The sequence below is a fragment of the Malus domestica genome, chromosome 08 (genome assembly GCF_042453785.1).
Source record: "Malus domestica chromosome 08, GDT2T_hap1".
NCBI lineage: Eukaryota > Viridiplantae > Streptophyta > Magnoliopsida > Rosales > Rosaceae > Malus > Malus domestica.
In genome coordinates this window covers 29016642-29298537 of record NC_091668.1, presented here as the reverse complement: position 1 = coordinate 29298537, position 281896 = coordinate 29016642, and the positions used below count along the sequence as shown (strand labels likewise).

The window sequence follows — 281896 nt, the reverse complement described above, 5'->3', positions numbered from 1 at the left end:
AAATAAAGGAGTACCAGATCCACCTTAACCACCAAAATCTCTCTGCCTCTAAAATCTAGGGCCTCCAATAAATCTACCACCTCTCTTCTGCATATTAGAACTCAAACCTCCGCTAGAAGAGCTGGAAATGCCACCGCTTCTCTTAAAATTCTGGGTCTTACGAGGTCCCTGAGATGCTTACCCTTGTCCTTTATCATCTCGCATCTGGTTCCCATTCTTTTCTTACTCATCCTCACGTTCACTGAGCATGTTCTCTGAGTCCTCAATCCGCAGTAAAACCTCATAAAACTCTTGGTAAGTGACACATGGAGTCGATGTTGCTATAGAACGCCATTTCTTCTTAGTACCAAACCTGAAACGGCAAAGCATCTCGACCGGATTAGCAGCAACCTTCGGATCATATTGTGACAAATCAGTGAACCTCCTATAATACTCATTAGTTGACATCTTTCCTTGCTTCAAATGGGTAAACTCTTGTTTCTTACGATCAATGTACTCAGGAGGAATGAACGTTTTTCGAAACAACTCTTTAAATACTCCCCAATCCGCAATCTCGGCTAGGGTCAACTAGTAAGACTCTTGTCTCCACCAGGATGCAAGCTGCTCCCCTAAAAACCAGGTAGTCGTCCCAACCCACTTATTAGGAGGAAGATTCCCATGACTCTGCATCACAAGAACGGTTTTCTCGATATGAATAAGCCATTTTTCCGCTCCCTCATGTCCTTCATTTCCTATGAAGTGATTCAGCTTCAGATTATACACAGTTTCAAGAGGTGTCCTCTGAGGAGGACGGAACGCAGACTGAATGGCAGTAACTATAGCTTATTCTAATTGAGCAATATCGAGGAAACTAGGCTCAACTGAGTGATGGGGCTCTCTGCGAAGCGGCATAGTTTTGATAGAAGACATCACATGGATTAGAATATTCATGAACTATACAGGACTGCTAAACCTAGGCTCTGATACCAAACTGACACACCCCGACCGAGATCAAGGCATGATGGCCGTCACGTGAAGGTGACGTAGACATGTGCACAGTGCAGAAGCAATAAGGATAAGAAATATATGAATAATTAAAAACCAAAACTACTAGAGTGCACTAGTAAACAGGAAGTGTTAGAACTAAGATACAAAAGTAAATACTCCTAATCAGAGCATAGAAAGTCTAGGTGCAGTCCAGTAGGACAAATACTAATTATATAGTACCATAAGATGTCTTACAATTATTTTGATATGTCAGAACCGCCGAAATCCTCACACCCAGCAACAGCAAGCTTACCTAAAACCAGGAGGGGCATAAAACAGAAAACGTGAGTGGGCAAAAAAAAATGTTTTACAAAACCATTTCATTTATCAACATTTCTAATCCCTTGCTATAAAACATGTATAATTTTTCCCAGAATTAGAATATAAGCATATACATAAATATATCAATTCAAATCATGCTTCACATAATCATATTCATATGTATGTCATGCCAAGATATAACAGAGTAAGTAATTCATGTGAGAACACCTTCATAGAAATATAACATATTAGCCGGAACCCCTGTGGTAGTCTGTACGGCAGAATTCATAGCTCAAAAGTCAATCTAGCCGGAGTCACTACAATGACCTATACGGCACTATACTGCACAAGAGTCGGAACCAAATGAAAAGATTTGCACGACAATACTGGGTGTAATATAATTATGCTCAATACTACTCTCACATAATAACTGGACGACAAATCGTTAGTCACCTATGAGTCGGAACCATAGTAAAGGTCTGTACGACAAGACTGTGCACCTAAATTGGATCCAATATGAGCATATGGTGCGGGAGGTGACATGATAAACAGGTATGTGCCATATCTTTGGCTAAATCACAATCACCCTAGGTGCAGTTTTATGAGCTCAACGTTATTCAATCACATATCACATCATCGATAATTCACATAACCAAACATAACTCACCTGAGTTTACCTGAGCGTTCACATCACCACAATTATATATAATGCATCATATAACAATTCATATACAAAATATAAATTCATATGCATGGCATTCAAGGCATACTTCATTTAAACTTATTTTTCTGGGAAAATATCAAGTATATAAATATATACTGAAAACCAAAAACCCGTTCACTGGTACGTCGAAGGGTCGTAGCCCCCGAGTTGCCTTTGAACGCGCTCGTCCTCGGGATAAGTCTCACCTATATGGAATTAACTATAAAAACGTTATTTAAAGCACATAGACAAAACTAGCTAATAACTTCTCATACAATGCTCAAATGGGGTGTTTGAATATACCAATGTGATCTACACAAAACATCCCTATATTTTTAGAAAAATTTTCCGACCACCCACACGTCGCCCACGTGTGGGCACGTGCCTGGCACACCAACAACAACAGTGACACCGTTAGGAATATTCTGTTAAATAGTAATGAAATCCATTAAAGTCAACTAACGCCGTTGGAATATTCCATCATCCCTAACCTCGAACCTCCGGCGATCGTCGCCGGTGCCGGAAACTGGGTAAAACTTAAAACCTTGATGTCTCGGTCGATTTTCATCCAAATTTCATGAAATTAGTGCCAAATTAAAGCTCTCAACTTGTAGAACATCCCCATACCTGATTTAAGATCTAAATCTCACAGAATCTCATCGGAGAATTTCGAGAAAAACCGGCCAAGCTTGAAACAGAAGATCCCGACGTCCACTACTCCAAAATTATCTATAACTGATGGTTCAAAAACCGACAAAAACGTATGCTACTGTCGGAATTTAAGCAAAATCAGACAGAAAATGTATGCAGTGGCGGATATAATAAGCGACAGAATTGCCCGCGTCAGGAAATGAATTTTCCAACAGAAAATACTTTAAAATCGACAGAACTTGTGTCGGATATAACCGACAAAGAATAAATTAATAATGAATAAATAATAACATTTTCTGTCAGATAAAACCGACAGAAAATATACAAAACTAACAGAACTTATGTCGGTTATAACTGAAAGGGAATATATTAATAATAAATAAGACCATTTTCTGTCGGCTAAAACTGACAGAAAATATAAAATCCGACAGATCTTGTGCAGGTTATAAAACCGACAGGGAATATATTAATAATAAAGACCATCTTTGTCGGATAAAACCGACAACAAATAGATTAATAATAAAAAAAATATAAAAAGGACATGACAGCATTCACTGCACTTTCTGCAATTTTCATATTCCGCACCATCCTCCTTCTTCCTCTCCATGTTTTCTCCATCCACATCCGACGAGCTTCAACCTCTCTTAAACTTCAACCAATCCCTTGAAACCTCAAACCCAAGTCTTTTCATTACTTGGGCTCCACCCAATTGGGTCTGCAACTTCACAGGGATCGTCTACGACTCCGATGGGTTCGTCTCCGAAATCATCCTCTCCCAGCACAACCTTTCCGAGTTTCTTCCATTGCATGCAATCTGCTCGCTTCCATCATTTAAAAGGCTTTCTTTGGGCTCCAATGGATTGTACGGAAGCCTCACGGATGACCTGAAAAACTGCTCGAGCTTGGAGCTTTTGGATTTGGGTAAAAATTTGTTTTCTGGAACTTCCAGACTTGTCTTCTTTGACAAAATTAACCCTCCTGAGTCTCAATGGTAGTGGATTTTTCGGGAAATTTCCATGGAAATCGCTGTAATTTTGCTATGATTTTGTGACTAGTTGATGAAAAAATATAAAAAAAAATGAAACAAATCAGAGTAGCCAAGAAATGGCCAAATGAACTGAGGAAACAACATCGAAGAAAAGGTTTCATAAAATGGAGGTTAATCACATACACATTTCTCAATATTTTAAATGAAGAAAAAAAAACTCGCACCTCATATTTTTCAGTTTGTTCCTTCCATGTATATGCATCCCAGAGATCAACGCCCATATCTCCCCAGTACATATCCACTTTAAGTCGGCATGCATTTTCACAGCTTCAGCTTGCTTCTAGAATTGTTCATCCATGGTGATTGAAGCGAGAAGGAGAAGGAAATGAGGAGAGGAGAAAAGGGGGAAGGAAGGGGGAAGGGAGAAGGCACTGGCGCAATGAAAAGATGTAGGTGTTTTATTTTAGAAAATTTTCATTACTGTCGGTTTTAACCGACAGAAATTTTTTTAACTAAAAACCGATAAAAACATTTTTAAATAAAAACCGACAGAAATTTTTATGACTGTCGGTTAAAACCGACATAAACATTTTTTAAAATAAAAACAGACAAAAATTTTTATTATGGCGGCAAAAATCCCTCCAAAATTCCCTCCCAAAATTTTAAATTCCCCCCAAAATTTTGTTACGATTTTAAAAAATAAAATAATAATTGTTTGGTTTAATAAATAAATAAATAATATGTATTTAAATAGAATACGTTTTTAAAAATTAAATAAATAATTGTTTGGTTTAATAGTTAATAACCAATGTAAAATATGCAATAAAGAAACAAAATGATAATTGTACAATGAAAATGTCATCACACAAACTAAATCTTGTGTAATCAATACTTGAAAAACATAAATAAAAATTTAGCACAAATTACTTTTCCCACTTAAAAATTTAGGCAAATTTAACGGAGATATGCATTCTACAAAACTTTTTTCAACGATCCAACCGTCAAACTTATTTGTTCACACTCCGAGATTGCATACATAAAAAATCGTAAAAAACAAACATTCAGAAATTGCGTAACGGAACAAAAAATTTCAACGGTTATAAATGAAAAATCAAAATTTAATGGTTATTTTAGCTCCGATTTTGATGATTTTTTACAGCTACACTCCTTGACCCTATAAGAATGCATTGAATGAATTTGATCTTCAATTTAAAATATTTAGTGGATATCACAAAATCTTATTTTATACTTGATGGGGAAGTATAACATTAACTCTAAGTGTTTGTTTAATCTACCATTTTGACTCGATATGCATTCTACGAAACGTTTTTCAACGATCCAACCGTCAAATTTATTTGTACACACTACGATATTGCATATGTAAAAAATCGTAAAAAACAAACATTCAGAGATTGCGTAACGGAACAAAAGTTTTCGACGGTTATAAAAGAAAATTCACAATTTAACGGTTAGTTTAGCTCCGATTTTAATGTTTTTTTTACAGCTACACTCTTCGACCCTATAAGAATGTAATGAATAAATTTGATCTTCAATTTAAAATATTTACACTAGTGGATACCACAAAATCTTATTTTATACTTAATGGAAGTATAACATTAACTAGAGTGTTTGTTTAATCTACTGTTTTAATGCGATACGCATTCTACGAAGCGTTTTCAACGATCAAACCGTCAAACACTCCGAGATCACATACGTAAAAAATCACAAAAAACAAACATTAAGAGATTAGGTAACATAACAAAAGTTTTTGACGGTTATAAACGAAAAATCACAATTTAACGGTTTCTTTAGCTCCGATTTTAATGATTTTTTATAGCTACACTGCTTGACCCTATAAGAATGCAATGAATAAATATGATCTTCAATTTAAAATTTACACTAGTGGATACCACAAAATCTTATTTTATACTTAATGGAAGTATAACATTAAGTCTTAAGTGTTTATTTAATCTACCGTTTTGACGCGATACACATTCTACGAAACTTTTTTCAATGATCTAATCGTCAAATTTGTTTGTACATACTCCAAGATCACATACGTAAAAAATCACAAAAAACAAACATTCAGAGATTAGGTAACAAAAAAAAAGTTTTCGACGGTTATAAACGAAAAATCAAAATTTAACGGTTATTTTAGCTCCGATTTTGATGATTTTTTACAGCTACACTCCTAGACCCTATAAGAATGCATTGAATGAATTCGATCTTGAATTTAAAATATTTACACTAGTGGATATCACAAAATCTTATTTTATACTTGATGCAATATGCATTCTATGAAACTTTTTTCAACGATCCAACCGTCAAACTTATTTTTACATACTCCGAGATTGTATACGTAAAAAATCGTAAAAACAAACATTCAAGGATTAAGTAACGAAACAAAAAATTTTGATGGTTATAAAAAAAAATCACAATTTAACTATTATTTTAGCTCCGATTTTGATGATTTTTTACAGCTACACTCCTCAACCCTATAAGAATGCATTGAACGAATTCGATCTTCAATTTAAAATATTTACACTAGTGGATAATTTTTTTATACTTAATGGAAGTATAACATTAACTCTTAAGTATTTGTTAAATCTATCAATTTGATAGGATATGCATTCTAGGAAACTAGTTTCAATGATCCAACCGTCAAATATGTTTGTATATACTCCGAGATAGCATGTGTAAAAAATCGCAAAAAAAAAATAAAAAATATTCAGAGATTAGGTAACGGGACCGTGAGTGAAAAAAACAAAAAATTTAAACCATTTGTTTATTTATTTATTTATTTTTAATCAATGTAACATTTTAAAATAATAAAATAGTCAATTTCTGTCGGTTATAACCGCCACCATTAACTTAGTGACACACCCCGTCCCGAAGGAGGGCATGCTGGCCGTCACATGAGAGTGACGTAACCATTTACACAGTTCGGAAGCTTTTAAAATACAATTATTAAAATGGAAACCCTCGAGGGTGAGTCCTACTTTTGTGAATTCTGTCAGAATACCGTTGGATACCTCGTGGCCACCAAAACTCTGCTATCAAGAACCTGGAGGGGCGAAAAACAAAATTGAGTGGGTCAGTAAAACCAAGCTTTTCAAAAACATTTCGCCAAAAATAATTCTAACCCCTCACTGTAAAACCTGTATACTTTTCCCAGAAAATAATATAATAACATAATACTTTTCATAAATCTCGAATCATCAATTTTTCTTTAAAACTTGAAAGTATGCCATGTTTTAATTTCGAAAACAAAATAAATGATGCATCAATGTAACAGGTGAAAAGTTGAATTAACCGGAGACCCTGCAGTTGGTCCTGTACGGTTAATTCCATAGCTCAACATCCAATCCAACCGGAGTCACCTCGATGACCTGTACGGCACTACACTGCAGATAAGTCGGAACTACCTGAAGTAGTCTGTACGACATGGATGGTGTAATAATACGCTCTAGTGCTTCTCTCATCAATCATCTGTGCACATAATCTAAGGTCACCCACTAGTCGGAATCACATCTAGTAATCTATACGACTAGCATGTCGGAACCCTCACTTGGTCTGTACGACATCCACCTACTTGGATCCAAGACGAGCGTGCGGTGTGGTGAATAATATAAGCACTAACACCATGATTGCAGGTTATGAGCTATCCACAATATACACATCAACAATGCACATGAATAATATAAAACTCACCTGATACTTACCTGTGCGTCCACAGCACCAATTCACATATATATATGCATCATACATCAATTCATGCTTTTCATATACTTCTATGCATGGCATTTCAAATCATACTTTTCATATAAATCTATCCATGGCATTTTAAATCATACTTTCATTTAAATTCAATTTCTGGGAAAACTCAATAGTATATAGGTAAATACAGAAAATACTGCCCACTCACCTGGAGTTCGCCCTACAACTCCCTAGCACAACACATCAAGGCGTCATGACGATCGCCGCCTAGAACAATAATCAAATCCAACCTCAGAAATCATATCGATAGAATATAACTTATATAAAACACATCACTACGCAGTTCGATCCGAAAGATCTGCAAATCAGATTTTAAATCCATAACTTCCAGAGGTCCACAATATATCTTTAGGACAACATCCTGAAATTTCATTACCATCCAACGGTCGGATCTCCGTCAATTTCCAAAACTAAGTGACGGTTAACATTTTATTTTATGAACTTACAACTCCAATTTCGGAAGATCCGTAACTCGGATTCCCAATCCGTAAGTTCCAATAATCCTCAAATATTACGTATTACAACGTATCAGAGTTTGGTGACGATCCAACGGTCGGATCGTCAATTCACATTTTCACCTAAATGCGAAAACTATAAAACGTTATTTAAAGCACCTAACCAATAATCGCAATAACTTTCTCATACGGTGCTCAATTTGGGTATATGAATATACCACAGTGATCTACTCGACGTCACGAACGTCGACATATTTTTAGATTATTTTTTTGATGTGCCACGCGCCCCCACGCACCGCACGTGGCACGGGCCTACGCGCCCCCCACGCGCCCTTCTTCTTCCTTGGGTCGCCGGACTGGTTTTTCCGGCGACCGTTTTCCGGCCAATTTTAAAACCTCTTGTTCTCCTTCGTTTTTCACCCATTTTCTTCGTATTTTATATCAAATTGAAGCCCCAAACATGTAGAATCACGATAGACTAGTTTAAGGCTCTAAAAATCAAGAAATCTCATAGGAAAATTCCCAAGAAATTCGGCCAAAATGGAACCACGTGATCCCGACGTCCAAATCCTTCAAACGAAGTACTCCGAGCCTCCTTAGGACTTCACTAAGCTCACTACAAGCTTAGAATTCCCTGAAACATGACATTTTACGTGTGCATGAACAGTAACTCAAAAATGGAGGTTCGGGTTTCCCGTGATTTCGAGGGTTTCACTTCCTAAAACTAGTACCAATGAACTCAGAACGTCGAAAGGATGAATATGCATACCTTGGTTGCCTCGATCCGTCGAGTTTTTGGAGGGTTTGGGTGTGTGCCGTACACATTGGGTGTGGGTGTGTGAGGTCGAGGGAGAGAGACAGAGAGTGCTACGAGAGGGAGAGAAGACAGGGAGTGCGTGTGTGTGTGATTGTGTGGCCCAACACAATCCTCACCATCCATCCAAATCCCTAACCACAAAAATTCAAATTCCAAAAGTTTAATCCCAAAACTTACAAAATTAATTCAAATAATGTCACACACACACGTACCTTAATGCCCGCCAAGGGTAATTACATCAATTCACGTCCCAGATATAAAAATCCCGGGACGGGCTGTGACAATCTCCCCTCCTTATAGAATTTCGTCCCCGAAATTCCCAGAACCAAATAACGCACTTAATGCCCATAAAATAACCTTGGGTATATCTCTCTCATCCGATCTTCCGTCTCCCAGGTAGCTTCCTCAACAGAATGGTTTTTCCACGATACCTTCACCAAACTAACCGTTTTGTTCCTTAGAACCTTATCTTTCCAATCCAAAATCGTGATTGGTTCCTCATCATAAGTCAAGTCCGGATTAATCTCTAGCGGTTGAGGAGGGATCACATGAGAAGGATCAGAAATATAATGTCGAAGCATAGAGACGTGAAACACATTATGGACCTTAGATAACTCCGGAGGCAGCTCCAACCGGTAGGTAACTTCACCAACTCTTTCGATGATCACATAAGGTCCAATGTATCTCAGACTTAGCGTTCCTTTTTTCCCAAATCGTACCACACCTCTCCAAGGTGACAATTTCAAAAACACCCAATCACCCACATTATATACTCGATCAGTAGTATGCCGATCCGCTAAACTCTTCTGTCGATCCTGGGCTGCTTTCAGGTTTGACTTAATTACCTGAACATTTTGAGTTGTCTCATCTACAATCTCTGGGCCTTCTAATACCCTTTCACCAACCTCAGACCAACATAATGGCGTTCGACACGCCCTACCATAAAGTGCCTCAAATGGTGACATACCAATGCTCGAGTGAAAACTGTTATTATAAGCAAACTCCATCAAGTCCAGACGATCATGCCAGGAATCACCAAATTGTAATACTGAAGATCTCAACATATCTTCCAACGTCTGAATGGTCCTCTCTGATTGCCCATCAGTTTGAGGATGATAAGCTATGCTATACAGTAATTGTGTACCCAGAGCTTCCTGAAAAGCCACCCAGAATTTAGAAGTAAATCTCGGGTCTCGATCAGAGATAATATTTACTGGAACTCCATGATACCTCACAATCTTTGTGATGAACAACTTAGCCAATTTATTCAAGGGAACTTTAACGAAAAGCACCCGGTACTGTTCACTTTAACGAAAAACCGCATTTTTACACTAAAAAGTCAATCCTGGTACTATTCACTTTACCCTTTATTTTGTCCTTATCATTAAAACTCAAAGTTTTCAAGCCATTTTCATTAGTTTTCCTTTTATTCAAAGGATACTTTTCTCCCACTGAAATGGAGTGTGCTGGCTTGGTAAGCCGATCTACAACCACCCAAACGCTATCAAATCCATTCTGTGTACGTGGAAGCTTATACACAGAATCCATAGTGATATTTTCCCATTTCCACTGAGGAACGGGAAGTGGCCGCATCCGACCAAAAGGTTTCTTTCTTTCTGCCTTCACTTGCTGGCAAATAATACATCTACTCACATACTCAGCAATTTCTCTTTTCATACCAGGCCAATAATAAAATGGTCGAATGGTATGATACATTTTAGTTCCTCCTGGGTGCATCGCATAAGCTGAACAATGCGCTTCATCCAAAATTTCCTTCCTCACTTTTCTAGGCGTCAAGTAGACAATCAACTAAAATCAGCCTAACTTGAAAATTAGCCAATAAAACTTCTTCTTAACTTTTACCTTAAGCTTCATCCCAGTAGGTCTCAAATCCGCAAGAAGGAAAACATAACAAGTATACAAAGCATCAATTCTTACTGGAGCTTTCCTACCAAGTGCTTTGGTCGCAAAAATTTCAAGATCACCCTAGTCGTGCAATCATAATCACTAAGCAACCCAATCCATCTTCGTTGCCTAAGATTAGATTCATCTGAGTAAACAGATATTGGAGACTCTCATGATTCGTAGAAATCTTACACTTTTCTTCATAAAGATAATGTCTCCCAATCTTCCCAGCAAAGATGATAGTTGTTAATTCCAAATCACGAGTAGAGTAATTTATCTCATGAGGTTTCCATTTGTCGCGGAGCATAGACAATTACCTTAACACTTCCACTTTAACACATCCAACACCACTCAAAGAAGCATCATTAAAACCTTCAACAAACCATCTATAACACCCTGCTAAGCCAAGAAAATTCCAAACTTCAGCCACGGTTCGCGGTTGTTCCAAATTCTCAATCGCTGCTACCTTTTAAAATTTCGCTTGAATACCTTAAGCATATATAACGCATTTTATAATTGTTGTTGATTCATACAACATTGACATTTGCTAAACTTAGCATACAATCAATGTTCCTTCAATCTTTGTAACATCAACTTAAATATCTAACATGCTCTGCTCTCGGCTTAGAGTATCCCAGAGTATCGTCAATGAAAACAATAACGACCCTGTCAAGATATTCTTGGAAAACTTCATCCATCAACTTATAAAACAGCAGGAGAATCCGTCAATTCGAATAGTATCACGAAACTCATAATGACCGTAACGAGTCCTGAACACAATCGTAGGAACGTTATCATTAACTCTTCAATCGGTAACAACCAGACCTTAAGTCAATCTTAGGAAATACGCAGACCTCTAAGTTGATCAATAAATCATCAATACGCAACAATGGATAACGGTTCTTGATCATTACCCGATTCAATTACTTATAATTAAAACATAGCCTTAATGTCCATTTTCTTCCTCACCAATAAACTAGTGCTCCCCCCAACGTGATGTACTTTAAATGATACCTTTGTCAACCAATTCCTGTAACCGAATTTTCAATTCCCTTAACTCATCATGAACCAATCTTTAACATAAAATTTGTGCCTGGAGACAAATCAATAGTGAACTCCATATCTCCGCCTAACGGCAATCCAGATAATTCCTCAGGGAAAACATCAAGAAAATGTCTAACCGCCTTACATCTCTCATACCATTAGAAGCAACATCATTTAGCACCCTATGAGTTAAGTATCCTTGGCAGCTTTTTGATAACAATCTCTTTGCTCTCACAGCATAAATAACGGCCTAACTCAATCCACTTTGCATACCCATAAAAGTAACCTCTGATAATCCATATTGGCAAGATTATAACCTAACCAATCTGTGCTTAAAATCACATCGAAATCCACAATGTCTAATACGATAAGATTCACTGGCATAACTACTTCTTCCACCATCACTGGACACCCTGAAGGTGTAATATTATCATCTTGTTCTTCATTAGAAATACATAAATACGCCTTGATCGTGCTCCAACATTACTCTCTTTGGCAACATCGTCCATAATAAGAAATATATCAGCCGGAGTCAGCTAGAATGACCTGTACGGCTTACTCCTCAATTTTCCAAATAATATGTTCGCCGGATCCACCTTTTGTGGCCTGTACGGCTGGACTTATAACTCATCAAATATCCCTGTACTCACGGCCCATCTGACCAAACTATTAAGTCCATAAACCTGCTGGATCGATATTGTGGTGTCAGGGAAGACTGCTGGGTAATAACTGATTCTAGGGACCATTCATAACTCTATGTCTCATCCGTCCACATGAACACATTCACTGATCCCCACACTTTCCAAAGTGTCTAATATTGTACCTATGGCACAAAGGTACATTTTCCTTACTCGAGTCACCTTATCTTTAAGATCTGGGATCACCAGTAAATCTATCACTTCGCCTCTGACCAGTGGCATTAAACCTAAGCTGGAAGAATTAGTTCTAACTTCACTTCTTTTGAAGCTCTGAGTCTTTCGATGTCCTTGATATGACGATTCTTTAAACTCATCATCTTTCCTCTAATCACCATTCTTTTCTTATTCTTCTTTACTCACGTTGATCATATTCTCAGAGTCCTCAACCCTCAACAACATCTCGTAAACTCTTGATAGACAGTACAATAGATAGTGGTCGCCAAAGAACGTCACTTCTTCTTATTATCCAGCCTAAAACAACATAACACTTCAACCAACTTAGCAACAATATCCAAATGGAAACGAGGCAAGTCTAAAATCTTTCTATAATACTCATTTGTCGTCATCTTCCTTGTTTCACCTTTGCAAACTCTTGCTTACTACCATCATAATATACCGGAGGAATAAATCTTTTCTTTAACAATTCCTTAAATAATTCTCAATCAGCTGTTTCCTCCGGTGACAACGAATAATACTCCTGTTTCCACCAGGATACAAATTCATAACCCACAACCAGGTAGTCGTCTCGACCCACCTGTCAGAAGGAAGATTCTTTTGACTTGCATAACCCAAAACGTCTTTTCCAAGTGAGTAAGCCAACACTCTGCTCCCTCAGGTTCATCATTTCCATAAAGTGATTCAAATTCAACTTATAACCAGTCTCAAAGGGTTTCTTAGATAATAGACTGGATTATATTAGCAATAGTTTCCCCCCCTAAGCTACTATATCCGGGAAACTAAACTCATCCCAACTACGTGGCTCGCTACGAGGCGGTAAAGTTCTGACAGAAGACACTAGGAAATTCTAAAGATGTCCAAGATTGAAACCTAGGCTCTGATACCAATTGACACACCCCGTCCCGAAGGAGGGCATGCTGGCCGTCACATGAGAGTGACGTAACCATTTACACAGTTCGGAAGCTTTTAAAATACAATTATTAAAATGGAAACCCTCGAGGGTGAGTCCTACTTTTGTGAATTCTGTCAGAATACCGTTGGATACCTCGTGGCCACCAAAACTCTGCTATCAAGAACCTGGAGGGGCGAAAAACAAAATTGAGTGGGTCAGTAAAACCAAGCTTTTCAAAAACATTTCGCCAAAAATAATTCTAACCCCTCACTGTAAAACCTGTATACTTTTCCCAGAAAATAATATAATAACATAATACTTTTCATAAATCTCGAATCATCAATTTTTCTTTAAAACTTGAAAGTATGCCATGTTTTAATTTCGAAAACAAAATAAATGATGCATCAATGTAACAGGTGAAAAGTTGAATTAACCGGAGACCCTGCAGTTGGTCCTGTACGGTTAATTCCATAGCTCAACATCCAATCCAACCGGAGTCACCTCGATGACCTGTACGGCACTACACTGCAGATAAGTCGGAACTACCTGAAGTAGTCTGTACGACATGGATGGTGTAATAATACGCTCTAGTGCTTCTCTCATCAATCATCTGTGCACATAATCTAAGGTCACCCACTAGTCGGAATCACATCTAGTAATCTATACGACTAGCATGTCGGAACCCTCACTTGGTCTGTACGACATCCACCTACTTGGATCCAAGACGAGCGTGCGGTGTGGTGAATAATATAAGCACTAACACCATGATTGCAGGTTATGAGCTATCCACAATATACACATCAACAATGCACATGAATAATATAAAACTCACCTGATACTTACCTGTGCGTCCACAGCACCAATTCACATATATATATGCATCATACATCAATTCATGCTTTTCATATACTTCTATGCATGGCATTTCAAATCATACTTTTCATATAAATCTATCCATGGCATTTTAAATCATACTTTCATTTAAATTCAATTTCTGGGAAAACTCAATAGTATATAGGTAAATACAGAAAATACTGCCCACTCACCTGGAGTTCGCCCTACAACTCCCTAGCACAACACATCAAGGCGTCATGACGATCGCCGCCTAGAACAATAATCAAATCCAACCTCAGAAATCATATCGATAGAATATAACTTATATAAAACACATCACTACGCAGTTCGATCCGAAAGATCTGCAAATCAGATTTTAAATCCATAACTTCCAGAGGTCCACAATATATCTTTAGGACAACATCCTGAAATTTCATTACCATCCAACGGTCGGATCTCCGTCAATTTCCAAAACTAAGTGACGGTTAACATTTTATTTTATGAACTTACAACTTCAATTTCGGAAGATCCGTAACTCGGATTCCCAATCCGTAAGTTCCAATAATCCTCAAATATTACGTATTACAACGTATCAGAGTTTGGTGACGATCCAACGGTCGGATCGTCAATTCACATTTTCACCTAAATGCGAAAACTATAAAACGTTATTTAAAGCACCTAACCAATAATCGCAATAACTTTCTCATACGGTGCTCAATTTGGGTATATGAATATACCACAGTGATCTACTCGACGTCACGAACGTCGACATATTTTTAGATTATTTTTTTGATGTGCCACGCGCCCCCACGCACCGCACGTGGCACGGGCCTACGCGCCCCCCACGCGCCCTTCTTCTTCCTTGGGTCGCCGGACTGGTTTTTCCGGCGACCGTTTTCCGGCCAATTTTAAAACCTCTTGTTCTCCTTCGTTTTTCACCCATTTTCTTCGTATTTTATATCAAATTGAAGCCCCAAACATGTAGAATCACGATAGACTAGTTTAAGGCTCTAAAAATCAAGAAATCTCACAGGAAAATTCCCAAGAAATTCGGCCAAAATGGAACCACGTGATCCCGACGTCCAAATCCTTCAAACGAAGTACTCCGAGCCTCCTTAGGACTTCACTAAGCTCACTACAAGCTTAGAATTCCCTGAAACATGACATTTTACGTGTGCATGAACAGTAACTCAAAAATGGAGGTTCGGGTTTCCCGTGATTTCGAGGGTTTCACTTCCTAAAACTAGTACCAATGAACTCAGAACGTCGAAAGGATGAATATGCATACCTTGGTTGCCTCGATCCGTCGAGTTTTTGGAGGGTTTGGGTGTGTGCCGTACACATTGGGTGTGGGTGTGTGAGGTCGAGGGAGAGAGACAGAGAGTGCTACGAGAGGGAGAGAAGACAGGGAGTGCGTGTGTGTGTGATTGTGTGGCCCAACACAATCCTCACCATCCATCCAAATCCCTAACCACAAAAATTCAAATTCCAAAAGTTTAATCCCAAAACTTACAAAATTAATTCAAATAATGTCACACACACACGTACCTTAATGCCCGCCAAGGGTAATTACATCAATTCACGTCCCAGATATAAAAATCCCGGGACGGGCTGTGACACTTAGAAACCGCCAGAATATATTCAAAATATTTAAAAAAAAAGAATTCAAAAATACTGAGGGTTATAATAATTTTATGGCGGTTAAATCCGTCAGGAAAAATCCGCCAAGAATATATGTCGGATATATCCGACAGAAAGTAACTTTAATCCAACAGTAAATAAATTATGTGTCGGATATCTTTTATCCGTCAGAATGACTTATTAACCGCTAGGATCGTCCGACACCTAAAGCTAATATTGTAGTAGTGGTCCAAATTGCTTGGTTTTTCTTCTTCGAGTTTCGTATGGATGTTTTAAAGCTTCCTACAAGCTTCAAATCACCTGAAACCTTCACATTTACGTGTGCATGAACAGTGCACCAAATCGGAGGTTAGAGTTCCCGGGGTTTTTCACGGTTTCAAGTCCTAAAAATGACATATATGAACTCAGGGACAAACAAGGAGTTCAATTCTTACCTTCTTAACATCGATCTGTGCGTGAAATGCTTGGTCCCAAGCTCGTCCGTACGGTTTGTACGGAAATAGAAGAAAATCGTGAGGGAGGAGAGAGAGAAAGTGTGTATGTGTGTGGCACACGTGATCCTCATCCAAACCCAAGAAAATACATCGAACTCCCAAGGCATGACACACACACACACTAAAATCTCAGTGTCCAAGGATAAAATCGTCATTTCACATCGTCGAAATTAAATATTCGGGACGGGCTATGACATTTCGGGTTATAAAATCTCGTCCCAAAAATTATTGGTTTGGGATTCAGGTTAGGTGTTTCCGTTTAGGATATCCTGACCCAAACCACCCCCCACCCCTATTTGTAACCAAAACAACGTCAAGACTCATTAAAATTAAATTTTATACATTATCATCCATGCAAAACATAAACAATATAGCTTAGAGACTTTTTCTAATGTTTCAACCATACGAAGTTGAAATTAAATTACTAAACAACACCAAACCTTCAATTAAAAGAAAGGAAAACTAATGAAAAGGGCTTGAAAACTTTGAGTTTTAATGATAAGGACAAAATAAAGGGTAAAGTGAATAGTACCAGGATTGACTTTTTAGTGTAAAAATGTGGATTTTCGTTAAACTGAACAGTACCAGGTGCTTTTCGTTAAAGTTCCCTTAAAAGAAACGTAAAAACAACATTATCAATTATTATCTAATTGTAAACCAACAACAAACTTCAAATATAATCATCGCAAAATATAGCCTTGATTTTTATCTATGCCCTCTCTACTCCACATAAAATCTCACTTTATCCCCTACATCCTATAACGTCTCACTTTGCAGCCTCTACTCTTCTTAAGACATGTTTTGGATGTAAACGGACTTTGTCAATGAAGAAACATGTCAAGCACTCCCACTCAACCACTACGAAAATTACTAGACAGAGACAGTTGAGGTGAAAAGAGTCCCCACCAAGATAAGCTTTCATGATTACACTGAGACTTCAATGACCTAGCAAATTATCAACCAGACTTGATTTGATTGAATCTGAAGGCAAGGGAGAGGGAGGGAGAGAGAGAGAGAGAGAGAGATATGGAAGGAGAGAGATCGGGAAGAGTTGTATGTGTAACAGGTGGTTCAGGGTTCGTAGGGTCTTGGCTGGTTATGAGGCTTCTTGATCAAGGCTACTCTGTGAATACCACTGTTAGATCACACCCTGCAGGTAAAGTTAAAAAATTAGGAAGGTTTTTTTATTTTTTATTTTATATTGGATCCGGCCTTTGAAATATTGAAATAAAGCTTTGTTTTTGTTGCTGTTTATCTGGTTTTTAATTTGTTGATTTTTTTTTATTTATTAAATCTAGACAACTATAATTCATATCAACATATCTTGAAATTTTTTTTTCCTGGTATTATAAGCTCTATAATTAGAAAGAAAAATACATTTGTGAGAAGTGTTGAATATGATTTTTAGAGTATAATAACAGTTCCCTTTACTATATTACCAATAACTTTAATTTTGGTTGTTTTTCTTAATTTTGTTGACATGGTTAATTTGGATTTTTTACCTTCTTTTGGTTGACAAATAGAGTTTGTTAATATGAGTTTAGATTAAACAATTAATTATGGATTTAGTTTTCCATTGAGCTCCATGTTTGTGTCTCGTTCCATATTGAAACCGCTCTTAGTATATGCCAGAGAACCAGAGAGATCTAAGCTACCTCACAAGTCTACCAGGAGCAACCGAAAGGCTCAAAATTTTCACAGCGGATCTCAGCAACCCGGACAGCTTCAATGCAGCCGTTGACGGATGCATTGGAGTGTTCCATGTTGCCACTCCAGTCGATTTCCAAGACAAGGAACCAGAACAAGCAGTGACCAAAAGATCAATTGATGGAGCTCTCGGCATTCTAAAGGCGTGCTTAAATGCGAAAACAGTGAAACGAGTTGTGTACACTTCTAGTGCATCCGCTGTCGTGTTTGGCAGCGGCAATGATGTGGAGGAAGTGGATGAAAGTTTTTGGAGTGACATAGATTACATTAAAGCTAAAATTTCATATGGAGGGTCATACATGGTTTCAAAGACATTAACTGAGAAGGCAGTTATTGAATTTTCAGAGAAATATGGGTTGGATGTTGTGACAGTAATGCCTTCTTTTGTTGTTGGCCCCTTTATTTGCCCTAAGCTTCCCGGATCCGTTCACAGCACACTGGCTATGGTCTTTGGTAACCTTGATGGGCTTAGCTTTCTTATCAATACGCCTATGGTGCATGTCGATGATGTTGCGAGAGCGCACATTTTCCTTTTCGAACATCATGGTGCAAAGGGGAGGTACAATTGCTCATCACATGTCATAACCCTTGTACAAATGGCTGAGTTTCTTTCTGCCAAATACCCGGAATTTCAAATACCGTCACTGAGGTACGTCAACTAGTATTCTCATATTACGAACGTGATCATTCTCTCGTTGCGTTACAATCTCGAGATTGAAATCAAAATATCTTTATTTCTCGGTTCTATTGATCTTTCTGTGCAGCTATTTAAGGGAGGTTAAAGGTGAGAAAATGCCTGGTCTGTCATCGAAGAAGCTCTTGGATTCTGGTTTCAGATTCAAGTATGGGGTTGATGAGATTCTCGGCGATGCAATTCAATGCTGCAAAGAAAAGCATTATTTATAGTTCCGTTTTCGGATCATAATTAAGGCTCATGTTGTGTATTGGCATATGGCTCTCTTGATTCTGAATAAACATTATACAAAACCAGCATATGCCCACATACTTTGTATGTATGAATACTTTTTATTTTTGTTTTAAAATAAGAAGGAAAGAGAGAGAGAACGTGGGTGGGAATGAGAGGTTTATGTTTATTACTTTTTTAATATTATATATATCTTAATATCATCTGTAAATGCTTCAATAAAAAACAATAAAATATGAATCTGTGAAATTATATTATTGCTCGTCAAATTTATTTTTTTTGTGTGATAGAAGATTAAATAGTTTTTTCACTCTCTTTTAATTAACAAAGAGGATTTAGATAATAGATAGTTTAAATATTGAAAATGCATGCACATAATTAATAAAATAAAAAGAATACGAAACTAGCATTTACCGCCAAAGAGGGAGATGTCTTGGTCTTGAAAAGCTGGATATTGTCCAAACGACTGTTACAGTAGATTAAATCTTGAAAATTAGGATGTACCTCCATCCACTCTTAATCATTCCTCTTATGTTTCGTGTATGAACTTGTCCAAAAGGCAGTTACAGGAGATTATATGCATTTTCCTTCTCAATGAAGTAAAAAGTGAAAATGAAATTGTTATGCCCATTAAATGAAACTGTTGAATACGGTGTTCAAGCCTTGTTCCATGCTAAGGAGAGATTTTTTAAGGCTTATTTATAGCTACGCTTCTTAGAACTCGATTGAATTTCATTTTGTTTTTTGTAACTTGAAAGTCATTATTTTACTCTTTGCAACTCAAAATCCACTCTACTTTAACATGTTTTCATTTCATCTGTCAAATAGCGTTAAAGTTGCTAACGTGGATGGGTAAAATTGTAATATCATAGACTTATTATTTTTAGCTACGCCCTTCAAACCACCCCCTGCAACTTGAATTTAATCCCACTTTGCCCCATGAAACTCGAAAGTCGTCATTTTACTCCATTAAACTCAAATTCGCAACACGTTGCTTTAATTTCGTTCATAAGCTATTAAATATGCTGACGTGAATTAAAAATGAAAAAAAGGACTGGGTATTATGGTAAAATGGTGAACCAAAACCCAAAAAGAGAAGAACGACCTCCTAGCATCATTTATCCTACCACTAACAACCCCACCTCGCCGGTGAGTTCTCGCTTCTCTCTTCCTCACTATCCAACCATGGAATTTGAGTAAATTCTATTATGTGGGTTTGATTGGGTACACCAAGCTAATCAATTTCTTTTTTATTTTTCTCTCACTACAGCTCAAGCACAACAACCCAAGAAATCATGTCCTTATTTTCTTCTTTTAAACTTAATATTTTATGATTATTGAATGTTAACACATAATAGAGATTTATAATCAAATTCATTGGCACATGTGGTATCGTCTTATTGAGTGGTGGGTCTCACATACGTTTCACGGGGTGACTTTTGAGTTTTAGGGAGAATAAAGAGTGCCCACAAGTCAAAGTTGAACGAATAGAATTTCAGGGAGCAAAATGACTATTTTTGAGTTTCAGGAGGCAAAGTGAGATCAACATCGAGTTCTACGGGGCGTAGCTAAAAGTAAGCCTATGATATTACAATTTTACGCACCCAAGTCAACAACCTTAATGGCTATTTGATAGAAGAAACAGAAACATGGTAAAGTGGAGTGAATTTTGAGTTTTGGGAAGTGGTGACTTTTGAGTTACAAGGACAAAGTGGGATCTAAATCGAGTTCCAAGTAGGGGTGGTTCAGTATAGGATCCCAAACCAAAAATGGGATCCTGAATCCCAAATCCAAAATTTTCAGGACGGGAATTTGAAGATCAATCTCGAATCGAAATTTCAGCATTCCTAATTTTCAGGGTTCCCAAAATGTTTTTGGTATTTCGAGATGAATTCGGAATGGATTTTCGATTTTGGACTTTTGGGTTGAAATTTGAGATTTTTTTGGATGTGGGCTAAAATTTGGGTTTTTGGTCTAAAATTTTGTTCCCTAATTTCATATCAATTGAAATTTAGGTTTTTTACCTCATATTAATTTGAAATTTCATACCAATTCATTCATATTAAGTCAAATTGGTGTTCCAAAGTTCCAAACTACTTAATTTCATACTTCTCTTTCTAATATAATCAACTATCAAATTACTTAAATTTAACATTCAACATGCATGCGACCAAAATAAATATATATATTTTTTCTGTTTGGTTCGGAATTCTCGAACCATTGAATATGTAATCCCGATTCCTGTACCGAAAGGTTTGGGATCGGTTTGGATCCCGAAAATTTCGGTATGGGATCAGGATTTTTTTGGTTTGATTTGGGATTTTCGGGAAAATTTTCCAGCCCTAGTTCCAAGAGGCGTAACTTGTTGAAAAAGTCTTTTTATTTATTTATACAATTGGTAAAAGTACATAATAATTGTACAATCCTTATTCCTCACCCCCACCAACTCCAAGTAGGGGTGTAACTTAGGCAGGTTGGGCGTGTTCGATGGTCAACCTAGCCTTCACAATTAGGGCTTGAGTTGGGTTTGGATTCATGTGCGTTCATTCGGTCGCGGATTTCAGTTGAGTTCGGGTTTTCTCAAGTTCATCGAGTTTCATCTTATAACACCTTAACACCTTAACCAAAACAACGTCAATACTAGTTAAAATTCAATTTTACACATCATCGTTCATAGAAAACATAAATCAAATAGCTTGGAGATTATTTCTAATTTTTCAACCATGCAAAGTTGAAACTAAAGTACAAAACACCACCAAAGCTTCAATTAAAAGAAACGTACAAGCAATATTATCATTCATTATCCAATTGAAAACCAACAACAAACTTCAAATATAGTTGATACATCTGGCAGGGTTCGACTAATGGAACCTTCTCTGTTAAAACTAGCTCTCGAATCAAAGTGTGAATGTCCCTTAGAAGTGTCGCATGCTCCCCTTGCTTATAGAATTAAATTAAAGGAAAGATCCTATTCTATTAGTTCTATTAATGAAAAGGTGATCGGGATGAGGTAGATGCCTCCCATCAGGGGGGCGGATTGCTTATCCTTGACTTTTTTTAGTGCGTACCGCTATAATAAATAAAGCTTTATGGATGAAGTATTTCAAAACTTAGACTTATTTTTAGCTGTCCTCTATACTATACATAAAATCTCACTTTAACCCCTACATTTTATAACGTTTCACTTACTATTCTTCTTAAGATATGTTTTGGACGTAAACAGAATTTACCATTGAAGAAACGTCCATGAAAGTCAAGCATACCCACTCAACCACTAAGAAAGTTAGTAGACAGAGACAGTAGAGGTGAAAAAAGAGTTCCTTCCAAGATAAGATTTCACAATTACACCGAGACTTCAATGAGCTAGCAAATTATCAACAAGACTTGAATTTGATTGAATTTGAAGGGGAGAGAGAGAGAGAGAGAGAGAGAGAGAGAGAGAGAGAGAGAGAGAGAGAGAAGAGTAGTATGTGTAACAGGTGGTTCTGGGTACGTAGGTTCTTGGTTGGTTATGAGGCTTCTTGATCAAGGCTACTCTGTGTACCACTGTCAAATCACTCCCAGCAGGTAAAGTACAAAGATTTGCAAGTTTTTATTTATTTTTGGCTTTTAACCCAAATGGTCGTTGACATTTGCATAACACATCATTTTGGTTCCTAAGATTGAAAATCAATAGAAATGGTCCCTGAGATTGTCCACCATCCATTATTTTGATTATTCCGTTAAAAACTCCGTTAAGTGTCCTGGAGCTCTTGGCCGAAAGTTTGGACAATTTTCAAAGTTTCGTAACTCAATCGTTTCTTAACCAAATTCGACCCATAATATATCAAAATGAAGATAGGAAAGTTTGAAACAAGATTATACCTATTTGGAAGCCTAATGGTTTTAGCCACAACGATTTAGCCATTTAGAAATGTACCATTCTCTTTGTCTCAATGAGAAGTATGATTTTTGTTTTTGAATCACTCGATTTCATTGAGTATTGAAGAAGTTATGAACGTTTAAAGTTTACCCAATTTCCAACGAGTTTTCCAGTTTTCCGCGGACCAGTCACCTTTCAGGCTATTTTCCGGCCATCTCCGACAACCATTGGGCTTCCAAATAGGTATAATCTTGTTCTACAATTTCCTATCTTCATTTTGATATATTATGGGTCGAATTTGGTTAAGAAACGATTGAATTACAAAGCCAAATGCTTCGGGACACTTAACAGAATTTTTAATGGAAAGACCAAAATAATTGATGGTGGACAATCTCAGGGACCATTTCTATTGATTTTCAATCTTAAAAACCAAAGTGATGTGTTATTCAAATCTCAGGGACCATTTTGGCTAAAAAGCCTTTATTTTTTTATATCGATTTTTTGAACTAATGAGATAAGGCTTTGTTGTTGCTGTATATCGGGTTTTTGATTTGTTGATTTTTTTTCGTTAAATTAACCTACACAAGTATAATCCATATCGACATATCTTGAATCCCCCCCTGGTATTAAGCTCTTTGTGCAGAAAACTCTAAACAAAAAATTTATTTTGGAAGAGAGTGTTTAAATTTTTAGTTTTTCTTTTCTTTTCTTTTTTAAATTATTCCTTTGCCTATTTCTATTTCCATCTCTGCTAAGATTAGTAGCAGATTAATAAAAAAGATATCATTAGGGTCAAGCCCCAAAACAAACTTGTCCAAGGTATATTAATACTAGCAATTTCCTTAATAACAATATCATTAGGAAGAAGCATACTTTGATCTTTCTAATTTCAACTACTTTTGTGCTTCGAAATTTCCTGAAAGTTATCAAGTTAAAAATAAAATTTACAAAGACACAAAATATAAATGGTCGTTAAGTTTTTTGGTGACAACCTTCAAACGCTGTTTCATCGTTGCAGAGGCATTTCATCTTTTTAGGTAATTATTTTGTCTCTAAAAGTTTATCTAGTTGGGAGAAAAATGTGGAAGAGAAAAATGGGGTAACTAATATAGGTTCTTGTCTGTTAGACTTTGAACAAAAACAGTAAAATTATTTTGGAATTACTATATTGCTCAAAACTTTTATTTTGGTTATTTTGGTTTAATTTTGTTGGCGTGGTTAATTTGAATTTTTCACCTTCAATGCAGTCGTTGAAGGGTGCATCGGAGTGTTCCATGTTGCCACTCCGGTCGATTTCCAAGACAAGGAACCTGAAGAAGTAGTGACCAAAAGATCAATTGATGGAGCCCTCGGCATTCCAAAGGCGTGCTTAAACGCAAAAACAATGAAACGAGTTGTGTACACTTCTAATGCAGCCGCTGTCATGTTTGGCAGCAACAAGGATGTTGAGGAAGTGGTTGAAAGTTTTTGGAGCGATATAGATTACATTAGGCCTATAAAGCGATATGGACCATACATGATTTCGAAGACATTAACTGAGAAGCCAGTTCTTGAATTTTCAGAGAAATATGGGTTGGATGTTGTGACAGTAATACCTTCTTTTGTTGTTGGCCCCTTCATTTGTCCTAAGCTTCCCGGCTCCATTTGTTAGGAATGTCGGTACTACAAGATAGAGAATGCACAAGGTAAAGTAGAAAATGGACACCACGAATTTATGTAGTTTGGCAATTTATGCATACGTCCACGAAATAAGGATCAATCTTCACTATATGAAAAAGGTGAGTACAACAAGAGTAGTCTTACCAAGCCAAAGACAAGGCTTGATGGATACAAGAAAGTATGACACACATTTTCTATCACTCTAAACTTCACTCACAATGTGTAGTGGAACACTCTCACTCTCACTTTTGGAGTGGAACTCTAGCTTTGGACTTGATCTTTTGCTACTCACACTTGGTTCTTAATTGGTTACTTCACTACAACATCACACCCATATTTATAGGTGAGGGTTTGGCATTCTACTAGTTTCTAGTGTATTGTTCAAACCTCTAGCATAGATAATTCTAGACTAGCCACAAAATTGTAGCTTCTAGATCTTTCCATTTGCAACCAAGGAAGCTAGTACTTTCTAGGTTCTTCCATCAACTTAATAACATGCTAGAATTGTCTAGCATGCTCTAGCCACCTCACTTGCTTATTAGAATAATCTAGAACATTCATCATGGGCTGGACCATATACCAACAATCTCCCCCTCCAGTCCATGAGGGAGGAATTCCGATCATGACTCCAAGTTACTTGGAGTCCATCCTAGTAGCCTTAATGCAGAATTCCAACTTTGATTTTATGACTATCTTTGTCAACATGTCTGAAGAATTATTATCGGTATGAATCTTCTTCAACTGTAGCAACTTGTTCTTGATATCATCTCTAATCCAGTGATAACGAATATCAATGTGCTTAGTGCGTGAATGATATGTAGCGTTCTTGCTCAAATCCAGAGCACTCTGACTATCACAGTAAACACCATAATCACTTTGCTTTAAACCCAACTCTTGGAGAAACCGCTTCAGCCACAACAGCTCATTGCATGCTTCTGTAGCGGCTATGTTTTCAGCCTCGGTTGTGGACAAAGCAACACATTTTTGCAATTTGGATTGCCAAGACACGGCTCCCCCTGCAAAAGTAAACAAGTACCCATATGTAGATTTTCTACCATCCAGGTCACCTCCCATGTCAGCATTTGTAAATCCTTCCAAGATTGGTTTGGAACTGCCAAAGCACAAGCACATCTTAGAAGTCCCCTTCAAATATCTGATAATCCACTTAACAACTTCCCAATTGTCTTTCCCTGGATTAGAGAGAAACCTGCTCACCACACCTACTGCATGAGCAATATCTGGCCGTGTGCACACCATTACATACATGATACTTCCTACTGCTGAAGAGTAGGGAACAACTGCCATTTTCTCCTTTTCTTCATATGTTTTTGTACACGACTCTTTGCTCAACTTGATATGATTGGCTAAAGGTGAGTTTACTGATTTGGCTGCTTTCATGTTGAACCTTTCAAGCACCCGTTCAACATACTTTTCTTATGACAGCCACAACTTCTTGGATTTTCTGTCACGAATTATCTCCATGCCCAAAATATGCTTAGCTGGTCCTAAATCCTTCATGTCAAATGACTTAGATAACTCTTTTTTTAGCCTTTTAATCATAGAAGCATCTTAATCGACAATCAACATGTCATCAACATAAAGCAATAAAATGATGAATTTACCTCCAGAAAATTGTTTAATATAGACACAACAGTCAGCATGAGTTCTCTTGTACCCATTACTCACCATGAATGAGTTGAACTTCTTGTTCCACTGTCTCGAAGCCTGCTTAAGACTATATAACCTTTTCTTGAGCTTGCACACCAAATTTTCTTTACCTTTGACTTCAAAGCCTTTGGGTTGCTCCATGTATATCTCATCTTCTAAATTGCCATGGAGAAATGTAGTTTTAACGTCTAACTGCTCGAGCTCAAGATCCATGCTTACTGTCATACCAAGGATAACTCGAATGGAAGTCATCTTCATCACCGGTGAGAAAATCTCATCAAAGTCAACTCCTTTCTTTTGACCAAAACCTTTGACAACCAAACGAGCCTTATACCTTGTCATGTTGTTGTCCCTTTCCAATTTGAACACCCACTTGTTTTTCGATGCTTTTCTGCCCTTTGAAAGCTCTACCAGCTCATAAGCATCATTCTTTAATAAGGAATCCATCTCTGACTCCATTGCCTTCATCCATTTATCACTGTCGTTATGAGCTCTGGCCTCCTCATAAGTTTCGGGTTCTCCATAATTAGTCAACATGATATACTCTGATGAAGAATACTTGGTAGACGGTCTTCGACTTCTGCTAGATCTTCTAACTTGATCTTCATTCTCTTGCGGGGCTGAAGGCTCCCCTTAATTGGGTTCTCCTTGAATCTGCTCTTCTTGACTAGGCTCCCCTGATTATCAATCTCATGGTCTGGTACATCTTGATCAGGCTCCCCCTGATCGACATTATCTGGTTCTACAGGCACTTTATTGGCAGCTGCTTCAGGGATATCACCGCCACTTTCTTCATCTGAAGCTCATGGATCAACTCCTCTGATTGCATCATCTGGTTATGCCTCTTTACTCGAATCCCCAATTGTTTGGTCTTCATAAAAGATCACATCTTTGCTTCTGATGAACTTCTTCTGGTATGGGTCCCATAATCTGTAACCAAAATCTTCACCGTCAAAACCAAGAAATATGCACAATGTAGCTTTGTAGTCTAACTTCCATCTCTGCTATTTGGGCACATGCATAAAAGCTTTGCAACCAAACACCTTCAGATGAAAGTAAGAAACATCATTAACAGTCCATACTCTCTCTGGAACATCAAGACCTAATGGTACTGATGGAGATCGGTTGATCAAATAGCAGGCTGTCCTTACAGCTTCACCCCAGAATTGCTTAGATAACTTTGCAATCCTCAGCATACACTTGACTTTCTCCATGATGGTTTGGTTCATTCTTTCAGCAACACCGTTATGTTGTGGAGTTCCAGGAACTGTCTTCTCATGACGTATGCCATGTTTCACACAATACTTTCTAAACTGGTGAGATGTGTACTCGCCGCCGTTATCGCTACGAAGGCACTTGAGAGGTTTCCCAATTTCCCTCTCCACCATGGCATGGAACTCCTGGAATGTCTGAAACACCTGGTCTTTGGATTTCAACAAATACACCCAGACCCTTCGTGAAGCATCATCAATATAAGTAACAAAATATTTATTTCTTCCAAGTGACTCGACTTCCATGGGACCATACACATCTGAATAAACAAGATCTAACAAATTTCCTTTCTTTGTAGATGGAACAGAAAAACTAATTCTTCTTTGTTTTCTAAATAAACAGTGCTCACAAGAGTTTAACGACGTACCTTTGGCAAAGGGAATGTGAGATTTCTTTGGCAAAACTTGTAGGCCTTTCTCGCTCATGTGGCCTAGCCTCTTATGCCACAAATTTAGAGATGAGTCCTCCACATCATTCAACTCACCTTTCAAAACCTTGGCATTTGACCGGTACAACGTACAACAAAGTCATGCTCTTACTACCACCATTAAGCCTTTAGTAAGCTTCAATTTTCCTTCGCCAATATGGTGATAATATCCTTGTCGATCAAGGGTACCGATAGATATCAGATTGAGACGTATATCAGGAATATGTCTCACATAATTCAACATCAACTGGCAACCGAGATTAATTCTTAGGCAAATATCACCAATTCCAAGAATTTTGGAATAGTTTTTATTCCCCATCTTCACTATGCCAAAGTCACATTCTTTGTATGTACTGAAGAACTCCCGTTTGGACATAGCATGGAAGGAAGCTCCATTGTTAAAGATCCATTCAATGTCTCTATCAGAGTTGCCCATATGCAGACATTCACCAACAGACAATATTTCTGGTACATCACCACGTATGACAGCGGTGGTATTACCAGTATCATCTTTCTTCTGATTGTTTCCTTCTATTTACTCTCTCTTCCAAACTCAACAATTTTATTCATATGGCCTTCTTTGCCACAATGGTGGCATACACCCCTGAACCTTGACTTAGATCGGCTAAGACTCCTGCCATGATCTCTAGGCCCTCTACTCTTGCTTCTTCTGCGGTTCTCTGTGACAAATACTTGGTTGCTATCTGTGCCAGAAATCTTTCTCCTTGTTTCTTCATTGAGCATGCTATTTTTAATATTATCAAGAGTAAGAACATCATTAGAAGTAGAGTTACTTATACTCACCACAAAGGTCTCTCAACTGTCTGGCAAGGATCCAAGTAACAAGAGTGCTTGTAGCTCGTCCTCGATCGTCATTTTCATAGTAGCCAACTGGTTGATGATATACTAGAAATTGTTCAAGTGCTCGGCTACACTTAAACCATCTTTGTACTTCACATTGATGAGCTCTTTGATCAAAAAGGCTTTCTTGGTTGGGTCTTCTTCTCGAACAAGGACTCAAGCTTCGTCCAAAACTTGCGAGCATTGGTTTCATTAGACACATGGTGAAAAACACTATCATCCACCCATTGTCTAATTGTGCCAATTGCCTTGCGATTCATCTTCTTCCACTCGGCATCAGACATGCTCTCGGGCTTAACGGTATCTCCTTCAATTGGCTCATGCAGATCCTTGTAATAGATAATGTCCTTCATCCTTGGCTTCCATGTTACCCAATTGGAATTGGTGAGTTTGATCATAGTGCCACTTCCTTCCATCTCGTAGTACGAGCCAACCGGGCTCTGTTACCACTTGTTAGGAATGTCGGTACTACAAGATAGAGAATGCACAAGGTAAAGTAGAAAATGGACACCAAGAATTTATGTGGTTTGGCAATTTATACCTACGTCCACGAAACAAGGATCAATCTTCACTATATGAAAAATGTGAGTACAACAAGAGTAGTCTTACCAAGCCAAAGACAAGGCTTGATGGATACAAGAAAGTATGACACACACTTTCTATCACTCTAAACTTCACTCACAATGTGTAGTGGAACACTCTCACTCTCACTCTTGGAGTAGAACTCTAGCTTTGGACTTGATCCTTTGCTACTCACACTTGGTTCTTAATTGGTTACTTCACTACAACATCACACCCATATTTATAGGTGAGGGTTTGGCATTCTACTAGTTTCTAGTGTATTGTTCAAACCTCTAGCATAGATAATTCTAGACTAGCCACAAAATTGTAGCTTCTAGATCTTTCCATTTGCAACCAAGGAAGCTAGTACTCTCTAGGTTCTTCCATCAACTTAATAACATGCTAGAATTGTCTAGCATGCTCTAGCCACCTCACTTGCTTACTAGAATAATCTAGAACATTCATCATGGGCTGGACCATATACCAACACCATTCACGGTACACTGACTTTGGTCTTTGGTAACCTTGATGAGCTTAGCTTTCTTGATCAGCCATTAATCAAGAAATGATGAAATTTAGAGAGAGAAAGAGTGTTGGTATTCAAAGTTCACTAACTCAATACCAAAAAATATGTGGGTGATAAGTTTTCTAACTTTATCACACCTCTCACTATCACTCTCAATAAAATTGGACAAATGAAAAGAAAGAAGTAGCAAACTTGTTGATAACAAAATACTTTTAAATATTAGAAGAGTTTATAACTCTTAAAGGTTACAAGCTGAAAATGAGAATTGGGAATTACTAAGAGCCTTACGGGAAGGCTTTCTTATACTTGCAGAAACAAAAGGAGCCACACAAGTGGGTTTTTTTAATAAACAAAAATACACACACACATGCAATCAATAATGGTGTTTACCATCTTTTAATAAACAAACATCACAACCTTTCGGCTAGCAGCTCACACTTTCTGAAAAATGTTCCAACAATTTCTGAAAAGTGTTCCATCACTTTCTGAAAGGTGTTCCACCACTTTCGGCCACTGTATTTGATTTGAACTTCCAACAAAGAGAAAGATCGAAGGGAGAGAAATGAGTGGTTTTTGTAAATTGTAATACTTTTGCTTAACTAAGAAGTTTTTACATCACAACTACTATTTATAATAAAGCCATAGATCATTACAGCTTCACCAACAATCGTAACTAACTGCACTTACATTGAGTTGACAAAAGGCACAATATCTACCATTGATTATACTCTAACATGGTGCATGTCGATGATGTTGCCAGAGCGCACATTTTCCTTTTCAAACATCATGATGCAAAAGGGAGGTACAACTGCTCATCACATGTCATAACCCTTGTACAAACGGCTGAGTTTCTTTCTGCCAAATACCCGGAGTTTCAAATACCCTCAGTAAGGTACGTCAAATGTTATTCTTCATACTATGAACGTGATTCTCTCGTTGTGTTCCAATCTTGAGATTGAAATCAAAGTATATTTCATCTCGGTTCATTTGATCATTCTATGCAGCTATTTAAGGGAGGCTAAAGGTGAGAAAACACCTGGTCTGTCGTCAAAGAAGCTCTTGGATTCAGGTTTCAGATTCAAGTATGGGGTTGATGAGATGCTCATCGGTGCAATTCAATGCTGCAAAGAAAAGCATTATTTATAGTTCCGTTTACAGATTATAATTAAGGCTCATATATGATTATATGGACATTTCGTTCCATACCAGAAAAACATCACATTTGTTTGATGGGAAAGGAACTTGTACAAACGATATACATTGTATGTGTGTTGTAAGAAGAAAATGCATGCCCTTATTTACCGGCATATGTTCTGGCATATGACTCTCCAGATTCTGATTCAAGTTTACAAGTTACCGTATCTTTTTTAATTTCATGTTCACATGTCACGTGTATCGGCATATGGCTCTCTCGATTTTGAATGAATATTATACAGAAATATTGAAAATGCATGCCCATAATTAGTAAAATAAGAAGAACGAAATTAGGATTTACTGCACGAAGAGGGAGATATCGTGGTCTTGAAAAGCTGGAACTGTCCAAACGGCTATTACAGTAAATATATCACGAAAATGAGACTGAGAGAGATTAACTGCGTAAATTATACATAGTTGAGTAAATGTAGGAAATGGCATACCTGGATGTTGACAGAAATGAGCTGATAGGCCACCCTTTCTCGAGGAGACAGGCTAACACTCTTGACACCGTTGGCATGTACATTTCACAGGAGTCCCCCGTCATTAGATTTATCTTTTAAGACTTGGATGGTGTTTTCTTTTTGTTTCTACAGAAAATCTATAGGAATTCTGGCGTTTCCAACACGCATGCATGAAAATGAACAAAGAAATAAGCTAATCATACCAGAAATTTGTTCCGATAACTTGATCTTTAACATCAGAAGTACAAACCTTCACTACTCATTAAACTGATTGGAAAAGGTGCGTACACAAGTAAGGAATATCAAAGCTCCGCTGATTGCGCAAAGTTAATACAAAAAAACAGCATCACCTGCAAACTTTTCAGCGCTGAGGACACCTATTTTTGAGATTCCTTCCGAAGCCAGTCAGATTCAGACGGAACAAGGACTTTGCCATGTTCATACGTCAGTAATAAGATTTCGTAGTTGATCGATAAGAAATTTGATACACGTGTTCTTGTTCACAAGCTCCTATAAATAAAAACAAGGTCAGTAGAAAGTTTTACTTGATCGTTTTGGTGATCCATCTGCAGAATCAGCATTATGTTTAACAAATGGTGATACCAATGACATTCAAGCTGAGATAAAGTCCGTATATACATGCACATAAGCTCGTAGATAATGAACGAGTCAAAACTAAGGGATTGATTGTTATGACATTTCAGATTATGTATTGACACTTTTTGCTGCACTTCACCAAGCTTGAGATTCCAAGTACGAAGCGAGGCCACACAGTTCTTATACCGAAATCCAGCCTCTTCAAGAGATCCTCCAGTACCAGGACCAGCAGCACCAACTAAGTCTCCATGGTGATGGGTAAGCGTTTTCAGAAGAAGATGAATCATCATCATTGACACCGAGTGGGAGGAAGGACCATTTGCAGCGTTAGCAGCAGCTGACGCTGTGGCTGGGGTGCAGAGCTCGTTGTTCATGGACGAGAGAATTTAGAAAGCTGCCTCGATGGTTTCTTCTAGATGCTTCTGTCCTTCCGTTGCTAGCTCCTGCGTCGTCTTAGGGCTTAATGTTAATTCATTAACGTCCTTTTCTTTCCTTTTTTTGGACTGTGGTAGGTGACAAATGATTCAGAATAATATTTTACTTCAACACAATTTTAGCAGGCCATGAAAATAGGAAGCAACAAGATATAGAAGAAAACAAAGCTCACTCAACAGAGCAGCACAACAAAGGCTCTTAAGAGGCAGCAACCGAAAAAAAAAAAAACCTGCATTAACCAGGAACAACCCATCTAAGCAGCAACCCACCAACCCCGAAAACAAACTGAATCAAATTACAAGGGAAGGGATAAACCATTCCTCCCCATCGTTGTTCCACCTTTCAATTCTCCCCACCAGCAGATCTCTTCTTTACGTCACAGCTTTCAATATTTTCCAGCTCTTATACGTATAGGTTGATAGATGATTTGTATTTCTCTTTAAATTTTGTATTTAAACAAAGAGAAAGTGAAAACTATGGGACTCTCCCGTCTGTGTTTCGATTACAGTCAAGGGCGAGGCTGTCGGGATTGAATTTTCGAGCAATCCACATTTTCGAGCTTGATTGAATCACAACGGAGGAGAGAATGTTCAAGGATTTGCTACATTGTCTTAGGAAAGCTTGGTAAATGCAGGTTCTGCAGAAAAAGCAACAACTTTACTATTAAAGAGCTATAAAATGTAGGGTTTAAACTGGAAAATTATACCCAAAAAAGAAACTGAATAACTTGCACTAAAAAATTATACAATCCTCCGAAATAAACAGGAAATGGAACAACGTCGAGGGAAAGGGTTTATACAATGTGATTTGCACTATTCATCATCATCGTCATCAGAATCTGGTTCTAGAGATCTAACAAGATTGCGGTACTTTTCAGGCGAATCATATGCAGTTGGGGTGGTGAGAATGGCCTTCTCCAACCAGAACTTATCATATTCCTTCTTCTCAGTCAACGTGTGGAAGAACCTTCCCCACTTGTACATTGCACGCTGCAAACGGATACTCTTGGACCCTGAAAACACAAACTTGATGTAGTCCTTTGCCAGCCGAGTAATCTCCTCACCACTGATGATGTACACATACTGCAAGAAAACCATTCGAGTTTGAAATGTAAATACATATTGGGTAAAACAGTAATATTCCACATCCAGATTCTTTATCAGATGATCTACAACTACTAGCAATTATCATAGCTCTTATTGAAAATATTAGGATAAATAGGCTTGACCTTTTTGCACAGAAGCCCTCCAGTAAGAAAAATAAAATAGCCCGAAAAGAATTATTTTTTAACTCGGAAGACACTGACGCACTAAATCCAACCCTATCCCACAAATGATCCACCTCCTCACGCACTAGCTCCTAAAAAATCATCATATTCCTTTCCATCCACAATACCGAAAAACATCCCATCGTCCCTGCACCATATCCTTCTTTCTCCCTCCGAAGAACTTATACTTCTCACTCAATACGGCCTTGCATGAAATTGGAATATCCAAGCTTATTAGACTCCCTAAACGATCCCTGCCACAAGTACAGAGCAATGACCAATAAAGGAGCAAACGATTACACATCCACCTTTGGAATCAAAGACGCCAAGACGACCATCTCCTCCGAACCATATCACAAGTATTCATCCTCGAACTAACAATAATCAAATCTAAGACTCGTATCTTAAAAGGTACTATAGACTTCCAAATGCATGAGAGGGAACCAGTAAAACATTATTTCTAAACAAGCCAACTTTATGAAAACAATCCAACAAGTCTGTTAAACAGTCAGAGGATTAGAAGGACGGACTTAAACACAACCTTGCACTGAAAGCAGTATCAAAATGAGATGATTTGTATGAGCGACAAAAAAAGGTTACAGAAGCTGTTTCCCCCGCCCAACACTCTTCCTAAAGACTCATTGTTTTCCTATTTCCCAGCCTAAATCAACAAAAAGAGGTGAAACTGTAAAGGCCTTGAGAAATATCTTTCCAAGGGCATCAACTTGAACCTCTTTAGTAAAGCATGTTATTCAAAACATCACATTGAAGAAATTAAAACAGAAATCATAACTGTTTTACTCGAATACTCAATGACATTATTGCTTCTTGAAAATCCTAAATCACCCTTTGCTAAGAAAACAGTTAGAAGAACATAATTTATTGATGAGGATAAAATGGTAAAACACAAGAAATACACAATGCCTGATCAAGAAACAGCAAGAGTGTGGGATTATTACCAGAAAAATAAACCCAACAGTTGCTAGAATCACTTGCAGTGTTTCATCCATGATTCCAGCAAAGCCTTCATCTTCTGTTCCACCAGAGCCACCTAAACCATCACCACCACCACCACCGCCCCTTCCTTTGCCACCTCCGCCCCCACCTTTCTCTTCATAGAATTCGTTCTTTTCAATCTGCTGACGTAGCACATCCTCTATTGACCCTTCCTTTTTGAAATTACCCATTGCTTTCTCAAGAGCCTTCCAGGGGGAACCCTGTTTGCATTAAGAAGTGCAGTGAGAATATGGTGTCACTGGAATGCATTTGCACGCTTACAAAGAAACTTGCAGAAGTTAATGAGCATCCATCCTTCTCAACTTTTCCCTTTTTATAATTTGGGCACACATCTTCATACATATGCCATAAAATACATAATAATTCCTCCCATCAATACCCAACACCAATTACTCTACAAAATTGACTTTGATTAAGCAAAAAACAGAAAAAAATCATGATAATTTTAATAAAAATGCATACAAAGCATCATTTCAAATCCAAAGAAGAAACATTACAATGACGACAAGGAAAACATGATAGGAAAATGTAGGATTTTTTTCTTTCCATAAAGCCCTAAAAAGAGTAAGTAGCAGACAAAAAGTTTGTGCTTCTGACCCTGTTTAGTCTATATGCTTGTGTACTCGAAGACTCAAAGATTGATGCATAAGATAGGTAATGCACCAAATACTTGCAAATTTTAAGTAAATAATAAATGTCAACACTGCTCTCTTAACTTAGAAAATGTATCATATGTTGTTGAACTTCAAAATAACACATTTATAATTTAACCCCATTAAGTGACATTATTGAGTTTAGCGGGTAAATTGTGTATTATAATTTTACTTTTATTTTTGGTGATCATCTAAGCATCACTTGGTCATATTTACGAGCAAACTGATCTTCACTATTCATGCTAAACAAAGAGCAATTATTGTGCATGTGACCTAAAATATGTTTGATCTTGTGGATAAGAATTGCTTATTTATTTTTCTTATTATGCATATGATTTCTTCGAAATTTCTCCTCCCACTCTAAGAATAATGATTTAATTGGTCTATATGCTATGCTGACATAACAACTGGCACTCAAAGGACTATTTCTGTTAAAAAAGTACATCATAAGTTACAATTTGGACCGACTAAATATATGAATGTTAAATTAGGGGAGTGTTGGTGAAATCAACTAATTAAGTGAATGAAAGCAGGTCATGTGATTGATGGTACTTTTAAATACATCAGATGCTCTACTTAAGAAGAATCGGGAGGGATGATTAAGAAAAAGACAAGACTTATGAGAAGATAAAGCTATCATTCAACTTAAGATCTACATGACTAATCATGCACTTAACTACTTGCATTCAATGAGGCGCATGAAAGGTACAAAATTGGCCCCTAGCAGAACAATCCTGATATTTCTACGGGAAAGCACCGGAATCTCAAAAATTTAGGGGAGGAAGATCAGATGGTTCCTAGGGGACATTTGAACCAATATCAATAAGGAAAGGCAGAAACTTTGAAGACAGTTAGTAACTCGAATGAAATTTCCATTACATTTAAAGGAACACAGTTCAAGCATAATAAATAACTCAAGTATTTTGTAGGAACATGCAGAAAGGTCTCTTACCTCATCACCGTTTTCATTCTTTCCCTTGCCACCCAATAAACAGACAGGTGCAGATCGGTGGTACTTAGATACGACCCCGCATTGCTGGTTGTTCAGTACAGCCACGCATTGTTGCCGGATTCGTGCATTATGTTTTGGTTTCAATAAAGTTCCAAGGAGACATTTAGCACGATTTGGAAGCAAACACGGATTAGAATAGAGGCGGAGAGATTGAGATGGGTTCCTGAAATAGATGCTAGGTTGGCAGGATGTTATCTGAACGGTGTTCATCCTCGGAAAATAATCTTCGTGTGCCTTCTAACTCTCACATGAAGCTTCAAACTTCTAAACTAGCATTCTTCAAGTGTCATTGAACAATTAGCCCGTATGAATTTGTCGAAAAACACGAAAACTAATTACAAACCAGATAGTATAACATGCCCAATTACATATTAACCATAAACAATGCAACAAAACCAAGTAAACGTCAAATCCTATTCTATTAACACAACCAAATAATAGGAGAAATAAATCCCAAATTATGACGAAAATCGCAAAGGGTCCTAAAAATTCTGGAAAGAAAGGGGTTAGTTTTATGGGTTCTGAAAATCCAAGAAAAAAAAAATTGGAAACGCATGATCAAAAAGCAAACAAATTTATTAAAAAAAATTGAAAGAAATTCAAATCACCTTCAAAAAAGACAGAATAATCAGAGAGCAAAGTTATGATATTAATCTCCACGAACACAGAAAGCTGAGAGGAGGATTTCATACCTTGCTGCGTCGAGTTGTAAACTGTAATTGTAAATTGTGATGGAGGAGGAGGAGCACAAAGGAGGTGAGGTCGCTGCCTCCTTCCTTCCCGACCCTTCTTCTTCTTCTGAAGCTTTTCGGGTCGCAGCTTGGATAATACGCGGGTTTAAGGGTTTTAGCATCTACGCCGCTCGTTTCAACTTACTCAAATCAGCGGTCGGTTGCGATGTCCGGCCCATTTAAAACAGTAAACATATTTGTCTACTATCTCTACTAATTTTTGTTTTTATTTTTACGGTAAATTACAGTTTGAATTCTCAAGTTTTATTAAAATTACAATATCATACGTTATCAGTTAACGTTACGGTATAATACAAAATTGTGATTTAATTATAATGACATACATCTATTAAAAAATCAATTACATAAGTCGTTTGATGACGTGATAAGATAAAAACAAAGTTAAAAAATAATTATTCAAAGTAATTACATTGTTGATGGACAGAATTGTAAAGTTGGTTTTATAGACAAAATAATGGAAATCTTAACAAACGAAACATTTTTTATACGGTTCATTTTTAATGTTAAAAATATTTTTACTATAAAAAGTCATTTATGATACTATTCACTTACAACACATTTTTATTATTTTGGTTAAAACTCAAATCAACCATTTTGATTAGTTTTTCTCAAAATAAATGAGTTATATACAATTTCCAAATTTAAAAGCCTCTAAAAGAAAAAACCAGTTTGCCAAAAAAAAAAAAAAAGCAAAACCCAAGTGTAAGCTCAGTTCTTTGCTCTGTTCGTACCGTGTCTGTATCTGTACGACTGTTTAACTGAATGTTTGCTGGGTTTGCTGGGTTTAGGTGTTTGGAATTGGTGGCTTCTCATCTAGTCTCTTCCCAGCAGCAATAGCCGGTGAATTGTTTTCATTTATGGAAATATAATATATATGTATATGTATGCATGTATGTATGTATAAAACCTGCTGAAGATGAATTAGGCGCCGTTTGGTTGCAGAAGAATGATGATATTAGTAGCCGCTTTCGGTTTCTTAGTGTTTGGTTGATTTCTTCAGTAGTTTTCGTTTTTGATAGATTGAGCTAAATAAGAGGACAAAAGAAACAATGTAGAGAGTAGCATCACATTTAGAAAGGAGATTTAATTGAGATTAGGAGTCACTGTGGAATGGGCCCCCGTTTAGTAATGGGCAACCCGGTATCAAGCTTGACGACGTTTCTTGCACGAGTACAAGATTCAGTGAAGATGGATCGAGGCTTATAGTGATAAAATATGATTCAGTGATTAGCATATATGATTGTACCAGCTATGGAGAGATCAGGACAAGAATGTCACCGTATGGAGGACAGACACTGGTGATCCCGTTTATCAATATATCAACACCAAAAGAACATGACAGAAGCTACATGGTGCGGTGCTCATTGTTTTACACTGTCTAATAATTCATGTTATGGAATTAGGCATATATCCCTACTCAGATATGAGTGTGGATTTGTTCCTTCAGAAGGATTTTTTGTTTGTTGCCGAGAAATTTCCGAGCTCGTCATAGAACATCTGCAAGTAGGAGATGGAAAAAAGGTGATATTTACGACATGTTCTGTTCTACCAAATCGGTTACAATACGAAGGGATATGCAGTTGTTGCAAAAGAACATTCATTTTTGTCTCTTGTTCGTATGATTGATTACTTGTATTGACCGAATCTGCAAAGAATTTCCAATATTGGAATATGTTTTGCCATCTCCCTAGTAGAATATAACTAACAACTTCTTTAACTTATCCCCATATTCATTGTTGAAAAGATCAAACGGCCGCTGCCACATTCGCGAAGCTAACGCTTATCTAATTTGGTTGACAAAATAGGGTAAAGTGGGACAGAATAAAATGAAATATACGACTTTGAATTAAAATAATGATATTAACCAGCTTACAGAAACAAAAGAATGAAATCAAAGTATCCTTTGCTTTGAAGACACATGAGGAACGAAAAGAAAGTAATACAAACATGGCTTGATTGTGCCAACAAAATAACAAAAATAATTAATTAGTCGAAATATCAAAGAATCTGGGTCATTTCGTTAGTTGACTGCAGAACAAATGCGGCGGATTTCACCATTTGCGGCAGATTTTACACCGATGTTACTCATTTTCACCATCGACTTTCCGAACTCGATGTTGAAATTCAATGCTTGTAAGCCTCTCACGCCCAAAAATCGTTGGACAAAACTTTTAGTCGTGGCATCGGTCCACAACTTCTGATCCGACTCAAGTATTCCGCGACCATTCTTCAAATTTGTAAAGAAAGTTGCATCGAATCTATTTGCGCTGCCCGTGTCTAAATCAACACGCCTGGCCACGTCACCATTTTCAGGGCAAATTGATCGCAGTTGAGCAAGGAATTTAGGGTTGATGGTTTCGTCAGCGCCATTTGTGCTCGTGTTGAAGTTATACAGCCTGTATCTGAAGAACTGGCAAGCTGAAGTGCCAATGGTGTGTGCACCAACGAGCGTGACAAGATCTTGAGTGTTGAGACCCAAATCTTGGAACTTGGCCTTTTGTACATCAATGGAATCTCTAAAGCCAGGCAAATTACTAGTCTCGGTGGCCAAGGAAACTCGTCCATCTTTTCTTCCAGTAGGCACATTCCAAGTGAATCCTTTGGTCTGCAATAAGTAAAATTATGTACGTTAGAGGAGAGTATGAATATATAGTTGTTTTTACAGATATACCAACTCAAAATTGACAAGCACAAGAGCAACAATCAAATAAATAATTAATACTTACGAGAACCACGGAATCACGGGCAGCGAGGGCGAGAATATCTGCACAAGAAACAACTCCGGGGCATGCAGCTTCGAGCTTGGTCTTTGCATCGTCAATGACTTCCCAACCTCTTAAACCAAGGTTAGGCCCGGCGGTTTTCTCAGTGTTAGGGCCGTCAAGAAGGATAGAAGCATCACAACCTTGGACGAAGCAGTCATGGAAGTGCATCCTTAACAAGCCAGGAGCAACGGAAGGGTTGGAGTTGAAATGAGTTTGAATTGTTTGTTTGACAATAGACTCAGCTGCCGGACATGTACGCGAATAGAATCCAACGCGCGTAAGTTGGCCCTGGCCTTGCACCATCACCAAGGTGGTAGCCAAACCAACAAGTAGCTGTAGAAAGTACATTAAGGAGCTCATCTTGTGGTAGATTTTGGTGCTTAAGGATGCGTGTGTGTGTGTGTGTATATATTGCAAGCTAGATGCAGCTTATAGCTTTGGTTTTGCGAGTAGCTAGCTAGCACGAAGATGATAACAAAGAGTTTTTGGCTCTGTGAATATTGTAATCTGCTGGTTATGTTTAGGAGTGAATGAAAGCCTCAAGTATTTATAGGAGGTGGTCAAATAATTAAACGCGTAGAAATTGGATGAATTATATTATATATGCATGTATCTTATATATGTGAGGGTAAACAAAGTCGGCCTACAACTTGCTCGCGCTTGGAAGTAATAAGTTTTGGTTTACTCTTTCCTCACTTCTAACGCCCACCCGTGGATGCATGGTGGGTGTTGTTCCCTCTTGACGCAGCCAAATATAATAAGAAGGATCCAATGAAATGTTTTCGCTAACACGCCCTAGAATTCACTAGGAAAAGAGAGAAAAAACTTATGTTTATTGAATAATAGTCGAAAAAATTACAAATCTAAGAACAAAATGACCTATTTATGTTGTTCTTAACCATAGAAACTCTAGGTATCTAAATAGGAAAGGGAATGAACAAATAATAAAATATAAAAACATCCTACGATATTAAATTCAGAATTTAATATTGTAAACGACCTAATTCGTCCAAATTCTATCTGAACTTATTGTGTAATAAGTCGTTTGGTAAATCTCATCGTTTTCTTTGAATCCATATATTATATGGGTCTAAAACAGACATGTAAAACTAAAGTTGCGTCAATCCGGACAATATGAAAGTCCAAAACATCCACTTTCGGGATATAATAACAATAAATAACTTATTAACATGTAAATTACCAATTATCTAATTACTTTTTTTGATTACTTATTACTTTATTCTTTTAATTTTATTACATATAAAACAACCTAATTTCTGTTCTACATCACTTTTTTATTGTTTTTTGTTCAAACAAGGAACCACAGTTCCGCTTCTGAAATTTCTACGCCTACTTTGTCAACCATATATAAATATATACACTATTTTCTAATTGGTGGGTTACTTTACCGCGTATCTTTGTCTAATTGCCAACCGTCGTCGTTTTCAGCCAATCATTTCTTTAATCGCTGCCATGAAATGCTAGAAACAACATTGCATAGAAAGGGTCATCAGCACTCTGCATGGAGAGAGGAAAATGATTACCAAGGATTTGGTGGACACATGCTATGGTGCCAACCAAGTCAGATTAAAATATAATACAATTGAAATGACTCATTTACCATATATGGAATTTTCTTTTGAAACAAATAAACTTTATTAAAACTGACTTAAGAACATATATAGAGAAGACATGTCAAGTGTAACCAAGAGGTCGCACAAGCAAAAAGAAAAACCCACAACTTTGCAATTACAAACTTATTAAGGATACGAGACAAATCCAACCAATTAACACTCATGATGACTAAACATGCAAGTTGTAGAACTATAGTAAAAGCATCACGTGGAAATGATCGCTCCACCCTTTGATCATACAATCATCAGTAAAGAAGCACTTTGTGAGTTACCTCCAAGGCTCCAACAAACGCTAAGCTTTCTTTTCATATGCACAAAAGCTTATCGCATCCATTACCTCTAAACAATAGCTGCCATTCAAATTTCGAGTTTGCGTACTAACTACAAGGCTCTCATTGACAGAGCAAAAAAGATACATGCACAACTTAACTTTGTTAATTTAAGCAATTTCTCTTTCTCTTCACTAAAGCACTTAAGCAGTTTCTCTTTCTCTTCACCACTTGCATATTGTGATATAATTATCTACATACGTAAAGTCCTTAATACACAAGGCAAAGAAAGAACTTAAAGTGAGTCATTTCCACTTAATGACACAATCTTTTGGTTAGAAGTCAAATTAAGTGCAATCTCCATCACTCAAATCCCGTCTACTAGCGATAACTAGTAGTAGCACACTCGCAATCACCAAATTATTGTTCAAGGAAACTCCCCACCCAATAAGATCCTCTCCGGATCCTTTTGGTGAGGATCATGGGGGATCCGTTAATCGTGTTCATTCATTGTACATCGTACGGTCAGTTTTTGTCAAGTACTATTTGTGTTTAATTTAAAATAAAACTATTTAAAATAATATATGACCGTACGATGTACGATAAACGGACACGATTTACGAATCTTCGAAATCCTCACCAAAAGGATCCGGATTCATTCCCCACCTACACGCAAGGCCCATGACAAATTTAGAAGCAAACAACTACTAATTTGTATCTTATTATATTTCACTAGTATATTTCTGCCTATATATAATGTGAGTAACTCTATTGTTGTAGTAACATTCTAGTATTCTAGTTTTTTTCGAAACATCAAAATTATATGATGTTAATTACTGGGCCTCATTCTTAGGTGAACATCTCTTAAGTATTTCTTCAGTTCTAATGGTTTCTCTAGTTTGTTATTTTTTTCAGGAAAATGCAGGGGCCATGGCCCACCCCCGTCCCTTGTATGCTTCGCCCCTGATTTTCTGGATTAAATTCGTCACTGAAAGTCTATAAAATTATCCGTGAAAATGTATGCGAGGATAAAGAATGTCGGCCAAAAAAAAATGGGTCAACCAGAAGAGGAAAGATCAACTCTCTATCTATAGACTTTTCTTAGCAGTTGGCAGTACGTACTAAGTTTTGGTTTTACTCTTTCCTCGCTTGTAACGCTCGTACCCGTGAATGCATGTGTAGTTTCCTTTTCTTGTTTAATTTTGGTCAAACATGGAACCCTTCCACTTCTGAATTTTCTACTCCTACTTTGTCAACCATGTGTGTGTGTATATTTATTTACTGTTGTTTGTTGGTGTATTTTACCGTTTATCTTTGGCTTTTTCTCAGACGTAGACGTTTTCAGCCAATTCTTTCTTTAATCGCGGTCAAAATATACTAGAATCTGAAAGTGTCTTATATAAAATTAAAGGAAAACTAATGAAAAGGGCTTGAAAACTTTGAGTTTTAATGATAAGGACAAAATAAAGGATAAAGTGAATAGTATCAGGATTGACTTTTTAGTGTAAAAATGTGGTTTTTCGTTAAAGTGAACAGTATCGGGTGCTTTTCGTTAAAGTTCCCTAAAATTAATTGGTAACATGAATAGTAGTTCAATTACTTACAAATATATGTAATATCTATTCTCTTATTAATATGGGATTTATTCTCAATACGAAACTTCAGGATTGCTCTCGTGTAGAATTCTCAAACTTAGTTGACTGTGGATTTGAATTATTACCTGTATGTTTTGTGGTTCACGGAGAAAATTGGATAGTTTTTTTCCGGAAGAAAGGTCAAAAAATTCTCAAACTTCTGCAAAAGCAAGCACTAGCAACCCGCCTGCACAAAAACCTGCTGCATATCGGCCCCCACATGCTAAGGCTGCTCCTGCTGTTCAGGCTCAGGTATACATGACTTGTATTGGTTTCTATTTTTCTAAGTTGGTTCTATCCAGATCATGGGCGAGTTCATAATACATAAAATATTGACAATCCTGTGTGTAAAGCCTTTTATTAAAGGGAAAATTAGAATGCCCTACATATTTTCTATAGTTGTTAGATTAAACATTCATCTCTTTTAAAGATTTACATATTTTCTATAGTTGTTAGATTAAACATTCATCTCTTTTAAAGATTTGATTAAGGTGCTTCAATCAATTGCCACCTCAATAATTTTTTATTTATTTAATTTCCATGTCATTAATTTAAATGCATTTATATAGAGGCATAAGGTAGCTTAGCAACTAATTGCCTATAATATAGGAATTTAATTTCCTCAATCCCCTTCTGCGCATTAAATGATATTTTTTTAATAAAAAAAATAATTAACTAATTCCTCATTTCCTTATTATCAGTATTTAAAAAAAATACTCTTTCTATTAAAATTGTATCAATAAAAAGTCTTCAATACATTTTTTTTTATGTATAGATATATAAAAAATATACTTAAAACTTATGGTACATTTGAGAACAAAAGTATCGACTTTTGGTACGTTTAGATTTCAAATGTACCGAGAAACCAAATGTACCAAAAATTCAAATGTACCAAAAAACCAAATGTACCCATTGCTATGTAACCTTTTTGGTACGTTTAGATTTCAAATATACAAAGAAACCAAATGTACCAAAATTTCAAATGTACCATAAAACCAAATATGCTCATTGTCAGGTAATCATGTTGGTATGTTTAGATTCCTATTGTACCAAAAGACCAAATGAACAAAAAATCTCAAATGTACCACAAAACCAAATGTCTCTATCAGATAACCCTTTTGGTACATTTACATTCCAAATGTACCAAGAAATACAAAAAATCAAATCCACTATAAAACTAAATGTGTCCATATTATAGGTAACTAGATGTAGCTATATAATCAAACAAATCTTTACTATGTGTTGGGTCTTCTAAATAATAAAATTTAACAATTTTTTTTATAAATATTCTACTATATTCACACAAAAAAAGTAAATATTATAACAAACAATAAAAAAATGCATAGAGATGGATAATAAATGCATAAATATAGGGATAATAGGAAAATAAAAAAAAAAACGAAATGCCCAGGAGATGGATAATAAATGCATAAATATAGGGAGTGTATGTTTAGTCTAAAAAATTAAAAAACGAGGCGCCTATATCAAAATGCCCCTTTATTAAATTTTGTCGTAATGAACTTACGTAATTTTCTTGTTTCCTCTTTCCTTAATGAAGGATTTTCATATTATTATGAAATGCTTGTTCATGCAAATTTAATGAAGGACATTGAGCAAGAATGCATTGCGAAATAAGAAGAAAATGGAGAAGAAAAAGGCTGGTGAGGCAACCAGCGGCGCTTGATAGAAAGGCAGGATATCTGACCGAGCGATTCCTATTACGCGTCCAGCAGGATCAGTTTACAGGAAGTGGAGTTCTAGGCTTGAGGGGTGGATTTTATAGTTACCATTCTTCCTTACTCGGATAATCGGATCTGAATTTGTTCCTTCAGGGGGGTTTTTTGTTTGTTGCCGAGAAATTTCCGAGCTCGTCATAGAACATCCGCAAGTATGAGCATATGAAGTAGTATGCAGTTGTTACAAAAGAACATTCATTTTTGTCTGTTGTTCATATGAGTGATTAGTTGTATTGACTGAATCTGCAAAGAATTTCCAATATTGGAATATGTTTTGCCACTTCCTGAGTAGAATATAACTTGCAATTTCTTTCACTTATTCCCATATTCATTGTTCAATAGATCAAAGAACCTCTGCCACATTCGCGAAGGTAACGCTTCCCTAATCTCATTGACTGAATAGGGTAAAGTGGGGCCACAAAAGAAGGGTATATGAGGTAAAAGGGAATTGGATCCTCTCTTGAGCACAAGGAGTGGATCCTCCTAACCAACACACATGGATCGTTGGATAAAAATACAATGGTTACAAATAGGGGGTTCCTTTACAGTTATCATAATTATAGTCGTTGGATGAAAATTCAACGGCCCACATGTGTTGGTCAGGAGGATCCGCTCCTTGTGCTCAGGAGAAGATCCAGTTCCGAGGTAAAGTGCGACAGATTAAGTGAAGAGTACAAGAGGCATAATTAGAAATAAGTACCCTTAATTATCGATCTCTTCTTTATATTTTTCAATTTAGAGAAATCACCTTTTGGTTTGAGAATGACCCATTTCCAAGCACACATGGGTCTTACTAACATAGTTGAAAAGACTGAATTGCTTATGTCACTGTAGTACAATTAATGGCTCTTTTTAACTTATTTAACGAAATAAAGTAAGAAGGGACGTTGGAAAATAGTATAAGTGTTAAAGTGACACAATATAGTGTAGGAATAAAGTGGGACAAGGAGGAAAAGTACATTGTAAAGGGGATCAATATAAAGTGTTAGGGTTACAGTAAGATTTGGTGAAAAGTACTAGGTGTCACAACTGAAAATAGGTCTACTTTGAATTATATGACTTTCAATTAAAAGAACAATATTAAACAGCTTACAGAAACCAAAGAATGAGATCAAAGTATCTTTCTCATTGAAGACACATGAGAAACGAAAACAAAGTAATACAACATGGCTTGATTGTGCCAACAAAATAATAAATCAAATTAATTAAGTAGAAAAATCTGGCGAATTTCGTTAGTTGACTGCAGAACAAATGGGGCGGATTTCACCATTTGTGGCAGATTTTACACCGATGTTACTCATTTTCACCATCGACTTTCCGAACTCGACGTTAAAATTCAATGCTTGCAAGCCTCTCACGCCCAAAAATCGTTGGACAAAACTTTTAGTGGTGGCGTCGGTCCATAACTTCTGATCCGACTCAAGTATTCCGCGACCATTCTTCAAATTTGTGAAGAAATTTGCATCAAATCTACTTGCGCTGCCCGTGTCTAAATCAACACGCCTGGCCGTGTCACCATTTTCAGGGCAAATTGATCGTAATTGGGCAAGGAATAAATTGGTTGTTTCATCAGCGCCATTTCCGGTGGTGGTGAAGTTGTACATGTTAGAATATGAGCATGAGTATGAATTCGTGGATTAAGTTATTTGTTTCAAGTTTGGATAGGAAGTCTTATTGAGAATGGATTTGTAATCCATGTTATGCTGAAACACTATGTTGGTTGTCTATAAGGATTCTAATAGGGGAATCCTTATGGGATTTGGCGAGGATGATATTGTGTATATATAGTGGCCTCTGCTCTCACAGTTTATACGCTCAATCATTGAACTAAGACCTATTATTAGTTAGAGCAAACTGATTACTGGAGAGAGGAGAAGGTGCACTGTTTGTTTGTTGCATAATATGGAATGGCTGCTTCTTCAAGTTCGACTGCAGGTAAGCTTCTTCTCTGTGCTACAGGCTTATGAATAGGATTTGTATTTTGATCACTGTGATTCATAATTACATGTTTTGGTATATGTTTATTCTAACATGTGGTATCAGAGCCTGGATTACATGTTTATGAATTCAGTCTTGAAATCGATTGGTTCGTAAGTTATTGAAAATAAAATAAAATAAAATAAAAACCCTTATTTTGCAAACATGAGAAATCGAACTCGGATTCTGAGGTTTGCAACTATACAGATAACAACAAAACGGGTTTTTAAAATATTACCATTTAAATTTTCCAAAAGACCTTTTCCGTTGGAATTCCTGCAAAACTAAAGGTTGGGGTTCTCTCCCCAGTTTGGGGTTTTTGGATTACACAAAGCATTCATCTAGTTTTGTTCTGGGTTTTTCTCCCATGAATCTCTAAACTAGTATTTTCAAGTTGGATGATTATCTCCGTTGCGCTATTTCAAATTGAAACTCATTTGCAGGAGGTATGTTTGATGATTTATGTTGATTTATCAGTATTGGCATACCTATTTTGATGCACAGTTTGAATCGAGGTTTTCTGTTTGAGTTTTGAAATACCGATATCGAAATTAAAGAAAAATCCAAACTAATTAAAACTGCCAGTTAGGAATTCTTAAGCAATGGATGACAAATTACATATAAGGCTATAATTTTTCAATATCTTGCAAAGTCATGATCTTCTGATTCTGATGATCGTTTTATTTTGATATTACATCATTATGCATGAGACATCTATTGGTTGTCTATTGTTGCATATTTCTCCACTGAATCTACAGGAGGTATGTTCGAAAATTTTAGATTACCTTACTAAATATATGTATGCACAAATTAAAATCTGGGTTTTTCCTTTAAGCGCTAAAAGCTTATGTTTTCAAATTCTAAATCACTTCCACTGTTCCATTGGTGAATTTGAAATCAGTGATTAAAAGGTATGATTGCTTTTAATTTTTTCAATGCCTGTGTATGTTTTAGCGCATATGAATCTGTTTGGCTTCTGCATAATATGTGAATCTGGTTTGAATCTGGTATGATAACAATTTATATTATGCTGCATGTGGGAATCTATAAATGTAGGACATCAGTTTGAATTAATATGCTGTAGTAAGAAACAGATAAAGATATCAGCTTTGAATACAAATTTTGCATTATGATTAAACCTTGATAACTTTTGAAACTGTTTGTCATATAAATTTTGTATGAGACACCATTAATTTTCCGGTGCCTGAGGATACATGATTTCTGCAGCGTGTTGACTAAGTTCTTGTTATATCATTTATTCTATTTATGCTTATCAACAAATCGTTGTTAAGACTATATATATGAGTTTGTGATCATGGTCATGATGTGCAAAAGGATGCAGAAATGGAATCAGGAACTAATAAGTTCACACTTGTGATTTCATAACGACTGCAGGATCTGCTATATCATTAAGGACTATGAACTTAGCCAATATTTCCATTCTCACTAGGGGAAGCAACTACAAGAAGTGGAGACGAGAGATTGGACTGTTGTTGACACTTAATGATTTTGATGTTGCATTGGATACTCCCAAACCAATTTTGACTGATCAATGTACACGGGCTGAGAAAGCAGATGCAGAGAGATGGGTCAGAGCCAACAAAGTGGCACTTTCTATCCTTGAAAGTGCCATGACCGATACTGTTCGAGGTGGAATAAAGAAGCATGAATTGGCAGTTGACTATTTGAATGCAATTGAGAAAAAGTTCAAGGAGTCTCAAAAGGTAGAAATTAGTCAATACATGGCAATGCTCACCACATACAAGATTGAAGGTACTGGTTCTATAAGAGATCACATCATGAAAATGATCGATGCTGCTAAAAAGTTGAATACATTGGATGTCAATATTGGTGAAAAGCAACTGGTATTCATGATCCTCCAGGCTCTCCCTAGCAAGTACTCTCAGCTGAAGGTGTCTTATAACACACAAGACAAGAGTTGGGATATAGATGAGCTTATCACACAATGTGTTCAAGAGGAGACTCGGCAACATCAAGAAAGAGGCAAGGATGTTGAGATTGTGAATTTTGTGCAAGGAGGAAAGGGGAAGAAATTCAACAATGCTGGAAATAATTCAAGTAAGAATTTCAAGTGCTCAAAACCTTCTGATAAGATTGGTACTTTTGCTAACAATCTTAAACCAAAAATTAAAAATGTTGCCAAGCTTAAGTGTTTTTTCTGCAAAACTCGAGGTCATCTAAGAAAGGATTGTGAACTGTTTAAGGATTACCTGATAGCTAATGGCAAAGAGATAGTTAATGTCTGTGAAGAGTCTTTTGATCAGTGGGAGTAGTTTGTTATTTTGTTTTACAAAGAGCAATTGCTGCATTAAGGACAATTGCAAAATAAAGTTTAAGAAGTGCTGCTACTGTGAAGTTCGAAGAGCTGGTGTGGCAGTAATGTTCTTCTCTAAAGTTAAATTTAAAGTTTTAGCTAGTATAGTTGTTAGCTAGTTTATTATCTTCAGAGTATTAATCTTAGTGATTAATTGATCTGATAGGTAGGACTTGATTTAGTTTGATGCTTTGAGAATCTTTGTGATTGTACCCGAGCAATTGTTTTGAAACTTGATTCAGTTTGATGCTTTGAGAATCTTTGTGATTGTACTCGAGCAATTGTTTTGAATTTAAGTTATGATATTCATCGTATTGGAATAAATTTGCAGTTGATAGTTTTCTATCTGTGTTGACCTTAATTGGTTTTGAAAAATATTGGGAGTAGACAATTTTAAGGTCTGCTTGTATCAGTTTGGTCATAATGTTATAAGTGCAAATTGAACATATGTCATTTGAAGTTAGCATTTACATAATGGTTGTAATTGACAGCTTTTGGTCCTGTGTTTTGAAATGCACGGGTAGATTGTTTATGATGAAACTCAAAAGACTTAGTGATCACCCTATTATAAACTTGATAGAATTGATTTACTTTTCATACTTGCTCAAGTGGGAGAATGTTAGAATATGAGCATGAGTATGAATTCGTGGATTAAGTTATTTGTTTCAAGTTTGGATAGGAAGTCATATTGAGAATGGATTTGTAATCCATGTTATGCTGAAATACTATGTTGGTTGTCTATAAGGATTCTAATAGGGGAATCCTTATGGGATTTGGCAAGGATTATATTGTGTATATATAGTGGCCTCTGCTCTCACAGTTTATACGCTCAATCATTGAACTAAGACCTATTATTAGTTAAAGCAAACTGATTACTGGAGAGAGGAGAAGGTGCACTGTTTGTTTGTTGCAGAATCTGGAATGGCTGCTTCTTCAAGTTCGACTGCAGGTAAGTTTCTTCTCTGTGCTACAGGCTTATGAATAGGATTTGTATTTTGATCACTGTGATTCATAATTACATGTTTTGGTATATGTTTTTTCTAACAGTACAGTCTGTACCTGAAGAACAGGCAAGCTGAGGTGCCAATGGTGTGTGCACCAACTAGCGTGACAAGATCTTGAGTGTTGAGACCCAAATCTTGGAACTTGCGCTTTTGTACATCAATGGAATCTCTAAAGCCAGGCAAATTACTAGTCTCGGTGGCCAGCGAAACTCGTCCATCTTTTCTTCCAGTAGGCACATTCCAAGTGAATCCTTTGGTCTGCAATAAGCAAAATTATGTACATTAGAGGAGAGTAGGCACATTACCGATATATCAACTCAAAATTAACAAGCACAAGAGAAACAATCAAATAAATAATGAATACTTACGAGAACCACGGAATCACGGGCAGCGAGGGCGAGAATATCTGCACAAGAAACAACTCCGGGGCATGCAGCTTCGAGCTTGGTCTTTGCATCATCAATGACTTCCCAACCTCTTAAACCGAGGTTAGGCCCAGCGGTTTTCTCAGTATTAGGGCCGTCAAGAAGGACAGAAGCATCACAATCTTGGACAAAGCAGTCATGGAAGTGCATCCTTAACAAGCCAGGTGCAACGGAAGGGTTGGAGTTGAAATGAGTTTGAACTGTTTGTTTGACAATAGACTCAGCTGCTGGACATGTACGCGAATAGAATCCAAGGCGCGCAAGTTGGCCCTGGCCTTGCACCATCACCAAGGTGGTAGCCAAACCAACTAGTATCTGTAGAAAGTACATTAATAACATTCTGGAGGAGCTCATCTTGTGGTAGATTTTGGTGCTTAAAGGATGCGTATATTTATATGCAAGCTAGACGCAGCTTATAGCTTTGGTTTTGCAAGTAGCTAGCTAGCACGAAGATGATATCTGCTGTGAAACAAAGTTCTTTTAGCTCTGTGAGTATTGTAATCGGCTGGCTGTGTTTAAGAGTGAAAGAAGCCTCAAGTATTTAGAGGAGGTGGTCAAATAATTAAACGCGTAGAAGTTGAATGAATTATATTATTATATGCATGTATAGTATATATGTAAGGGCAAACAAAGTCGGGTTACAACTTGCTCGCACTCGGCAGTAATAAGTTTTGGTTTACTCTTTCCTCACTTGTAACGCCCATACCCATGAATGCATGGTGGGTGCTGTTCCTTTTTGACGCAGAGAAATATAATAAGCAAATCAAACGAAATGTTTTCACTAGAACGTCCTAAAGTGCATTAGAAAAATAGAGAGGAAGTTCATGTTTATTGGATAATAGACTAAAATATTACAAATCTGAGATCAAGATGATCTATTTATAATGTTCTTAATCCTAGAAAACCTAGGTATCTAAATAGGAAAGGAAATAATCAAATAACAAAATATAAAAACACCCTACAATATTAAATTCCGAATTAAATATAATATACCACCTAATTCGCTCAAATTCTATCTAAACTCATTGTGTAATAACAAGTCTTGTAGATCTCATCATTTTCTTGGAATCCATATATTATACAAATCCAAAACAGACATGGCAAACTAAAAGCTGTGTCAATCTTAGCAGTACGAAAAGTACCAAACATCCGCTTCCGGAATATGACGGCAACAAATAACTTTTTAACACGTGAATTGCTAATTCTTCAATCACTTTTCTTAATTATTTATTGCTTTCTTCTTTTAATTTTATTGCATATATAATAACCTAATTTCTGTCCTACCTCACTTTTCTTGTTTTTGTTCAAACATGGAACCCTTCCACGGTTCCACTTCTGAATTTTCTATACCTACATTGTCAACCACATATAAATATAAACCCTATTGTTTTATTGGTGGTGTTCTTTACCGCGTATCTTTGGCTAATTGCCAACCGTAGCCGTTTTCAACCAATCATTTATTTAATCACCGCCATGAAATGCTGGAAACGTATTGCATAGTGAGGGTCATCAGCACTCTGCATGGAGATAGGAAGTGATTACCAGGTAGGGGTGGGTTCAAAAAATCGAAAACCGAAAAAAAACAAACCAAAATAAAAAAAATCGAACCGAACGAAAAAACCGAACCAAATTAAAAAAATTGAACCAAACCGAAATCCTTTGGTTCGGTTTTTGAAAACCGAACCAAACCGAATAATTATATTAAATTAATATTTATTTATTTTATTTATTATTTAATCTGTTTGGGTATTATCTTCAAAACCTAATTTCTATTCTAAGCCCAATATTCCCAAACTTTTAAGCTCATTTATTATTAGAAAAGTCTTTTAACAACTAAACCCTAACATATCTTCTCTCACTTTGCTCTTTCTTTCACCCCGGCCGCTCCACTTCTCTCCGTCCTCCATCTTCCATCTTCTTTTTTCTTTCTTTTTCCTTTCTCCGTCCTCCATATTCATTATTCACTCCCTCCTTGTAACATCCCACATCGCCCAGGGGAGTGATCCATAAATGTATATTCCCATCCCTACCTAGCACGAGGCATTTTGGGAGCTCACTGGCTTCGGGTTAGGAACTCCGAAGTTAAGCGAGAAGGAGGCCAGAGCACTCCCAGCATGGATGACCCACTGGGAAGTTGCTCGTGAGTTCCAAAAAACAAAACCGTGAGGGAATGGTAAGCCCAAAGCGGACAATATCGTGCTACGGTGGTGGAGCGGGCCTAGGAAGTGGTCCGGCCCGGGCTGGGATGTGACAAATGGTATCAGAGCCAATCCCTGGTCGAAAGTGTGCTGACGAGGATGTCGGGTCCCTAAGGGGGGTGGATTGTAACATCCCACATCGCCTAGGGGAGTGATCCTTAAATGTATATTCCCATCCTTACCTAGCACGAGGCCTTTTGGGAGCTCACTGGCTTCGGGTTCCGTATGAACTCCGAAGTTAAGCGAGAAGGAGGCCAGAGCACTCCCAAGATGGGTGACCCACTGGGAAGTTGCTCATGAGTTCCCAAAAACAAAACCGTGAGGGAATGGTAAGCCCAAAGTGGACAATATCGTGCTACGATGGTGGAATGGGCCCGGGATGTGACACTCCTCCCTCTTCTTTTTTCTTTTTTTTCTCCCCATCAGGATCTTTACTCTCTCTCCCTCATCCATGACAAATCATGTCTTTCTCTCTCCCCCTCCCCCCCCCCCTCAATCCATCAGGATCTTTACTCTCTCTCCCTCATCCATGACAAATCATGTCTTTCTCTCTCCCCCTCCCCCCCCCTCAATCCTTTGTTGCATCTTCTGATGTCTCTCTTTTCTTCCGGGCCAGCCAAGAATCCATACTCACCGGCGGTCACAACAACTCTTCTGAGTCCCACTTTCAGAGGGGTAAGAGATATTTTGTTTGAAATTTGAACCCAAGATATGTGTGATGATGTGAATGAATTTTGTAAATTTCTCTGAGATTTGTATCTTTGTAAGTTTCTAAATGAATTTTGCGATAGGTTTGTGAATTGGTGTGAGTTTTTTCTGAATAAATTTTGTGATGGGTTTGTCGAAATAAGATAGTGGTTGGACAAAAAGGAATTCTCCACAGCTTTGGTTATGTATTTGCAGGTAGTTTTGCATGCAATATTGAGCACGCCAACCCTCCACCTCCATCCTCCAAGGCCTCTAATTAGGTGAAATTTGGTTTTTATTTATTAAATTTATTGTGCCTGGTCTTTTTTATTCTTTGTACTAGTTAAGAATTCTTCGTATGGAGTTTTTTAGTTAATTTTTTTTTCATTTTCGTCTTAGCTTTCAATATTTTTTTGTTGGTTTGTTGTGAACTTGCAGCTTTGGCTGTGAAGGTAAAAATAATTGATTTGTATCTTTGTATTTTTTTTTTCTATAATTTTTTTTCGCAGCAAAAACAAGGGAAAGAGGACAATCAGGTTGTTGCTAGTGTTGTTCCAAATGAATTAAATTGAGTATGTAAGAAGAATCACCCACAGATCAATTTCAGAATTAAAAAAAAAGTGAAAAACCAGAACCGAACCAAAACCGAACCGGAAAAACCCAAACTGAAATAAAACCGAACTAAACAGTAATTTCAGTTCGATTTCCGCCTTCGGCAAAAAATCGAACCAATCAGAACTGAACCCACCCCTATTACCAGGGATTAGGTGAACACATTCTATGGTGCCAACCAAGTTAGATTAAAATATAGTACAGTTTTTTTTTTTTTTTTTTTTTTTTTTAAAGGAGGGGAGACAACTGGTAGCAAGTCACGGTTATCCACCCCTTCCGGGGGCCGCGAAGACTCACATAAGCATTTCAACCTCCCCCTGGCCACAAGTCTAGCTTCCACACCAGCAGCGGGTTAAAATGACTCATTTACCATATGGAGTTTTCTTTTGAAACAAATTAAACTTTTTTAAACGAAAAACCACAACTGTATAGTTACAAACTTGTCAAGAATACAAATACAAATCCAACCAATTAACACTCATAACGACTAAACCTTGCAAGTTATAGAACTATAGTAAAACTGTAAAGGCACCATGTGGAAATGACCGCTCCACCCTTTGATGATCATACAATCATTAGCAAAGAAGCACTCTGTGAGTTATCTCCAACAAACGTTGAGCTTCCTTTTCTGTATACACAAAAGCTCACCACCTTCATTAACTCTAAACAACAGTTGGCATTCAAAAATTCGAGTTTGAGTAGTAAGTCATAGTTGCTACAAGGCTCTCTTTGATATTGCGAAAGAGCTACATGCACAACTTAGACTTCGTTAATTTAAGCAATATCTTTTTCTCTTCACCAAAGCACTTAAGCAATTTCTCCTTCTGCAAACATGAACATGCATCAAACACAAAACTAATCTGTAAAAGCGAGGAAATCCATTTGCAAACATGCTTTTTGGTTTCGAACCTGGAAAGTTTGGTATTTTGACCAGCACACCGAGGAATCGAAATAAAGACCCGATGAATGATGATTTCTATGGTTTAACCGCTGCGGAGCTAGCCGGAATCCACCAGGCACCAAAAACTGAAAGCTCGAAAGAAACAACGATCAGCAAAGGGAAACACAGAGACTCTAGTTCAAGTAAAATAAAACATTCAAACAACTCAAATCAAACATTCAAACAAAGTATACTGTTGAGATAAGACTCACTAGGAAACCCTAGCTTTTTTGGGTAACATTTTCTTCGAATTAAATTGAAAATTTGAAGAAGGTGAGAATCGTGACGGAGAGAGAGAGAGAGAGAGAGAGACGAAAGGAAAAGAAATACGGAAAAGAAGTGGAAGCAGGAGCTCCAACGATGATTAAAATTCGGTCCCGAATTGAAAAAAAAATATATGTGAGAGAGAGAGAGAGCGAGAGACGAACCTGATTCGCTTGCGGAGGCTAGGGTTCCGGGCTTAAAAGAGAGCTCGAGAAATCTGTGGAAGCAAATGAAAGAGCTTTGCTTTTCCACCTTTCTTCCTTTCCCAGATGACTAACACGCGTAAATTCAGCATCATTCCCTTACCAACACGCGTCCAGCATGGACAAAACAGGGATTTTCGCACCCCAAAAACCGAAAAGAAGAGCAGCAGGAGGAAAAAGCCAGGGGCAAAACCGTCCACCCACTGGTCATCCACAGTACCCAGCCCTTACGAGTTTTAGTGTATATATATATATATAATGTGAGTAATTAACCCTCTTTTGTTAGTAACTTTCTAGTATTCTAGTTTTTTTTTTTAAATAAATAAAATTATATAAATGTTAATTACTGGGCCTCATTCTTTGGTGAATATCTCTTAGTATTTCTTCAGTTCTAATGGTTTCTCTAATTTGTTATTAGGGTTTTTCAGGAAAATGCAAGGGCCATGGCGACCCCCGTCCCTTGTATATATGCTCCGTCCCTGATTTTCTGGATAAAATTCCTCACTGAAAGTAATTTAAAACTATCATGAAAATGTATATGAGGGTAAAGAAAGTCGGCCACAAAAAATGAGGCCAACCAGAAGACTAGAAGAGGAAAGATCAACTCCCTAAGACTCTATATATCTATATACTTATCTTAGCAGTTGGCAGTACGTATATAGACTAAGTTTTGGTTTACTTTTTCCTCACTTGTAACGCCCGTACCCGTGAATACATGCATGGTGCTGTTTCCTTTTCTTGTTATAACTTATAAGTTTTGGTTAAACATGGAGCCCTTCCACTTCTGAATTTTCTACTCCTACTACTTGCCAACCATGTGTGTGTATGAATGTTATTTACTGTTGTGTATTGGTGGACTTTACCGCGTATCATTGGCTTTTTCCGAAACGTAGACGTTTTCAACCAATTCTTTCTTTAATCGCCGTCAAATGATACTAAAATCTTAAGTGTCAATGAAATCAGGGCCGTTTTCGACATTTTCAGGGCCCTATGAGAATTTAATAAGAAAATCCTCCTCATTTTAAAAGAATAATTTTGTAGACAATAAATTCATACATAACTAAACAATCAATATTCAAATTAATTGAAATTAACATCTCATACTTACTAATTAATAAGAGGTGTGATAACGGCAAAGAATTTCCAATATTGGAATATGTTTTGCTACCACCTGAGTAGAATGTAACTTACAGTTTCTTTTAACTTATCACCATATTCATTGTTCAAAAGATCAAATAGCCTCTGCCACATTGGCGAAGCTGAAGCTTCTCTAATCTCGTTGATAAGATAGAGTAAAGTGGGCCACAAGAGAAGAGTATATGGGGCAAAGTGAGACTAAATAACGTGAAGAGTACAGGAGCCATAGTTAAAAAGAAGTACTCTTAACGTAATACAAGATTGTCCCGCAATTCGTTACTCCTCCTTTCTTTGTTCATCCCTCATGAGGAATCCTATCAATAATCACCATTTCTTCAAATTGGTAATGAAAACTGAAAACTTTTTCGAGGTCTTGTTTTCTTAAGTATTTTCCTATAAAAAAAGTTGTCAATCTCCTTATAGGTTAGACTCTCTAGCATATACACATTATCCAGTCATACAAAAACAGTAGTATGCAAGAAAAATTAAAAAAAGTACTCTAAATATAAAACTTTCAGGTAAAAGAAAGATATATTTAACATTTAACAGCTTACAGAAACCAAAGAATGAGCTCAAAGTATCTTTCTCTTTGAAGACACACGAGAAACGAAAAGAAAGTAATACAACATGGCTTGATTGGCCAACAAAACAATAAAACTAATTAATTAATTAGTAGAAATATCCAACAATCTTGGTCATTAACTTCGTTAGTTGACTGCAGAACAAATGCGGCGGATTTCACCATTTGTGGCAGATTTTACACCGATGTTACTCATTTTCACCATCGACTTTCCGAACTCGATGTTGAAATTCAATGCTTGTAAGCCTCTCACGCCCAAAAATCGTTGGACAAAACTCTTAGTCGTGACGTCGGTCCATAACTTCTGATCCGACTCAAGTATTCCGCGACCATTCTTCAAATTTGTGAAGAAAGTTGCATCGAATCGACTTGCGCTGCCCATGTCTAAATCAACACGCCTGGCCGTGTCACCATTTTCAGGGCAAATTGATCGTAATTGGGCAAGGAATAAAGGGTTGATTGTTTCATCAGCGCCATTTCCGGTGGTGGTGAAGTTGTACAGTCTGTACCTGAAGAACAGGCAAGCTGAGGTGCCAATGGTGTGTGCACCAACAAGCGTGACAAGAGCTTGAGTGTTGAGACCCCAATCTTGGAACTTGCGCTTTTGTACATCAATCGAATCTCTAAAACCAGGCAAATTACTAGTGTCGGTGGCCAGCGAAACTCGTCCATCTTTTCTTCCAGTAGGCACATTCCAAGTGAATCCTTTGGTCTGCAATAAGCAAAATTATGTACATTAGAGGAGAGTATGAATATATAGCTGTTTTTACCGATATATCAACTCAAAATTAACAAGCACAAGAGCAACAATCAAATAAATAATAAATACTTACGAGAACCACGGAATCACGGGCAGCGAGGGCGAGAATATCTGCACAAGAAACAACTCCTGGGCATGCAGCTTCGAGCTTGGTCCTTGCATCGTCAATGACTTCCCAACCTCTTAAACCGAGGTTAGGCCCAGTGGTTTTCTCAGTATTAGGGCCGTCAAGAAGGACAGAAGCATCACAACCTTGGACAAAGCAGTCATGGAAGTGCATCCTTAACAAGCCAGGAGAAACGGAAGGGTTGGAGTTGAAATGAGTTTGAACTGTTTGTTTGACAATAGACTCTGCATGTACGCGAGTAGAATCCAACTCGTGTAAGTTGGCCCTGGCCTTGCACCATCACCAAGGTGGTAGCCAAACGAACAAGTACCTGTAGAAAGTACATCAATAACATTTTGGAGGGGCTCATCTTGTGGTAAATTTTGGTAAATGATGTGTGTGGGTATATATATATATACTGCAAGCTAGACGCAGCTTATAGCTTTGGTTTTGCGAGTAGCTAGCTCGCACGAAGATGATATCTGTTGTGAAACAAAGTGCTTTTGGCTCGGCGAGTATTGTAATCTGCTGGTTGTGTTTAGGAGTGAATGAAGCCTCAAGTATTTATAGGAGGTGGTCAAATAATTAAACGCGTAGAAATTGAATGAATTATTATTTATATGCATGTATCGTATTTCGTATATGTGTGAGGGTAAACAAAGTCGGGCTAGAACTTGCTCGGACTTGGCGGTAATAAGTTTTGGTTTACTCTTTCCTCACTTGTAACGCCCATACCCGTCAATGCGTGGTGGGTGCTGTTTCATTTTGACGCAGTGGGATATAATAAGGAAAAATCGAACGAAATTTCTTCGCCAGCAAGCCCTAGAGTCCACTAGAAAAATAGAGAGAAAACTCATGTTTATTGAATAATAGTAAAAAAGATTACAAATCTAACACCAAAATGACCTATTTATAATGTTCTTAATCTTATTAGAAACCCTAGGTATCTAAATAGGAAAGGAAATAAACAAATAACAAAATATAAAGAAATCCTAAATATTAAATTCTGAATTAAATAGAGTAAACGACTTATATTAATTACGAGCCCAAAACAGACATGCCATCAAATTAGTTGCGTTAATCCGCACAACACGAAAAGCCCAAAACATCCATTTTGGGGACAACAAATAATTTATTAACACCTGAATTACTAATTCTGTAATCACTTTTCTTGATTGTTAATCGCTTTCTTCTTTTAATTTTATTGTATATAAAAAAATCTAATTTATGTCGAATATCACTTTTCTTGTTTTTTTTCAAACATGGAACCTATAAGATCCCACATCATCCGGAGGAAAGGAGGTGATGTGCCTTATATGTACATGTCCATCTCCCTATAGTAAGGCGCGTTTTGGGTGGAAGCCCAAGAACAAATCCATGAGGGTGTGGCCCAAAGCGGACAATATCTTACTATGTGGACTGGGATGTGACAATTTGGTATCAGAGCCACACCCCGGCCGGAAGTGTGCCGACGAGGACATCGGTCCCCCTAAGGGGGGTGGATTGTAAGATCCCACATCGCTCGGGGGAGAGGAGGTGATGTGCCTTATATGTACATGTCCACCTCCCTATAGTAAGACATGTTTTGGGTGGAAGTCCAAGAACAAATCCGTGAGGGCGTGATCCAAAACAGACAATATCTGCGGACTGGGATGTGACAGAACCCTTCCACAGCACTTCTGAATTTTCTAGTCCTACTTTGTCAACCATATATGAATATGTAAACATTTTTTATTGGTGGTGTAATTTACCGCGTATCTTTGGCTAATTGCCAACCGTTGTCATTCTTTAATCACCGCCGTGAAATGCTAGAAACATATTAATTGCCTAACGAGGGTCATCAGCACTCTGCATGGAGAGAGGAAATGATTACCAATGATTAGGAGAACACATGCTATGGTGCCAACCAAGTCAAATTAAAATATAATTCAATTAAAATAACTCATTTACCATATTGAAAAGTTTTCTTTTCAAACAAATTACTTTATTAAAACTGATTAAAGAACGTACATAAAGAAGACATGTAAAACGTAATTAAGAGGCCACACAAGCCAAAAGAAAAACCAACAACTTTACAATTACAAACTTATCAAGAATACGATACAATTCCAACCATTAACACTCATGATGACTAAACCTTGCAAGTTGTAGAACTATAGGAAAAGCACCAAGTGGAAATGACAGCTCCACCCTTTGATGATCATACAATCATCAGCAAAGAAGCACTCTGTGAGTTACTTCCGACAAACGTTGAGGTTCATTTTCATATGCACAAAAGCTCACCACACACCTTCATTAACTCTAAACAACAACCGTCATTCAAATATTTGAGTTTGAGTAGTAAGTCATATATAGTTTCTACAAGGCTCTCATTGACAAAGCGAAAGAGCTACATGCACAACTTAACTTTGTTAAGTAATTTCTCTCTCTTCACCAAAGTACTTATAAGTAATTTCTCTTTCTCTTCACCACTTGCATATTGTGATATAATTCTCTACATACGTAAAGTCCTCAATAGGTAAGGCCAAGAAAGAAATTCAAGTTAATTCACTCCAACTTAATGGCATAGTATTTGGTTAGGCGTCAATTGATTAAGTGCAATCTCCATTAGTCAAACCCCATCTAATAGCGGTAACTAGTAGTAGCACACTCGCAATCACCAAATTCATATTCAAGTAAATTACCAACCTACATGCAAGACTCGTGACGAATTTAGGGAGCGAACAATTATTAATTTGCATCTTATTATATTTCACTAGCATAATTCTGCCTATATATAATGTGAGTAACTCTATTGTTTTAGTAACCTTCTAGTATTCTAGGTTTTCTGAAAGAAAAAAAATATATAATGTTTATTACTGGGCCTCATTCTTAGGTGAACATCACTTAGTCTTTCTTCAGTTCTAATGGTTTCTCTAGTTTGTTATTAGGGTTTTTCAGGAAAAATGCAGGGGACATGCCCAACCACCGTCCCTCACGTGCTCCGCCCCTGATTTCCTGGATAAATTCGTCACTGAAAGTTTACAAAACTAGGTATCCATGAAAATGTTTGTGAGGGTAAAAAAAGTCGGCCACAAAAAATTGGTCAACCAGATGAGGAAAGATCAACTCTCTTTCTATATACTTATCTTAGCAGTTGGCAGTACGTACGTTTTGGTTTTACTCCTTCCTCGCTTGTAACGCTCGTAACCCGTGAATGCATGTGCTGTTTCCTTTTCTTGTTTTAATTCTAGTGAAACATGGAGCCCCTCCACTTCTGTATTTTCTAGTCCCACTTTGTCAACCATGTATGTATGTATGTATGTATATATATGCATATACATACATATATATATGTATACACTGTTGCTTTTTGGTGTGCTTTACCGCGTATCTTTGCCAAACGTAGTCATTTTCTAACGATTCTTTCTTTAATCGCTGCCAAAAGATAGAATCTAAACTATCAAGGTTTCACTTTAAAATTAATTGGTAATATAAGGAGCAATTTAATTATTTATAAGCACATGTAAGTCCCTCATTTCATAAATATAGGATTCGACCTCAATACGTCTCTCACATCTGGCGAACTGTCAGCCTAGCACATGAACAACACAAACACGGTGACGTGGAGCACTTGCGGCCGTTTGGTTTCACACGTGGGACAATCTGTGATGATACCATGAAGAAAGTTGAGATTCCACCATATAAAATCAATTGGCAATATGGAGGTAGCCTAATTACTTATAACCATATATAATATTCCTCCTCCCATCAATGTGAGATTCATTCTTTAATTATTGCTCCAAATCATTTTTAGGGCTGGGTTCGGTTTGGAAAAATTGTATATCAAAACTGAAGCGATATACAATTTTTGGGTTTTTTGGTATTTGGGTCTAGATTTTTCGAGTCAGTTGTATTTACGAAAATCCCAACCCTAATTCCCCTCTTCATGTAGAGGGAATTTTCTAATATAACCAAGAGTATGGAATACTACAAGTATTTTAACCGTAAATTTTTGTTAAATATAAAAAAATTAAGACTTAATAATTAAAACACCTGGAGTATCTCTATTTCTAATATTTTATGGCGACGATTAAATAAAAGGAAAACTAATGAAAATGGCTTGAAAACTTTGAGTTTTAATGATAAGGACAAAATAAAAGGTAAAGTGAATAGTACCATGATTGACTTTTTAATGTAAAAATGTGGTTTTTCGTTAAAGTGAACAGTACCGGGTGCTTTTCGTTAAAGTTCCCTTAAATAAATAATTGGATGAAAACCACAACGGTTGGTCAAAAGCAAAAGATTCGTGGTTGACAAAGTACACCAATCATGCATGTATAGCTTTGCATCCATCTCTCGGGGTGGACAATTCACCAGTCACTCATTTGAAAATTATTTCTAAAAAATATATCATTCTAATACCAAGTTATTTAGTCATTCACGTATATATGAAATAAATAAAAGAATAATCACGAACATGAACGAAAATAGAAATATTTTTGAGTGGGGTCAACTTTGAATAATAAAATTATATTAAAACTTTAATACATGAACTGGTGTTTAGAACGGTAATATTGTAAGGATAATACTTACGTACTTACTTTTTTTTTTTTTTGGTCCAATCATATTTTAACACATGTTTTATTTTATTGTTTTAAAAATCGTAGACGATTTGAGTTTTAAAAAACAAAGAACATATGACATCTTTTGATTGAACAAAATAAAAAAAGTGAGTATCTGAGGAACTCACCTAAGTACTATCCATATTGTAAATTATTAGCTAGTGGAAAAACTACTTGGCTCGGAAGGGTAAGAGATGGAAGTTACAAGATCGGAAAACCGATGTCGCTTAGACTATCAATCACAATATGTGTGAGGATATGAATTAAAGAGTGAGAACAATTATATGTTGGAATTGAATGCTCTGACAAGAAAGGTATTTGGTGAATATATAGAGATGAGATCCCCTTTCTGGAGGAGTTGTATTCTTCAGGGGAAGTTACAACTTTTCCTGTTTAATACAAATGTTCAATTATATCCAACAGTCATATCCTTTAGAATTAATTAATTAAATAATAAATAACTGTATTACTTTCTTTATTGATTAATCAACTTATTCAACTACAATCATATGAATATTAGTTCACTAGTATTATGATGTATCTTCACACATGATTACACATATTGTGAAAACTATGTTATCATAATCATATTGCAACATAAGAGGGTATAAAAAGTATAAAAGATCAGAGCATATTTTAAGTTGAGTATTTCGACCGAGACTCATTTATGAATATATAGGAATTTTATAGCTTTAATTGGAGCATTTTATGGGGAAAAAAAATTAAAAAAATCAAAGTTGAGTAGGGAAAACTGTCTCAGCGGGCATATTCTGCCCTCGATTGTGAATATGTTGATTATGGTTGACAAACTATGGATAGAAAGTTCTGAGGTGGAACAGTTCCATGCTTGACCAAAAACAAGAAAGGAAACAGCACCATGCCACCATGCATTCCCAGGTATGGTCCTAAGCATAAATATTACTCTTATCATATACTTGAACTATTATTTGTATCATTTGATTAATAAAGATGATACATATATGTTGGTGAGTCCTCCCTCTATTAAAAATGGTACATTAATAATACAAATAAGTAATAAGTGATAAATGTAGCATTAGTCGGTCAAAGATATCATTCTGAACGTTACAAGTGGTAACTGCCAAGTGCCAGCCAGCTGACCAGATAAATATATATATAAAGAGTTGATATTTTCTCTTCTGGTTGACCCCCATACATTTGTAGCCCCATTTTGTTTACCCTCGCATATTATACTTGCATATAATTAATATCTACGCGTTTAATAATTTGACCAGCTCCTATAAATACCTGAGGCTTCATTCTCTCCAACACACACAGAGCAGATTACAGTACTCACACAGCCAAAAGCACTTTTGATCGAGAGTCTGAAAATAATCCCTTACCCTAGCTAGCTATATATATTATTTCTCCAAACTACAAGCTGTGTCTAGCTTGCAATATATACACACACATCCTTTAACCACAAACTGTACCACAGCATGAGCTCCTCCAAATTGTTACTAATGTACTTTCTACGGCTACTTGTTGGTTTTGCTACCACCTTGGTGATGGTGCAAGGCCAAGGCCAACTTACTCGCGTTGGATTCTATTCGCGTACATGTCCCACGGCAGAATCTATTGTCAAACAAACAGTTCAAACTCATTTCAACTCCAACCCTTCCGTTGCTCCTGGCTTGTTAAGGATGCATTTCCATGACTGCTTTGTCCAAGGTTGTGATGCTTCTGTCCTTCTTGACGGCCCTAATACTGAGAAAACCGCCGGGCCTAACCTCGGTTTAAGAGGTTCGGAAGTCATTGACGATGCAAAGACCAAGCTTGAAGCTGCATGTCCCGGGGTTGTTTCCTGTGCAGATATTCTCGCTCTTGCTGCCCGTGATTCCGTGGTTCTGGTAAGTATTAATTTGATAGCAGCTCTTGTGTGCTTGTTAATTTTAAGTTGATATACCGGTAAAAACGGATAGTCATACACTAATATTAAAACACTAACGGAAGGAATGCATAATTACATTCTACGTTTGGGAATAACATTGCTCAATATTTATGTATCTAGCTAAATTATAATGTCTAGTTAATTAATCATCTCCTTCTAATGTACATAAATTTAATTCTACAGACCAAAGGATTCACTTGGAATGTGCCTACTGGAAGAAGAGATGGACGAGTTTCGCTGGCAACCGAGACTACTAATTTGCCTGGCTTTAGAGATTCCATTGATGTACAAAAGGCCAAGTTCCAAGATTTGGGTCTTAACACTCAAGATCTTGTCACGCTAGTTGGCGCACACACCATTGGCACCTCAGCTTGCCAGTTCTTCAGGTACAGACTGTATAACTTCACCACCACCGGAAATGGCGCTGACGAAACAATTAACCCTTTATTCCTTGACCAACTACGATCAATTTGCCCTGAAAATGGTGACGCGGCCAGGCGTGTTGATTTAGACACGGGCAGCGCAAGTCGATTCGATGCAACTTTCTTCACAAACTTGAAGAATGGTCGTGGGATACTTGAGTCGGATCAGAAGTTGTGGACCGACGCCACCACGAAAAGTTTTGTCCAACGGTTTTTGGGCGTGAGAGGCTTACAAGCATTGAATTTCAACCTCGAGTTCGGAAAGTCGATGGTAAAAATGAGTAACATCGGTGTAAAATCTGCCACAAATGGTGAAATCCGCCGCATTTGTTCTGCAGTCAACTAACGAAATGACCCAGATTGTTGGATATTTCTACTAATTAATTAGTTCATTATTTTGTTGGCACAATCAAGCCATGTTGTATTACTGTCTTTTCGTTTCTCATGTGTCTTCGAAGAGAAAGATACTTTGAGCTCATATTATCGTTTCTGTAAGCTGTTAAATGTGTCATTCTTTTAATTGAAAGTCACATATTTCAAGTACTTTTTTACTTTTCTTGCATAGTACTGTGTTTATTTTACTGGATAATGTGTATATGATAGGGAATCTAACCTTTAAGGACATAGACAACTTTAAAAAAGAAAACTTCAAGACCACGAACAAGTTTTCAGTTTTCAATGCCAAATTGAAGAAATGGTGATTATCGGTAGGTTTCCTGATGTGGGACGACCAAAGAAAGGATGAGTAAGCGGTGATATGACAATCTTATATTACATTAGTTAGTTTCATTATAGTTTATTTTTTTAATAAGATACTTTATTAAACATCATAAGATAGTACACATGATAACATAATCCAAACATGAATATCATGAACTAAAGTTGTGTCTTAATTGAAAGACATGCTACCTGATTATAATATCAAGGAGCATAAACAAAAAAGTCTTTCAAATATCAGCACAACTAACTATAGATACAAAGTCTTCGAAGAAAGAATACATCAAGCTGGCTTATGTACGCTAATGATGTGGATCTTGGTAAAAAAAAAAAAAAAAATTCCACTTAGAAAAAAACTTTGAGATAGAAAAAAAAGAGAGCCACACATGCTTGAAGTACAATATAAACCAACTTTATCATTAGTCTGCACCACTTCCATGACAGCAACACTAGTAAGAACATCCTCAATGTTAACTCCAAACGTCATCAAATTATTAAGAAGTCTTCCAGAAGAAAACCATGTAGAACTAAACACTGGGCCAGGGAAAAGAGCGCCGCAAACTTAAATGAATTGAGTCATAAGCTTGTTTCCATTACAGTAATTCAGGGTTACATTCTATTAATAATCTTTCATTATGTTGATTTTTTTTTTCTGAACAAACGATATGTTCAATATGTTGATTTGATTAAGTAAAGTTATTCACGGTCACATTTTACTATATATAATATAGATTACACTGATGCAGTAGAGTTAGTGTGAGGGTATATTGGACGCTCGAGCAATATTATATTAAAGGTAATTTAGATAAACCAATCCATATGGTACTAAATGAAAACCCTAGTCTGTAGAGAGAAATATAGTAAAAAAAGAAAGAAAAAAAAAATCCTCCGGCAGCGTGTCAGAGACAATTCCTCTTGGTCTCTTCTTTTTATTTCCTTCGTGTTTAGCCTACCTTTTAACTACCATTAGTTCTTGGTTGTGGTCACTCTCTCGTTATGTTGATAAGAGGCTATGATGCTCAAGCTAGAATCTATGAACAATGGTTGTTGTTTAGAGTTAAGGTGGTAGCTTTTGTATTTCTTTTGATTTTGTGAGCATGCAAAAAGGACTATGAGGAAGAAGCTCGACATTTAGGGTGCGTTTACTAATTCGTAATCAGATTGAGGAGAATTGAATTAAGGAGGAATTGAATTGAGGGGGAATTGGAATGAGCTGGAATCAGAATTAGATTCTTGTTGAAGTTGTTTACCAAAATTGTCTGGAATCGGAGTAGAAATGATATTGATCTATATAAACTGTTTACTAATTCATATGAATCGGAATAAAATCTAATATAATTACTAAAGTACCCTTGCTTAACTAATCTATTTTATTTGCTAATTATTTTTAGTAAAACTTTTACTCTTTCATTTTTTTATCTTTTAGAGAGATTTTTTTAGTACAAATTTAATATGAAATAATATTTTTTTAGTACAAATCACCCTAATTTATATCCTCTTCTCTCTCTCCCCCCTCTCCCCAGTCTTTATCAGCAGCCGCAGGATACCCACCACCATCCTCTCCAATACCCACCACTACCACCGTCTCTCCTCCCTCCCTCCTCCCCCATCCTCTTCTCTCTCACCCTCCACCGCCTCAACTCACTCCCCCTCACCCACAAGACTCTCCTCATCGCCAACCACGTTCTGCTCCTCTTACTATGCGAAGTAGATCAGCACAAACCGCAAGGGCTGCAAACAATATCCCCTGGTTCGTTCTCCCCCCTTCCCCCCATCCCAATATTACTTTGAAGCTTGAGGGTATTACCGGTACAAAACTTGGATTCCTGATGAACACAATTTCCAGGAATCCAAATCCCTCCTCTCACCCAAGAATCCCACTCCGGCCTTTTCAGGAATTGAATTCCTGATTTTATGCGGGTCCCACTAGTTTTTTGATTCCTGAAGTTTTGGTAAACACTTGAATGAATGGGGATGTGTGCAATTCCGTTTCCTATCATTTCATTCCCCTTTGGTAAACATGCCATTATTGGAGATAACAAATGACAGTGCTTCTTGGCTAATGATTGTATTATTATCATAGAGTGTAGTCTTTTTGTCGTGGTTCCTTTACAGTTTTAATCTTCGTAAGTGTTATCTTTCATGTCGGTAGGATTTGTATCGTATTCCTTATAATCAATTTGTAATTGTAAAGGTATTATGTTTGTTTTGGCTTATGTGACATCTTAATTACGTGTGACATGTCTTTTCTAGATTTACGTACGTTCTTTATCGGTTTTAATTAAGTTTCATTTGATTTAAAATAAAAATCCATATGGTATATGAATCACTATAGTTGTATATATATATATATATATATATATATATATATATATATATATTTGAATCTGACTTGGCGCCATAACAGTCTTCACCAAATCCTTGTTCGTAGTCATCTCCTCCATCCATGCAGATTGACGTCCCTCTTTATGGCGGCGATTTTAAGGAAATGATTGGCTGATACGACTATGGTTGGCAATTAGTCAAAGATACGCGGTATAGTACACCCAATAAAACAGGTTAGGATCGGAGTCACTTGCATACTTATAAAACAAATTCAAAGATTTAAACAATATTTAAATTATTATTTAGAGATATTTTTTACAAAAAATTAGATAAATCTAAAATTATTAAGAGATTTATTTATAATAAAAAAAAGATGAATACGATTAAATAAAAAGCTAATATGACAATTATTGAATCCAGCGATTATACAGTTTCAATTTGGAATCTTTGAAAAAAAAAACCTAAAAAGAAAATAGTTGAACCGACAAAATACAATACGGAATGAGTTTGTGTCAAAAATTTGATACCCATTCATTCAAACAAACAGTTCAAACTCATTTCAACTCCAACCCTTCCGTTGCTCCTGGCTTGTTAAGGATGCACTTCCATGACTGCTTTGTCCAAGGTTGTGATGCTTCTGTCCTTCTTGACGGCCCTAATACTGAGAAAACCGCCGGGCCCAACCTCGGTTTAAGAGGTTCGGAAGTCATTGACGATGCAAAGACCAAGCTTGAAGCTGCATGTCCCGGGGTTGTTTCCTGTGCAGATATTCTCGCTCTTGCGGCCCGTGATTCCGTGGTTCTGGTAAGTATTAATTTGATGGAAGCTCTTGTGTGCTTGTTAATTTTAAGTTGATATACCGTTAAAAACTGAGTCATACACTAATATTAAAACACTAACTGAAGGAATGCATAATTACATTCTACGTTTGGGAATAACATTGCTCAATATTTATGTATCTAGCTAAATTATAATGTCTAGTTAATTAATCATCTCCTTCTAATGTACATAAATTTAATTCTACAGACCAAAGGATTCACTTGGAATGTGCCTACTGGAAGAAGAGATGGACGAGTTTCGCTGGCAACTGAGACTACTAATTTGCCTGGCTTTAGAGATTCCATTGATGTACAAAAGGCCAAGTTCCAAGATTTAGGTCTCAACACTCAAGATCTTGTCACGCTAGTTGGCGCACACACCATTGGCACCTCAGCTTGCCAGTTCTTCAGGTACAGACTGTATAACTTCACCACCACCGGAAATGGCGCTGACGAAACAATCAACCCTTTATTCCTTGCTCAACTACGATCAATTTGCCCTGAAAATGGTGACGCGGCCAGGCGTGTTGATTTAGACACGGGCAGCGCAAGTCGATTCGATGCAACTTTCTTCACAAACTTGAAGAATGGTCGTGGGATACTTGAGTCGGATCAGAAGTTGTGGACCGACGCCACCACTAAAAGTTTTGTCCAACGGTTTTTGGGCGTGAGAGGCTTACAAGCATTGAATTTCAACGTCGAGTTCGGAAAGTCGATGGTAAAAATGAGTAACATCGGTGTAAAATCTGCCACAAATGGTGAAATCCGCCGCATTTGTTCTGCAGTCAACTAACGAAATGACCCAGATTGTTGGATATTTCTACTAATTAATTAGTTCATTATTTTGTCGGCACAATCAAGCCATGTTGTATTACTGTCTTTTCGTTTCTCATGTGTCTTCGAAGAGAAAGATACTTTGAGCTCATATTATCGTTTCTGTAAGCTGTTAAATGTATCATTCTTTTAATTGAAAGTCACATATTTCAAATACATTTTACTTTTCTTGCATAGTACTGTGTTTATTTTACTGGATAATGTGTATATGATAGGGAATCTAACCTTTAAGGACATAGACAACTTTAAAAAACAAAACTTCAAGACCACGAACGAGTTTTCAGTTTTCAATGCCAAATTGAAGAAATGGTGATTATCGGTAGGTTTCCTGATGTGGGACGAACAAAGAAAGGATGAGTAAGCGGTGATATGACAATCTTATATTACATTAGTTAGTTTCATTATAGTTTATTCTTTTAATAAGATGCTTTATTAAACATCATAAGATAGTACACATGATAACATAATCCAAACATGAATATCATGAACTAAAGTTGTGTCTTAATTGAAAGACATGCTACCTGATTAATATCAAGGGGCTTAAACAAAAAAGTCTTTCAAATATCAGCACAACTAACTATAGATACAAAGTCTTCGAAGAAAGAATACATCAAGCGGGATTATCTACGCTAATGATGTCGATCTTGGTAAAAATAAATAAATAAATAAATTCCACTTAGAAAAAAATTTTGAGATAGAAAAAAAAAAAAAGAGAGCCGCACATGCTTGAAGTACAATATAAACCAACTTTATCATTAGTCTGCACCACTTCCATGACAGCAACACTAGTAAGAACATCCTCAATGTTAACTCCAAACGTCATCAAATTATTAAGAAGTCTTCCAGAAGAAAACCCATGTAGAACAAAACACTGGGCCAGGGAAAAGAGCGCCGCAAACTTACATGAATTGAGTCATAAGCTTGTTTCCATTACAGTAATTCAGGGTTACATTCTATTAATAATCTTTCATTATGTTGATTTTTTTTTTTTTTGAACAAACGATATGTTCAATATGTTGATTTGATTAAGTAAAGTTATTCACGGTCACATTTTACTATTATATAATATAGATTACACTGATGCAGTAGAGTTAGTGTGAGGGTATATTGGCCGCTCGAGCAATATTATATTAAAGGTGTTTGCACCATACTTGACCAATCTCGAAACTACTGAGTACCGGTCAACGTTATACCGTCAAGGACCCAGAAGAGCTTCCCTTCAACCAGGAGACCAATCACAATGTGACACGTGACATCAGAAGCCAATCACAGCGCGACACGTGTCAACATCAGAAGCCAATCACAACACAACACGTGTCAATGTCAGAACAAAACTAGAAACTCTCTTCTATAAATAGGGATCATTCTCCCACAATAATTTCTAATGTCATTTTGTACTAAACTATTCACTAGAACTCACAAAATGAGAGCTTGAACCTATGTATTTGTGTAAACCCTTCACAATTAATGAGAACTCCTCTACTCCGTGGACATAGTCATTCTGGGTGAACCACGTATATCTTGTGTTTGCTTCTCTGTCTCTATTCATTTACATATTTATCCTCACTAGTGACCGAAGCAACCAAGCGAAGTCACAAAACCTGACACTTTCTGTTGTACCAAAGTCCTCACTGATTTTGTGCATCAACAAAAGGTAATTTAGATATACCAATCCATATGGTACTAAATGAAAACCCTAGTCTGCAGAGAGATATAGTAAAAAAAGAAAGAAAAAAAATCCTCCGGCAGCGTGTCAGAGACCATTCCTCTTGGTCTCTTCTTTTTATTTCCTTCGTGTTTCGCCTACCTTTTAACTACCATTAGTTCTTGGTTGTGGTCACTCTCTAGGTTATGATGCTCAAACTAGAATCTATGAACAATGGTTGTTGTTTAGAGTTAAGGTGGTAGCTTTTGTATTTCTTTTGATTTTGTGAGCATGCAAAAAGGACTATGAGGAAGAAGCTTGACATTTATTGAAGATAACAAATGACAGTGCTTCTTGGCTAATGATTGTATTATTATCATAGAGTGTAGTCTTTTTGTCATGCTTCCTTTACAATTTTAATCTTCGTAAGTGTTATCTTTCATGTCGGTAGGATTTGTATCGTATTCCTTATAATCAATTTGTAATTGTAAAGGTATGATGTTTGTTTTGGCTTATGTGACATGTCTTTTCTAGATTTACGTACGTTCTTTATCGGTTTTAATTAAGTTTCATTTGATTTAAAATAAAAATCCATATGGTATATGAATCACTATAGTTGTATATATATTTGAATCTGACTTGGCGCCATAACAGTCTTCACCAAATCCTTGTTCGTAGTCATCTCCTCCATCCATGCAGATTGACGTCCCTCTTTATGCAATATTTTTCTAGTATTTTATGGCGGTGATTTTAAAAAAATGATTGGCTGATACGACTATGGTTGGCAATTAGTCAAAGATACGCGGTATAGTACACCCAATAAAACAGGTTAGGATCGGAGTCACATGCATACTTATAAAAAAATTCAAAGATTTAAACAATCTTTAAATTATTATTTAGAGATATTTTTTTACAAAAAATTAGATAAATTTAAAATTATTAAGAAATTTATTTATAATAAAAAAATAGATGAATTCGATTAAATAAAAATCTAATATGACAATCATTGAATCCAGCGATTATATAGTTTCAATTTTGAATCTTTGAAAAAAAACCTAAAAAGAAAATAGTTGAACCTACAAAATACATTGCGGAATGAGTTTGTGTCAAAAATTTGATACGCACTACCCTAACCCATATATATGTGGTTGACAAAGTAGGAGTAGAAAATTCAAAAGTGGACAGCTCCAAGTTTGACCAAAAACAAGCGAAGGAACAGCACCATGCATTCACGGGTAACTGCCAAGGGCGAGCCAGCGGATAAGATAAATATATGGATAGAGTTGATCTTTCTTCTTCTGGTTGACCCATGCATCATTGCATCTTGTAGCCCGACTTTGTTTACCCTCACATACATACATGCATATAATCAGTTTCTCCTCCGCGTTAGCTCCTATAAATACTTGAAGCTTGAAGGCTTCATTCACTCCAAAACACAACCAGCAGATTACAATACTCACAGAGCCAAAAGCACTTTGTTTCACAGCAGATATCATCTGCCTACTAGCAAAGCCAAAAGCTACAAGCTGCGTCTAGCTTGCACTATATACACATCATTTTAACCACCAAACTGTACCACAACATGAGCTCCTCCAAATCATTGTTACTGCACTTTCTACAGATTCTTATCGTTGGTTTGGTGGTGCAATGCCAAGGCCAACTTACGCGCATTGGATTCTATTCGCGTACATGTCCCACGGCAGAGTCTATTGTCAAACAAACAGTTCAAACTCATTTCAACTCCAACCCTTCCGTTGCTCCTGGCTTGTTAAGGATGCATTTCCATGACTGCTTTGTCCAAGGTTGTGATGCTTCTGTCCTTCTTGACGGCCCTAATACTGAGAAAACCGCCGGGCCTAACCTCGGTTTAAGAGGTTCGGAAGTCATTGACGATGCAAAGACCAAGCTTGAAGCTGCATGTCCCGGGGTTGTTTCCTGTGCAGATATTCTCGCTCTTGCGGCCCGTGATTCCGTGGTTCTGGTAAGTATTATTAATTTGATTGCAGCTCTTGTGTGCTTGTTAATTTTAAGTTGATATATCGGTAAAAACGGATAGTCATACACTAATATTAAAACACTAATGGAAGGAATGCATAATTACATTCCAAGTTTGGGAATAACATTGCTCAATATTTATGTATCTAGCTAAATTCTAATGTCTAGTTAATTAATCATCTCCTTCTTATGTACATAAATTTAATTCTACAGACCAAAGGATTCACTTGGAATGTGCCTACTGGAAGAAGAGATGGACGAGTTTCGCTGGCAACCGAGACTACTAATTTGCCTGGCTTTAGAGATTCCATTGATGTACAAAAGGCCAAGTTCCAAGATCTGGGTCTCAACACTCAAGATCTTGTCACGCTAGTTGGCGCACACACCATTGGCACCTCAGCTTGCCAGTTCTTCAGGTACAGACTGTATAACTTCACCACCACCGGAAATGGCGCTGACGAAACAATCGACCCTTCATTCCTTGCTCAACTACGATCAATTTGCCCTGAAAATGGTGACGCGGCCAGGCGTGTTGATTTAGACACGGGCAGCGCAAGTCGATTCGATGCAACTTTCTTCACAAACTTGAAGAATGGTCGTGGGATACTTGAGTCGGATCAGAAGTTATGGACCGACGCCACCACTAAAAGTTTTGTCCAACGGTTTTTGGGCGTGAGAGGCTTACAAGCATTGAATTTCAACGTCGAGTTCGGAAAGTCGATGGTGAAAATGAGTAACATCGGTGTAAAATCTGCCACAAATGGTGAAATCCGCCGCATTTGTTCTGCAGTCAACTAACGAAATTACCCAGTTTGTTCTAATTAATTTATTAATTGGATTCATTTTTATTTTGTTGGCACAATCAAGCCATTTTGTATTACTTTCTTTTCGTTTCTCATGTGTCTTCAAAGAGAAAGATACTTTGATCTCATTCTTTGGTTTCTGTGAGCTGTTTAAAATCATTCGTTCAATTGAAAGTTATACAGGCTTAATTTTTAGTTATGATACCCGTACTTTTAATCAAATCTCATTTTAGCTCCGGACGCTTTATATTGACTCACTTTACACCTGCAATCTATCTCCGTACTCCACTTTACCCTTACACTCTATATTGTCTCACTTTAATACCTACACTTTTCCTCAATGTCCCACTTAATCTTATTTGGTCAAATAAGCTAAAAGGGGCTGTTAATTGTGATAACGTGACATGGACAATTTAGTCTTTTCAACGATGTTAGTATAAGAACCATAAGTGCAATTTAGTCTTTTCAACGATGTTAGTATAAGAACCATAAGTGCAGGATGTGGGTTAAACTTAAGAGTTCGATTTCTCTAGATTAAGAAAAATAAAGAAGGGGAGAGCGATGGCGGTAGAGATTCCCACGACTGAACCCTAAGAATCTTTGCAAAAGCATCCGAAAACATTGAAATTGATTCACAAATATTGAAATTCAACCTTCACTTATATTTTTTTTTCTTAACAACGATGTTAGTATAAGAACCATAAGTGCAGGATGTGGGTTAAACTTAAGAGTTCGATTTCTCTAGATTAAGAAAAATAAAGAAGGGGAGAACGATGGCGGTAGAGATTCCCACGACTGAACCCTAAGAATCTTTGCAAAAGCATCCGAAAACATTGAAATTGATTCACAAATCTTGAAATTCAACCTTCACTTATATTTTTTTTTCTTAACTATGGAGAAATCAAACCCTAATCTGAGTTTAACCCACCTCTCTGTATTCTTTATTAAGTCTCCCATATACACTGTTGTGTCTCACTATCGTATGTGCTCTTGTTCTGTGGCTCAGTTTACCTTACTCCGACAATTCCGTCAACAAAACCATCAAGTACTAATGTGGCATGGGCATTATACGAGAAACTAATTAGAATTACAAATAAAAAAATTGAACCCAAGAAGATAAAAATTTAAAGATTTTCAACCCACACATCTCCTTAACGATTTTGTTGACGGAATTGACAGAATAGGGACCAGAAACAATAGCATGGGAGTAAAGTGAGACGCAATACAGTGAAGATTATGGGAGCATTGATAAAAATAAGCCTTTTTTCTATTTTCTCAATGATAAGCAGTCACTTTCCATGTAAGCATCCAATTGAGAATATCATAATCTCGAACAGCATCTTGATGAGGTTAAATTATTTGATCAAGAACATAATACCATATTCATAGAAGAGAAACTGCTAAAGTAAACAACTGACTTGACTACCAATTCCGAACTATAGTCCACAACTGCTCGGAAACATGCCAGAAGAAACTGCCTGTGATGCGATTGTTTCTTGTGCTTCAAAACTTTACGTCTGTTGTCCAGGTACCTTGCACGCTGGGATGTTTGGTTACATGTCTAGTCTTCAGCTTCACCACTTTTCTCCCCAGTTGGTTTCTTAGCCTGTTTGCATATTGAAGAACCTCTTCTGAATCCATGTTTTTCACACATACCACCTTTTCAGTCTTGTTCTCTGTGCATTGACAAAGAAAACTCTCATGAGGATTTAAGGTGTTATGCAGTGACCATGAGTGCAAGTGACTGTGTGCACGGGTGCTTGATAAGAGAGAGAACGGGAGAGAGAGTTACTGTATAAGCCCTTCAGATGTGGATGCTGACCGCGGATGAGTTCAGTAATCACCTCTAGCTGAGGATTCTTCTCCTTAAATGTCGGTAGATATGTCTCCATAAATGATCTACCATGTAAACAACTAAATTCATCAAAACTTGAAAAGGAAAGCAGTAAAGTTTAACATTCCAACATTATCCATCAATATAATGAAATGAAAAGGATTCATTTCCCTTCTTGAACACCAGGAAAGAATTAGAGCCTCGCTAAGGGGGACACGATGTTGGGAACCCCAAAAAGATTGGAATAAAATGAAAGAGAATGTGCTATCCAATGAAAATATCACCTAAATATCCTAAGAGACCCATAAATTCATTTGTGTGTGTGTTACAATTTAAGAAGGTCCTAAAGGCTAAAGGCTAAAAGATTATAAATATGCCTCGTAAAGAGTTCCAGTAGCTGGACTGACGATGCCATGATGACCTTCACTTCAGTTCAGCTCTTAGTCTATTAACCTCCGAACTTAACATTGTAATGCAAAATACCAAAGCACCTCCTAACACATAACACAAACCCATTCCCCAGCTGCAACCCAAAAGTCATGTCCTAAAAGTGCAGAGAATGCAGCTAAGTCACGAAGCCTAGGCCCTAGTGTCCAATTTCATACTGCGCCTAGAGAAACACATTCCCTTCCTATAATATCAAGAAAACAAACAAAAAAAGTTTCCTTTCAAAATGATCTTGCAGTAAATTATAATTTCCAAATTTTACGCCACATTTGCACGGAAAAAGTGTCACTCAATACTTTATCAGAGTAGTTCAGCGGTTTCCAGTAAATTTGAAAGAAAAACAAACACCCTGACAACTACAAGTTTTATAAAAACAAAATCCAAGAACTCAGTTGGAGAATAAAAAACCACTTCTTCCATTGCAAAGAAGGAAGGGTGTTTTTCTAAAATATTGGGTTCAAAGTGTTTTTCTCTGAAGTATAATGGTATTGAGTACTTAGAGCTAAAGGAAGACTTGGCGCAATACTGAGCGCAGTGGCGTTCTAGGATTCATACAGCCAACCCCACTTAGTGGGATAAGGCTTTGTTGTTGTTGGTGTTGTTCTAATGGTATCGAGGGCTTCTTTCCCATAAATTTTCGAAATTGATAAAATCAGATAATCTAACTTGATAAGAATACAGAGAATTGCAAGTGGTGGTGGGGTTTTGAGGAACAAACCTGATGCCCCTACTGCTTCCTCCCCAATCAGAATAGCTCACAACTAGTTTTTGCAATTGCCACACTCCTCTCAACGCCATCTGCCACGCATTCGTTCCCAATTTCAACATAAATCATTTCAATCAGAAATTTAAAACAAAAATTAAAACAAATAATGAGTTCAAATTTTGTTAAATTCATATATGAATTTCAAATTACAAAAACACTAAAATGTCATTTCATAAAAAGTTATCAGTCTTAAGAATTACCTTTTTCTCGAAGCTCTGTTACAGTGAAGCTTGTATACGGCGTCGATAATGAGAGAGGAAGTAGGAAGAGGTGAGATTGTGGAGGCGGAGATGGCGTCGACCCGTGCTTTGGGGTGGTGGTGGACCGGTGGCGGCGGCGCAGCAAACAGAGAGAGAAAATAGACAGAAAGCGAGCGAGAGAGGGAGTTGTAGGAGGAAGAGTTGTGTGGCGTGGGCTTCGTACTTAATTGAAACGATGGGCTTCCTGGTTGTGGGCCTTTAAGCCTGCATGAGATTGAGCCCACTTCAACCAAACCCAGCCCAGTTTGTTACTCTAAATTTCCCACCTTGCCCCAAGTTGGCTAAGTGTGAATTGTTATGGAGAGTTAACAACAATGTTAGCGACTTCTAATGAAGAGGTTTTGAAGAAGACCAACTAGCTCTTATGGCATGTTTGGGAATGCGTAAGCACCTTTGTTCATATGTGTTCTATCATTTTATAAGTACGTAACTTTAGTGCTGGTTGGAAATGCGTTTGAATCAGGTGCCTATCCTACTGAAAGTTTCGTAGTTCAGCACCTCAACTGGCTCTGGTTTTACATTCCGCTCCCAAATCCAAATCCAAAAAAAATAAAGGTTTGCCCATGATTAGATGCCTAGAACGCCAAAGTCTATTTGACTCTAATGTTGAGAAGTACGAAAGCATTTTATAACGGGGCGATATTATGATAGTTTCTTAAACCTATCAAATGTTGTCGATTGATGAAAAGAATATTTAGTATGTCACGCAAATACGGAAACATTGAATTAAATTCTATAATTACGGTACTAGACCAGTTAACAACATCGTTAGTGACGCACGATCATCCACGGATGTCGATTTTAAAAGCTTGCTTTCAAAATATGAGAATCGTTAGATCATTTTGGTTTTACACGTTTAGTAACTCATGTATCCGTACGAATCTATCATATGGCCATGCAGAATCTTCCTAATTTCTCCAATCAAGGCTGCAATGTGGATCGCAATTATTCGGGCACAAATCGAGGTAATTTTCAGAATCGTGGAAATTCCAGATTCAACAATGGCAGAAATAACAACTCTTGAAATAACAATCAAAGATTCAATCGTGGAGCTTGCAACAACTACTCTTCAAATCGAAAGCTTTTCTGTCAGATTCATCGACAACCAGACCATGAAGCTTGTGATTGTCCTCATCGCATGGATCAAAACTACAATGGCAAATCTTCTCATTCTACTCCTACCTGGATTGTTGACTGTGGTGCTAGTTCCCATATGACAAACTCATATGCCAACCTTCAGAATCCAGAAGCATACACTAGTCTTGAGCAAGTGTATATTGGAGATGGTAAAGGTTTGCCTATTCTCCATTTTGGCTCAACATCTTTACATACTTCTACTCAATCCTTTGCATTGAAGCATGTCTTACATGTTCCTGATTTGAAGCATAATCTTCTTTCTGCTAATCAATTTCTACTTGAAAATTCTTGTTCTATGCATCTTTATCCTTTTTACTTCACTATGAATGATCTTTCTTCGGGGAGAATGCTCTTTAAAAGACCAGCTCAACATGGTTTCTATCCCTTGCACTCCTTATCCTTTCCTGCTAACTCTCAACAAGCTTAGTTGCATCTGTCAAAGCTCCAAAGCATCTTTGGCATCAAAGATTGGGCCACCCTTCTGTAAAGATCATAAATAAGTTGGCCTCTCAATCATGTATTTCTGTTCCTGATGCTTCAAATCAAACTTTTTGCGCAACTTATGCATTAGGGAAGTGTTCTAAACTTCCTTTTTCTAGTACTACTTGTATAACCTGCAAGCCTTTAGAACTCATCCATATGGATGTTTGGGGACCCTCACCATAATGTCTCATCACGATTTTCGGCATTATGTCATTTTCATAGATATTGTTGGTTCTATCTTTTAAAGTGTAAATATGATGTACTCTCCACTTTTATGCAATGGAAATTATTTGTTGAGAATTCTCTGTGTACAAAAGTCATTACATTATGATCAGATTCTGGTGGAGAATTTGTTAGCACTGTTATTTCTCAGTTCTTAGCTAGCTATGGCATTCATCATCAGCTCACTTGTCCTCATACCCTCGAGCAAAATGGGTGTGCAGAACGTAATCATCAGCATAGTGTTGAGACTTCTCGAACTCTCTTGACAGCATCTAAGGTGCCCCATGCTTATTGGGTTGAGGCTTTTGCTACCTCTATCTATCTCATCAACAGGTTACCTACTATTTCCAAATACTCTCCTTAGCAGTCTCTTTTCAAGAAAGCAATATACTATAAATCTCTCAAGATCTTTGGTCGTAGTTGTTTCCCTTGGTTGAAACCATACACCTCCTCAAAACTAGATCCTAAAAGCAAGCCCTGTGTCTTCTTGGGGTATAGCTTAAATCACAAGGGCTACCTGTGTCTACACCCATCTACTCACAGGTTGTACATTTCAAGGCATGTCATCTTTGATGAGTTAACCTTTCCATTTCATACCTTCCAACCTCCTTCATCCCAACCTGTTTCCTCTTCCTTATACCAATCTTTTATTGCCTCATCCCTCACATTTACTCCTTATCCTACTCATATTATTTCTACACCAAATCCAGCACTCACATCCACTTTATTACCTTCTGTCTCTTCATCAACCTCTCGAAATACAACATCTGTAGCTTCTCCAAATATCAACTCCTCACAGCCTACATTACCTACTAACAACCACCCAATGCAAACCAGATCTAAATTTGGAATTTTCAAACCCCAAGCATTAGCTGCAACTAAGCACCTCATTCCCTCACATCTTGCAGTTGACTATGTTCCTACAACCTACCTACAAGCCTCCAAACACTCTCATTGGCGCACAAGAATGCAATAGGAGTTTAATGCTCTTGTAATAACTGGTACCTGGTCTCTTGTACCACCTTCTTCTTCTCATAACCTTGTGGGATGTAAGTGGGTTTTTAGAATCAAAAGGAAACCATATCAATCTATTGACAGGTACAAAGCCCGTTTGGTTGCTAAAGGGTTTCACCAGCGAGAGGGTCTTGACTACACTAAAACCTTTAGTCCAGTGGCCAAACCTGTGACTATTCGCCTCATTCTCACTCTTGCAACCCAATATGATTGGTTCCTCAATCAATTAGATGTTAGTAATGCCTTTCTCCATGACACACTTATTGAATCAGTGTTTATGCAACAGCCACCTGGCTTTGAAGATCCAACAAAACTACATCATGTTTGTCATTTTCACAAATCCCTTTATGGTTTGAAACAGGCTCCTCGAGCCTGGTATGACAAGCTTCATAGTGCTCTATATTCTCTTGGGTTTCAAGGCTCTCAAAGTGATCATTCTCTGTTTATAAAGAGTTCTCCTACTCTGGTATTCATCCTAGTCTATGTGGATGACATCTTAGTCACTGGACCTTCATCTGCAGCTTGTCAACAAGTCATCACTCAACTTAGTGCTCTTTTTTCCATCAAGAATCTTGGTGCTCTTCACTATTTCCTTGGTATTGAAGTTAAAAGATCATCATCTGGTCTTTTTATCTCTCAAACCAAGTATATTTTGGATCTATTGGTAAAAGCAAAAATGGAAGGTGCCAAGCCTTGCAGCACCCCTCTCAGTACCACCAAGCTGGATCACTCATCTCCTGAAAATGCTTCTGAATATCGATCTCTAGTTGGAGCTCTTCAATACTTAACATGGACTAGACCTGATCTTAGTTTTGCTGTTAATTTGGTATGTCAGTTTATGCATAGTCCACAAATTTCACATATGCAAGTAGTAAAACGCATTCTCAAATATCTTAAGGGCTTTCTTGATCTTGGATTATGGTTCTCCAAGTGCTCTCAGACTCCATCTATTCAGCCTTTTCAGATGCCGATTGGGTAGGGTGTTCTTTGGACAGAAGATCTACATGAAGTTATTGTGTCTATTTTGGCAACTCTCTCATTACAAGAAGCAACCTACTATTGCTCGTTCATCAACAGAAGCTGAGTATCTCTCTCTTGCTAATACAGCTATAGAAATCACATGGACATGCAAACTGCTTGCTGACATTTCTTACTCTTTGCCTCATTCTCCCAAGATATGGTGTGACAATATCTCTGCCATTTCATTAGCGAAAAATCCCATTTTCCATGCTCGAACAAAGCATGTCGAGATTGATTACCATTATATTCGTGAAAAGGTTCTAGCCAATCAAGTTTTTGTGTAGTTTGTTTGTACACAGGATCAGGTAGCAGATATTTGCACCAAGTCTTTGTCCAAGCCTCGGTTCTTCCTTCTTCGTGACCAACTACAACTGAGAGCACCACAGTCTCGTTTGAGGGGGGATATTAAAGATAAAAATGTAATTACACCTTCAAGGGATAATACTTAGAGGCTAAGGAATGTTTAGTTAGTTTTGGTTGTTATTCCTCTTTTGTTAGCTGTGATGACAACTGTGATGGCTGTGATGGTTTTGTATAAATACCCTAAGTGTAAGGTTATACATTGAATTAATGAGAACTATGTTTCTCAATATTTGGTACGTCACGCAAATTGGAGGTTCTGAGGTTAAAAAGGTCTTCATAATTGTATGGTCATGAAAACTTTGTGATCAAACCAACTAGAGGTTGCCCTTACCCGCAGAATGTAACCATCTAAAGAAGAAAGATTGACAGATTATGCACTAAGAAGAGAACAATCTTTAGGTCTAATCGTCACAAAAATGATCATTCATGCGTAAAATCTCGGCTTTTTCAACGAAGCAAACAACGCACGCGTAAAATCTCAGACACCCTTCACTGCGTACTTAAATTGCATTATATGCGAAAACAAAGTGAACTCCTCGATTAACAAGTCGACATGGAGACCGCATTGTTTGCATCTTTCTCATCTATCACCGCAGAATTATCTCCAATCTCCCTCACCCATTTCTTAGCTACAACTGTCTTGACCACTGCCCTAGTTCTCTATTTTCTTTTACGATCCAAGAGTATATACCTTGTCGATTTCACCTGCTACCTGCCTCCTGAGAACCTGCGGGTTCCGGCTTCGAAATTCATCGAACACATTGAAATATCGGGAATTCATGACAAAGAAAGTGTCGATTTCCAAGCCAAGGTATTGCAAAGATCAGGCATCGGATCGGAGAGTTGCATGCCTGTTACAGTGCATGAGATCCCATCTTATTCTTCATTGGAAGCTACTAGAAAAGAAACAGAACTGGTTCTCTTCACTGTTGTTGAAGAGCTTCTTTCCAAACACAACATAAATCCGAAAAGTATTGACATTCTTGTATCGAACTGCAGCCTTTTCTGCCCTACGCCGTCCATTTCATCAATGGTCATTAACAAGTTTGGATTCCGAAGCAGCATAAAGAGCATCAGCCTCGGTGGAATGGGTTGTAGTGCGGGAATCTTGTCGATAAGTTTGGCTAAAGATCTTCTAAAAGTTCACAAGAATTCACTGGCTTTAGTTCTCAGCATGGAAGCTGTAACTCCCAACGGTTATAATGGTAAAAGAAAATCAATGCTTCTTCCAAACATTTTGTTCCGAATGGGAGGAGCTGCTATCCTACTATCAAATAGGAAACAAGACAAGGGAATAGCTAAGTACGAGCTCCAGCATCTTGTTCGAACCCACATTGGTTCGGATGACCAAGCATACGAATCTGTTTTCCAGCAACCTGATGAAGCAGGACATGTAGGGGTCTCACTGTCGCGGGAACTTGTACATGTGGCCACCAAAGCTCTGAGAATTAACTTATCAGAGTTGGGGCCACTCGTGCTACCATATTCTGAGCAGCTTCGATATGGATGGTCAATGATCCACAAGAAGCTTTGGTTTTTACCAAAGCAAAAGGCAATTTATGTTCCGAAATTCAGCAAAGCTCTCCAGCAGTTCTGTGTACATGCCGGTGGAAGGGCGGTGATTGATGGAATTGTAGATAGTCTCAAGCTGCAGAAAGAAGATGGAGAAGCTTCGAGGATGACGTTACACAGATTTGGCAACACTTCATCATCTTCGGTGTGGTACGAGCTATGCTACTTGGAGGCAAAAGGAAGGGTGAAGAAAGGAAACCGAGTTTGGCAAATTGCGTTTGGAAGTGGCTTCAAGTGTAACAGTGCAATCTGGAAATGCATTGCGGATATTGATCGGACAGAAAGAAATGCATGGTCGGACAGCATCCATTCGTATCCCATTGACGATGATGCCCCAAATGTAACCAAATGACATCCAGTGTAGATGCAAGCAATGATAATCTATGTCTATACTCAAAAGAACTCTTCCTGTTAACATAATGAAATCCAATATTTTCAATTCAAGAAAAGTTCATATTTTCGTTCATTGCATTCATCGCACTTCAGACATTGTATTTTTTGGGTAACATGTTTAAAGTTCTTCAGTTCTTACTCTCTTGATAATCATTCGACTGAAGCTCGATAAAATACTCAATTTAGAGTGTCAAAATTGCAACCAATTACGAGTCCATGCCACGTCATTTATGTTTATGGCTTCGCCAAACATTATTTGATAAAAATTGGGAAGTTGTTTTCACTGCTTCGCCAAACATTTATGTTCTAGGCGTGTTTTAATACAAATTACAAGAGGCCTAATTAGGAAGTTGTTTTCACTGCTAATATTGCGGAGAGATTTAGTTGTAAGTTAGGAGGATTCCTAGTTGTATGCACATGAAAACTTTGTGACTAAAACAAACTAGAGATTGACGTTACCCATGGAATTCTAGCATCTACAAAAGAAAGATTGGCAATTATCTTGGATACTTGGGATGAGGGGTCTCTCTCCATTTTTATCGGTGGAGGTCAGAGAATTCGAACTTGAAACCTCTTCAAATATAGATTAGAGAAGATAGTTGTATGGCAAAATAAATGGTAATGTTGAATTAAAACAATCACGTACTAGGTTTTTTTATCGATGGAGACCAGAGAATTCGAACTTGAAACCTCTTCCAACGTTAGATGACCTGACAGGCTGAGCACGTCAACAACTTAATCCCGAATTTGAAATTAGTGTATCCGAACTAATCCAATCCCTAAACAACAATTAAATCCAACCCCAAGTAGTCAGTACCGTAAGGCTAATTAGCACAAGTAAAATGCGCTCTGCATGAATCTTAGGTAAGTTCGAAAGAATTTCAGACTTTCTTTCCTACTAATATATAAGCAAACAACATACCAAATCAAATCAAAACATACCACTTTGAGATGGGGACTGCATTGCTTACATACATTACGGAATCTCCAATCTCCATCGCACATTTATTAGCCGCGACTGTCCTTATCATTGCGGTTCTTTTCAAATTCAAATCCAAGAGTATATACCTTGTCGACTTCACTTGCTATCTGCCTCCCAATGGCTTGCGAATCGCAAAGGAGAGCTACATTGAACACCTTGAAATTTCAAACCTCTATGATGAAGAAAGCCGAAATTTCCAAATCAAGGTAATGAAAAGATCGGGAATCGGAGAGGAGAGTTGCTTGCCTATTACAACCCATGAGCTCCCTCCATATTCTTCTTTAAACGCTACTAGAAAAGAAATCGAAACAGTTCTCTTCTCTGTTGTCGAAGACCTTCTTTCTAAGCACAAAATAAATCCAACAAGCATTGACATCCTTGTCTCAAACTGTAGCCTTTTCTGCCCAACTCCGTCCGTTACATCAATGGTCATAAACAAGTTTGGATTCCGTAGCAACATAAAGAGCATCAGCCTCAGCGGAATGGGTTGCAGTGCTGGACTGTTGTCGATAAGTTTGGCTAAAGATCTTCTACGAGTCCACAAGAACTCATTGGCTTTAGTTCTCAGCATGGAAGCTGTAACTCCCAATGGTTATATAGGTAAAAGAAAATCCATGCTTATTCCCAACCTTTTGTTTCGGATGGGAGGAGCTGCTATCCTATTGTCCAGTAGGAAGCAGGACAAGAAAATAGCAAAGTACGAGCTCCAGCATCTTGTCCGAACACACGTTGGTTCGGATGATGAAGCATACCAATCTGTCTTCCAGCAACCAGATGAAGATGGCACTGTAGGGGTCTCACTGTCAAGGGCACTTGTACCTGTGGCCACCAAAGCTTTAAGAATTAACATATCCAAGTTGGGGCCACTCGTGCTGCCATATTCCGAGCAGCTACGATATGTATGGTCAGTAATCCGCAAGAAACTGTTTTTTTCACCGCGCCAGAAGAGAACTTATGTGCCGAATTTCAAGAAGGCTCTCCAGCATTTCTGTATCCATGCTGGCGGAAGGGCAGTCATTGATGGCATAGTAGATAGTCTGAAGCTGGACAAGGAAGATGGAGAAGCTTCAAGGATGACATTACATAGATTTGGCAATACTTCATCGTCTTCAGTTTGGTATGAGCTCTGCTATTTGGAGGCGAAAGGAAGGATGAAGAAAGGAAACCTAGTGTGGCAAATAGCCTTCGGAAGTGGCTTCAAGTGTAACAGTGCAATTTGGAAATGCATTTCGGACGTTGATCCAACAGTAAGAAATGCATGGTCCGACAGAATCTATTTGTATCCCGTCGATGAGATCTCAAATGAATCCTTTTGAGATCAATTGCGTCGTAAACTATTTGTATCTGATTACATGCGTCGAAGGTTATGTGATAAACCTAATTCAATTCTTTCACTGTACAAAGGGTCAGCCAAAACCAGTCGAACCCCGGATTTTTATACACCAAGCAACTAGCTCGAATATGTTGATGGCAATGCCAAGCTTTGACCTCAACCATCAAATTGCACTATTTTTCTCACGAAGTGTTGAGCTAGGATGGAATATACCTGGTATTTCACAGATTTCAAACTCTTTTATCCTTCTCGCGAGATTTCGAAGCTTTCGAAATCATATGCTGCTTTGAGAACATCTCCGCAATTTGTTGGCGACCAAATAAGTGAGAGCTATTCGGTATCGGGTTTCTTGTAGCTGAATCAGCAACATAACCTTGTCCTGGCATCCAGCGTAGCATTTGAAAAAGCATGTCCTTCTCAGGGAGTGAAAAATAGTCCCTGTGGAATGCAGGAAGGTGTTAGATGACGTCAGCATACTCAGCGCATCACTGAAACTTGTGGAGTTTGACTTGGTTCAAACTCCTATCCTTTCAGCTGTTCCTAGTTGATAGGACTGCTTGGTGATTTGTTTTTCTGTTGTAATTTGAACCTGTGGTTCTAATCATTTCCTTGGTTTCTGATTGTATTTTTGAATTTCGAAAGCTCCTTGTATCTAGGGTTTTCAAACCCAATCTATAATCATGACAGTATTATAAATACATGCATCCCACAATTGTTTGGGTATGCAATTGAAGTGAAACATTGAACTAGTAAGTTTTACATGGTATTGAGCCCTTTTTTTGTCTAACGACATCGATCCTTTCCTTCCTTTCCCCACGCTCCAATGGCTGAAAACAATGTTACCTCTTCCTCCTCCACTTCAAACCCTCATCCCACCCCCACTTCAAATCATTCCTTCCACCCATTTTCCACCGTCGTTAACATCAAACTTGACAGGACCAACTACCCACTGTGGTTGGCCCAAATTCTCCCAATTCTCAAAAGTCGAGATCTGATGGGATATGTTGATGGTACCTCGGTGTTCTCTTCCAAGTATCTGGTTGGTTCAACAACCGTGGACCCTGCGTACACTACATGGGTTCAACAGGATCAAATTATCCTCAGTTGGATAAATGGATCTTTAACGGCTTCTGTACTATCTGTCATGGCGAGCAAGAGGACTGCTCGGGCCACCTGGGAAGCACTCTAGCAAAGGTATGCTTCTACTTCCTAACACAGGATTTTGTTTTTGCGAAATGAATTGATATAGACAAAGAAAGGTGATCTTACTGTGGCGGATTACCCAAATCGCATGAACGTGATTGCCGACAACCTTGCTCTAGCTGGGCAACCTATGAGTGATGATGAACTTGTTCAAATTGTGTTGAACAATCTCGGACCTACCTTTGAGATGACTGTCAGTGCAGCTCAAACCCGTGATTCACCAATCACCTACCCTACTCTTGAGGCTCTGCTGTTAACAACTGAGCGTCTGAGCACACTGCTCCTTTGGTGGAATCTGCACAGGTCAATGCATTTGTTCATTCTCGAGGCAGAGGTGGTGGCCACACTCGAGGGACTGGAAGAGGTGCATCTTCATTCTATCGAGGTAACTCTTTCAACCAACAAGGCAATGGCCCTCGTAACAACAACACCTTCCGCATCATGCCATGCAGTGGCGAACGGGTTGGCTCTAATGGTGAGAGAATTGTCTGCCAAATTTGTGGCAAACCAGGCCATCCGGCCCTTGATTGTTATCAAAGAATGAATGCTGCCTTTGAAGGCAGAATTCCAGCAACAAAGCTCTCAGCAATGGCGTCTTCTCCCGTCTCTCTCAACAAACAAAATAATGGTACCTGGCTGTTAGACACAGGCGCCAATGCTCACGTTACTCCTGATCTTCAGAATCTGGTTAACCCTAAAGAGTACACTGGTAACGAAACTATTGGGGGTGTAGGTAATGGCTCTGGCATTTCTATCTCACATCATGGTTCAAATACATTACATACTTCAACTTGCTCATTTGATTTGCCTAATATCCTTCACTGTCCCACTGCCTCCCAAAACATTCTTCCTGCACATAAGTTCACTTTAGACAACCATTGCTACCTACTAATTTTTCCATATTTTTTCCTTGTTAAGGACCTCAAGACCCTGAAGACGTTTTTCCGAGGAAGATGTGAGAATGGATTATATCCATTTCCATGTGGCACTGGACAACTCAAACATCCACTATCTGCATTTGTAGGGCTTCGGTGTTCAGTGAATACATGGCATGCGAGGCTAGGTCACCCTGCCAATTCTATAATTAAGTTTTTAATTTCCAATAATTTGGTACCAATTCATGGTACTTCAGATGTAAGCTTTTGTGAGTCTTGTCCCTTAGGCAAGAGTACTAAGTTACCTTTCAAATTGTCTGAGTCAGTTTCTAAGTTTCCTTTGCAACTGTTGCACTCTGATGTGTGGTGTTCTCCTATTATTTCGAATGAAGGTTTTCGTTATTATGTTTTGTTTGTGGATGATTACTCTCTCTATTCTTGGATTTTTCCTATGAAACACAAAAGTGAAGTGTTCCAAATCTTTGTCAAATTTAAGGCCAATGTCGAAAAAATGCTTAATTTGCAAATTAAAACCCTTCAGTGTGATGAAGGTGGAGAATATAAAAGACATGCCTTTCAAAAATTTCTCACTGATAATGGTATTTCACAATGGTTTTCATGTCCTAAACACCCTGAACAAAATGGAGTCGCCGAGCGCAAACATCGACATATTGTTGAAACAAGTATAGTCATGCTTTCTCAATCTCACATGCCTAACAAATTTTGGTTTGATGCATGCTCCACTGCCATTTACTTGATAAATTGTTTGCCCACTAAACTTCTGTCTTATGCGTCTCCTTATGAGAAATTTTTTCAAAAAACCCCAAAGTATGACATTTTAAAGGTTTTTGGATGTCGATGTTTTCCTTGGTTAGTGCCTTATATGCAAAATAAACTTCAACAAAAATCAAAACCGTGTGTTTTCTTAGGTTATTCACTGAATCACCAAGGTTACAAGTGCTTGGATCTGTCTACCAGACGCATTTACGTGTCTCGTCATGTCCTATTCGATGAGGACTGCTTCCCTTTTAAGGGACTCACATCTTCTTCAGAAAACGTCACAACTTCAGGTAATACTCAGGCCCCGGCCCTATTATTCACTTTTGATAACCCTAGCAGCCATAGTTTACCTCCACCACGTAACCTTAATCTGGTCGTCCCACCACTTGCCCAAGAAGCCAATCCCACTCCACTCCCTCTAGCCACGGCAGTCTCCCAACCTGTTACACACTCTAACCTCATTGTAGTTCCAAACTATCCTACCATACAAGTGTCATCCAATCTTCCACAGACTCTCCAACCATCAAATGAGCAAGTCGCCGTAACTTCTGAACATGTGCCTCTTGTCCCTGCCAGTAGTTCACACCATCCAATTGCTACATGCTCCAAGTCAGGAATCCATAAACCCAATCCTAAATACGCTATGCATCTAACTGTTGACAAGTTACCTGTTGAACCAATGTGTTTCAGTCAATCTGTCAAGTCTCAGGAGTGGAGGAACGCAATGATTCAAGAATTTAATGCACTGCAGAGATGTGAAACTTGGAGTTTGGTTCTTCATCATCCCAAAATGAATCTGTTGCTTAATAAATAAGTGTTCAAGTTGAAGAGACGTGCAGATGGTTCGATTGAACGTCATAAAGCTTGACTTGTCGCCAACGGGTTTCATCAACAGGCTGGTGTGGATTACAGTGAGACCTTCAGTCCCGTTGGTAAGCACAGTACGATAAGGCTTGTTTTAAGTCTTGCTTTGTCCAACAAATGGCATGTCAAGCAGCTGGACGTGCAAAATGCGTTTTTGCATGGGTTTCTGAATGAAGAAGTTTACATGTGAAACGCCCCGACCCTGATATTCCTCGAAATACCAGGATAGACACGTGTTAGCCGACACCCGAGGGTGACGAAAGCCATTAATTGATACAAAAGCTAAGAATAAGAAATAAATAAGAGTTAGAAATTTAAAATACAAGGAATTAATAATTTAGGAACGTGCTCAGAGCATACAACTAAACCTAATCACTAAAAAGAATTAAGATGAAATTGAATGAATAAAGAAGTTAGTCCTACATCGAGAGGATCCGAAGATGCTACTGCGGAAGTGCCTTCACGCCGGGATTATGTGCCTTGATTCTAAGTCCTGGATGGGGGCGCAAAACAAAGGTGAGTGGACCAAGTTCATATATATAATAATAATAATAAAACAGTTATCAAGGTACTATCCCCCACAGTTTATATAATGAAAACTACTAGCATAATAAATGATGGACTTAATAAAAATCCTAGCATGCCAAAATATCTTAAAAGCCATAACGCGGAAAACATCATATAAATCATCGCGTAAATCATCTCGTAGATCGTCTCGTAAGCGCGGTGTGCTGCTAGTAAGATCACCGAATAAATATAACTCCCGACCCAATGTCTGCTCCGTGGTCTCTGGGCCCGTAGCCATAGATTACCAACTCCCGGCCCAATGCCTCTTCATGTCCCTCAGCCCGTAGCTAGGGATTATTTCTCCCGGCCTAAATGCCAACACCAGTTCCTCGCCCCAGGCGGCATAGTGTCCACTAGGTACGCACAAATAGTTACGCCTCTCATAAATAACCACTTCCTAGCATAGATACTAATCATCGTCTACACTATAAATAGGGGTTCAAAAACATGTTCTAGCATCCTATCGTCATCTATCAGATAGTCTACCAGTTCACGATTTTTATAGAAAAATAGAGCTCAATATAGGCCAACAATTAATTCCTCACCAAAACATGAGACGAAAATCAATATATTCAATAAATAGGCTTCACATAAATCAATCATAAACTCGTAGGCATACTAATCATTTATGCAATTAAACTATAAAATCATGTAATTTTAGAAGAGGTCCACTCACAGTACTTAGTTGCCAAAAGTTGCGCCATTAGCGAAGACGGAAACGTCACAATAATTGTCCCTAAGCACATAAATAACACATTTAGTCAAACTCTACTTAAACGATTGAATCTGTTTCCAACACCCGAGGGTGACGAAAACCATTAATTGATACAAAAGCTAAGAATAAGAAATAAATAAGGGTTATGAATTTAAAATACCATGAATTAATAATTTAGGAACGTGTTCAGAGCATACAACTAAACCTAGTCACTAAAAAGAATTAAGATAAAATTTAATGAATAAAGGAGTGGGTCCTACATCGAGAGGATCCGAAGATGCTACTGCGGAAGTATCTTGACGCCGGGATTATGTGCCTTGATTCTAAGTCCTGAATGGGGGCGCAAAACAAAGGTGAGTGGACCAAGTTATATATATAATAATAATAAAATAGTTATCAAGATACTAACCCCCACAGTTTATATAATGAAAACTACTAGCATAATAAATGATGGATTTAATAAAAATCCTAGCATGCCAAAAATATCTCAAAAGCTATATCGCGGAATATCATTGCGTAAAACCAAAGCATGAATCATCTCACATATCGTCTTGTAAGCGCGGTGTGCTGCTAGTAAGATCACCGAATAAATATAACTCCTAGCGTGAAGGCACTTCCGCAGCAGCATCTTCGGATCCTCTCGATGTAGGACTCACTTCTTTATTCATTCAATTTCATCTTAATTCTTTTTAGTGATTAGGTTTAGTTGTATGCTCTGAGCACGTTCCTAAATTATTAATTCCTTGTATTTTAAATTTCTAACACTTATTTATTTCTTATTCTTAGCTTTTGTATCAATTAATGGCTTTCGTCACCCTCGGGTGTCGGCCAGCACGTGTCTATCGTGTCTATCCTGGTATTTCGGGGAATATCAGGGTCAGGGCGTGTCAACATGCCCCAGCCACCAGGTTTTGTTGACCAACAATTTCCTACTCATGTGTGTAAACTTCAACGTAGTATTTACGGTCTAAAACAAGCGCCCAGGGCTTGGTTTTAGAGGTTCTCAGATTTTCTGCTCAAACTCAATTTCCAAGAATCCACATGTGACTACAGTTTGTTTGTGTTCAGACAACAAGGTGTGTATCTGATTCTTTTAATCTATGTCGATGATATACTAATCATCGGAAATAGTCCTCATCAAATATCCAGATTGATTCAGGGATTGGGCACATTGTTTTCGATGAAAGATTTAGGTCTTCTTTATTATTTTTTGGGTGTCGAAGTCAAATATTAAGGGACTGCTATGCATCTTTGTCAGTCTAAATATGCATTAGACTTGCTCTCTCGCACCAAATTCACTAAAGCAAAGCCAATATCCACCCCGGTCTCATCTGGTCACAAGCTCAGTGCGTATGTGGGAGACTCGTATGACAAACCCGAGGTGTATCGTAGGGTAGTTGGAGCACTACAATACATCACCATTACACGACCCGATCTGTCCTATGTTGTCAACCAAGTGTGCCAATTTATGCATGCTCCAAAAACTACTCACTGGATGGTTGTCAAACGGATTTTGAGATATTTGAAGGCCACGCATACTCATGGTCTTCTATATAAGCCTAGAACTACTCAATTAAGTGCCTTCTCTGATGCAGATTATGCAGGGAATCCAAATACTCGGCATTCCACTGGTGGCTTTTGTATATATCTTGGTTCCAACCTTGTCTCCTGGAGTTCTAAGAAGCAAAAGACAGTATCTCGATTTAGTGTTGAAGCCGAGTACAGGCAGTTAGCATATACTGCGGCTGAGCTATCGTGGTTCAGGTCTTTATTCAAGGACTTGCATTTGCATCTGGTTTGTCTTCAAATTTGGTGCGATAATGTCTCCTCCATAGCTCTGGCGTCTAATCCAGTATTCCATGCACGCATCAAACACTTGGAAGTTGATTATCACTATGTCAGGGAGAAGGTTGTTCGTGGTCAATTATTGGTTAATTATATTTGTTCGCAAGACCAACTTGCTGACTTGTTCACCAAAGGCATGTCGTCGTCTCGGTTTAAGTTACTTGTCTCCAAGCTTCCGATTGTTCCACAGCCTGTCAGCTTGCGGGGGGCTGTTAGATGACGTCAGCATACTCAGCGCATCACCGAAACTTGTGGAGTTTGACTTGGTTCAAACTCCTATCCTTTCAGCTGTTCTTAGTTTATAGGACTGCTTGGTGATTTGTTTTTGGGAAATTTGGAAATATAGCCCTTTTGAGAAACACTTAATGAAATATGGCCAATCTTTTTAAATTGGTATAAAATTAACCAAAATTGATGTTAAAAAGATTTAATTACCCTTAATTTAAAACTCTCTCTTCTCTTATTCCTCTGTCGTCTGGAGTTCATCTCCTATCCTTATGACCAAAAACGCTAGTCTCTGCTCCAGCAAGTTGAAGAAGGAGAATCATTTCTTCTTAGCCGAAGAATCTCCTAAATTCAATCCAATACAACAATTTCTAATTTCCTTGTCTGAAACTCGTATGTCCCACCAATTTCCCCTAGAAAATTCCCAACTATTTTCCCAGAAAATTCACGACTTTCTGGAGAAAATCAGACCCAGGTTTCCAAATCCGAAAATGACGACAATCAAAGACCCAAGTCTCGCAATTGACTAATGGGGTAGCGCCATTTACTTATCCAATTTCCCTGAGGATGTCCAGCTCTGCTTCGTCTCATTCCTTACGCCTTCCGAGATCGCCAGCTTGGCCTGCACATTGGACTGGTTTGTTTCGCGCTACAAATCCAACGACAAGCTCTGGTTCAACATGTGCGATCGCAGGTGGGATTGCAAATCAGGCGGCAATTAAGGAGATATTGGAGAAAGATCTAGGATTGGATGCGATCGTACAAGTTGCTAAAGTATTGTTTTGTCTTTTAGAACAGAAGATTGGCAATTATACTTATATACGAAAGGTTTATCTTTTCTAAACATGTGTTGGTTTTCCAAGTCGCCTGGCTCATAGACTAGCAGTTTTTGGTTATATGGATAGAATCGATACCGCATAAGCTATTCTACAGAGATGTATTTGTTGTGCTGGGACAGCACCAAACCAATTGGAACCAACTTAAGCTAACCCACATATATATATATATCAAATGGAATGCAAGAACAAATATAAAAGAACATCAAGATTTTAACGAGGTTCCTCAATAGTCAATGTAACTAGAGTACGTCCTCGAAGCAGTAGGAGCTCACCCAATAATCCACTATCAACCAAATGGGAGTTTACAAAGTGTTGGCAAGCTCACAACCCAAAAAACCCGAATACAACCAATAGCTCTCACACACTAAAGAAACAAATAGAGAAAGAAATATAGTGATTAATTTCTTCTCTATACAAAGCTCAAAGCTATTACAACAACAACTACCTTGGTGGATGATTACTAACCAAAGAAAATATCACCTTCTTCTTCTCTTCAAAATGGGGCTGCTGCCTTTTATTTTTCTGCTTCTCTCTCGGTTTCTTTCATTACCAAATGCAACAAGTGGGAGCACAACAACCAATTCTCTCCCTTTCTTTATTTGCTGCTCTATGTTTTTCTGCAGCCATTCCCGTGACTTTTCACATATGCCAAAGAAAAAAACTTTAGACAAAGTGCCCTTTTTTTCTCCCCAAAATAAGGAAGAAACATAATCATGTTGTCCTTTTTTCTCTGTTGATTTGTTTAATAGCCAAAAGCATTTTGTTTTATTCTCCACTTGGCCAATTGGCCACTTATTCAACAATCTCCACCTTAGCCAAGTTCCGAAAAACACCATGATAAGCCAACCAACACAATTAACACACAACATCACTCCCAAACACTAGCAACAGAACAACTTATGCCGAGCCAAATGCTCCAAAACTCCTACTGCTCATCGCCTTCTTTATATAGGCAAAATGTGGGCCAAGTTCAAGCAATGAACAAACTTGTCTACACCAACAACCTTAGTCAACATATTAGCGTGGTTGTCTTTAGTTGGAATCTTCTAGAGAATAATCTCTCATTCATCAACGACTTTACGCACAAAGTGATAACACACATCTATGTGCTTGGTCCTCGCATGATGAACCTGATACTTAGCCAAATAAATGGCACTTTGACTATCACAATGTACCTCCACCTACTTCTGATTAACCCCCAAATCTCTAATCAGCCCATATATCCAAATGGCCTCCTTTATAGCTTCGGCAACTGCCATATATTCAGCCTCTGTAGTAGACAAGGCAACAGACGACTGCAAAATGGACCTCCAACAAACTGGCCATTTAGTCATAGTAAACACATAGCCTGTAGTAGACTTCCTTCCATCCATATCACCTGCATAATCTGAATCAACATAACCAACTGCAAAATGACCAATACCAGAGTCTTCTCTCTCAAAGCATAAACCAACATTTCGAGTACTATGGAGATACCTCAATATCCACTTAGCTGCTTGCCAATGCTCTTTACCTGGATTATGCATATATCGACTCACCATGCCAACTGCATGAGCAATATCCGGTCTAGAGCATACCATTACATACATCAAACTACCAACCAAATTTGCATATGGTATATTTTTCATTTGCAACTTCTCTTTATCAGTTTTAGGACATTGTAGAGAACTCAATTTAAAATGAGGAGCCAAAGAGGTACTAACCGGTTTGGTTGAATCATGAACTCCAAACTTCCGAATCAACTTCTCAAGGTATTGTCTTTGATTCAAACTGACCAAACCCTTCTCTCTATCTCTAGTGATCTTCATGCCAATGATCTTTTTCGCTTCACCAAGATCCTTCATCTCAAACTCATTCTTCATTTGCTTCTTCAATTTCTCAATCTCTTCGACATTCTTTGAGACAATCAACATATCATCAACATATATCAACAAATAAATGAAAGACCCATCTTGCAACTTCTTGAAGTACACACAATGATCATATTGACTTCTAGAATAATTTTGGCCTCTCATAAATTTATCAAACCTCAAATACCATTGCCTGCAAAACAAATTCTCCTTCCCTTTCACTATATACCCATCCAGTTGACACATATAGATCTCTTCATTCAAATCACCATGTAGGAAAGCCGTCTTCACATCGAGTTGCACAAGCTCAAGATTATACTGTGCAACAAGAGCTAACATAATGCGAATTAAGGAGTGCTTCACAACCGGAGAAAAGATTTCGTTGTAGTCAATGCCCTCATTTTGTGCATACCCTTTAGCAACTAATCTTGCTTTGAATCTCACATTGCTTTTCTGATCAGCATCTTCTTTCTTGGCATACACCCATTTGCAACGGATAGCTTTCTTGCCCTTAGGCAATTTAGCTAACTCCCAAGTCTTGTTCTTTAAGAGAGAATTCATCTCATCACCCATGGCATTGCACCACCTCTCATTTTCTTCACTCTCAATAACTTCCTCAAAATTGGATGGAATCTCATCAGTGATAATAGGAAGAGCAAAAGCAACATAGTCACTATACCGAGCTGGCTTGGTAATTTGTCTCTTTCCTCTATTCTTGGCAATAGACTCTTGAGGTGAAACTTGCTCTTCAACTTGAATAGAATCTTCAAGTTCAGCTTCTTCAACATCCTCATGGCCTCCCACTTCTTCACTTGTAGTGGCTTCAACATCAGCGGAAATAGGATTTGAAGTACCAAAGGCAACTTTCTCAAGCTCCACTTGTTGGACATCTTTCACATTCTTCTCAGAGTCTCTGAACATACTTTCTTCATCAAATGTCACATATCTACTGATTACAAGTTTCTTCATCTCTGGGCACCACAACCTGTAACCTTTGACACCATTACTAAAACCAAGAAAGATAGCCTTTTTGGCTCTAGGATTAAGTTTATTTTCAGTTACATGAAAATAAGTAGGCGAACCAAAAATATAAATATAATCATAATCAGTAGAAGGTTTCCCTGTCCATACCTCCATTGGTGTCTTACCCTGAATAACAGCTGAGGGTAACCGGTTGATGATGTGACATGCATAATTAACTGCCCCTGCCCAAAATGACTTGCTTAAACCCGACTGAGACAACATACATCTAACCTTCTCAAGCAAGGTTCGATTCAATCTTTCTGCAACTCCATTTTGTTGTGGAGTTCCTCGGACACTAAAATGTCTCACAATCCCTTCCTCTTTTCAAACTTTAAAGAAAGGGTCGGATGTGTATTCACCACCATTATCCGATCTCAAAATCTTAATCTTTCTCCCAGTTTGGTTCTCAACCATTTTCTTCCAACCCAAGAAAATGCTCAACACATCACTCTTGTGCTTCATAGTGTAAACCCAAGACCTTTTTGAATAATCATCAACAAAGGTCACGAACCAATGTCTACCACTTAAAGAGGGAGTCTTTGTAGGACCCCAAACATCTGAATGCACATAATCAAGAATGCCCTTCGTCTGATGTACTGCAATACCAAACTTCACTCTAGTTTGTTTCCCCAAGACACAAGGCTCGCAGAAATCAAGCTTACAAGTCGTGGCACCTTTTAGAAGACCTTGTTTCATAAGCCTTTGTAGAGCTTTCTCACCGGCATGGCCTAATCTCATATGCCACAGTCTAGTAGTATCTGAATCAGATGTGCCCATATTTTCTGAGACTACAGACGCTTCACCTGTCACGGTGCTTCCTTGCAATAGATACAAATGACCACATCGAGGAGCTTTCATCACAACAAGTGCACCATAAGTAACTTTCAATGTCTGCCCATCTGAATGAAACCTGAAGCCCTTGGATTCTAAAGTGCCCAAAGAAATAAGATTTTTCTTTAAATTCGATACATACCGAACACCTGTCAACTCTTTAACCATGTCATCGTGCAACTTCAAACGAACTGTACCAATCCCTTTTGTTATACAAGGATTGTCATCTCCCATGAACACAACACCACCATCAAACTCTTTCAAGCGTGAAAACCAATCCTTGTGAGGAGTCATATGATGAGTACAACCCGTATCCAACACCAATTTAGTAGCACAATCAAATGATGAGGAAGTGGTTAAAGTAAAATCAAAAAAATTTGTTTCAACCTCAACAACATTGGCTTCAGAACTTTCTTTTCCTTTGGTCTTCAACTTAGGACAATCTTTCTTCCAATGGCCCTTATTATGACAAAAGGCACATTCATCCCTTTCCAAGGTTTATCTACCTTTAGAGTTTCCTTTAGGTCGAGAGTGTGATTTTTTCCTACTAGAAGATGACCTCCTCTCCGATGATCTACCTCTAACAAATAAAGCTTCAGAGGTACTATCATGATTTTTATCTCTATGCCTCATTTCATAATTCATCAAGGCATTTGACACATCTTCAAATTTCACAGTTTCTTTACGATGCATAATAGTGGTAACAAAATGCTCATAAGAGTCCAGCAAGGAATTCAACAATATTAATGCCTTATCTTCATCCTTAATATCCTCATCTAAATTTAACAAGTCGGCAATCAACTTATTAAAAACATCAAGGTGTCTAATCATTTTTGTACCTTCTTTGTATTGGAAGTGGTAGAGTTTTTTCTTCAAGTGTAGACAGTTCTCTGTACTCTTCGTCATATACTTGTCTTCCAATTTTTGCCACAACACACTTGCCAATGTCTCCCGCATCACAAAATACTTTTGAATTTTTGCAAGACACAACCGAATTGAAGAGCAAGCCCACAAGTTTAATTTCTCCCATTCCGGCTTTGACGTAGCTTCTGGCTTCTCTCCCAAAGCGGCAAGTAGATCTTGTTGAGCCAACACATCTTTGACCTCACATTGCCACATCCCGAAGTTGTTTGTGTCATCAAACTTTTCCACTTCGAACTTTGCATTTTGCATCGTAATTCTTGCAAAACCAGAGCTGCTTCCAAAAGGATTTTCATCTTGCCCGTCTGACATCTTTGGCAACTAGACAGTACCCAAGAGCAACCAGTGCTCTGATACCAATTGTTGTGCTGGGATAGCACCAAACCAATTATAACCAACTCAAGCTAACCCACATATATATATCAAATGGAATGCAAGAACAAAATATAAAAGAACACCAAGATTTTAACGAGGTTCCTCAACAGTCAGTGTAACTGGAGTACGTCCTCGGAGCAGTAGGAGCTCACCCAATAATCCACTATCAACCAAATGGGAGTTTACAAAGTGTTGGCAAGCTCACAACCCAAAAAACCCGAATACAACCAATAGCTCTCACACACCAAATAAACAAATAGGGAAAGAAATATAGTGATTAATTTCTTCTCTATACAAAGCTCAAAACTATTACAACAACAACTACCTTGGTGGATGATTACTAACCAAAGAAAATATCACCTTCTTCTTCTCTTCAAAATGGGGCTGCTGCCTTTTATTTTTCTGCTTCTCTCTCGGTTTCTTTCATTACCAAATGCAACAAGTGGAAGCACAACAACCAATTCTCTCCCTTTCTTTATTTGCTGCTCTATGTTTTTCTGCAGCCATTCCTGTGACTTTTCACATATGCCAAAGAAAAAAACTTTAGACAAAGTGCCCTTTTTTTCTCCCCAAAACAAGGAAGAAACATAATCATGTTGTCCTTTTTTTTTCTTTTGATTTGTTTAATAGCCAAAAGCATTTTGTTTTGTTCTCCACTTGGCCACTTGGCCACTTATTCAATAGTATTCTTTGCTGCAATTTATTTTTTCAGAATATTTTACAAAGTTTTACCATATGGAGTGGTAGATATAAAGATGACCGAACGGGCTGATAAAACTAAAGATGGCTGAATGAAACCATGGAAGCGGTGGAATGCAGGTTCCGCTGTATGAGTCAAAGCTGATCGTTTAAGTAATTCAATATGCACCTTAAGGGTAATTAAGTCTTTTTAACTTCAATTTTGGTTAGTTTTATAATAAGTGAGAAAGATAGGTTATATTTCTTTAGTTGGTTCTCAAATGGCTACATTTCCAGATTTCCCTTTGTTTTTCTGTTGTAATCTGAACTTGTGGTTGTAATCCTTTCCTTGGTTTCTGATTGTATTTTTGAATTTCGAAAGCTCCTTGTATCTAGGGTTTTCAAACCCAATCTGTAATCATGACAGTATTATAAATTTATAAATACATGCATCCCACAATTGTTTGGGTATGCAATTGAAGTGAAACATTGAACTAGTAAGTTTTACAGAAGGAAACTGAGACTGAGAGTGATTTGAAAAGGTCAAAGCTGAAACAGAAGAGGTAAAAAGCTTCCACTGAACATTTTATAGACATCGAAGATTTCATTGCTTATTTAGATTTTTCGCCACAACTCTGCATATCTGTTGACATTGTTTACGCCAGCCCGTATACCCCAGCCCGCATACCTGAGGGAAGGCGGTAGGGTTTGCTAGCAGCAAAGCAGGGTTTGATGATTCCCCCATGCTAGCAAAAAATGTGACCATGACCGACTCGTCATTCTTCTAAATATGCACGCGTAGCAACTGACCGTCAGTGCTTCTAGCAAAAAGAAGTATAAACTTTCTGAAAAAACTTATTGACAAGCACGATACTCACCTGATCACTCTTGCAGCCAGAAGCATCAACTGTCGTCAAAACATCATTTATCAAACTGATATTTCCCAACTTGATAAAGGCAGTTGCTAACTTTTTAACAGCAGGCTCAGGAATCAACATTGCATTGTCCTGACCAGGAAAGAAAAAAAATAGTATTGTTACAGCAGTCGTACGATACGGGAAGAAACAGTAAGGAGGAACGCAGTTCCTGAAATACAAGATACCGCCACAGTTTCAAAACTCAAGGTTCTTGCATAATCCCGTATGTATGTGTGTAGGTATTTTATGCATCTATATATGTGTGTAAATACAAAGAAAACACTTATGGACAAGGAGAAAGGGATTCATGCACATGTTACTGTTGAGAGTGAATCCCACATCAGGAGAAAGAATGGATCTTGCGTGTGCTTATAACTAATTGGCTACTTCTTATATTAACAACTGATTTTATGGTGAAATCTCAATTTTCTTCAGTTACTTAAGATAATTTAAGAGGACCTATCTTGTACATATCATTATTGACTGCCTGTTTGCGTCACATGTTCGTTTTGAAATTGAGTCTCAGGCAAACCCATTTTGATTGATCCGAATTTTTATAAGGGGATGCCTCAAATTGGAGAGCAATATATAAAATGCTTTTACTCTCACGTGTAATTTCTATTTAATAATACATTTTTATATGAAAAAATAATTGCACATAATAATATATTATTACATAAGAATGTGGTAATAATTTATCCGTTGCATGCAATTTTTTTCAAACGATTTAAAATACAATTACGAGAGAATCCGGTCAGTTGCAAGTAGAGGCTATTCCACATGGCTTTTAGGCTTAGCGGAAGACTGAAGCGACCAATGGAATCCAATTCCCCACACGAATCACGACGTCGTTTGGTGCGCCGAGACACACCCGATTCGACCCCCTCAGCCCCCAGGTAAACCATACTATACTTTTCGTGCCAGTAAACTTGGTGTGAGTCGGCGGCTGCTTTTAGAATCCTAGATCGGGTACAACGCAGGTACACGCTTTTGGGAAGGATCCTCTCCGGATGTCTTCTACCAAGTCCATGAGACTTTTAAAATGTAATCAAACGATTAAAATTATTATAACTTTTAAAATGGATTGTCTGCCCTCCACTTCCGGTCCCTCCGTGCCCTGCTTTGTGTAGTCACGGTTAAGTCACGTCAACATTTTATATTATTTTTTATAGATATAATAAAATAAAAATAAATAGTAATATAAAATTTTAATATAGATTAACCATGATCATACAAACAGAAATGTACAGGAGAGTATCGAAAGTGGAGGCAGACAATCCTTGTCCGAGAGAGGATCCATTTCCCACGCATTTCCCCGTCCCTCTCTTTCTGTCTGTCCGTCAATCACATTCCACGTGGTGATGCCATGAAGTAAGAGGAGAAAGAAAACAAAGATGTGGGTCCCAAACTACGGTTGCATTACACGTGGCAGGATTCCTTAACAACGGAATCAAGGCTCTGTTTTTCGGATGGGTTTTGTCGCGTTTTCCTTTGATTCTGCGTTCTTCATTCCCAGCTGGCGAAAAAATAGGAAACAGCTTCAAACCGAATGATCACTTAAATTTCGGTCCTTGAAAGCCGGAATCCGGTTCAGTGAGCTGAGAGTTCGTCTCGGTTCTCGAATCGAGTTTTTCTTCTGAACCCAGGTGAGTTCATGCTGCTCCTCCTCGTTTAACTCACTAATTATTTACTTGTTTGTTTATGCATTCATATATGTTGAAGCTTCTCGCACATCGGAAACCGAGTTAAATCTCTTTTATATTGAATGGTTCTACTACTAATTACGCATACTCCTTTTTGTATAAAACTCTGCACCTGTTGGATTGTCGTATGTGACGGTTAAGTTGAGGATAATATCGGTGTTGATTATTAGTGGGTCGCTAGACCGTCCCTGGAACTTTACCAATAAATAATCTGTTGGATCATTTGTCTGATAATTGTGTCGAAAATTCATTAGTGTTTGAAAGGAAAAGAAGTTCAATTTATCGGGTGAGGTCTCTCAATGACGGAAAGCGGTTTTAGAGAAAATATTTCCAAGTTCCAAAAGCGCTTGAAGTGCTTTTACTAAGAATTGGTTTTAAAAACATTTTCTCTAAAAGCGGTTTCAGTCATTTAAAAACACTTCCCAAACAAGCCCTAAGTAGTTGCGAACGTGCGTTGGTGTTTTGTATATCTTTTACTTATCCAATGTTATAGGAATAGTTTACCTCACTGCATCAATTTTCTGTAAAAGGTAGTTGATTATTGGATACTTACCAATACCATGTCACAAGCTTCAAAAATTATGATCATGAGACCGTTTTCATGTTGTAAAATTACTGTGAAGGAGACAACAGATAGCTGTATAATCCGTTGTCTGGGAAAGTAGTAGTTTACATAATTAAAATTATTTGAAATTTAGGTTCTGTCATTTTATAAATTAGTGTTGGATTTGTTGTCGAAGTTTCGGAGATGGTGTAGTGGCCCAGTATTTTCAATTTCATTAGGTTTCCGAGGTGGTACTTCACGTGCTTCAACGGTCTATACACTTAGTACATGCTGCAAGTAGTGTTCGTTAGTAAGAAGCTGTGCTCTGTTGGTAGCTTGTTGCAATTCGTTTTTATCCAAAAAATGAAGTCATATAGTGATGTTAAGAAAGATATAAGATCTACGGTTTTTAGTTTGGAAGTAGATGATTAGGACAGTAAGAAGCTGTGCTTTTACGTTAAATCCTTAGGGTTTGTTGCTTACAATTGTTTGGAATTCGATGTGTAGTGTTTGCTTTAGACGCGTCCACCTGAGATTCATTTCTGAAAGCTACGAGCTCTCGAAGTTTCTATAACTCAGCATCTTAAGCTTTTATAATGTACCTCATAATTTAAGACATAGAAGTCAAAATGCATTGGAATTAAGAAAAAAAAAGATGACTATTTGCAAATAATATCGTATACGATTGGCAACCGTAATACAAATGTGTGATAACCTAAGAGGATCGTGCATCTTTTTGCTAGTGCAGAAGTAATCAGAATCTGCGTCCACTATCTCCTCTTTTTGGCATCACAAAATGGGAAATATGATATATGATTTTTCGTTTGATGTATGTGCTTCAATTACTGAGTCCCAAAACCCGCTTGCTGCTTCTATCGTAGATGGTGAAGCTGATTGAAGATAATTTGTTATACTACCTGATGATCTGTCTATAGTTAGAAAGCCTGTGCAAGATGAAGTCTGTGAATGCTATACAGGACAGCTGAGTTAATTGTTATATGCTGTCATGGAATACGCTGTAAGGTAATAATTCTCAGGTTATCTCTCCATCTTCTCTCCTTTGATCTATAAACCAGGTTCCATAAATGATATCTTTCTTTTTTTATCTGTTGCGTAGCGAGAAAGCCTTCTCAAATGGAGATGTCTACGTTGGAAATTTCAAGGGAACTCTGCCTCATGGTAACGGTAAATACACATGGTGTGATGGAACAGTATACGAGGGTGATTGGGAAGAAGGGAAAATGACAGGTAAAGGGAAGCTAATTTGGACATCAGGAGCACAATATGTTGGTGATTTCTCTGGAGGTTACCTTCATGGTTATGGCATTTTTAATGGACCTGATGGTTCTTTCTACCAGGGTTCCTGGAGGATGAATATTCAGCACGGGATGGGAAAAAAACAGTATTGGAATTCAGATATCTATGAAGGATCGTGCAAGGAAGGAGTACAGGAAGGTAGTGGTAGGTATTTGTGGAGTAGTGGGAATACATATATTGGGAGTTGGAAAGGCGGGAAAATGTGTGGAAGAGGGATCATGAAATGGGAAAATGGTGATCTGTACAATGGCTCTTGGTTAAATGGGTTAAGAGATGGGTGTGGAGTTTACAAGTTTCCTGACGGAGGATATTATTTTGGAACGTGGAGTCGGGGCCTAAAGGATGGAAAAGGAACATTTTATCCAGCAGGAACTAAACATCCGTCCCTAAAGAAGTGGTGCGGCTCTGTAGGATATAGCAGTGACGGGCCAAGCTCGTTGTCTGGACATTTGCTAAATTCAACGGAAGGCAACACTAGACCAACTGTCAAGTGCAGTTTTTCAGAGAAAATGTCTATTGGTGGAATTTTAAGAAATTCGAGGCATATATCACGCAAGGCCATGTCATTAGATAAAAATTGGACCGATCGCTATCCTTCTAGAGATTTTATACGTTATGACTCCTTAAGCTCATTGTCCCAATCCTCTGAGGATATTGAACATGAGATGCGAGATAATAACACTTCAGTTTATGAGAGAGAATATGTGCAAGGGGTGTTGGTTAGAGAGAGAGAGAGGAATCATACAGAGATATCCCGGAAAAGTAAACAACGAAATAATGTTTCAGTGATGCCAAAGAGTTCATGTATTGACATGATTGGAGCCAACATAAGCTATTATCTAATGCTTAATTTGCAACTCGGTATCAGGTAAATTGCATGACCCACACCTTTGTAGTCTTAAATTTTAATACTACGATGTTCACAAAAGTGACAGTTTGATATTCAACATCTGGTTTGCATGTGTGTTCAATCTTCAATGTTTCTGATTTCATGCATATTCACCGGCACTGATCTCTCAATATTTTACCTGACGTCGGCCAGTATAAAAATTAAAAATATTGGGCAGATCTGTTTCTGCTGAAGTCATTATTTTACACTTACTAAATATTCTGCTTGAAGCTCACAGGTACACTGTTGGGAAGATCACACCAGTTCCTGTACGTGAAGTTCGACCTTCTGATTTTGCAGATCGAGCCAGAATAAGGATGTATTTCCCTAGAAAGGGTTCTCAGTTTACACCTCCACATTATTCAGTTGATTTCTATTGGAAAGATTATTGTCCGATGGTCTTCAGGTAATAGTTGTCGTATCCACGTTTTCTAACCTCTGAAAGTGAGTGACATAATGAGCATCATGCATTTGGATTGTTTGGTTTCTGATCAGTGCATATTTGTCTACATATGTCTCAATGAATGGAAAAATCTTGAGTCCGATTTGTTATCTTTCATCCAGCACAATACATGAACCATTAACCCATCGGTTTTGGAAGAATAGCACAGTATATTTCTTCACTACAAATATAGACGGATTTGTCTCATATTTACAAGAATGATCTATGAATGATGAATTGAAATATAGACATTTCGGATCCTTGAAAAAAGTAAGTTACACAATGGGAACCCAAAAATGTGTGTCAAAATGTTTAAATAAATACACATCTGTTGACCGCAACAGTGGTTCTCTTGGCATCTCTCTTTTTTTCAATGTTATATAACTGCCTTCTGTCCTGCTCCTATGTTTTTTCTTTACTGTCCATCACCAACACCTGACCACTTTTAAATTTATTTGAGTGAATGACATTGATTTCTAGGACTAATGAAAAACAATGAAACTTCCCACTATTTGTAACATAGCACTAGCCTCCTCCATCACAGTGGATTTTAGCAGAGCTTTTAGTACTGGTTTATGCGCATTAATAAGGTAAGTATAGGATGCTACCTACACTTAATGATTTCCTGGCCTCGGAAGTACCAATTAGCCCTTATATTCGAGCTTGCTTGCACACTTACAGAATGTAGAATAATTGTCGGGTGTTGGTTCAACCTCTAATAGGTTAAGCGTTTGGGAATAATAGTAACGAACAATTGAAGATGTTACCTATGGAGGGGGAGTTTGGGTTCCCACATGCGGGTTACTGCTTTGAAATTCAACTATTATCGGTCCATGTCCTAATAGCTAAGCTCAAGTATTTGGAAGCACTAAAAATAGACTAGCAGATAATAGCTCTATCACGAGAAGGCCTAATCAACTTATTTCCCTTTGGTAATGTGCTTGTTGTACCTGGATTTACATGGTTGGCCTCCATAATTGTGATATTTGTGGAGAATCTGCAGATATGGAACTTTAAAAATGATGCTGTTTCTGTTAAATCTGTAAATTTGATTCATTTATATTTCGACTTAATCTCTTGTTTAATTGGAGTCGTATTCAAATAAGTTCAAGTTTAATTGGAGTCATACATGTCTTAACAATATGGACAATGTATCGTTGCAAGTTTATGTTTCCGCTGTATCTGTGCAAATAAGCAATTGGATCTCTTTCTGCCTGATGAAACTTTCGCATTTCAGGAATTTAAGGGAGATGTTTAAATTAGATGCAGCAGAGTACATGATGTCCATTTGTGGTGACAATGGTTTACGAGAGATTTCTTCTCCGGGGAAAAGTGGCAGTATTTTCTATATTTCTCATGATGATAGATTTTTCATCAAGACTTTAAGAAAAACTGAACTGAAGGTTTGAACTCACGCAAACTTCTACGCTACATACACACGCACGATAACTTCTTTGTACTCAAAATTCCTGTCGTGCCAAGCCGTTTAATTACCCTTTATATTCCTTTTGCTTCGTACTCGAACAGAATGATCAATCAGCTCCATATGAGGACTTAGATTTTGCTTTTCTCAATTTTATTTTTAGCTTTATCTTCGGCAACTAACTTATCTCATCCAAGTTTGGGAAGGATGTTGAAAGGAATTATGAATCATTTTCTTTTTCCCAATTCATATGCAGGTTATGCTGAAGATGCTGCCTAGATATTATAGCCATGTACACGAACATGAAAACACTCTCATCACAAAAAATTTTGGGCTCCATCGGATAACGTTAAAAGGTGGAAAAAAGGTATTGAGCAACTTATCACTCTACCAGATTGCAGTTCTTCATTGGATGTCGCCTCGGTTGGTGTGACTTATTCTAAATGCATTGTTTTTAGGTACGGTTTATGGTCATGGGGAATATGTTTTGCACTGAATTACGAATTCATCGCCGTTATGATTTGAAGGGTTCAACTATTGGAAGATGTACGGACAAAGATAAAATTGATGAGAATACGACATTGAAAGATCTCGATCTGAAATTTGAATTTCATATGGACAAACTGTTGCGAGGAGGACTTTTTAAGTAAGTCCTTGTGAGTTTTTATTTGTTGCGGTTTTTTTTAATTTCATTTATTACGTTTTAGAAAAGGTATTAGTGATTACCTGTGAGTGATTTTCATTGCTTAAGCATCCTTCTGGAATAACTTTTTTTTTCGGTTACAATCTCTCTGGAATAACTCCGCCTATGTCTTACATGGCCGGTCCCAAGCCCGGATAAAGGAGGAGGGGGAGGGCGTCAGGTAGTCGACAGCCGGCACTCCATGATCACGTCGAATCCTTATGAAAATGAATCCAGAACAAAATCGTGCTAAAGCTAGGGCGTCACCCGTAAGTGGCGCGCTGTGTGGCCTGAGCACAGTGATAAGTGAGCAAGGGTCGCTGTATCTCCATCGGCACCCGGATGCAGTGTTAAATGAGCAAGGGGGCCATAGAAACTTCTTTTCGAACGACTCCACTCAAAGTTGTTTGGGAGCATATGCTCCTATCAACTTTACCCGGGACACACAAAAGAAGTACTTTAATCCTATTAGACGGGGGAGGGTGAAGAAGCTAGGACAGAAGGGTAGAGTTCAAGAGAGCAAAATGCGTTTAGGAACGTGGAATATAGGAACCTTAACGGGAAAATCTATGGAAGTAGTGGAAGTTATGGTGAGGAGAAGGATAAATATTATGTGCCTACAAGAAACTAAGTGGGTTGGTAGTAAGGCAAAGGATCTAGAAAACTCAGGGTTTAAACTTGGTATTCGGGCACAAATAGAACGAGAAACGGTGTTGGCATCATCGTGGACAAGACCTTGGTACAAGATGTTGTAGATGTCAAGAGGGTAGGAGATAGAATCATGGCAATCAAGATTGTAATAGGACAAGAACTTATCAATGTGATTAGTGCGTACGCACCTCAAGTAGGGTTGGATACGAGTTCGAAGGAGAAATTTTGGGAAGATCTTGGAGACTTGGTGCAAGGAATTGCTCAGACGGAGAAGTTATTTATAGGAGGAGATTTAAATGGACACGTGGGCAGGGAGACAGGCAACTATGGAGGTTTTCATGGTGGCCATGGTTTTGGGGAGAGAAACGAGGATGGGGAAGCTATCTTGGATTTTGCAATGGCATATGATCTCTTCTTAGCCAACACCTTCTTTAAGAAGAGAGAAGAACATGTGATCACCTACAAGAGTGGGTCGTCAAAAACACAAATAGATTTTCTTCTAATGAGGAAAGGGGATCGTATAACTTGTAAGGATTGCAAAGTTATACCAGGAGAGAGCGTGGCTAATCAACATCGCTTGTTGGTGATGGATGTACATATCAAAAGAGTAAGACAAAAGAACAAGACTTGGAAGTGCCCAAGGACTAGATGGTGGAATCTAAAAGAAGAAAAACAAGCCATTTTCAAAGAGAAGGTAATCACCCAATGTGTGTGGGATAGAGAGGGGGAAGCTAGCCAAATGTGGGATTCCATGGCTAGTTGTATCCGAAAAGTAGCAAAAGAGGTATTAGGAGAGTCCAAGGGCTTTGCCCCACACCAAAAGGAATCTTGGTGGTGGAATGAGGAGGTACAAACAAAGGTGAAGGCTAAGAAGGAATGTTGTAAAGCCTTATACAAGGAGAGGACCGATGAAAATGGTGAAAGGTATAGAAAAGCGAAGCAAGAGGCGAAGAAAGCTATCAGAGAAGCTAAGTTAGCGGCTTACGACGATATGTATAAACGACTAGATACCAAAGAAGGAGAGTTGGATATCTATAAACTATCTAGAGCAAGGGAAAAGAAGACAAGAGACCTAAACCAAGTGAGGTGCATCAAGGATGAGGATGGAAAGGTTCTTGCTACAGAGAACGCGGTTAAAGACAGATGGAGAGGTTATTTTCATAATCTTTTCAATGAAGGACATGAAATGAGTGCTTCTTTAGGGGAGTTGAGTAACTCAGAAGAGTGTAGAAACTACTCTTTTTATCGTCGAATCCGGAAGGAAGAAGTGGTTGTAGCTTTGAAGAAGATGAAGCATAAAAAAGCAATAGGCCCAGACGATATACCAATCGAAGTGTGGAAACTTTTGGGAGAGACAGGTATAACATGGCTCACTGACCTTTTCAATAGGATTTTGAAAACGAAGAAGATGCCAAATGAGTGGCGAACGAGCACTTTGGTGCCTATCTACAAGAATAAGGGCGACGTACAAAATTGCATGAACTATAGGGGTATTAAGCTAATGAGTCATACAATGAAGCTCTGGGAGAGAGTCATTGAGCATAGATTGAGGCAAGAGACACGGGTTTCGGACAACCAATTCGGGTTCATGCCAGGGCGCTCAACCATGGAGGCAATCTATCTCTTACGAAGATTGATGGAAAGATATAGAGATGGGAAAAAGGATTTACACATGGTCTTTATAGATTTGGAATTGGGAGCAGCCTCTCCATAAAATGGGGGTAAGGCTAGCCGACATTCACCTCTCCCAGACCCTGCGTAAAGCGGGAGCCTTGTGCACTGGGTACGACGACCTTTATAGATTTGGAAAAAGCGTATGATAGGGTTCCAAGAGACATTCTTTGGAGGATTTTAGAGAAGAAAGGAGTACGAGTAGCATATATCCAAGCTATAAAGGATATGTATGAAGGAGCAAAGACTGCCGTAAGAACTCATGAAGGACAAACCGAAAGCTTTCCCATAACTGTAGGATTACATCAAGGCTCATCCTTAAGTCCTTACCTTTTTGCGTTGGTAATGGATGAGTTAACAGGACATATTCAAGATGATATTCCTTGGTGTATGCTTTTCGCAGACGATATAGTGTTGATAGATGAAACTCAGGAAGGGGTAAATGCAAAGCTTAACCTTTGGAGAGAAGTGTTGGAATCTAAAGGTCTTCGCCTAAGCCGATCAAAGACAGAATATATGGAGTGCAAGTTCAATGCAAATGGAGGCCAAAACGAGTTAGGGGTGAGGATCGGAGATCAAGAAATACCAAAGAGCGATCGTTTTCGTTACCTAGGATCTATCTTGCAAAAGAACGGAGAATTAGATGGAGATCTTAACCATAGAATACAAGCTGGATGGATGAAGTGGAAGAGTGCATCCGGCGTGTTGTGTGACCGCCGTATGCCACTGAAGCTCAAGGGAAAATTTTATAGGACGGCAATAAGGCCGGCGATGCTGTATGGCACAGAATGTTGGGCGGTGAAACATCAACACGTACACAAAATGGGTGTAGCGGAGATGAGGATGCTTCGTTGGATGTGTGGGCACACGAGAAAGGATAAGATTAGGAATGAGGATATCCGGGGTAAAGTAGGAGTAGCCGAAATTGAAGGAAAGATGAGAGAAAATCGGTTACGGTGGTTTGGACATGTGCAAAGAAGGCCTACTGACGCTCCGATTAGAAGATGCAACTATGGGACAGAGGTTCAGGGCCGAAGGGGTAGAGGAAGACCTAGGAAAACTTTGGAAGAGACTCTAAGAAAAGACTTAGAGTACTTGGATCTAACGAAGGACATGACACAGGATCGAGCACAATGGCGTTCTAAGATTCATATAGCCGATCCCACTCAGTGACTTGGATTTTCCAAGTTTCCAACCGAGAAGTTTTCCTCACTCGGGAAATTAAGGGAACACTACCCCAACCTACATGCTCCACTCAGAAAGCTTCAACATACAAGCTTCAACAAAAGAAAATTCAAGGAACTTAGCGAAGAAGACTTTGGTGTATTTAACACAATACGTTGAAATGAAGGAAAGCTTATTTATTGATATCCCCGATAAGCTACAAATATGTACATATACATGAGTCAAAATAAACACACAAGAGGGAGCCTTCACAAAGGTTGCTTAGGAGAAGTCTCAGCAGTCGGTAGAGCCCCAGAAAGAGAAGGCACCGGAGGGGGATCATTTGGAGCCTCAGTACTGGACAGAACCCTAGAAGGAGGAGACATCAGAGGTTGATCATTTGGAGCTTCATTACGCGGTACAGCCCCAAAAGACGAAGGCAATAAATGCCTTTGGAACAAACCCACAAATCTCTGATGATCAAGTAAAACCTGACCATCAGTTTCCTTCATCTGGTCAAGCTTCCTCTTCATGTTTGTAGCATAGTCATGTGCGAGCCGGTGCAACTGTTTATTCTCATGCTTGAGCCCCCTAATCTCCTGTTTGAGACTCATCACTTCAGCCGCCAATGATTCAACTTGGCGGGTTCGAGCAAATAGGCGTTGGGCCATATTAGACACAGAACCTGCACACTGAACACTGAGAGCCAGCGAATCCTTAACAGCTAACTCATCAGACCGTTTGGAAAGTAGTCTGTTATCTTTGGGAGTGAGAAGGTTCCTGGCCACCACCGCAGCGGTCATATCATTCTTCATCACGGAATCCCCAACGGTAAGAGGACCAGTAGGGGAGACGAAGGATGGGCGCCATATGTTGTCTGGAGAAGGCGGGGCTGCCTCTTCAACAAGGTTCAAGTCAAAACGACGGTCGGAGGGGCCAGACATTTTCAAAGGTGTTGAAAAGAGAAGAGGTCGGACAAATCAAGATCTTAGAAGTGCAAGAATGAAGCTTCTACTGGTGGAGATTCAAGTGTGCTTTGGAACTTAATGCCAGCCCCTATAAAAATCTGCACTCGACGGAGCTTCAGAAATCGAAGAGGCGCCTGCTCAGAAATCGAAGAGGCGTTTGCTTTCTCAAAAGCTGGGCTGCTTAGAGATCACGAGGGTTGATCTCAGAAATCGAAGAGGCGTTTGCTTTCTCAAAAGTTGGGCTGCTCAAAGACCACGAAGGCCGATCTCAGAAATCGAAGAGGCGCTCGCTTTCTCAAAAGCTGGGCTCCCCAGAGACCACGAGGGCTGATCTCAAAAATCGAAGAGGCACCTACTTTTCCAGCCTTGTCAGCACCTGTCACACGCACACTCAGCTTTGCGGAAATTATGGGCATTCTGTCAAAGACTTCTGGGGAAGTAGAAAACACATGAATCTTACTGTTCAATCACCCACTTCCCACACGCAACAATAGCTCATGGGTACCACAGATAACTTTGCCAAAGTTCTCTGCCAAAGTTGAGCACGTGAAGCTTGCAGCTCCCACTACATCGCTCTGACCAAGAAGGGTAAAAGAATAGCAAAAAAACAGCACTAACAAAGTTTAGACCCATAAATTTTGAAGGTCTAGCTACCATATTATTACCCTCAAGGGTAAAGGAACAGTACCACTGCTGGATAATTGGAAAGTCCCTGTGTGTCAACCTCTGTGCTTCGTGGCAAGGTAGACTAGCAAACATGCCCAACCTTTACTCACATTCGAGAAAACACTCCCAATAAGATTGCTTGCTCCAAAATCGAAGAGGCACCGTCCTCCGAATCTCAAGAGCCAGACTCCCAACATGACTACTTTCTTAAAAATCGAAGAGAGGGTAAAAGAACAGTACCATTGCTGGATAATTGGAAAGTCCCTGTGTGTCAACCTCTGTGCTTCGTGGCAAGGTAGACTAGCAAACATGCCCAACCTTTACTCACATTCGAGAAAACACTCCCAACAAGATTGCTTGCTCCAAAATCGAAGAGGCACCGCCCTCCGAATCTCGAGAGCCAGACTCTCAACATGATTACTTTCTCAAAAATCGAAGAGACACTGCTCCCCGAATCTCGAGAGCCAGACCCCCAGCATGATTGCTTTCTCAAAAATTGATGAGGCATCGTTCTCCGAATCAATCGAAGAGGCGCTCGCTTTCTCAAAAGCTGGGCTGCTCAGAGACCACGAGGGCCGATCTCAGAAATCGAAGAGGCACCTACTTTTCTAGCCTTGTCAGCACCTGTCACACGCACACTCAGCTTTGCAAAAATTATGGGCATTCTGTCGAAGACTTCTGGTGAAGTAGAAAACACATGAATCTTACTGTTCAATCACCCACTTCCCACACGCAACAATAGCTCATGGGTACCACAGATAACTTTGCCAAAGTTCTCTGCCAAAGTTGAGCACGTGAAGCTTGCAGCTCCCACTACATCGCTCTGACCAAGAAAGGTAAAAGAATAGCAAAGAAACAGCACTAATAAAGTTTAGACACATAAATTTTGAAGGTCTAGCTACCATATTATTACCCACAAGGGTAAAGGAACAGTACCACTGCTGGATAATTGGAAAGTCCCTGTGTGTCAACCTCTGTGCTTCGTGGCAAGGTAGACTAGCAAACATGCCCAACCTTTACTCACATTCGAGAAAACACTCCCAACAAGATTGCTTGCTCCAAAATCGAAGAGGCACCGTCCTCCGAATCTCGAGAGCCAGACTCCCAACATGACTACTTTCTCAAAATCGAAGAGAGGGTAAAGGAACAGTACCATTGCTGGATAATTGGAAAGTCCCTGTGTGTCAACCTTAGTGCTTCGTGGCAAGGTAGACTAGCAAACATGCCCAACCTTTACTCACATTCGAGACAACACTCCCAACAAGATTGCTTGCTCCAAAATCGAAGAGGCACCGCCCTCCGAATCTCGAGAGCCAGACTCCCAACATGATTACTTCCTCAAAAATCGAAGAGACACTGCTCTCCGAATCTCGAGAGTCAGACCCCCAGCATGATTGCTTTCTCAAAAATCGAAGAGGCATCGTTCTCCGAATCTCGAGAGCCAGATACCACAGATCACTTTTTCAAAGTGCTCTGACAGAGTTAAAACATGTGAAACTGGCAGCTCCCACTACCGTGCTATGACCAAGCAGGATAAAGGAATAGCATTACTACTTGTTGTTAGGGAGACTCCTATATATGTCGACCTCCATCCCCAACGGACAGGCAGACCTGCAAACATGCTCAACCCTTCATCACATTTGAGAGGGCACTCCCAACGAAGCCTTTCGAAATATTCAGCTTTCTTTCCCCCCGATAATACCTCTGCAAACAAGCTATACTAGAGCAAGAATATCTCATATCATCAGGGTTAAAAGCAAGAGTATCCCATATCATGCTTTTTCCCTGTCTTTTCTTTTGGCCTTGTTTTTACCTGCAAGACAAGGAGAAAGAGAGCAATCAGTCAGCACTTGGAATCAAGCTTCCAGCCAGGAACTGACTGCCTGGAACCCCTTACCTGATTACTTACCTGGCATTGCTCTCGAGTACTCATCTTCAACATCTTATGTTTCCAGGGAAGATTCCGCATCTGCTTGAGCAACAGATAGGGCAAGTGCGAAGGATACAAGGAAGCATGTGGAGACAAGCGTAACAGCACACGTGCCGATACATCCATTACTCTTTCAAAAGCAAAAGTATCCCATATCAGCAGGGTGGAACGTACTCTAGATTTGATGGACTTGTTTTGACCCTCAAATTCTTCAGTCGGACTATACTCTGGAGGAAACCAGAAAACCCTCCAGCTCAGTTCAAGAATAAGCCTGTGGAAAGTTACTTCTTCAAAAGCAAAAGTATCTCATATCATCTCTTCTCATTTTTCTTCTCTTTATCCTTCATGCTGCTGCAAGATGGGGAGAAGGTGAACAATCAGTCGGAGCTCTGATTGCTTACCTTGTCTGTCACCTCTTTCAGCAGACCTCCTAGCTCGGCGACTTGGGGGACTCCTACTACATGGTTTGTATCGCGCTTGACCAAGCCTGAAACTACAAGTAAGCTTCAAGTGAAATTGATACATTACCTTGTGCATCTCCACCAGTTAAAGATACCACCCCTGGATGGAGGAAGAGTACTTCCAGAGAAGATGCCACATCTACCTATGAGACAGATAAGGCAAGTCAAGACGACACCACACTCCGATACTTAGAAGTTTCGTGATTACGAGATCATTCTCCCACAATATTTCCTAATGTCATTTGTACTAAATCATTCACTTGTACTCACTAAAGGAGAGCTTGAACCTATGTACTTGTGTAAACCCTTCACAATTAATGAGAACTCTTCTATTCCGTGGACGTAGCCAATCTGGGTGAACCACGTACATCTTGTGTTTGCTTTCCTATCTCTATCCATTTATATACTTATCCACACTAATGACCGGAGCAATCTAGCGAAGATCACAAAAAGTGACCGTTTTCGCTACCTAGGATTTATCTTGCAAGAGAACGGAGAATTAGATGGAGATCTCAACCATAGAATACGAGCTGGATGGAAAGAGTGCATCCGGCGTGTTGTGTGACCGTCGTAGGCCACTGAAGCTCAAGGGAAAATTTTATAGGACGGCAATAAGGCCAGCGATGTTGTATGGCACATAATGTTGGGTGGTGAAGCATCAACACGTACACAAAATGGGTGTAGCGGAGATGAGGATGCTTCGTGGGATGTGTGGGCACACGAGAAAGGATAAGATTGGGAATGAGGATATCCGAGGTAAAGTAGGAGTAGCCGAAATTGTAGGAAAGATGAGAGAAAATCGGCTCCGGTGATTTGGACATGTGCAAAGAAGGCCGACTGACGCTCCGGTTCGAAGATGTGACTACGGGACAGAGGTTCAGGGCCGAAGGGGTAGAGGAAGACCTAGGAAAACTTTGGAAGAGACTCTAAGAAAAGACTTAGAGTACTTGGATCTAACGGAGGACATGACACAAAACCGAGCGCAATGGCGTTCTAGGATTCATATAGCCGACCCCACTTAGTGGGAAAAGGCTTTGTTGTTGTTGTTGTTGTACAATCTCTCTGGAATAACTTCATTGATCATAAGATTAATAAACTTATGCAATATAACATACTCGGTCCGAGGTCTAATTCTCCAAAACCACTTGCAATAGAATCTAACCCTTAGATATATGTCCTGCATTAGTTTCTTCTTCCAGTCCTCTGCGTCCTATCTTTGGATTTTGACCTGTAAAGCTTGCCTTGAGGAAGAGCCAAGCCGGTTGGAGGGATATTTCAACCTCACCGGTAAATTTGTATCATGCATCTTGGTACATGGAAACTGTGTAGTCCCTGGAAATCTATTCTTTGCCTTGTTGATTTGTAAGTTAAAATGCTTCAAATCTCCTGTGGTTGATTAGTTTATTTACTTTCAATGTTAAGACAGGAAACGTAAAACATGTTCCAAATGCTATTAGTCAGTTCAATAAGCTTTAAGTCAATTTTAGAATTCCGATCAAAATGGATTTGATATAAGAATTCTCTTACGTTTCTGCAATTTATGTTGTTGTTTTTCATTTATAACACTACTTTTCAGTACTATATTTTGTTCTTCCGGTAACAAGCTTGATATTCTTACGAAGTCTTAAGGCTATATGTAGATCTACACTCAATAATACATTGTGTGTTCACATCTCATAGATTTGCTGCTTATCGATTATGCATGTGTCCCCAAAATGAGAATGTTAATAAGAATTGGCTGAGTAAGCTCTTCCACATTTTATAATCTCTTGGAATCTTTCCTCCTCTTTGTTTTGCAGACAAATATCACTAGACTGCATGTTTCTACAATCTCAGCAAATTATCGATTATAGCCTTCTGTTGGGTCTACATTTTAGAGCTCCCGAGGATCTGAAGGGATTTTCACAACCTCCTCCTACAATGCACAACCATGAGAGTTTACCTGCTGATGATGGTAAGCATCTCTTTCTGATTACAAATACTTTTCAAATGAACTTGTATTTGTTTTACGTATGTTCTGATTTCTTTTCTATTTGGTGATGCGAATAGTTTTCCGATTAATGATTTCTTTCCCTGGAAACAGTAAAGTCATACACTCAGAATAAATGCAGAAAAAGGACTGTAGGAAAAGAAAATCTGAGCAATTAATGACAACTCGGCAACTGGCCTAGTTCTTATTACAATTTAAAATTTGGGCAAACAGACTTTAGTATTGGTCGACATTTTGGGATTTGGAACATCCTCACGCCACTAAGGGGGTGGAACATTTATCCTTACCATGTTATTGACATCTAGGCGGCCAACTAGCGCCTATCGCATTTTAGAATCTTGATTTTCATAATTTCGAAATGGCACGCACTTGGAAGAATGAAGAAATGGGAAAGAAACATAATGAAAATGACATTGAATGGAATTCCCTCCAGCCAAGCTTTTAATACCAACTGAATTCCCTTATCTCCTCGCATTTTACATATTTCATATTTGAACTTATATTCCAATTTGAATAGGTGTGACTTTGCAAGGGGAGCTTGTGATTCCTCCTAAAGGTCTTCTACTGGTAACCCATGAACCTGGCTCTGTCAGTACTGCACCAGGTCCTCACATCAGAGGAAGTCCGTTGAAAGCTTATTCTCTCGGTGACAAAGAAGTCGATCTCTTACTCCCTGGTACAGGAAGGTACTTCTGTTGTTTGTACTTTTATACTTACTATTCGCACTTTTGCGCTCTGATATATTTTGAAGTTTGATGCCATAAGCATTCGGATCTTCTGTTACCTTGGTATGAGTGAAACGACACCCTAAAAGATTCATGATATGCGGCCTAACCTTCTAATCAACTTTCATCTGATTTGGATAGTTATGCTTATGCGAGTAACTTAGTAGCACGGTCAAGCAACGGTAATTAGATTGCTGAAAACATAGAAATTCATTGCTTGAAAACTGTTGTTGGATTCGGTGTTTCATTCATTGTTCGAGCAGCACATAGTTACTGTCAGCTGAATCTTTCTCAGGTTAAGGGTGCAATTAGGCGTAAACATGCCGGCCCAGGCCAAACGTAAGCCTGCGCAGGAAGAGGTCGATTCAACAGAAGTAGAACTCTTTGAATTCTATGACGTGGTTCTTTATATGGGGATAATCGACATACTGCAGGAATACAATGCGAAAAAGAAACTCGAGCATGCTTACAAATCGTTCAAGAATATTGACCCTCAAGGGCCTCAACGCATTTCTGCTGTCGAACCGGAGCTGTACGCTAAGCGTTTCATCAATTTCTTGGAGGAAGTTTTCCCGGACCTGCCGTAACGTTTTCTTACCTTCTTTTGTGTTCATAGTCACTTGCGTGATCATTTGTTTGTAAAGTTGTATAATCTAAGATTTCAATGTATGAATAGCAGTATTTAGTACATAAAATCCAGAGTAAATTGCGTTTTACCTCATCAAGTTTAAGGTTAATTGCAACCGCTTACAACATCTTGAAAACATTTCAGTGTCATACATTACTTATCATTTCATTTCAATATCATACATCCGTTAGAAATTTTGTTAAATTGACGGTTAATTAATGATTTGCAAATATGGGTTCATATTTGTACTGATGAGGTTGACACTTTTGCACCACGTGGAAAAATAATTAAAAAAATTTAATTATTACTTTGGAAAAAAAAAAATTATTGATAAAAAAAAGTGTTCATCTTGTTATTCCCCTGCCATCCGAGCAACCACCTCTATCTCCACTTCTTTCTCCATCACCACCCTCATTCGAACTTTGAACAACCAACGATCTCTGCAATAAAATTATAATTTGGTACCAAATTTTAAATTTACTACAATATGATAGGTAATTTTTAAAAATTAGGCAAAAGAAATGCGTATGAAAGAGTCATCTTAAACAAAAATTCTATTACCATCTATTTAGGGCTGGTTAGACATTCTTGAAATTATTTTAAAAGTGTTTTTTGTTAAATTCATGGATCCAGAATAGCAGAAGCAGTTCTGACTCTACTTTTGAAAATAATGTCTTTTTACAGCACAGCAACCCAAACTAACTCTTATATCATCATTTGTATCATCTTTTTAATACAAATGAGATCCACATGCATTGACGGATACTACTTCTATTAAAAGGATGGTGCAAATGATGATATAAATAGATATTAAGCCTAACATTATATGTATTGTACAAATTATTAAGATAAGACGGGAGAATTACCATCGGATAGTGAATGCTCATATAACAAAATGAAATTTGAGCCTCTCTTTTTGACCGACAGTGTTGTTTCTTCGAAGATGCGAAAAACATAAAGCACTCCTTTCCTCTTTCCCTTTTCCTCCAATTTGCAGGTCGATCGAGTCTTTCTGTTCTTAAATTTCACCTTCATCTTAGCTGCCCGATCAATGGCTGCTTCTTCTTCTTTTGGCCGTCAATGGAAACACGATGTGTTCATCAATTTCAGAGGGGAAGACACTCGCAAGGGCTTCGTCAGCCATCTTTACAGAGCTCTGCGTCAGAAACCAATCAACACCTTCATCGATGCCCAAGAGCTCAGAAAGGGCGACCGCCTTTCCGAGCTCCTGACAGCGATTCGAGAGTCAAGGCTTTCGATTGTTGTTTTCTCTCAAAATTATGCTTCTTCCACTTGGTGCTTGAAAGAACTCGTGGAAATTTTGGAATGCAAGGATACCAAGAACCAGATTGTACTCCCCATTTTCTACGAAGTTGATCCGTCTGATGTTCGTAAACTCAAGGGAAGATTCGCGGAAGCTTTTGCTCAGCACGATCACGATTTTAACGCTGAAATGGAAGAGGTTCAGAGCTGGAGATCCGCTCTTACAATTGCCACCAGTTTATCCGGCTGGGATTCGCGAAACTATGAGTAAATTCTAATTTGTTTTAGTTTCCTATTAATTTTGAGATTTTTGTAGGGTTTAGGGGTTATTGTTTTAAGTTTTTAGATTTCATTTTTCGTTTTTTTTTTTTGGGAACTAGCAGATGAAAACTTGTTATTTGGGGTTGTTATTTATAGGTTGTTTATTTATTTATTTGAATTTGACAGGGAGGATGCAAAGCTTATTGAGGAAATTGTGGAAGATGTTTTTAGAAAATTGAGGCACATCTCATCAACACCATGCAAAGATAATGACTTGGTTGAAATGGATTCTCATGTTCATGAAATGCATTTACGATTACATCCTGATCCTCCTGGGGTGGAGTTGGATGATGTTCGCATTGTAGGAATATGGGGTATGGGTGGTTTAGGCAAAACAACCATCGCTAGAGCTGTTTACAACAAAACCGCTTGTCAATTTGAAGCATGTTGTTTTCTTGAAAATGTCAAGGAGGGTTTCATGAAGCATGGCGAACTACATATGCAGACACAACTTCTATCTAGTATCTCGGGCAACAAGGTGGGGAGTTCCGACATATCGAAAAATGGTTTCCAGGTGATGTTAAAAAACCTTGGTCACAAAAAACTTCTTGTTGTTGTTGATGATGTTGACAAATTAGCTCAAATTGAAGCCTTACTCGGAAAGGAACATTCTTTTGGTGGGGGAAGTAGAATCATTATAACAACTAGAGATGTGCAACTACTAAGCGGAGCTAATGCGATATATAGCCCCAAGGTTTTCAATGATGCTGGAGCTCTAGAACTCTTTAGGCGGTACGCCTTCAGAACAAAGCAATCCACCAAAGATTATGATAATCTTTCGAGGCGTGTCATACAATATGCTCAGGGTCTGCCTTTAGCACTCAAAGTTTTGGGAGCTTTTCTTGATAACAAAACTATACGCGAGTGGAAAGATGTGTTAGAAAAAATAAGGAAAATCCCACAAAGGGAAATTCATGATGTGCTTAAAACAAGCTACGATGGACTAGATGACACAGAGAAGGACATCTTTCTAGATATTGCATGTTTCTTTAAAGGAATGCAAAAAAACTATGCAATTGAAATTATGGACGGTTGTGGTTTCTATCCTCATAGTGGTATAAGAGTTCTAATTGATCGAGCTCTCATAAATGTCTGGAGGGGGAAACTGGAGATGCATGATTCACTACAGGAAATGGGTCGGGAAATAGTTCGCCAAGAATCTATCAAAGAGCCAGGGAGACGAAGCAGGTTGTGGAGTTATGGAGACGTTCATCATGTGCTAACTCAAAATACGGTGAGAAATCATTTTCTTATGCAATGTTTAGTAGAAAGCTTCAACTTTTGACCAAAATTTATTTCTTAGGCCGGTTTGGTAATTATTTTTGTTTACAATTTTTAATTTTTAGTTTTGATTTTTTTTTTAATAATTGAAAATTGAGAATGATTTTTTTTTTTTGAGAAGAAACAAACATTTTATAAAATAATTTTTTTTTGAGAATGATTATCAAACAAGTTATGTGCTTTTAATTTTCAGATTTCTAAAACAAAATAATTAAAACAAAAGTTAAAAATTGAAAACGAAATGATTATAAAATGGTTCCTTAAGAAACAAGCATTAACTTCATAATCTAAACCTCTCTGTTTTTCCTTCACTTTGATTTGCACAGGGTACAGAAGCAGTTGAAAGCATAATCCTGGATTTGTCGATCTCAGATGAGGTATGCCTAAATGCTGAAGCTTTTGATAGGATGACTCAACTAAGACTTCTCAGGATGAGTCATTCTTACGACAAACAACACCTGATTGGGCACTTAAAGTTTCTTTCTCGTGAGTTGAGGTGTCTCTACTGGCATGGATCCCCCCTTAAATCTTTGCCATCCAACTTTCAATTCAAAAATCTTGTTGACCTTGACATGCAATATAGTCGCATTGAACGACTTTGGGAAGGAACGCAGGTACCTACAATCACCATTTACATGTATATGTTTCTTTTAAATGTTTGGGTTCTGATTGAGATGTCTTCTTAAGTAATGCATGTTTTCATGAATGTTTTAACAGACGATGGGGAAGTTGAAATTCATCAATTTAAGCTATTGTGAATACCTTAAGGAAACCCCTGACTTCACAAAGGTGCCAAATCTTGAGAGGCTAATTTTTGTAGGTTGTATAAGTTTGGTTGAGGTTCACCCATCTATTTCGACTCTTACAAACCTTGTTTTATTGGATCTGAGGGGCTGCAACGAACTTATGATTCTAGCCAACAGCATTCGTATGAAATATCTCAAAACCCTTGATCTTTCTGGCTGCTCGAGTCTTGAAATGTTTCCAGAGATTTTAGAAGTTATGGAGGAACTACTAGTGCTTAATTTATTCGGGTCAAAAATTAAAGAACTGCCCTCGTCAATTAATAATCTCACGGGGTTGAGAGATTTGAAACTAACAAATTGCAAGGAACTCAAAAGCCTTTCAAGCATTCGTATGAAATCTCTCGTAACCCTTGATCTTTCTGGCTGCTCGAGTCTTACAAACCTTGTTTTATTGGATCTGTATGGGTCCAGCAAACTTAAGAGTCTTTCAAGCAGCATTCGTATGAAATCTCTCAAAATCCTTGATCTTTCTGGCTGCTCGAGTCTTGAGATGTTTCCAGAGATTTTAGAAGTTATGGAGGAACTACAAACGCTTGATATATCTGGGTCAAAAATTAAAGAACTACCCTCTTCAATTAATAATCTCACGGGATTGAGATATTTGAACCTAAAAGATTGCAAGGAACTCAAGAGTCTTCCAAGCATCATTCATATGAGATCTCTCATAACCCTTGATCTTTCTGGTTGCTCGAGTCTTGAGATGTTTCCAGAGATTTTAGAAGTTATGGAGGAACTACAAACGCTTGATATATCTGGGTCAAAAATTAAAGAACTACCCTCGTCAATTAATAATCTCACGGGATTGAGATATTTGAACCTAAAAGATTGCAAGGAACTCAAGAGCCTTCCAAGCATCATTCATATGAGATCTCTCATAACCCTTGATCTTTCTGGCTGCTCGAGTCTTGAGATGTTTCCAGAGATTTTAGAAGTTATGGAGGAACTACCAGAGCTTAATTTATCCGAGTCAAAAATTAAAGAATTGCCCTCATCAATTAATAATCTCACGGGGTTGAGATATTTGAAACTAACAAATTGCAAGGAACTCAAGAACCTTCCAGGCATTCGTATGAAATCTCTCAAAATCCTTGATCTTTCTGGTTGCTCGAGTCTTGAGATGTTTCCAGAGATTTTAGAAGTTATGGAGGAACTACCAGAGCTTAATTTATCCGGGTTAAAAATTGAAGAATTGCCCTCATCTATTAATAATCTCACGGGGTTGAGATATTTGAAACTAACAAATTGCAAGGAACTCAAGAGCCTTCCAAGCATTCGTATGAAATCTCTCGTAACCCTTGATCTTTCTGGCTGCTCGAGTCTTGAAATGTTTCCTGAGATTTTAGAAGTTATGGAGGAACTACAAAAGCTTAATTTATTCGGGTCAAAAATTAAAGAATTGCCCTCATCAATTAATAATCTCACGGGGTTGAGATATTTGGACCTGAAAGATTGCAAGGAACTCAAGAGTCTTCCAAGCTTCATTCATATGAGATCTCTCGCAGCCCTTAATCTTTATGGCTGCTCGAGTCTTGCGATGTTTCCAGAGATTTTAGAAGTTATGGAGCAACTAATAGGGCTTGATTTATCCGGATCAAAAATTAAAGAATTGCCCTCGTCAATTAATTGTCTCACGGGATTGAGAATTTTGATCCTAAAAGATTGCAAAGAACTCAAGACTCTTCCAAGTAGCATTTGTCAACTTCAATCCCTATATTATCTCTCTCTTTCTGGTTGTACAAAATTTGAGGTGTTTCCAAACATTGAAGAAAATATGGAAGAATTAAGAGCGCTTCATTTGGATGGAACATCTATCAAAGAGCTTCCTCCCTCAATTGAACGGCTTCAGCAGCTTGTGTTATTAAATCTGGGAAAGTGCGAAAGCCTTGTACATCTTCCCGACACTTTCTGTAATTTGGCGCGCCCTTTAGCTGTCAATCTCAGTGGGTGCACAAATCTTTCTCAATTTCCCGTCGACTATGAGGATTTAGCACGCTTGTGGGATTATCAAGTAGATATTGGAAGGGGCGTGCTGAATTTGACACGTATATTACTCTCCTAAACATCATCGGCATCCACTACAGAGCTCCGCCTTGGCTAGGGTTCCTCTCCGCCCCAACCCCCCAATTTCTAGGTAATCAAAATTCGAACAGAATATCTCTACATGTGGAATACATTTGTTGCCGATCTTTTCGTTCGTGTTTGGCGGGTTTCAATTGCTTATGTGAGCTTTTCTTATATTTTGATTTGTGCTTGTGCAGAAACTGTGAAGATATTGCTATGTCATTTCCCGTTGCAAATTTGGGTGAAAGGTAGTTTGCATTTCCTTTTATCTTAACATTTATAAATCTGCAAATTACAGTGGATGAGCCCTCTGAATTTGTGTAAATGAAGTCTTTCTAGCCAAGTGAAACTGAGTTTGCATTTTCAACAGAGCGAACATCATTCACCCCGCGACATAACAGTGAATCCATTTTCTGTAAGCAGGAATCTATTCCAACCAAGCCATTCTTTTCACTTGATGAGATGTTGAGCAATTTCTTAAAAATATCATCTACAATCAACTCAATAAACTCGATTTTGATTTAATTACGTTTCTGCCATTGTCTGTCCCCAAAACAGCCGGTTGGGCTGTTGTTTTTGGGGTCTAAGGGTGGGGGCGTGATTTTGGGGGAGAGAGGAGAGGGGGTTGGGTGCAGAAGATCTGATCTCGTGATTTGGGGGAGAGAGGAGAGGGGGTTGGATGCAGTTATATGGGGGCGTGATTTTGGGATTTTGGGGAGAGAGGAGAGGGGGGTTTGGTCGCAGAGAGTGGGTGCATGATTTGGGGGATTGTATCTCTCATTCCTCACGAAATGGCAGCTTCCCTTCTCAACCCAATTTACGCGGGTCTCTCTCTTCCCTCCCTCTTCTTCTCCAGCAAAACCCTAATTTCGCCAATCTGATCTGTCCTATTTCTCAATACACCCACCTCCCCTCTCAAGTCTCTAGCTTTAGCCGGCAGCAACCCAACCAAACTAACCCAAACCCTCAAATGGGCAGCCCACCCGAACCCATCACCATCCATCGCTATCTTCACCCCCTACACCACCGGTCCACCGACCCACCGTCCCTCCACCGCCTCTGTCTGCACCCAAACCAACGTCCAAATGCACTCTCTTGTTTTGTTTTTGGAATTCGTTTTTAAATTTGATATCTTTTTTGCAGCTGCTGGAAAGGGGTCGCATGAAAATTTCTCTTCTGGGAGTTATGGAGTTGGGGAGGAAGATCAGAGTATTCAGCAGCTGAGATTCAAAGCTGCTTCGCTTTCTTTCTCAAGTGTTTCATCAAGGAAGAAGATGGTCTGTTAGTTCTCTATTTTTCGAATAAAATAAAATAAAATAATAATTTGAAGAATTTTAGGGAAATTTTGGTGATTTTGAGCTTGTGAATTCATATTTTGCAGAAACCAAATGAACCCAATATCCGGATTCCGAAATCTTCATGACCTGTAGAAGAGGAAAGGCCATTGAGATTATTCCTAGTGCATGCTGAAACAGAATCTCAACAAAACATTACGCTGTTGATTTAATCATCAACTATAGTGTTGTGGTCTGAATTCTTTCTTATTAAATTCAGCTGGTATTTTACCCATATTTAGATCTGTATGTGCATCATTCATTTTTGAGGTCTCTATAATCCCATAGTCTTTTTTGCCAAATCCTTTCAGTAAATTAGCATGTCAAATTCATAGGAATTTAGGAAATAATGCACGCTTGTTGATCTTTTTTCGAAAGCATATTCACTGAGTACACGACCTGCATAATACAGGCTTAGGAAGATATCAGAATTTATGTTTGGGATGAGCTTCCTGCCAAAAGAGAGGTAATTGTCTTATATCTTCTTCTCTCTTTGTGTTTATATTTATTTTTCCTGAGTTGTGTTCGAATTTGACAAACAAGAACTACAAAGGCAGCTAAGAATATCCCGCGATCCATTAGCGGTTGAAGAATTAATTGGCCGTATATCTTCGTTTTGTAGCGTTTTCATTTCAGAAACATGTGAGACTTTATGCAACATGTATATCTGTGCAATGTATATCCCGTATATATTTGTTGTACAAAATATTAGTTCACTTACAATTTAATTCTATTCATTGTTGTCGTGTCTTTTGAGGGTAAGCGGTTAATATTGAAGTCTATTGATCAACAACAACAAAGCCTTTTCCCACTAAGTGGGGTCGGCTATATGAATCCTAGAACGCCATTGCGCTTGGTTTTGTGTCATGTCCTCCGTTAGATCCAAGTACTCTAAGTCTTTTCTTAGAGTCTCTTCCAAAATTTTCCTAGGTCTTCTTCTACCCCTTCGGCCCTGAACCTCTGTCCCGTAGTCACATCTTCGAACCGGAGCGTCAGTCGGCCTTCTTTGCACATGTCCAAATCACCGGAGCCGATTTTCTCTCATCTTTCCTACAATTTCGGCTACTCCTACTTTACCTCGGATATCCTCATTCCCAATCTTATCCTTTCTCGTGTGCCCACACATCCCACGAAGCATCCTCATCTCCGCTACACCCATTTTGTGTACGTGTTGATGCTTCACCGCCCAACATTCTGTGCCATACAACATCGCTGGCCTTATTGCCGTCCTATAAAATTTTCCCTTGAGCTTCAGTGGCCTACGACGGTCACACAACACGCCGGATGCACTCTTACACTTCATCCATCCAGCTCGTATTCTATGGTTGAGATCTCCATCTAATTCTCCGTTCTCTTGCAAGATAGATCCTAGGTAGCGAAAACGGTCGCTTTTTGTGATCTTCGCTAGATTGCTCCGGTCATTAGTGTGGATAAGTATATAAATGGATAGAGATAGGAAAGCAAACACAAGATGTACGTGGTTCACCCAGATTGGCTACATCCACGGAATAGAAGAGTTCTCATTAATTGTGAAGGGTTTACACAAGTACATAGGTTCAAACTCTCCTTTAGTGAGTACAAGTGAATGATTTAGTACAAATGACATTAGGAAATATTGTGGGAGAATGATCTCGTAATCACGAAACTTCTAAGTATCGGAGTGTGGTGTCGTCTTGACTTGCCTTATCTGTCTCATAGGTAGATGTGGCATCTTCTCTGGAAGTACTCTTCCTCCATCCAGGGGTGGTATCTTTAACTGGTGGAGATGCACAAGGTAATGTATCAATTTCACTTGAAGCTTACTTGTAGTTTCAGGCTTGGTCAAGCGCGATACAAACCATGTAGTAGGAGTCCCCCAAGTCGCCGAGCTAGGGGGTCTACTGAAAGAGGTGACAGACAAGGTAAGCAATCAGAGCTCCGACTGATTGTTCACCTTCTCCCCATCTTGCAGCAGCATGAAGGATAAAGAGAAGAAAAATGAGAAGAGATGATATGAGATACTTTTGCTTTTGAAGAAGTAACTTTCCACAGGCTTATTCTTGAACTGAGCTGGAGGGTTTTCTGGTTTCCTCCAGAGTATAAGGCCGACTAAAGAATTTGAGGGTCAAAACAAGTCCATCAAATCTAGAGTACGTTCCACCCTGCTGATATGGGATACTTTTGCTTTTGACAGAGTAATGGATGTATCGGCACATGTGCTGTTACGCTTGTCTCCACATGCTTCCTTGTATCCTTCGCACTTGCCCTATCTGTTCCTCAAGCAGATGCGGAATCTTCCCTGGAAACATAAGATGTTGAAGATGAGTACTCGAGAGCAATGCCAGGTAAGTAATCAGGTAAGGGGTTCCAGGCAGTCAGTTCCTGGCTGGAAGCTTGATTCCAAGTGCTGATTGATTGCTCTCTTTCTCCTTGTCTTGCAGGTAAAAACAAGGCCAAAGGAAAAGACAGGGAAAAAGCATGATATGGGATACTCTTGCTTTTAACCCTGATGATATGAGATATTCTTGCTCTAGTATAGCTTGTTTGCAGAGGTATTATCGGGGGGAAAGAAAGCTGAATATTTCGAAAGGCTTCGTTGGGAGTGCCCTCTCAGATATGATGAAGGGTTGAGCATTTTTGCAGGTCTGCTTGTCCGTTGGGGATGGAGGTCGACATATATAGGAGTCTCCCTAACAACAAGTAGTAATGCTATTCCTTTACCCTGCTTGGTCATAGCACGGTAGTGGGAGCTGTCAGTTTCACATGTTTTAACTCTGTCAGAGCACTTTGAAAAAGCGGTCTGTGGTATCTGGCTCTCGAGATTCGGAGAACGATGCCTCTTCGATTTTTGAGAAAGCAATCATGCTGAGGGTCTGGCTCTCGAGATTCGGAGAGCAGTGTCTCTTCGATTTTTGAGGAAGTAATCATGTTGGGAGTCTGGCTCTCGAGATTCGGAGGGCGGTGCCTCTTCGATTTTGGAGGTTGACACACAGGGACTTTCCAATTATCCAGCAATGGTACTGTTCCTTTACCCTCTCTTCGATTTTGAGAAAGTAGTCATGTTGGGAGTCTGGCTCTCGAGATTTGGAGGACGGTGCCTCTTCGATTTTGGAGCAAGCAATCTTGTTGGGAGTGTTTTCTCGAATGTGAGTAAAGGTTGGGCATGTTTGCTAGTCTACCTTGCCACGAAGCACAGAGGTTGACACACATGGACTTTCCAATTATCCAGCAGTGGTACTGTTCCTTTACCCTTGTGGGTAATAATATGGTAGCTAGACCTTCAAAATTTATGTGTCTAAACTTTGTTAGTGCTGTTTCTTTGCTATTCTTTTACCTTTCTTTGTCAGAGCGATGTAGTGGGAGCTGCAAGCTTCACGTGCTCAGCTTTGGCAGAGAACTTTGGCAAAGTTATCTGTGGTACCCATGAGCTATTGTTGCGTGTGGGAAGTGGGTGATTGAACAGTAAGATTCATGTGCTTTCTACTTCACCAGAAGTCTTCGACAGAATGCCCATAATTTCTGCAAAGCTGAGTGTGCTTGTGACAGGTGCTGACAAGGCTAGAAAAGTAGGTGCCTCTTCGATTTCTGAGATCGGCCCTCGTGGTCTCTGAGCAGCCCAGCTTTTGAGAAAGCGAGCGCCTCTTCGATTGATTCGGAGAACGATGCCTCATCGATTTTTGAGAAAGCAATCATGCTGGGGGTCTGGCTCTCGAAGATTCGGGGAGCAGTGTCTCTTCGATTTTTAAGAAAGTAATCATGTTGGGAGTCTGGCTCTCGAGATTCGGAGGGCGGTGCCTCTTCGATTTTGGAGCAAGCAATCTTGTTGGGAGTGTTTTCCCGAATGTGAGTAAAGGTTGGGCATGTTTGCTAGTCTACCTTGCCACGAAGCACAGAGGTTGACACACAGGGACTTTCCAATTATCCAGCAATGGTACTGTTCCTTTACCCTCTCTTCGATTTTTAAGAAAGTAGTCATGTTGGGAGTCTGGCTCTCGAGATTCGGAGGACGGTGCCTCTTCGATTTTGGAGCAAGCAATCTTATTGGGAGTGTTTTCTCGAATGTGAGTAAAGGTTGGGCATGTTTGCTAGTCTACCTTGCCACGAAGCACAGAGGTTGACACACCGGGACTTTCCAATTATCCAGCAGTGGTACTGTTCCTTTACCCTTGTGGGTAATAATATGGTAGCTAGACCTTCAAAATTTATGGGTCTAAACTTTGTTAGTGCTGTTTCTTTGCTATTCTTTTACCCTTCTTGGTCAGAGCGATGTAGTGGGAGCTGCAAGCTTCACGTGCTCAACTTTGGCAGAGAACTTTGGCAAAGTTATCTGTGGTACCCATGAGCTATTGTTGCGTGTGGGAAGTGGGTGATGCTGACAAGGCTGGAAAAGTAGGTGCCTCTTCGATTTCTGAGATCGGCCCTCGTGGTCTCTGGGGAGCCCAGCTTTTGAGAAAGCGAGCGCCTCTTCGATTTCTGAGATCGGCCTTCGTGGTCTTTGAGCAGCCCAACTTTTGAGAAAGCAAACGCCTCTTCGATTTCTGAGATCAACCCTCGTGATCTCTAAGCAGCCCAGCTTTTGAGAAAGCAAACGCCTCTTCGATTTCTGAGCAGGCGCCTCTTCGATTTCTGAAGCTCCGTCGAGTGCAGATTTTTATAGGGGCTGGCATTAAGTTCCAAAGCACACTTGAATCTCCACCAGTAGAAGCTTCATTCTTGCACTTCTAAGATCTTGATTTGTCCGACCTCTTCTCTCTTCAACACCTTTGAAAATGTCTGGCCCCTCCGACCGTCGTTTTGACTTGAACCTTGTTGAAGAGGCAGCCCCGCCTTCTCCAGACAACATATGGCGCCCATCCTTCGTCTCCCCTACTGGTCCTCTTACCGTTGGGGATTCCGTGATGAAGAATGATATGACCGCTGCGGTGGTGGCCAGGAACCTTCTCACTCCCAAAGATAACAAACTACTTTCCAAACGGTCTGATGAGTTAGCTGTTAAGGATTCGCTGACTCTCAGTGTTCAGTGTGCAGGTTCTGTGTCTAATATGGCCCAACGCCTATTTGCTCGAACCCGCCAAGTTGAATCATTGGCGGCTGAAGTGATGAGTCTCAAACAGGAGATTAGAGGGCTCAAGCATGAGAATAAACAGTTGCACCGGCTCGCACATGACTATGCTACAAACATGAAGAGGAAGCTTGACCAGATGAAGGAAACTGATGGTCAAGTTTTACTTGATCATCAGAGATTTGTGGGTTTGTTCCAAAGGCATTTATTGCCTTCGTCTTCTGGGGCTGTACCGCATAACGAAGCTCCAAATGATCAACCTTTGATGCCTCCTCCTTCTAGGGTTCTGTCCAGTACTGAGGCTCCAAATGATCCCCCTCCGGTGCCTTCTCTTTCTGGGGCTCTACCAACTGCTGAGACTTCTCCTAAGCAACCTTTGTGAAGGCTCCCTCTTGTGTGTTTATTTTGACTCATGTATATGTACATATTTGTAGCTTATCGGGGATATCAATAAATAAGCTTTCCCTCATTTCAACGTATTGTGTTAAATACACCAAAGCCTTCTTCGCTAAGTTCTTTGAATTTTCTTTTGTTGAAGGTTTCTGAGTGGAGCATGTAGGTTGGGGTAGTGTTCCCTTAATTTTCCGAATGAGGAAAACTTCTCGGTTGGAGACTTGGAAAATCCAAGTCACTGAATGGGATCGGCTATATGAATCTTAGAACGCCATTGTGCTCGATCCTGTGTCATGTCCTTCGTTAGATCCAAGTACTCTAAGTCTTTTCTTAGTCTCTTCCAAAGTTTTCCTAGGTCTTCCTCTACCCCTTCGGCCCTGAACCTCTGTCTCATAGTCGCATCTTCTAATCGGAGCGTCAGTAGGCCTTCTTTGCACATGTCCAAACCACCGTAACCGATTTTCTCTCATCTTTCCTTCAATTTCGGCTACTCCTACTTTACCCCGGATATCCTCATTCCTAATCTTATCCTTTCTCGTGTGCCCACACATCCAACGAAGCATCCTCATCTCCGCTACACCCATTTTGTGTACGTGTTGATGTTTCACCGCCCAACATTCTGTGCCATACAGCATCGCCGGCCTTATTGCCGTCCTATAAAATTTTCCCTTGAGCTTCAGTGGCATACGACGGTCACATAACACGCCGGATACACTCTTCCACTTCATCCATCCAGCTTGTATTCTATGGTTGAGATCTCCATCTAATTCTCCGTTCTTTTGCAAGATAGATCCTAGGTAACGAAAACGGTCGCTCTTTGGTATTTCTTGATCTCCGATCCTCACCCCTAACTCGTTTTGGCCTCCATTTGCACTGAACTTGCACTCCATATATTCTGTCTTTGATCGGCTTAGGCGAAGACCTTTAGATTCCAACACTTCTCTCCAAAGGTTAAGCTTTGCATTTACCCCTTCCTGAGTTTCATCTATCAACACTATATCGTCTGCGAAAAGCATACACCAAGGAGTATCATCTTGAATATGTCCTGTTAACTCATCCATTACCAATGCAAAAAGGTAAGGACTTAAGGATGAGCCTTGATGTAATCCTACAGTTATGGGAAAGCTTTCGGTTTGTCCTTCATGAGTTCTTACGGCAGTCTTTGCTCCTTCATACATATCCTTTATAGCTTGGATATATGCTACTCGTACTCCTTTCTTCTCTAAAATCCTCCAAAGAATGTCTCTTGGGACCCTATCATACGCTTTTTCCAAATCTATAAAGACCATGTGTAAATCCTTTTTCCCATCTCTATATCTTTCCATTAATCTTCGTAAGAGATAGATTGCCTCCATGGTTGAGCGCCCTGGCATGAACCCGAATTGGTTGTCCGAAACCCGTGTCTCTTGCCTCAATCTATGCTCAATGACTCTCTCCCAGAGCTTCATTGTATGACTCATTAGCTTAATACCCCTATAGTTCATGCAATTTTGTACGTCGCCCTTATTCTTGTAGATAGGCACCAAAGTGCTCGTTCGCCACTCATTTGGCATCTTCTTCGTTTTCAAAATCCTATTGAAAAGGTCAGTGAGCCATGTTATACCTGTCTCTCCCAAAAGTTTCCACACTTCGATTGGTATATCGTCTGGGCGTATTGCTTTTTTATGCTTCATCTTCTTCAAAGCGATAAGTTCTTGTCCTATTACAATCTTGATTGCCATGATTCTATCTCCTACCCTCTTGACATCTACAACATCTTGTACCAAGGTCTTGTCCACGATGATGCCAACACCGTTTCTCGTTCTATTTGTGCCCGAATACCAAAGTTTAAACCCTGAGTTTTCTAGATCCTTTGCCTTACTACCAACCCACTTAGTTTCTTGTAGGCACATAATATTTATCCTTCTCCTCACCATAACTTCCACTACTTCCATAGATTTTCCCGTTAAGGTTCCTATATTCCACGTTCCTAAACGCATTTTGCTCTCTTAAACTCTACCCTTCTGTCCTAGCTTCTTCACCCTCCCCCGTCTAATAGGATCAAAGTACTTCTTTTGTGTGTCCCGGGTAAAGTTGATAGGAGCATATGCTCCCAAACAACTTTGAGTGGAGTCGTTCGAAAAGAAGTTTCTATGGCCCCCTTGCTCATTTAACACTGCATCCGGGTGCCGATGGAGATACAGCGACCCTTGCTCACTTATCACTGTGCTCGGGCCACACAGCGCGCCACTTACTGGTGACGCCCTAGCTTTAGCGCGATTTTGTTCTGGATTCATTTTCATAAGGATTCGACGTGATCATGGAGTGCCGGCTGTCGACTACCTGACGCCCTCCCCCTCCTCCTTTATCCGGGCTTGGGACCGGCCATGTAAGACATGGGCGGAGTTAACAAATACACATAAATATTAAAGAGCAACATGCCATGTTGAACAAAACAAATGATTGATCAACTTAAAGAGTGTCTGGGAATGCTTCGGTAAGGCTAAAAGTGTTTCTAGATACCAAAATTTGAGCAGAAATAGCTAAAAGTGCTATTGAATAGAATTAAATTGAAGTCTATTGATCCTGCAATTTAATTCTATTCAATAGCACTTTTAGCTATTTCTGCTCAAATTTTGGTATCTAGAAACACTTTTAGCCTTACCGAAGCATTCCCAGACACTCTTTAAGTTGATCAATCATTTGTTTTGTTCAACATGGCATGTTGCTCTTTAATATTTATGTGTATTTGTTAAAAATTGAATCAATTGATTAGGATGAGAAATTCAGTTTCGGGTTTTGTTCCACAAGGACCCTGGTTGGTCATTTATATCTGTGTGTGAATTTTGCAGTGAAATTAAGGAGAGGATTAAGAAGACCAAGTAAAGAAGAGGCGTGGTTTTGCAATCTATGACTGCGACTGTGACAGCTTTTTGAGGTTCGTTTTGGCGTCATTATCCCCATGTGAGCAAATCCATGCTCAGAAATCAGAGATGAGAGCCCCAAGACCGTTGCCTACACCACCGTCTCAGAAAACCTGAACCCAGATCTCGCGAGATTCAGGCTCCACACGAGCGGATCCAAAGGCCAAACCTCCAATCTTGGAGTCGACACGCCCAGAGGTAAAAATTTCTCATCCTCTCTCTTCAATTTCATATATGTTGTTAGATTAAAGGGGAAAATATGAGAACAAACTCATGCACTGAATCATGATTGATAATTTAAAATGTGCATTTCTTTCGAATGTGAGGCAGGTTTGGGTTTGGCAAAGTAAGTAATTTTTTTCGAAAGTTGAGATATTAGTATCTATCATTGATGATTGGTTTTGAAGTTAAAAGTTCACAGTAGTTTGCTTTTGTTTGATATCAGGCAAAGCCTGGAGTAATTTTCTGGTATACGTTTGCTTGTGTTTGATATCACCCATATAACATTATTCTATGGTTTGTTTTTTAAATGAATTAGGAGATTTCGAAGGTCTATTTATTTGTTTCATTTCTCTCATTTTGAGTCTTCTTCTGTCCGTATGTTCTTTGTTCCAAGGTGAGTTGGCTGTTTTCTTTTTTCTGTGGTTTTATTTGTTGTTTTCAATTTGTTAATCTGTGACTGCGTTGATTCACCGTCTTCACTTCACCATTTGTTGTTTTCAGTTTGTGAATGTCTTCACTGCACCATTTGCATAATTCACTGATGTCTTCACTGCACCATTTACGTAATCCAGTAATCACCGGTAAGAACAATAAATGTAAAACATCACCGGCATTCGCTAAAATTTGGTGCATATATTGATGGGATACTGATAAATGTAGACGTCTGTGTTGTTAATTTCTTAATGGTTCAGTTACTTTAATTTATTTGTTCATTATGTCGTTGATTCGTAATTTTTCACTACAAGAAAGTGATTTCGCGTTTTTTTTTTTTTCACATTTCAATATCATTATAACAAAAACTCGTATTCTTCCCAGGAGAAACATTCACTGATGTTGTTGGGAGCCCTTACTGTGTGGTGCCAGAAGTACTACGGAAGCACTATGGTGAGTTATTTTCTTGTAATAAATTTAGCTTTTTTTTAGTGTTTTTTTTTTGCTCCTATTTTAGATTGTGCTAGCCATTTTGTTTGAAATTTTGTTTGCTTTTTGGTGAGTTATGAGGGGCGAAATTTTGTTTGCTTAGAACGTATATCTGCTTCTTTTGCTATGCAAAAATTGGCGGTGTTGCTAAGTTTATGATTCTTTTATTGCATTTGCAGACGATAAACCATATTGAGAGTGGAGGAATCAACTTCTTTTGAGCTCAATTTTTACCAACTTGGTACACAATATGGAAATTCATGGACTCTTTTACTTGGTTCAAGCTCTAATAGGTTAAGCATTTGGGAATAATAGTAACGAACAATTGAAGATGTTACCTATGGAGGGGGAGTTTGGGTTCCCACATGCGGGTTACTTCTTTGAAATTAAACTATTATTGGTCCATGTCCTAATAGCTAAGCTCAAGCATTTGGAAGCACTAAAAATAGACTAGCAGATAATAGCTCTATCACTAGAAGGCCTAATCGACTTATTTCCTTTTGGTAATGTGCTTGTCGTGCATGCAATTTACATGGTTGGCCTCCGTAATTGTGATATTTGTGGAGAATCTGCAAATATAGAACTTTAAAAATGACTATGTTTCTGTTAAATCTGTAAATCTGATTCATTTATGTTTTGACCTAATTTCTTGTTTAATTGGAGTCATATTCAAATGTGTTCAAGTTTAATTGGAATCATACATGTCTTAACCATATGGACATTGTATGGTCGCAAGTTTATGTTTCTGCTGTATCTGCCCAAATAAGCAATTGGATCTCTTTCTGCCTGATGAAACTTTCGCGTTTCAGGAATTTAAGGGAGATGTTTAAATTAGATGCAGCAGAGTACATGATGTCCGTTTGTGGTGACAATGGTTTACGAGAGATTTCTTCACCGGGGAAAAGTGGCAGTATTTTCTATATTTCTCATGATGATAGATTTTTCTTCAAGACTTTAAGAAAAACTGAACTGAAGGTTTGATTGAACTCATGCAAACTTCTACGCTACATACACACACACGATAACTTCTTTGTACTCAAAATTCCTGTCGTGCCAAGCCGTTTAATGACCCTTTATATTCCTTTTGCTTCTTACTCAAACAGAATGATCAATCAGCTCCATATGAGGACTTAGATTTTGCTTTTCTCAATTTTATTTTTAGCTTTATCTTCGGCAACTAACTTATCTCATCCAAGTTTGGGAAGGATGTTAAGGAATTATGAATCATTTTCTTTTTCCCAATTCATATGCAGGTTATGCTGAAGATGCTGCCTAGATATTATAACCATGTAGACGAACATGAAAACACTCTCATCACAAAAAAATTTGGGCTCCATTGGATAACGTTAAAAGGTGGAAAAAAGGTATTGAGCAACTTATCACTCTACCAGATTGCAGTTCTTCATTGGATGTCGCCTCGGTTGGTGTGACTTATTCTAAATGCATTGTTTTTAGGAACGGTTTATGGTCATGGGGAATATGTTTTGCACTGAATTACGAATTCATCGCCATTATGATTTGAAGGGTTCAACTATTGGAAGATGTACAGACAAAGATAAAATTGATGAGAATACCACATTGAAAGATCTCGATCTGAAATTTGAATTTCATATGGACAAACTGTTGCGATGGCAAGTGCCTTTGCCCATGAGCGGTAGGTCTCGAGTTCGAGACTTGGGAGCAGCCTCTCCATAAATGGGGGTAAGGCTAGCCGACATTCACCTCTCCCAGACCCTGCGTAAAGCGGGAGCCTTGTGCACTGGGTACGACCTTTTTTTATTACATTTTAGAAAAGGTATTAGTGATTACCTGTGAGTGATTTTCATTAGCATCCTTCTGGAATAACTTTTTTTTTTCGGTTACAATCTCTCTGGAATAACTTCATTGATCATAAGATTAATAAACTTATGCAATATAACATACTCGGTCCGAGGTCTAATTCTCCAAAACCACTTGCAATAGAATCTAACCCTTAGATATATGTCCTGCATTAGTTTCTTCTTCCAGTCCTCTGCATCCTATCTTTGGATTATGACCTGTAAAGCTTGCCTTGAGGAAGAGCCAAGCCGGTTGGAGGGATATTTCAACCTCACCAGTAAATTTGTATCATGCATCTTGGTACCTAGAAACTGTGTAGTCCCTGGAAATCAATTCTTTGCCTTGTTGATTTGTAAGTTAAAATGCTTCAAATCTCCTGTGGTTGATTAGTTTATTTACTTTCAACGTTAAGACAGGAAACGTAAAACATGTTCCAAATGCTATTAGTCAGTTCAATAAGCTTTAAGTCAATTTTAGATTTCCAATCAAAATGGATTTGATATAAGAATTCTATTACGTTTCTGCAATTTATGTTGTTGTTTTTCATTTATAAGTTATAACACTACTTTTCAGTACTATATTTTGTTCTTCCGTTAACAGGCTTGATAATCTGATGAAGTCTCAACGCTTTATGTGGATCTACAATCAATAATACATTGTGCGATCACATCTCGTAGATTTGGTGCTTATCGATTATGCATGTGTCCCCAAAAAGATAATGTTAATAAGAATTGGCCGAGTAAGCTCTTCCACATTTTAATCATCTCTTGGAATCTTTCCTCCTCTTTGTTTTGCAGACAAATATCACTAGACTGCATGTTTCTACAATCTCAGCAAATTATCGATTATAGCCTTCTGTTGGGTCTACATTTTAGAGCTCCCGAGGATCTGAAGGGATTTTCACAACCTCCTCCTACAATGCACAACCATGAGAGTTTACCTGCTGATGATGGTAAGCATCTCTTTCTGATTACAAATACTTTTCAAATGAACTTGTATTTGTTTTACGTATGTTCTGATTTCTTTTCTATTTGGTGATGCAAATAGTTTTCCGATTAATGATTTCTTTCCCTGGAAACAGTAAAGTCATACACTCAGAATAAACGCAGAAAAAGGACTGTAGGAAAAGAAAATCTGAGCAATTATTGACAACTCGGCAGCTGGCCTAGTTCTTATTACAATTTAAGACTTCAGTACTGGTCGACATTTTGGGATTTGGAACATCCTCACGCCACTAAGGGGGTGGAACATGGATCCTTACCATGTTATTGACATCTAGGCGGCCGACTAGCGCCTAGTGTCTTTTGGAATCTTGATTTTCATTACTTTGAAATGGCACGCACTTGGAAGAATGAAGAAATGGGAAAGAAACATAATGAAAATGACATTGAATGGAACAATGTTGTCTTTCCCTCCAGCCATGCTTTTAATACCAACCGAATTCCCTTATCTCCTCGCATTTTACGTATTTCATATTTGAACTTATATTCCAATTTGAATAGGTGTGACTTTGCAAGGGGAGCTTTTGATTCCTCCTAAAGGTCTTCTACTGGTAACCCATGAACCTGGCTCTGTCAGTACTGCACCAGGTCCTCACATCAGAGGAAGTCCGTTGAAAGCTTATTCTCTCGGTGACAAAGAAGTCAATCTCTTGCTCCCTGGTACAGGAAGGTACTTCTATTGTTTGTACTTTTACACTTACTATTCGCACTTTTGCGCTCGGATATATTTTGAAGTTTGACACCATAAGCGTTTGGATCTTCTGTTACGTTCATATGAGTGAAACGACACCCTATTCAAACTTGGATCTCTTTCTCCATGACCACTCCCATTCGAACTTTGAACAACCAAAAAAACGATCTTTGAAATAAAATTATAATTTGGTACCAAATTTTAAACTTACTACAATATGATTGGTAATTTTAAAAATTAGGCATAATAAATGACGTATGAAAGCATCATCTTAAACAAAAATGCTATTCTTACCACTTATTTATACTATCATTTGTATAATCTTTCTAATAAAAAATAATTCACATGGGTTGGCGATTCCTATCTCTATTAGAAATAATACAAATGATGGTAAAAATACGTGATAAACATAGCATTATATGTCTTGTCCAAAATTATTAAGAGAAGACGAGAGAATGACCGTTGAATAGTGAATGGTCATGGGCCAAGGCCTTATACTTTTCCAAACCACACCAGTGTGAGTGTGCATTTTAGCCCATTCTACAAAGTGAAATTTGAACATCTCTTCGCCCAGCGCAATTCTTTGTTGGAAGAAGATGGGAAAAAAATCATAATGTTGTAAAATCGACGGTGTGTGCAATGGAATAAATAAACAAGACACAAAATTTAAAAGGTTTCTCTACAGTCAGTGTGACTGGAGTATGTCCTCGGAGTAGCAGTGATGCTTTCGTTTATAATATGAAGTAATAAGATTACAAAGATAATTTTCTCCATTATGTCCTCCCTTTTTATTCTCTCTACCGTGTGCCTTGTGGCTTCTCTCTTCTTTCTTCTTTCTTTTCTCTCTTTTCAGCCGTAAGGCTTTGTGTTTTTGTGTGTGATTTTATATGAAAGGATGAGGCAGTAAGTGAATTAGTGGACAAACATGTAAAGTTGTAGTGGGTTGACCATCCAGACATTGAATGGCTTATAAGATTACAACACATAAAGTATTCCTTCCTTTTCCCTTTTCTAGCATCACTTTTTGACCGACACCGGTCTTTCTTGGAAGAAAATGCGAAGAACATAAAGCATTCTTTCCTATTTCCCTTTTTGAGCATCTCGCTGGCACCGTTATTTCTTGGAAGAAGATGCAAAAAACATAACTTTTTTTACTTTTCCTCCAATTTGTAGATCAATCTAGTATTTCTGTTCTTAAATTCCTCTTCATCTTTGATGCTCATCGGTGACCAGGTGCGATCGATCAATGGTTGCTTTTTCTTCTTCTGGCCCTCAATGGAAATACGAAGTGTTCATCAATTTCAGAGGGGAAGACACTCGCAAAGGCTTTGTCAGCCATCTTTACAGAGCTCTGCGTCAGAAAACAATCAACATCTTCATCGATGCCCAAGAGCTCGGAAAAGGAGACCGCCTTTCCGAGCTCCTGACAGCGATTCGAGAGTCAAGGCTTTCGATTGTTGTTTTCTCTCAAAACTATGCTTCTTCCACTTGGTGCTTGAAAGAACTCGTGGAAATCTTGAAATGCAAGGATACCAAGGAACCGATTGTACTCCCCATTTTCTACGAAGTTGATCCGTCTGATGTTCGTAAACTCAAGAGAAAATTCGCGGAAGCTTTTGATCAGCACGATCACGATTCTAACGTCGAAATGGAAGAGGTTCAGAGCTGGAGATCCGCTCTTACAACTGCCACCAGTTTATCCGGCTGGGATTCGCGAAACTATGAGTAAATTTTAATTTGTTTTAGTTTCCTATTAATTTTGAGATTTTTGTAGGGTTTAGGGGTTATTGTTTTAAGCTTTTAGTTTTCATTTTTTTTTAACTAGCAGATGAAAACTTGTTATTTGGTGTTGTTATTATATATATATATATATATATATTTTTTTTTTTTTTAATTTGACAGGGAGGATGCAAAGCTTATAGAGGAAATTGTGGAAGATGTTTTTAGAAAATTGAGGCACATCTCATCAACACCATGCAAAGATAATGGCTTGGTTGAAATGGATTCTCATATGCACGAAATGCATTTACGATTACAACCTGGTCCTCCTGGGGTGGAGTTGGGTGATGTTCGCATTGTAGGAATATGGGGTATGGGTGGTTTAGGCAAAACAACCATCGCTAGAGCTGTTTACGACGAAATCGCTTGTCGATTTGAAGCTTGTTGCTTTCTTGAAAATGTCAAGGTGGGTTTCAGGAAGCATGGCGAACAACATATGCAGACACAACTTCTATCTAGTATCTCGGGAAAAAAGGTGGAGAGTTTCGACATATTGAAAAATGGTTTCCAGGTGATGTTAAAAAGCCTTGGTCACAAAAAAGTTCTTCTTGTTGTTGATGATGTAGACAAATTAGCTCAAATTGAAGCCTTACTCGGAAAGGAACATTCTTTTGGTGGGGGAAGTAGAATCATTATAACAACTAGAGATTGGCAATTACTAAGCGGAGCTAATGCAATATATAGCCCCAAAGTTTTCAATGATCCTGGGGTGGAGTTGGGTGATGTTCGCATTGTAGGAATATGGGGTATGGGTGGTTTAGGCAAAACAACCATCGCTAGAGCTGTTTACGACGAAATCGCTTATCGATTTGAAGCTTGTTGCTTTCTTGAAAATGTCAAGGTGGGTTTCATGAAGCATGGTGAACTAGATATGCAGACACAACTTCTATCTTGTATCTCGGGCAACAAGGTGGAGAATTTCGACATATTGAAAAATGGTTTCCAGGTGATGTTAAAAAGGCTTGGTCACAAAAAAGTTCTTGTTGTTGTTGATGATGTAGACAAATTAGCTCAAATTGAAGCCTTACTCGGAAAGGAACATTCTTTTGGTGGTGGAAGTAGAATCATTATAACGACTAGAGATGCACACTTACTAAGCGGAGCTGATGCGATATATGGGCCCAAGATTTTAAGTGATGATGGAGCTCTGGAACTCTTTAGGTGGTACGCCTTCAGAACGAACCAACCCACCAAAGATTATGATGATCTTACGTGGTGTGCCGTAAAATATGCTCAGGGTCTACCATTAGCACTCAAAGTCTTGGGAGCTTTTCTTCATAACAAAACTGTACGCGAGTGGGAAGATGTGTTAGAAAAAATAAGGAAAATCCCACGAAGGGAAATTCATGATGTGCTTAAAACAAGTTTTGATGGACTAGATGACACAGAGAAGGACATCTTTCTAGATATTGCATGTTTCTTTAAAGGAATGGATAAAGAAATGGCAATTGAAATTCTGGATGGTTGTGGTTTGTATCCTCATCCTGGTATAAGAGTTCTAATTGAGCGAGCTCTCATAACTGTCTCAGTGTGGGGGAGACTGGAGATGCATGATTCACTACAAGAAATGGGTCGGGAAATAGTTCGCCAACAATCTATCATAGAGCCAGGGAGACGAAGCAGGTTGTGCAGTTATGAAGATGTTTGTCATGTGCTAACTCAAAATACGGTGAGAAATCATTTTCTTATGCAATGTTTGGTAGAAAGCTTCAACTTTTGACCAAAATCTATTTCTTTGGCCCATTCGGTAACGATTTTTGTTTACAATTTTTAATTTTTACTTTTGATTTTTTTAATAAATGAAAATTGAAACGATTACCAAACAAGTTATGTGTTTTCGATTTTCAGACTTCTAAAAAAAATAATTAAAACAAAAGTTAAAAACTGAAAACTAAATGATTATAAAACCGCTCCTTAAGAAACAAACATTAACTTCATAATCTAAACAAAGGTTCTCTGTTTTTTCCTTCACTTTGATTTGCATAGGGTACAAAAGCAGTTGAAAGCATAGACCTGCGGTGGTCGAAGTCAGATGAGGTATCCATAAATGCTGAAGCTTTTGATAGTATGATTCAACTAAGACTTCTCAGGATCTGTCATTCTTATGGCAAACAACCCCTGATTGGGCACTTAAAGTTTCTTTCTCGTGAGTTGAGGTATCTCTCCTGGGCTGGATACCCCCTTATGTCTTTGCCATCCAACTTTCAATTCAAAAATCTTGTTGACCTTGACATGCAATTTAGTCGCATTAAACGACTTTGGGAAGGAACGCAGGTACCTACAATCACCATTTACATGTATATGTTTCTTTTAAATGTTTGGGTTCTGATTGAGATGTCTTATTAAGTGATGCATGTTTTCATGAATGTTTTAATAGACGCTGGGAAAGTTGAAATTCATCAATTTAAGCAATTGTAAACTCCTTGAAGAAACCCCTGACTTTACAAAGGTGCCAAATCTTGAGAGGCTAATTTTTGAAAGTTGTAGAAAGTTGGTTGAGGTTCACCCATGTATTTTGACTCTTACCAACCTTGTTTGCTTGGATCTGAGGGGGTGCTACAATCTTAGGATTCTACCCAGCAGCATTCGTATGCAATCTCTTGAAACCCTTGATCTTACTGGGTGCTCGAATCTTGGGATGTTTCCAGAGATTTTAGAAGATATGAAGGAAATATCAGGGCTTGATTTATCCGGGTCAAAAATTAAAGAACTGCCCTCGTCAATTAATAATCTCACGGGGTTGAGATATTTGAACCTAAAAGATTGCATGGAACTCAAGAGCCTTCCAAGCATTTGTATGAGATCTCTCAACACCCTTGATCTTTCTGGTTGCTGGAGTCTTGAGATGTTTCCAGATATTTTAGAAGTTATGGAGGAACTACCAAAGCTTAATTTATCCGGGTCAAAAATTAAAGAACTGCCCTCGTCAATTGATAATCTCACGGGGTTGAGATATTTGAACCTAAAAGATTGCAAGGAACTCAAGAGTCTTCCAAGCGTCATTCATATGAAATCTCTCATAACCCTTGATCTTTCTGGCTGCTCGAGTCTTGAGATGTTTCCAGAGATTTTTGAAGTTATGGAGAAATTAAAAGAGCTTAATTTATCCGGATCAAAACTTAAAGAACTGCCCTCGTCAATTAATAATCTCACAGGATTGAGATTTTTGAACCTAAGTGGTTGCAAGGAACTCAAGAGTCTTCCAAGCGTCATTCATATGAGATCTCTCACAACCCTTGATCTTTCTGGCTGCTCGAGTCTTGAGATGTTTCCAGAGATTTTCCAAGTTATGGCGATACTATCAGAGCTTAATTTATCCGGATCAAAACTTAAAGAACTGCCCTCATCAGTTAATATTCTCACGGGATTGGGATTTTTGAGCCTAAAAGATTGCAAGGAACTCAAGAGTCTTCCAAGCGTCATTCACATGAGATCTCTCAAAACCCTTGATCTTTCTGGCTGCTCGAGTCTTGAGATGTTTCCAGAGATTTTTGAAGGTATGGAGAAATTAGAAGAGCTTAATTTATCCGAATCAAAACTTAAAGAACTGTCATCGTCAATTAATAATCTCACGGGGTTGAGATTTTTGAACCTAAGTGGTTGCAAGGAACTCAAGAGTCTTCCAAGCATCATTCATATGAAATCTCTCATAACCCTTGATCTTTCTGGCTGCTCGAGTCTTGAGATGTTTCCAGAGATTTTTGAAGTTATGGAGAAATTAAAAGAGCTTAATTTTTCCGGATCAAAACTTAAAGAACTGCCCTTGTCAATTAATAATCTCACGGGATTGAGATTTTTGAGCCTAAAAGATTGCAAGGAACTCAAGAGTCTTCCAAGCGTCATTCATATGAGATCTCTCAAAACCCTTGATCTTTCTGGCTGCTCGAGTCCTGAGATGTTTCTAGAGATTTTTGAAGGTATGGAGAAATTGGAAGAGCTTAATTTATCCGGATCAAAACTTAAAGAACTTTCTTCGTCAATTAATAATCTCGCGGGGTTGAGATATTTGATACTTAAAGATTGCAAGGAACTCAAGAGTTTTTCAAGCGTCATTCATATGAGATCTCTCAAAACCCTTGATCTTTCTGGCTGCTCGAGTCTTGAAATGTTTCCAAAGATTTTAGAAGTTATGAAGGAATTACATGAGCTTAATTTATCCGGATCAAACCTTAAAGAACTGCCCTCGTCAATTAATAATCTCACGGGGTTGAGATTTTTGAACCTAAGTGGTTGCAAGGAACTCAAGAGTCTTCCAAGTGTCATTCATATGAAATCTCTCATAACCCTTGATCTTTCTGGCTGCTCGAGTCTTGAGATGTTTCCAGAGATTTTTGAAGTTATGGAGAAATTTAAAGAGCTTAATTTATCCGGATCAAAACTTAAAGAACTGCCCTCGTCAATTAATAATCTCACAGGATTGAGATTTTTGGACCTAAGTGGTTGCAAGGAACTCAAGAGTCTTCCAAGCGTCATTCATATGAGATCTCTCAAAACCCTTGATCTTTCTGGCTGCTCGAGTCTTGAGATGGATTTTTGAAGGTATGGAGAGATTAGAAGAGCTTAATTTATCCGGATCAAAACTTAAAGAACTGTCATCGTCAATTAATAATCTCATGGGGTTGAGATATTTGAAACTTAAGGATTGCAAGGAACTCAAGAGTCTTCATATGAGATCTCTCATAACCCTTGATCTTTCTGGCTGCTCGAGTCTTGAGATGTTTCCAAGTTATGGTGATACTATCAGCGCTTAATTTATCCGGATCAAAACTTAAAGAACTGCCCTCGTCAATTAATAATCTCACGGGGTTGAGATTTTTGAACCTAAGAGGTTGCAAGGAACTCAAGAGTTTTCCAAGCGTCATTCATATGAGATCTCTCACAACCCTTGATCTTTCTGGCTGCTCGAGTCTTGAGATGTTTCCAGAGATTTCCAGTTGCAAATTTGGGTGAAAGGTAGTTTGCATTTCCTTTTATCTTAACATTTCTATATCTGCAAATTACAGTGGATTAGCCCTCTGAATTTGTGTAAATGAAGTCTTTCTCGCCAATTGAAACTGAGTTTGCATTTTCAGCAAAGCGAACATCATTCACCCCGCGACATAACAGTGAATCCGTTTTCCATTCCAATCAAGCCATTTTTTTCACTTGATGAGATGTTGAGCAATTTGTTAAAAATATCATCTACAATCAACTCAGTAAATTCGATTTTGATTTAATTACGTTTCTGCCATTGTCTGTGCGTGGGTTGTGCTTCACCCAAAAGAGCCGGTTGGGTTATTGCTTTTGGGGCTGAAGGGTGGGGGCGTGATTATGGGGGAGAGGAGAGGGGGCTGGGTGCAGAAGATCTGATCTCGTGATTTGGGGGAGAGAGGAGAGGGGGTTGGATGCAGAGATTTGGGGGCGTGGTTTTGGGATTTTGGGGAGAGAGGAGAGGGGTTTGGTCACAGAGAGTGGGTGCATGATTTGGGGGATTGTATCTGTCATTCCTCACGAAATGGCAGCTTCCCTTCTCAACCCAATTTATGCGGGTCTTTCTCTCCCCTCCCTCTTCTTCTTCTCCATCAAAACCCTAATTTCCCCAATCCGATCTGTACTATTTCTCAATACACCCACCTCCCCTCTCAAGTCTCTAGCTTTAGCCAGCAGCAACCCAAATCCTCACACGGGCAGCCCACCCGAACCCATCACCATCCATCCCCATCTTCACCGCCTACACCACTGGTTCCCTGACCCACCGTCCCTCCACTGCCTCTGCACCCAAACCAACGTGCAAATGCACTCTCTTGCTTTGTTTTTGGAACTCGTTTTTAAATTTGATATCTTTTTTGCAGCTGCTGGAAAGAGGCCTAATCAACTTATTTCCTTTTGGTAATGTGCTTGTTGTACCTGCATTTTACATGGTTGGCCTCCGTAATTGTGATATTTGTGGAGAATCTGCAGATATAGAACTTTAAAAATGACGCTGTTTCTGTTAAATCTGTAAATTTGATTCATTTATATTTCGACCTAATTTCTTGTTTAATTGGAGTCATATTCAAATGTGTTCAAGTTTAATTGGCGTCATACATGTCTTGACCATATGGAACATTGTATTGTTGCAAGTTTATGTTTCCGCTGTATCTGCACAAATAAGCAATTGGATCTCTATCTGCCTGATGAAACTTTCGCATTTCAGGAATTTAAGGGAGAGGTTTAAATTAGATGCAGCAGCGTACATGATGTCCATTTGTGGCGACGATGGTTTACGAGAAATTTCTTCTCCGGGGAAAAGTGGCAGTATTTTCTATATTTCTCATGATGATAGATTTTTCATCAAGACTTTAAGAAAAACTCAACTGAAGTTTTGAACTCATGCAAACTTCTACGCTACATACGCACTCAAAATTCCTGTCGTGCCAAGCCGGTTAATTACCCTTTATATTCCTTTTGCTTCTTACTCAAACAGAATGATCAATCAGCTCCATGTAAGGACTTAGATTTTGCTTTTCTCTGTTTATTTTATTTTTAGCTTTATCTTTGGCAACTAATGTATCTCGTCCAAGTTTGGGAAGGATGTTGAAAGGAATTATGAATCATTTTCTTTTACCCAATTCATTTGCAGGTTATGCTGAAGATGCTGCCTAGATATTAAACCATGTAGACGAACATGAAAACACTCTCATCACAAAAAAATTTGGGCTCCATCGGATAACGTTAAAAGGTGGGAAAAAAAGGTATTGAGCTACTTATCACTCTCCCAGTTTGCAGTTCTGCATTGGATGTCGCCTCAGTTGGTGTGACTTGTTCTAAATGCATTGTTTTGAGGTACGTTTATGGTCATGGGGAGTATGTTTTGCACTGAATTACAAATTCATCGCCGTTATGATTTTAAGGGTTCAACTATTGGATGACGTACAGATAAAGATGAAATTGATGAGAATACCACATTGAAAGATCTCGATCTGAAATTTGAATTTCATATGGACAAACTGTTGCGAGGAGAACTTTTTAAGTAAGTCCTTGTGGGTTTTATTTGTTGAGGTTTTTTTTTTAATTTCATTTATTACGTTTTAGAAAAGGTATTAGTGATTACCTGTGAGTGATTTTTATTCGTTTTTAAATTTGATATCTTTTTTGCCGCTGCTGGAAAGATGTCGCATGAAAATTTCTCTTTTGGGAGTTATGGAGGAGATGGTGAGGAAGAACAGAGTATTCAGCAGCTGAGGTTCAAAGCTGCTTGGCTTTCTTTCTCAAGTGTGTCATCAAGGAAGAAGATGGTCAGTTAGTTCTCTATTTTTCGAGAAAAAAATATAGTATTATGATTTGAAGATTTTGAGCTTATGAATTCATATTTTGCATAAACCAAATGAACCCAAGATCCAGTTTCCGAAATCTTCAGGACCTGTAGAAGAGGAAAGGCCATTGAGATTATTCTTAGTGCATGCTGAAACAGAATCTCAACAAAACATTACGCTGTTGATTTAATCATCAATTATAGTGTTGTGGTCTGAATTCTTTCTTAATAAATTTAGCTGGTATTTTACACATATTTAGATCTGTACGTGCATCATTTGTTTTTGAGGTCTCTCTAATCCCATAGGTTTTTTTTTTTTTTTTTTGCCAAATCCTTTCAGTAAATTAGCATGTCAAATTCATAGGAATTTAGGAATTAATGCACGCTTGTTGATCTTTTCTTGAAAGCATATTCACTGAGTACACGAACTGCATAATACAGGCTTAGGAAGATATCAGAATTTATGTTTGGGAATGAGACTCTTGCCAAAAGAGAGGTAATTGTCTTATATCGTCTTCTCTCATTGTGTTTATATTTATTCTTCTCTCATTACTCTTTAATATTTATGTGTATTTGTTAAAAATTGAATCAATTGATTAGAATGAGAAATTCAGTTTCGGGTTTTGTTCCACAAGGACCCTGGTTGGTCATTTATATCTGTGTGTGAATTTTGCAGTGAAATAAAGGAGAGGATTAAGAAGACCAAGTAAAGAAGAGGCGTGGTTTTGCAATCTATGACTGCGACTGTGACAAAGCTTTTTGAGGGGTTGGGTTTGTTCGTTTTGGTGTCATCGTCCCCATCTGAGCAAATCCATGCTCAGAAATCAGAGATGAGAGCCCCAAGACCGTTGACTAGACCGCCGTCTAAGAAAAGCTGGGCCTAGATCTCGCAAGAGATTCAAGCTCCACACAAGCGGATCCAAAGGCCAAACCTCCAATCTTGGAGTCGACACACCCAGAGGTAAAAATTTCTCATCCTCTCTCGTCAATTTCATATATGTAGTTAGATTAAAAGGGAAAGTATGAGAACAAACTCATGCACTGAATCATGATTGATAATTTAAAATGTGCATTTCTTTTGAATGTGAGGCAGGTTTGGGTTTGGCAAAGTAAGTAATTTTTTTCAGAAGTTGAGATATTAGTATCTATCATTGATGATTGATTTTGAAGTTAAAAGTTCACAGTAGTTTGCTTTTGTTTGATGTCAGGCAAAGCCTTGAGTAATTTTCTGTTATATGTTTGCTTTTGTTTGATATCACCCATATAACATTATTCTATGGTTTGTTTTTTAAATGAATTAGGAGATTTAGAAGGTCTATTTATTTGTTTCATCTCTCTTATTTTGAGTCTTCTTCTGTCCGTATGTTCTTTGTTCCAAGGTCAGTTGGCTTTTTTCTTTTTCTGTGGTTTTATTTGTTGTTTTGAATATTTTAATCTGTGACTGCGCTGATTCACCGTCTTCACTGCACCATTTGTTTGTTTTCAATTTGTTATTGTCTTCACTGCACCATTTGCATAATTCACTGATGTCTTCACTGCACCGTTTGTGGAATCCAGTAATCACCTGTAAGAACAATAAATGTAAAACATCACCAGCATTCTCTAAAATTTGGTGCATATATCGATGGGATACTGATAAATGTAAACATCTGTGTTGTTAATTTCTTAATGGTTCAGTTACTTTAATTTATTTATTCATTATGTTGTTGATTCGTAATTTATCGCTACAAGAAAGTGATTTTGTGTTTTTTTTTTTTTTTTGTCACATTTCAATATCTGAATTATAACAAAAACCCGTATTCTTCCCAGGAGAAACATTCACTGATGTTGTTGGGAGCCGTTACTGTGTGGTGGCAGAAGTACTACGGAAGCACTATGGTGAGTTATTTTCTTATAATAAATTTAGCTTTTTTTTAGGTTTTGTTGCTCCTATTTTAGATTGTGTCAGCCACTTTGTTTGAAATTTTGTTTGCTTAGAACGTATATCTGCTTCTTTTGCTATGCAAAAATTGGCGGTGTTGCTAAGTTTCTGATTCGTTTATTGCATTTGTAGACGATAAACCATATTAAGAGTGGAGGAATCAACTTCTTTTGAGTTGGTCACGTTGGAGTACATTTTTACCAACTTGGTACACAATAAGGAAATTCATGGACTCTTTTACTTGCCCCTTGTGAATTTGTCTTTGTTAATTACTTAAACAAATTTTTCAACCCGCCGCTGTGCAGTAATGGATGCTTTTGTAAAATAGGAGTTATATTTTGAACAAACTCTTTGTATGTATATAATATCGGTGTAGATGGTGAAACTTTTAACAACTGCTATATGTTTTATGTAAATAGCTTTTACATATTAGTTCGCTTTATTTGCTAAGGAATAGCATTCTTATCAAGCTACATTTGGTAGTCTTGCTCTCGGTCAGAGTGTTGGGCGGGACGGAATCCGATGTCGCCACCAAGGAGCTTCCCACCAAGGAGCTTCAGATTCAGATTGACTCCACCGAGTTTCTGAAGTTGGAGAGGGACATTCTTCGGGAAATCGTCGTCGGCTTGGATGTCGCTGCCAAGCAGTGGCGAAGCCAGGAATTTTCAAAGGAAGGGGCGAAATTTAAAAGAGTAAAAGGCTCCAAAAAAATATAACAACCAAATCCTTTTATATGGTGGAAAATTTAAATGTCGTTCATAATGTATCAATACAAACAAGTTACAATTGTTGTCGGCGATGTTTAATGTCATAAAAACGTTGCACAATAAGTTTATTATCAATAGAAGAAAAATATCTCTCTTACTGTAAACAACAAAGCTATCACTCAACCATTGATCTTCTTTTTTGTTACACAATGGTATTTTGAGAATACTTATAGCAAAAAAACTCTCTTAACTGAAGCGGTATCAACCAATAATACCAAAGTCAAGACCAAAGTATTGAAACTCGTCCTTTTGTAGTTTTCCTCTGCAACCCATTCCTTTTTCCTTTTATTTTAAATCAACTAGGCCCAAGTTTTGGGCCAACACCATGACTGCAGCAGCTAGGACCTCATTCTTACTTTTTTGTTTTTTTTAAGCTTCTAGTTTAAAATTAGGATAGCCCAGCGCCTATCCCATTTGCTCATGCCTTCACACACCAGCGCCGCCGATTTTTCCTTTGAGCTTCAAACCCCACCTGTGTTCGAGATCTGCGAGGTGCAGGGGTTCGAAGAGGGGAGAACAGGTCATGAGTTTATGTTCTGGTGGCTGAAATTCTTCTTCCTCCTCTAAGATTATTGGAACTTTGTCCCTCACGGCGCTGCAAGTTTTCCGACGTGACCAGAGGGGCGGACCGTCGTTCCCAGGCTTAATTTTCGACGAGGGGAGGGGCGATCGCCCCTCCTTGCTCCCATATAGCTTCGCCAGTGCTGCCAAGTCCGTTGGCTTCTCTGAATTGCGGCAAGATCGTCTATAGTTGTCGTCGCCTCCAATGACCCCACTTTCCCTCCTCCCTCGTCGGTCTTCATTCACACAACCTTTCTCATCGCTCCTCCTCCATCAGCACGTGTCATAAGTTGGCAGCCATATCAACGCAAATGTGAAACTCATTGTTCGTATGTCATCATTTAACATAGATTTTTGGCCAAATTGGATTGTTCATCCCCGTGGTCATAGGAAACTTGCATGATGACCCCCGTGGTGAAAAAATTAGGAATTAAACCCCTGTTGCCTAGAATGTAAGCAAATTTAATCCAAAAGTAAGATTTCTGTTAAAGGACTGTTAAAAGTAGAGGTAAAACTGTATTTTCAGTTCCAATTGATATTGAATTGGGGCTTTTTTTATTTGAAAAATTAAGCATTATTTATTTTGTTAATTGTTACAAAAAAAATTATTTTTTTCAATGTCAATTGGAACTGAAAATACAGTTTTACCCATACTTTTAACAGTCCTTTAACAGAAATCTTACTTTTGGACTAAATTTGCTAACATTCTTGACCATAGGGGTTTAATTCCTAGTTTTTTTCACCACGGGAGTCATCATGCAAGTTTACTATGACCACGGGGATGAATAATCCAATTTGGCCCAGATTTTTTTACGATTGTATGAAATTGAAATTAAATAATAGTAAATTTATGAGGTTAAAACGTTTTAAAGATCGATGAAAGACATTGTAATTGAGTACCCAATCCTAAGGAGTAAAATATAATTTACCCTAAAATTTATTTGTTTTACCAAGTGTTTTGGCCATTTAAGTTTATGTGACGATGACGAATGAATAGTCCATTGATGCTGCGCATCCCATTAGTGTCAAGTATTTTATAGCTGGAATTTCGCTAAGGTCAGTCATTCATGCACACGTGGACGTTCGAGTTTAGATCTCATCCAGGACAATTTTAGAAAAACCTCTACATGCCCGACTGAACCGTACAACTTTTAAAATTTAATATTTAATTAACTATCAAATAAAAGTAGGTCATAAGTTCCTTAATGCTAAAGAATAAAAACGGATTTCAATCCTTTTTCAAATCAAAGACAAAATACAATTTTTTCTATGTACTCAGAACATGAACCGGTACACCACATTATAACACGTGTGGTATCAACTCGTGTTCCGGGCACTAACAAATCTCTCCCCACTTGCGAAGGAAAGTGGCCAAATCTTTAAAAACCACAGACGCCACAGGTATGCAATCAACTGCCGAGTGGTGACTGACTACAAGTCAAACAATTAAGTGTGTTGAGGTGCTGAAGAACATAGGGAGTACATTTGGATGAAATCATGAAAGGGGGATTGGAATCGCTCACGTTCGAAAACAAAAACCCCACAAACAACATTGCAACTGGTTGCCGGATAAGCCTAGCGGAGTTCCTGGCAATCTAAATAATACACGATGAATGCCGCGACTTTGACAGTTGGAGAACCGATCACATTAGAACACCAAAAACTGCGTTGACCAAAAATATTCTTAGGTTACAAGTACAAGAGCGGCAATCAAGTCAGGGACGGACATAGTCAAAAGGAACCGAGCGGAGTTCCACAAAAAATACACTATTTGGATCCGAGTGCAAATGACAATTTTGGCCGGGCTTTGTTCTTACCCAACAATTTCGTTTGGTTCAACCGTGCTTCCTCCTCTTGTTTCTTCCTTCGCAACGCCTCTTCTTTTTGTCTCTGGAGTTCTTCCAGCTCCTTGTATCTCTCCTCCTCCCTCCGCTGCTGCTCCAAAGCCTCCCTTCTTTGAGCTTCTTCCACTCTCCTCCGGTTCTCTTCAAGCATCCCTTCCAGCTCTTCTTTTTCTCTTCGAGCTTGTTCCTGTAGGACACACAAAACACACATAACTTACTTTGATTGTTCCACTAGTACAGAGGGAGGAAAGGCAGATGCAGACTAAAAATATCATCCCATCTGGAATTGTGATTGTTTATAATAATTACACAGCCGAGCAATGCTATGTCTAGGTCTTAGATGCTCGCCGCCCCCAATATCTAGGTCTTCCAGCACCAGCACTCTTTGTAGATGAATAATACATACTTACCGTAATGATTTACTACTATCTTAACGACTTATTGTGTGTACTTCTACCATATCTGCTATTTTACATTTCCCCGAATGGTAAAAATAACAATAGTATTTTCCAGAAAACAGAAGATGTGCATCCAACAATCCCGAATGGTAAAAGCAAACCATGACTCATAAGTGTGCCTCTGTAACAAGAGAAAATGAGATTTTGGAGGCAACATGGTAGCCTAAATATTACCTCCTTACGCCTAGCCTCAATCAGAGCTGCTTCCTTTTCTTTCTCAAGTTGCGCTGCCACTTCAGTAAGGAGCTTCTTCTGTCCTTCCTCCAACTGCCTCTGTATTTCCACTTTAATCTCATCAGAGTTTAAGCTCTCCTCAACCTTCCTACGAATTGCTTCTTCCACTCTTCTTGAAGTCTCTTCTTCAAGCAGTTTCAATTCTGCTTCCTGTTGCCGCCTGAGAATACAAGCAAAAAAAGTTAAGCAATAAAGTGGTCTCTAATATAAAGAGGGAAGCTGCCGCCCGAGTACAAATAAAATGCCAATTAATGTATACTGATTCCTTTTTTTACCCCTCCCCTTCTCTCTCGTCATTATCTGACTGAATAAATGGCAAACTAACCTTCATGAGGACAAAGGTACTATAGATATGCTTATTCTTTTAAGGCATACCTCTAATGTATTCTGATCCAAACATATGAGTTTCAAAACTGGTGAACAGTAGATAAACGATGCACCCATTTTGATCATCAAATTACAAGTTGAACTAAAGCAGTATCATCCTTCAGAAAAGCCTGTGGAGGAGAATGTCAAGTAAACCTGCTGCATTTTTCAAACTAATTATCAAGTTACTTCAAATTTGAATTAAATGCATTCTTGACATATGATAGACTACAGTTTTATAATATATGGCCCAAGTGCAGTGCATCTTGAGTGTGATAAGCACTAAAGCAATAACAAGACATCGGAAAACATTCACATGACAGAAACGGCAGTTCAAGACTGATGGAGAACTACTGTTGCCACATGGCAAAATGGAGTAAGATCAGAAGCCAACAAAGTCCAAACCTTAAGGAATAGACAGTGTACTAAATGATTTGGTAAATAAAAGTTAACCAGGACTTTCCACCAACACTCAACCCAACTGTTGCATGGCTGAGCTTCTTAGGTTAGACACAACAGGTACTTCTAAAGGATCTCCAAACACTTAGGTCTACCATATGGTTGGTTTTGTACACCAAATTAACTGACTATGTATTTCTGGATACTCCAAAAAGGAAATTATGCAGGAAGATGATAGTGTCCTGAAGAAGTATATGCCTCGATGAGTAACTGAAAGTGAACAAGCTATAACCAATGATTTGTGGATGTGACAATAAGTATCATGTGTTGACAGGACAAAGTGTGCTCTAACACTTCCACTCATAAAATTTACACAAGAGGTGCATTTTTTCTTGATAAACCACAAATTCTGTACATATCTTATTGATTAGCTTTCACATAACCAGACCACCTCAGCCCAATTGTAACCCCCATCTGCCTACAATTGTGTAGAGGAGCAAGTTTCTACTCAACCTAATCCCGATGTTCTTAAAAGGCCTTTGACTGCATTACTTACCGTCATAAGAACATTAACAATAGTTAGATTCAGAATAGCTGCATCTGGGATCAACTGCATACAATCTGGAAGTCTAACTCAATTTCATATTATTAACTTCTGAAATCAAGAAATAACTGCAACCAAACTGAGGGATTCCCTGAATAAATTTATACAAATTCCAACTCCCATTGGAAATCCGGTGGAAGAATCTTTAGAGGTTAGCTGATGAAGAAATACATAGCAAGGTCTAACAAACATGCTCAAACACAAATTTTCCTTTCTTTAAACACAATTGCAAGCCTCATATCACTGAATAGCATTGTAAAGCATCGGATTTTGATACCTCTTCAGTATTGCGGTTTTGGAGATTTGGTTCACACTCCACTATTGAAGCTGACATTCTTTACAAATTAAAAAAAGTTGTGTGCATCTCAATTTTGCATACGTAAACAGCAGCCATCCTTAGTTTAATTTTCCAAGAAAGTACTGTTGTATAAAACTTAAATGTTAACAAACAAGCATGTTCCACAGAGTGTCTAGTAGGCTAATTCAAACATGAACCGGAGGTTCTTTCCCTTATGTTAATTACACTATCGTTTCAATGAACTAAACACAATAGTAAGCATCCAGAAAAAATACAGTAATTTTCAGGAGGGCTACTATTCATGTAAAAATCAAAACTCATAAATTTGTGGGTAACAATGAAAACAGTCCCACTATGTAAGCACATAAGTCAGGAAAGAATTAAAACTGTTAGTCTACTCTAAAGATGAACTTAAAAAAGTCATAAAAAAAACTGATATCATAAAAGAACTGATGTTAAGTAATTGTTATACCTTTTCTTCTCTTCTTCTTCTTCTTCCTTTCTCAATTTCTCACTGGCATTTTTCTGCTCCAACAATCCAAGACTTGAACTAGAAGATTTACGAATAGGAGACAAGGAGGAGCTCCTACTTCTTTGCCTCTTATAGTGCTTCAAAACTGGAGAACGACTTTTACGGTGTCTTGGGGTTGGAGAACGACTTTTACGGCGTCTTGGGGTTGGAGAACGACTTTTATGACATATTGGGGTCAGTGAACGACTTTTACGACGTCTTGGAGTCGGAGAACGATTTCTTCGACGCTTAGGGGTAATTGAACGACTTTTCCGTCTGTATACTAAAAACAAAGCTATTAGCAACAGCAATTAAAACTGGACATGACTACACATAATCAATAACTATCAAGTCTGTCCACCATGTAGCACAAAATATATAGAAACATGTACGGTTACCTCATACATTGTTAAGTATAACCTTTGTGTGCTCCATCTTTTATCACATGAAGAAGCAAAGGTCACAATGGAGCAACAAAAGGAAATCCAACAACAAACATCACCTGCTCACTTCCCATTTGACGGGAAGAATCTGAATTCTTTTAAATTCTTAGGAAGAGCATGCAACCTTATATCACTCTGGCAACTCTATATTTTAATCCATGTTTTCATACTAGACTCTTATCCAGTTATTTATAAACAATCAAGAACTAATTTATTTTTTCCAAAGGTCACATGTCCATCAATGTTAGATCCAAAATGAGCCAACCATCAGATTTTATGACAACGTCAGCAATTCTTTGGCATTAGCATGACAGCAACGAAACCTACAAACCACAACTGTAGTTGAAGATGGGAAAAGAAAACTCAGAACAAAAAATGTCAAAGCATACCAAGCCCAGGCAATGGAACTACTAATTCCTGTCCACTTGAAGGTTTGAGGGAAAATGGTCAAATATTAGCAATTAGCATCCAGAATATTGACTCAAAATGATATTTCATGAGAATGCTCCGTTTAGCTGTGACCTCAACATCAACATAATAGGTTCCAGGTAAACTTGAACGCACATATTCATTTTCTATAAAACAGATTTACAAGACTTCATGATTGGGAAATGAAACAATGTTCTAAACGAAACTAATCCAAGTGTTCCAAGCGAAAAAATCTGACAGCCATTACCAAAATCCTTGGTCAGATATTTAACAAATTACATACATCACTCTCTTGTAACATGCAAGTCTACGAACAGGATTCACACTAGACATAAAAAAGTACCAAAAGACCTAAAAATAAGGATGAGAAGATGCATACATAGAAACTCGAACATTATGTAAACCAAATCACATCAGCGATATGCGACGCTTCAATCTTTCCAGCAATTGATTGAGAATCAGTTAAATTATCACAAAAAAGCCGGAATATTAACGGGATCACCTGCTATAAGAATACGAGGAATATGGAGACCGGCTTCTGTCTCTGCGGCTTCTCCTGCTAGACCTATACCCCACTGGAGATGGCGAAAGCCTTCGCCTATAAGAAGGTGATCGTGATTGTGACCGTGCCAAGTCACGAGGCATCCTTCCGCCTCAACTTTAAGCCTACTAGGAATATTTCTTAGAATGAAACTTGTACACTAACAACAATTTTTCCTACTTTGCCCTATAAAAACCAAATCAAATCAATCATTAACGGTTCGTTTGCAGCTGAGAAACTGTCAAATGATCAATTAAGCAATAAAAACAACGATTCTTAACATTTCAGTTGCAGCTGAGAAACTGTCAGAAAATCTAATGAATATACAAAACTTGTCATGTAAATAATTAAGCAGAATGCTGAAAATACAACAGATTAAAATTAATAAAGACCCCAAGCCAACAAGGCTCCCGCTTTGCGAGGGTCGGGGGAACGAAGACCTACCTTGCTTGCAAAGAGGCTGTTTCCACAAAAACCACAAATCAATAAGCATAAATTAAACAATGGTGTCTGATTTTGAAGGGCTAATTAGGAACTGATTAATCAGCGAAGAACAATCCACTAAATCATATACATAATTAATAAATAAAAATTGAATATTCTACTGACAATTTAATCCCCAAGAAACTGCAAAGTTAATCATCGCCATGGAATTAAAAAATAAAAAACCGGTTTGTTCGTTAATTTTGTTGATGGAAAAAAAAAATTAGATATATACCTGTGAAGCACAGAGCAGAGCAGATGGTACCTACGACAAGAGAGCAATCAGGAAGATCGGAAACCGCCCAGCTCCGCCTTGGACGAAACCCTAACTCCTACCAGAGGCAGTTTTGTAATTTGCAATTTGTAATTTGGTGCGACGGACGGACAGACGGAGATTTTGATCAATTTGGTATTTTGATAAAGTCTTGGGCCTCGGATGAAAATACGAAAGACGGAGAGGACTTTTTTCTAAAAATATACTCATAAAATGTAAAATAAATAATAATAAAACATGACAAACCATAAACCGCTGCGCACCCCCAACGCCTACTAAATCCGCAGCCCCGCCGCATAAACACTCAGGGTCCCACCACGGTCGCCAACCGTCGCAGCACCACCACCGCCCCAACTACCACACTTCCACCCATCTAACCTTCCCCTCTACACAATATCTCTTTCTCTCTGTATATCTCTCTTTCTCTCTCTACCAAAGCTCGAAAGTTTCAGTGATGGGGAAGCCAGGTTCACGGTAAGACCTTACCACCACGCAGCGCAACCCCTTCTCTCTCTCTCACTCTCTCTCACTCTCTCTCTCTCTCTGAGTTTTATTTTTTGGGTGCAGATCAGAATCGTCGACCAAAGCTGGCCGGAAGTTCGAAAAGAAGCTCGAATTTTATGCTAGTAAGTTTGGATTTTCGGTGTCTCTTGAAAATGAATCGTAACAGTAAATATCGATACAGATTTTGATCCCCAATTAGTTTCTCTCCGAAAGATGATTGCTTTTTGATATATAGCTTTTCCGAAAGTTTAATTTTTGTCAATGAACAATGCAGAGGTTAGAGATGCAGTTTCTTCCTTGGGTGCACAGAAGGCTATTGTTAAGGTGAGGATCTCCAATTCATCAACTTTCGCTTTGTTTGACGAAATACCAATGCTTTTCCGGTATTATGACCGGAGTTATTGTGGTACATTGTTTAGATATGTCATTTGATGAGGTGATATTGGAGGAGGTCTGCAATGGCGGAAGACATATTTGAGTTTTTAGACTTCAGAGCAATTAATTGGCGGTGACATAACGTTTAATGTTCATGGTTTTCCGGTTGGTTGCTTTGAGCTCATTTTGAGGCTATGTTGATGTGGAGGATTAGACTATAATAAATTGGACTAGGTTAAATGACTGGATTTTATGTGCAATCAAGGAAGACTATGAAATGTTGTGTTCTTATTTGGAGCATCAACCTCTTAGGAATATTCCATCGTAATCCTCCATGTTAGACTACAACATCCACATTCCTCCTTGATACACACATGAAATCTAGTCAGTTAGCTATACTGCATCCATATTCCTCCTTGATTGCACATGAAATCTAGTCGTTTAATTTTAGCTAGTCTAATCGAGTTCCCATATCAAACTTGGCATGAGAGGAATATGTTTCATTGTAATTTTTGTTATCATTTGTAAGGGGTGGGGTGGTTTTTGTTGTTTTGTTTGGGGGGGGGAAGAGAATGTGAGGTTATCAACACTTAACTAAGAAATTTTGAGTGGACCAGAAATTGTGCTGGATGGTGGTGACTCATGGTGTGGGTGTGTGTCTTGGTGGGGGTTGATCAAGATCATTGAGTGAAGCAGAATAAGAAGCTACACTATGAAAATTGACATAGGATGTGTTTATCTAACAATGCCTCATGGAGAGTGGCACAGAAGAAATTACTTAGGGAGTTCCTTTCAAGTTTGGAGGGAGAGAGAAAATAATCATAAAGTCATGTTTGTTGTTATTTATGAAAACCTGGGTTTGGGAAGTTTACAACTTCCCAGCTTTATTTGGCCTGCCACTCATGGAACCTTGGCGAGTTTCAGCCCTATTTATAGTGGACAAAAAGACATGAGTAACATTTTTGAATAATCAAGGATTCGCGAGAGGGGACTAGTGCCAGGGGCTCTTCTGAGTTCTCTTGGGATCGAAAGCGTAACCACCCATTTGGCAACAACGCATAGTGAGTTGCATGAAAGCATCTTTACGCCATCTATTGATGGGTGACAATGAAGATGCAGGGGGGTTGCTGACTTTGCACGGATTCCCTTTGATTCAAACACAAGCATTGAACCCCTAAGCTCTTCGGTTAAAACTAGGTCTTTCACAAGAATGGACAAGTCTTGGTGCATAAATGTTGGAGGAATGGGGATCACTGATGAAGAGAATTGGGAGGCATTGTTGCTTTAGATGAAGACAATTAGCCTTGGAGTTTGGAGGTTGGGGATAAAGTAGCAACAAACAAAAAGAAACCAAAAGATACACATTAGAGTAATGTGGTCTTGCATTTCGTTTTCCTGGGAAACTTAAAGCTTAGTATGGACCGCATATTGGGGCCAGACGAGGGATGATAGGATGTCTATGTGGCCTATATTTAGTGTACAGGGATTTTGATCCCATTTGTAAGGGTTCAAAATGGGCCCAACGAAAACCCAAAACCGAGCCCATTCTTAGGGCTTAATAAGAGTTGAAATGGTTCCCAATCTTCGAACCGTCAACTTGTGTAAACTGATCAGGAAGAAGTTACCACTGCAGTGATTTTGAAAACCTTTGTTGCTCTATATGAACTTGGAGTAGCTTAAGGCAGGAAGAGGGCAGATTTCTAGAAATTCTGGATTTTTGTCTTCAAATATTCTCCCACCCCAAACAAAATGCTGTATCAAACTTCCACTTGGCATTTTGTTTTTTGTCAGAACTTGGCATTTTCTTCGTTTCAATAACAATTGTTTTCTGGATTTTTTTGTTCTGTATGTTACTGATATAACTTGAACACGTATCATTATGTTTTAGTGGTCTTTTACAATGCGTTGGATGCTAATGAGTTAACTTTATCTTCTACCAGAAGAAGAAACTACGTAGTCGACAGAAGAAACTGAAAGCATATGATCTCTCTTCTTTCTCAGAATTCCTTCCGGAGTTGAAGGAAAAGCGACCCACTCCTGCTTCGGAGTTGAAGATAAATTGTAAATCCAAGAAAAGGCTAGTGTAAGTAACTCTAAATCCGGTTGCAATCTTCACTTTTCATTTTCACATTCTCCTATGAAATTTCAGTTAAGTAATAGTGGATTCCGTTTCATCAGATTGAAGGAAGGAAAGCAGTTGACTACAGTTCTTAATCATCCCACTTTCAAGTCGAATCCCCTAGCTGCCATTCATCGGCACTTGCAGAGTACTCGGCCAGTCGTAGATGTCAAGCCAGAGAAAAGGAAAAACAAAAGTGGAAGCAAGAAGAGGAAAGAAAAGAAATCTAAGACGTCAGTCGGACCCCAAGCTATGGATATGTGAGTTGATATTCAGACCCTCATCGATCCAACCTTCCTGTCTCTGACTCAGTTTTGTCTATATATCGTCGCGAATGTTACAATGTTCAAATTTTGAATTCGCAATTTTGTTAGTCTTGCTGGAACTTGTAACAGATTCTACATTTAAACACAACAATCTGAACCAGATGTTAATTGTCATTTGTGAGCATGTATTTAATCGGCATATACTTTAGACCGGCCGGACGGGTCAATAAAATTGTATTTAGACCGGCCGGACGAGATCTTCGTGTGACATAAGATATACTTTCATGTTTCAAATACCATCTTGAATTGGTTCTGGAAATGGTGTGCCAAATTTTGCTTAGCTGTTTATTTACCAGGCAATGAGGCTATTGTTAATTTTGAAGAAAGAAATTTGCTTTATTTCCCTAATTAGCCAATTCAGGATTCAGGCTGATCATTTTAAATTAATTGGATGCTGGAATGGAATCAATTGGTGAGGGGAAAAAAGAATTAACACTACAGGAAAATAAACTTGAAATTTGGATAAAAATTAAAATTTATAATTAATATGCATCAATTTTCTTTTTTGGATTCATAAACATAAAAATTTAGAATTTTCGTATGAAAAAAATACTCTGAATTTGATACTTTAAATTCTTAAGTTTAAATTTCATGTAAATGACTATTATTTTTAAATATTTTATGAATGGGAAGTTACAAATAAAGTATTAAAAAACTCAACCATGAGTGACCACTACCACCACCATCATCACTATCACGGCTGCCTCCACCACCACATATCGGTGTTTCCCCCGCTGCTACAACCGCCACTACCCATCTACCCATCTTCATCACCGTTGCCACCATCACCCACCATTATCATCGCCGTCTCCAACACCAATACTAGCACATTTTTTAACTACTATATCTCATTTATATATTACTAACTCTATACCACATTAAATTTTGTATCTAACCAAACAAAAAAAATTCTAAATTCTAAAATATAAAATTTCGTGATTTCAATTTATTTTATTTTAAACTTCCTTAATAATTTTAGATTTGCTCGTACATACATATACACGCTGTATAAAATAATTTAGTCAGAGTTCAGACTCAATTATTGATGTCGAAGTAGTCAACAATGAACAACAATCCACATCCCACCATCAACGGCTACCCCCGTTTGCTGCTTCTCTATCTCCAAATAAGAATTAAAAATTAAACGACTTAGCTGTGACAACATTTCGGTTCAATAAGTCATTTATCACAATGATATAAAGGTGTTAAATTCTTGCATGATGGATGGTATGAGTTCGGATCTTGTCCGTGGCTAATTTAATTTAACAAAATTATGAAAAAAACAATAATGTCATGTTATGTGTAAGTTTTTTATCACATTAGATAATATTATAGAGGTTTGTTATCCACGTACTTCAAATTACTTCTTATACATTCTTTATTTTATTAATTTTTATCCGTTGATCTTCTTCAATTCTTCCAATTCGACAGTCGAAAATTAAAAAAATATGTAAAAAGTAAAATGAGATGTGTGAAAACCACACCCTAATATTATAAGATCAAAAAGCCACAAAACAATAAACTCGTTTTATGCAAATTGCTCTCCAAACAAAAACTTCCCTCTTGGAAAGATTGTTCCTTTACGCCATGATCTTTTTCTCACCGTCCACCCAAGTTAGAATCCGCTCCCCGTAATTAGAGTAGTTTTAGATATCGTTTCTAAAAAAATTAAAATTTAAAAAAATATATATAAAAAAAAAGAGCAATTTATATGCAATGGATATGATTCATGCATCCTGAACAAAAAACAAAATTTCAGAAAGTATTGATTTATTCTCAACTGTATTTTGTAGAAGATTATTATCCTTAATTCCAAAACGCCTCATTATTTTACACTGCCATGGCCCAAATCCCAGTTTTAATACATGAAGATTAAGCAAATACAAAGGCAGTACTTATACTTTGAATCCAATTAATACATGATTAATTAAGAAGGGTGAACCTTCTTACCAGAAATGCCCTTCCAAGCCGATTTCATTGAAGCAGTAGCAGAGTTGAGTGCAGCCTCAATATACCTCTTGGCAGCAACAGTTGCTGCATTTTCCACCACCATCCCCATCCTCCTAGCCCCTTCCGCCGTCGCCTCCAGTTTGTCCAATTCCGCTTTCGACATGCGTTCCATCTCCTCCTCGAAGCGTCTGAACTCGTCCATGGCGCTCTCCATCACCGAGTCCATGTACTCCTCCGCTTCCTGCATGGCACGCTCAGCTTCTTCCAGCTCTTGTTGCTGTTCGAGCTCGACTGCGGCCCACGAGTTGTAAGCTTCGAGCTCGAACAGCTTCATGAGGTCCTCGATCATCGAGGGGTCGAAGGTTTTGTCTTGCAAGGCTTGGTTGGAGAGGAAGCTGAATTGGGCAATGAGATCTTCCATGTTGTTGCTGCTGTTGTTGGTAACTTGGTGTTGTGGGAGGAACGGAAGAATATTATGGTAGATTTAGCTTTAAGATTAGTCCATGGTGGGTAAGATAATGGAGGGAGGCTACTTTAGCCACTTAAAATGTTTTTATATAAAAGTAGATGGGGTCTATAGGAACCTTCAACTTTATGTCAACTCATGGAGTCATGGGTGAGGTCAAGTGCATGATGAGACGGAAAAGGATACCTTCAGATTCCTTTCTCTTAATCTTGGGATCTACTAATCTGAATCATTGAAATTTGATTCAACGGTTACAAACAATTATTCATTTTAAAAAATATAATAACTTTAACTATTTGATCAAATTTTATAGCTCAGATTGATGGATCCCTAGGATTAAGAGGAAATGATCCGAAGAGGATCTCTTTCCTGATGAGACAAGCATGGCCAAAATATTCTAAGTGCATTTGTTACACATTTAGAACTGAATTAATCTTAGAGGCTAGATTGAATTGACTTGGCTTGAACTAAACAAGATAAAAATAGTGAAGTGTTTCATACAATGCCGAACTAGGTGTCGGGCTAAAATGTTTTAAACCCAATATTTTTGTTTTTTTCCATTTTGCAATGGAACTAAACTTCGAAATTTGCACTAACCTATAAAAAATTGCCAAGAGGGAGATTTTGGAGACGTTGAGCTTCAGGCGCTCTGGAGTAGGATTCTCTCCCCTCCTAATCTCCCTCCCCTTCTCTTCCCTCCTATTTAAATGATTATAGTTAAGTCACGTCAATATTTTATGTTAATTTTTTAATAACCAAAATAAGACAAAAAACAATTTGTGAGAAGAGGGGATAAAAGTAGGAGGAGAAAAAATCCTACTCCTTGTGGATGAACTTGAACACGTCGAAGGGGATGATTGGGCATCAATCAGATCAGATCGAGGTGAATCAAGTCTCAATTGAGCAGAAATAGAAGAAAGTGAGGAGAAAGAGGAGGTGGAGGGGAAAGGGGAATTGGCGAGGGGGAAACAACATCATTTTGGGTTCTCGGGGTGTCTCGCTAAGACCTTCTTGCGAGGGAATTAGCCTGCGTAAGCTCCCTTTAATCCCATTAAACTTAATTTCTACTCAAAACAAACACGGGTCTACACTAATAAATAGTCCAGTCCAACATAGTGAAAATTAGTGAGGTCAAACAAGCGTACTTTTAAATAATAGGGATGTGATTTTACACACTCTTTTTAGCTTTTTACGTATTCTTTTTTGTTTTTGGTTATTGATATGGATTAATCAAACGAAAGCAATGGTTGGAATTAAACAAGAGTCCATGATAAACTAAACGAGGGTGTATGTTTATGCTTTCCCTAAAGGATGCTGATGGGCTCTTCCAGGCATTCATACTCGTCTGGCTGCATATCACAATTTGACATTTTCTTTTTGAGCAAACACAATTTGACATAAATATAAAATAAACGCATGTTTAAATTGTGATTTGTATGTCTCACTGAAAATTCTCCTTCCAAATTCGTTGAGCAATGAATTTTCAATCGGATATAATGATCTAAAGCATCTTCATTTTTTTCAACAGAAATCAAATACGTTCTTTTCATTGTCATCCATGTAAGTTGAATCTAATACCTCTCGATTGTAAATACAAAAGAATATCACTAGACGGTAATTAACAGGGCAATATCAATCAATAATTAAGCTTGAAGAAGAGAATGAAAACAAAGAAGATGGGCCTCCAGTTCGTAAAAGCCAGTCTCCCACGCCCAAAAAACAGCCTTGGGCCCAAACCAAGACAAGTCACATAACTCAGGCCCAGTCGTCGCCATCAGATCTGAGAATTCACAAAACACAGTTCCTTCCTTCCTGCGTGAAAAAGTCGACGCAGAGGAAAAACCATCTTCCGTTGCTGGGTATCGGTATCTCCTCCGATTCGGAAACCAAGGAAGCACACAACGTCGTCGTTTGGGGGAGAACAGAGAGAAGAGAGAGAAACGGAGAGGAGAGAGAGAAACGGAGAGGAGAGAGAGAGCAGAGGAGTTGCGATGGCGACGAGGAGGAGTTGGAGTGGGAGTTCGGTCGCTGCTGCCATCTTGTTGATCCTGTGCTTGGCACGGACTGGTCAAGCCATCTGGGTGACGTTACCTGCCTCCGGCACGAAATGCGTCTCGGATGAAATCCAGAACAACGTCGTCGTTTTGGCCGATTACGTCGTCATTCCCGATGATCATTCCCAAACCCCCACCATCTCCGCCAAGGTCTGCTCCAATTCCCCTCCTTTTTTCCCCTTCCTTCAATTCGTAATCGATTTTAATTTTTTTGATTTTTTATTGCAATTAGGCAGATACATAGATTAGCAGAAAACCCAGTAGTTAGTTTATCGGATTTTCTGCCGTTTGGATAGATTTTAAGAAGAAGAGAGGATCTTAAATGTAAAGTTTGGATCTTTGTATCCTGCTTGGATGTCTTTTTTGCTAAAATTTGTTGATCTCTATTTTTCCATGTATGACTTAACTCCTCTTAATTAAGAGCATATTAAACGAAACTCCTGCTGTAAATTGCAAAAGGAGAAACAAATTATAAGTTTTTTATACAAAAATAAATAAATAAATAAAAATAATTACTTTGATGGGTTCTCATTTGACTTGTATATTATGGGCTCATTCGGTGCCTAGGATTGGATTACTCGTAAAATTCATGCTATCTGGAAGTTTAAGGTGAATGGGAGGGGATTAGAAGGGATTAGACATGAAGGAAACTTAACCTGTCGAATCCTACCATTTTGTGGGATTGGAAAGGAGTTTCCTTGATGAGTAATGTATCTTCTTCCTTCAAGTTACACGATTACTTCGATCCTTCCTTTAGTATTCGACGGGATCTTGGGTTCTACTTTGATGTTTTGTTGCTTGTCAAACCTATTTTTAATGTGGTCAGACTCAGCCCTTTATCAAGGAGTTTCTAGGCTCTAGAACAAAATGGGGTTTCTTTCACTCTCAAGGCCGTTGATTTGATCTGCATGTTGGGCTGCAGAGTCACATTGACACCTTTAGCTGGGGTATAGCAATAATTACGTCTGTTAACAATCAGACAATTGGTCATCTTACTAGTTTCTAGTCGATGCAAAGGTGGTCTGTCCTTTGTATTGGGAATTTTTCGATATTATCATTATTTGATTTTCTTCTACCTCAAATACTTGGACAGGATTCAAACTTGTAACTTGATGTCTGAGGAGAATTTAAGTGAATTTATGAACGAAGTTTCTGTTTCAAGTTAATTGAGCATTATATTTTTCATTATGATAACTCCTTTGGATCTTAAAGGAAATGGTACTGGAAAATTGCAAATGGAGTTCTAATACATTGACAAGTGCTCTACCGTCTTGGATAATTATCTTTTTGTCTTAGATTTCCTTTTGCTTTCTTAGCACTTTTCATATTACTTCTTGCTCTTCTTTAGGTAACATCACCATATGGGAACAATCTTCATCAAAACGCAAACGCAACAAATGGTCAGTTTGCATTCACAACTCATGAGGCTGGAAATTACTTGGCATGTTTTTGGGTTGATGGTAACAATCCTGGAGGTGGAGGGGTAAGTGTCAACCTTGACTGGAAAACTGGAATTGCAGCTAAGGATTGGGAATCAGTAGCAAGAAAAGAGAAAATTGAGGTAAGCACTGCCATAATTTTTGTCGTTCATTTTTTCTATTGTTTTTATTAATGGTAACATTTATTTATCCCAGGGACATAGACATGAACAGAGTATCATGTTTAAAGGTTTTTAAAATTTGGTGTCTGAAATAATATTAGAAATGAATTGGTGAGTTGAAAGTTGTTGGTACATGTGACTGCATATCCGCTTTCTGCCAATTAATAATCGTGATATGGATTCATCAAGTCAAGTGCACAGCCTTCACTCTAAGTTTAGAGTCATGGAGGTCAATGTGGTGGTTGAGTTAATTATAAACGTTATACAACAACAACAAAGCCTTTTCCCACTAAGTGGGGTCGGCTATATGAATCCTAGAACGCCATTGCGCTCATTTGTGTCATGTCCTCCGTTAGATCCAAGTACTCAAGTCTTTTCTTAGGGTCTCTTCCAAAGTTTTCCTAGGTCTTCCTCTACTCCTTCGGCCCCGAACCTCTGTCCCGTAGTCACATTTTCGAACCGGAGCGTCAGTAGGCCTTCTTTGCACATGTCCAAACCACCGGAACCGATTTTCTCTCATATTTCCTTCAATTTTGGCTACTCCTACTTTACCTCGGATATCCTAATTCCCAATCTTATCATTTCTCGTGTGCCCATACATCCCACGAAGCATCCTCATCTCCGCTACACCCATTTTGTGTACGTTGATGCTTCACCGCCCAACATTCTGTGCCATACAACATCGCTGGCCTTATTGCCGTCCTATAAAATTTTCCCTTGAGCTTCAGTGGCCTACGACGGTCACACAACACGCCGGATGCACTCTTACACTTCATCCATCCAGCTTGTATTCTATGGTTGAGATCTCCATCTAATTCTCCATTCTCTTGCAAGATAGATCCTAGGTAGCGAAAACGGTCACTTTTTGTGATCTTCGCTAGATTGCTCCGGTCATTAGTGTGGATAAGTATGTAAATGGATAGAGATAGGAAAGCAAACACAAGATGTACGTGGTTCACCCAGATTGGCTACGTCCACGGAATAGAGGAGTTCTCATTAATTGTGAAGGGTTTACACAAGTACATAGGTTCAAGCTCTCCTTTAGTGAGTACAAGTGAATGATTTAGTACAAATGACATTAGGAAATATTGTGGGAGAATGATCTCGTAGCCACGAAACTTCTAAGTACCGGAGTGTGGTATCGTCTTGACTTGCCTTATCTGTCTCATAGGTAGATGTGGCATCTTCCCTGGAAGTACTCTTCCTCCATCCAGGGGTGGTATCTGTAACTGGTGGAGATGCACAAGGTAATGTATCAATTTCACTTGAAGCTTACTTGTAGTTTCATGCTTGGTCAAGCGAGATACAAACCATGTAGTAGGAGTCCCCCAAGTCGCCGAGCTGGGGGATCTGCTGAAAGAGGTGACAGACAAGGTAAGCAATCAGAGCTCCGGCTGATTGTTCACATTCTCCCTATCTTGCAGGCAGCATGAAGGATAAAGAGAAGAAAAATGAGGAGAGATGATATGGGATACTTTTGCTTTTGAAGAAGTAACTTTCCACAGGCTTATTCTTGAACTGAGCTGGAGGGTTTTCTGGTTTCCTCCAGAGTATAAGGCCGACTGAAGAATTTGAGGGTCAAAACAAGTCCATCAAATCTAGAGTACGTTCGACCTTGCTGATATGGGATACTTTTGCTTTTGATAGAGTAGTGGATGTATCGGCACGTGTGCTGTTACGCTTGTCTCCACATGCTTCCTTGTATCCTTCTCACTTGCCCTATCTGTTCCTTAGGCAGATGCGGTATCTTCCCTGGAAGCATAAGATGTTGAAGATGAGTACTCGAGAGCAATGCCAGGTAAGGGGTTCCAGGCAGTCAGTTCCTGGCTGGAAGCTTGATTCCAAGTGCTGACTGATTGCTCTCTTTCTCCTTGTCTTGCAGGTAAGAACAAGGCCAAAGGAAAAGACAGGGAAAAAGCATGATATGGGATACTCTTGCTTTTAACCCTGATGATATGAGATATTCTTGCTCTAGTATAGCTTGTTTACAGAGGTATTATCGGGGGGAAAGAAAGCTGAATATTTCGAAAGGCTTTGTTGGGAGTGCCCTCTCAGATAAGAGAAAGGGTTGAGCATTTTTGCAGGTCTGCCTGTCCGTTAGGGATGGAAGTCGACATATATAGGAGTCTCCCCAACATCAAGTAATAATGTTATTCCTTTACCCTGCTTGGTTATAGCACGGTAGTGGGAGCTGCCAGCTTCACATGTTTTAACTCTGTCAGAGCACTTTGAAAAAGTGGTTTGTGGTATCTGGAAAGCTGATGTTGCGTGTGAAGATTACAGACCTGTCGGGGGTCTGGCTCTCGAGATTCGGAGAGCGGTGTCTCTTCGATTTTTGAGAAAGTAATCATGTTGGGAGTCTGGCTCTCGAGATTCGGAGGGCCGTGCCTCTTCGATTTTGGAGCAAGCAATCTTGTTGGGAGTGTTTTCTCGAATGTGAGTAAGGTTGGGCATGTTTGCTAGTCTACCTTGCCACGAAGCACAGAGGTTGACACACAGGGACTTTCCAATTATCCAGCAGTGGTACTGTTCCTTTACCCTTTCTTCGATTTTGAGAAAGTAATCATGTTGGAAGTCTGGCTCTCGAGATTCGGAGGGCGGTGCCTCTTCGATTTTGGAGCAAGCAATCTTGTTGGGAGTGTTTTCTCGAATGTGAGTAAAGGTTGGGCATGTTTGCTAGTCTACCTTGCCACGAAGCACAAAGGTTGACACACAGGGACTTTCCAATTATCCAGCAGTGGTACTGTTCCTTTACCCTCTCTTCGATTTTTGAGAAAGTAATCATGTTGGGAGTCTGGCTCTCGAGATTCGGAGGGCGGTGCCTCTTCGATTTTGGAGCAAGCAATCTTGTTAGGAGTGTTTTCTCGAATGTGAGTAAAGGTTGGGCATGTTTGCTAGTCTACCTTGCCACGAAGCACAGAGGTTGACACACCGGGACTTTCCAATTATCCAGCAGTGGTACTGTTCATTTACCCTTGTGGGTAATAATATGGTAGCTAGACCTTCAAAATTTATGTGTCTAAACTTTGTTAGTGTTGTTTCTTTGCAATTCTTTTACCCTTCTTGGTCAGAGCGATGTAGTGGGAGCTGCAAGCTTCACGTGTCTCAACTTTGTCAGAGAACTTTGGCAAAGTTATCTGTGGTACCCATGAGCTACTGTTGCGTGTGGGAAGTGGGTGATTGAACAGTACGATTCATGTGCTTTCTACTTCGCCAGAAATCTTCGACAGAATGCCCATAATTTCCGCAAAGCTGAGTGTGCGTGTGACAGGTGCTGACAAGGCTGGAAAAGTAGGTGCCTCTTCGATTTCTGAAATCGGCCCTCGTGGTCTCTGAGCAGCCCAGCTTTTGAGAAAGCAAGCCTCTTCGATTTCTGAGATCGGCCTTTGTGGTCTTTGAGCAGCCCAGCTTTTGAGAAAGCAAACACCTCTTCGATTTCTGAGATCGACCCTCGTGGTCTCTGAGCAGCCCAGCTTTTGAGAAAGCAAACGCCTCTTCGATTTCTGAGCAGGCGCCTCTTCGATTTCTGAAGCTTCGTCGAGTGCAGATTTTTATAGGGGCTGACATTAAGTTCCAAAGCACACTTGATTATCCACCAGTAGAAGCTCCATTCTTGCACTTCTAAGATCTTGATTTGTCCGACCTCTTCTCTCTTCAACACCTTTGAAAATGTCTGGCCCCTCCGACCGTCGTTTTGACTTGAACCTTGTTGAAGAGGCAGCCCCGCCTTCTCCAGACAACATATGGCGCCCATCCTTCGTCTCCCCTACTGGTCCTCTTACCGTTGGGGATTCCGTGATGAAGAATGATATGACCGCTGCGGTAGTGGCCAGGAACCTTCTCACTCCCAAAGATAACAGACTACTTTCCAAACGGTCTGATGAGTTGTCTGTTAAGGATTCTCTGGCTCTCAGTGTTCAGTGTGCAGGTTCTGTGTCTAATATGGCCCAACGCCTATTTGCTCGAACCCGCCAAGTTGAATCATTGGCGGCTGAAGTGATGAGTCTCAAACAGGAGATTAGAGGGCTCAAGCATGAGAATAAACAGTTGCACCGGCTCGCACATGACTATGCTACAAACATGAAGAGGAAGCTTGACCAGATGAAGGAATCTGATGGTCAGGTTTTACTTGATCATCAGAGATTTGTGGGTTTGTTCCAAAGGCATTTATTGCCTTCGTCTTCTGGGGCTGTACCGCGTAATGAAGCTCCAAATGATCAATCTCTGATGCCTCCTCCTTCTAGGGTTTTGTCCAGTACTGAGGCTCCGAATGATCCCCCTCCGGTGCCTTCTCTTTCTGGGGCTCTACCGACTGCTGAGACTTCTCCTAAGCAACCTTTGTGAAGGCTCTCTCTTGTTTGTTTATTTTGACTCAAGTATATGTACATATTTGTAACTTATCGGGGATATCAATAAATAAGCTTTCCTTCATTTCAACGTATTGTGTTAAATACACCAAAGCCTTCTTCGCTAAGTTCTTTGAATTTTCTTTTGTTGAAGCTTGTATGTTGAAGCTTTGTGAGTGGAGCATATAGGTTGAGGTAGTGTTCCCTTAATTTCCCGAGTGAGGAAAACTTCTCGATTGGAGACTTGGAAAATCCAAGTCACTGAGTGGGATCGGCTATATGAATCTTAGAACGCCATTGTGTTCTGTCCTGTGTCATGTCCTCCGTTAGATCCAAGTACTCTAAGTCTTTTCTTAGGGTCTCTTCCAAAGTTTTCCTAGGTCTTCCTCTGCCCCTTCGGCCCTGAACCTCTGTCCCATAGTCGCATCTTCTAATCGGAGCGTCAGTAGGCCTTCTTTGCACATGTCCAAACCACCGTAACCGATTTTCTCTCATCTTTCCTTCAATTTCGGCTACTCCTACTTTACCCCGGATATCCTCATTCCTAATCTTATCCTTTCTCGTGTGCCCACACATCCAACGAAGCATAGTCACCTAGTTTTGATGAGGTGGCATGACTTTTTTTCTTTTTTGAAAAATCCTATTTATTGATCATGTTCACAGTTCAGAAAACCGTTTCGTTAATATTAGAAGTTTTGTACTGTGATAATGTAGTAGTATATATCACTTATGAGTCTATGACCATTGGGATATTAGCTATGTGATATTTGAACTTGATAGGTTGAAGGTAGGAAGAAAGGAGTAAACTTTAGTATTATACACGCAAACTTTCATGTGCAACCTGATGCACATTCATGTGTTTTAGGGTATTTGATGCAGTAGGTACAGCTTGATTAGACAAGCAATACCCTCTTCGGAATCCCAACACTAAGCTCGTTGGCCCAAATTTAAAAATAAGTCTTTTTTGGTCTAAGGAGAAATGCCCATGGTAGTTCAAGAATCAGAATATAAAATATGATAATTAATAAATAATTCAACTTTAATTAAGAGTCTTTAACAGATCAATTGTTGTTAAGAAGTCTTTGAAGTTTCATGGGTCTCCTGTGATTAATGAGTACAACAACAAAGCCTTATCCCACTACGTGAGGCCGGCTGTATGAATCCTAGAACTCAACTGCACTCAATTTTGTGCCAAATCTTCCGTTAGCACCAAGCACTCCATGTCTTTTCTTAAAGTTTTTTTCCAAGTCTTCCTCTACCCCTTTTTGCACTGAGCCTCTGTGTCATAATCACATTTTCTAACCGGAGCCTATATTTAATGAGTCCTTAGGATTAAAAAGATTGGAATATATGAAAATTGTGTATTGTTCAAGGCTTGGTGCCTTGTTATGTCTTTTACCCTCTGCATTCTCCAAGACCATTAGCTGCGTGTTGATGCATCATACAGTTATTATTGTACTTACAGTGATTCACCAAATGATCTAGTTCTGTCTGTAGATCTTTTTTACTTTTTATTCTGCCCTCTCTACTATACGTACTTTATGTTGTATATATGTTGGACCTAAGATTATAACCTTGCCATGGCATATAAGCTGGTACAATCCTCGTCGGTTCTAACATTGACTCCTCAAGGTTAGATACGTCTTATTTGTTAGACTTTCTTGAACATGCAACAGTATGTGAAATTTCATTAACACGACTAAACTAAAACATACTCTCAAGTGTTTCGGATATTGAATAGCCACCACAAATATTGACTGACATTTCCCTCATATGTAGGGTCTTGAGCTTGAGCTGCGGAAACTCGAAGGAGCAGTTGACGCCATCCATGAGAATCTACTTTACCTCAAGGGCAGGTACGGTTTACATACCTAATAGGAATGCATTCAACGTTTCCTGTACTGTCTTTCTGCTGTAATTTATTCGTTGTTTCTGTTTTCGATGGATGCTCAGAGAATCAGAGATGAGGGACGTGAGTGAAAGAACAAATGCCCGGGTGGCGTGGTTTAGCATGATATCGTTGGCTGTCTGCATTATTGTTTCGACTCTTCAGTTATGGCACTTGAAGCATTTTTTCCAAAAGAAGAAGCTTATTTAAGTGATGTTACTCCAGTTTTTCAGTTTTGTAGATGAAAAAAGATATCGAGAAAGAAAAATTTCAATGTCATGTAATGTAAACTACGACTTCACATACTCTCGGTTTTCTTGCTTTCCTTTCCGAAAGAGAACTGTGAAATGCAACACAACAGTAATAGATTTTAGATGTGAACCACGGCTATCTCGAACAACTTATTTGGTCGTAAATGCATATTATGTTTGTCGTCGGGTTTGAGAATTTGAAAGGGAGCTGTTAACGGCACTCCAAAGAAGTGATTAAATCTCACCCAAAACAACCAGCCAACATAGTCAAGAGTCCATGAATACCACAGTAGCAAAGAGTATTGTGTGTTGTTGGTACATAATATTTCTAACCCTAATCTAAGAGTGACAGTTAAAAAGTTGGATATTTATAGAGATTTGGATCTTAGTTGACAATTTATTTCATGATGCATACAACTGAGTGCTCTAGAAAATTATTGGTTGGATTTTACATATAGTCATCTAATCTATCTTTGCAACGGTTCAATCGTGCATACAGAGTTCTAATGGATATTTTGTAACAATTAAATTTTACGTACAACTCGTATCACTGAGTGGGATATAGTATTGACATAGCATTGTACCGCCCATACAAAACGAGATCCTCTCTAGATCTTTAAGTCGAAGCCAGAGATCTGAGTCATTCAAGAAAGAGAGAAAAGAACTAGACGTTTAATTAGTATGAGGCGAGCCATTAAGCTGAGTTAATAAAGGTCGTAAAATTTCTAATAAATGATCCAAATCTCTCTCTCTCTTTCTGCTAGCTCCATATAGAGATCCAAAGAGTTTTCAATTCCACCCACACAAGACATCTCAATCCTTTTGGGAAAAAGATCCTCTTCAGATCTCTTTTACCAAAGTTATCAAATCAAATGATCTATGCTTCTAAAATTTGATCAAACGACTAAAATTATTATAACTTTTAAAGGGAACCTCTGTTTTTAGCCATTAAATTAAATTTCAAAAATCTGGATCACTTGACTTGATGACTTTAGTAGAAGAGATCTAGAGAGGATCTCTTTCCTCCTTTTGTACCATGGTTGCAACTACACAATTTTCTCTAGCCACATTAGTCTTAGGCCGACCAATAAGTATTTAACACGTGTTTAAAAATTTGTTGGCGTCAATAAACGATTGCCAAGTAGTTGTTTATTTGTCATTTGGTGGGCCCAAAACATTTAAGAGCGGGAGGGCTGGCAGTACAAGTTGTTCCTCCGTTTTGAAAAACAAGCAAACACAATATCAATGCACATTGATTTCTCGGGGATCAAATCAAAGGAGTTACGACGGCGATGACGACGAGAACGACTGCGACGGCGGCCGCGACCATCTTGTTGATCGTGTGCTCGGTGGTTCTGACGGGTGAAGCCATTTGGATGAACTTACCCTTCTCCGATACCAAGTGCGTCTCTGAAGAAATCCAGAACAACGTCGTCGTTTTGGGCGATTACGTCGTCATCTCCGACGATCGCAGCCACTCCCCCACCATCTCCGTCAAGGTCTGCTCCAATTCCAATTCTCCCATTTTCCTTTGAAATATTCTTACTGAAAAATTTATACGACTGAGATATCTTTTTGATGTGTAACTGAAGAAAAAAAATGTCATTTCTTTTGTTATGCTTGGAAGGAAGAAAATTCTAATCTTTATGCGATGCGATGATGAATTAGTTGGTGTCACATTTGTCGATTCGATTTGATGCTCTTGTTTGTGAAAAAAAAATTGGAAGCAACTGGTGCCTCAGATTGTGTATGTACATATTTTGCATTAGTTTTGATGTTTGGTTCGACGGTATCTGTCAGCATTGTCTGCTGAAACGTAAACGAATTCCGGTGCATCAAGCTGCCAACGCTTACTGGACCGGTATATTAATGATGGTGAACAACTATGGACTCGTTTGGAAGACTTTTAGAGAAATTGTTTTTGGACTCCAAAAGCACTTGAAATGCTTTCCTTAGGAAGCACCATTTTTTAGAACATTGGATAATTTATATGGTTATAATGACATGATGTTTGTTGAGAGAGACTTTGCGGGAAAATTTTGGTTCGTCAAGTGAATCGAGCAGTAGATTTTTCACTTGTTTATAAGTCCTCTAAAATGAAAAGGGGAAAGTAGTGACCTGGAAATGAAGTTTTTGATGGAAAGCGATTGCATTGATGAGTTCTCTGTCATTTGACTTGCATCATTATATTTTCATCTTAGATCCGGTGTAAATTTTGTGTAACTTTTAGTCCTTGTCCTTCATTAGATTACATCGCCGTATGGGAACAATCTTCATCACGGGGAGAATGAAACAAATGGCCAGTTTGCCTTCACAACACAAGAGTCTGGAACCTACCAGGCTTGTTTTTCGGTTGATGGTGATGAACGTGAAGGTAGTTCAGTAAGTGTCAGCCTTGACTGGAAAATTGGAATTGCAGCTCAGGATTGGGATTCAGTAGCAAGAAAAGAGAAGATTGAGGTGAGCGCTCGGAGAACACTTTTTCTTATAATAATACAAATGCAAATATCACCCACTTTTTATGCACATATTATTTTGCATTCACATAAGCGGATGCTAAGATATTGGCAACCAATGGTGGACGTTAAGATTGAACACAGTACTGTCTTGAAATTTTTTTCAACACTTTAGGTTTCCGATGGCCAAATGAAATGGATTTCTAAACTGAAGCTGTAAATTCATTTAACGGAAAACTTGCATTTAGACCACTACAAAAAATTTTGTATTGATTATTGGCTTATCAAGTGCAACTCTTCATTTTAAATTCAGACTAGCATACATCAATGTTGTGCTGGAGTTAACTGTACTTCCACACTTTTATAGAACTCTTTAAAATGTGCTCAATAACCCATCATCATGCCTGCCAAGTTTTGATGCGTGAGAGTGCTGCATTCTTGTCGTTTTTTTATTTTGTTCCTATAACCTTTAATTAACTGTTTAAAGATAGAACTGGTAAGATTGAGAAAATACCTGTTTTGCTGATTCGGATCTTAGAAATCACTTATTAATATTCGAACCTTTGTATAATAACAATGCTGTAAAATTCAGTTTTGATGACATAGGGACGAAAGTTTCCATTTGATACGTGAACAATGTTAGGAACTAGAAAGGATTGAATTTCACATTATATGCAGAATTTCAATTGCAAGCTGACGCACGCACATATTTCGGGGTAATAGTGTATATGGACTCCATACATACTTGGTGTTTAGCAGAGTTGTTATTCTTGTGTCATCGTCACTTAAGTTTCCGCAAACCCTAACTCTTAATGTCTTTCTATTTTCCTTGCATCATTATCTTTATTCGTGATTATTCTGAGTATCCGCCCACAGATAGGGTGTTGAGCTTGAATTACGGAAACTTGAACAAGTAGTGGAGGCCGTCCATGTGCATCTACTCTATCTCAAGAACAGGTAATCCTTATCTTCCTAATTTGAATGAATTGAGAATTCCAGTCGGTATCTGTGGTAATTTATTCCTTGTTTTATTTTGGTTATACATAGAGAAGTGGATATGAGGAATTTGAGCGAACGAACTAACTCAAGGGTGGCGTGGTTTAGCATGATATCGCTGGGCCTCTGCATCGGAGTTTCAAGTATGCAGCTATGGCACTTGAAGAGATTTTTCCAAAAGAAGAAGCTTATTTGAATTACGCTACTCGGATTATCTGTGTAGACACAAGAAAGTAAAATAGAAAATGCAAATTTTACCAATATTTACTTTGGTTTAGTTTACTTGGTAATTGAGAATTTGATAGGCATTCGCTACATGGTTTTGTTAAGGGTTCAGAAATGCATCGTGTTGGCCAAGAAATCAAGCATGCTTTCTCAAACTACTTAATGAATCTTAATTGTGATAGAACGGAATATGGTTGTATATAAGCTTTTTCGCTATGAGAAGAAGCACTGAAGATTTGGGGGCTTTCGTGTGGTTGCTTGCACAAATCTGTTTCATGTCATCTCGAGCTTTTATGTCATTACGAGTGAATAGAAATTCGAATTTAGAACCTCTTTCATTGGAATCAGGTTCATTTCAAGGGTCTTCGGCCATCTAAATGAAGTGAAGATGAACCTGGGGGAAGATTCATAATTTGCCTTCCAACTTTAGTCGCAACAAGATAAGATGAAACGACATGGTATAAAAGCGCCATAGATATTGTGTAAGCCAATCAACTCGCTCTTAGTCTAGCAGCGCTACCTTCTCTTCCAACGGAGAAGTGGTCGCAAGTGCAAACCTCCCATTAGGAGAGTTTGCACCTTTATCTTGGATAAACAAGAGATTTCAGTTGCATTCAGTTGCAAAACTGAAAGACTGCTAACTTTCAGATTTCAGTTGCAAAACTCGATCGTAGATCCGATTCCAACTGCAACAAGGCAGTTTTCATGCTTCTGCCAAAAACATAGATGCCTTAGTTGCATTCAACTTCCCAACAAAGAGGAAGTACAAGAGTTCCTGAATCCATTTAGTTCTGCATTTTGGCTAGGGAAAAGTACAAGAGTTCCTGAATCCGTTTAGTTGCATTCAACTTCCCAACGAAGAATTATTAGAGCTTGTTTGAATGTACTTTTAAAACGACTGAAAGTGCTTTTGGTGAAAATATTTTTAAAACCAATCCTTATTAAAAATGCAAGTAAATCCCAGAAAAGCACTTTCCTAGAAGAAGCACATAACTGGTGTTTCTTGCAGAAAGCACTTAAAGTGCTTTTGGAATCCAAAAATATTTTCTCTAAAAGCGCTTTCAACCATTTTAAAAGCACATCCAAACAAACCCTTAATTTACGTCCATAACTTACAAGAAAAATACAGCAAACACATACTATGGCATATAGAACTAAAGACAGCAAAACCATACGCAAAGTTGACAAATTAGTTTAATCCAAATTTTGAATCGATTCAATAAATGACGATCGTAGTTCAATGAAATTAGCAGTCATGCTGTGTTTAATCAGAGAGTTAAAGCAATGGTATGAATTAAGAAGGAAAAATGAGTAAGTTCCCTAAGGAAGCTTTTATTCTATTCTAACGATCTTTCGGTTCATGTATCTAAACCTGCAAATCTCGTCGAAGAAATCATCTGCACTGCTGTGACTGCTCTTCATCTGAAGAATCTTTATCACCATTGTCTTCAGATTCTTCCCGTACTTCAACAAGGACTCAAGAGTGCTCATTTTCTGTTCAGCATTCAGCGGCGATCTCACTGTGATCATCACTTCTTCCAGGCAAGGAATTGCAAATCCCGAATCAACCTGAAAAATGAAAAGAAAAGAAATATAAACTCAATCGTACTTTAAAAGATTGACCTAAACTGAAACTAAATTACGAAATATTAACAACTTACATTTTTCAGGCTGTTCTTTTGACAGAGGGCAGCAAACATAGCTCCATGGATATCAAACTTTTGCAGCCTGGGATGGTTATTGAAGAAATCAACGAAGTCAACCTCTGGAAAGGGTTGAAGGGTCTCGAAATCCCCTGTGAATTCCACCTTCATATAAAGGTGCTTTACTTCACTTGCCCATTGAAGCATTTTTCTTATTGCGTCCCAACACCACTGGACTCCCCTAATGGATAAGAACTCTAGAGCAACAAGTTTCTCGAAATCAACCATGTAGACTCTCCCTAAACACACACCAGAAAACACAAGGATAATTCATCTTATAATTCACACAAGTGGGGAACAAGAAATTAAAATGCACTCGATATATGCTACATTTTTCAAGTCACCAAAGGTAAGAGTGTAACAAATCATTACCTGCATTATTGGCAATTGAAAGTTTGCTCAAATGCTTTGCATCACGAACCCGAATCCAGCTACAGCCTTGCACTTCAAGGACTTTCATTTTTGGGCAAACGATGGAAAGTGAGCAGTTGCCCGAGCCATAGAAGTCCAGCTTACACTGCTCCAAATGTGGCAACTCAATCGAAACCAATCTCACTCCTTCACAACCAAGTAACACCAAATTGGTGAGATTAGGACTGGCCTGAAGTACAGTTGACAACGCAGGATCCTCCAGTTTTGCTCCAACAATTTCAAGGTTCTTCAGTTTCTGGAAGACATCCCACTTTGGTGAACGGGCCATTAATACTCCCCAGAGTTTTAAAGACTCCAAATTTTGTGCAGCAGTTAAGTAATCCAATTTTGAAGGCCTTTCAAGACAGGCCTGATAATCAGCAAGGTTGTCCATTCGGAGCTCCAGATACTTAAGAGAGGGACCAATGATTGATAACCACGAAGCAAGGCCAGCACCAGAGAAGGGGCTATAAACAACCAGATTTTCTAACCGTTCAATCGCTGAAACCATCTTCAATACAATGTCATCAGGGCTGTCTCCGCCCTTACGGCTATCAAAGGAGCTTCTAGGGAAGTAAAGGCTCCTTATATAAGGCATTGAATCCTTCCATTTCTTGGATACACAATTACAAATTACAACGTCTTTGGCGTTATCCATATACGACAATATGTATTGAACAATAGCATCAGGCAGGGAGTCCATTCTGTGAGGACAGCAATCAAACAGTTAGCGGTCATAACGAAAATATTTACAAACTAAAAGGAAAAGATCTTAAAAACTTACAATTTTACACAATTCATAAAATTTGAGAAAGAAATTAGATTGGTTAAGTATAGCTAGTTATTATGTCGGGCAACAGCGATTCACATGAACTCAAAGCTATCTAAAGCTAGTAGATTTTGAGGTCAGTTACTTGTGCTCAACATTCAAACAGCGTTCCCTCTCTTCTGAATTCATTTGGTTTCTGAGGTAAACGTTGGAGATTTAAAATGAATTAAAAAAAGGGAAATACAACACGGGTTTATCCAAAAATCGGAAGAAAAAAAATGAAAAAGAAAAGGATATGACTTGGTAATTGCAACAAGAATCTGAAGAAGGAAACTACTGAAAGTACAGAATGTGTGAGACTCGTAGCTGAAACGAACGAAGATAACAAAACAATTTGGAAATTAACCACATTTGAAATGAGAACTACATCAATTAGGCAGATTGGATTAAGGGGGTTTGAACTAATAGAACCCAGATAAAGGGCGATAATTTAGAACAATTTGGAATGAACCCAAAAAAGGGTTCCCCCTAAATGCTTAACAAAATAAAAAAATAAAAAAAAACCATTAAAAATTAGCTTGGAAACAACCATCCATGAATCTGATATAGCAAATGTTAGAAGCAGTAGCAGTAAATCTGTGAAACAAATCAACCATCTTAATTAAACAGATAAGAGGGAGGAGGGAGGAGGAAGGAGGGAGCTTACAGATGAAAATTTGAATTGAAATTTGCAACGGATCTGAGAGCGTTTGACAATTTCCGCTCACTCTCTCTCAAAGCGTCTCTGGTGCTTCACAACAAATCCATTTATATCCATATCAGAGAGAGAGAGAGAGATAGAGAGAGAGGCTAGGCGCGCTTTTACTGTCAATGTTTGGGGGGTCATTTCAAAATTCAAAAAGTTTCTGTTGAACATTTTCCCCTTTTGTTTAAAGGTAAATTAACCAAAAATCTTCAAAAATTTAGTTTTTAACGAAAATGATGTAAGTAAATAGTATCAGGAATAACTTTTCAAAGTAAAAATGTTTAACGTTAAATGTGAACAATATCAAAAGTGTTTCATTAAGATTCCCTTTGTTTAGTGGTTTTATGTTTAAAAATTTAAACTAAAAAGATGTGTTTTTAAAGATGTGTTTTTGAATTGAAAAGAACCACTATTGAATAGATTCCTCAATAGCATACACGGATTTGATCAGTTGGTCAGAGACTTAGAGTCGTGTGTCCGTTTTTTTATATCTGAGTTTGTATCTTCGCGCTCAAATAACAGTAATTTAAAATAGAATTAAATATTTGTCAACGTACTCTTCAAATTTGTATAGAGCTGCCAATTTTCCAGAACTTTAATTTTATTCGATTACATTCTTGAACTTTTATAATTAACTAATTTCCCCCCTGAATTTTTATAATAGCCAATTTCTCCCCTAGTGTTAGATTTTAAAACTTTTCATCCTATTTTCTCCATCCAATTTCTATTCTTTTTGCCTCATGCATTTGCCATGTGTTGTCTGCATGATCAAGATGGAGAAAAAATTGGATAAACATTTTAAAATCTAGCACCAGGGAAAAATTAACTATTCTAAAAATTCCGGAGGTTAATCGACTAAATTTAAAGTTCAATAGGAAAATTGACTAATTATAAAAATTTTAAAATAACTAAAAGTTTAAAATTAAAGTTCAAGAGAAAATTGACATCTCCATATAAATCAAAGGACAAATTAACAAATATGTCAAATAAAATATCGTATTGTCAAAAAACGAATAAAAAGAGTTTTTTTTTTCTTTTCTTAATATAGAAAAACCATTACTAGTTATTAAAAAAAAGATATTTGACCAAATAAGACCACATTTGTTTCCATTAATGTTGGGTCTTTTTCCTTATCTGTTATTTTTAGTAATAACATGATATCAAAGTAAAATCTACAAAAAATTAAATTGAACCCTTCAATGCGCAGCAAAATGCAAAAGTGGCCCGCTTGTTTCAAAATTTTGAATTTTCGACCGTTCAAACATGTTACATTTTTAACTTTTGGCACCTCGTGGATGGTGCATATATACACAAAGTGAGAAAAGGATACTCTTTGGGATTCGGGAATCAATCAATTATGTCTGTTTATCGTATATTATGCAGTTAATTTTCGTTATATACTATTTATATTCAATTTTAAATTTAAACTTTAAAATAATTTTTAATTGCATGATATACGATGAACGAAAATGACTAATTGATCATTTGGATCCCAAGAGAATCCGGTAATAATCATTTTCACACAAATTGGCACGTCACGAGTAAAACTTGGTCGCTGGTCCACCACATGTTCCTTCTTCCTGCCCAAAACACTGCTTTTAAGTTGATTAGGAGATCCAATTAATTAAAATAAAAGTTGATTAGGTAGAGCACTAGACACCGATTTTTTTTATAGGCTTTTAATATTATGTGCCGACAAATCGCTGATTTACTTGCAAAGATGGTGGGGCCGTGGGGATCCCTGACTTTTTATTTTTTTAAATTAGTGTTGTAGGCCAAAATTGATAGAGAGAGGGAGAAAAGAATGAGGCTTAGAATTTTGGTGTTATATATATATATATATATATATATATATTTTTTTTTTTTTTTTTTTTTTTTGGAGACTGGTAATATTTCATAGAGAGAGATGAGGGTGGTGGTGGTGGTTGTCATAGTAGGGGTGGCGATGAGCTCATGGGCCATGGCAATGATGGTTATGGCAGCACAATGGTGGCGGCCGGAATTGGGGATCAAGATGGTCATGGTGAGGTGGTTGTGGCAATATGGTGGTGAAAGTGGTGATAATGATATCATTATATTAGGATGGGTGGTGGAATATATTATCTGAGAATTGAGAAAAATAAAATCCATCAAAATCTTAAAGGGGAGAGGTCGGACTTGCTATGTAAAAAAACTTACCATAAAAAAGTATTCAAAGTCCATCAAAATCCATGAACTTTTTTTCTTTTGAGAAAAAAGTACGATATTCATTTAGATTGATATAGAATATATACAAGATAGTAGGATAGGGTGCATATTTAATGGGTCTCGATAAAATTCTTGTTGGGGATTTCAACCTGGTTGAAAGGAAAAAAAGCGTCATGCACCCATAAAATTATATAGTTAACTATCCTCTGTTAGTAGGTCCAAATTTACATCCGGAGGTTCCTCAAACCAAATTTGTTTGTGATTAAAGTTAAGAACCCATTGCGCCAATCTATGAGCAACCTTGTTTGCCTCTCTTATCCTTCCATGCCCCATCAAAATTACATTTGATCCAACCCACTTCTGGTTTCTTCCATTTTTTCTACAACTTCTTTTGTATGTTGCTTTTCATTTGTTGCTCATGCCATTTTTTATAGGGAACATTAACGAAAAGTTCTCGGTACTGTTTACTTTAACGAAAAATCACATTTTTACACTAAAAAATCAATTATAGTACTATTTAATTTACTCTTTATTTTGTCCTTATCGTTAAAACTCAAAGTTTTCAAGTCATTTTCATTAGTTTTTCTATTTTTTATATTCTGCCAACCAAACTTGAGCATTATAATTGATATCCAGTGGGTGCCTTGTCGAGCCTTGCCACACTAACGTGTTCCGTTCCTTCTAGATATGCCATATCGTCATTAGTACGATATCGAAACTGTCTTGTGCCAAAGATGGTGCCAAATTTGCAATCCAATTCACCCATGCAATATTTCTGGCTTCGTGAACTCGAAAGCTCAACGGACTAGATAACCAAATGCTTGCCGCCATTGTGCAATCCCGCAACACATGCTCAATCGTTTCTACTCTACCACTGCACAAACTACAAGAGGCATCTTGAATGATTTTTCTCCTAACCAAGTTGTCTTTCGTGGGCATTGCATTCATATAGCTCTTCCATACATAGATTTTTATTTTTCCTGGCACACACGCTCGCAACTCGTGCACTCTCTCCTCTCCACACGAAAGTGCCAAATGATATGCACTATTCGTGGAGAACTTACCATTCTGTTCTGCATGCCAAATGAACACATCCAGCGGTTTAAGAGAACTAAGTGGGATGCTACAAATTAAGTGGACTTCCTCCTCACAAAAGAGAGCCATATCCCAAGAAGTACTTCCTTCGTCTACAAGCAAGTTGTTTACCGTAAAAGAGTTGTCGAGGCCAGGAGGAATAAGACTAGTAACCTTGAAGAAATTATGTCTCGGGAGCCAACTATCCCCCCACACATTTATATTACTGCCTTCCCCCACACACCATATCGCCCCCTTTCGTACAACCTTCTGAGCCTCTGCTACGCTCTTCCAGCAAAAAGATGCATTTGTTTTCACAAAGGCGCTCATGAAATCCGTCTTCGGGTAGTACTTGGCTCTGAACAACTGAGCCACTAGTGAATCCAGCTATTGAAGTAGTCTCCATCCTTGCTTTGCCAATAAAGTCAAATTAAAAGCATACAAATCTTGAACCCCAAACCTCCTTTCCATTTTTTGGTAATGGGTATACTCGAGAGATAAGTTTGGAATTCGACCTCTCCTTATACGTGGGTCATGGACTCCTTTTTTGTTTAGGATCCCCTTTCTACATTCAATCATTTATTGAGCCTGGTGTGGAATCACCATCATTAAACCCAAATAACGATCATGGTATGCAACTCGAGACACACCTAAACATTAATTGGCAAATAGATGCCCATTAATCTCCGTGAGATTTCCACTAAACGCTACACAACTCTTTTCATGGTTGATTGCTTGCCCCAAAGCATTTTCATAAATCTTGAGCAACACCTTGACCCTTTGACATTCTTGGAACAAAATTTGAGCGAAAATAAAACTATCATCTGCCAACAAAAAATGGTTTACACTTGGTGCATCCTTACAAATGGTGACCCCTTTTAGCTGCCCCCTTTTCTCCCTTGTCATAAACAAGGCAAACAATCCCTCGGCACAAAGCACAAACAAGTATGGGAGAGTGGATCTCCCTGTCTTATCCCTCTCTTAGGTCGGACATAACCTATTGGATCCCCTTTTAATTTGAACAAATAGGTTACAGTAGTTACACATATCATAATTTGGTGAATCCACTCTTTAGCAAAACCCATCCTTCTCATAATTTGCTCTAAAAAACTCCATTCAATTCGATCCTATGCTTTACTAATATCGAGGTTCAACACCATGGACCCATTCCATCCACTATTTTTCTTGTGCATATAATGTGCGATCTTCGATGCCACCAAGCTATTGTTTTAAAATCCTCTAAAATAAATGAATTTGTGAATTCTCCTAATTTTGTAGACTCACAAAAAGTCATAACTGAATACCACAAGATTCTTATAACCTTTTTAGAAGTCATAAAATGTCATTATTCAATATAGAGTGAATTTTTTTTTTTTACTCCTTAAAGTCTATATTGAATACACTTAGATTTGAGAGTCAAGCAAAGTCCATCAAACTACATATACAATATAGCCCATAAGTGTACGGTATGGTTTAGTACTGAGGTGATTTTGAAAAAAAACAGGTATAAAAAAAAGCTGGGAGCATTTTTGTGTTTGGTAAACTTCCAACTTCAGCTTTTTTTTCACAGTTTTTGATGAAAAAAAAGCCAAAATACAGAAGCAGCAGAAGGCAATTTTGAAAAACTAGCTTTTCAGCTTTTGCCTAAACCTCTTTTCTAAGAGGCGCTGAGCGCTTTAATGAAACTTTCATGTACCCAAAATGACCTTAAGCAATTAAAACTTCACATAGAGGTTCAGAGATTTACCCATTCGTCGATTAAAAATGAATTGGTCTTTGATTAGTTGTAATGGCACCGGTGATGCTTTGTTGGTTTATGGGCAAAAAATACAGAGCATGCATTAGCTCTAGTCCTTCGAATTTAACCTCAAACTTCACAGATAAAGTCAAGAGAGTTACCTAGAGTTGAGATTTGGCGATTGGTGTAGATTCAGTCTCGAGTTCGCTGGAAAAATGACCAATAAGGTCACTAGATTTATGGGCATGAATACAAAGAGGGCATTTAGGGTTAAATCCCAAGAATTTCATGCCAAAATTCGATATGCAAGATACAGAAGTTGTACCTGAGATTAAATGAAGGTTGAATTGAGTTTGAAGCATCCAAATTTCGTCGAGCCTCAGGTTAACTCGTCGAAGAGTTTTTCATCGAGAGGGAAGGGTTGGCTTTCTTCATTTTTGAGTACTTGATCTTCACATGCAACGCCACCATTCGAATCCATAGATCAAACTACACCTAAAACAGGGAATATTTGTATGGATTTCATTTGAAAATTGGCGTTGGTGTGGGTGATTCTCTCGGTAATTAGAGAGAGTGAGAGTATCATAGTTAGAGAAAGAGTTAGAGAGAAATGAGAGTTTCACGGGAAAAATGGAAGAATGAGAGAAGAAGAGGGAGACCAAATAAAAGGAGTGGGCCCCTCAAGGCACACTAAATAAGACCAAACCCTTTTTGGTTATTTCACAGTCGCAGCTGTTTTACATAAAAGTTCACCAAACACTATAATACTTTTTTTTTTTCCAAAATCACTTTTACAAAAAAGTTTACCAAACACTTTGCTGCTTTATTTCACAGTTGCTTATTCTCATAGTACCGCAGAAGCAGTTTTTTTTCAAAGCACAGCAATACCAAACCAGCCCTATGTTTAGTCTAAAAACAAGGAACAAAAGTTATCTAGAACTAGCAACAAAATATAACAGTTGCCTACAAAATGCATACATCGAGTAATTAACTATAAAATTATTCAAAATATTGCAAAACTTTTTGGTCGGAATAAGTTCAAAAGACTTGAGAAAAATTCGAATCGGAAATTTAGAATTATCAACATCTTTAAATGCATTCCAATTTCTATCCCAATTTGTCGGAAAATATTTGAATTCATAATCTTTGAGTTTGGATTAAAAAAAATTATTGTCAAAATCAGAAACACTATTCCAACTTGCACCCCTAGTTAAATCATCATCCATATTAGTCGATCGCCACTTAGCTAAGGCAAAATTGAAATATACATCATACATCTGTAATGCTAATGAAAATAGGGCTAACTACATTTTACACCCTCAAGGTTTGAGGTGATTTCTAAATTGGGCTGTGATGTTTCAATTTTTTGACATTGCCACCTAAGATTAAAAAATATATCAATTTATACATTTTGTATATTTAAACGTCTAATTATCCATTAGATTGATGCGATTTTTGGGCTTTGTAGTAATACGGCTTATATGTCAACCTAGTTCTGGATTTCATACTCACCATATCATCAATTTAATGAAGATTCAAACTGTCTTGCGAAATGTAATTGGCCAAAAAATTATTGAAACACAAGAAAAAAAATGGATGGCAAAAGGCTTGCCTAGCAAGTAAGATAGTAGAAAAGTAGGAAGCCGTTGTCCAATCACATTCTACATCACTAACCCTTTTTATATGCTTATGATGAGCACCCACCTCCATCATACAAATCGTGCATAAATAACTAGTCGATGTGAGTGGGTGATCTTCCTTGCGTCCTCATCACTTAATTGAGTGAAATTAAAACAATAAATAATTAAATGGTAAAATATATGGCATATGAAATTAACCCAAAAGTTAAAATAATAGTAATAGGTGACGGATATGTTATTTCACTTTTTTTACATAATTTTTTATGCAAGTTTTTGTGGGGCTCACTTTCTAAAGTCAAATCTCAAACCAATAAGACATTCATTTATAGTAAAGAAAATGTAAGAATACAGTTCCACAAACTCTAAAGCTTTAATCCAACAGTCATATGATTTCAGATTTGAGCGATTTTTTATAGACAGGACCTTTGAGGGAATATTTAAAAGACAGACGGTTCAGATGGTTGAAATATATTACGAAGTGGGCCTAAAAAAACTTGTATCAAAAGTTGTGTAAAAAAGTGGTGCCATGTATCTGCCCTATAAAAATAATAAGGGTGCATGTTTGTTCACCATCTTCAAGCACGATAAATTTTCAGTGTGCTGGGAACATGACTCGGTATGTCATGATCAAGGAAGAAAATGCCGATAATATCGGCGATATTTCGCCGATATTATTGGTTTTTCACGGTAACGATATTTTAATAGGTATCCAATTGGTTTTCGTCTAAATATCGCGATATTATCGATAATATCACGATATTTTCAAAACTATCGATAATATCACGATATTTCCGAAACTATCGCGATATTTTTTATAATATCGTGAGATCAAAACCCAAAAATATTTAAAAAACGCTGAGAAGCCTCAACAGATAACTACACTTGATCTTAGCCAAAAGGGCCGAGCAAGGCATGCTTTCCTCAGCTTGGGAATGTGGCTTTTATAGGCATGTGTGCTTGCTCACTGCCCTTGCGTGGGCGATGTGGGATTACAGAAACCAAGCTTGGGAATGTGGCTTTTATAGGCATGTTTGCTTGCTCACTGCGCTTGCGTGGGTGATGTGGGATTCACCGGCGGAGGGAGTAAAGGTCTTGGCTTTCTAAAACAAATATATATATATATATTAGGGAATTATGCATCTTTCTATTGCTTGCTTTCTAAAACAAATATATATATATATATATATATATATATATATATGGGAATTATGCATCTTTCTATTGCTTCAAGTCCTGCTTTCCAAGTTTCAAGCATAAACCCATCTCCCAATTAGCTTTAATATTTTATCTAGCTATTAGGGGTGGGTTCAAAAAACCGAAAACCGAAAAAAACCGAAAACCAAACCGGACCGAAGCCGAAAAAAACCGAACCGAAAAAAAAACCAACCGAATCTCTCAAACCGAACCGAACCGAATCTGCCCAGTTCGGTTTCGGTTTTTGAGGTTCGAAAACCGAACCGAACTGAACCGAACCGATATATATATTTAATTATTTTTTTCAATGTTTATAAATAGTTTAGTCATACAATTATAACAAAACATAACTTGTTGTGAAGTTGGTTTTAGTGAAACTTTCCAAGTTGGTGGAGCGCATGGGTTCGAAACCTCTTCATGCCCCCCGGATTTTGGAGATTTTTTTTAATTTTTATAACCAAATCAACAAAACCCTAGCAGCCACACTTTTTCTATTTGTAATTGTCATTCCCCTCATCTCTCTCTCTCGTTCCCTAGCGCAGCCACACCTCCAGACTTCCTCCATGCCTCCAATTTCTCCCTCTTCTCTCTCTCGTCCCCTCTTCTCTCTCAGTCCTCCCTCTGGCTCCAACACCGATCCCCATGACTGCGAGCGTGCAGACCCTGCAGCAACCCTTCTTCTCTCTCAGTCCTCCCTCTGCCTCCAACACACCCATCCCCATGGCTGCGAGCGTGGTAACCCTGCGGCAACCCCTCTTCTCTCTCAGTCCTCCCTCTGGCTCCAGCACCCATCCCCATGGCTGCGAGCGTTCTGACCCTGTGGCATCCCCTATTCTCTCTCAATCAAAAGGTATTCAATTTTAGGGATTTAGGAAGAGTAACTTAGGGTTTTCTAGATTTAGGGATTTTGGGTTATTGATTTGCTGTTAGTGTATGCGATTCAATATTTAGATTTTGTGCTTGATTTCGTGAAGATATCGTAAATGGTTTGTGATTGATTTCTTTAATTTTTGTTGTGTTGTGTTGTGTTTGTCTTTTCGATGGAGTCATAGAAGGTGACTCTCTTTGTAGTGAAAAGATGGTCAATGCTTAAGATATAATTTTCTTTCTTTTCCTTTATTTATTTCATCCTGTTTAACATTGGATCTGCGATTAAACTTTCAGGTTTTGCTCGTCGGTAGCCTAACTTATGATCCCGAAAAAGAAGACCAGGAAACTGGAGACTCTTTTCAAACTGCATATGTAAGGTTAAGAGTTGGGTTTATGTTTGATACTTGGATACAAGACAGCTTGCTTATCATTTTTCTCTTTTCAAGTTTCAGGTCATTTCTGGGCTGTTGCTAGTTCCCTTATGTGTGGCGCTGAGTGTTCTTTTAGGTTGGCATATCTACCTCACTTTGCAAAACAAGACCACAATTGAGGTTATTAGGAATTAACAAGTTGTATATTATTGTTCTTTTAGGTTGGCATATCTACGGGTCTGTTGCTTGCTCGTGAGCCTCGTGGGAGACTGGTTCTATGCGAGCTGTAATTGCTTAATGTTGTGGTTGTTTTGCATTTTTTGGAGGAAAAAAAAAAAAAAAACCGAAAAAAAACCGAAACCGAACCGAAAAAACCGAACCGAAAAAAAAACCGAACCGAAAAAAATTTGAGCCGAACCGAACCGAACCGAAATTTCGGTTTGGTTTCGATTTTGGCAAAAAACCGAACCGATAAGAACCGAACCCAGCCCTACTAGCTATCTCCTTAACACAAATTAATAGCATTTAAAATCAAAGCAATATTTCGCATTTCTTTGAATAGAAAACATTCAATTTTAATTATGAAAATAAAAAAAAAATTACCCTTTTCTTTTTGAAATCTCATACATTTTATAATCCTAAATTCGAAATTTATTCAACAAATAAGTTTTAAATTTCTTTGTTTCTCTATCGTTTATTCTCTATTCTACATATTACATGAGAGTTATGGTTTGTAAAGTTTTTATTTCTCTATTCTACATAATAGTATAGGCAGCGGGATTATAATAAAACGATTTTAAAATATAAAAACTCGTCAAGAACAATTATAATTTTTGTGTGTATGTAATATTATATGTGCATATGTTGTTTTGAATATTTGATTTTGAGATATATATTAGCCTTGTAAATACCATCCGCTTAAAAAAAAAAAAAAAAACCTTTATGAGAGGCCCCTCCTCACCAAAAATTCTAGGTCCGCCAATGGTGGGATTACAAAAACCAAAACGTTTTGCTGCGACTTGCGAGGGCTGGTACATGTGAACTTGTGACTCCAACTAGGTAAGACTTAAGAGCCAGATCTAATTTGGGGCCTTCTATCCTATATTTGTGGACAACGATTAAATGCTAAAGATTAAACAAACATAATATGTTCTATTGCTTAGCAAAAAAAGCTACAAACCCTTTGCTTATCAACAAAAAAAGACAAGTCCTTGCACTAGATATACTTTCAAATTACGTTGAGTAGCAACCTGATATATGTATTCGGACAAATTATAAAACAATTGACACACTCCTGGCTTCCAAAATTCAATTCTTTTACTTTATATAAACTTGAAAAAACATAATCGGCATCCAAATTAAAGTTTGGTCTTATTCAACGTATTGATTTTCAATCGTTAATTGATATACTATAATTTGGAACTTCAACTCCTAGACGCATGCTTATGTGTAAGAAATTTAAAGTGTCAAATTCGGCACATTATTCTTCATCATTTTATTCACTTCCTATTTTTTTTTTTAATATCCTAAATAAAACCTCCCAATATTGTACTAATTAATTATATATAAATGATTATGGTGTGTTTAAACTTCTTTCATTAATTACTACATATTTTCTACACTCACAATGTTTGCCAGCTCGCTATATAATCAACTTAAATCAGTTAAATCCATCATGCAATGCATTTCCTTCCAATTTTTTGTGATAAACTAATAGATAATTGACTAAATAAACATCCTGCAAAGTTTCATTAAAAATTTCCAAGTTTTTTTTACAATTTCCATGGTTTCCATGTAGTTTTTATCGATATCAATATTATCCCGATATTTCTGTGTTTTTGGACTACTGATATTTCCGATATTACCGATATTTTCTTCCTTGGTCATGATACATCTGGTTGAATTTTTTTAATTTCAAGTTTTGTATTCCCAACCACGTTTTGAGCATACCAATTGTATTATTACACTTGGTAATGTTGACCACCATACATATTACCATTTGACAAGTTTAAATTTTAAGATTTTTGCCTATTCACTACATAAATTTCAAAATTTAAGGTAATAAATATGATAGTGATCATCACCATTATTTAAGAGCAGAGAACAAAAGTATTCCCATCATAATAATAAATTAGTGTTACTGATGAAAATCCCTATCAATATGGATCATATCAACATTTCAAATTCAATTCATGGTGGATGGAGCATTTTTCTTTTCTTCTAACTTTTATAAAATATTATCCATCAATACCTTCTTCATCTCTTTTTAATCTTTATGCTCTCCCACTTTCTTTTCATCTTTGCTTCTTCTCAACGTTCGGTAGCCTAAACATAACAATAATATAATATAAAAAAGACTGGTTGATTGTACCGTATTCAAGACTTTCTTACTGTGCTTTGAGTTTAACCTCTCTATTTTTCTTTAGTTCATTGTAAAATTTATTTTTAAATATGATAATATACTTACAGTAAGAATGAGAAATTTGAGTTAAGTCCCGCAACGAGTCAATCATAATATTTTAGTTGAAAATTTTGACGTTGGTGGAAATAGAAGTTTAAGCAAATAACATGAATATTTTATTATATATAAAGGGTTGTTTTTTTTATTATTTATTACTATTATGCTTCTTAGTCTGACAAGTACATATTAGTTCCTGAAATTAATCTAATTCGAGATAATTCGTTGCAATAAACACATACTTAATATAATACTAGCATTTGCCTACACACTTTGTGTGCATGAACATTATGAACACAATTTTTTTAGAAAAATGAGAAGGAGAGAGGGAGAGAGAGAACGTGGGGGGTGTGAGATTTTTGTTTTTGTTTTAATTTTAAATATTTGAGATATTTTAACATCATCCGTATGTGAGGTTTCAATAAAAAACAGTAAAATTTGAAATTGTAAAATTACATTATTGCCTATCATTTTTTATGTGTGATAGAAGACAAAATAATTTTTTCACTTTCTTTTAGTTGATAAAGAGAGTTTTATTAATTAATAGAAATTAATATAGATATTTTGGAATAATAATATTCTTCTTAAAAAAAATAATTGACAAAAAGAATTCATTAACTAATAGAAATTAATAGAGATATTTTGAAATAATAATATTCTTCGTAAAAAAAAAATATATATATATAAGAAGCAATAAGGATAGACTATTGTGCGACTTGTCAAGTGACAGTGTGGTTTGAACTGGAGAGAGAGAGAGAGTAAAAAGAAAAGGAAAGAGGGTTGAAACAGGGCGATGCCCACCATGAACACTTGTCCCTCACATCTTCCACCTTCCTCTTCTTCTTCTTCTTCTTCTTCCTTGGATCGATTATGTTCTCTTTAGACTGAAAGAAAGAAAGAGAAAGAGAGGGAAATTCCCAGATGCCCTTCAAATGGGGAAGGGTGAAGCAAACCTGCACCAGCAGCAGCCGAATCATGAGGGTCAGAGTGCTTCGGGACTCATCTGTCCTGGATGTTCGATGGTTTTCAACCGAATCGCCAAAGGCTTGAGCTTTAGATGCGTCTTCGTTTTAGTTCTCAGTTTATCGGTTTTTCTCTCTGGGATCTTCTGGATCCTTCCTCACCGCGCTACCAACTCGGGGTTTGATGCCACACAGGCCATTAAGCTCAGTGGTATGTCCACTATCCCCCTCTCTCTATTGTAAATCTATTTGGTTCACTTTGATTATTCTGCTTTTTTTTTTTTTTTAATTTTTGCCTCCTATTTTGATTTTGCTGATGTTTTGAGCAAATGGGTATGTTGATTTTTTCTGATGTTTTGAGCAAATGGGTAGTATTTATCTTTACTGTATGATTGGGGATCTCTGGATGTTTTGAGCAAATGGGGTTCTGGTAAATGACCTTGTTATGTAGATGTTTGATAGTTTCAGGTCTTCTTCGCGTTAATGTGATAATGGCGTGGTGGTTGCTTACCTAGTAATTAGGGGGATTTTTTTGGGCTTTTCGCATAGACTCATGATTAGTTTAGGGTGGGGAAACTGGTATTTCACTGTACTGTATAATTCTGGTCTTCGGTTTTAAGCATTTCTGGTGTCTTGGGGAGGCGGTAAATCACCTTAAAGTTAGGATGTGGACGGGAAAGAGAGTGGTTCTTTCATGATTTCTGGTAATCATGGAAAGACGAATATCATGTAGAGATTTTCTAAACACTGAACTTTCCCTAAATGCATTTCATATTTCCAGAAATTCTTTCGTTTTAGTGGCAGTTGATTGTACTACTATATGGTTGGAACAAGAGTGAGTTAGATTTGGAAGTGACCGTAATGTCTGGCCTTAGTCGGAATTCTTTTTTCTAATTATATATCAATAGCTATGTTCTCTTTAGTATACATTCATGAGGAACCAGGCTTCTGAAGTTTACCACAGATATGGAAATTGTCTGAAATTGGATGTCTCAATTACAAAAAATTATAGGCCCATTGGTGTGCATGTGAGTGTGTGCCAATTGGCTAGTTAAAATATAATTTTATAGATAATAAATTTTCTATGGATGGACAAAAACTCCACCAAGTACAATGAATTATCTTAACTTCCAAATTGGGCAACTAGGAGGTCTACGCTAACTGCTATTGTGCTTTTTATTTGCGATACGAACAAACTCCCCAAATTTTACCTTAAGGAACTCCCTATTATCTTAATGACTGCTAGGTGTAGTCTAGTTAAAGAGTTTAGACAGACATGTTACACAAGGGCAAGAGTGGACCATATAGTGTGTGTCTATAGTGGCATTGAGTGGAATATATTATTGTATTGCAACAAAATTGTATCAATTTGGATATACAATGTGTTTATTGTTATTTTGTAGCAATTTATTAGAATTGTAGGTGATAATTGCTGCTGAGCTGAGATGACCCAGTGTAAGTAAAGTATTTCTAACCTTCTTTCTTCCCCCCCCCCCAAAAAAAAAATCATTTAATACAATTAAGAAGTTAGAAGATTAATTGGACATTTGATAAATAGATGTAATATCCGTTATTTTTCTTGTTGATTAGCTAACATGCTTGTTCTTTGTTGCTTTAACTATTTTTATTTTTGTTGAACTTTAACCAGAATAAATAGGTGAATGCTTATATGTCTCATCATCTTTTTTCAGCCACAGTTCAGGCATACTTCAGACTGGAAAAGCCAGTTACGGACCTTGTTCCACACATTGGAAGATTAGAATATGATATCAATGGGGAAATAGGTGTCCCAGGTACAAAGGTACAATTTCAATCTTTTGCCATTATAGGCCTATCACGTTGCTTTCATACAAAGTGAAGCATCAAACTGAAGTCTGCTTATTGTCAACAGGTGGCTATCTTGTCTATGCACCAATTTCCTGCACATAATTGGACTGATGTGGTGTTTGGTTTTCTTTCTGATCCAATAAATGTTCCAATAGTTCCTGTGTCCTTAAGTGTGCTGAGGTCATCCTTAGTTGAGCTTTTCCTTAAGCAATCCAATCTTACACTGACAACATCAATTTTCGGGCAGCCATCTACATTGGAGATTCTGAAGTATCCGGGGGGAATCACTGTGATACCTGGTCAACCTGCTTCAATCTGGCAGTTACCCGAGATTTTATTTAATTTTACTCTCAATAATTGTATAGATGATATAGTGGAAAATTTTGGCGAGTTAAAGGAGCAGTTGAAGTTTGGATTGTATCTGAGGCCTTATGAGGTATAACACCTACTCTAGTAACTTTTTGCACACTTCTCTTTAGGCATGAAATTTTGGGATTCTGATGTATCAAGGTTGTTGGTTCACCACTATTTCCGAAACCTAAGCTGTTACAACAAGTTACAACATTTGTTTTATATTCTAACATGCTAGGAGCATCTTTACCAATTGAAATTTTATTATCGATCCAAGTTTCCTACCATCTATGAATTTGTGCAAGAATTGTCTTCGTTATGCAATGGAAGGCATAATATTTAACAATAGCGGTAACAAAGGCAACAAAAGGGTAGCCGCAAAGAGTGCTGAATTTTCTTCCAGAAGTTTTGAAAGGATAATGAATATACTAGTACTGGTTGATGCTCTCAGACTTGTGTCTTATTTCAGTGATAAATAACTCTGTATTTTGTGTGTGCATGCAGAATGTATATTTGCAAATAACAAACACAATGGGTTCAACAACAGCAGCCCCAGTTGTAGTTCAAGCTTCCCTAATGTCTGAGTTTGGAGGCTTTGGGCCCCAGAGATTAAGGCAGTTGGCTCAAATAATCACGGGTTCTCCCACAAAAAATCTTGGCCTGGATAACTCAGTGTTTGGTAAAGTAAAAAGTATCAGTTTATCTTCTTATCTGAAAGGTACACTCTCCGCAACCCCTCCAACTGTTTCTCCAGCTCCAACTCCAGAGCCATCAATTTCTCCGTATCTTGCTTCTCCAGTTTACGCTCCAGCACCCTCACCTGACATTCATCATCTCTCATCAGCACCATCCAAGGTACCTGCACATCCTCATCCATGGCCGCACCAAGGTTCTAGAATTCCTCCATCCTCCCCACCAACTTCTCGTTCTTACCCTACTGTTCCTCCTACATATCCTCCTAGAATTCCTCCATCCTCCTCACCACCTTCATCTCAATTGTCCCCGCATGTTTCACCTGCTCCTGTAGTGTCTTATGCTCCCAGTCCAGAAGACAAGGGAATTGCACAAGACTTGATATCTCCATCACCTGGCCCATCCCTGTCGTGTAAGTTACAAAATATGTTTTTTTTTCTCTCCTGCTTGTGATGTAGCATATATGATTTTTGATTTAATGCATTATGTCGTTTCTTGTGTATGGTCTTTCAAGTGTTATAATGGTACAGAATTCTGGCTCAGAGTTCAGGTGGATGGGAATTTATGATTCTGTGCTCTTTTAATTAGAAATTAAGTGCCTATTTTTTATGATTTTGTCATTTATTAAAATTGGTTTTCCCTAATAGAAATAGGTCTTTCTGTAAAGAGGCGTTAGCAGTCAGTTTTGCAACTTCTGGTACCATGGTTTTCAGTAAGAGTAGAGTTCGCTTGCTTTACTAATGCATGTTACGAGAAGTTAAACTTATAGACTAAAAAATTGTTGTGGCTTAATTTTTGAAGTGGGGATTACTCAGGTTTTGATTGAATCTGAATCTGGTTCAAATGTACAAAATACATAGGTGATTGATACATGTACGTAAGTTTGTGATGATTTGAATTTCGTATACAAAAGAAATTTTTTTTAGCAGATTTTGGATATTGTTGGATTGAATCCTTTACAAACTGACTTTGGTGCAACCTTAATGGAAATTTGAGAATCAAATTTGAGATTGAATTAGTGGATCAATTTTGTATGGTTATGAATCTCAATCGGCAATGGAATTTTAAGACTGACTTGATTGACAGAAAGCCAAATGTACATGGGGCAGATTTTGAAAGGCATGGATACTCTTTACTGTGCCGTTAGCTTAGAGATCTATAGGCATTTGTTAGGTACATCCATTGACATTATCATTTTCTGAAAAGTAACTACATGATTTCGTTTACTACTTCCCTTGCTTGACATGTCGCATTTGTTAGGTGCATCCATTGACATTATCATTTTCTGAAGTGACTACACGATTTCGTTTACTGGTGCCCTTGCTTGACATGTCAAACTATTTGATTTTTACTTCTGATATCCAATTTAATGACACAATAAGTGTTTTTTGCTGCAGCTTTAGCAGTAGGACCTTTGTACAAGGAGATCCGGTTATTGCAACTTTCAGGAGTCTTCATCTTTCTTCTCTTTTGTTGGTCACGGTGATCGTTCTTCCCTTTAAGAAAATTTGCAAGGCGTACACCGCATCCCAACGGTTTAGTTTTGTTTTCAGCGGTAATGGTAGAGTGCCAATGTGAAAAGTTTCAGAGACACATGTTCCTTATGCAACACATATACAAGTGAATTAGGAGAAGATTGCAGGTCAAAGCCAAACGGTGGCAGGCCTCTCATCTCCCTTCTGCATTTGTGAGGTTGCGATGACGGGATGTTCTTTCCGAAGGGAAGCCTCCTAGAGATAGTGTGACCAGTTGCAGCACACCCTAGCTTGCAGAAGTTTCAAAAAAGAACCCTATCTTTTTATTGAATCAATTGTAATATATGCAGGCGCTTTTTCGAGCATCTGCAACGCCGCGCAAAGAAAAAATCGTTACAGAAAGAAGAAATTGTATACCATATACTTGTTTCTTTACATAAAAAGAGAGAAAAAACACAGTGAATCATTGAGGAGGTGCCCCCTTTTTCTTGGTGTCTTTTGTTTTTAACCCCAAAGGGGACTTTTAAAGGGCCAATGAATCTCTGCACTAATCAAGCACGTTAGGTTTTATTCTTTGTTTTCTTTCTTTGATGGTTTTGGTAGCAAGTCCTAATTTGGCACCAAGGCCACTTTTGGACTTTGGCAAGAGGCCAATTGACAATCTTGAGGAAATAGTAGGCTATGGTGTGAAGAAAGTGCTTTTTGTGCTAAAGTTATGTGGACGTTTTGAAAAGAAGTGCTTCGTACGTGAGCAGTTCCAAATAGGTCATTCATCTTTCAGTTTCTTGTTTGTTCTTAGGTACATTACATTATTTATTTTCTTGTTTGTTTTTAGGTACATTACGACCCTTTATGTGAATCTATCAAATCCCTTTTTTGCAAGCAATATATGTCTGTCTCCTATAAAAATAGATTTTTTATTCAGAATTGTCCTTGAGATTGGTATAATTCTTACTATTGTCTCTGAGATTTAAAATCGATAGAAGTGGTCCATGAGATTGTTCACTGTCAATCATTTTGGCCATTCTATGAGAAATCTCTATTGAGGGCATTTTTGTCAAATCAACATCTCTCTTTGAATTGGTGGTTTCTTCAATTTAACAATTTAACCGAGATTTTTCATAGAAGGATCAAAATGATTGACGTGGTCAATGGGCAATCACAAGGACCATTTTAACTAAAAAGCCAAAAAAAAAAAAAAACTAAACAAGAACACTACTTGACATCTTATATGTAAGAAGTTATTCTTTTTTACATGTTGATGTTACATCATTTCACTATTTCATAAGCTGAACCATTATTATTTTTAGCATCATCTATAGGTCATTTCCGAAATAAAAAAAGAAAAATCATTTCATTTGGATACTGATTAAAATAAAAATATTACTTGTCATCATAAATTTCGATTTGCAGGACAGTGTACACATACGAATGAAAGTCATTCCCTTATTCAAATTAATGTATTTTTTTTAAAAATAATTTTTATATCATAAAAAAAATGAACGATTCAGATTATAAGAAGTTTTCACGGCATTATTTTTGTTCTTGGTCTGAGAACTCTGTAAACATAGACAGCGACTACGAAGTCGTAATGTACGTGACTAGCGGGTGACAGTGTGTAGATGAGAGAGAGAGAGAGTAAAAAACGAGGAGAGGGAGAGTAAAAGAGAGTAGTTTGTCCTTGTAAATGGTTTAAACAGGGCAACAATACCCACCATGAACACTTGTCTCCCACATCTTCTTCATCATCTTCTTCTTCTTCTTCTTCCTCTCTCCTGTCGTTTCTGCACTCTTTAGAGAGAGAAAGAGGGGGAAATCCCAGATGCTCTTCGAATGGGGAAGAGTGAAGCAAATCTGCAGCAGCAGCAACAGCAGCGGCAGACTCAGGAGGCTCAGAATTCTTCGGGACTCATCTGTCCGCGGTGTTCGGTGGTTTTCAGGAAAATCGGCAAAGAGCTGAGCTTCCGATGCGTCGCCGTTTTGATCCTTAGCTTCTCAATTTTACTCTCTGGTATCTTCTGGATCCCACATTACTATGCAAATAGCTCCCAGTTTGATGCCAAAGAGAAAATTAAGCTCAGTGGTATGTCCACATTCCCCTCTCTCTTTCTCTCTCTACTGTGTTTTTTGCTTCACTTCACTGCGATTATTCATTTTTTTGAATTAATTAGGTGTTGCTGATGTTTTGAGCAAATGGGTATGTGGTAATATTTGGGTTTAATGTATACATTTGGGGGTTTCTGGAGGTTTGAAGCAAATGGGTTTTGTGTAAATGTTTGGTAGTTTCAGCTATCCAAAATTCAAATGGGTTTAGCTAGTAATTAGGGATTTTTGTGCTTTTTCAGATAAAAATTGGGGTTTTTTGATGATTTTTGGAGAGGCGCAAGTGGGATTTCTCTGTGTTGTATAATTCAGGTCTTGCAATGTTTCTCTTGACTCACCAGGCTATTTATAGGATATGGGCAACGCACCTTTTTTATAGACTATATCCAACCCTTGCATCGAAAATGCCTCTCGTCTGATAACAATTTTGTTTAATTCCAACCAAAAAGTTTAGTACTTAACTACTTACATATGTGGTGGGGGATAGCAAGTTTAAAGATTTTCACATTTTTAACTAAAGAAAGTTAAGAAACATTCTTTTTTATAACTTGTGCTTCCAACATACAAGTTTCACGAAACGATTGTCAATGTGAATTAACGTTACCATACAGTATACAGCCGGTTGACCAACTATTAAGAGGATTCAATATTCTTGCATTCCGGAAGTAAAGAGAACGTGCAAAAAGATGTATAAGATCTTTAGCTAAAAAAAGAATAAACATATATATAATATCAGAATAAATGGTGAACTGAATTACAATCTACAGGAGTAGCATATAAAAGCATATTTGAGGTTAGTTAAATACATATGGTAATCTTGTGCGCGTGCTCGCACTCTTCTGCACTGTGTTCTAATTTCCTAGACATTATCTTTATAAATGTTAGATGTGTTTGCATCTGGCTAAATCATGAAAAAGGAATTTCATGTTCACATTTGCTAAATACAGAGTGTTCCCTTTGAATTAGGTGAATTTAGGAGCACTTATGACGCTTACCTTCAATGGATCTATTTAGACATCAACACCCATATAAAATTCATACTCCCCAAAATGCTCTCTTTTCTGAATGCGGCGGATTGTACTACTATATGGTTGGAACTGACTCTATTATCCTGCCATGTCCATACTACTACTCTACTTGATATCATATGTTATTTACTGTGCATTGACGATGATAAGGATTCTGTAGTCGACTGCAGAAGTGCAAATCGTCTGATAATTGGATGTTTCACCATGTAATCTTCTGTCATGTAGTCGAACCACCTGTTTACCTTTAGTGGAAATAGCAGTTTATGAACATTGTGGATTTACAATGGTAGTGGTCTATGTTATTTTGATACGTTTTCTCTGGTGTTGGTTCGTCGAAAGAACTGACAATAATAAATGTTAGACAGTCAAGGACTCAAGAAAATTAACTTTTTATTTCCTCACAAGTAAGAAAGGAAATGGATTTATACCTTCAAAATAGGAAATGATATAGGCTTCAAATAGAACATTCAATGACTCCAAGAAATAGAAAGGCACATTAAAGTCCTATAGGACTCATAGAACTTGTAGAAATATTAGTAGACTCATTAATAAAAGGGGATTCCTAGAACATTTAGGATGTGTTTGGATGAAGGACTTTAAAGTTCCATGGAACTTAGGCCAAATTTGTTAGGATAAGGACATTGTATTTTCCTAAGACCCAAATCAAAAGACTCTTGATAACATTTGACCCAAACAAATGCCTTTGACATCAATTCTTTGACTTTGGATTACCTGTTTTTATTATCTCCTTTTAATTTCTGATCCGTGCACTACCATAAGCACATCTTTTTTTTTTTTTTGAAAGAAGCTTTAGTTTTAGAGTTGTCCCAATGAGCTTAGTCTTGCGTTTATAGTTTACAAAGAGGGTGCATATTTTCTAATCAAGATGTACAGATGCAGTCGATGACATGCCCACATTAGTAACTTAGTAGCTATGGCTTTGAGAGTCGTGATATCCTTGTATATGGTATGCTCAGTCTCCTATTTAAGTCAATTGATTTATGATAGATGAACTCTGAGCAGTCTGAGTAAAAAGGACAAGAAAACAAAAATATAAGGTGGGATGAAGTATAAATTAATATAGGAGCTAGAACTGTGATTTTGACTTAAGTCTGTTTTATTGCTTTGTTGGTACCATGGTTGGCCTCTTTGAATCTTGTTTATAATGTTGTTTTTCAGGTAATTTTGACTGAAGTGTAGAATAATATAAAATTGAATCAGAGATACACCTCTTCTCATTATTAATGCAATCCGTGGCTTTTGAGTCTTAGCATTTTGTGCTTTTATACCGTGTTCGTGCTGCATAAGCTTGAACTAACTGGCTGATAGACTTTATTGTTGTATCTTTTGTGGACTGCTTGTTTACTGTTGTTTGTATACTTTTATAACTACATTTTAATAAGTATTTAATTTCACATTGGAATAATAATAGTAGTAGTGATATTAAACATATCATAATAACAATAATAATAATAATAATAATAATAATAATAATCTTAAGAATAATCCTCATCATTTTTCAAATCTATGTTTCGAGGAACGGTTTGTTAGGAAATCCAAGCAAAGCAACTGAACTCAAATGCAAAACCAAAAGTTAAGCTCAACACACACAATGGAACTTGCTGCATCCTAACAATTACATAAAATAAAATAGATCAAGCACATAATATAACTTTTTGCACTGGCATAAGTATATAAATAAAATATAAAAGTAATTAGCAAATTAGCAGTGCCATAAACATGTTAGGTGTCATGCAATTCCAATAAATAAGACATGTCCTGCCATGATTAAAATACGATAGGATCAACACAAGGTTATGCTTCAAATATATGATTCAATATCTCTTTTAACACCAACAACAACGACAACAAAGCCTTATCCCACTAAGTGGGGGCGGGTGTATGAATCCTAGAACGCCACTGCGCTCGCTTTTGCGTCAAGTTTTCCGTTAGCTCCAAGTACTCCTTGTGTTTTCTCAACATCTCTTTTAAAAATAACTAAAATATGATTTTCTCGAGAGTAATGTTGAGTGAAAGGACCAAAACTTCACCAAGTGTAATGAACCATCTCAACTTCCAAATTGGACACCTCAGATGTCTAAGAAAACCCCTATGTTTTCAGTCTTGGGATACAAACCTGAAACTCACTGAATTTTACCTTAAACTCCAAAAATCAAAGAGGCTCCTAATGACGGCTTGGTGCAGACTGCAGAGGCTGGATAGTGGACACGCAAGATTGGATGATATGGTATATGATTATAGTAAGGGAAGATATGATTTACATATGTTTCCATAAAAAAAGTACAATGTACAAATTTAGGATATATAATACATGTTTACCAACCTGCTAATATTATTGGAGATAATTGCTGCTGAGCTAAGACAAACTGATTTAAGTAATGTATTTGTACGTTCCATACTATAATCATATACTAAATTATCCAATGCTGCGTTAGTATAATCAATACTATATTGTACGTTCCATACTATAATCATGTACCTAATAACAACCTTTTCACAGGCCCAAAACAAAATTCATTTAATGCATTTAAGAAGTTGAAAGATAATTGGAAATCTAACGAATAGTTTTAAATTGTGTTAGTATTTTTGTTGATTAGGTAACATGCTTGTTCTTTAATCGTTATTACTTTAACCTTTTTGTTGTTAATTTATTATTGAACTTTATGGTTTCTAATTTCTGTCGCATAAATTCGTGATGACCGAAATGAATAGGTGAAAGCTTATATATCTATTTATCTTTTTCCAGCCACAGTTCAGGCATACTTCAGACTGGAAAAGCCAGTTATGGACCTTGTTCCACGCATCCGAAGATTAGAATATGATATCAATGGAGAAATAGGTGTCCCAGGTACAAAGGTACAGTTTCAATCTTTTGCTATTGTAGCCCGTATCATATTGCTTTTCGTACAAAGTGAAGCAACAAACTGAAGTCTGCTTGTTGTCAACAGGTGGCTATCTTGTCCATGCACCAATTTGATGCATCTGATCTGACTGATGTAGTGTTCGGTGCTCTTTCTGATCCAATAAATGTTCCAATAGATCCAGTTTACTTAAGTGTGCTGAGGTCATCTTTAGTTGACCTATTCCTTAAGCAATACAATCTTACATTGACAGCATCAATTTTCGGGCAGCCATCTATGTTTGAGATTCTGAAGTATCCTGGGGGAATTACTGTGATTCCTGTGCAATCAGCTTCAATCTGGCAGAAACCCCAGATTTTATTTAATTTTACTCTCAATAATTCTATATCGGACATAGTGGAAAATTTTGTTGAGTTAAATGAGCAGTTGAAGTTTGGATTGCATCTGAGGCCTTATGAGGTATAACACTATTCTGGCAACTTTCTGCACATTTCTCTTTAGGCGTGGCTTTTTGGGCTATTGATGTATTAGGTTCATTGGCTTAGCACTATTTCGTAAAACGTGATTAGAACGTGGGATTGACAGTTATATTAGTTTCGAAAATTCTGGGATCCAAGTTTCTTACCATATTTGAGTCTATGCAAGACTTGTTCAGTTATGCAATAGAAGCATAATTGATTAACAATCAAGGAAACAACAACACCAAATAGGATAGTGTATTTGCCATTGAGTGTAGTCCAAATTTAAATGTCCATCTGGATTTTCATAGTTGTTAAGGACCGAAAATATCAGATTGAGCAATCTAGTACTAGTTGATGGTCTCAGATTTTACATTGTATTTTTTTTATTAACTGCAATTTTTTTCTCATTTTGCAGGATGTATTTTTGCGAATGATAAACATAATAGGTTCAACTAAAGCGCCCCCAGTTGTGGTTCAGGCATCTCTCGTGTCTGATGTAGGGGTCATTGTGCCGGAGAGATTGAAACAGTTGGTTCAAACAATCACAGGTTCCCGTGCAAAAAATCTGGGTCTTAATAACACTGTCTTTGGTAAAGTTAAAAGTATCAGTTTATCTTCTTATCCAAAGGGTGCGCCCGTTGCAACCTCTCCAACTCCTTCACCAGCTCCATCTCCAGAGCCTACTCCTTCACCAGCTCCATCTCCAGAGCCAACTCCTTCACCAGCTCCATCTCCAGAGTCATCAATTTCTCCGTATCCTGCTTCACCAGTTCACTCTCCAGAACCGTCACCTCACAGTCATTATCTTCCACCTGCACTGTCACCTGACATTCATCATCTCCCACCAGCGCCCTTACCAGACATTTATCTTCTCCCCCCGGCACCCTCCCCTGACATTCGTCACCTCCCCTTAGCACCCTCACCTGGCATTCATCTTCTCTCCCCTGCACCCTCACCTGAGATTCATCATCTCCCACCAGCACCCTCACCTGAGATTCATCATCTCCCACCAGCACCCTCACCTGAGATTCATCATCTCCCACCAGCACCATCCAAGGTACCTGCACATCCTCGTCCATGTCCATATCACGGTTCTAGAATTCCTCCAATCTCCTCACCAACTTCTCGTTCTAACCCCACTGCTCCTCCTACCTATGCTACTAATGGTTCCCCATATTCACCTTCTCTGAGTCCCTCATCTCAATTGTCCCCACACGTGCCACATGCACCTATAACGTTCTATGCTTCCAGTCCCGGAAACAAGGGAAGTGCACAAGACTCAATATCTCCATCACCTTCCTCGTGTAAGTTACTTAACAGTTAATAATTCTGAATCCGGTTATTTCTTCTAAATCTCGATTGGCTTTTCTGTGGAATAGTTCATTTGACAGTACATCTTATGTTCAACTGTGCAAAGCACATAGGTAACTCATATAAGCATAAACATTTATGAGTATATGAACTTTTGTACAAAACACAAATTTTAGGCAGATCTTGGATCTTATTTTATTGAATCTATAAAAATTTAAAATTTGGTGCAACCTTAACAGAGACACGAGAATCAGTTTAGAGTTTTAGTTGGTGAATGTACTTTTCGTGATTATGAATCTCAATCGGAAATAGAACTTTAACACTGACCTGATCCATTAAATACAAATGTATATGGAGACGGAGTTTTAAAGAGCAACGAAACTCTGTTCTGTGCTATTATAACTTAAGAATGGTATAACCATTTGACAACCGAGACAAATAAGCAAATGTTTGGTTGGATGAATCATGCATCCATGGACATGTCTTTATTCAATTTGTGTACATGATTTTTTGTATGCGATATTCGGTGCTTGGCGTGTCAAATTCTTTGACTTTTACTTTTGATATGTAAGTTGATCGCCTGATGAGTGCTTTTTGCAGTTTCATCAGCAGGAGCTTTCTACAAGGAGATCTGGTTGTTGGAATTTTCAGGACTCCTCATCTTTCATCTGCTCTGTTGGTTCGGTTGATTAAGGTCGTCTTAAATATCTGTACTTGTGGAAATTGTCGTAGATCCAAAAACATGGAAGCTTCGACCGAGGTATCGATAAAATGTCAGATATCGACAAAAGTTTGAAGAAAAAAAAAAATAATGATGTAAATTATAAGAAAAATATGGAAATTTTGAATGAACTCTAGGACAGCGTAGGTGCATAGTAGTTAAGTTTGTATGATTTGGACTAAATACAGTCCAAGCTAACGAACATTGTCTCTCATAAATTGTTTAATATTTAATGCAATTCAATTGTATATACTTGAAAATATGTGTCTATTATTTATATACTCGGAGTCCTGAGCAAGCAGCTTATATTGTCAACTGTTCAGGGATGGTCATGTATTATTAATACATGACCGTCACAAACCAAAATATAAATAAATCGAAAACCCTAAACCCTAAACCTTAAACCCTCGCTCGGCAGACTCTTGAGGCTTTGATCGAATAAGATGTGAGAACCGGTGCACAAGCAATACATCTTCAATTTCCGTCCTCATCATCCATGACACGATCACCTTGTCTGTAATTCGCTTCACAAGTCACAACGGCATAGGCCTTCGATATGAACCGCGGTCCGCTGCTATTCTCAACAGCAGAAGCAACATATTCCTGGCAGGTTTTTCTGCAGCCATGTTGGAAGGCAAGGCCGTTGTTAATGAGACAGACATGCTTCAAACAACGCAGCAAGACGCGCTCCCAGTTAGCTGCAAGGCTCTCGATAACTTCTCTGTCACTCGACCCACTGAAACAAGTTTCAGCCCTAAGCAGGATACTTGAAGAACATGCAACCACGTACTCTGTAAGATTCAAAACGTAGAGTAAGAGTTTCGAATCTTCGGAAACTGAGATCAAAAGGCGGGGCATCCCTTCTCGGCCCTGTAACTGAACGGTAAACATAAACTTTATCGGCCAGACGGTCATAATTCCCCCCATCACTTGCCAATAACCGGCAGGCGGCCATTGTCACATTGCAGGCTGAGATCCAAAGTGACCTCACAGATTCATACTTCTCTATACCCGAGAGCAAGTCCACATTCCCAAACGGGCACTCCCTTATCTCAAGTTTCTTGAGCTTTGGACAACCTTTCAGCACACAATGCCGTTCCCCAAACGCTTTTTTCCTGCGGGTGCTAGAACTGAAAGCGTAAATAGAGGATGCAGCGGAGTTTTCTGCAGCCATATAAGACACAGCAACAAACCCGGATTCAGTCACCTCGCGGATAATAATGTCAGGATGACAAGCAAAAACACGGAGTTCCTCAAGTAAAGGACAGTAAGATCCTACAGCCTCCAACTCATTATCTTCGACCAAGTCCAGCACCCAAAGACGCCGGAGACGCAGGCAACAAGCATCAAGCACAGCAAGGTCCCCGCTTCGCAAATCAAAGGCGTAACTCAAGTCCAAGAAAGTAAGATTTTCAGATACAGGCAGGATATACACAACTGAGAGAGTATACGAGTTGTTTTTCATAATACAGAGAGGGTGTGTTACCATTTACCCTACTCTTCCAATATTTTAGTGCAAATAATACCGTTGTAGTAAAAATACTAGTATATGCCAGAACATTTTTTATTTTTATTTTTAAAATCAAAGCGGGAGCTTTGTGCACTGGGTACGACCTTTTTTATAATCCCTTCTCAAATCCTACAAAATCTCTTATTGAAAGAAATCCTTCAAAATCTATGAATGTTTTAATATCTATAAATTTGCATGGACTCTATAAAAATCCTTTAAAATCATAGTTGACTACACTAGGATTCTAAAGTCTTTTAAAATCCTTTAATTGACTATCCCTGTATTTGAATGGATTCTTTTAAAATATTTTAAAATCCTAGTTGACTACACCATGATTCTAAAGTCTTTTAAAATACTTTAAAATCCTCATTTGACTACTCCCCCTCTAAATGACATGGAAGTTAATGATTGGATTATTTGATTAACGTGCTTATTTTTTATTGGTGACACATCATTTAGTTTCCAAATTTAGTCTACCTAGCATTACTTTTTTTACACCTTTTGTGTAATAAATTATTTGAAGCTTTATTAAATTGATGACAAAGTGAGCATGAAATCCTTATAAATTTAGGGGATATATTCAATTGGGATTTTGAGTGATTTTAATTCTTTTTAGAAATTCAGGGGTATTCAATCAGGATTTTAAATAATTCTCTTCAAAGTTTAGGTGTATACAATCAGAATTTTAAAGGAGTTTATAACATTCTAGGTCTATTCGATTAGAAATTGATTTAATATATTTTAAAAAGTTGAGAAATTCAAGGGAATTAGAGAGGTTTCATAATGCATTCTAAGCATTCTTAAATCTCACATCTGTCCTTGAGAATTTGAGAAAATTCACTCAAAATTTTATATAGAATCTCTAGAAACTTAATTAAAATCCCTCAACATCTCAACTGAATACACTTGCGATGACATGTAAACCACATTTGCACCATATTGACTAAAAAAACTCATCAACTTAAAAGATATTTAGATGTAAATTCAAAGGTAACATTGATACAACTTCAAAAACTTAGGGGGCAATGTGAGAAAACTAAACCTCATGACCCATTTTAAAAATTACCTCAAAACATAGTTAGCCCTATAAAAAATGTATATATGATTTTTTATTAGCTAGAGCTAGCTAGTTTTCATTTTAGTTTAAGGAATTTGAAATTGACATATTGTCTTATGTGTAATTTTTTTTTTCCAAAAGAAAAAAGATAGAGAGAAGCAACAGTATATATGAATAATGGAATTAGAGATGACAGAGGTATATTTCTTTTCTTTAGTTTATGTACAATGTTATTTGAGGACTGAACAACAACAACAGTCTCATTTTACTAAATAGGTTGATTGTATAAATCTTAAAACGTCAATGAACAAACATAATTTTTTTCCTTCTGATTTCTTATGGACAATCACAATTCTTTGATAAATTGAATCCATCAAACTAATTAAAAGTGCTCCAAATTGTACAATCTGTTCTAAAAAGAAACTGCAACAAATACAAGAAATGAAAATAATGGAGGATTAATACATAACAGAATTAGACAAAAAGAAAAATAAAAGGAAAAAGAAAAGTTTAATACCAACAAAATTTTTCTAATTTTCTAATTTATTAGTTCGGATTTACCTGCCAAATTAAAAGATCGTTTAGAAGTTCTTTTAAAATGGTTAAAAGTGCTTTTAGAACTAATCATTGGTAAAAATGCAAATGAATTATGGAAAAAATACTTTATTGCTTCATGCAATTGATGCTTCTTGTACAAAGCGGTGTTTTTAGAATCTAAAGTGTTTCCAATCATTTTAAAAATAATATCAAACAAACCATACATCTTTCAATGCGTGCTTGAAGAAAAGTAATTCACAAATTTTTGTAATATGTTTTGCGGTTTACCAGCTCAATTAAGGAACAAATGTCCTATAGAATCATCCAAGAGGGACCACCAGGTTCTGTCTGCACGATACAAAAAAACTCATTTAAAAAACAAAAACATAAGCGTCGAAATCAGAATTTTCATTTCAAACTTGCAATTATTGTTTAAATTTTTTTTCAATATGGTCGATATTTATTTCAGGTAAAAATATCAAAACCATTAGATAAAGATATAGAAAGATGATGAAGTCTAAACTTCAACCCATATTAAATATTGGAATTTTTTTTATATTTTGTCTATACCAGTTTTTAACATTTTCTACCGTTCATTTTAAAGTTCACGTTTTAAACAAGTTTTCATCATTTTCATCGAAAACAACTGATATCGATACATCTATCAATACTTTCACAAATATGCATATCAATATTTCTACCGGTACCGATATTTTAATACTATCTAAAATGTTCAAACTTGAAAGTAGAAAATTACCTCCAGTACGTTGTTGGTTATCCAAGTAACGTTGCGTCCAATTAACCAATGCAGAAAATGGCCAGAAGGATATGAAGTGATTCCACCACCCCCAAATATCTGGGCTTTCAGTCACCTCCTCCTCATCTCCATAGTAATCGTCATTAGGGTTACAGCTGCCGGCTGTTCGAAGCTCGTAGCGGCAAACCGGACAAGTATTGTGGATGTGAAGCCAAGGGAGTATGCAATCAGAATGGTAGACGTGCTTGCATGGCATCTCCCTCACTTCCCCACCAACCTCGAACGCTTCCTTGCACACGGGGCAACTGGGCTCGTTCGCTAACTGCCCTTCCGAGACTGTCACCAATGGCAAAGCTCGAATGGCAGAAGTTGCTGCCGGAGGGGGGCCTGGACGGTCATTCTCAACAGTCCAAGTCTCTCCAGTAACATCTCTTACCGCATCCTCAAAAGCGCCATCCTCGCGATTATAATTTGGTCGAGGCACAACGTTTTCTGATGACGCAGAAACTTGGAGTCGCGGAGTGCGAGGTGGTCTATCAAATCGGAGGGTGATCCAAGACAATCGTTCGTCTTCGTTTTCCGTCTGCCATCGAGCTCTTGGAAGCCTTGAATCGAGGGCGAGAGACAAGGACTCCAGTAACCGGGCAGCAGGGGAGGGTGGTTGTTCTAGGCCTGTAATAAGATGATCGGCAAGCCTAGGATTTGCTACATCGAGCTCATGGTTGAACTCGGTGGAGCAGTAGGGACATAGAATTGTATATGGGTTGGAAGAGGCAATCCTTATGGTACGTTGGCAATGTTGGCACCAGAAGTAACGGTGTGTTCTCATTCTTCTTATTCCGTTGACAGTAACACGAGGACGATGAGCCTGCAGTGACATTTTTCGGAATTCGAACGAGATTTTGTTTGCCCAAGGGAAGAAGAAGAAGGGGAGGATATATATATATATATATATATATGTATAGTTTATGTATAGCCAGGCAAGTTTTGTGAAGGGATGAAGGTAGAGAAAAGGATGGCTTTGGGTGATACAGTTGGAGATTCTTTTTACTAAAACTCCAGTTTGGATTTCTGCATGCTTTTCGTTATGGCGTCTTCTTATCAACTCAACCAAGCAAAGAATGATTCAAATTCGATGCAAAGTCATATATAGTTTTAACTTTCTGAGTAATGCTACACTTATCACATTTTTCATACCACATTTATACCATTATTCTAATAGAGGTAAGGTCCACCAACACATATGGGTTTCATTTTTATTAAATAGATGGTACAAATATGGTATGGAAAATATGGTAAGAGTAGCATTTTTGTTAACTTCCATTAAATAATGAGTAATGTTACATATATTATAAGTTATCACATTTTTCTTGCCACATTTGTACGAGACATTTCTCCATCAGAAGTAAGGCCCACCCACCAATACAAGTATGCATTTTAGCCAAAATAGTCTATGAGATTAACATAACTCTTCATTTTGATCGGTGAAATTTAAAATCAATAAAAGTGATTCTTAAGATTGTCCATAGTCAACGAAATTTTTTTACGAAATGACCAAAATGATTGACTGTGGACAATCTTAGGAACCACTTTTATCGACTTTAAATCTCAAGGATCAAAGTGATGAGTTATGTTAATTTCAATGACCTTTTTAGCTAAAAAGCTATGGAAGTAGGTTCCATTAAGTAAGAGTAACATTTTCGAAGAAAATGCTAGAAATATCATAATTTAATACTACATTAGTATACCATTTGACATGACAAGTGACAAATTTGTAACTGGATAACCAGCACTAAAAACAGTCTTTACATTGGATGGTTTGGTGTTTTGATGATCCCTACTTTATTGACTGCAGTATCTGTATTTATTATTGCTTTTGTTGCTACACCTCCGCTAGATATTGGTGATATCTTATTGGATGATGGTTGTATGCATCCTAGCATTACTCTTTGTTAAGTAATGGGTAAATTGTTGTTGTACCTGCTCAACTAACGTTCGGAGTTCAATCCAAAAACGACGGTTTTCATTGTCTATTTTATCAGTAACAAGTACACGAGCAAATGTACAAGCAACAACTGTTTATAGATGAACAAATCCTTGATTGGTAGGAACACAGTTTACAACTTGGGCAAAAACATATCAACTGAAAGGCTGGCCGCGAACGTATACAAAATCTTGATTGCATATGTTCAACCTCACGTATAAAATTCCGATTCCTAACAGATTCTTTGTCACAGCGTTCAAAGCTTGTTTCATCTTCATATCATATCCACAAGAACTTGTACTTGAGTTCCGAAGCTTGGTTGCACAGCATGGGATATGAAATTCCAGTTCGCCTCTTCCTCAGCTTTCATGCAACTCTCTTGACTGTGTTTACTGAGGAGTTATTCCCGGAACAAAAGGAACAGCTGGCTTTTTCTTCTTTGTTTTCTCCACCAATACAGCTTGAGTTGTAAGAATCACTCCGGCAATGGAGGCTGCAATTTGAAGGGCACATCTTGAAACCCTACAAGGATCTATAACTCCCGCATCTGGGAGATCTTCATAGTTTCCTGTCATTGCATTGTACCCAACTCTCCAATCAGAACTTTTAGTCTTCTCCACAACAACTTCTCCATCATCCCCTGCATTAGTTGCAATTGCTTTTGCAGGAGCAAGTAGAGCCTGCATTCGAGACAGATTTTTTTTGCATGAAAACGGTATAGGCCTTCAACAAGGCATAACTGAAATATTAAATTTTTATACAAAGATAACGCATTTAGGCATAAAAATTTAGTTCAAAATTTTGCATCCTAGGCTAAAATTTCAACATAAAAAAGAAATTTGAAATATATCTTTCGCTTCAATATCTTTGCCAATTTAATTCACCATATTAACTCAACAATTTAATTTCTACGAACACAAATGATATCAGACAAGCCTTATGCTATCTCCTATCCAAAGTTCAAACTATATGCTTTTTAATTAAAGTTGACATGACTACGCTATTAAATAAAATTTTAACCCTCTAATCAATGGATTGTAGCAGCTAAAGACTTTCAAATCCAATGAAAGAGGCCAATCGCATAATGATTTTTCTGAGAAGTAGCTTAGGCTTTTTCTGTGTGTGTAGAAAATTTCAATTCCGTGTTGGTAAGAACATCAAGAGCGTACTGACTCAACTGATGTTGCCTGTTGTTTAACATAAGGTCTAACCATAGAACTATTACTGACTCAACTGATGTTGCCTGTTGTTTAACATAAGGTCTAACCATAGAACCATGTGTCACCTTCCGAGGAAAACTGAACATTGGATGATAGGTGCAACAACAAAGAGTGAAAAGACTCGGCAACACTGTGGACTTTTCTCCTCTTTCTTGCCCTATATACAGATAGATGCCTGTAGGGGCCATGTGGGCGTGTATATGTGCATGTGGATTGATAGTGTGCCTAATTGTACGTGTGAGTAAAGGTGAGAAAAGGAGGCCCTCACCTTTGCTACAAGGTCAGCACCAATCTGCTCATCTAAATCTTCCATAGAATTCTTTATGGTAGGAATAAATTCTGAGAGATGTACATATGTGGCACCACCACCAGGCACCACTCCTTCCTCCATAGCAGCAAATGTAGCGTTCTTTGCATCTTCAATTCTGAGTTTGCGATCTTCAAGTTCTAACTCAGTATGTGCTCCTACCTATGGCACATGAAAATCAGTTAATAATAAAATCATGATAAAAATAGAACTCCGAAAAAGAACAGTAATCAAAGAGATTCATTTATAATTACTACTTTGCAGCACAAATGCACAAACATAAGCTTTTCCTAATTTCCAGCACGAATGGACAATCAGCATAAGGAATGTATAAAAATAAAAATAGAAGACATTTCTACGCATTGTATCTGACATTGTAGCTCTTCCATATTGCAGACCTTAATTACAGCAACTCCACCGCAAAGTTTGGCAATTCTTTCAGAGAGCTTTCTCGACAGGTGTGCATTTTCTGTTTCTGCCAGATCCTTCTTGATCTGTAATATTCTTGCCTGAATCTCAGCTTTAGTAGAAGGGTCTGCAACTATCGTTGTTGAATTACTTGTTATTTTCACTTTTCTTGCAATTCCAAGTTGATCTGATGTTGCACTCTCAAGGGTCAAACCAAAATCTCCAGAGAGAAAATCAGCACCTGAAAGTTGCGATTTTGATTATTTATTTTTGCTGACACAGAACAAATATACTAATACCGTCATGCAGAAGTATTAGTAGTCTGAGGTAAAGAACCTATAGTTCTCACCAAGTTTGAAAAACGATGTTCTTTCATAGACTTTGAAGGCAGCCATGGAATTTTTTAAACTAGTAGACCAATACGTTTGATAAATGAGATTTACATAATCATCATGGCCCATGTTGTTATAAAGTGTGCTGAATAAATCTCAGAAGCATGTGAAAAAGATAAATGAAGGTCGGCATGTGATGAATATGTTCACCTGTCATAAGTGCAATATCTTGCAGAATAGCTTTTTTCCCCTCTGCAAATCCAGGACATTTAACAACAGCGACTTTAAGTAAACCCTGCTTTTTGTTCACCACTAGTGTTTCCAGTACTTGCTTTGAGATATCCTCTGCAATGATTAGCAGCGGGATACTCAGTTGGGTTGTCTTTTCCAATAAAGGAACAATTTCTCTAACAGTTGAGATCTTGTGATCAGTTACTAGGACCTTAGCTTTGTCAAACTCCACAAGAGATTTTTCCTGGTTCGTAATGAAGTGGGAGGACATGTATCCCTTGTCAAACTGTACTGAACAAAAAATAATAGTGCATTAATTTGAATATGTAAACAAGAATTCTAATAGAAACTAAAAGAATAAAACAATCAACCAGAGCCCAACTCTAGTTTTGAATTTTTGTTTTGTGATTAGGATAACAAAATATGTAAGCAACTAAGCATACATATCTGGCAAACGATCATAAAAACCTTATCCTCATTAATTTCTATGAAGATTTCTGTAATCTGAATAACTCAATTTTAAATTCAGAAGTTTATATACATTGTCATATTTTTTACTGGGCAAAAATCATTTCATTACCTTCAGCCCTTCTTCAACTAAAACAGACGTTTCAAATGACGAGGATGACTCAATTGAGATTACTCCATCAGGTCCAATCTTTTCTATAGCTTCAGCAATCAAATTACCGATGAACTTGTCATTTCCAGCAGAAATTGAAGCTACAGCTGAAAAAAGGGGAAAAGACTCTTGACATTATATCCATAAGAGATACGAGAAGGGAAAAAACAACGCGGAATGTGATTTTATGTAATTTGAATGACAAGAAATGATCACCTTTAATGTCATTCCTTCCTTTTACTGGAAGACTCTTCTCCTTCAAGATCTTGACCAGTTCATTTACAGTCTTATCCATTCCTTTCTTCAAAGAAATTGGGTTAGCTCCAAAAGCTACTGCCAAAAGTCCACCTCTGATCATTTCTCTTGTCAAAATGACAGCAGTGGTGGTACCATCACCTGCCAAATTATTCATTTTCTTTGCAACCTGCAAGTACGAAAGTAAAGATCTAATCTTTCTAATTTTATGCTTGGAAATGCATCAAGATAAGATTCAGTAAGAGAATTATCTAGCAACCAAGAACAACCTCTTGGATTAGCATCGCTCCCACGTTCTCAATTGTATCTGATAGCTCTATGGACTGAACAATTGTTACACCATCATTTATCACTTTCAGTTTTTCAGACTCAGAAAGAACAACATTACGTCCTGCATGTTTCACTTAAGATCAATCAACAAAGTAAACGCATAACCACCTAATTATTTGTAAATGTGTAAAAACACAAATTAGTTGCATTATTTTCAAATTTGGGGCATCTTTTAGTTTCATATCACATATAACCGGCAACAAGATTCATGTACGCCTCATTGTTCCAAATATAAAACACTTCAAATCCTTGGAAAAGTATGTGTCATAATGATCGATATTCTAGATAACCTCAAGGGTTGACCAACTAAGATGCAACTATCAATCAAGAACCCTCCTATTGATTGTTCTAATAATTCAACAAAATGGAAACGGTATCTACCTAGAACTCCATGATCACCGCAATCTTTTTGGCATTTCACTACACCAATATTCAGCAAAACCGTTTAACTAGAAGTTCAAGTCCGACCGAAGAAGGTACCAAATTATATCAACTGCACCGATTGTATTCGACAAGGAAACTACAATTCCTAACATATACTTGTAAAGTCATGCAACAATGGTTCACCATACGAAAATATATTCATAACAGAAAACTATAAGCCTTCGAAATAATTAAGAAAACAAAACCAAAATGCCGAACACCCAGAGTAATAAAAATTGAAAAGGAGGAAAACCCAGATACCTTTAGGTCCTAAGGTAAGGGAAACAGCATCAGCAAGTTTATCTATCCCAGTTTGTAAGGCATCCCTGCATTCTGTACCAAAAGATATCTTTTTTGCGCCTGCTTTGACCACCAACCTCCTCAAAGACTCTGGCTTTCTCCAAAACCCAGCTACTTGTTGCTTCTGAAAATTGCTCTGCTGCTGCAATGGAAACCATTAGCCCAAAATCACACTTGAGAGAGACAGGGGAGAGAGAGGGAGATGGAGAGAGTCTTACAGAGAAGAAAGGTTTATGAAAGAAGAGTTGAAAGGAGTTTGAGGAGAAGGAGATGGACATTTCTGGGTTGCTGGCGGAACAAGGAGGTTGGGGTTTAGGACAACTTTCCCGGAATCTGAAGGATTTTCCTGGAAAATTTTGATGGGTTTTAGTGTTGGTGCGCGGGGGTTTTGGGAGGTGTGGAGGATGGCTTTGTCATGTTTTATTTTTTTTATTCATTGAATGAAAATACGAAAAATGACCTCTTCGTCTTTCGTATATCCATCCGAAGCCCAAACTCTATCAAAATACGAAATTTATCAAAGGATGTGCTATCCACACATCTATTTTTATTTTTTACACACTCTTGTTAATTTATGTTCGTTGATCTTCTTTAATTCATCTGATTCAACAGTCGAAAACTAAAAAGATGTGGAGAAGTAAAAAATGGTATGTAGATATCACATCCCTTTCTCAAATTATCTGTCGGTCTGCCGCACCAAATTCCAAAACTCTCTCGGTTAGGAATTAGGGTTTTGTTGAAGGCAAAGTTGATTGATTTTCGATCTCTTTGATTAGTCTCTTCTTGTAAGTATCAAAAATTTTGGAGGTGTCAGCTTGATTCAGATTTTTTCGTTCAAAAATAACATCCTCAACTTTTAGAGCAACTCCACCATTTGCAAGATATTAGATAATTGGCATTTTTTGGGGAAAAGCCAGCTCCAACCGTACCAAATAGCCCAAGTGAATGGGTGGAGCCCATGGCCTAGTAGGAGCTAGGCTAATTTGACCTAGGTGGCTACCTAGGAAACTTAATTAGAGATGAAAACAGTTCGATTCAATTTGAGAACCAAAAATTTTAAAGAAAAACCGCACAAAAGCAGATTGACTCAGTTTTGGTTTAGTTCGCTCGATTCTAAACATCTTTTTCGTTCGAGATCAGATCTATAGATGCTAGTGAGAGTTTGGCGTTGCAATCTTGAGACATGATTGAATCTAATTTGTGTGGACTGAATTTGTGGGAAGAGATGGCGGAGGGAGTGCCTAGTCGATCGAGTGTGGTGAGGGAGGAAGGGAGGGAGGACAGAAGAGAAGAGAGAGAGAGATGAGATGAAAGGGTGAAAATTAGGGGTGGGCACTTGAACCCAAAAATCGAAACCGAAACACGAACCAAATCGAAGAGTACCGAACGGTTTGGTTTTGATGTTTCAAAACCGTTTTGGTTTAAAACCGAACCAAATAGGGGAAAAACAGTTTGGTTTCGATTCCAGCCCTTCGAAACCGAAACCGCATAACTTTATTAAATTTTAAATTCGAATTGGTTATTTCATTGAGTTCATACATTTAGTATGGACTCAACCACATCATAACATAGGCACATAATCTCTTTCTTGGCATCTCTCTACCTATTCTCCTTTTTTTGCTGTGTTCTCACCAACCCAGGTCATGTTCCTGCTTCCTACGTTCCTGATGTTGAAGATAGTGCGGTCTCCAATCAAGAATCTAAGAAAAATGTAAGCTTCTTGGAGCGGTTTTTTGGTATTGTCTGTTTGGTTGGTGAGAAAATTGAGGGAAAGATGATGAATTGAAGTTTTGGTTTTAATGCTTTATGTTTAGATGTTGAGTAAAATGTAAGTTTTGAGTGGTGTGTTATGAGCACTTGTGCCACTTTGTGAAGAAGTCCTTATCTGCGGTTAGCAAAGTACTTATCTGGCGCTGTTGCCTATGAATTCTGTTTCAACAGCAGCTACCCGCGGTCCTAAGCCCGTTTTAGAGATCATTTCACTACACAAATAGAAAAACCCGGCTTCCACAACTACAACTAAGGTAGGAACAGCTAATTACATAGTGGGTTCTAAAAGAAGTTGTTTCAACCGTTCGTACTAACCTCCCGGGCAATGTTCATTACACTCGAAGCAATACAAAGCTTATTCTTTCCTGAATCAGACAATGATGCTTGTGCTTTCGCAGGGATTGACGTAGACAACATAAAGACCATATATGAACCCCTATTTGTCGCAGCACATGAGGAACCGAGCTGCAATCATGAATGCCAGAGCATTTTCACTAAACTATAAGAAATACGCAGTTATGACTTGCTTAGCCAGTAAAACGTTATCTATTCACTCCACTCAGTTACGAGCAAAAAAGAGGAAACGGCTCCCAATACTTTATTTTACTTTCCTTCTCATCATAAATTACTTTCATCGGTGTCGTAAGGCGACGCAATCCCGGTGTCTCGTCATTTTGACCCCTTGTTCTCTTCTCCCGTTCTTCATGTCTAAAACAAAGAATATTTATATGAAGAGAAAGCATGTCAAGCCGGATTGAAGGCTTATATGTAGTACCTTCACCCATTGTTGTCTTAGGATCTTGAGTCATTTCCTCTCATTGACTTGTATTAGTAGGGCGTTCTTCATCTAAAGGCTCTTCATATCATGAACTTGTCCAAGCCAAACTCTTCTTGTTGTTGCGGGAAAAGGTTCTGGTAAGCTCGTCAGGTGCTGGCGTAAGTAGTAACTCCTACCGTTGCTAAAGCTTTCTCTTTAAGACTTTTCACTCCGATTATCGTTATTCAAGCGGTATCGCGGAGAATCTTTCCTTTCATCCTTCTGGCAAGGGTTTAAAGAGGGGCTTGGTAGCTAGGAAAGTAAAGTTAGGAAGGAGGGCGCTGTACTATTGGGCAAGTAGCGGTTGTAGTCTCGGCTTTCTTGTAGCTTTGGGGGGTTGTTGAGATTGTATCTAATTAGTAATGTTATAAATTTGATGAATGGTTTTGATTCTCTTATTTCCATCCTATTGAAGATTCTCTCTCATCCTATTCCCATCTCCTTCCCTCCCCTCCTCTCATATATTATTTTTTGTCTTATTGTCTCTATTAAAAAATCAATATAAGATATTGATGTGGCTAAACCATAACCGTTCAAATAGGAGGGGAGGAAAGGGAATAGACATTAGGAGGGGAGAGAATCCTCTTCCGTTTCGACTTAGGGTTAGTTAGATTAAATGTTGTTTGTGAAATTTGGAATGATTTCGATGCTCATTTGAGTGGATTCATTTTATAGCAAGTCAAATAATAAGTTTTTGAATCTTGGCAAATGGCAATACAGATTAGTATTTGTTCTCACCCCATTGGCTCTTATATCTGTTTCTTGTGTGATTTATCGGGTTTAGGCCGAAAAATAGTGAGAATTGAGAAATCTTTATGAGTGACTCATTTGTTGTTTGCTAATAGCGACAATCAACAAATTAGTCAACATACATGCTTAAAGCTTGGTTGTTTAGGGAGTATGCATAGAAAATATGAGAGTTGGAACTATTGAGTCAATTGCATTGCTTGTTGAAGGAGATCGTTCAAGCGTGAGTCAATTCTTTTACCTGTTTCATCAAGGTGGATATTTGTTAGTATAGTAGAGATAGAGATGTCGTATAATTAGGTTGAAACACCAAAACTTTTTTTATTGAATTGGATGAACAATTTATTTTTCGGGTTATTATTATGTTGTGGTCCTTGTGGATGGGAATTCCGTTGTCGCTAACTCATTGCCCAGGAAAGAATAGTTGAATGTAATAATGTATGTTGTATGCATTCCTGATTGTAATTGAAGCCATGCTTGATTGAATTTTAATATTGTATGTATGCTTGAACAATGCAGTAATAAAAAACATGCAAAATGAAAAACAAACAATAAATGTTGCTCATAGAAGAGAATTGAAGTGTATATCAAAGGAAAATTGTTTGTATCATACTTGACCAATCCCGAAACTACCGAGCACCGGCCAACGCTATACTGTCAAGGACCCAGAAGAGTTCCCCTCCGACCAGGAGGCCAATCACTACTCGACACGTGTCAAGATTAGAAGCCAATCAGAGCGCAGCACGTGTCGACATCAAGAACCAATCACAACATGACACATGTCAATGTGACAAAGCTACAAGTTTTTCTATAAATAGGGGTCATTCCCCCACAATATTGCCTAATGCCATTTTGTGTTAAATCATTCACAAGAACTCACTAAATTGAGAGCTTGATCCTTTGTACTTGTGTAAGCCCTTCACTACTAATAAGAACTCCTCTACTCCGTGGACGTAGCCAATCTGGGTGAACCACGTACATCCTGTGTTTGCTTCTCTGTCTCTATTCATTTACGTACTTATCCTCACTAGTGACTGAAGCAACCAAGCAACCAAGCGAAGGTCACAAAACCTGACACTTTCTGTTGTTCCAAGACCTCCGGTTTTGTGCATCAACATTTGGCGCCGTCTGTGGGAAACGACACTTATTCCTACTCTCTTCAGCTGTGTCAAGCTGGTTTCTATCATTCGTACACTTTCTTTTGACCAGGCATCCCTCTCCAACATGGGAAGCGAAGGAAGCCACAGCACACAGAATGACACCCCCCTTGCACATAGTGCGAAACAACGAAAGAAGGAAGGAAAACGAGTTCTTCTTCAAGCTAAAGTCGATGAGTTGGAAGCTCAGAACAACAAGAGAGCAATGAAGAATGAGGTCCTCCAGGAGCAATATGAAAAGCTCTTCGAGACACTCCACGAAGCTAGGCAAGCTCAGACACGCGAGCTTGTTGCCCCCGTGGAAGTCAACCATCAACTGGGTGCCCTCCAACATGGAGGGTCACATGCATTCGACATAGATATCCCTGATAGGGAACAGATTACCCCTCGACTTGATAATCAACATGAGGCTTCTCTTAACCCAGTTGCTTCAACCCGAACCATGAGAAGTGGAGGGAGACACCTCTTTACTGAAGGGGCAGAAGGATCGAAAGCCGTCTTTCGCGATTGTCGGGATTTCCTGAAGCAACGTCGAGAGAATTCCATCCATATAAGCTCAAAGATTAATGACCCAAGGATTTCTGAGAGACTCGGTCCCCTGCCACGGCCCAAGCCGGCCACCAATTTGGGGAAGGGGCAACAAGTCCCAGAGAGACATGAGGGTACAGGGGACTCAGAGGTGTTCCGACAGACATACCCTGGAAGCCAGTACAGCGAGTCCAGGGAAAAATCACATGCCCTTGATCAAACCTTCCTAATTCCAAGAGGAGATGGAGATTTACGAAAGAAAGCTCCAGTGACACATAACTCCGCTCAGGACCCCCTTGTCCTACAACTTCTTGAGGAAGTAAACAAGTTGAAGGCTGAACGTCAGGCTGAAATACCTGACTGGAACCAACCCAGGCCTGGCCCTCTTACAAGGAGGATCCTCAACACCCCCCTTCAAGCAAAGATAAAGCAAAAGCTTGGCTTGCAACTTTATACTGGAAAAGAGGACCCGATTGAGCACCTTAACCTCTTTGAGTCCACCATGGCATACCGGATGCACACCGACGAAGAGCGATGTCTTCTCTTCCCCTCCACCCTCTCTGGTGGAGCTCTAAATTGGTATTGTCGTCTTACACCTGAGACGGTAGACTCATTTGAGGAATTGAGGAAACTATTTGTTTCCCAACACATTTTCCAAACCGATCGCTTGCACTCTGCAGATGACTTGTACACTATCCGCCAGAAGCCAGACGAGTCATTACGTATGTATGCTGGCCGCTTCAGCCATGAATACTCCCGGTGTGCCGAAACAGATGACAAGACTGCCCTCAAAGCCTTCACGGCAGGCCTACGTGATTGTTTCTTTAAATACATGATCAATGCCAATACTTGGAAGACTTACTCTGAGGTGATGGCGCAGGCTTATAACCATGCCTCCGCCGAGGCAAAGACATATCAGGAGAAACCCCCTACAACCATCCTTTATCAACAAGTGGGAGGTGGAAGCCAGACTCACCTAAATGAGAAGACCTCGACTTCCCAAACAGCAGTGGCACCTCCCCATGCCTTGCATAATGCTTCACCGAATCAACAGACATATCAATTTCAAGGCAAGAGGAAGGATTTCCATCCTCACCACTCTCCTTTCAGTAAAAAGAGTAAGGGACACTATCCCGATAACCAAGGGTATCGCCACAATAACGCTCGCCCCCAGGCAGTCAATGCAGTGGGTCAAACCCGCGTCAAGATACCCCCTACCCCAAGGTATGAGACATACACGCCCTTGAATGCCACATGCGCGGCCATTTACCCCAGCATAGCTCACCTGATACCAAAACCAAAGCCGAGGCACCCAGATTACACGCCCCCGAATAACGCGGGCACGTTTTGTTGCTACCATGAGCATAACGGCCATGATAGCGAGAAATGTATCATCTTCCGTGATCGTATTGAAGCTTTGGCACGAGAAGGAAAAATTGATCAATTCCTTCTTCACCCTCAAAGGGATAACCGTAACCAACGCCAGGTGAATGTCATATATTCCATAAGCGGCGGCACACCCATATCTGAATCTTCTAATAGGGCCATGAAAAACAGTGAACGAAGTCTGAGGCCTGGTCACCAAGTGTTTCACGTGGAAGACATCAGGGGAGGGAAGTATCAAAAACCTAACTGGGATCCGATATGTTTCTACCCTGAGGAAGAAAGAGGCATCATCTACCCTCATAACGACCCATTGATCGTGGAGGCTCACATAGCCAACTTTGATGTTCGACGAATCCTCGTAGACACAGGGGCTTCGGTCAATATCATGTTTGCCGAAGCTTTCAGGGCGCTCAGTGTAGCTGAACACTTGCTCGATCGCTCGATTTCTCCTCTGATAAGCTTCTCCGGTGATATCGTGCAACCCTTAGGGAGCATACATTTACCCTTTACTATTGGTACAGGCCCTTACACGGCTACCATTACCACTAACTTCCTAGTGGTTGACTGCCCAACGGCATACAATGTCATCTTTGGGCGCACAGGCATCAATGATCTCAAGGCTATGGTATCCACGCATATGCTGTTGATGAAATTTCCAACCCCCCATGGCAACGGCTACATCAGAGGAGATCAGCTTAGTGCACGATCATGTTACAACACTTCAGTTAAGCAACAACACTTGCCCGGACCCAAGGAAACCCTGTCTGTACATGACCAAGTCACAAAGACCAGCTTAGATGAAGCGAACTTGGATCTTCCTGATAGCAACAATCAACCCGATGATCCTCGAGATGACTCTTTCACCCAGCAAGCCCAACCTGCTGAAGAGTTGGAGAAGGTACCTATCTCAAGAGATTATCCAGATCGCATGGTGAAGATTGGCACCACATTGTCACCACCCCTTCGGTTAGCATTGATATCTTTTTTGAAAGAGAACACTGAAGTCTTCGCCTGGTCATACGAGGACATGCCAGGCATCTCTCCCGATGTCATCTGTCATCGTTTGAGTATTGACCCCAAGATCAAGCCGGTGAGACAGAAGCGAAGATCTTATGACGCTGAACGATACGAGGCAATGAAAGCAGAAGTTGAAAAACTCAAAGGCATAGGCTTTGTCCGCGAAGTCAATTACCTGACATGGGTAGCAAATGTGGTCCTTGTTAAGAAAAATCCGACCAAAGAAAGTCTTTTGCTTCAAAAGGTCTTGTGGAGAATGTGTGTTGACTACACCGACCTAAACAAAGGGTGTCCGAAAGATAGCTTCCCTCTTCCTCTTATTGACAGACTTATAGACTCTACGGCCGGGTGTGAACTCCTGAGCTTCATGGATGCTTACTCAGGATACAACCAAATCCTCATGAACCCTTCGGATCAAGAACACACAGCCTTCACTACCGACAGAGGACTATACTGCTATAAAGTCATGCCTTTCGGCCTAAAGAATGCAGGAGCGACTTATCAGAGACTAGTCAACTCAATGTTCGCCGAGCAGATTGGGAAGAGCATGGAAGTTTACGTTGATGATATGTTAGTCAAGAGCAAACATGCTGACCAACACATCACCAACCTATCTGAAACTTTCACTATTTTGAAGAGGTATCGAATGAGGTTAAACCCCAACAAATGTGCCTTCGGCGTAGGCTCTGGCAAATTCTTAGGTTTCATGATTAGCCAACGAGGCATTGAAGCTAATCCCGAGAAGATCAAAGCAATCCTCGACATGAAGGAACCGGTAACTTCAAAGGACATCCAGAGCCTTACTGGCAAGGTGGCAGCCTTAACCAGGTTCATTTCTAAGGCCACAGACAAATGTGCTCCCTTTTTTAAAGCACTTAAGGGAAGTAGGAAGTACATTACATGGACTGATGAATGTGCCGAGGCATTCAAAAACCTCAAGGAGTACATGAGTAAAGCCCCTCTACTCTCCAAGCCCGAGGTAGGAGACATTCTCATTATCTACCTATCGGTATCAGCTTCAGCCGTAAGTTCCGTTCTCATTCGAAAGGATGGGAATATTGAGCGACCTGTCTACTACGCTAGCAAAGCCCTACAAGATGCGGAGACACGATACTCCAACATTGAGAAATTAGCTCTAGCATTGGTCATGTCTGCTCGGAAACTTCGCCCTTATTTCCAAGCACACGCCATCATCGTGCTTACCAATCACCCTCTTCGACAGATACTCCAGAGTCCTGACACGTCTGGGCGAATGATCAAATGGGCGATAGCATTGGGTGAGTTTGACATCTCCTACCAACCAAAACCAGCCGAAAAAGGTCAAGCAGTAGCAGATTTCATTGCCGACTTCACATATCCGGTTGACATTGCTTCTACACCTGAAGCAGTGGCTTCATTACCCCCGGAAGCTCAGAAGGTAGAATCAACGACCTCAGCATGGAGTCTGTATGTTGATGGCTCATCCAACCAACAGGGCTGTGGAGCGGGACTAGTCTTGACTACGCCCGACAAAGTAGCAATGGAGTATGCTCTTCGTTTCAAATTCAAGGCATCAAACAATGAGGCCGAGTATGAAGCCCTTCTAGCAGGATTACGTTTGGCCAAACACCTCGGGGTTAAACAAATTGATATTTTCAGTGACTCCCAATTAGTGGTCAACCAGGTTACCAACAACTTTGATGCTAAGGACAGCTCCATGGCAGCATATCTTGCGCAAACACAACTTTTGCTCAAGCACTTCCACTACCAGATCACCCAAGTTCCTCGAGCGGCAAACAGTCATGCAGACGCCCTGGCTCGCCTCGCCTCAGCTGTGGAAGACAAGATTGGAAGAAAAATTCATGTCGAACTGTTGGCAACACCAAGCACCATGGCCGCAGAAGTATGCAACTTACAACAGGGGGATAGTTGGATCACCCCGATCTATAATTTCCTTGCTCATGACACCCTCCCAAATGATAAAGTCCAGGCTAAGCAAATTCGATACAAGTCTACCCGCTACCTGATCATCAATGATCAACTCTATAAGCGAGGTTTTAGCCTGCCATACTTAAGGTGTCTTACGCCTGCCGAGGCGGAAATCGTCCTTCGGGAAATACATGAGGGAGTCTGTGGAGATCATGCTGGATCTCGGTCCCTAGCACACAAGACTTTTCGCCAAGGATATTACTGGCCAACACTCCACCAGGATGCCATCAAAGTATCCCGCTCATGTGACAAATGTCAACGATATGCAACTATTCCTCATTCCCCTCCAGAGCCTCTTACTCCTATGATTAGCCCTTGGCCCTTCGCCCAGTGGGGACTTGATTTGATCGGCCCAATGCCGGCAGGGAAGGGCAAAATCTGTTACGCAGTCGTTGCAGTGGACTACTTCACAAAGTGGGCCGAAGTAGAACCCTTGGCAACCATTACTGAGGCAAAGATAGAAGACTTCGTGTGGAAGAACATCCTTTGTAGATTCGGCATTCCCAATGCGATAGTCACTGACAATGGGCGACAGTTTGACAACAAGAAGTTCAGGTTGTTCTGCTCTAAGTTCAACATCAGCTTATGCTTTGCCTCTCCAGCTCATCCCCAGTCTAATGGACAAGTTGAGGCCATCAACAAAATAATCAAGCGCACTTTGAAAACCAGCTTGGACAAAGCTAAAGGCTGTTGGCCAGAATTTGTACCCCAAGTTCTTTGGTCATATCGCACTTCATATCGGACTTCAACAGGAGAAACTCCATTCTCACTTGCCTTTGGCACAGAGGCGGTTGTCCCTGTTGAGCTCGAGCAAGCAACATTCCGAGTCCAGAACTACATTCAAAGTGAAAATGACAAACAACTCACCCTCAACTTGGATTTAGTCGAGGAACACAGAAACCAAGCTCACTTGAGGAATGTCGCCTACAAGCAGCGCATCTCCAACTATTATGACTCTAGGGTCAAGCTTCGTTCTTTCAAAATAGGAGACTGGGTCTTAAAGAAAAGATTACTCTGCGACAGAGTCCCGAGTGAAGGCACACTTAGTCCAAACTGGGATGGACCGTATGAAGTCATTGGCATCAGTCGCCCTGGCTCTTACACACTTAGAAGCTCCGATGGCAAGACCCTTGGCCATCCATGGAACGCTGATCACTTGAAGTACTACTACAAATAGACTCACGATGTACAAGTGTTGAGCTATAGCCGTTCGGCATCCTATGTAATGAAGGCCATTTGGCAATGAATTCAATAAAGAGGTAATTTAGCCAACTCAGCCCTCACTCTTTTACATTCCTAGCAAGGGAACACTCAAGTGTTGAAACCTCAAAGCAGATATATCCAACACGAAGCAAAATCTAAGTATGTGTCGACAAGACTATACAAAGAAAGGAACAACCAAACAATGGCTTATATCCAAACAATAGATCTATTCATACATAGCCAAACATGCATTAATAATAGTGCAAACACTCATAAACACCTAAAATCCAAAACTCTCAAGCTTATAACATGGGCACATGTTATACACACATCAGACTACTACATCCAGAATACATGCAGATAGTAAAGACACTGCTATTCATTCTCATCTGAAGCCGAGCCCCTGGCAGTATCACTCCGTGTCCTACCATCATCCTCTGCATCCCCAAGATCCTCTTCACCATGCTGAGTCTGTGCATCAGCACTACCTTCATTATCAGACTCATCTTCGCTGCTAGGATCAACAGCAAGGACAAATGTCTCGCCCTTTCGATGATGCTCATCTATATCTTCGTGGTATTTTCGAAGAATGCTCCCATCATCATAACGATCAAGGACGGCCATCCATTTCCTTTTTTCAAAGCGAGCTTCTTGAGCACAGTAGGGTTTAATAGCAAGATGAAAGGTCGAAGAACTTAAGTATTCTTGCACAGCAGCCTCCCTTTCAGTTGGAATGCTCTTCTCCAGTTCAGAAATCTCAACTAAGGCACCATCCAATTCTCCCCTAACCTTGGATACTTCCAAGGTAGCCACCTCCAACTGTTTTTTAGTTGCCTCAAACAATTTCTTAAGCCTTAGGTTCTCACCATTTCGCCTTTTCAAGCTCTCCATGGTTTCGTCCTTCAGTTGGAGGGCCTGAGTCAAAAGTCCCTTATTCCTCCGGGCCTCGTCCACAAGCTGCTTATTCTCCTTCAGTTTTGCCTTGTACCGCTCAACCTCTTGCAGTCTGTCGTGATACTCGGCCATGACCTGCATGGCAAGACGATCATCACTACCTAAATAATGATAATAAAGAGGAAAAAGTAAGGAAATGACAAAGTAACACTCACATATGAAGACAGCTTCAACATCCGGTCGCAATCCGATTCATCCTTAGCTAAGGGCTCTCCGAGCTCATCGAAGGCGAATCGACGCCCTGCCAAGCAATTGTTGATATCCCCAAAATCCTTTGGCCGCGTGGCAACCCTCAAGTCCTTCCACGGGACACTGCCAGCTCTTTCCTTGCCTTTCCCCTCATGGCGGGAACCAGGATCACTTTCCTGGACAGTGTGCTCCATAGTAAGAGGATGAGGCAACAGTCGGCTCCCTTCTCCTGCAACTACGGCAGCAGCATTATCAACGGCCTTGACTCCAGTCTTCCTAAAGGCAGGCCCCTTAAGGACCACATCTTGGGACTTAGGTCTAACGGATGGTTCCCCTCGGAACTTATGAATTTTCTTATGCGGTAGGATGTCTTCCGAAGGAACTAACACTGGTGCTTTCCTTTTATGGGTGCTAGTCCCTGTTTTCTTGCTTACCTTCTCCACTGCATAAGGAAAATCAAAATAAGAAATACAACTTTCCAAATAAAGTAAGGAATTGAGCTAAGTTTACATGAAGGATACAACTTACTCGATCGTCCCTGGCTCTCGGAAACTAAGGGTTGGAAACCGTACCGACGAAATAAGGGTCGTAGCTTGCTTAAGTGTCTATCCTCTTTGGGCACCCTCAACACCTTCTCTATGTCAGATAGCTCCTGCCCAAACAGTTGGATGGTGCCCCGCGTCACTACATGAAGCAAAGTGTTAGAAGCAAGAAAAGACCACAACAAATAGCAAATAGTACGAACGGTGGATACGTTACAACCTACAGTCTGGAAGTGAGTAAGCACACGTCGCTCAGGCGTGACACCCTTATCATACTCCCAATCATTATACAGAAAGCACCAACGGTTTTTCCATGTGTAGTATGCCTTTTTCTTACCATACACAATACGCTCTCTCTCACTCCGACATGCACACTCGGCATAACCAGTGCATGATTTTGCTGGGCGCATCTTGTAACAGTAACGCCACTGATGGAAGGAAGGCTCACACAACCCACACTCCATCCAAATGATATAAAATCCAATCAAAGTATCCCAGAAACCAGGATTGAGTTGCCCAGGTGCATATCCGATCAAAGATAACATCTTTTGCAACCACGGATGTAAAGGTAGTCTCACCCCTAAAGTCAGTAATATCTGGGTGTAGAACATAACATGACCCTGGGGAGGCTCAGAAGGCCATTCTTCATCATGTACCAAACGTATCCCTACACTACGAGGGATATTACATGACTGCCTTAGCGCCTCAACCTGCTTCTCATTATCTAACAAGTTATTCTTTAGATGGTCTGCTGTGAACTCAGAGCGAACTATGGGTATGGCATCAAAAACAACCCCCTCACCCAACGCCATGGAGGAAGAACTAGCAATAGCTAAAGTTTGACGGTTGGGAAGATCATCCAATGTTTCTCTAGTACCGGACTCTAACAAAGACCCTGAAGACTCCGACATTGCAGACTCAGACTTAGAGCTAAAGCTAGAAGAGCCCTCATCACTAGAACTTCCAGGCTCTGACATCTACAATAAGAAGAAACAAATTCTATCACTACATGCATGATCAAAACATAAGGAAGTTCCTATATTACCCACATGAAGATGGTGCAAAGCGATGCCGGAACCCTTCTCAATCAGAAAGCAATCCGTCTTCCACAGTCACTACAAAACAAGCAAATGAAGACCGTGTCAAGCGCCAAAAAAAAAAAAAAAAAAAAAAAAAAAAAAAAAAAAAGCTTCATCCAAAAAGCTTCACCCGAAAAGCTTCACCTCCAAAGCTTCACCCACAAAGCTTCACCCACAAAGCTTCACCCAAAAAAGCTTCACCCGAAAAGCTTCACCTCCAAAGCTTCACCCACAAAGCTTCCCCTAAAAAGCTTCACCCACAAAGCTTCACCCAAAAAAGCTTCACCCGAAAAGCTTCACCTCCAAAGCTTCACAAGGGCCCAAAGCTTCACTTAAAAAAGCTTCACCTACAAAGCTTCACCTAAAAAAGCTTCACCTACAAAGCTTCATCTACATACTTTCACCATCAAAGCTTCACCATCAAAGCTTCACCTAGCAAGCTTCATCTACAAAGCTTCATCTACATACTTTCACCATCAAAGCTTCACCTAGCAAGCTTCATCTACAAAGCTTCATCTACAAAGCTTCACCATCAAAGCTTCACCTAGAAAGCTTCAACACCAAAGCTTCACCTACAAAGCTTCAACACAAAACCTTGCTCCAAATAAACAAATTTTGTTCACAAAACCTAAACATTTTTTGTTTTACACCCACAAGGGCCCAAAATCTTCCTTCTTATTTATTCACTTATATATGTTCCCAAACATATTATGATAGATCAAATAATAATTCAAAGTCCAAAATTTAGTTATGGACACAAATACAAGCAATTCACCAGTACTGAAGTTGCTACAAAAACTGGAATCTTCCCCAGCCTAGAAATCCAACAAAGCTTCGCCTCCTTTTCTCTATCAAATTTTTGCAGCTGCTGCTTCTCTCCAATGGAGCTGAATTTTGGACACCCTCTAGTTCTTGAGCAGATGAACAACTTTCAAGAAGGAACCATTTCTGTTTGAGCCACGGAAATTAAAGTGTTGAAGCTCCAAGCATGACAGTCGGATTCTTGCAGATTTCGAAGCTGCTGTGATGTTTCGAAGATCTGGAAATATTTAACCATTAGTTCATTCTGAATTTTTGATATGTTATGAAAGAGACGATGAGGAACAACTTCAATGAAGAAAGCATGCTGATCTGAACAATAGAAAATGGAGTTTCGAAGCTCACAACAAATCTGACGGGTTGACAGAAAAATAATAACCAGTCATTCATCATACCTGAATTTCTTGAGTTATACAGCTCCGAGGGATCTCAATTTTGGATATGTTGTAGTTCACAAGTTAAGGAACAACTTCGCTGAAGAAAGTTTGTTGATCTAAGCAAGAGAAAATGGAGTTTTTGAAGCTCACAACAGGTCTGACGTGTTGACAGACAAATGATGAACAATCACTCGTCGTACCTGAATTTCTAGAGTTGTACTGATCTGATGGCTCTCAAATTTGGATATGTTGTAGTTAAGGAATTAAAGAACAACTTTCATGAAGCCAACTTTGTGATTCGAGCTACAGATGATGGTCTTATATTGAAAACCAATTCCGGGTGTTAGGGGAAATGAAAAACAATTCCACCAAAGAAACATCATTATGATGTTTCATCATTATGGTGTTTTCATCATTATGATGCTTTCATCATTGTGATGCTTCCATCATTGTGATGCTTCCATTATGATTGTAATGCACCAACGGTTACACCCTCTATCATAGCAGTATGTGTGTGTATCTCCCTATAGTCATCCTGTGCAAGACTATCGTAGTCAGATGGCTTTCCATAAAACAGCTACCAACCGTTACACCTTCTGCAATTCCACTTATTCGGGCCTAGCAACCTTCATAAACAAAATATATGAAGAAAAAGTCCGGGGCTACCACTTAGAAAACAAAAGAATGAAGTTTTGGTACTTACGACATGGACTATTAGCAAGACACCTCATTCGTCAACTCCCTCGACTAGAGACTTGGGGGACTCCCACCATATGCTACTACGCCTTGGTACTCAAAAGTTCGTGACTACTCAGTGACTTGGATTTTTCAAGTCTCCAACCGAGAAGTTTTTCTCACTCGGGAAATTAAGGGAACACTACCTCAAACTACATGCTTCACTCACAAAGCTTCAACAATACAGGTTTCAACAAAAGCAAAAATTCAAAGAACTTTATGAAGAAGGCTTTGGTGTATTTAACACAATATGTTGAAATGAAGCAAAGCTTATTTATTAATATTTTCGATAAGCCACAAATATGTACATATACATGAGTCAAAATAAACAAACAAAAGGGAGCCTTCACAAAGGTTGCTTAGGGGAAGTCTCAGCAGTCGGTAGAGCCCCAGAAAGAGAAAGCACCGGAGGGTGGTTATCCGGAGCCTCAGTACTTGACAAAACCCCAGAAGGAGGAGGCATTGGAGGTTCATCATTTGAAGCTTCATTACCAGGTACAACCCTAGAGGACGAAGGCAATAAATGCCTTTGGAACAAACCCACAAACCGCTGATGATCAAGTAAAACCTTACCATCAGATTCCTTCATCTGGTCAAGTTTCCTCTTCATGTTTGTAGCATAGTCATGGGCGAGCCGGTGCAACTGCTTATTCTCATGCTTGAGCCCTCTAATCTCCTGTTTGAGACTCATCACTTCAGCAGCTAATGATTCAACTTGGCGGGTTCTAGCAAATAGGCGTTGGGCCATATTAGACACAGAACCTGCACACTGAACACTAAGAGCCAGAGAGTCCTTAACAGCCAACTCATCAGACCGTTTGGAAAGTAGTCTGTTATCTTTGGGAGTGAGAAGGTTCCTGGCCACCACTGCAGCGGTCATATCATTCTTCATCACAGAATCCCCAACGGTAAGAGGACCAGTAGGGGATATGAAGGATGGGCGCCATATGTTGTCTGGAGAAGGCGTGGCTGTCTCTTCTCCAAGGTTCAAGTCAAAACGACGGTCGGAGGGTCCAGACATTTTCAAATGTGTTGAAGAAGGAAGAGGTCAGACAAATCAAGATCTTAGAAGTGCAAGAAATGAACTTCTACTGGTAGAGATTCAAGTGTGCTGTGGAACTTAATGCCAGCCTCTATAAAAATCTGCACTCGACGGAGCTTCAGAAATCGAAGAGGCGTTTGCTTTCTCAAAAGCTGGGCTGCTCAGAGACCACGAGGGCCGATCTCAGAAATCGAAGAGGCGTTTGCTTTCTCAAAAGCTGGGCTGCTCAGAGACCACGAGGGCCGATCTCAGAAATCGAAGAAGCACCTGCTTTTTCAGCTTCGTCAGCACCTGTCACATGCACACTCAGCTTTGCGAAAATTACGGGCAATCTGTCGAAGATTTCTGGTGAAGTAGAAAGCACGTGAATCTTACTGTTCAATCACCGCTCTCCATATGCACCATCAACTCCTCGGGTACCACATATAACTTTGTCAAAGATCTCTGACAAAGTTTAGGCACGAGAATTTCGAAGTTCCAGCTACCCTACTATTACCCATAAGGGTAAAGGAACAGCACCACTGCTTGACAACTGGAAAGTCCCTATGTGTGTCGACCTCCGTGTTTTGCGGCAAGACAGGTTGGCAAGAACGTCCAACCTTTACTCACATTCGAGAAAAGACTCCCAACATAATTACTTTCTCAAAAACCGGAGTAGCACCGCTTTCCGAATCTCGAGAGTCAGATCCTCGACGGGATTGCTTGTTCGAAAACCGAAGAGGCACAACTCTCAGAACTTCGAGAGCCAGATTTCCTTAGATAAAGCTTGTCTATAATCTTCACACGTAATATCAGCTTTCCAGATACCACATACCACTTTTTCAAAGTGCTCTGACAAAATTAAAACACGTGAAGCTGGCAGCTCCCACTACATTGCTGTGACCAAGAAGGGTAAAGGAATAGCATTACTACTTGTTATTGGGAAATCCCTATATACATTGACCTCCCTCCTCAACGGACAGGCAAACCTGCAAAAATGCTCAACCCTTTCTCGCATTCGAAAAGGCACCCTCAACATAACCTCTCGAAATACTCAGCTTTATTTCCCCCCGATAATACCTCAGCAAATAAGCCACACCAAGAACAAGAGTATCTCATATCATCAGGGTCGAAAGCAAGAGTATCCCATATCATGCTTTCTCCCTGTCTTTGTCTTTGTCCTTGTCCACACCTGCAGGACAAGGAGAAAGAGAGCAGTCAGTCGGAACCTGAAATCAAACCTCCAATTTGGAACTGACTGCCTGGAGCCTTTGCCTGGTCGCTTACTTAGCATTGCTCTCGAGTACTCATCCTCAACTGCTATCAAGGTCACGAATTCCACCGGCAAATACCTCATGACAGTTGATCAGATATTGGCTCTTTACACTGAAGCTGCCAAGCGTGAATGAGTCACTATGAAGGAATGTTCTGAAGGACCATTTAAATGCAAAGGTTGCACACCACTTCTGCCATGCAAAAGATTGAAGCAGAAGGTTCAACGGTGGGCTGAAACAGATCACTACAGCACGACACCTTTCCATACCACATTCATTATTCCGTCAACAGCAATAGTATCCCATATCATCAAGGTCGAACGTACTCTAGATTTGATGGACTTGTTTTGACCCTCAAATTTTTGAGTCGGCCTTATACTCTGAAGGGCACCAGAAAACCCTCCAGCACAGTTCAAGAATAAGCCTGTGGAAAGTTACTTCTTCAAAAGCAAAAGTATCTCATATCATCTCTTATCTATTTGCTTCTCCTTATCCTGGCAGTTGAATGAGAGACAAGGAGAATGAGAACAATCAACCGGAAGCCGAAGTCAAACCTCTGCTCCTGGTTTGCTTACTTGGAAGTTTGACTGCTTACCTTGTCTGTCACCCCTTTCGGCAGATCTCCTAGCTCGGCGACTTGGGGGACTCCTACTATAGGGTTTGTATCGCACTTGACCAAGCCCGAAACTACAAGTAAGCTTCAAGTGAAATTGATACATTACCTTGTGCGTCAACATCAGCTAAATACACCATTCCCGGATGGAGGAAAGGTACTTCCAGAGAAGGGCAGATGAAGATCAGACCACACTTCGGTACTTAGAAGTTTCGTGATTACTCAAGGGATTGGATCTTGCAAGTCCCCAACCGAGGAGTTTCCCTCACTCGGGAACTTAGGGGAGCACTGTTTGTACCATACTTGACCAATCCCGAAACTACCGAGCACCGGCCAACGCTATACTGTCAAGGACCCAGAAGAGTTCCCCTCCGACCAGGAGGCCAATCACTACTCGACACGTGTCAAGATTAGAAGCCAATCAGAGCGCAGCACGTGTCGACATCAAGAACCAATCACAACATGACACATGTCAATGTGACAAAGCTACAAGTTTTTCTATAAATAGGGGTCATTCCCCCACAATATTGCCTAATGCCATTTTGTGTTAAATCATTCACAAGAACTCACTAAATTGAGAGCTTGATCCTTTGTACTTGTGTAAGCCCTTCACTACTAATAAGAACTCCTCTACTCCGTGGACGTAGCCAATCTGGGTGAACCACGTACATCCTGTGTTTGCTTCTCTGTCTCTATTCATTTACGTACTTATCCTCACTAGTGACTGAAGCAACCAAGCAACCAAGCGAAGGTCACAAAACCTGACACTTTCTGTTGTTCCAAGACCTCCGGTTTTGTGCATCAACAAAAATGAAATGAGATACAACTAGGTAACCATAATAGTTTTTTCAAACAATGAAACCAAACCAAAACCGTTTAAAACAAAACCGAACCGAACCAAATGGTTTGGTTTCATTTCGATTTTAATCTCAAAACCGTACCGAACCAAACCGTAAAAACTTGCGGTTTCCTTAGTGAAAATTGAGCTAAGGGGGGGTAGGACTAGACTAGGGTTTGGTATTTGGGCTTTAAAAAGAATGAGTTTGGGCTTTCACAAAGGCCATGTATTGTAAACAAAAGTATATATATTTATAAATATATTGGTTTGGTCTGAACCGAACTCCAAAAGCCGGTTTCGTTTTGTTTTGGACAACTCGATTTTCTTCAATTTTTTTAGGAATAGGATCATCAACGGATTCTCTTTGTGGAGATTCGGAAGATCAATCAATCACGTTCGTTCATCTAATATCGTGCTGTTAGAAAACATTTTAAATTTAAAATTTAAAATTGAATATAAATAATACTTAACGAAAATTGACTTCATGATGTAAATGAACGGACATGATTAATTGATTCTTAAATCTCAACAAAGAAGATCCAGAGAGGCTCCTTGACCATCTTTTTAGTCTCAACTCAGTTCGGTTCGAGTTGACCAATGTGGGCTGGCCGAGGCGACTCACCCAAAAACCCCGAGTCAACCCACTTGGGGAAAAATAATGGAAAAAAGAAAAGAGAAACGAAGCAAAACGTCGCTTTCGGATTGGGTTGTCGTCATGTAGCCGGCTATATTCCCCTCAAAACCCCCAATCCCCAACTCCTTCTCTCCCTCTTTTGTCTCTTCACTTCTCTCTCTCTCTCCAGAGAAGTGAAAATTCCCGAGAAAATCACCTCTTATTTTCTCGGTATCCAAACAGAAAATAAAAATTCAGAAACAGTAAGAAAAAACAAAAAAATGTCGCACGCTGTGTTCCAGACGGCTCAAATTATGCCTATAAACACGCAGCTCCCGACGAAGCCGATGCTGGCGGTTCCGGCCCAGCTTCGGATGATGGAGCGGAGGGGCCTGGTGCTGAAGGCGAATTGCGCGCCGCCTCCGTCTACTTCCGATGCTGTTGACGGAGACTCCATGGCTATGCTGGAGCGCTGCTTCGTGGGGCCGTCGGTCCCCGGCGGGTTTGGTCCGGTTATGAAGGGACAGTACGGTGCGTTCGGTGCGGTTACTCTTGAGAAGGGCAAGCTCGACATGTCTCAGAAGCAATCCAAGTCTAGCCCCGAGGTCAGTTTCGCAGTGAAATTTTGAATGTTTCTTGCTTTGTTTGAGTTGATTGAGTTGTTTGGTTGGTGAGAAAATGTGGGAAATGGAAAAGAAACTCCCTTTAGAAATGTTTGACCTAGGTGCTGGATACTGGAGTAATATAGAGATTGTAAACGAGATACGATTTTTTAGGAGAATGAACGAAATTACTTTTATCAAAATCAGGTGTAGTGTAATATGCCTCCTCGCTAATTCATAGTTTTCGCAACGAAATTGGGAGTGGGGGATTGAGCTAAGCCACACACTGGGCCAACCATAATTTGATATCGAACTCACCATTCATGGGAATCAAACCTAAAATCTCTCATGTACAAGTTACGAAGAACACTACTAGACCATAGTGCTAGTGGCGAAATTGAGTGAATTTTGGTGTTTAAAGTGTTGGAAACATTGAACGAGCTAATATATGAAAATAGGATCCTAAAAGTTATACTAAGTTTCTATTTGTTAAGCAATCTTCAACTTTTCCAAGATTTTGGTTGTCTTCTTGTGTATCAGAATTTTTCTTTTATTTTCTCTTATCATTCTTGTGTGTGAAATTGCACCTGATTTCATTTCATAATATTTTGATCATGCAAGTAGAAATGTATTAGAATTTGTAAATCGGATGCAGATTATGCATAAACACCTAATAAAATATGTCATTGTACCCTAAGAAAATATCAATATCAAGAACACTGATTCTTAGACCAGAAATTTTTCTAAGGTTTCCTAACCATTCAAGTGCTACCAAATTAGACAGTTGTAAATTCTTGACTCTCGTTCTGGCCTCTGATTTCAATCAAGCAAGCCTGGCCATATAAGTTGGCATGTTATTGTTTAGTCTGTTCAGTATTTTGTGCTAATGCTAAAAACTGAAATTGCAGACTGCAGTTGGGGGAGGTGGTGGAGATATTGGAAAGAGAATAAATAATGGTGGTGGTGATGGAGGTGATGATGATGGCGATGATGATGATTATTTTGATGACTTCGATGATGGCGACGAGGGAGATGAAGGTGGTCTGTTTAGAAGGAGGATGTTTCTTGAAGAGGTTGGGAATATCCTTTATTGACATAAGCATTTTTGCATATTCGTTGAAAGATTTTTCTCTTTGGGTTATGTTAATTTGAAATTTATGGGTGTACTGATCATTTATGATATTTTCTGCAGCTCTTTGATCGAAAATTTGTAGATGCGGTATTGAATGAGTGGCAAAGGACAATGATGGATTTACCTGCTGGGTTCCGGCAAGCTTATGAAATGGTTCAGTATCAGTACTTTTGATATCATGTTTTGTATGAAGTCTTTCTTTTAGATATTATGAACCCAAAAAACACAAATAAGGAGGAAACAGAACACTTTTGGCTTGATACTAACCGAAATATTGTCTCCAGGGATTGATCAGCTCTGCTCAAATGGTTAGATTTTTAGCGACCAATGCAAGGCCAACCACTACTAGGTTTATTTCTCGTGCGCTTCCTGATGGAATATCAAGAGCATTCATTGGCAGGTGATTTTTTATTTTTTTTTTAGAGCAGTTTCTTAAGTCTCAAGTCTATCCTTTTGCTAATTATTACCTTCTGGACTTTCCTAAGTCATACTATTTTTAGCATCTTTCAATAAACTTTTATTAATTATTTTGGTATGTAAGCTTCCAATCTCATATCGGTTAATGTTTCCATAAAGGAAACTGTTTTTAGTGGTAGGAGCAGGAATATAAAACTGTAGAAAACTTTATCTGCAAACATCAAGACATTTTCATGACACCAATGCTGTGATAGATTAGATGTTAGTAGGCTATTAAGAAATTGAGTCTCTAAGATCCATTGAAGTACGGAGGTATCTTGTCATATTGTTGAAGTAACTCATTTTATCTGGGTCGTTTTTAAGAAAATAGCAAGAGAATGAAACACATTGACTGTAATAATCCTTGACGGATTTTACTTACATTAATCATAATTCCTATTGGGTTTAATGGATGAGTATCGTGTCACAATTGTGAACTACCTATTAAAAAAGGTAACCAATTTTTATATTCCTAAATATTATAATAAATTTTATTCTTAAACATACCTGTGAGTTGGGGTTTAGGTGATACATATCCAGCTTGTTACATTCTTCTAAATAAAATAAAAAACTACAAAAATATAAAGAAGCTAAGAACACAAAACAAAAAACACGGAAGTACACTGGATTCTGCTTATGCTGCCCTAAATGGCTCAGCCATGCCACCTTGAATTAATGAAATTTAACAGCTCAACACGAGTAACCTCGTCTGATTAAGGAGCATTGGACCAACATTTAAGCACCATAGCTGCCAAATATAACAAACAGCAGTTTCAGTAATGATCTCGTTGAACACCTGCAAGGAAAATGAAACATGTATCACACCAAGGGAATTTTTCCTGCAAAGGCCATGGTGGAAAACACAACAAAAATGAAGAGACAGAAATGAAAGTTAGTAATAATTGTATGAAGAATCAGATATCTAACGATACAAGAAAAGCAGCGATGGATAGATGGATATGATGTAATTCAGTGACAGTGCATATTCATATGCCTTCCCTTGGAGATATATTTTGGTGTCATTGAATATTTAATAGACGCTGATGGTTATTTGTATCCTTAATATTGATGTGTATTATAATTTGTTGTGCAGAATGCTGGCAGATCCTGCTTTCTTATATAGGTTTCTTTTAGAGCAGGCTGCAACAATTGGTTCTTCAGTTTGGTGGGAGTTAAAGAATCGCAAGGGCAGGTGTGTGTCCATGTTATGACAAAAGCATGAAAATTTTCTGAAGCATTTTATATATTAGACTCATTGATGTTGTTTTTTACTCGAAGAACAGGATAAAGAAAGAATGGGATTTGGCGCTTATAAACGTACTCACAGTAACAGCGTGCAATGCTATTGTTGTTTGGTCACTTGCTCCTTGTCGTTCATACGGGAACACATTCAAGTTTGATTTGCAAAATACGTTACAGAAGCTCTCCAACAATATATTTGAGAAGAGCTACCCACTAAGGGAATTTGACCTGCAAAAGAGAGTTCACTCTTTCTTCTACAAGGCTGCTGAGTTGTGTATGGTTGGACTAACTGCTGGAGCCGTGCAAGGTTCTTTAGCAAATTTTTTGGCCCATAAAAAAGAAGGAAGGTGAGTATTGTATTGTTAACCTGTTTTTGTTATCTATACATCGATCATTAAAAGAACCATGAGTCCTATCCTTTTTGTTCTATGAACCCTTAGTCCATTTCCTAAAGCTTTAACAATTTCAGAATACTTTTGTCTGTCTTTTCTCCTATTATTTTTTCTTAGGCACTTAATATTAATTACACACTAAGCAGGTGTAAGTAGGTGTTAGAGACGGATAATATCTTGTTAAAGTTGTTTGATTTAATGAAGGCTTCTTTGCTACATTATTGAATTATAAGTCACCTAGTAATAAAATATCAGCATGTTTTTATGATTTTGTGATGTAATAGTTTGTATATGCTTTTTTTCTATGTTATACATAGTACTTTAATACATAGTACTAAAGCGGGAGCCTTGTGCACTGGGTACGACCTTTTATACATAGTACTTTAATGTTTTAAGCTAGTCAATAACTTCATTATACAAAATTACAAATGACGTGCAATGTGTTATTTTTTAGTACAAGATCTTTATTTATTAAAATCATTTAGTGGAATAACCCTTTCTCCTTTTATTTTTCCCTCCTGTGTTTCTGTTCATATTCTTGCATCTGTTTTAGTATTTTCTCACCCCCATAAGAAAGTGTCATTATTGCAGCACTAATTTGGATGTACTACTTTTTTGTGTTTTGGTAATTGAGTTCTGTTATCTGTGTTACTTAAACAGGAGAGTAGAACTATTAATTTAGTATTAAAGATAGATTTCTGAACAATAGAACCTGAGATAAATTTGATGGTTATAATTTGGTAATTGTCTTTTGCCATAAGAAGAGACATTTTCCCTCTCCCCTCTCCTATTATTAGTTCCAACTAATTTAATTCCTGTACTAGCTCAAACAATTTAGTTCCTAGGTTTGTTGAAGCATTTTCATTCCTATTCAATTGTTAACTTGTTTGGCAGGTTATCTGTGACGATCCCATCTGTCAAAGCAAATGCACTTGGTTATGGTGCCTTCCTTGGACTATATGCGAACCTGAGATATCAGCTATTATGTGGATTTGACAGAGCAATGATGAATCATTTTGATGTTATTGGAGTGGCCCTATTTTTTAGCACGACACTGAGGTATGTTTTTCATTCTATTTGGGCACTCGTATTCAAATCATACACTGCTAAATTGCTTATACAAAGTGATGCAGAATGCATCTCCTAATTCTACTTGGATTAGCTTTCCTTTTATTAGTTTTCCTATTTTAGTTAAGAATTCCCCGTTGTTAAAGGATTTCTTATTAGTTAAATTGCTTTCCTAATTTTTCAAAGTTTGTCTCTATAAATAGAGCAGATTGTAATCTTTTAATTTAATTTTGATGAATGAAAAATCTCCTTACTAGAACTCCCTGATTTCTTCCCCTTTCCCTTCGTCTCCTCGACCCCTAATTCGTCTCCTCGATCTTTTACTTCTTCTCGGTCCCGTCACACCCTTGTTCACCCTAATACTACGGCAGTTCTACATCAATTTGGTATCAGAGCCTACAATCCCTTTCGTTGGCGTTTGATCCCTGCCATGGCACCCCAAACCGTGGCCAACCTTGCAGAACAATGTCATACGTTCCAAAACAAAGTCACGGACGATATCGCGGGCATAGAAACCCAACTCTCTAAACTCAGCACTGACCTCAAAGAAGAGTTGGTACAGGCTCACGCCCATCGTTCAACGACGGACCTTGCCATCACTAAACTTCAAAACTCCGTTCAGTTACTTATCAACCACTTTCGGGTTGAACACGCTGCAACTTCGTCTTCCTCCACAGTGATCCCAAGCTCGTCTACGCCACCACCAACAAGTGGCCTTTTGCCCACTCCACCGGTGGATCCTAAATTAAAGGCAATGTCCTACGGAATGCCGCTTAGCTCCACTGGGTCTATGCCGCCACTCCATTATACTCAACACACAATAGGTCCTCCTCCAGTGACTCCTCAGGCTCTCAACCTCCCACCCGCTCCACATGATCAGTACCCTCCTCCACCTCGCCAGTTTGACAACGAGATCATCCGCCACATCAAACCTATCGCTCCTACTTTTGATGGTCGTGGGGATCCTACGATGTTTCTTGATTGGATCCAAGCCCTGGAAGATTATTTTGCTTGGTATGATTTGACGGATGCTTATAAACTACGCATTGGTAAGATGACATTACAGGGAGCCGCTAGACAATATTGGAATTCCGTGGAGGAGCAACTATACCAACTGGGACAACAGCCTGTGACTCTTTGGGACGAGATGAAATTCAAGCTTCGCGAACAATATCTTCCTACATTTTATCGCCATCAATTGTATGATCAGTTATGGACCCTTTCACAAGGAAGTTTTACCGTTACAGAATTCCACGCTCGTTTTATTGAACACAAAATACGTGCGGGGCTTCGTGAAGAACCCGACATCACCATGTCTCGTTTTATTCATGGTCTTTGGGACGATATCAAGCGTGAAGTCCGTCGGTTCCGTCCGTATACTTTGGAAGATGCATATTGCCATGCATTGGAAGCTGAAACCTTTTTGCGGCCACAACGTAGGTACACCGGGACTCCCGGGTATCCTTCCACTTCTGCTCCAAACCGCAGTAATCCAAGCTCCAAATATGGCATCACTGGTCCACCTGCTCCCACGGTACCTGCCACAGAGAAGGGACCAGCCCTATCCACGGCTACTCACCTCGAATGCTATCGTTGCCATGCTAAGGGCCACATCGCCTCCCGTTGCCCCCACAGAACTTTAAATATTAGCTCCAACACTGAGGACCCTCGTGTGGACGAGTATGTGGAGCCCCTTGAACCTATTTATGATCCCGACCTTGATAATTGTTGTGAGGAAGAAGCATTGCAACAACTGAGTGTTATGCGTTGTATTTATTCAGCATCTACACCTCCACCTCCTGATTCATGGAAACGCACAAGTATCTTCCAGACTTATGTCCCTTGCGGTACCACTCGATGCCAGCTAGTTATTGATGGGGGAAGTACGCTGAATGTTATTTCTAAAGCTGCCGTCGATCGTCTTCACCTTCAGGCCGAACCACATCCCCATCCTTTTCAAGTCGGCTGGGTAGATAAAACTAGGTTACCTGTTACTGAAAGATGTCTTGTTCCTCTTCAATTGGGTCCCTGTCACGAGAAACTTTATTGTGATATCCTACCTATGAGTGTTGCACATGTGCTACTAGGCCGGCCTTGGCTTTATGACCGTAACGTCAAAAGTTGCGGCCGAGAGAACACCTATACTTTCCAACATGAAGGGAAAAACATAACACTCAAGCCTTCCAACCCAGCCATCAAACCAATTAAGGAGGTTCAACCGATACTGCCCTTAAACGGGAAGGCTTCGGAGCATCGTTTAAGTATCTTATCACCTGTAGATTTTACACATGAACTACAAGACACGGGTGTGGTCTTTGCTCTCTTGCTTAAACCGGTCTCCAAATGTACCCCCACTCCATTTGCCGAACCCATACGGCAGCTACTCACGGAATTCTCTGATGTTATACCTGAGGACTTACCAGATGAACTACCTCCAGCACGAGAGATTCAGCATGCCATCGACCTTGTTCCTGGTTCACAACTTCCTAACCTTCCCCATTATCGTATGAACCCACCTGAGCGAGCGGAATTAAATCGACAAATCCAGGGGTTGCTGGCTAAGGGTTTTATTCGTCATAGTTTAAGTCCTTGTGCTGTTCCAGTTCTCCTTACACCAAAAAAAGATGGCTCCTGGCGAATGTGTGTGGATAGTCGCGCCATAAATAAAATTACAGTTAAGTATCGTTTCCCAATACCGCGACTTGAGGATATGTTGGATGATTTGGCTGGTTCCCAATGGTTTTCTAAGATAGATCTTCGCAGTGGTTACCATCAAATCCGAATTCGTGAAGGAGATGAGTGGAAAACCGCGTTTAAAACCCCTGATGGTTTATATGAGTGGCTTGTTATGCCCTTTGGCATGTCCAATGCACCTAGCACGTTTATGAGGGTGATGACTCATGTGTTACGGCCCTATATTGGCAAATTTCTGGTGGTTTATTTTGATGACATCCTTGTATACAGCCACTCTCGAGAAGAACATCTCAAACATCTTCACTCGCTCTTCTTTACATTACGAGCGGAAAAACTGTATGCTAACTTACCCAAATGTTCGTTTCTTCAACCGCAAGTTCTATTTTTGGGGTTCAATATTTCTGCAGCTGGGGTTAGCACCGATCCCACTAAAGTGGAGGCTATTACTCGTTGGCCAACACCTACGACATTAACAGAGGCACGCAGCTTTCATGGTCTCGCCTCTTTTTATCGCCGATTTATTCCCGGGTTCAGTACTATTATGGCACCAATAACTGATTGCATGAAACAAGGAGCGTTTCTTTGGACCCCTGCAGCTGCCACGGCCTTTACAATTTTGAAGCAAAAGATGAGTCAAGCACCTGTTCTTCGACATCCTGATTTGACTAAAGTCTTTGAAGTGGCATGCGACGCTTCCGGAGTCGGAATTGGTGGCGTGCTTAGCCAAGAAGGACATCCAGTAGCCTACTTTAGTGAGAAACTTAATGCAGCAAAGCAACGTTATTCTACTTATGACAAGGAGTTTTATGCTGTGGTACAGGCCCTTCGGTATTGGCAAGATTACCTATTGCCAAACGAATTTGTGCTATATTCCGATCATCAAGCTTTGAAATATCTCCACTCTCAACGCACCATCAGCAGTCGACATGTCAAGTGGTCCGAATATCTACAGATCTTTACGTTTGTTTTACGACACCGTCCAGGCATTGACAATAAGGCAGCTGATGCCCTTAGTCGCGTGGCTACTATTTTGCACACAATGACAGTTGAGGTCACTGGGTTTGATCGTATTAAGGCCGAGTATTCGTCGTGTCCAGATTTTGGAATTATTTTCCATGAAGTTTCCAACGGTAACCGTCGTGAGTATGTGGACTTTATTACAAGGGATGGGTTCTTGTTTCGGAAAACCCAATTATGCATTCCTCGTACTTCTCTTCGTGAATTCCTTATTTGGGAACTACATGGTGGTGGTTTGGCTGGACATTTTGGTAAAGATAAAACCATTGCCTTGATGGAAGATCGTTTCTATTGGCCGTCGTTAAAACGTGATGTTGCTCGGCTCCTCTCCCAATGCCGCACATGCCAGCTAGCTAAAGCTCGCAAACGTAACACAGGTCTGTATACCCCTCTACCAATCCCTCATGCTCCTTGGAAGGATATTAGTATGGATTTTGTGCTTGGTTTACCTAAGACTAGTCGCGGCCATGACTCTATCTTTGTCGTAGTTGATCGCTTTTCTAAAATGGCGCATTTTCTACCTTGTGCCAAAAATACCGATGCTTCTCATGTGGCCAAATTATTTTTTAAGGAAGTAGTTCGTTTGCATGGCCTCCCTGTCTCTATTGTTTCTGATCGTGATGTCAAATTTGTTAGTTATTTTTGGAAAACCTTGTGGAAGCTTTTCGGGACTACTTTGAAGTTTTCCTCCGCTTTCCATCCCCAAACGGATGGACAAACGGAGGTGGTTAATCGCAGTCTTGGAAATTTACTTCGCTGTTTAGTTGGGGATAAGCCTGGTAATTGGGATCTCTTGTTGCCTGTGGCTGAGTTTGCTTATAACAACTCAGTTAATCGAAGCACCGGTAAAAGTCCTTTTGAGGTTGTTCACGGGTTTTCTCCCCGATCACCTGTGGATCTAGTTGCTCTTCCTATGGCTGCCCGCGCCTCCGACTCTGCTACGTCGTTTGCTGAACATATTAGACAACTGCATGATGACGTCCGTCGGCAAATAGCCATGCACACCGACAGTTATCAACTGGCCGCCAATGCTCATCGTCGTCACCAGGAGTTTCAGCACGGGGATTTTGTTATGGTGCGGATCTGTCCTGAGCGTTTTCCTAAGCAATCTTTTAAAAAGCTTCATGCTCGTTCGATGGGTCCTTATCGTGTCCTTAGGAAGCTTGGGTCCAATGCTTACTTGATTGAGTTACCTGCCACGATGCAGATCAGTCCCATTTTTAATGTCTCTGACTTATCTCCTTATCGGGGAACCTTTTCTCCACCTCTGTCGATGGATGTTGCTCAGAGTTCCATTCCTCCTATGGCACCACGACTTCCGTCCACTATTTCTGCCCCTACAGAGCAGATTGCTGACGTTTTGGATCATGAAGTTGTGACTTCGTCTACTGGAGGATCGACCCGTTATCTGGTTCGTTGGGTGGGAAAGCCTGCTACTGAGGATACTTGGATTACAGAAGCTGAATTTCGCGAGTTGGATTCCAGTCTTTTGCACCATTATCAGGATGCTCTTCAGGATCTTGATTTGGCAGCATCCCGTCCTCCTATCATCCATACTTACAAACGTCGTCGTTGTCCTTAATATTGGCTTACTCGCCTGTGTCGAGTTCTTTTCAGTAGGGGAGAATGATGCAGAATGCATCTCCTAATTCTACTTGGATTAGCTTTCCTTTTATTAGTTTTCCTATTTTAGTTAAGAATTCCCCGTTGTTAAAGGATTTCTTATTAGTTAAATTGCTTTCCTAATTTTTCAAAGTTTGTCTCTATAAATAGAGCAGATTGTAATCTTTTAATTTAATTTTGATGAATGAAAAATCTCCTTACTAGAACTCCCTGATTTCTTCCCCTTTCCCTTCGTCTCCTCAACCCCTAATTCGTCTCCTCGATCTTTTACTTCTTCTCGGTCCCGTCACACCCTTGTTCACCCTAATACTACGGCAGTTCTACATCACAAAGGCTTAGAAGGTTTTCCTTTCATGGTCATACATTCTTACAATTATTACATATGAATCCTTCTTGTTTTCCCTTCTGTCCCTTTCTACCTTCCTCATTCTTCTCTGGCCACGTGTATTCCTTCTGCACTTAAAACTAAGCATTTAACCGAAAACGTAATTTCTGCCCTTGATACATCTAAAATGTTAAATCCAGAATGAAAAAAATGTTTTAGCTCTGTCAGCTTTTGGGTTCGCTGGTGCCTGTTGGGGCCAGCATAGTGCCCCTTGTTTTCAAATTTAGTCACACAATTCTGAGATCAATGAGAATCCCGTGCAATAGGGTTCCTTTTATCCAGATTTGTGGAGCAATCCCCAGTTTTTCTGAAGCTCTTAATCATGATCGCCTGAATCCCACCACCACTTCTCATTGACTTGGTACAGTAGTTAGTATGAGTACCCGGACCATTCCAGTCACCTTGTGCTTTCTTTGGTCCTGAATGTCCTTCTCACCAGGGAATTCCCATGGCACATAACAAAAAGCTGCATAACATGAAAAACTCAAACCATGGCCATAGTTCTGTAGAAATATAAAGATATCCTGAAAAGGGTATAATTAATATGGCAATCATGGATGCCGTATTCAGTTCTTTCTAAGCTGTAGTGTTGCTTCGCTTTAGAATTGGTTGAAATCTCACATATGGATTCCTAGTCAATAATATCCATGGTGCAGCAACATGGCAATTATTTGTACCTTTTTGCACTGCAACTCCCCAAAAAAATGAAAATTGTGATTATGCAACTCTCTTCAGAACAAAATGCTGCCTTGCAAGTAGAAATTTTAAAGAAAAACAGAATCATTTATACTCTTTTAGTTTTTCTGCATGTCAATCTAAGGGTTATTAGGGAAAAATAATAATCGATGTTTTTGAGACGTTAAATGCTAAGTTTAAAGTATAATTAGTACATGCTGCAGTGAGATAGCTAGTATTTCTCTATTAAGTTGTACATGTAACTTTGCATCTCTCTGGTTCTGGCGGCATCATCCAGAGACTTTTGGATTTCTTTCTTCACTTTTCAGGACAGATTTATCTGTCATCATTATACCAAGGTCGTCTTCGTATAATTCTTCTAGGTCTTGCTTTTTGTTGGGTAGATCTTACGTCTTGCTTTAAATAGTAAAATTGCTCCACCTAGAGCGATTCTTTGACTCTTAAATTGGAATGTGGACAGGATTTTGAATGTGCAATTAGGAGAGCGGTCGAGGTTGGCTTGGCTTGGGGTGGAGGCTGATCCACTGGTTCACTCTGATGATCTTTTGAAGGTTTACAGTAGGCCTTCTGAAAATCTTGATCAGCCCTCGTCAAAATGGTTTATATCAAAGAATGCCATTGTTTCTGGCCTTGGACTCCTCGGCATCAAACAGGGGACTGTGGACTCTGCTGACGGGGAAACATCAACCCCTAAGACACGCAGAAAGAGGATTGTCCGGAAGAAGGTGACTGCAAGTTCAGCGTAGTTTAATCGAATGTAATCAGAGTCCAATTTTGTTGCCTGACGGAGATACAACTTGCTCGCCAAACCGTTACACGAGAGGATCTTAAGAGGTGTTTTGTGCAGAAATTTCTTGCATCTCTGGAAAGAGGATTGCTGAATGACAAATTTAAGGAGAAGATTTCTATTTTTCGGCTTTCATATAGCTTTTCGCTTACCTTGATCGCAAGTGTATTGTACTACTATGTTGATCTTGAAATTTTAGTAAATTAGAAGCTTTCATTTTTTTGAACGTTGCATATATTTTAGTCCAGTTCTATATATCTCCAAGTAGAGGGTGGGCCTTGGAGCACAGAAAGGTTAAACTTTTATGACCGAAAAAGGCCACGCTTTTGAGTCATGGAAACAGTCTTCCTATAAACCAAGGGGTAAGGCTACATATGAAAGACGTTTCTCCCGACCCTCTAAAAAGCGGAGAGCATGTTTAGCTTGGTGTTGCCCTTTTATATATCCAGTGAGTGGGTGGGACCTAGGTGCATGTATGTCGTGACATTTACTTTGTATTTCTTTTAATACAAATGAAATTTCTGTTCTAAACTACACTAAGAGGAGGAGGAATGATTTGAAACCAGAACACAATAAATTGAAGAGAACTGCGTTAACGAACAAGGCAATTGACCACTTAGAGAAATGGAGAAAGAGCAAAATAGGAGACTAATATAATACGGTCAGTCACCTATACGTGTGCCCTTGCAGGATACTTCACTGTTGATCAGTGTGGGAGCTGATCAGAACCAATGGTTCATTAGAATGATTTCATTGTTTGGTCATGCAGTTTCTCTAAAGACAATCAACTTGGCAAGTGTTCTAATTCTCTGGTGGTAGTAACTACAAAAAATGGAGACGTGAGATTGGATTGTTGCAGACTTTGAATGAGTATGACATTGCACTAGACACACCTCAACTTCAATCATTGACTGACAAGAACACCAATGATGACAAGGCAGAATTTGAGAGATGGACTAGAGCTAACAAGGTGGCACTTTCCACATTGAATGGCATGAAGGACACTCTGAGAGGAGGCATCAAAAAGCATGACCTAGCTGTGTATTATCGGAGAGCCATTGAAAACAAGTTCAAGGAGCCTGAGAAAGCTGAGATCAGTCACTGGATGAATGTCTTGACCACTTTCAAGTTTGATGGCACTGGTTTAATCAATACCATGTGATGAAATCGACAAATGTTGCTGAGAAGTTGAACTCAATGGATGTAAATATCAGTGATAAGCAACTGGTTTTCATGATATTGCAAGCACGGCCGCCAAAGTATTGGCAACTCAAAGTGTCATGCAACACCCAAAATAATAACTGGACTGTTGATGAACTCGTTGCTCAATGTGTTCAAAAGGAAAACAGGGAGCAGCAAGAAAATGGCAAGGAAGTGGATGACATGAACTTGGTGCATGCTGAAAAAGGCAAGAAAGGGACAGGGACCAATGGTGCTTCTGGTAAGAGTTCCAAGTCTTCTAAGAACTCTTCTAAATCTGCCAAAACTACTGACTCCTCTAAGACACTGATAATCTAAAAGTTAAAATAAAGACATATATAACCAAACTCAAATGTTTCTGGTGCAAAACTAAAGGTCACTAAGAAAGATTGTGAAGTATTTAAGGACTGGCTTGAGAGTAAGGGTAAAACAGATATCTATGTATGTGTGGAGTATGATTGAAATTCCTGCAAATTCATGGTAGTTTGATATTGGTTGTTCTCTTCACTTCACAAATACATTGCATGCTTTGAAAGAAATACTTGCAATGTTTTTATTGGGGAGGGAACTAAGGTTGCAGTTGATGCCTATAAATATGATGACCTCTGCTCTCACAAAACCACGCTCTTATTGAATCGAAAGCCTATTGTCGGTTGAGCACATACGAGTTTTGATAGAGAGCAGAAGGACTTTCACTGGATTTCAATCATGGCTTCATCTTCTTCAAGTCCTGCAGGTATGGTTCTTGATTCTTGGTTAGTTTGTGATTTGTTAGCCTAATCTTGATCTGGTAATTGGGCATGTTTATGCTGAAAGCTGCACTTCATTTCACTAGTCTCTCCTCTGGGCTCCTCTTTATGTCCTTTACTTATCTTTATAAAATACTTCAACCTCATCTATATTTACCCAACTGTTCTAAAAATCTCAGCCTAGCTGTGTCTAGACTCCGTCTAGGCACTATGTAGCTAATCACTGTCCCAATTAATCCCTAAGCGTTTCAAAATTATGTAACGGTGCCTAGACCTAAATAGGCGTCCGCCTAGCCCACTCAAACCCACTTAGGCACCCGCCTAAGTCTCGATTCTCACTTAAACAAAAAATAGATAACTTACATTTTGCATTATGTTCTAATAATTTATAATCTATATGTCATTCTCCCTATTTGAGTATTTATCAAATATAGTCAAATATTAACCCCTAATTTCAAAAATATCAGTTTTTATAAAAACTTTCAAATATATCTAAAATATCAATTAAATAGACACAAATACCCTTAAGCTTTAAACCTAATAAATTAAAAAACTAAAACCCTATTAGATGAAGATTTGTCACGTCAAAACCTAAAAAATGATGGAGACCTAGGGAAGACATCGATTATTAGTGAAGACTTGTGCACCCCTAAACAAAGGTGAGTGTAGATGGTTAATTCCTTGCATTTTTCGTCGTCTACGTTTTCTCTTTGTTTTTGTAGTTTCTTCCTTCGATTGAATGTTTATCGAAGAATGAACTGTCAATCTATGTAACATTATTTATCTCAATTCTCCTTTGGATTATATGTGCTTCGTATTTAATTTTCCACACCTTTGCATTATTATGACTGTTGTCTGTGTCCAAATTCTGTTTTGAAGGTTATCATTGACTGCTAGTGAATCGAGAGACGGTTCTCTTATTAGAAATTGCAAAAAGCATACTAGAAAAATTAGGTTTCGTTTGTCAATGGAAGATTGACATTGCTAAAACATTTCGGTTTTTTAATTTATTAGGTAAAAAGCTTAAGGGTATTTGCAATGTCAGTTTTTATAAAAACTTTCATATATATTCAAAATTCCACTTAAATAGACACAAGTACCCTCAATTTATATGAGTAACTAATTATTGACTTAAAGACTTCTTGTGCTATAATCTCTCACTAAAAATTTCTCCTTTTTTTTTTCTTACTGTTCTTTTCCCAATGAAGAATAAAAGTTTCTCTCAATTTTATTTTAATAAATATTCGAAGAAACCTTTCTTTCTCACATGGTTCCCACAAAACAGTTTAGCATGTAATCGAATAGGCATGAATGTGTTCTATTTGATTATATTGAATAGGCATGACAAAACTTTTACAAAAACTACAAATGGAGGTTTGTTATGTACATTATTAGCAAGAAACATGAACCTTTGCACAAACAAGTAATTATAGAAATAGATAACTGCACGAATTGTGATGCACGAATTGCCTTCATAGAATATTTCAGTATGTGACGAAATGCGTATATGTCAATACGAAACAATTACAATTGAAGACTTAGAGATTCCAAGGAGATTACTTCATACAAAGGAAAATTGAAACAAATAATGTTACAAAGATTGATTGTTCATTCTTTAATAACAAAAATAAAGAGAAAACGTAAACGGGAAACAATGTAAAAAAATGAACTATTTACACTCACCGTCATTTAGGGTTACACAAGTCTCCATTGTTTCCTACTAGCAATTGATGCCTTCACTCTCTATTCATAGGTCTCCACCATTTCTTAAGTCTCGGGTTTTCCCGTTAGACTCTCTAATTCTTCATCTAATAGGGTTTTGATTTTTTAGTTTATTTGGATATTAAACTTAAGGGTATTCGTGTCTACTTAAGTGAGATTTTGTATATATTTGAAGTAAATTTGAAGTAAATACAAATACCCTTAATTTCAAAAAATGTCAGTTTTTATAAAATAAATTCAAATATAAAAAATTCAAATATATTTGAATTTTTTTTTTATAAAAACTGACATTTTAAGTACAAGCAGACACTTATTTATATAAAATATAATAAATTTACTTAAATCCGTTTAATCTGCCTAGCCTGCCACCTATACCCCCGTCTAGCCGCCTAAGCACTAGGCCCCCAACCCACCGTCCAACTACTGTCTAGCGTCTTTTAGAACCTTGATTTAAACTCTGTCAACTCATCGCACCTTTTACCCTCAAATAAGTAGGGCTCATAAAACACCGAGCATGAATAATTATCAATTGAAATCTACATACTTGATGGTATTTATCCACTAACCAATGTTTCATCTGTCTGGAGCTCTTACAAATCATTCTCCTCTTCCGAACGCTACAAGTCCCTAACCCCTATCGTCCAAATTTGCCGTCATTCACAACTACAAATAACAAATTCAGATCTCTCGTCCTTCTCTCAATCTCAGATCTCCATCTTTCTCAAATTTTCAAAGACTAAAACTCGAATGGGAACCTAATACTTTAAGACATGGACCACGACAATGTTGACCTATTATTTTCCTGAACTCTGCCATATATCTACCAGTTGCCGAGTTTCTTCTTTTTCCATCTTCCTTCTTTTCAACTGTCATTGAATCTCCAAGTTCAAATCTAATCGGAGAATTAATTCAACAGTCCACTGTATCGTAGAAATCTTCCTATAGAAGAAGAACAACAAAAAAGTAGTCCTGAGTCCCGACTCATGACCCGAAACGTTCCAAAATTAAATAAGGATCGGGAACGGGTGCTGGCTAGATCAAGAAATTACTTTTTATATTATGGTTGAGCTAAAGTTGTTAACAACAAGCCCACATGATGACACTGACTTTACTTCTTTAGACATTAATTTTATTAGTTTTGAATTGGTGAGATGGATTTGATGGATGCATAGGGTTTCATTCATAAAATGGGCACAACAGAGAGCTATCCATAGAAATCAAATTACGCAAAAGTAGAAGTAGAAAAGGTACGACTGCATTCCACATACAGTTGCAAAATGGTGTATTAATGCATGAAAATTACTCACACTCAACTAAGTGTCCAGTGTCAACCACCACATTAACAAGTGAGAGGGTGAGTGAGAGAGTGAGAGACCACCCCTCCTCCCCCCTAACTCATTAAAAGCTAGAGGAAAGTCGATGGGCTGACTGAATGTAAATTTGGACCTACTAGCTACTTCCCCATGCGCCATCGCATCTTTATTTTACTTGGTGGAAAAACTGGTTAGTTAGCTAGGGTTTTGCAATTCTCACATGCAGAAATAAATGGACTTCAGAGAGAGAGAGAGAGAGAGAGAGAGAAGTTGGTTCATGGGTTTTTGACTATGGGGTTCTACTGCAGCCAGCTTCAGAGCTGCCACCTGCATTGGTGGCCCTACTTGTGAAATGATGGTTAAATTTTTGCCTCCTTAGAAATACTCATCGCCCATTTGCTTCCCGCACTACAAGACACAGACATCCCATTCCTCCCCGAAACCTACTTCCAGGGTCTCAACTCTCTCTCCTCTCCTTCCTTGTTTGGTCTCATTCACTACTGTGTTAGGGCACCACCGTCACCGTCACCTCTACTACTCGACAGACGGCCGAGGGCGGAAACTGGACCTCAACATGAACCTCAACATCTCAAGTACCTTCCAGTATTGGTTGGTGAAGCACCCAGTGATCCTCCACTTCTCATGGAGCCCTGGAGAAACGCCGGCCTCCTCCCCGCTTTTTCTCACTCTCACCATCATTTCCTACCTTGCCCTCACTTTCCTCCTTTCCCACCTCCCTCTCCCCCTCATCAAACCCCGCCGCCTCAAACCTATCACCGCCTTCCACAACCTCAACCTCCTCCTCCTCTCCCTCGTCATGGCCGTCGGTTCCTTGGTCACCATCTTTTCCTACGCGCCCTACCCCTTCTGGATCATCTGCTTCCCGCCCAAAACCCCGCCAACCGGGCCTCTCTTCTTCTGGGCGTACATTTTCTACCTCTCCAAAATCTACGAGTTCGTGGACACGTTCCTTATCATCCTCAGCGGGAGTTTCCAGCGGCTGACATTCCTCCACGTTTACCACCACACCATGGTGCTGGTCATGTGCTACATTTGGCTCCACACATCGCAGTCTCTGTTCCCGGCGGTGATCGTAGCAAATGCGACGGTTCACGTGGTGATGTATACCTACTACTTGTTGGCTGCGCTAGGGGCGAGGCCAAAGTGGAAGAGAAGGGTGACCGAGTTTCAGATATTTCAGTTCATGTCAAGCTTTATTGGGTTGGTCTGGATGCTCATCTACCATTTCAATGGTTCTGGTTGCTGTGGGATCTGGGGTTGGTGCTTCAACATTTTTTTCTATGTTTCCCTTTTGGCTTTGTTCATGGACTTCCATCAGAAGAGTTATGGAAGCTCCAAGAAAGAGTTGTGATCATGATGATGAAGATGTGGATCTCCGAATCTACTGTGGATTATGATCCTTATTTTTGATCCATCAAGACTCGAGAGAGTAGTGCCCTCGATTTTATCCCTTTTAAGACTTTAGTTATTGATTATATTAATGCAGGTTAAGTTGCATCAATTGCTTTCTGTTTCTCATATTTGAGAAATTTTTAATTTTTAATTAATAGAAAGTCGTTGGATCCCAAATGTTATGCTATTCTCGGACTTGGGTCCCCCGGACCCAAAAAATCTGAGCTTAAGAATCAAATGATCCGGTTGTTGAAATTTGATTAAATGATTCTAAATAGGGGTCCCTCTAAAGTTATAATAATTGTAGCCGTTGGATCAAATTTCAACGGTCCAAATCATTTGATCATTAGGCTCATATTTTTTGGGTCCGGAGGGGATCCCGTTCCGCTATTTTCATCCTTTTGATAAGAGAGGATCCTCGCTTAATCCTTTGTGTGAGGATCCTCGCCGAATCCTTTGTGTGAGGATCCCGGAGATCCTTCAATCACATACGTTCATTGTTCATCGTGCGATCAGTTTTTATCAGATACTCTTTATATTCAATTTTAAATAAAAAAATTTACAATTATTTCTTACCGCACAATGTACGATGAATAAATGACAAAGAGGATCCGGCGAGGATCCTCATTCTTTTTTAATATGTTTAGTGCATGATTAGTGTTCAACAACAATTTTATTACTTAAGCCACCTAATAATACGACATAGCAGTACTCTTTCACTTATAAGTGAGAAGTCTTATTGTTGGAACTAAATTTGTGTACCATTGTGAGTGGTAGATATGCTCAAACTTGTTAACCTATAAAAGAACACACACAATTGTGAGTAAGCCAAAGACCAGGGGTGTGTCAGTCAAAGCCAAAGACCGGGAGTGTGCCAGTCAAAGGCTCACCAGTGGTCAAGTAAGTAAGCAATATTAAGACTTAATCAATAGGCAAGAGAATAAGTGTGAAGAGATTGTGTTACCAGAGATGAACTCTAGAATGACGTATTTATACCAATTGAGGAGATGACCTTTTAGGATAGTAGAATCCTTATTATACTGGGAGAATCCCAGAGGATATCTAGGAAGTAGATATTGCATCACCCTAGGAGTATGATTACTTGTTCCAAGATTATAGGAAACTTGTTCATTCCTTACTGGATTATATAGGCTCCTGAATCTTGTGGAACAAGTATGGTCTATCTCAGCAAAGTTGTCGGACTTCGTCCATTGATTCTAGAACAGGATAATAGTGACATCACTGTTTCGTTTAGTCAGCTCTGCATCGGAGGTTGTTGAGTCTATGATCGGACTTCTAAGGTATGCATATTCCGATCCATCTTAATTTGGCCTGAAAATCATGGTCTCAGACTTATTTTCAGTACTAACGGACCATGAAGGTAAGTGATGCAGCTACCCACACTTGGATGGAGAAATTGTGCTTGCAACTACCAATGTATAGAAACAAACTGCCCCCAAATGTTGTTTGTTAACATATCCAGCCCCCACAAGTACTTATGTGTGGCTCGTTATGACAAAGAAACTTACCATATACCCCAAAACTTACCATTGATTTGATATCCATTAAGCAGGGAAAGTCATATTTCAAAACACTAGATATGTAGAGGTTAATTATAACATTATTGTAATCTCTCAATAACATTCAAACTTTAAAATTGTATACCTAAATGTATAACTTCATCAACTTTTTAACGCCCCCACATAGACAAAATTCTAGGTCCGCTAATGGTGAATCTAATACAAATTTGTTCTCCTAATCCATTAGTGTAAATATGCCGTTGGATCAATTCATTAATCTTTATTTGAAGATAATCATTACAAAAAAAAAAAAATATCGTTCTAATCGAAAATCCTTTAGTCATCTAAATGTACCACAAAAATGGATAATCCATCATGACTGTGTCACTTAGTATTCATACCATTTGTTTCCTACAAAAAGAATATCATGTAAATCGAAAATCATTTAGGCATCCAATTTACAAGTTAGACGTTAAAATTGACTCAATATATATAGACGTAAAAATAACTTTCAGCACCGCTTTTGGAGTCAAAGGATGACATATACATATCAACACAATCATCTAATAATCCACATAATCTACATCAATTGTATGTCGTTTAAGGTATTAATCTTCTATTTCTCCCCCTCTAAACCAAGTAGCCACTTTCTCCTAAACCGACTCCAACTATCTCTTATGGACTTACCAGATACGTCCCTTTCATTATATAGAGAAATGACGTGGGGAAATTTGTTGATGGGTGCCACCTATTCCCCAGTCTCTTATTCTCTGAACCTATTCTTCCTGTGGTTGTTAGTCAATCCTCTTCCATGGCAAGCTATTTGGGATTGTTTGATTCGGCGCTTCTTATCTGCACTTAGAATAAATCAGTAGATAGCTAACACACCAATTATTTTGCATGTTAACTCATAGCAGAAGTTGCAAGTGGTGGATTGCCCTGATAGTTAGAACCTTCTTCAACCCAGTAAATCATGGGTTCAAACCCTCATTCCGTCTCTTAGTGTAAATTAGTATAGAATATTACTTGTACTAAAAATAAATAAATAAACTCATAGCGAAAATGATTCGCTAATAATTTAGTGATAAATGAGCATGGGTGAGTTGTCAAGCATCAAAGGTTAATTGTATGTCGTTTAAGGTATTAATCTTCTATTTCTCCCTCTCTAAACCAAGTAGCCACTTTCTTGCAAGCTAAACCGACTCCAACTATCTCTTATGGACTTACCAGATACGTCCCTTTCATTATATAGAGGAATGATGTGGGGAAATTTGTTGATGGGTGTCACCTATTCCCCAGTCTTTGATTCTCTGAACCTATTCTTTCTGTGGTTGTTAGTCAATCCTCTTCCATGGCAAGCTATTTGGGATTGTTTGATTCGGCGCTTCTTATCTGCACTTAGAATAAATCAGTAGATAGCAAACTCACCAATTATTTTGCATGTTAACTCATAGCAGAAGTTGCAAGTGATGGATTGCCCCGGTCGATAGGACTAGACTTGTAAACGGGTCGGGTTTATCGGGTTTGGGTCGAGTTCGATCCGACCCGTTAAGTTGATGGATCATCTGAACCCGACCCGTTTCACCCGTTAACAATTATTATTATTATTATTATTATTATTATTATTATTTGCATAGAGTTTATTTTTTGTTGTTAAGACTTCACTGAAATTACTAAAACATCCTCAACTAACGGATGCTAACGGGTCCTAACGAGTGTTAACGGGTCTAACGGGTTAACCCAAAGTGACCTGTTATTTAACGGGTTGTTAACGGGTTCACCAGTTAGCAACCCGACCCGTTAAACATCTATCCAAATACTAATATTAACGGGTTGGGTCGGGTTCAAAATGCCAGGTCTAGTTAGGACCTTCCTCAACCCAGTGAATCATGGGTTCAAACTCTCATTCCGTCTCTTAGTGTAAATTAATAGCGGAAGTGATTCACTAATAGTTAAGTGATAAATGAGCATGGGTGAGTTGTCATTGTCAAGCATCAAAGGTTCAAGTGTCGCGTGTATTCATCAAACTACATGAACGAAATTCAAACTGGAGTGTATATGATGGATCACACTCTTCCCAACTTACTACCGAAGATGATGTTACTCTTCCCCGCCTTCCCCATCTTTTTTTAAATGAAATTTTAGAAACATCAATGTTACTCTTACCTACAACGATATCAAAAAATAATGTTAAAGAGACCAAATTTAAAACCAAATTATATGTTATCAATATAAAATAAACACGTTAATCGATACTTAATTTTAAAAATTAATAACTCCAAACGGCGAAACCAATAATAGTTATCGAGGAAGTCATAACCGTCACTAGCTAGCTCTACCGCCATAATATCTACTCCAACCTTCTGTCCTGACCCATTTATTTTCTGAAGACATTTGCTTGAGAATAAGTTCGTACATATATTAATTTCGACATATTTTACTGATCAAGTATTTATCCCAAAAAAAAACGTGTGTCAAAGTTATGTCACATATCGGTCCTACATATATATATATGGTTAGAAACTTAAAATGCAATGCAAAAAGGACATGCATATGCATCATATTAACACAAGAAGAACTTATATAGAATAAGTTGAAAATCAGACTACGTATAACAATTGAACAAATTGACAAATAGACTATAAATGAATGTAATTTTATTAACTGAAAATAAAGAATGTCATGAAGGCTACAAACCAAAGGATTACATTCTGATCAACTAATTGTCACAATATAATTACAAGCTATATTTATGCAGATCTAAGCCTAAGAAACCATAATCCGTAAAATATCAAATACCCAAACAATAGAATAAACCTTAAGTACTAATATTTTTCAACCGAATATGTTTATTGTCATCGTGGCGTTCCAGTTCAACAATACAACATTATGTGTAAGTTTTTCTATAAGGGTAATGTTATCCACACACTTATTTTTATTTCTCACACACCTTTCGGTCATCAGATCAGATGAATTAAAGAAGATTAATGATAAAAAATTAATATTGTAAGAGTAAAAATGAACGTGTGAATATCACTCTTCTTTCTTTACATGAACATTGTATTATTGAATTAAAATGTAGAGGAAATCCAAAGGGTTGGCTTTCTTCTTCACAGTTTGATAAGATGAAAGTACGTGGCGAGGACTTAAATGTTAGGTGGTGAGGACTAAGGAGTAGCAGCAGGCAGCTGGAGCTAATTACTTCGATCGTTTATGGCCCGACTCCTGACCTATCCTGTTTCTTGGTCTCCTATTGTCATCCTGCAATATCTTTTAACACGTCATGGTTATCCACGTACATGCTTATTTTAATCATTAATGAAATGGTCCTGCTAATTTTTTTAACCCTAGATAGTCGGGGTAAAAATCGAAAAGATGAAGAAAATAAATTACTGTTGGAAAAAAAAATTATGTGAGCTATATTTTACAGTAAGAAAGACGAGGGTTTTAAATTTAGAATGCAGTGGGTTGAAGAGGAGAATCCTAACCGCCAAAGTTGAAAAGATAGAATCTATTCCACATATATAGTGAGAAATTGCAGAATATATTATACAATCTTTACTTAAATAAAAAAGTTCATCAAACCCTAGATTGTGATGATTCTTACAAAATAAGGGCTCAAATCCTAGTAAATGCAATGACTGTAGTTAAGATATTATCTTGTTGGAAGTTGAAAGAGGATGTGATGAATATAAACTCATGAGAGTTGGGGGAAAATGATAGGGGAAGGAGGGCTGCTTATATAGTAATTCTCCGGTAAGAGCAACTACACTCCTATAAATTGTCCTAACCTATTAGACGATTGAATTCCCCAACCCCTTCAAAATCTGCTCCAGCCCAAGTCAATTGCCCCACCTATTGGGTGGGCTCATCTCCCACTGAGCAAGTCGGACGAGAATGGCTTGAGGTCTTGCCTAGGTGATCTGACGTCAGCCATAGTTTTTTTTCTTTCTTTTTTTTCTTTTTTTGCGTCATGCATGTGGCCTTCAAGCACGAGTGGGGGAGAGTGACCGACCCAAAAGTGTCGGTGGGTTGTTGGATTTCTTAGATCCGACAGTCTACATTAGTCTTCCTTTTTTAATTTAGAAAAAATAAAACAAAAGAAAAACGTCTGAAAAAGGGTTGAGCCCACGTAGCTAAACCTGGGGGCGTTGGATTGCGAAAAATTGTAATCCAATGGTTTATATTATTCATTTAGAAAGAAAAAAAATATAAGAAAACACAGAAAAATGAAAAAAAAAATTAAGAGAATTTGAAATTAAAAATATTATTAAGTTTTTTAATGGTAATTGTTTGGACAATTCATTTTCGAGAGATGCCCTCGGACAATTACTGCTCACTAAGATAATAATTGTCAATTGCTCACTAGCCTAGGCTATTATCGCCTTAAGGAGTGGAGTTGCCCTATGGTTAAGCAATATATATAGACAATTCATTTTCAAGAGATGCCTTCGGACAATTACTGCTCACTAAGATAATAATTGTCAATTGCTCACTAGCCTAGGCTATTATCGCCTTAAGGAGTGGAGTTGCTCTATGGTTAAGCAATATGTATATATATGTATATATTGTACCAGTAAAGGTCAACACCACCCTCTTAACAAATTTGACAAAGACAATCCACGTTGCCTAGGGCTAGGGTTTGGTTATTGTTATCGTTTCTGAAATAGCAAAATATTATTAAGACCAAGTGCGCCTACGATTAACGTTGAAAGATATCCTATAAGCCTTTTAGGGCCTCGAGCAGAATAGTACATCATTGCTCAATCTCATAGATCAAGCTTAAAAAGTTTGAGTTAATCTTTACCCAAAACTGCGAAACATGACAGCATGAATAAGCATATATGCAAAAACAAATACACGGTTCATCATAAAGATGCTACTTGTTATCAAAACCGTTGATTAGTTTAACACATATGGATGACTAAATGATCGTCAAATTAAATATTTTTTTGCAGATATATGAATTTTAGATCATGATAAAAAGAATGAACAATTCCGATTATAATGTTCGGACGATAAACGTTTATTAATTGTAAGTGGAGACAAGTGATTAAGTCCATGGGACACAAGCATTATCCTATATTATTATGGGAGTTTTAACAAAATACTCCCGGTACTGTGCACTTTTAACGAAAAACCACATTTTTACCCTTCATGGTACTATTCACTTACACTTTTATTTGTCATTTTTCATTAAAACTAAAGTTTTTGAGAATTTTTCGTTAGTTTTCCTTATTATATAAGATGTTGATTGTGGGCAAAGTATTTAATTTCTAACAAGTCATCCACCCTTTACATGTACAGATTGGATGAGAAAATTTAACACTCCTAAGGATTCAAAATGATGGAATTTGAAATTAAAAAAATTTTGTTTTCTATTTGTGATTTTGTTTTTTCGTTTGGCTAGCTTAAAAGAACAATGAAATTCAAATACCGAATGTAATGTGTATATCTAGAGTCACTAATATAAAAATAAGAGAAATAGTCAAGAAATGTGATTATGGTGATGGTGGTCACCATGATGATGGTGGTGGGTGGCGGCGATGGTAATGTTGGTGGGTGGAGGTGGCGGTGGAGATGGTGATGATGACGAAGCATGGGTGGTGACAGTGGCGGTAATGATGGTGGGTGAAGGTGGTGGCGCAGTGGTGACGATGGTGGGGGGTGGCGGCAGTGGCAGCATTGGTGGTGACGATGGTGGGTGGTGGCGGCAGTGGTAGCATTGGTGGTGGGTGGTGGTGGCAACGACGGTGATGATAGTGAGTGGTAGTGTCGATGTCAATGATGATTGTGGGGGTGGTGGCAACAACAACGATGATGATGATGATGATGAATGGTTGCGGCGGCGTCAATGATGATGATGGGTAAAAGTGGCGGCAGTGATGAAGGTAGGTGGTGGTAGCGGAGGCGGCGGCAATGATGGTAATGATGATGGTGGGTGGCGAGGTGGCAGCGACGGCGCTGATGATAAGTGATGGTGGCTAGACCAATGATGGTGGTGGGTGGAGCTAGCAGTTGTGATGGTGATGATGTTAGTAGATGCTGGTCGTTGCATCCGTGATGACGGTAGGTTGTGGTGACGGCGGCGACAATGGTGGTAATGGTAATGGCTGATAAATGTAATATGATGTCTCTCTATCACAAAACTCTTAATTACATTATTAGAGCACGAATGATGAATCAAACCCCAATCCTAATGAGATTCTAATAAGTCATGAGTCATTTAAGTTAATTGAGAAACTTTCTGCCCTCCATCATACTTAATACTCTAGCTTAAGATTTCAGAATCACATCTTAGAGTATTTTACCTTCACATATTGAAAGCTAGAGACTTCTTCTTGCATACTTATATGCCTCTATGAATAACTCCTTTAACCTAACGATACATTTGTCATGCCCAAACCGAAGCATGACATGTTGCATTATCAAATTATAAAAGACCTATTGATAAGACAACTACGATGTCTCAAGTTTGAAAATTACTTGCATTATTGAAAATACTATAGAGTTACTAGCTTGACAAGTAGTAAAATACTCCATACGAGAACTCTTGTTTGATCACATTCAATGTACTCCCCAATTATCGAGAAACTACGCATGGAGTGTTTTTTGTTCATCCGGAGAAAACAATCTAAATCCCTTTCACTGTATTTCGTTCATGCGGCATTGTCAGATGATGAATGCTTACTAAGTTTATGATTTTGTGCATCCATTCTCTCTTTTGCGCACCGGCTTTGCATTCATTTAGTCAGATCTACTCGAATCAAACCACCCAACTGAGTGAACAAGAAATACATTGGCACTAAATGGTTTCCAATTTTTGTACAATAATACAACAATAACAAAGCCTTATCCCACTAAGTGGGGTCAGTTGTATGAATCTTACGCTCGGTTCAATTTCTGTACAAATAATGTAACGAGAAAACTCTAGTCGTGTTTTTTTTTCTCCAGAACTGATCTAGTATAAGATTTAATTTGTGAAACTACCACATATACGCCTACAAGAATCTATACAGAATTGCTGCTGCCAAGGCTTCTTTCTGACCTTTCTGGGTCCTTGCTTTCCTTTGTATTCGGTTTTGGTGTTGGCTCCTCACTTCCAAAAGGCAAAACAACTACAGGGGCTGCAGGCACTCTGTCCCAACGCTCCTTCAAGAGTTTCATAAACCTTTTAACCATTTCCCTCCTGAACTCAAGCTCCCGTGTGAACAGATCGAAGATAAAAAAGGCAACAACATATTTGAAGGGAAAAATGAGGAGAATGGTTGCAGAAGATAACAACACCAGCGCAACCTCAGTCGTTATCTGATAAAAGTGTAAACAGATATGATTACTTCTTGTTCAGCCCGAATTAACTGCAAACTAATCCATGAGATAACCATTTTTTTCCCATAATTGTACGAATTTAAGCAATGAATACATACCTGAGGCTGACCAGAAAGGAAAACTGTATGTATTTTCAGAAGCGTGACATTCAGATTCTGTAAATAACTTTCCACATCGCGCATGGCATCTTTTACGGCTATAATTTTCTCAATGGTATTTGAAGGAGGCTGGTCACGGATGGTAATTTTTCCAAATGATCGTCCAAGGCGGCCTTGCTCCTTTAGCCCCTTCAATGTCAGCATGACAGCTGCCAAAATTATCAATGCCGCTGGGAATACATATGACAGCAAATTCCTGGCAACGTAATCTCAACAGATTAGCCTATAGTAAGATCACAGTGTGGAAATTTTAGGGAGTTAAAAAATAGAAGGTTCGGATCATTGAAGTTCAATGTGGAGTGGGTCGGACTACAAATCCTCAATTTTTTTTTTCAAAAAATGGGGATCCTTTACCTTAAAGGCCCTAGTTAAAAGAAAATGAAAAGTTCTCGATGCGAAAACATTGCCGAGGCACAAGGATGCAACCTTATCCATCAGTCAACTTTTTTGGGGTAACTTATACAATAACTGAAGAAATTATAGCATCCAACAGAAAACCAAAAGGCAATAGGTGGAGAGGCCCCAGACATTATACTGCAATTCAAGCTTTACAATCCCAATGTGACACATAGACTCCTCATCTCAACACACACCCCTTACTTATGTTTGTAGGTTTTAACGCGGATTGTCTGATCCATTACCAAGTGGCAATCAGTGGAAAGGCCTAAGACATCATACATTGCAATTTGCAACACAAGGATTTACATTCCTTTTGTCAAATATACTCTCAACAATTACTCTACCAGAAATGAACCTACCTGAAAATGACTGTATATGCAGAGGCAAGAAAAGAAATGGTCAAATATGGCTCCTCCCAGCGCCTAAGTTTTTCAAAATTTCTCACAGTTATGGTCAGGGGAAACAGAAGTTCCTGCACAGGCAATATGGCACCAGCATTGGTTACACTACGCTTCAAACAAATGATATAAGAAACTAAATGAAATGTTCAGTAAAACAAAGCCATTGAAGAAAAAAACATGTTCACTGTGCAGTGAAGAAAGTAATAGAAAGTAGAGATTGCATTCATGGAGAAGCAATTTATAACCAACCTTGAATAGATCAATGTTACTTGGTATTCCCTTAAGTGTTGCAGCATCAATTGTGGCTTGAGTTGTTTCAGCTTCCTGCCATTTTTGTTTGCATGTTCTTGTTGCCCTTTCAACAAGGGACACATCAGCAACAACCAGATTTTTACTTAAAACTAGCCCCTGTCTTGTTGAAGTGTTCTTCCAAAAGGCAACAGAAGCACTTGAAGCCCAACATGGAGATCTCTTCCATTTGTGCAAGTAAACACTGCCATCTATGTCAAACACATGATTGCTGCTGCTTTCAATCATTTCATTAGAAGCCCTCGCTCCTTGAGCTGGCTGGTTGTCCATCTCTAAATACTTTGATATCAGTGGTCCACCCCAATAATTTACTGCTAGAGTCTGTGAAACTACATCACCAAATGGTGCATACTGTAAATATGTAAACTGAACATGTTTGGTGGGATCATCCAGCAACTTCCCCATAAATTGAAGAGCCTGTAGTCTAGCTATACTATTAATGGCAGTGGCCATAGCTCTTTCCTTCCCTTTGTGAGCACCATAAACATGAAATATGGATTCATCAAATTCCTCCGGTCCATAATCACGGATAAACTTGTGTACAGCATTAATTTCACTAATAAATGCATGCCACACGTCTCGCCTCATTTCTCCACCTAAGTCCACAAATTCAAGCACCCATGTTTCTGATCTGCATAGTTTTATCTCAGAGATGAGCTTCTTAAGAAACATCAAATGAACAAAAAAGCATTTGTACAGAAAATTAGAGATGGCCTTTACAGTCATCGCTAACATGATTAATAGATCCTGAACGTGTCTTACATAAATTCAACAACAACAACAACAACAAAGCCTTTTCCCACTAAGTGGGGTCGGCTATATGAATCCTAGAACGCCATTGCGCTCGGTTTTGTGTCATGTCCTCCGTTAGATCCAAGTACTCAAGTCTTTTCTTAGGGTCTCTTCCAAAGTTTTCCTAGGTCTTCCTCTACCCCTTCGGCCCTGAACCTCTGTCCCGTAGTCACATTTTCGAACCGGAGCGTCAGTAGGCCTTCTTTGCACATGTCCAAACCACCGGAACCGATTTTCTCTCATATTTCCTTCAATTTTGGCTACTCCTCCTTTACCTCGGATATCCTCATTCCCAATCTTATCCTTTCTCGTGTGCCCATACATCCCACGAAGCATCCTCATCTCCGCTACACCCATTTTGTGTACGTGTTGATGCTTCACCGCCCAACATTCTGTGCCATACAACATCGCTGGCCTTATTGCCGTCCTATAAAATTTCCCTTGAGCTTCAGTGGCCTACGACGGTCACCCAACACGCCGGATACACTCTTACACTTCATCCATCCAGCATTCTATGGTTGAGATCTCCATCTAATTCTCCGTTCTCTTGCAAGATAGATCCTAGGTAGCGAAAACGGTCACTTTTTGTGATCTTCGCTAGATTGCTCCGGTCATTAGTGTGGATAAGTATATAAATGGATAGAGATAGGAAAGCAAACACAAGATGTACGTGGTTCACCCAGATTGGCTACGTCCACGGAATAGAGGAGTTCTCATTAATTGTGAAGGGTTTACACAAGTACATAGGTTCAAGCTCTCCTTTAGGGAGTACAAGTGAATGATTTAGTACAAATGACATTAGGAAATATTGTGGGAGAGTGATCTCGTAACCACGAAACTTCTAAGTACCGGAGTGTGGTATCGTCTTGACTTTCCTTATCTGTCTCATAGGTAGATGTGACATCTTCTCTGGAAGTACTCTTCCTCCATCCAGGGGTGGTATCTGTAACTGGTGGAGATGCACAAGATAATGTATCAATGTCACTTGAAGCTTACTTGTAGTTTCAGGCTTGGTCAAGCGCGATACAAACCATGTAGTAGGAGTCCCCCAAGTCGCCGAGCTAGGGGATCTGCTGAAAGAGGTAACAGACAAGGTAAGCAATCAGAGCTCCGACTGATTGTTCACATTCTCCCTATCTTGCAGGCAGCATGAAGGATAAAGAGAAGAAAAATGAGAATAGATGATATGGGATACTTTTGCTTTTGAAGAAGTAACTTTCCACAGGCTTATTCTTGAACTGGGCTGGAGGGTTTTCTGGTTTCCTCCAGAGTATAAGGCCGACTGAAGAATTTGAGGGTCAAAACAAGTCCATCAAATCTAGAGTACGTTCGACCCTGCTGATATGGGATACTTTTGCTTTTGACAGAGTAGTGGATGTATCGGCACGTGTGCTGTTACGCTTGTCTCCACATGCTTCCTTGTATCCTTCTCACTTGCCCTATCTGTTCCTCAGGCAGATGCGGTATCTTCCCTGGAAGCATAAGATGTTGAAGATGAGTACTCGAGAGCAATGCCAGGTAAGTAATCAGGTAAGGGGTTCCAGGCAGTCAGTTCCTAGCTGGAAGCTCGATTCCAAGTGCTGACTGATTGCTCTCTTTCTCCTTGTCTTGCAGGTAAGAACAAGGCCAAAGGAAAAGACAAGGAAAAAGCATGATATGGGATACTCTTGCTTTTAACCCTGATGATATGAGATATTCTTGCTCTAGTATAGCTTGTTTACAGAGGTATTATCGGGGGGAAAGAAAGCTGAATATTTCGAAAGGCTTCGTTGGGAGTGCCCTCTCAGATAAGAGGAAGGGTTGAGCATTTTTGCAGGTCTGCCTGTCCGTTGGGGATGAAGGTCGACATATATAGGAGTCTCCCTAACATCAAGTAATAATGCTATTCCTTTACCCTACTTGGTCATAGCACGGTAGTGGGAGCTGCCAGCTTCACAAGTTTTAACTCTGTCAGAGCACTTTGAAAAAGTGGTCTGTGGTATCTGGAAAGCTGATGTTGCGTGTGAAGATTACAGACAAGCTTTATCCAAGGAGATCCGGCTCTTGAAGTTGGGAAAGTGGTGTCTTCGATTTTTGAGAAAGCAATCCTGCTGGGGGTCTGGTTCTCGAGATTCGAAGAGCGGTGTCTTCGATTTTTGAGAAAGTAATCATGTTGGGAGTCTGGCTCTCGAGATTCGAAGGGCGGTGCCTCTTCGATTTTGGAGCAAGCAATCTTGTTGGGAGTGTTTTCTCGAATGTGAGTAAAGGTTGGGCATGTTTGCTAGTCTACCTTGCCACGAAGCACAGAGGTTGACACACAGGGACTTTCCAATTATCCAGCAGTGGTACTGTTCCTTTACCCTCTCTTCGATTTTTGAGAAAGTAATCATGTTAGGAGTCTAGCTCTCGAGATTCGGAGGGCGGTGCCTCTTCGATTTTGGAGCAAGCAATCTTGTTGGGGGTGTTTTCTCGAATGTGAGTAAAGGTTGGGCATGTTTGCTAGTCTACCTTGCCACGAAGCACAGAGGTTGACACACAGGGACTTTCCAATTATCCAGCAGTGGTACTGTTCCTTTACCCTCTCTTCGATTTTTGAGAAAGTAATTATGTTGGGAGTTTGGCTCTCGAGATTCGGAGGGCGATGCCTCTTCGATTTTGGTGCAAGCAATCTTGTTGGAAGTGTTTTCTCGAATGTGAGTAAAGGTTGGGCATGTTTGCTAGTCTACCTTGCCACGAAGCACAGAGGTTGACACACCGGGACTTTCCAATTATCCAGCAGTGGTACTGTTCCTTTACCCTTGTGGGTAATAATATGGTAGCTAGGCCTTCAAAATTTATGTGTCTAAACTTTGTTAGTGTTGTTTCTTTGCTATTCTTTTACCCTTCTTGGTCAGAGCGATGTAGTGAGAGCTGCAAGCTTCACGTGTCTCAACTTTGTCAGAGAACTTTGGCAAAGTTATATGTGGTACCCATGAGCTACTGTTGCGTGTGGGAAGTTGATGATTGAACAGTACGATTCATGTGCTTTCTACTTCGCCAGAAATCTTCGACAGAATGCCCATAATTTCCGCAAAGCTGAGTGTGCGTGTGACAGGTGCTGACAAGGCTGGAAAAGTAGTCTTAACTTTGTCAGAGAACTTTGGCAAAGTTATATGTGGTACCCATGAGCTACTGTTACGTGTGGGAAGTGGGTGATTGAACAGTACGATTCATGTGCTTTCTACTTCGCCAGAAATCTTCGATAGAATGCCCATAATTTCTGCAAAGTTGAGTGTGCGTGTGATAGGTGCTGACAAGGCTGGAAAAGTAGTCTCAACTTTGTCAGAGAACTTTGGCAAAGTTATATGTGGTACCCATGAGCTACTGTTGCGTGTGGGAAGTGGGTGATTGAACAGTACGATTCATGTGCTTTCTACTTCGCCAGAAATCTTCGACATAATGCCCATAATTTCCGCAAAGCTGAGTGTGCGTGTGACAGGTGCTGACAAGGCTGGAAAAGTAGGTGCCTCTTCGATTTCTGAGATCGGCCCTCGTGGTCTCTGAGCAGCCCAGCTTTTGAGAAAGCAAACCTCTTCGATTTCTGAGATCGGCCCTCGTGGTCTCTGAGCAGCCCAGCTTTTGAGAAAGCAAACCTCTTCGATTTCTGAGATCGGCCTTCGTGGTCTTTGAGCAGCCCAGCTTTTGAGAAAGCAAACGCCTCTTCGATTTCTGAGATCGACCCTCGTGGTCTCTGAGCAGCCCAGCTTTTGAGAAAGCAAACGCCTCTTCGATTTCTGAGCAGGCGCCTCTTCGATTTCTGAAGCTTCGTCGAGTGCAGATTTTTATAGGGGCTGACATTAAGTTCCAAAGCACACTTGAATATCCACCAGTAGAAGCTCCATTCTTGCACTTCTAAGATCTTGATTTGTCCGACCTCTTCTCTCTTCAACACCTTTGAAAATGTCTGGCCCCTCCGACCGTCGTTTTGACTTGAACCTTGTTGAAGAGGCAGCCCCGCCTTCTCCAGACAACATATGGCGCCCATCCTTCGTCTCCCCTACTGGTCCTCTTACCGTTGGGGATTCCGTGATGAAGAATGATATGACCGCTGCGGTAGTGGCCAGGAACCTTCTCACTCCCAAAGATAACAGACTACTTTCCAAACGGTCTGATGAGTTGGCTGTTAAGGATTCTCTGGCTCTTAGTGTTCAGTGTGCAGGTTCTGTGTCTAATATGGCCCAACGCCTATTTGCTCGAACCCGCCAAGTTGAATCATTGGCGGCTGAAGTGATGAGTCTAAAACAGGAGATTAGAGGGCTCAAGCATGAGAATAAACAGTTGCACCGGCTCGCACATGACTATGCTACAAACATGAAGAGGAAGCTTGACCAGATGAAGGAATCTGATGGTCAGGTTTTACTTGATCATCAGAGATTTGTCGGTTTGTTCCAAAGGCATTTATTGCCTTCGTCTTCTGGGGCTGTACCGCGTAATGAAGCTCCAAATGATCAACCTCTGATGCCTCCTCCTTCTAGGGTTCTGTCCAGTACTGAGGCTCCGACTGATCCCCCTCCGGTGCCTTCTCTTTCTGGGGCTCTACCGACTGCTGAGACTTCTCCTAAGCAACCTTTGTGAAGGCTCCCTCTTGTTTGTTTATTTTGACTCAAGTATATGTACATATTTGTAACTTATCGGGGATATCAATAAATAAGTTTTCCTTCATTTCAACGTATTGTGTTAAATCACCAAAGCCTTCTTCGCTAAGTTCTTTAAATTTTCTTTTGTTGAAGCTTGTATGTTGAAGCTTTGTGAGTGGAGCATGTAGGTTGAGGTAGTGTTCCCTTAATTTCCCGAGCGAGGACAACTTCTCAGTTGGAGACTTGGAAAATCCAAGTCACTAAGTGGGATCGGCTTTATGAATCTTAGAACGCCATTGTGTTCTGTCCTGTGTCATGTCCTCCGTTAGATCCAAGTACTCTAAGTCTTTTCTTAGGGTCTCTCTCAAAGTTTTCCTAGGTCTTCCTCTACCCCTTCGGCCCTGAACCTCTGTCCCATAGTCGCATCTTTTAATCGGAGCGTCAGTAGGCCTTCTTTGCACATGTCCAAACCACCGTAACCGATTTTCTCTCATCTTTCCTTCAATTTCGGCTACTCCTACTTTACCCCGGATATCCTCATTCCTAATCTTATCCTTTCTCGTGTGCCCACACATCCAACGAAGCATCCTCATCTCCGCTACACCCATTGTGTGTACTTGTTGATGCTTCACTGCCCAACATTCTGTGCCATACAGCATCGCCGGCCTTATTGCCGTCGTATAAAATTTTCCCTTGAGCTTCAGTGGCATACGGCGGTCACACAACACGCCGGATGCACTCTTCCACTTCATCCATCCAGCTTGTATTCTATGGTTGAGATCTCCATCTAATTCTCCGTTCTTTTGCAAGATAGATCCTAGGTAACGAAAACGGTCGCTCTTTGGTATTTCTTGATCTCCGATCCTCACCCCTAACTCGTTTTGGCCTCCATTTGCACTGAACTTGCACTCCATATATTCTGTCTTTGATCGGCTTAGGCGAAGACCTTTAGATTCCAACACTTCTCTCCAAAGGTTAAGCTTTGCATTTACCCCTTCCTGAGTTTCATCTATCAACACTATATCGTCTGCGAAAAGCATACACCAAGGAATATCATCTTGAATATGTCCTGTTAACTCATCCATTACCAACGCAAAAAGGTAAGGACTTAAGGATGAGCCTTGATGTAATCCTACAGTTATGGGAAAGCTTTCGGTTTGTCCTTCATGAGTTCTTACGGCAGTCTTTGCTCCTTCATACATATCCTGTATAGCTTGGATATATGCTACTCGTACTCCTTTCTTCTCTAAAATCCTCCAAAGAATGTCTCTTGGGACCCTATCATACGCTTTTTCCAAATCTATAAAGACCATGTGTAAATCCTTTTTCTCATCTCTATATCTTTCCATCAATCTTCGTAAGAGATAGATTGCCTCCATGGTTGAGCGCCCTGGCATGAACCCGAATTGGTTGTCCGAAACCCGTGTCTCTTGCCTCAATCTATGCTCAATGACTTTCTCCCAGAGCTTCATTGTATGACTCATTAGCTTAATACCCCTATAGTTCATGCAATTTTGTACATCGCCCTTATTCTTGTAGATAGGCACCAAAGTGCTCGTTCGCCACTCATTTGGCATCTTCTTCATTTTCAAAATCCTATTGAAAAGATCAGTGAGCCATGTTATACCTGTCTCTCCCAAAACTTTCCACACTTCGATTGGTATATCGTCTGGGCCTACTGCTTTTCTATGCTTCATCTTCTTCAAAGCTACAACCACTTCTTCCTTCCGGATTCTACGATAAAAAGAGTAGTTTCTACACTCTTCTGAGTTACTCAACTCCCCTAAAGAAGCACTCCTTTCATGTCCTTCATTGAAAAGATTATGAAAATAACCTTTCCATCTGTCTTTAACCGCGTTCTCTGTAGCAAGAACCTTTCCATCCTCATCCTTGATGCACCTCACTTGGTTTAGGTCCCTTGTCTTCTTTTCCCTTGCTCTAGCTAGTTTATAGATATCCAACTCTCCTTCTTTGGTATCTAGTCGCTTATACATATCGTCATAAGCCGCTAACTTAGCTTCTCTCACAGCTTTCTTCGCCTCTTGCTTCGCTTTTCTATACCTTTCACCATTTTCATCGGTCCTATCCTTGTATAAGGCTTTACAACATTCCTTCTTAGCCTTCACCTTTGTTTGTACCTCCTCATTCCACCACCAAGATTTCTTTTGGTGTGGGGCAAAGCCCTTGGACTCTCCTAATACCTCTTTTGCTACTTTTCGGATACAACTAGTCATGGAATCCCACATTTGGTTAGCTTCCCCCTCTTTATCCCATACACACTGGGTGATTATTTTCTCTTTGAAAATGGCTTGTTTTTCTTCTTTTAGATTCCACCATCTAGTCCTTGGGCACTTCCAAGTCTTGTTCTTTTTTCTCACTCTTTTGATATGTACATCCATCACCAACAAGCGATGTTGATTAGCCACGCTCTCTCCTGGTATAACTTTGCAATCCTTACAAGTTATACGATCCCCTTTCCTCATTAGAAGAAAATCTATTTGTGTTTTTGACGACCCACTCTTGTAGGTGATCACATGTTCTTCTCTCTTCTTAAAGAAGGTGTTGGCTAAGAAGAGATCATATGCCATTGCAAAATCCAAGATAGCTTCCCCATCCTCGTTTCTCTCCCCAAAACCATGGCCACCATGAAAACCTCCATAGTTGCCTGTCTCCCTGCCCACGTGTCCATTTAAATCTCCTCCTATAAATAACTTCTCCGTCTGAGCAATTCCTTGCACCAAGTCTCCAAGGTCTTCCCAAAATTTCTACTTCGAACTCGTATCCAACCCTACTTGAGGTGCGTACGCACTAATCACATTGATAAGTTCTTGTCCTATTACAATCTTGATTGCCATGATTCTATCTCCTACCCTCTTGACATCTACAACATCTTGTGTCAAGGTCTTATCCACGATGATGCCAACACCGTTTCTCGTTCTATTTGTGCCCGAATACCATAGTTTAAACCCTGAGTTTTCTAGATCCTTTGCCTTACGCCCAACCCACTTAGTTTCTTGTAGGCACATAATATTTATCCTTCTCCTCACCATAACTTCTACTACTTCCATAGATTTTCCCGTCAAGGTTCCTATATTCCACGTTCCTAAACGCATTTTGCTCTCTTGAACTCTACCCTTCTGTCCTAGCTTCTTCACCATTCCCCGTCTAATAGGATCAAAGTACTTCTTTTGTGTGTCCCGTGTAAAGTTGATAGGAGCATATGCTCCCAAACAACTTTGAGTGGAGTCGTTCGAAAAGAAGTTTCTATAGCCCCCTTGCTCATTTAACACTGCATCCGGGTGCCGATGGAGATACAGCGACCCTTGCTCACTTATCACTGTGCTCGGGCCACACAGCGCGCCACTTACGGGTGACGCCCTAGCTTTAGCGCGATTTCGTGTAGTAGTGAAACTCTAAACAATTTTTAGTATTTATTTCTTTTGTTTCTAACAGTAGCGTGGGAGTCTGACTATCCAAAGTGAATATTCATAAACAACAATTTTTGAAATGTTTTCATATTTCATGCAAAAATGGTGACGAGATATAAAATGAACATAGATGGTTAAGCACTCAGTAGAATAGAAAAACAAGAACTGGGAGTCTGACTGTCAAGAAGCTTACTCACACGGGACCATACGATATAGAGACGGCAGAGTCGAAGAGACCAGAACCAAAAGGTCCAACTTTTGCTTTCTTAATCTGTAATCCTTGTTTTGTAAGATCCAATCTTATAGAATCCTTTTGCCCAGCAAGGCCAACGGCCTGCAGCATCAAATGAAAAATAAGACTGATTTGAGGCTAGCAATGCCACAACTCAACAAAAAGTTTAGAAAGAAGAAAACAGAAACAGAAACATATAGTTCGATTTGCAATGAAAGTATATCGTTTTCTAATTGATGAAATAAGAATGAATTGAGACCAGCAACGTGATAAGCTCATATTTATATATATTTTACACCAAATTCACTTGTCTTTTCTTAGTTAGTTCCTTATATTTTTGAGGTATTTACTTTGTTTTTGTGTTTTGTGGGATTTGTCAAGCAAAGAAAAGAAAAATAGCACAAGTGGGATTTTAAGTGACAAATTCGTCAAAACTGCCCGTGCAGATCAGCTGACTTTGGAAGCAAGTTGCGAACAGCTCAAAATGAATTAGAGAATGAGCCTTATATGCTTGGAAAGCTACGGATGTCTATTTTCTGGAGCATTTCGCGGATTGTTAATATCATTTTTGTAGAAGAAGTTACGGCCGTTTTAACACTGAAAGGTTCACAAGAGACTGAGCAGTTTATAACTGCAATGAAAGCAATAAACCCAATAAGTCTAACATCCAAAACTGATGCAGCCAAGAACAAGTCAGCTGATACTTATTCAAATATAAAAGGGAATGGAATTGAAGATGAGGATTAAGAGGGAGTAATTGGCATAAAGGCTACCTAAAGAGTTACAATTGTTTTACAATTTCCTCTCACTTATTGTCATCACTAAATGGCTATTAGTGGGTGAGTTAAGGAGAAGAAAATGATGCAGCAAGAATTGGTTTAAAAGCAGCATTGGGGAAGGAAAGAAAGAGGAGGAGGCCTTGGTCGATTTCTTTCGGTTCTATCTTCTCAAACTCATGTCTATCTTTTGTTTTAACTTAAGGATTGTGTGTAACTAAATTTTTGGTAGTTAGGGGCTGTTTTGAAGCCCCGAATATGATTGCAAGTTTGTTATGACATTTCATTTGAATTACTTTTATGAATGGATGAAAATTGGTTCACTACTTGTCTCATTGATGAATTCTTTATTTGTTTTCTATGGATGCATACGTAGTAAGCATATCTAGGATTCTAATGCTATGAATATGTATGTGCCTGCCCTTGTCGAATGAGGACCTATATATGTTCTAAAGTAGTACTTGTTAATTGCGATAACATGTGAACCAATTTCTAGGATAAGTAAGACAACGCCAGTACTTACGATGCCTTGTGATGATTCAAACTCTTTTCATTCTTAATGATTTCTACTTGTTAAATCTATGAACACGTCATTCTAGATTGCATGCTAGGGACCAAGTTAAGTTGAAAACGCCATTCTCTTAACATACTACCTAAGAAAGAGTAATAGGTTGAGTTCTAACATTGAGCCAACTTGAGCATCTTCATCCGGAAATAAAAGGAATTTGAATGAAACATAACATGTTTGCATGATTATTTGGTGGTGGATAGCAATTCCCCTAACTTCTTGTTCTTAATTTGTGACTACTTAAAATCTATTTCTGTCCTGTTTTTGTTCAATTTAATTTAAATAGAAAATCAACTCCAAAAATCCTAAAAATTTGTGTGAGTGTAGCTTTGTGTGTCTAGTGTGTTCATATAAAATTTCGTAGACTTTAGATAAGTGTAAGTCGGTCCAATAATTATGTTTCGGTGGCTGGTCAGTAGGGACATCAACCAGTTTTTGTGACATTTTAAGTAGTTAGATAAAACAATCTTCTGCGGGAAAGACTCTTATTTTCATATGCTACAATCGATAAATCTTAGCTTTAATAAGGAAAATCAATAGGACATTTGTGTGCTATTTTGTGGTGTGCTTTTAATCTTATCACAATGCCCAACTGGACAAATATGAGAAAGGAGAAGCAGGCAATACTATTTCACAACACGAAAAGGGGAAACCAAACGTAAATCAAGGAAGAACAAAAGTACAGTTACGAGTCTCAGGAAATGACCACTTAAGAATCTGCTATTTTACAATACATCATAAAGCATCTAAAACACTCGCTCGAAGAAACATCACAACATGAATTTTCAACCTGTTCCAATTATCAAAACACTGCTAATTTACTAACTCTACACCTCATAACATCAAAATTTAGGCATAAAAGAGTAACAAGCACGAAGACAAGAAAAGGAATTCCAGGGAAAAAAGCTGAAGCATTTCCTGTTAGAGATCAAGATGTCCCAAACCTTGACCGATGTCAACTACCTTACGTATCTTAAAAATCTCTGAGTTTTGATGTTGGCATTCTTTGTAAATCAAAATTAAGAATGAGAATTCAATACATAGTTTCAAAAATAAACCATGGAAGTTTGGTTCCAAGTGTGTGCCATAGTGCTTTCTTCTTATTTTTTGTCGAAGAGCCATAGTGCCTTCTTCTTCTTTTTTGTCGAAGTGCCATAGTGCTTATACAGTTTACATTTTACTACCAATAACCTAATGGACTTAAATGGAAGAGGACATGAAGTTACCCCTCAAATTGCAATTCAACAATTCGATATTAAATGTCAGTGTAAAAATATAAAACTCATAAACAGATTAGTTACCTCAAAATAAATTGCTTTATCAGTTAATGTTACTTTTCCTGGCCATGCCATATTGTTCTCCCATTTTAGGACAGGCCGCTTCCTGCTGGAACCAATGCATAAAATTCTCTCCTCAGGAAGGTTGGAACTTTGTCTAGTCTGGTATGATTTTCTTCCTTCGTGAATCCTACACAAATAAGACTAGTTCAACTTGAGCTTCCTAGAACAATGAGGCATGCGCATAAGCCTATAATGAAAATGTGATACCTGAGACATTTGTACACAATGCATGGAAATTAAAAGCACGAAAAATGAAAAATTTGGAAAAGCATGACAAAGGACATCTTGATCAAGCCATAGTTATGAATCTTCTGACTATGGCAGAGGGCTCCGGTTGTATCCCTGATTCCCTTGACCAACCATTAGGCAGCTCCCTAGTACTTAAGGTTCTAAGGAGACTACTGGGGAATCTTCTCCACTGACAGGGCTAAAGTGACTGGCAGACACAAATTCTCGTGCCAAACTAGGCGCATTCTATACATTGTTCGGGATGAGGAGGCCTCTACCATGAGTTGAAAACCATTCTAAACCCTATTTTACAAATCAGTAAAGCAATCAACAGTTTTCAACTCTTCCTATCAAAACCATCAAAGGAATAGAAGAAAATTGATGTTAGGTACTTTTGTTCAAGACATTATGTAAAGAAAAAAAAAGCTCACTTTCACTGAAAGGTTTTTTCAATGGTTATATCTACGGAATTTTAATCTAGTTGCAGCTACCGATCATAAAAATATTGATTAATTGCTCTACTTGTCATGGTTATCAGAAGACTTAATTCAAACATATAAAGTTAGTAAAATAACACAAGTATGAAACTCACTTGAGAAGTTCATCAACATAAGTCAACCACGTGCTCAGAGAGATGCCCTGTTCATCACCGGCAAGAGCCTTAAATAGATTATGCGCTGTTGACCTATCAGCCACACCAGAAATAGCAGGAGCCATTCGAACAAAAGCCTCTTCTCTGACAAGCTTTCTCTGTTCACCAGAAATAAATAAACTTACTTTAACTGACCACTGTCATCAAAACAATGTAAGCATGTAAGTTCAACCATTTTCACAGGCTAGAACCATGTAGGTTTAACCATTTAGCCTCATTAAAGTAATTCCCTAGCATGTTCTTGGAGATGACAATTGTTATCCTAATTATCTCGTAGAGCATGATATCAATCATATCATTTATGCCAAATTTGGCGCACCCCGCTATTTTCCTCTAACTCACGATAGTCATAATCAAAATTTCAGTTGTAACTCAAAGTGTGATGTAAGTAATTATTTGTTAACCATATTTCAAAGAAATTTCACTAGTTTCAAATGCTGGTTTATATAATTATATAAATATATAGATATCTGAAGAATGAACCTGAAAGGAAGCTTTCTCCGAACCATTAGCAAGATCTTCTCGATAAGGATTCTCCCATGCAAGCATAGTTATAAATATAAGTCTTTGGAATGAAGGTTCCTGTAGATGCACCAACATTTTCCAGAAACAAGGACCAAATTACTACTTGTGCGAGTTACTAATCTCAAAAGGGAAATTTTGCCGAACAGAATGAGAAAATAAAATAAGCTTCAACTACCATATCTCCAAATTCAAAATTCCAAAATTCTAAAGACATCAGGTTTCTATGTTCAAGACGCAATAAATAAATAAATACACATACAGATGGTTACTATATGCACAATTCTTATACAACATCATAGTACCATTGAGGTCCTCCATCATACTACATTCAACTTTTTATTCCAAGAATATCGCTTGCAAAATTGCTAAACAGTTAAAACAAGAGGACAAAAATAAAACAAAGGAAAACAAGTAATACGCGCGCAGATTGTAATATTAGTCGCTCTATTTCATAACAAAAATGGTTAGACTTTAAACAGGTTAGTGAATTATATGTACTTGTAGACGGAACCACTCTTAACAAAAGACTCCAATCTTTCCCTTCACCATACGACAGTAAGAATCTAAAAACTGGAATAGAGACAACGAAATCAACATATGAGATATTCAAGAAAGCAACATATGGATAAACGAATTCTTATTCTAGAGCGGTGATAAATGAGTTTCACTTGCACTAAGTACTACTAACATTGAGGGAAGGATGAATATCAGAATTATCCCTTGACAGAAACCTGAAGCAGCAATATTCTACCAAATTGCGAGCATCATTGTATGTAGACTCAGGAACAAGTGCTTTAAATATTTTCTGCATCTTCTGCCCCATCAATCCATTCATCCTGCATATCTTAAGAGTCAAATGATAATTCTTCTGTCAGTTTGATACTTTAATAAGCCTATAAAACCAAGGAAGCTTATGCATAGTGGATTAAAAACTTTCCCCAGTCAGGGCAATATGTGAATAAACCATATTAGAGTGCACAGGGCAGGAAAATTGAAAGCAAAACTGTCTCTGACATTTATACAAATTGGAGGCCAGTTTGTTGATGCATTGCAGTAGGATACTTCTTCTTACTTTTTAAAAATCCCTTACTTTCTTGGAATAAAAAGTTTTTCATACCAAAAAAGAAAAAATACAGGTAATGTTAAAGCAGTTCATCTCACAGGTAAAATTTCATATTGCAAATGAAAAACCACGTGACAATGGAGACAGATGTAAAAACTTGAAGCCAAAGATTTTGACTGACAAAGAAGTTCGAACCAACAAATTCACCTGCTAAATTGCTCTATAGATACAACGGCAGCTAAAGAGAGAATTCCATTTGGTGTTCTGCTATTAATTGTCTGTTCTGCCATAAATATGTCCTCCATATCTTGTGTCTCTGAAGCATCTGTAGTGACAGGCTTTTTAGTCTGACCAGTTCTTGCCAATGGAGATGTGGACGCCACTTCATTTAAAAAGCTTTGCGTCTTTACTAGCCATGAATTCAACTTTTCTTGTACGGCATCTGTCAAAATATGAAAATACAATAGTTTTAGACAGCCAAAACTAGAAACAAGATTAAAGAGACTATTTTTAACAAGTGTTTAACCTAGAGCCTATGATATCAATCATATCATAACCCTAAACAAGCAGTAGGTAACTATGCATTGTTTTCCTTATACTTTCACTTTCAGCATGCCAGACGTAGTAATTGTTTGTACTTTTCTCTTTTATCCACCCTTAACATTTCAAAATGAGAAGATGTTTAGATCATTCAGGAGTCTTATTATATTTCCCACAACAGAGAAATGACAAAAGTTACCATTTGCTATATTATACTTTATGAGACCAGAAGGTTCATGAGGCCTTTCCTTTGATGATCAGCAAGGGGCAACGGCGGAGAAATTATTTTTTGCCATTTCCTGCAAACTCATACGATCCTTATCTTCCAGTTCATTCATTCTCTTGAGCATTCTAATTGAATGAATGAGACACTTATGACTTAAGAGATAGACAACGGTATTGTTTTTTTTCTTTTTCTTTTTCCATAAATTGGAAAGCTTTCCAACGAATTCGAGTTCAACCACCCTCAAAACAAATATTTAGAAACCGTTCAATAACCATTTAGGCCAAAACCATGGGACATAACATTGCACTGTATGAGATTATCAGTAGATCAAGAAACACATGGATTTTGTTTAATATGTGGTTTATCCATAACCATCACCAAACCAAGTAAATCCCACAATTTACCTTCAATCATTGAAACATGAAAAATCAAGAAGACTAATGGAAACAAATAATAGACAAGCAGACTCACTTGCATCAACGTCGTTGAGCTTCCACCTATCCCCCAGAGACTGCCCCACAATCCTGAACCGCAACTTGTTACGCTCTGAAGAATTCCCGGCACAATATCCAAGCCTAGGACGATTCCCACGCCATGAAAATCCAGAAACGGGTACAGCAGGTGATGTTTTCAACTGGGTAACTGAGATTTTGGACAGCATCTTCTTCCTTTTCTCCCAAAATTTTCAGGATTCGAGCTCCGAAACCGAGTAAGCAGGAACTTGGTTGCTGTGGAAGCGTAGGAGAAAAACTTAGTGGACGAGTGGGCGGACAGAGAGAGAGACGGAAAGTGAGTGGCAGGCTAAGCTTATTCGGCATACTAATCACTCCATGTGATATGGCTGATGAATGAGCAGATATCTCCAAGCTTCCGACATAAACATTAACAATTACTCGGAGGTAAATAGCTTGGAGCCGTAGAGGTAACTACCTTCCAAACAAACCACACACTTTTTTTCTTGGTTATATCCATTTTACTGTCCTCAAGTTTTCCATTTTCTGCTTCTCGTAGCCATAGGTTTTTTTCATCTCAATTTCGTACACGGTCATTAATTTTTTTTTTTCCCTTTTAAACTTTTGTTAATCAATCCGTTAAGTCTTGCGATGGCGTGGTAGGCCTTTAGCCGGCCAAAAAAATCGAAATTATTTTTAAAACTCATATCTTTTTCAAGGTAATTTTCATTTTATTGTTATAAGTTTCGTCAAAATCACATTTTACGATACTTACTTTTTTGTCTTGCTTTTATAACTAAATTTGATTTTTCTGCCACTTTTATACTTTCTTTAGACTTTCTGTTAGGAGCGAGCACGAGTCGAGCCGGATTCATTTTTAATGGATCTGAACTGGCCTTGTTTTTTTTGTAAACAAGTCTTAGCCGATCATGGCTTCTGTATTTTTATTAGTAGAACCGGCTGATTTGGATCCGTCTAATACGATCCGATTCCGTTTTCTATCATGTCTTACAACAAAATAACAATATAAAAACAATCTCTTTGTGTTTTTGTTACGAAAGAATTACATCTAACAAACCAATAATACCAACAAATGTTCTAAAGGAAGAAGTTTGTTTGTCTTTTTACTTAGGGTTAGGTAGATTTAAAATTAGGGAGTTTTAACGAAAAGTCCACGGTACTATTCACTTTAACGAGAAACCATATTTTTACACTAAAAAGTCAAATCTGCTACTATTCACTTTACCCTTTATTTTATCATTATCGTTAAAACTCAAAGTTTTCAAATCTTTTTCCATTAAATTTCCTTTAAAATTATGGATCATGGGCTTCATTGTGGACCACTTATGAAATGGCAAGTGCTAAGACAACCATTAAACAATCCGGGCCAAGTAACCTGCACATAAAAAATTAAAGGTAAGAACAATATGGTTTTA

The 281896-nt window shown here is 38.6% G+C and overlaps 30 protein-coding genes, 3 long non-coding RNA genes and 2 pseudogenes across 48 annotated transcripts; 21 read left to right on the top strand and 14 right to left on the bottom strand.

Annotated features, from left to right (window-relative positions):
* Positions 1-17124: 17124 nt before the first annotated feature.
* Positions 17125-19147, top strand: LOC114826643 (vestitone reductase-like). The gene is made up of 3 exons (XM_029107356.2): positions 17125-17519; positions 17996-18719; positions 18835-19147. The coding sequence occupies exons 1-3, from the start codon at positions 17390-17392 to the stop codon at positions 18974-18976; spliced, it is 996 nt and encodes a 331-aa protein (XP_028963189.2). The 5' UTR covers positions 17125-17389; the 3' UTR covers positions 18977-19147.
* Positions 19148-23822: 4675 nt separating this feature from the next.
* LOC139187572 (vestitone reductase-like) lies at positions 23823-24508 on the top strand. The gene is made up of 2 exons (XM_070826430.1): positions 23823-23877; positions 24105-24508. Exons 1-2 carry the CDS (start codon positions 23823-23825, stop codon positions 24506-24508), a joined length of 459 nt encoding a protein of 152 aa, XP_070682531.1.
* A 6075-nt stretch (positions 24509-30583) lies between these two features.
* On the top strand, positions 30584-31150 carry LOC103441927 (uncharacterized). Its single transcript, XR_011583377.1, has 2 exons — positions 30584-30723; positions 30836-31150. It is a non-coding gene; the product is annotated as an uncharacterized lncRNA (long non-coding RNA).
* A 750-nt stretch (positions 31151-31900) lies between these two features.
* Positions 31901-32774, bottom strand: LOC139198162 (mediator of RNA polymerase II transcription subunit 30-like; annotated as a pseudogene).
* A 447-nt stretch (positions 32775-33221) lies between these two features.
* LOC114826642 (uncharacterized) lies at positions 33222-37366 on the bottom strand. Of its 3 annotated transcripts, none has more exons than XM_029107354.2 (4): positions 37163-37366; positions 36411-36801; positions 34748-35005; positions 33222-33603 (listed from the first exon to the last, which is right to left on the bottom strand). In XM_029107354.2, exons 2-4 carry the CDS (start codon positions 36678-36680, stop codon positions 33334-33336), a joined length of 798 nt encoding a protein of 265 aa, XP_028963187.2. In that variant the 5' UTR covers positions 36681-36801; positions 37163-37366; the 3' UTR covers positions 33222-33333. The 3 variants fall into 3 exon arrangements, with proteins under 3 accessions (XP_028963187.2, XP_028963188.2, XP_070682199.1); XM_029107355.2 differs by having other exon boundaries at positions 36411-36747; positions 37163-37353; XM_070826098.1 differs by having other exon boundaries at positions 36411-36952; positions 37163-37316.
* Positions 37367-39046: 1680 nt separating this feature from the next.
* LOC114822934 (peroxidase N1-like) lies at positions 39047-40492 on the bottom strand. Its single transcript, XM_070826731.1, has 2 exons — positions 39949-40492; positions 39047-39827 (listed from the first exon to the last, which is right to left on the bottom strand). Exons 1-2 carry the CDS (start codon positions 40345-40347, stop codon positions 39243-39245), a joined length of 984 nt encoding a protein of 327 aa, XP_070682832.1. The 5' UTR covers positions 40348-40492; the 3' UTR covers positions 39047-39242.
* A 6000-nt stretch (positions 40493-46492) lies between these two features.
* On the bottom strand, positions 46493-51589 carry LOC114826379 (peroxidase N1-like). Of its 2 annotated transcripts, none has more exons than XM_070826095.1 (3): positions 50945-51589; positions 50623-50834; positions 46493-46856 (listed from the first exon to the last, which is right to left on the bottom strand). In XM_070826095.1, exons 1-3 carry the CDS (start codon positions 51353-51355, stop codon positions 46493-46495), a joined length of 987 nt encoding a protein of 328 aa, XP_070682196.1. In that variant the 5' UTR covers positions 51356-51589. The 2 variants fall into 2 exon arrangements, with proteins under 2 accessions (XP_070682196.1, XP_070682195.1); XM_070826094.1 differs by having other exon boundaries at positions 46493-46863; positions 50624-50834.
* LOC114823786 (uncharacterized) lies at positions 47510-49886 on the top strand. Its single transcript, XM_070826097.1, has 2 exons — positions 47510-47683; positions 48633-49886. Exon 2 carries the CDS (start codon positions 48656-48658, stop codon positions 49529-49531), a length of 876 nt encoding a protein of 291 aa, XP_070682198.1. The 5' UTR covers positions 47510-47683; positions 48633-48655; the 3' UTR covers positions 49532-49886.
* Positions 51590-57554: 5965 nt separating the features above from the next.
* On the bottom strand, positions 57555-59009 carry LOC114826640 (peroxidase N1-like; annotated as a pseudogene).
* Positions 59010-64391: 5382 nt separating this feature from the next.
* On the top strand, positions 64392-65966 carry LOC103411699 (peroxidase N1-like). Its single transcript, XM_070826696.1, has 2 exons — positions 64392-64960; positions 65185-65966. Exons 1-2 carry the CDS (start codon positions 64550-64552, stop codon positions 65767-65769), a joined length of 996 nt encoding a protein of 331 aa, XP_070682797.1. The 5' UTR covers positions 64392-64549; the 3' UTR covers positions 65770-65966.
* A 3040-nt stretch (positions 65967-69006) lies between these two features.
* Positions 69007-70273, top strand: LOC139198272 (cationic peroxidase 2-like). The gene is made up of 2 exons (XM_070826746.1): positions 69007-69269; positions 69492-70273. The coding sequence occupies exons 1-2, from the start codon at positions 69063-69065 to the stop codon at positions 70074-70076; spliced, it is 792 nt and encodes a 263-aa protein (XP_070682847.1). The 5' UTR covers positions 69007-69062; the 3' UTR covers positions 70077-70273.
* A 2872-nt stretch (positions 70274-73145) lies between these two features.
* On the top strand, positions 73146-74738 carry LOC103411701 (peroxidase N1-like). Its single transcript, XM_029107351.2, has 2 exons — positions 73146-73743; positions 73971-74738. The coding sequence occupies exons 1-2, from the start codon at positions 73345-73347 to the stop codon at positions 74553-74555; spliced, it is 984 nt and encodes a 327-aa protein (XP_028963184.2). The 5' UTR covers positions 73146-73344; the 3' UTR covers positions 74556-74738.
* Positions 74739-75809: 1071 nt separating this feature from the next.
* On the bottom strand, positions 75810-78089 carry LOC103443998 (large ribosomal subunit protein mL43). Its single transcript, XM_008382904.4, has 4 exons — positions 77808-78089; positions 77560-77639; positions 76353-76459; positions 75810-76236 (listed from the first exon to the last, which is right to left on the bottom strand). Exons 2-4 carry the CDS (start codon positions 77637-77639, stop codon positions 76064-76066), a joined length of 360 nt encoding a protein of 119 aa, XP_008381126.1. The 5' UTR covers positions 77808-78089; the 3' UTR covers positions 75810-76063.
* A 4570-nt stretch (positions 78090-82659) lies between these two features.
* On the top strand, positions 82660-84030 carry LOC103444015 (3-ketoacyl-CoA synthase 7-like). Its single transcript, XM_008382922.3, has one exon. The coding sequence runs from the start codon at positions 82660-82662 to the stop codon at positions 84028-84030; it is 1371 nt and encodes a 456-aa protein (XP_008381144.3).
* Positions 84031-84964: 934 nt separating this feature from the next.
* Positions 84965-87139, top strand: LOC103444014 (3-ketoacyl-CoA synthase 7-like). Its single transcript, XM_008382921.3, has one exon. The coding sequence runs from the start codon at positions 85023-85025 to the stop codon at positions 86367-86369; it is 1347 nt and encodes a 448-aa protein (XP_008381143.3). The 5' UTR covers positions 84965-85022; the 3' UTR covers positions 86370-87139.
* A 15112-nt stretch (positions 87140-102251) lies between these two features.
* LOC103441898 (phosphatidylinositol 4-phosphate 5-kinase 8-like) lies at positions 102252-118841 on the top strand. Of its 4 annotated transcripts, XM_070826093.1 has the most exons (11): positions 102362-102540; positions 104023-104164; positions 104259-104389; positions 104500-105326; positions 105586-105753; positions 107027-107192; positions 107469-107579; positions 107671-107858; positions 117205-117359; positions 117913-118081; positions 118416-118841. In XM_070826093.1, exons 4-11 carry the CDS (start codon positions 104512-104514, stop codon positions 118705-118707), a joined length of 2064 nt encoding a protein of 687 aa, XP_070682194.1. In that variant the 5' UTR covers positions 102362-102540; positions 104023-104164; positions 104259-104389; positions 104500-104511; the 3' UTR covers positions 118708-118841. The 4 variants fall into 4 exon arrangements, with proteins under 4 accessions (XP_028963175.2, XP_070682194.1, XP_070682192.1 ...); XM_029107342.2 differs by having other exon boundaries at positions 102252-102540; positions 104259-105326; XM_070826091.1 differs by having other exon boundaries at positions 103890-104164; positions 104259-105326.
* Positions 118842-119658: 817 nt separating this feature from the next.
* Positions 119659-150172, top strand: LOC103441893 (disease resistance protein RPV1-like). Of its 2 annotated transcripts, XM_070826089.1 has the most exons (11): positions 119659-120278; positions 120459-121566; positions 121940-122227; positions 122331-124550; positions 124678-124728; positions 125624-125757; positions 125862-126007; positions 148298-148352; positions 148533-148817; positions 149666-149734; positions 149910-150172. In XM_070826089.1, exons 1-4 carry the CDS (start codon positions 119800-119802, stop codon positions 124476-124478), a joined length of 4023 nt encoding a protein of 1340 aa, XP_070682190.1. In that variant the 5' UTR covers positions 119659-119799; the 3' UTR covers positions 124479-124550; positions 124678-124728; positions 125624-125757; positions 125862-126007; positions 148298-148352; positions 148533-148817; positions 149666-149734; positions 149910-150172. The 2 variants fall into 2 exon arrangements, with proteins under 2 accessions (XP_070682190.1, XP_070682189.1); XM_070826088.1 differs by lacking the exons at positions 148298-148352; positions 148533-148817; positions 149666-149734; positions 149910-150172 and adding an exon at positions 126227-126275.
* LOC103441926 (disease resistance protein RPV1) lies at positions 134366-146896 on the top strand. 3 transcript variants are annotated; one of them, XM_070826086.1, is made up of 14 exons: positions 134366-134767; positions 134875-134954; positions 135190-135258; positions 135474-135535; positions 136104-136269; positions 136548-136658; positions 136750-137057; positions 137910-138064; positions 138615-138783; positions 140038-140529; positions 140707-142252; positions 142570-142857; positions 142961-145536; positions 146759-146896. In XM_070826086.1, exons 7-13 carry the CDS (start codon positions 136990-136992, stop codon positions 145118-145120), a joined length of 4878 nt encoding a protein of 1625 aa, XP_070682187.1. In that variant the 5' UTR covers positions 134366-134767; positions 134875-134954; positions 135190-135258; positions 135474-135535; positions 136104-136269; positions 136548-136658; positions 136750-136989; the 3' UTR covers positions 145121-145536; positions 146759-146896. The 3 variants fall into 3 exon arrangements, with proteins under 3 accessions (XP_070682187.1, XP_070682186.1, XP_070682188.1); XM_070826085.1 differs by lacking the exons at positions 134366-134767; positions 134875-134954; positions 135190-135258; ... (2 more) ...; positions 136548-136658; positions 136750-137057 and having other exon boundaries at positions 137806-138064; XM_070826087.1 differs by lacking the exons at positions 134366-134767; positions 134875-134954; positions 135190-135258; ... (2 more) ...; positions 136548-136658; positions 136750-137057 and having other exon boundaries at positions 137806-138064; positions 138194-138783.
* On the top strand, positions 136009-136989 carry LOC139198161 (phosphatidylinositol 4-phosphate 5-kinase 7-like). The gene is made up of 3 exons (XM_070826429.1): positions 136009-136269; positions 136548-136658; positions 136750-136989. Exons 1-3 carry the CDS (start codon positions 136009-136011, stop codon positions 136987-136989), a joined length of 612 nt encoding a protein of 203 aa, XP_070682530.1.
* Positions 150173-152746: 2574 nt separating the features above from the next.
* LOC103441924 (uncharacterized protein At1g10890-like) lies at positions 152747-158191 on the bottom strand. 2 transcript variants are annotated; one of them, XM_070826082.1, is made up of 5 exons: positions 157951-158191; positions 157194-157418; positions 155781-156095; positions 153582-153801; positions 152747-153136 (listed from the first exon to the last, which is right to left on the bottom strand). In XM_070826082.1, exons 2-5 carry the CDS (start codon positions 157334-157336, stop codon positions 152873-152875), a joined length of 942 nt encoding a protein of 313 aa, XP_070682183.1. In that variant the 5' UTR covers positions 157337-157418; positions 157951-158191; the 3' UTR covers positions 152747-152872. The 2 variants fall into 2 exon arrangements, with proteins under 2 accessions (XP_070682183.1, XP_070682185.1); XM_070826084.1 differs by lacking the exon at positions 157951-158191 and having other exon boundaries at positions 157194-157479.
* Positions 158192-158234: 43 nt separating this feature from the next.
* LOC103441895 (uncharacterized) lies at positions 158235-161572 on the top strand. The gene is made up of 5 exons (XM_017333874.3): positions 158235-158463; positions 158557-158615; positions 158768-158817; positions 160809-160951; positions 161047-161572. Exons 1-5 carry the CDS (start codon positions 158444-158446, stop codon positions 161249-161251), a joined length of 477 nt encoding a protein of 158 aa, XP_017189363.3. The 5' UTR covers positions 158235-158443; the 3' UTR covers positions 161252-161572.
* Positions 161573-163066: 1494 nt separating this feature from the next.
* On the bottom strand, positions 163067-163893 carry LOC103441896 (uncharacterized). Its single transcript, XM_008380613.4, has one exon. It carries the CDS (start codon positions 163682-163684, stop codon positions 163241-163243), a length of 444 nt encoding a protein of 147 aa, XP_008378835.3. The 5' UTR covers positions 163685-163893; the 3' UTR covers positions 163067-163240.
* Positions 163894-165487: 1594 nt separating this feature from the next.
* On the top strand, positions 165488-174001 carry LOC103441892 (transmembrane emp24 domain-containing protein p24delta3-like). The gene is made up of 4 exons (XM_008380610.4): positions 165488-165933; positions 167132-167344; positions 173509-173585; positions 173683-174001. Exons 1-4 carry the CDS (start codon positions 165721-165723, stop codon positions 173825-173827), a joined length of 648 nt encoding a protein of 215 aa, XP_008378832.3. The 5' UTR covers positions 165488-165720; the 3' UTR covers positions 173828-174001.
* Positions 174002-175013: 1012 nt separating this feature from the next.
* Positions 175014-177729, top strand: LOC103441891 (transmembrane emp24 domain-containing protein p24delta3-like). Its single transcript, XM_029107340.2, has 4 exons — positions 175014-175367; positions 176116-176328; positions 177205-177281; positions 177372-177729. The coding sequence occupies exons 1-4, from the start codon at positions 175161-175163 to the stop codon at positions 177514-177516; spliced, it is 642 nt and encodes a 213-aa protein (XP_028963173.2). The 5' UTR covers positions 175014-175160; the 3' UTR covers positions 177517-177729.
* Positions 177730-178738: 1009 nt separating this feature from the next.
* Positions 178739-181338, bottom strand: LOC103441890 (F-box protein At1g10780). The gene is made up of 4 exons (XM_008380607.4): positions 181135-181338; positions 179621-180363; positions 179207-179487; positions 178739-179114 (listed from the first exon to the last, which is right to left on the bottom strand). Exons 2-4 carry the CDS (start codon positions 180360-180362, stop codon positions 178878-178880), a joined length of 1260 nt encoding a protein of 419 aa, XP_008378829.3. The 5' UTR covers position 180363; positions 181135-181338; the 3' UTR covers positions 178739-178877.
* Positions 181339-189514: 8176 nt separating this feature from the next.
* On the top strand, positions 189515-190459 carry LOC139198337 (uncharacterized). The gene is made up of 3 exons (XR_011583750.1): positions 189515-189856; positions 190171-190248; positions 190329-190459. It is a non-coding gene; the product is annotated as an uncharacterized lncRNA (long non-coding RNA).
* Positions 190460-193418: 2959 nt separating this feature from the next.
* Positions 193419-198479, top strand: LOC103441889 (uncharacterized). Its single transcript, XM_008380606.4, has 5 exons — positions 193419-193878; positions 195359-195468; positions 195559-195930; positions 196350-196950; positions 197936-198479. Exons 1-5 carry the CDS (start codon positions 193638-193640, stop codon positions 198022-198024), a joined length of 1413 nt encoding a protein of 470 aa, XP_008378828.3. The 5' UTR covers positions 193419-193637; the 3' UTR covers positions 198025-198479.
* A 1066-nt stretch (positions 198480-199545) lies between these two features.
* On the top strand, positions 199546-206779 carry LOC103441923 (uncharacterized). Of its 2 annotated transcripts, XM_070826080.1 has the most exons (6): positions 199546-200096; positions 203912-204021; positions 204114-204485; positions 204903-205476; positions 205510-205791; positions 206399-206779. In XM_070826080.1, exons 1-6 carry the CDS (start codon positions 199847-199849, stop codon positions 206485-206487), a joined length of 1677 nt encoding a protein of 558 aa, XP_070682181.1. In that variant the 5' UTR covers positions 199546-199846; the 3' UTR covers positions 206488-206779. The 2 variants fall into 2 exon arrangements, with proteins under 2 accessions (XP_070682181.1, XP_028963172.2); XM_029107339.2 differs by having other exon boundaries at positions 204903-205791.
* Positions 206780-209253: 2474 nt separating this feature from the next.
* On the bottom strand, positions 209254-211303 carry LOC103441888 (probable E3 ubiquitin-protein ligase RHC1A). 2 transcript variants are annotated; one of them, XM_008380605.4, is made up of 3 exons: positions 210381-211303; positions 209912-209971; positions 209254-209509 (listed from the first exon to the last, which is right to left on the bottom strand). In XM_008380605.4, the coding sequence occupies exons 1-2, from the start codon at positions 211258-211260 to the stop codon at positions 209916-209918; spliced, it is 936 nt and encodes a 311-aa protein (XP_008378827.3). In that variant the 5' UTR covers positions 211261-211303; the 3' UTR covers positions 209254-209509; positions 209912-209915. The 2 variants fall into 2 exon arrangements, with proteins under 2 accessions (XP_008378827.3, XP_028962305.2); XM_029106472.2 differs by lacking the exon at positions 209254-209509 and having other exon boundaries at positions 209878-209971; positions 210381-211286.
* A 1138-nt stretch (positions 211304-212441) lies between these two features.
* Positions 212442-217315, bottom strand: LOC103441886 (chaperonin 60 subunit alpha 2, chloroplastic). Of its 3 annotated transcripts, none has more exons than XM_008380604.4 (9): positions 217008-217315; positions 216751-216931; positions 216006-216127; positions 215698-215905; positions 215443-215588; positions 214842-215148; positions 214290-214540; positions 213853-214053; positions 212442-213044 (listed from the first exon to the last, which is right to left on the bottom strand). In XM_008380604.4, exons 1-9 carry the CDS (start codon positions 217065-217067, stop codon positions 212754-212756), a joined length of 1767 nt encoding a protein of 588 aa, XP_008378826.3. In that variant the 5' UTR covers positions 217068-217315; the 3' UTR covers positions 212442-212753. The 3 variants fall into 3 exon arrangements, with proteins under 3 accessions (XP_008378826.3, XP_017189070.3, XP_028963171.2); XM_017333581.3 differs by having other exon boundaries at positions 216751-216928; positions 217008-217206; XM_029107338.2 differs by having other exon boundaries at positions 216751-216925; positions 217008-217206.
* Positions 217316-218733: 1418 nt separating this feature from the next.
* Positions 218734-230175, bottom strand: LOC114826319 (uncharacterized). The gene is made up of 6 exons (XM_070826428.1): positions 229288-230175; positions 229054-229209; positions 228492-228967; positions 228328-228411; positions 218875-219024; positions 218734-218745 (listed from the first exon to the last, which is right to left on the bottom strand). Exons 1-6 carry the CDS (start codon positions 230042-230044, stop codon positions 218734-218736), a joined length of 1635 nt encoding a protein of 544 aa, XP_070682529.1. The 5' UTR covers positions 230045-230175.
* Positions 230176-230988: 813 nt separating this feature from the next.
* On the bottom strand, positions 230989-231498 carry LOC139197953 (uncharacterized). The gene is made up of 2 exons (XR_011583372.1): positions 231361-231498; positions 230989-231185 (listed from the first exon to the last, which is right to left on the bottom strand). It is a non-coding gene; the product is annotated as an uncharacterized lncRNA (long non-coding RNA).
* Positions 231499-236509: 5011 nt separating this feature from the next.
* Positions 236510-248756, top strand: LOC103411030 (protein RETICULATA-RELATED 1, chloroplastic-like). The gene is made up of 8 exons (XM_070826078.1): positions 236510-237041; positions 237947-238111; positions 238231-238323; positions 238455-238570; positions 239720-239818; positions 239910-240215; positions 241155-241319; positions 248204-248756. The coding sequence occupies exons 1-8, from the start codon at positions 236718-236720 to the stop codon at positions 248487-248489; spliced, it is 1554 nt and encodes a 517-aa protein (XP_070682179.1). The 5' UTR covers positions 236510-236717; the 3' UTR covers positions 248490-248756.
* A 5149-nt stretch (positions 248757-253905) lies between these two features.
* On the top strand, positions 253906-255202 carry LOC103441884 (uncharacterized). The gene has a single exon (XM_029107337.2). It carries the CDS (start codon positions 254089-254091, stop codon positions 254884-254886), a length of 798 nt encoding a protein of 265 aa, XP_028963170.1. The 5' UTR covers positions 253906-254088; the 3' UTR covers positions 254887-255202.
* An 8025-nt stretch (positions 255203-263227) lies between these two features.
* On the bottom strand, positions 263228-280885 carry LOC103411029 (uncharacterized). 2 transcript variants are annotated; one of them, XM_029107335.2, is made up of 11 exons: positions 280480-280885; positions 279450-279684; positions 278868-279015; positions 278138-278236; positions 277595-277752; positions 276736-276901; positions 274056-274192; positions 264984-265674; positions 264693-264805; positions 263875-264130; positions 263228-263755 (listed from the first exon to the last, which is right to left on the bottom strand). In XM_029107335.2, the coding sequence occupies exons 1-11, from the start codon at positions 280667-280669 to the stop codon at positions 263459-263461; spliced, it is 2490 nt and encodes an 829-aa protein (XP_028963168.2). In that variant the 5' UTR covers positions 280670-280885; the 3' UTR covers positions 263228-263458. The 2 variants fall into 2 exon arrangements, with proteins under 2 accessions (XP_028963168.2, XP_028963169.2); XM_029107336.2 differs by having other exon boundaries at positions 278868-279023; positions 280480-280854.
* Positions 280886-281896: the final 1011 nt, after the last annotated feature.

Coding starts and splice junctions, on each gene's coding strand:
- LOC103441923 (XM_029107339.2), top strand. CDS start 199,847: ATGGGGAAGAGTGAAGCAAATCTGCAGCAGCAGCAACAGCAGCGGCAG. Junction 204,486..204,902: donor TGCATCTGAGGCCTTATGAG/GTATAACACTAT, acceptor CTCATTTTGCAG/GATGTATTTTTGCGAATGAT. Junction 205,792..206,398: donor ATCTCCATCACCTTCCTCGT/GTAAGTTACTTA, acceptor TGCTTTTTGCAG/TTTCATCAGCAGGAGCTTTC.
- LOC103411699 (XM_070826696.1), top strand. CDS start 64,550: ATGAGCTCCTCCAAATTGTTACTAATGTACTTTCTACGGCTACTTGTT. Junction 64,961..65,184: donor CCCGTGATTCCGTGGTTCTG/GTAAGTATTAAT, acceptor TTAATTCTACAG/ACCAAAGGATTCACTTGGAA.
- LOC103441889 (XM_008380606.4), top strand. CDS start 193,638: ATGGGGAAGGGTGAAGCAAACCTGCACCAGCAGCAGCCGAATCATGAG. Junction 193,879..195,358: donor ACAGGCCATTAAGCTCAGTG/GTATGTCCACTA, acceptor ATCTTTTTTCAG/CCACAGTTCAGGCATACTTC. Junction 195,469..195,558: donor TAGGTGTCCCAGGTACAAAG/GTACAATTTCAA, acceptor TATTGTCAACAG/GTGGCTATCTTGTCTATGCA.
- LOC103441888 (XM_008380605.4), bottom strand. CDS start 211,260: ATGTCACTGCAGGCTCATCGTCCTCGTGTTACTGTCAACGGAATAAGA. Junction 209,972..210,380: donor TAACCAACAACGTACTGGAG/GTAATTTTCTAC, acceptor TGTATCGTGCAG/ACAGAACCTGGTGGTCCCTC.
- LOC103441924 (XM_070826082.1), bottom strand. CDS start 157,336: ATGCCTCGTGACTTGGCACGGTCACAATCACGATCACCTTCTTATAGG. Junction 156,096..157,193: donor TCCTCGTATTCTTATAGCAG/GTGATCCCGTTA, acceptor TTTAGTATACAG/ACGGAAAAGTCGTTCAATTA. Junction 153,137..153,581: donor TTGAGGCTAGGCGTAAGGAG/GTAATATTTAGG, acceptor TGTGTCCTACAG/GAACAAGCTCGAAGAGAAAA.
- LOC114822934 (XM_070826731.1), bottom strand. CDS start 40,347: ATGAGCTCCTTAATGTACTTTCTACAGCTACTTGTTGGTTTGGCTACC. Junction 39,828..39,948: donor CCCGTGATTCCGTGGTTCTC/GTAAGTATTAAT, acceptor TACTTATTGCAG/ACCAAAGGATTCACTTGGAA.
- LOC103441895 (XM_017333874.3), top strand. CDS start 158,444: ATGGGGAAGCCAGGTTCACG. Junction 158,464..158,556: donor ATGGGGAAGCCAGGTTCACG/GTAAGACCTTAC, acceptor TTTTGGGTGCAG/ATCAGAATCGTCGACCAAAG. Junction 158,616..158,767: donor GAAGCTCGAATTTTATGCTA/GTAAGTTTGGAT, acceptor TGAACAATGCAG/AGGTTAGAGATGCAGTTTCT.
- LOC114826319 (XM_070826428.1), bottom strand. CDS start 230,044: ATGTCAGAGCCTGGAAGTTCTAGTGATGAGGGCTCTTCTAGCTTTAGC. Junction 229,210..229,287: donor TACTCACTTCCAGACTGTAG/GTTGTAACGTAT, acceptor TGCTTCATGTAG/TGACGCGGGGCACCATCCAA. Junction 228,412..228,491: donor TGTTGAAGCTGTCTTCATAT/GTGAGTGTTACT, acceptor CTTGCCATGCAG/GTCATGGCCGAGTATCACGA.
- LOC103441893 (XM_070826089.1), top strand. CDS start 119,800: ATGGCTGCTTCTTCTTCTTTTGGCCGTCAATGGAAACACGATGTGTTC. Junction 121,567..121,939: donor ATGTGCTAACTCAAAATACG/GTGAGAAATCAT, acceptor TGATTTGCACAG/GGTACAGAAGCAGTTGAAAG. Junction 122,228..122,330: donor GACTTTGGGAAGGAACGCAG/GTACCTACAATC, acceptor ATGTTTTAACAG/ACGATGGGGAAGTTGAAATT.
- LOC139187572 (XM_070826430.1), top strand. CDS start 23,823: ATGGTCGTTAAGTTTTTTGGTGACAACCTTCAAACGCTGTTTCATCGT. Junction 23,878..24,104: donor GCTGTTTCATCGTTGCAGAG/GCATTTCATCTT, acceptor CCTTCAATGCAG/TCGTTGAAGGGTGCATCGGA.
- LOC139198161 (XM_070826429.1), top strand. CDS start 136,009: ATGGACATTGTATGGTCGCAAGTTTATGTTTCTGCTGTATCTGCCCAA. Junction 136,270..136,547: donor TAAGAAAAACTGAACTGAAG/GTTTGATTGAAC, acceptor ATTCATATGCAG/GTTATGCTGAAGATGCTGCC. Junction 136,659..136,749: donor CGTTAAAAGGTGGAAAAAAG/GTATTGAGCAAC, acceptor CATTGTTTTTAG/GAACGGTTTATGGTCATGGG.
- LOC103411701 (XM_029107351.2), top strand. CDS start 73,345: ATGAGCTCCTCCAAATCATTGTTACTGCACTTTCTACAGATTCTTATC. Junction 73,744..73,970: donor CCCGTGATTCCGTGGTTCTG/GTAAGTATTATT, acceptor TTAATTCTACAG/ACCAAAGGATTCACTTGGAA.
- LOC103441890 (XM_008380607.4), bottom strand. CDS start 180,362: ATGGACTCCCTGCCTGATGCTATTGTTCAATACATATTGTCGTATATG. Junction 179,488..179,620: donor TTCAATTGCCAATAATGCAG/GTAATGATTTGT, acceptor GTGTGTGTTTAG/GGAGAGTCTACATGGTTGAT. Junction 179,115..179,206: donor AAAAGAACAGCCTGAAAAAT/GTAAGTTGTTAA, acceptor TTCATTTTTCAG/GTTGATTCGGGATTTGCAAT.
- LOC103441886 (XM_008380604.4), bottom strand. CDS start 217,067: ATGTCCATCTCCTTCTCCTCAAACTCCTTTCAACTCTTCTTTCATAAA. Junction 216,128..216,750: donor CCTTACCTTAGGACCTAAAG/GTATCTGGGTTT, acceptor TGAAACATGCAG/GACGTAATGTTGTTCTTTCT. Junction 214,541..214,841: donor AGATATTGCACTTATGACAG/GTGAACATATTC, acceptor CGCAACTTTCAG/GTGCTGATTTTCTCTCTGGA.
- LOC139198272 (XM_070826746.1), top strand. CDS start 69,063: ATGCACTTCCATGACTGCTTTGTCCAAGGTTGTGATGCTTCTGTCCTT. Junction 69,270..69,491: donor CCCGTGATTCCGTGGTTCTG/GTAAGTATTAAT, acceptor TTAATTCTACAG/ACCAAAGGATTCACTTGGAA.
- LOC103441884 (XM_029107337.2), top strand. CDS start 254,089: ATGAACCTCAACATCTCAAGTACCTTCCAGTATTGGTTGGTGAAGCAC.
- LOC114826379 (XM_070826094.1), bottom strand. CDS start 51,355: ATGAGCTCCTCCAGAATGTTATTAATGTACTTTCTACAGATACTAGTT. Junction 50,835..50,944: donor CCCGTGATTCCGTGGTTCTC/GTAAGTATTCAT, acceptor TGCTTATTGCAG/ACCAAAGGATTCACTTGGAA. Junction 46,864..50,623: donor CCTGTTCTTCAGGTACAGAC/TGTACTGTTAGA, acceptor CATATTCTAACA/TGTACAACTTCACCACCACC.
- LOC103444015 (XM_008382922.3), top strand. CDS start 82,660: ATGGAGACCGCATTGTTTGCATCTTTCTCATCTATCACCGCAGAATTA.
- LOC103441896 (XM_008380613.4), bottom strand. CDS start 163,684: ATGGAAGATCTCATTGCCCAATTCAGCTTCCTCTCCAACCAAGCCTTG.
- LOC114826643 (XM_029107356.2), top strand. CDS start 17,390: ATGGAAGGAGAGAGATCGGGAAGAGTTGTATGTGTAACAGGTGGTTCA. Junction 17,520..17,995: donor TGTTAGATCACACCCTGCAG/GTAAAGTTAAAA, acceptor AGTATATGCCAG/AGAACCAGAGAGATCTAAGC. Junction 18,720..18,834: donor TTTCAAATACCGTCACTGAG/GTACGTCAACTA, acceptor CTTTCTGTGCAG/CTATTTAAGGGAGGTTAAAG.
- LOC103441898 (XM_029107342.2), top strand. Junction 107,859..117,204: donor TTGCGAGGAGGACTTTTTAA/GTAAGTCCTTGT, acceptor TTTGTTTTGCAG/ACAAATATCACTAGACTGCA. Junction 117,360..117,912: donor GAGTTTACCTGCTGATGATG/GTAAGCATCTCT, acceptor CAATTTGAATAG/GTGTGACTTTGCAAGGGGAG.
- LOC103444014 (XM_008382921.3), top strand. CDS start 85,023: ATGGGGACTGCATTGCTTACATACATTACGGAATCTCCAATCTCCATC.
- LOC103443998 (XM_008382904.4), bottom strand. CDS start 77,639: ATGGCGTTGAGAGGAGTGTGGCAATTGCAAAAACTAGTTGTGAGCTAT. Junction 76,460..77,559: donor GGAAGCAGTAGGGGCATCAG/GTTTGTTCCTCA, acceptor TTTACATGGTAG/ATCATTTATGGAGACATATC. Junction 76,237..76,352: donor ACATCTGAAGGGCTTATACA/GTAACTCTCTCT, acceptor GTCAATGCACAG/AGAACAAGACTGAAAAGGTG.
- LOC103441892 (XM_008380610.4), top strand. CDS start 165,721: ATGGCGACGAGGAGGAGTTGGAGTGGGAGTTCGGTCGCTGCTGCCATC. Junction 167,345..173,508: donor CAAGAAAAGAGAAAATTGAG/GTAAGCACTGCC, acceptor CCTCATATGTAG/GGTCTTGAGCTTGAGCTGCG. Junction 173,586..173,682: donor CTACTTTACCTCAAGGGCAG/GTACGGTTTACA, acceptor ATGGATGCTCAG/AGAATCAGAGATGAGGGACG.
- LOC103441926 (XM_070826085.1), top strand. CDS start 137,812: ATGTGTCCCCAAAAAGATAATGTTAATAAGAATTGGCCGAGTAAGCTC. Junction 142,253..142,569: donor ATGTGCTAACTCAAAATACG/GTGAGAAATCAT, acceptor TGATTTGCATAG/GGTACAAAAGCAGTTGAAAG. Junction 142,858..142,960: donor GACTTTGGGAAGGAACGCAG/GTACCTACAATC, acceptor ATGTTTTAATAG/ACGCTGGGAAAGTTGAAATT.
- LOC103411030 (XM_070826078.1), top strand. CDS start 236,718: ATGTCGCACGCTGTGTTCCAGACGGCTCAAATTATGCCTATAAACACG. Junction 240,216..241,154: donor GCCCATAAAAAAGAAGGAAG/GTGAGTATTGTA, acceptor CTTGTTTGGCAG/GTTATCTGTGACGATCCCAT. Junction 241,320..248,203: donor TTTTTTAGCACGACACTGAG/GTATGTTTTTCA, acceptor GAATGTGGACAG/GATTTTGAATGTGCAATTAG.
- LOC114826642 (XM_029107354.2), bottom strand. CDS start 36,680: ATGAACACCGTTCAGATAACATCCTGCCAACCTAGCATCTATTTCAGG. Junction 35,006..36,410: donor AGAATGAAAACGGTGATGAG/GTAAGAGACCTT, acceptor TAATGCAAACAG/GGTTCCCCCTGGAAGGCTCT. Junction 33,604..34,747: donor CTGTTGGGTTTATTTTTCTG/GTAATAATCCCA, acceptor GTTTTCTTGCAG/TATGTGTACATCATCAGTGG.
- LOC103411029 (XM_029107335.2), bottom strand. CDS start 280,669: ATGCTGTCCAAAATCTCAGTTACCCAGTTGAAAACATCACCTGCTGTA. Junction 276,902..277,594: donor TATGTTGATGAACTTCTCAA/GTGAGTTTCATA, acceptor TTATTTGTGTAG/GATTCACGAAGGAAGAAAAT. Junction 264,131..264,692: donor GCATATACAGTCATTTTCAG/GTAGGTTCATTT, acceptor TTACGTTGCCAG/GAATTTGCTGTCATATGTAT.
- LOC114823786 (XM_070826097.1), top strand. CDS start 48,656: ATGAACTTAGCCAATATTTCCATTCTCACTAGGGGAAGCAACTACAAG.
- LOC103441891 (XM_029107340.2), top strand. CDS start 175,161: ATGACGACGAGAACGACTGCGACGGCGGCCGCGACCATCTTGTTGATC. Junction 175,368..176,115: donor CCCCCACCATCTCCGTCAAG/GTCTGCTCCAAT, acceptor GTCCTTCATTAG/ATTACATCGCCGTATGGGAA. Junction 177,282..177,371: donor CTACTCTATCTCAAGAACAG/GTAATCCTTATC, acceptor GGTTATACATAG/AGAAGTGGATATGAGGAATT.